This window comes from Agelaius phoeniceus, chromosome 11, assembly GCF_051311805.1.
Source record: "Agelaius phoeniceus isolate bAgePho1 chromosome 11, bAgePho1.hap1, whole genome shotgun sequence".
Taxonomy (NCBI): Eukaryota; Metazoa; Chordata; class Aves; order Passeriformes; family Icteridae; genus Agelaius; species Agelaius phoeniceus.
In genome coordinates, this window is record NC_135275.1 from 20475935 (window position 1) to 20764292 (window position 288358).

A 288358-nucleotide genomic window follows, 5' to 3' on the forward strand; every position below is an offset into this window, starting at 1 on the left:
ACACCCATTCAAGTCGGGGAACATTGCAGGAAAGGCACTTGTGCTCAATCAGATGAATAATTGATGTTGTGCTGGCAGGGCTGCATTAACACGGGGCATTTCAAAGGGGCATAAGGAGGAGGCAGATCAGGCAGGGAGAGCTGAGTGCCTCATGAATGGAGCTGCTCACAAGTACCTAAATGGATTACTTAGGAAAATCAGCAGTGCTGCTTGTACAGATAGGTAATAAATTCTGTTTCATTACAGGGACTGGTATTTTAAGATTTAAAATGAAGACTGATTAAATCAAGTGAAATATGCACGTAAATTGTCATTATGTGGATGGATACACCTTAGTCTATTAAAATTGGATTTTAGATTTTGCTCCACGCTTTATTTTGCAGCTCGTTTTTGATGACAGTTCATTCCTCCCACATCTCATTATAAATTCAGCTGTATTTTAGCTTTGGATGGAACAAGGGTGGTGGTGGGGAAACTTTATTTCTCTTTTCCCCCCTATTTTCCTCTGTCAGTATTTTACACAAGGTCAATAACAAGCTCCAGTGTGTTTACAATTACCAAGAGGATGGGATTTGTTATTGTGCCCCGACAAATGTGCTGATGCTTCCATTATTTATGGAGAGGAGATAAAAATGGTGCAACGTTCTGGGACAGAAGTAAGGTGTGTGTGCTTTATATCTGTATTTTTGATGAGTTCTCTTAATAGGCATGGGCAATGCACAGACCTGTGACCGTGGGATGTAAATTTTGCTTCGCAGTGAAGCTGTCAGTGCTTTGTGGGGGTTTTTATGACTCACATTTATGCAACTTGGAAAAAAAAAAAAATCTGGTTTCCTGTAGTATTTAAACCCAGAACTGATTGGTTTGGAATGGCTGTGGTCTCAAGAGGTGTGCAAAAAACCACAAACACATTCACTTAGTACTGAGGGTACTTTTAGGAAAATTTTATTGTGAAAATTGATGTTTTTTTTAAAGGGACACAATTCAGGTTTTAAAATCCCCATAAATATCTGTATCTATTAATATCTCTGTATCTGTACCTATTACTATCTGTGTTTCTGTGGTCCTTGGTTCAGCTGGAACTGCTGAATTCCATCGTGAGCCTTTGTGCTGAGTCCCATGGAGAGGAAGAGAATCCATATTGAGTGGATTCATTGGGCAAGGGCTGTGACCCAGCTGTGGCCTGGGGCTGTCCCCCCCTTTCCCTGCTGGGACAAGGTGGGGTCAGTGCCCTCCCACCACATTCCTGTTGGGGTTTCAGGAGCCATCAGTGAAGGAAATGGGGAAAAGCCTCATTTCTACTGTTTGGACAGGGGCTCATTCCAACTCCTCGGGAGCTGGGGGTCCCAATCCAAACTTTTTCCTGGCTTCCCATAAGGAATTCTGCATCTCTGTCTCATGAGTCAGCCCAGCCTGGGCATCAATTTAATAAAAATGCAGTTTACATTTGGTTAAAACCAAGCTGTTATTCTAAAATTAAGGTTGTTGAGTGATTCCTTAAGATGTTATTAATGCAGAATCCCTTTTCCCTGGGTCCCTCCCTGGGGTGGCAGCCCCTGAGTCCCCAGGGTTCCAGTGGTGACGCCCTGGTGTGACAGCTCTGTCCCTGCCCAGCTGCTCCACCTGGGGATGCCAGAGCACAGGAGTGGATCAGGAGTCACCTCCTGCTCCAGCTGCAGCTCCCATTACAGCAAATTATCCTTTCCAAGGGTGGGATGGGAGGGATTTTGTCTGGGGAGAAACTCCGAGCACCTGGCTCAGGTTTACATCTTGAATTGCCCATCCCTTTTTCCATGAGCCCAGGGGAGCAGGGGGGGCTTTGTCCCCTCTGTGCCTCTGTGGGAGCTGTGGGTCCCTGCTCCTGTGCCAGGAACAGCTCCTGCAACAGGTAAGAGCTGATTTCACCTGCTGCCATTATGGGCTGGATTTACCTGGATATGGATTTTTCCCAGGATCAAGGATTTGTTCCTTTACCTCCCTGCAGCTCTTGTCACAAGTTTCTGACTGGATCCAAGCAATGCTGCTCTGTCTTGTGGAGAGATGTAAAAGAATTTAATTTGTTTCTTTTTTCTTTTTTTTTTTTTTTTTGAGAGAATTGATTTTGTAATATATTTTAACAGCTTGGTTTAGATGGGAAAATGTTTGAAAGTGAGATTTGATTGAGTTTTGCTTTATCTTCACCTCAGAGTCTCTTTATTCATTATTTAGCTGACCTGGGTACTGAAACCACTTTGGATTCCAGAACTGTACAAAATCCTGATCAGTCTTTAAGACTTTGCTGAGTGTTTTATTCCCTGGTGGAAAGGGAAGCTGGCATCTTTGCTAAGCTGGGACAGCTCCATAGCTGAGCATGGGCTTTATTAGGATGTGAAGTCTTTTCTGTGGAGTTATTTTAGAGCTCCTGAGAGCAGCAGCTTTTCCATAATTGGGTGCTAAGTGTGCATTTTGTCTAGAACAAGGCTGTTTATGCACCTTTTTATTTTCTCTGTTGCCACTGCTGTGCAGCTCAATAATTCTATTTGTTTCAACACTGCCAAACTAGTTAAATTTTAATTTTTTCTCCATCACACACCTCAGATCTGCCCCAACCACTGAACAGGTTATGCAGGAGGGCTGGCAAAGTTTCCTGCTCACACACTCAGCCTTGCACTGTGGATGTAGAAATGGTTCCTGAAAGCATTTTTGGTGATGTGCTGTTCATTTCCAGGAAACAATGAACTTTTAAATACCTCATAAATCATTTCTGTGTTGCTCTGATATATGTTTGGTCATAGTTGAGAGATGATGGGAATTCTCCAGCTAAGTTTCCCTTGAAAAAATCTCAGAAAAAATTCTTACTAATGGAATGCAAACCTTTATTTCCAGTAAAATTTCTGTGGGAATTTTGGTGCATTTAGAGCAGAGATAGAATTGGATAAGGGGGGAAAGTTGTGCCTATTTAAGCTTTGAGTGAGAGGATTCAATTCTGCCTGGTGTGAATATGAAACACAAAATCTTTAATTGTTTTTTTGGGTGGGTTTGGACTTTGTTTGGTTTTTTTTTTATTATTCCTGGTTTATTAATGCTCAAATCCCAGAATGGTTTAGATTGGAAGGGACCAGCCAGGGCCACCCCTGCCATGGCAGGGACACCTCCCACTGTCCCAGTGTTCTCCAATTCCCTTCCAGCCTGGCCTTGGGCACTGCCAGGGATCCAGGGCAGCCCCAGCTGTGCCAGGGCCTGCCCACCCTCCAGGGAAGGATTTTCCCCAATTTTTTCATCTGATTCTGCCCTTATCTCACCCTCCATTGCTTTCTCCCTGATGCTGTAACACTTCATTGTGATCAAAACTCTGTTGTTGGTGTTTAGGGAGGCTTTGGGCAGCAGCAGAGATGGCAAAGTAGTCAGATGAACAGAAAATTGATATTTTAAACCATTGTTGCTTTTCCTTTTGGTACAGTGAGTGTTTGGTTGAAGGATGAAGGTCAAACTGAATTAAGCAGTGATAAATGACAGTACAGACCAGGTATCAATAGTACCTAAATTAATCTAAATAAGAGTCAGGATAATGAACAAGACTGTTTTGACTTGTTATAACAGCTCTTAAAGTTTAAAGAAAACAAATAGAAGTCAGAAGAAAATCTGAAATTTCTCTTCACTACACAACTTTCTACTCGAATTCTACTTTTGCTGAGCAGGGATGGGAAGGGCTCTTCAAAGACTGACACAACTTCCATGCCTTTCACTCTAGGAAATGCTATTTATTATTAAAAGCCTTTTTTTGTGAGCGTAGCAGCAAAAAGGGAAAGCAAATATTCACCGTAATGAAGTTCATTACAACTCCCTCATACGTGGAAAAAGTTAGTGACAAACTGCCAGAGGTTATAAATATCTGCTTATAAATATTAAAAAAAAAATCAGTCATTCAAGCATCTCCTTGTCATCAGCAAAGCAAACTCTTTAAACTTACAAAAGCAATTCCTGTGATAAAACCATGGTTCAGAGCTGCCACCAGCTCCTGCTGCTGCTTTGTCACTTGGTGCTGACTCAGGCAGGGCAGGGCTGTCACTGCCACTCCTTGGGATGGAAACCTGGCCCCCTTGGCAGGGAGAAGGAACATTTGCAATGGATATTCCTCACTCCTGGTGCTGCAAATCAGGAGTTTTGTCCTGCTTTGCTTTGTGTGAGCCAGATGCCCAAAGGAGCCTCCTCAATCCTAGGGGCAGCAAACAGTTTGGAACATCAAGGAGTGAAGTGGAATAACAATTTGGGAGACAAAAAAAAATTTTTTTTGTGGGTTTTTTTTTTTTTTGGTTTGGTTTTTGTGATTTTTTTTTGTTTGTTTGGTTTATTTTTGTTTTGGTTTGGTTTTTTTAGGTTGTTGTTGTTTGTTTTTGTGTGGGGTTTTTTTGTGAGTTTTTTGTTTGTTTTTGGTTGGGTTTTTTGGTTTTTTTGGGGTTTTTTGGGTTTTTTGTGGTTTTTTTTGTTGTTTGTTTTTGTGGGGTTTTTTGTGAGTTTTTTGTTTGTTTTTGGTTGGGTTTTTTGGGTTTTTTTGGGTTTTTTGTGGGGTTTTTTTGTTGTTGTTGTTTGTTTTTTTGGTGAGTTTTTTGTTTGTTTTTGGTTGGGTTTTTTGGGGTTTTTTTGGTTTTTTTGGGTTTTTTGTGGGTTTTTTTTGTTGTTTGTTCTTGTGGGTGGTTTTTTTGTGAGTTTTTTGTTTGTTGTTGTTTGGTTTTTTTTGGGGGGGGGGGTTTGTTTGTTTTTTTCCCTGCACCTTTATTCCATAATGAAGTTTACGTGGCTTCAGGCAAGCAAGGAAATCTCCATTTCTGTAAAAAGGGGATTGACACAGAGCCAAGGATTCCACTGCCTATTTCTCACCCCAGAACTCCCCTGGCAGCCTCTCCCCAGGTGGAGTTGAGCCAATATTGCCATCACAGCCAGGTTAAAGCTTGGGGGCTCCAGAAATAACTCAGATAGGTGGGGGTAGAACCAGAAAACCTCTGTCCTACAGGGGATCAATCAAATTGAATCATGGAGTCCCATCCCTAAAGAAATCCAGGAATTTTGGTCCCAAAGCAGTGGTACTGGAATGTAGAGAGCTTTTTGGATAATTGGTTAGCTGAGAAAGGACATTTCGATGTGATACCGATGGATAAGGATAGGGGAAACAAGCTGGGAACTGAGCAACCAGTGTCCAATCACTGACAAAGGTCACAGTGACCTTCTCTGAAACGGGAAGATGGGGGAGAAAATCGCTTGCCAGAAAATGTAGATATCCTAGGTAGAGAAGTTAGAAGAATGCAAACATAGAAGCAAAATAATTGTTAGAAGATAGAAGTAGGTGTGGTTGATCTAGGTGTGCTTTAACCAATAATGAGCTCAGCTTTTGCAATATGTATAAGCTTCATTAACACCAATATAAATATGTGTGAACTTTCAATAAACTTCGGGATTTGCTATTCACGCATATTGTGTGAGGCATTTCTTCCGCCGTTCACGACACTGGAGTCAGTCCTGTGCAGCTGCAGAATTGTGCTCTGTAGTTCTGCCCAGGATGCTCCTGAATATCCTCACCACCTCCAGCCCCTCTGGAGCTCCTCTGTAACCAGAAAGTTCCTCCTGGTTCCAGCTCTTGTGGCTCTTCCCCCAAAAATTTCAAGCGCTGGCCTCGTGTTTGTGCAGCCTCTGCACTTCAAAGCCTGTAACAAACCCCAGCCTTGCCATGGAATCTGGGATGGCATAAAAACACAAGGAAATCTTAGGAATATTCAGTTTTGGGGAAAACTTCTCAACAAAAATCCCCAGTGTTTGTTAAGGAGAGAGGATAACTCCAAATATGTGGATTAATCCTTCAGTTTTAAACAGGGAAGGGTTGGATCATCTGTCCAAGCAATACCCAGTGTGTTGTTGTTTTATAAAACATCTTTCTATTTCACATCCTCACCCTGGGGTTTTGTTTATTTCATTTACCTGCTTTGCTCCTGTTTTCAGTTCACAGACAGGTCTGTGTTGGGGGGGTCCTTTTCAATTTTTAATGCAAGGAGACCCCTGGATGCCCTATAGAGTAATAGGAAAAATTAATATCTGTTTGCTGAGCTTGAGAAGGACAGGACTGGTGAAACAAGGGAGGATAAAGGTAAAATATAGCATATTTAATTTCCCAAGTCCAGTAAATCTGTGCCATCCATTCGATTTGTGCTGCCAGAGGAGCTCTAGCGAGCTTTTCCTAAATAAAACCAACGAGAATTCTTGGTAAATACAGGAATGAAGTGCACACAGACGATAAGATTTATTTAAAAATGAGGATTTTATTTAAAAAAGCGTTCAGCAGTTCTTCAGCATCCCTGCAGGGAGGCAGGGGAGCTGTTTCCTCCTGGCATCACGAGAGGGCACTCAGCAATTGCATTTCAGCATCTTTCGCCACCCACGTCAGACCAATCCCGCCTTTCCCTCCTTCAAAATAAAAGACAACTCGAGATGGCACACAAAGGTTTCCCGTGCGTCACAGCAGGATGCTTGCTGATAAATAATTCTCAGCAGAAACGTAAAATAAGCGTTGTGTATAAATAGTGCTGTGATATGGCACTTTGGGGAGCAAAGGAAGTTTTCATTTCAAATAACAGGTACTTATTTGTGTCTGATCAGAGACTGGATGCTCTTGAGTCACGGTGGTGCCTTCCAAACATTCTCTGAGAAGGAAAAAAAAATTAAAAAATCTGGTAGAAAAGAGGATTTTCAGGGTTTGGAAATGGGGAAGGATGAAGTGGGAGAGGCAGCCTGGCTTTGGTGCTCTGTACTAGGAAGGGCTGATCCCAAACACCACTCGAGCTCCAGCCCTGAAAATACAGTTAAATGTAAAAATTTAGGAATAAATACAAACAGTTAAATGTAAGTATATAAGGAAAAATCCAAACAGTTAAGTGTAAATGTTTCAGAATAAATACAAATAGTTAAATGTAACTATTTAAGGAAAAATACATGCACAGTTAAATATAAACATTGAAGTATCAATACAAACAGTTAAATGTAAGTATAGTAGCAAAAATATAAATAGTTAAATATAAACATTTAAGGAAAAGTACAAATAGATAAATGTAACTATTTAAGGAAAAATCCAAGCACAAACAGTTAAATATAAACATTGAAGTATCAATACAAACAGTTAAATGTAAGTATGGTAAGAAAAATACAAATAGTTAAATATAAATGTTTAAGAATAAATACAAATAGTTAAATGTAAGTATTTAAGGAAAAATACAAGCACAAACAGTTAAATGTAAGTATATTAAGAAAAATACAAATAGTTAAATATAAACATTTAAGAATAAATACAAATAGATAAATGTAACTATTTAAGGAAAAATCCAAGCACAAACAGTTAAATATAAACACTGAAGTATCAATACAAGCAGTTAAATGTAAGTATAATAAGAAAAATACAAATAGTTAAATATAAACATTTAATAATAAATACAAATAGTTAAGTGTAAGTATTTAAGGAAAAATACAAGCACAAACAGTTAAATATAAATATTGAAGTATCAATACAATTACAAACAGTTAAATGTGAACCCCTCTGGATAATAAGTGCAAAAACCACGTGCTGGTGATCAGTGTTTCCCCTTCTACCCAAGAACCATGGAATCACAGAACCCTTGGTGTTGGAAAATATATCCAGGACCAGAGTCCAGCCAAGAGGAGAGAGAGGTGGGGACATTGTCAGGACAGGGTTTGGTGTTCCTGGTGTGGCTGGAGCTGTGTGCAAGCTGTTGTACCAGCATTTTGTGCTGAGTGTGGGGCTCCCCAGGCACCTCCAGCTCTGGAGCCTCTCAGGAGGTCCAGGAGAGGTTTCTGAGGGACAGGACAGAGGATCCTGCAGGGCACTGTACCTGGGGCAGCTCCCGTAAATCCTGTGCCAGGACTTTGCCTGGCCTCAGCAATAATTGTTTGGATGAAGCAATTATCACATTGAGATTTGTCTCCTTGCAGGTGAATTATTTCTTGGGAGCACAGGCTGAGGTAGAGCCTTGTCCTGAGCCCTGCTGTGCTCCCAGCTCTGAGCAGGGCTCCAAGCAAGTCCACTTTGAGCTTTCTCATCACTCCACATCCTTTTTCCAGCTCAGCATTTGCTGCTGAAGCATTTGGAGCTTCCCTTATCTCTGCTTCCATGTGCCATAAGCTCTCTTGTTTAAATCCAGCCCCTCTGTTTCCACCAGAGGCTTTCCCAGTGGGAGAGCTGCCCTGGCATCCTCTGCCCTCCTCCTCCTCCAAAGGGAGCCCTGAGCAATTCCAAGTGCTCTTCCCTCAGTGCTATCACCAGGAAACGCAAGGTTCTTAGCAGATGAAAGGTTCTGAGATTCTTGGCTGTCCAAGCCAAAATCCAGGCACAGCAAATCTCTGCACCTGCCTCTGAGCCTGGCTTAGCATCCTCAGGGTGGTGGCTCTGCTTTAAGCAAAGCTGCAGTCACAAACCCAGTGTTTTCTTACAGGGATGTTTTCTTCTTTTGTTAAAAGTCCATCATTTGGCTGCTACCAAAATGGAATTTAAATTTTATCACAAGAAGCCTGTTTTAACCGAATTACATCCTTCAGAGGAGTGCATTCTAAAAAGACAGATTGTCTGTGCAATATTCAGAAAGTACAAAAAAAAAAAAACCTGGCCCCTGACCCTAGGAATGAGTGTTACTGTTTTCCTTCCTGTGCCATTCCTTTTGCTTTTAAATCAATTGTAGTGAAAAAAGGAAGCGGTTTCTCTTTTTAGGAAAGAAAGGGGAGCAGGAAGTTTATTTATACAGAATCATGTTAATGATACAAAACATTCAATGTCCTTAAATGATCTGAAGTGCTCTAGCTCTGAGTTAGAGCTGCAGTGCTGTTTGGGGTCTCAAGTTTGTGCCATCCTAAAACCCACAAAACTTTGATTCCTGCCCAGCTGCAGCATCACAGATGGATGAATATACAAAAGATTGCTGGAAATGTGAGGTCATGAACCAGCAGAGTTGCTCCACAAGAGTGCAGAGAACAGTGGGTCCTCTTGAGAGCAGAAACCCTGTGGTTATGGGGGGAAATGCCAGGGCTGTGATGGGCTCAGTCCCGCGGGGTCACCCCACGCTGATGGAGGATGTGTCATTGTCTTCAGGAAGGGAGCCAAAGGTCAGGGGGAAGAACAGTTCCAAGTGCTGAGTCATTTTCTGTGAGCTCTGAGAGCAGATGCTTTGTGTGCTGGGTTTGTGGGTTTTGCACAGCACAACATCAGACACAGGCAGCAAGGGACGGAATGGTGAAACACAAAGGCAGAGGAATCAGGTGGGGAGCTGGCAGGGAAAGGCTCTTCCTTTCCAAAGCACGTTTCTAGGAGTGAGCTCTGCTGTGGTTTTTAGCTGGAAATAATGAGAAATAAAAGCCAAGCATCTGAATTGGCCAGAGGAAGGTTGCACAACAGGGCCTGCTGCAGTTTGTTTGGGAGATTTCTCTTTGTGACAGCAGAGGAGCCTCAGCCGGTGGGTGAGGGAGAGTGAGGCAGACAAGTGTGATTTTCCTGGGAAAAGGTTTAGTAAGAAGGTGAAGGTGAGAATGTGAGGAAGAAAGAAAAAGTCTAATTTGATGGCTTGCACCCCTTGGCATCTCTCCATATCACAGAAATCCCACATGTTTGGCATGAAAAATCTCTAAAGTTTGTAGTGTTAATTTCACCCATGGTCTGTAGCCCTCATAAAGCATTTAACGTCCTTAAATGATCTCCTTAAAGGAGATTTCCCTTTTTCATGGAATGCAGCAACTCATCAGTCCCTCAACTCTCTCCAGTTGCCCAAAGCTGGATTTCCTGCCTGCTAATAATCAATGAAGGAGGGCAAGAACATTGACTGGGAAAATGCCTTATGGAAAAATCCTATTTAGGCATTTGTGCCTGTCTCTTCTGTGTGGGCTGGAGCTGCTTAAAATACCCAGATAGAAAACTAATTCCATGATGCACTAAAGAAATTTTCTTCACCTTTCTTAGGGACCTTGCCCAGATTTGGCTCCTATTGATCCCATTAGAGCTCGAGGTGTCCCAGCTTTGCTCACAGCCCTTGTTACACCAGCGATTTCCTGATGCTGCAATTTGGCAACTTTGGGCAGAGCCGTGGGGACTGCTGGAGAAGGTCCCTGCCAGGTGAACAAGGACACCCAAAAAGTAGATACCCCAAAGAATTTCCTGCTCAAAATAACAGATAAACACAGTGTTATATTGATTTAATCATTGCTGCTGGCAGCCAGGCTGTCCTGCTGTTAAATACAACCTGGCAATGTTTAATGCCTTCAATAATCAGATGTTTTTGATATATTTGTGGTACCTTCTGCAGGCTGTAGGAACCTGGCTTCAGGTCTGCAGGCTCCAAGGTTTTGGAGCAGTTTCCAATGAGTAATGGTGGAGAATTTAAAGGAATATTTGCAATTACTATAATCTTCTCATTACATTTTGTTTTACATCCCCCAGCAGCAAATTCCAGTGATAGCAGCAATGAACCAGCTCAGAGTAACATTTCCTAATAAAGATCAGGGAAATGGAGATGACAATTGCTTCTCATTTTTCCTGCACCCTGGCATGATGTGAAAATTCACAGTAATTTCACTGCACAGAAATCTAATTAATCAATATATTGGAATTGCAGTCGCAGCAGCTCCTAAAGTAGGGCTCAGAATTAATTTTTTCAGCTCTGAGATTCAAACAGCCTTTCTCCTTAATTCTGTTGCATATTTCAGCACACAAAGTGCTGCATTTAAATAGGAGCTGGATTATTTAATTATTCAAGTTGATTAAGGTGGGTAATTAAATGCTACTACTAATATATTATGTACTTTACATTTTATTTCCATTGAAAGTGATTTTTAAGTACAAAGTAAAAGGATTATTTGAGTTTCCAAATCCACTTTTCTACTGCTTTTTCCAAGTTGCCTGATTGCTCATCCCCCAGTATTTCCAACACCGAACCAAGAATCAGAACAAGCATTTATGGAAACCAACACAATTTGCAGTTACTTGTTTTAGGAACTCTTTTAATCTGGCATTTTAATTCCACCTTTTCCAGTGGCCTAAAACCCTGTGAGCAGATTATCCTCAGCAAGTCACCTCTATTTTCTAATTCATGCAACCATCTTTCTGTGTGTTGCTGGTTTCTCATTTGGGTGGGGTTTTTTTTGGTTGTTAGTGTTTGATTTGGCTTTTTTCCCTTCAGTTTCTGCTTTGGAGACAGAGGAAGTGCCCAAGGCCAGGTTGGACATTGGGGCTGGAGCAGCCTGGGGCAGTGGGAGGTGTCCCTGCCATGGCAGGGGTGGAATCAGGGGTAGCTTTGGGTTTATTTGGGTTTTGATGCCTTTTCTCTTCCTCAGCTGTTTGAGCAAGGCACCAGGGGGCCTGAGGGGTGAAGTTTCAGAGCAGTTTCTGTATCTGGTTTCCCTCTGGAAGTTGGGAACAGCCAGGAGTCTCCATGGCTACCAGAGTCTCAGGCTGTTTTCTAGAGACAATGCAAAATTGGGATGTGAAAATATTGCAAAGATTCCTTGTGTTGCACATAGGGCAGTGAAATCCCTCCATTTCTTTATTTTCCACAAAGAAAACAGCTTAAAAAAAAAAAATTCTAAAAGCACAGGCTGGGATGGGGGGGTGTAACACAGAATTGGGAGCAGTCCCTGGGTCTGGGGTGATGAAATCTCCATCCTGATGTTTTCTGCTGGCATTTTCCTGCTCTGTCCCACAGCAGTGGGGTTTCCATGCAGGTCTGAGCCAGCTGCTCCTTGGCCTGTGGCACTCAGGGCCTGCTTTGGGGAGAATATGGGAACCTGGGTGCTTTAATAGAATGTGCAATGATACCTCAGGATTGCAGCTTTGATATTTTCCATCTATCTGTAACCCTGCAGTTCTTTAGTGTGTGACTCCAAACTCCACACTCAGTGGGAGCTGCTGCTTCCCCATTTGGGGCAGACACAACAATTCCTCTGCAGGCCTGGCAATCAAGGACACCTCACTGCCTCAGGGCCCAGAGATGGGAACAAAAGGGAGTTGGGGGAGCAAACCTGGACTCAATGATTGCATTACCTGAAGCTGGAATTGCCAGATTCACCCCCAAAATGAAAATGGACCAAACTTATAAAAGTGTGCAAACCCTGACCCATCATCCATTTTTGGGTGCAGCCCCTGGGGGGCTTTGTCTGCCCAAAACTGGACCCTTCAATAAACAGAACAGCTTTTTATTCCCTTAATTCTGTCTGTCTCTGTTCTTAGGTAGCCCAAGAAGGCATCAGCTGTAGGACAGGTTCCAGAGCATCCCAGCATGGAGCTCTCCCTGCTGCCCCCAGGGTGTTTGCTCTGCATTGTGCAGGGATCACCCCGGGGCTGACAGAAGCCCTGGTGACAGAATGGGCCCCATCCAAGTTTTAGGGCCGATCTCTTGTGCATGAATTGAGTTTCTGTTTGAATTTTGGCCCTCTGCAAAGCTGGCTGCTCATTTTGCTAAGGCAAACCCAGAATACTAAGCAGGTAATTAATTTCTGTTCTTTGCCAGGAGTCAAAAGGCAGTGTTCCCCAGGCATTGAAGGCTGTTGAGGATTTTCATGAAGCTGAGCATTTAAAAAATATATAAGTAACACATTGCTGGAATTTGTATGCAAATAACATAACCAAGTATCGCTGATATTCACAATTTATTTTATTAGTGCCTGTGTTTTCCTTCTGGCTTATTTAAAAATGCTCTTTGTGGCACAGTTGTGTTTGTTAAGAGGCTACAGAGCTCTCTAATGAGGTTGGGGTGTCTGGCTCACTTGTACCAGAGCAGTTTCCTTTTTGCAAGCAGGAGGAGAAGGCTCTGCCCCCAGGGATGAAACGAGACCTCTGTGCTTCCCTGGGAGCAGTAACAGCAAGATGAACCAAAACCATGGTGGTTTTGGGGGAAGATTGCCCTAAAAACACCCTCATGAGCTCATCCTGGCTGTTTGCTCCGGGCTGTATTTTCCTGTTGAAGGAGGAGAGGGAGGGAAGGGGCTGTGGCCAAGCAGCTCCTTGGAGAGCAGCTCCTGTTCTCTGCTCAGCTCACAAAAGCAGAAATGCTCCCAGTCAAGCACAGAGGTCTTGGGGAGCTCCAGGCAGGCTGGGCAGGAAGAGAAGCCCTGGGAAGCAGAGCAGGAATTTTTAAGCTACGTGGTGAGGGAAATCTCAGGCTGACTCAGGCCAAGGCTGGGAGCTGAGTTCTTTGCTATTCCCAGCACAAGAGTGGAGATAAATGAAGATAAATCACCTTGTTACCTGGCCAGAGTGTGAATTAAGGACTCCAGCCCTCTGAAATGGGAAATTAAAGACCCTGGGCTGAAGGGGGGCTTCTTGTCCAACACATAACATTGAAAACCTCATTAGGAGATGTCCTGGAGAGGAGCTCAGCCCCTTGCTCTGATTCCCCCCAATCTGGGTTTCCCAATAAAGCTTCCTGAACATCTGCCTGCTTCTCACCATCTGAGCTGCTGCAGAGCCACCAGGCATGTGGGATCTGAAAGGATAAAAGAGATTTGGAAGCCCTAGGCCTGCATGTGCCCAACTTTCTGCAATATTTCCCTGAGCTGAGCGAGAGGAGCTGACAAGACAAAACCTTTTGGAAGCCTGAGTGGTCCCAGGGGGTCTGTGAAACACAGAGTTTTTACAGGAAAATCCCAACTAAGAGAACTCAGACTCATTTTGTTTCTCCATTTAGATTGCAGGCTGCTGTTTCTGAGGATGTGTTTCCACGTGCTCAACACTCAGGATGGTTTTGACATCCTCCAAGTGTATGTGGGTATTTTTAGGACATTTGTAGCCACCCTGGCAAAAACTCCAGCCAAAAAGAAGGCAAAGGCACTGCTGCAAGGCAGCATCGCTCCAACCCCATGTGTTCAGGAAGCACAGCAGAATTTAAGCCAAACCCAGCTTATCTCTCACCATTTTAAAGCACTAAATGTCACAGCTTGGCAGCTGTCAATAGAAAGCATTTCCCCTTTCACACTGGTCATTATTTATGCACACTGAATTATTTATTAATTTGCCTTAATAGAAAGAAAATTGTCTTTTTAAACCCCCACTAAATAGCTGATGGAATATATAAACTGAATTATGTCCAATATTGATCTGATCTTGTGTACATATACTGACTTCCAGTCAGTTAAAATTAATATAATTGACTACAGAAGTGCCAGGCACGTTCCTGGAAGGCAGATTAATGATCTGGTGAAGTGATCAAGCACTTAGTGGCTTTTGGCTGATAAATCATTGCAGCTCCTTGATAGGTAGGGCATTTAATTATGGTCATTTAACCACTGTTGACTGTTGTGCCATTGTACAAACTAAAGCAATCAAAACATTAACTTGAGTGTGGAGTTGGAAATTATTGTATCCACAGCCTTGGTCTCAGTTAAACTGGGACAAATTTGGCTTTTTGAAGAAGTCTCAAATATTTCAGAGAACTTATCTCTCATTTAGCTGTTAGTTTTAGGAGGGTACTAAATAATTTTTACCTATTTCTCTGCACACAAAGCAGAGATGCAGGGTTATGTAGCAATGCCCTGTGGAATCAATCCCTGAAAGGGCTCAGAAAAGGCACCTGGGATCATGGTTTAGTCCTGGATTTGGCAGAACTGAGTTAATGGTTGAACTTGGTGGTCTTAGAGGGCTTTTCCAGCCTTAAGGAAGGCTATATTTATATAAAATTTATATTTTATTTCTATAAAAGCAGGAATGGGATGATAAATTCATCCTGCTCCCCTGGAGCAGCTGGGAGGAAGGGTTTCCCTGGGGATCCCACATCAGATCTCCTCCAAGTGCAACTAAACCAGTTGTTCCCTGGCTGCTCAGGTATGAATTTGGGAGTGTTCCAATATTTTCCTAATATTCTTCTTAGGCAGGGTCCCTTGCAGTGAGAAACCCTTCAGCAGAACCACAGGCCAATCAGTTTTAGCCCAGAAACAGTAATTTAAACCTGAAGGCCCAAACAAGATTCTTCCCTTCCCACTGGAAATCACTTTTATCTGCAGAGCAGAGCTGGCAGCAGGTTTGGCTCTTCCCCAGAGAGAACCTGCCTGTGCTGGAGATAGAAAATCCTCCTTCCTCCCTGATTTCTGCATTCATGCTTGGAAACATTGCCTGCCTGCTTAATTGTGCTGGTTTCTGTCTGCTAATCCCCACCTTGGAAGGATTTTTAAGGGGCTTCAGAGGAATGACAGAGGTTGGAAGCAGCAGGCTGAGCCAAACAGGCTCTGATTTTTGGGTGTTGTTTTAATAATAAATGAGATGAGAAAGGGCTGGTGGGGGCAGTAGCAGCTTGGGATGCTCCCATTGTTGCAGAACCTCACCTGGGCTTTCCCTGGCTCCAAAAACCTTCCCTGCTCAGGGAATTGGGTGTGCAGGTATTGCACAGGAACAGAGGAAGGAGTCCCTGCCATGGCAGGGGGCTGGGTTTGGATGATTTAAAATCTCCTCGAGCCCAAAATCATTGGGATTCTGCCCCTTTTTGGGTTTTGGAGGGAAAGTCAGAGGAATTGCTGAGGCCAAGGGAGACTTTCCCCCCTACAAACCACAGAGGTGCTGCTGGAATTCCTTTGGAGATGAGCCAAGGTTCATCCTCTGGGGGTTTTGGGGGGAATTGTTTGCTTTGATGGAGTAACCAAGGTGACAGTGAGAAGCTTTTTCCATTGCCTCAATTCCCTGTCGGAGCCAGGGCTGGGAGGATCTCACTGCTCAGTCAAGGACATCCTGATGGCACTGCCAGACTCTCAGTGTCCCTTTGTGTGGGACTGGTGGCCTTGGGTGACCCTCAGCAGGGGCTGTCAAATCAGGGAGGGGAACAGGGGCTGCTCCTCCCCAGCCCAATGTGCTCCTGGAGCTCCTCTCTGCAGGGAAAGCAAACAGTGAGTGGCTGCAGCAGCTTCTTCTCAAAGCACCCACTAATTCAATCAGATTTCATTATTTTATGAAATTAATTTCATAAATTTTCTATTTTCGTGTTCTATTCTGAACATGAAAATAGAGGCTTCATTTTCTATTTTCCTGTTCTATTCTGAGGGGAGAAATATAAATATAAAACCAAATAAGCCAGAGAGGCAGTGCCACCATGAATTCTCTCAGCTTTGGGAGTCCAAAGCTGCTGAGGTTGGCCAGGAGGTTTGGAGGGCACCAAGGAGGGAGGGGTCTGGCAGTGGGGCCTCAAAATGGGTTTATTTGGTGATGTCTTCCTCATTAAATCATGGATTTCTTTGCTTAACCTTTTGCTGAGTAAGATTTTACACCATTTATGCTGGAAATGAGCATTGGGTCGTTTTATACCATTTATGCTGGAGATGAACTTGGCTCCTGGTGATGTCAAGGTTATCTCTGACCCTTCTGGGGTCCCCACTGAGATCTCCCTGTTGGAGCTCATGTGCCGCGCTAAAGATTACAAATTACAATTAAGCATTTGATGAAGGGGGGAAAAACCATCTCAGACCTCGGTGTGGACCGAAATCAAGGCAGCCAGACAGGAACGAGGGGCTCTGTCTCCTTTTCTGCTGCTCTGGGTCAGCCTTTCACGGCTTCTCCTCAAAGGACTGGGAATTCCTGCTGTCAGCAGGGGGAGGAGCTGTGAAAAGAGCGTGACTTTTGCTGAAATGTCATTGCAGGCTGTTCTGGAGGAGGAATGAGGGAAAACAACGCCGTGGTGTGCGAGGCACTGCGATGCCTTTGTTGTGTGCCAGCACAGCTCCCAGAGCCCGAGCAGGATTTCAGCCCTGCTGCAGTGACATTTGGAAATGACAGCATGGCAAGGCCTGGCTTTGGCCGGGATAAAATGCTCTTTTTGAAAAAAAAAACCAACAAAATAAGTCTGGCTTAATGGAAAAGGGGAATCAGTCTGGGGGAGGGGGGAATATAAAAAAGGTTTAAGAGGCAAAGCAGAATTTAGAAAGAGAAGAGCATGAATGCCAAATCACACAGGAGAAAGGGTCTTGCGGAGGTAGAATGAGAAGGGCTGGGAGGGAAGGGCTGAGAAGGACAGGGAGAGGGGGGAAACAGCTTCTGGAATGGCACAGAGGCTTAGAAAGCTAAAATGAAAACAAAAGGCCAAGGGGGAACATTCACATGGATGTAAGGAGGAATGAATGGCTGAAAGGCATTTGAAGAATGCCTCTTACAGTATCTGAACTGAGGATCCTTTTAAATTTGTTTGTTATGAATTTTACCCCGTGTCCTGTTTTGCTGTTTGGTGCGAGGCTGTTATGTGAAAAATCCAGCCCCATTTCAGGGAGCTGCCATTATTCCCTGGGATTTCATGGATCTTAGCACTGCTTAATGTCTCCTTTCATCCTGCTGAGGAACTGACAGATTGACTGGGGGTATCTTTGACCCCCTGTTTGTGCACCAGGTCCCTCCATGCTGTAACAAGGGCAAAATCTGAGCCGCAAAATTTTAAAAAACCAATTTGGAGACCGAGAGGAGCAGCAGAAACAAACCCTGTCCCAGCACAAACCCTCAGCAGCAGCTGCTCAGGGCTGGGGGCAGCGGTGAGCTGTGTCACCTTTGCTTTTCCCTTTCCACCTCCTCCTGCCTAATGCTCACCGGCTGTTTGTGAGCACGGAGGGCTCAGGCAGGGCTGGAAGGCCGCCGAGAGCTGCCCCCGTTGCAGGGGGATTCTCAGCAAGGCTGGGGAGCCACGCCAGCACATCCATCCTGGAGGCCAGGGCGGGTCTGAGCCCTTGAGGAGCAGCTCCTGAGCTTCACCAGGTTCCTCCTGGAGGGGGGAGCGCCTGAGGCTGCGTTTGTGGCTGCTCTCAGAGGGGTTTGCAGCCGGGTCCCAGCAAGGAGAGGGGCCAGGTGGGATTCGTGCCTCAGGCAGGGGCACAGGGACTGTCCGGCAGCCGTGGAATGAGCTCCTGGAGGTTTGGCTGCTCCAGACATTCCTGGGCTGTCAGTCCTGAGAGTGACACAGGAACGGGTGAGAGGCAGTTGTGTAGAGAGAGCAAAGAAGGTTTTATTCAAGAGAACCGTGCAGTTTTGTAGAATGGTACGATGCATTCTATTTGATTGGCTAATGAACAAAAACATCTTCCTCACACACTGTCCTTGAGAAGAACAGAAAGGCAAAGCAGAAGAACACCACCTGTAGATTGTTTATACTTAACAATCCTTACAACTCCCTAGAAGCTCTCCCAAGCTGCTGTGAGAAACGCTCGCTGTTTCTCTCTCTCTGTCCCATGGCATCCACATGGGCAGCCCTTGGTCCTGCCCTGCTGGAAGGACACGGGACACAGCCTCAGGGAATCCTGCACCACTTCTCCATCCTTCCAGGCACATTGTCCCATGGTGGAGAGTGGAAATACAGATAGAAATTGAATTCTTGACATTTTTCTGTCTTCGTGGGGATGGGAAACCATGAAATCTTCCAATCTTCTGTGGTCACCAATTGTTGTGGTGTTGAGGGTCCCCAGGACGAGGTGAGAGATGAGAATTGACTCCAAGTTCTCAGAAGGCTGATATATTATATTATTATATTTTTTTTAAATTATATACTAAAAACTATACTAAAGAAAGAGAAAGGAGGCATCAGAAGGCTAAACAAGAATGAATTATAAAAACCCGTGACTGACCAGAGTCTGACACAGCTGGACTGGGATTGGTCGTTAAGTTAAAACAATTCACATGCTGGGGTAAACAATTCTCCAAATCACATTCCAGAGGAGCAAAACATGGAGAAGCTGAAGCTTCTCCTCTTGCCAGGAGAAGAAATCCTGGTGAAGGGATTTTTCATAAAATGTGACAGTGACAATCTTATATTAAAAAAACAAAGGCTTTGACTGGCAATGTAATTATAACCTGGAATGATTATTAAGTTATTGCATTTTCTGTCATCATTTGGTGTTTGCTTACAAGAGCTGGATGTGCCTGCATTGGAGGGGAGATTTTGTAACCAGTTCTGGCAGTTTCATTCCAGAGCTTTGCACATTCACCCAACAATACAATGATTTCATTAAACAGGGCCTTTAAGTAAACCTCCAAAACTGAAACTCATCTGCTCTGACATTAGAACCGTGCAAAAATGAGACACGTGGAAAACAGCAGATGAGATTGGGCTATTAAGAATAATTAATACCGAATTTAATTGACAATTACTTAGCAAGAGTGATATTTGGCTTTCAAAGGCCATCTACGTTTACGGTGCTACACAGAACAATAAAAGAAGCAATCTGTTTTGGGGAGATGAACATAAAGGGGGGGAAATGCAAATGCTGGGCTCCTTTACCCTGGGCCAGTGCCTCCTGCAGCAGAGCAGGTACTCGATGGGAGGTGCACACACCTGCATCACAACTTCAGAAGGCATCTCCTCCTTGTTTCCTGGATTCTAGTCCTTTTGGGAAAGGAGGGGGAGCTTTTGGAGTCGCTGTTATTTACATATAAAAGCTTCATCCGTTGTGGTAACGGGGCTGCAGAGTGGGAGCGTTTACCCACAGGCAGGTGACTCACAGCCCTGGATAAATTCACTTTTATATTCGATCCCTGTTACTTTGTGATGCCTGTGAGTATTTTTCATGGTTTTTTGTTCCTGTTCATAGTTTGAACACTGATCTCCTACGCTCTCCTTTTGTTCCCATGCTCACATTATCACCACTTTCTCACCCTTTAGGCTTTTCCCCCCACTTTGTGAAGCCTTTAGATGGGGACAGAAATGATCAAATTAGTGAACGAATCTGTAATGGAATGAATGGAAAAAGCTCAACACCACAAGGAATCAGTAACTAATGAGTAGGAAGTACTGTACAGTATGTCATTCATTTAGCCCTCCCTGCTCAGGGTAGCAGCAGATGGTGCCCTGAGGGACTTGGATGTTCCCATCCATGCTCCAGCACTACTAAAGAGGTGAGATGAGAGAAGGAGATGAGATGGATCACACCAATCAGCCCAGCAGAAAAATGATTATGATTACATAACTAATGACCCAGGGAATTAGACAATATCAAAAATAGGAAGGATGCCAGTTTGTGCTGTGACATGTCTGAGCAGCCAAAGCAATGTGGGGGCTGTGTAGTGAGAGTTGTGTGGTTAAAGAAAAATGGGGGGGGGGGCTCCTCATCAAGCTTTCAAAAATATTCCTTTTATTGACAGCAGTTTCTCTAGATGCTGAGAGAACTCCACCACTGGCTGTTCCTGCAGTAATCCTGGCTAGGTTGTGCACTTACAAGTTCTCTTCTTGCCACATTTCTCTCAGCTGGAAACGTATAAGAAGCTGGTTTTGCTCCAGTTTTGTCACACAGCTTTGCTGTGAGGCCCCAGCTGAGGAGCAGCAGCTGCTCAGGGACTGTCCCAGTGGCTCCTGCCCCTGCTGGTGGCACAGGCAGAGTGGAGCTCCCAGCTCCTCCAGGAGCCCCTGTGGGCCATGGCAGTGTCCCCTGCAGGACCAGGCTGAGCTCCTGGTGTCAGACCTCAACAGGAGGGGATCATGGCCCTACAGAAAACTGAAATACCCCATTGAAACATCCCAGGGGAAGGAATATTGGATGAAATTTGAATTTAGCTGTGACCGTGCTCACAGGGGTCTTAGGATGAGGGAAGAGACCAGGATCTGACTCCATGTTTCAGAAGGCTGATCTATTATTTTATGATATATATTATATTAAAACTATACTAAAAGAATAGAAGAAAGGATTTCATCAGAAGGCTGGCTAAGAATAGAAAAAGAAGGAATGAATAACAAAGGCTTGTGGCTTGGACAGAGAGTCTGAGCCAGCTGGGTGTGATTGGCCATTAATGAGAAACAACCCCATGAGCCAATCCCAGATGCACCTGTTGCATTCCACAGCAGCAGATAACCATTGGGTACAGTTTGTTCCTGAGGCCTCTCAGCTTCTCAGGAGGAAAAATCCAAAGGAAAGGATTTTCCATAAAATTTGTCTGTGACATTTAGTCAGGAAAAGCTTTTGTTTAGCTGATCTCCCTCCCCCATTTCTGTTAATTTTCTTCTCCAATGTATTGATTTATTTATTGAAATGTCTGGATTGAGATTGCAAACTCCTCCTGTCTGTGGGATAATTCTCATTCCAGGATCCTGTTGCTGGTTACATATGTGCCTGCCAGCTACTCAAATGGGAAGAGCTGACTTTGCTGTGCCACAGCTCAGAGGTCTGGCCACAAAACGTGGAGCAGCCCAAAAATGATAGGAAATGCAGCTTTTTGCCATCTGCTGGAAAATGCTAATGAGCTGATGATCTCATCCTCTATTTTAGACAGGTGTCCACATCCCCAAAAACGTGATGAGAAATGACATCTTTGTTGACAGTCTCATCAGATTAATTGGACTTCAGGAGTGAGCTAATTCTCACATCAAGAGGCTTGAGAACATACTGTGGGAGCTGTGTGAAGAACCTTGAACTCCTGCTTCTTGTGCTGTGCCAGATCATAGCAGCTTTGATGGGCTGGATTAGGAAATCAATATCCACACATTGACATGCTAATCCCTCCAGGGACACTCATTAAATAACGTCCCCATCGAGGGCCACAGCAGGATCTGTGCAATCAGGAGCTGCAGCACAGTGCCACGTTTCATTTGGGTGCTTTCAAAACACAAAATGCTTTTCTAAAATGTTAAAATATATATATTAAGCTCCCCCAGCCATGAATCTGGGCATTAAATGGAACCTAAGGTGTTAAAAGCAGGAGGAAGGGTCAGGTTTTGGTGGTATATGCAAATTAATGGAGAGCAATCCTGAGGAGTGAATGGGATCTGCTGGGTCATGGGTTCAGTCCTCTGCTCTGGGAGATATCCATGCCATGGAAAACCTTCCATCAGGTGCTCAAGTGCCACTTGAAAACCAATTAGAATATTTCTCCTCTTGGGACTCTGCTCTGTAACCTTTCCCCAATAATGGGGAAGAGGCTGTCATCTAATTTCAGAAAAAAATATATTCCTGGCTAATTTATATTAATTTTTACCCTTTTTTGTTTAAACTTACAAATCCTTTTCTCCTCACTGGGTGCATTTCCCAACAAGAACATCCACTCTCTAAATAGATTGAGACTTTTCCCTCCAAGGCTGGATTGCCACGCTTGGTGGATGTTGCCTCATTAAAGCGTTCCTGGCCTTTGCTCCTCTCTGTATTCCATTTTTGCACCAATTCTTGCAGGAATTCAGGATGTTGAGCATCAGGGTGAGGCAGTGACATCACCTTTCCTGTGCTCCCCATCACCACCATTCCCCAGCTTGCATTCCTTGCCCTGCACAAACCTTCCAGTCCTGTTTGGGGACAGCAGATGTTTCTCCAAGGAGCCAGCTGGGGAGGTGGCAGAAATCCTGTCAGGACAAGTGTTCTGGTGGTGTTACACTTGCCTGAGGGAAGGTGGGGGAAAAATAATAATTAAAAACAAAAAAAAAATCGCTGAAATAGCCTGAGTAAGCTCATTTATATTTTACTCCTTGGACTTGATTTTCTGTAAGAAGTTGCTGACCCCTGTAATTAAATAAATAGAATTACTTTTGTTTATGCCATTCTGGAATTCACAGCAGAGATTCAAATCATTGTTACTAGTTAAGTATTTTGTAAAGAAGAAATAAAGCAGCAGCAGCATTTCAGCCTGGATATTTTAACCCTTTATGGACATAACTGTGCATGATACAGAATATATCAGTTTTACTCCATAAATCCTTCACTACTCTTTCTTTTTTTAAATATTTCCGTGGATAAAGAAAGTTCACAGCTCACCTGAAGTACCCAAGGTCCCCAAATGTGATAATTGGAAATTTTTAAGTATTGTTGACCAAAAAGGCCCAGTGGGGCTGCTGATTAATGCTCTGTTTAATGCTTTGTCTGGTGAATTACTTCCAGTGGGATAATGACTATTGCAAGTCTCAGCTGAATGAAAAAAACCAGGATTTAAATGTTTGGGAATCAGGCAGAAAAGGGAAGGACAGCAAAAAGATTTGGATGTCCTCATTCCTTTCTTGATCAAATCTCATGCTTGTGTTTATTAATTGGAATACATGATCAGCCAACAGGAATGATGGCAGAGGTTTTGGAGTTTGGGATTTGGGGGCTTTTTCATTGGTTTTGAGGTTTCTTTTGGTTGGTTTTTGGTTTGGGGGTTTTTTGGTGTGTGTTGATTGAAATGTTATAATGACTCATTATTCTAATTATTCTAACTACTAAAAAAGAACATTATCTCATCTATTTAGAAAAAAAGCAGATTATCCCAACCCACAAAACACCTAGATGTGAAGTGAAATAGAATAATATTTATTTCCAGGTTTTATATTCTTTGTAGCTGGCTTCCATCAGATTTTCCTGAGTTTACAAGGTGAACTAAGACAAGGATACTTTAACTCTTTTCCTCCTCAATTGCTCCCATAACTTTCTTTTACCCCATCATGAGTTGCTGCGGCTTTCACAAGTCCAAGGGCTGCTGTAATCAGTCTTTTCCCCTCTTTTTTCAGTTCTTTTTTCTCAGACCACTGAACCCAGACCCTGCTGGGGCTGAGGGTCCCACCCAGTCCCGCCCTGAAGTTTTTCTCCAGCAGGAGAGCCCCATCCTCATCCCCCAGGATGCTCAAGTCCCCTTTTTGTGGGATTGTGTTATCAGTTTGGACTTCAAATAAACATCTTACAGAGCTTCCCTGACTGTAAATTACAATTTTTTTTCTTTATTTGATCTCCCTGCTCTTTCTTGATCCTCAAAGCAGGCCTTGCAAGGCTCTGTTTAATTGATTATTTGGCTGTTATCTGTTTCATCTTGCACGATTATCAAACACTTTGTGGGCTGGCTTTGGAGGTTTGTTAGCAGGGGGATCAGCTGGATCAATGGCACAGGACAGAGATGTTAATTGCTTTGTCCACAGCTACTCCCATTTCTGTCCCCCTTGTCAATCTTGCACGTCACCGTGGTGTGAACTCTTGAGAAACTCTCCAAATGTGCTGTAAATCCAAATTAATTTTGTTGTTTTGTGTTATATGTGTAAGTCTTATCCTCAACTGACACAACCTTTGGGAGAAAACCTGAAGTTTCTAGGCTCTTTTCTGATATAAAACCAGATTTGATCAGTCGGTGCTGCTGCATTCTGTGTTGTTGAAGTGTTGGCAGGATGTTGTATAGAAAACAGGTGATCCTTGCTCCCTGTAATGCCACCCTCTCCATTTGTGCAGGTTCCACACAATTACAACATTGCTGTTGTAGGGTCAGCATGGGTCAGACAGCCTTGATGGGCGTGCAACTCCTCTGACTCTGGGTTTAAAGGGACTCATTTGAATGAACGGCTGGAAATTCACACTTGCTTTCAACCTGGTGGAAACGACAACATCAGCAGCTTTAGAAAAGCTCTTTTGGTTTGCAAAAAGTGAAAGCTTGGAGGTTTAAGTTAGCAAGAAATTGTCCCTGAGAGGGTGGGCAGGCCCTGGATCCCTGGAAATGCCCAAGGCCAGGGTTGGAACATCCTGGGATGGTGGAAGGTGTCCCTGTCACCCTAAAGGTCCCTTCCAACTCAAACCATTCTGTGGTGCTACAACTCTACAACCTTCCTGCATGGATTGTGTTTGAGCCATTTTTAAAAGTATTAATTGTATATATTCCATGTGAGGTGTGAGAGAAAAATGATCCATGAAGTTTCCAGCAAGCTGCCATGTAAATCATAAAAGCTCATTGTTATCACTGGTGAGGAGCATCCATTCATGAAAGAGATTATTTTATTTATTTCATATTTTATAAGGAGATATTTGGTGAGATAGCATAACTGGGAGAAACAATAAAACCAGATTATTTTAGGTGCAGGTGACAAGATGACAGAGAATTACATATCACTACATGGCACAGAGAAATTTGTGTAAATATTAATGCAGAAGCAGGGAAAAGAATGGGAAAAGTTGAAGGGAGGAAGAAGAGCAGACAGGTGGGTCAGATTGAGAGCATGGCAGCCTTTAGTGCAGGGCCAGAAATGTTTTAATGTGTTCAATTGTGAGGCACTGGTGGAATCAAAGGAGAGGTGATGGAGCCATAGGACAGGAATGGACAGGACAGTGACTGATTTGTCAGCTCAGGGTTGGAATAATTCCCTTTCTGTCTGAATCTCTCCCCTTTCACTCCCATTGCAAAATCAGCAGGAAGGAACTGAATTCTCAGGAGAAGTTTTGTTGTATTCAAAAGGATCAACTGATTTTGCTGCTGATGCCCTGTGCAGGCTGCCCTAGAGCAGAGGCTGGGCACAGTTAAATAATAAAAAGTAGAGATTTATTAAAAGGATCCACCTTGGGCAGCACAAGAGCCCAGCCAGGGCTGCACCCAAGATGAACCAAAATGGTCACAAAATGAACCCAAGATGAACCAAAATGGCCCCAAAATGAACCCAAGATGAACCAAAATGGCCCCAAAATGCACGGCCAGGCACGGGCTCTGTCCCTGGGATCAGTTCTGCTCCATTTGCACCTTGCAGTTCATTGTCCCATTCCAGCTTTAGCCCCTGCAGTCCCACCCTGCTTGTTTTTCTCTCTCCAGCCCACGGGGTTTGTGCTCCTGGGCTGAGATTTGGATCATTTGTCCTTGGTGCCCAGCTGGAGCAGGAATTGTTTTGTGTCCCTGCTCTGTGCACAGAGCTCACCATGCCCTGATGTGAAGCTCAGACCCACACACTAAAGCAGCACAGAACCTGAAAAATAGAAAAGCCAAACCTGAGGCATCACTACAAACCTTATAGAAAGCAACAGTTTTCACTAGAAATGTTACAATATGATCTGACACCCTTTGGGATGTTGGCTTGGACTGAGAAATCCCATTCTTTGATCTTGCCTTCTCCTAACAAACCTGGGATCACTGAGGGAATATCAACACCGGCAACGCTCTTTGTCTTTTTTTGTTTGTGTTGTTTAACCAACTTGTATTGTCTGCATCCAGAATAAGAGGGAGCTTTAAAAGCAAGATTATCTTCCCTTCCTTTCCCCCTTTTCTCAAGCCTTAGGTTTGAATAGAAATGTGTAAATAATTGGTCAATAACAGGAGGAGGCACTTACTGACAATCATGTGAGGAGCCTTCAAGGTCAGATCTGGAGAACAACCAGGGAGATCTCCTGTGAAGTTTGATTTTTCTCTGTTCCAGCATTTTTCTCCACTCATTTTTTAACAGTTGTGGGAAAATGGCAGATTTAATGTGTTTATAGCTGTATTTTGTGTGTGTGTTTGTGCAGCACAGGTTGTGCACACTGGAGACACATCAAAGGCAATGATTGATTTGGTAGACGATGACCAAACATGTTTAAAACACTCCTTGTTCTTGTAAATTATAATTGTTCCCTTTTTTTTATCTATCCTGAATAAATTGCCCAGACACAAAGTGTCATTAAATGCTCCTCTTTTACAGCTTACAATTTCCCCATGTCCAAATTTCAATATTAACACTGTGTTCCTTTGTGAATTGAGCTTTTATTCATTATATTCCTTTTTAGACTAATAGTTATTATTATGCTGCTCATACTTTAGCTTCAGAGCTAATTATAGTCTTTGGCTCTCTCCTTCTGGAATATAGATACTGATATATATTAATGCCATGTACCTTGCTCTGCAGCCAGCACTTCTTTCACAAGGATGCTCTGATTTTCTCCTCTTACACTGACTAAAACATCCCAATTCTATTTTGTTTTTCTTTCTTTTTTTTTTTTTTTTTTAATTTGTATTATCATTTTGCCTGGCTGAAAAGCATTATCTGGGAGAAATCTCTGCAAAGAGAGATCACCCCCCTCCCTGCCAGGGTTGGAAATCCCTTAATACAGCCATGTACTGTCAACTCACACATAATGAAAATGTCAATAGTGCTCAGACTGGAGCAGTTTAAGGCACTGAAACAGATGTAGCTCCACACAACATAAATCTATAGAGCAGAGAGGGGGGAGCCTGCTTGGTCACACAGCCATTAAAGAAATAAAAATGAAACTCTAACTGAAATTAGCCCTGAAAGCTCTGCCAGCAGTCACACTGCAAATAATGCAGAGTGAGGAAGTCTGGCCCAGCAGAGTCATGGTTTGGGTGCTGGATCCAGGGGGATCAAAGGAATGAGATCCCAGTTCCTGCTGCTGCTGATGGGATGGCAAACCCTGCAATCCCCACTTCAGTCTCAGCTCTCCTGGCAAAAAAACTACATCTTAATTATCATTTTATATGTACCTTTATATATAAATATATAAAAAATAAGATTATAATTAAATATAAGAAATAATATATTAAAATCTATTTTATTTTAAATTCTGTATTTTATATATTTATAGATGATATTTATTTATTTTATATTAAATGTATTTTATATAAATATATATTAATATATAAACATTTATATACATATATATGTATAATATATATTTTATATATAATATGTATATATATACATATATATGTATATATATACATATATATGTATATATATGTATGTATGTATGTATATATATATATATGTATATAAAAATATTTATATTATAATTTTGTTCAACCTTCACCTTGCTAAATCCTTTGCAGGCAGGGTAGAAGGCAGAGAGAGAAGTTCTGGTACAATCACAGACACAATTCCAGTAGAGTGATGCCTCTTTGCAGAGGTTTCTCCCAGATAATGCTTTTCAGCAGGGCAAAATGATAATGCAAAAAAGAATAAAAATCAAATTGGGATGTTTTAGTCAGTGCAAGAGGAGAAAACCACAGCATCCTTGTGAAATAAGGCTTGGATAAAATGCTGGAATCTGTGGGATACACACATTTCTTGGTGTCTATCCCTGAACCATGCAGGAAAACCTGAGCTCTTCCTTTCATTTGGCATTCCTGCTTTTGGATTGGCCTCTTCAGATTTAGGTGGTTCTCAATCAAGAGACAAGGACAACATCTGGATCCACTCAGGAAATTTAATATCCTTTAAACAGTGCTTTGAATTTTCATTTTCATTTCCTGTCAGGTCTTCTTAGATCAATGTGAGTAATACACAGTTGGTTAAGACCTGCAGAATAGTCACAAAATGAGGTGAAAACTGCTGTTTGATAATCAGTGAAAAAATAACTCCCATGAAAGTGAGTGACCAAAAGGTCACACACATCCCAGGATTTATGAGTAGGGTAGTATTCACACAATTTCTGCAATTTAGAAATTTCAGGGAGTACAGAGGAGACTCAGAGGATGGTGAAGTGCTTGGAAAATTTGTCTGTCAGTAGGAGACTGCAGGTGCAAAGAGAATATTAACAATTCACCCAATGAGTCCCTGCCTTTCCCTGTGAGAACCCAAATGTGGATAATCAGCTCCTTCAAAAGTTACTGTGAGATGCTTGTCAGGGGGAAAGAAAGGAGTCATAGTCTCAGCAGGCAATTAACCATTTCAGCTGCTGAATGTTTTTGGGGGATTTTCTCTCCACAGCACTTTTCTTCGAGAAAATTATTCCACCTCCCATAAGATCTGCTCTGCTCCAGCAAGGATTTATTCAGAAAGCTTCCAGGAGCAGTGAGAGCCCGGGAGGTGAAATTAATGACTGATAGCAGCAAGGTTTCTAAACCACTTGTAGTGCTGGAGAACTTCTCAGTGCTCCCGAAAACAGTTCAGGGAACACTGGAAAGGCATCCTTTAAATTCAGGGGGATCTGAATAATGCTGTGGTGGGAGGCACTGCTTGTGCCTGTGTTTGCAGGGTTTGACTTGACAGAACAGAGCTGTGATCAGCAGAGATCTCCTAAAACACAGCTCAGCCTCACATTAAAGGGAAAAGGGAGCACTGATCCCATTTTTCCATAAATTCATCATTTCCTTGCTTGCCTTGCCTGCCCACACACACAGATCATGATTTTCCTCTACATTTCCTCCCTGCAATCCATAAGCTGTTTGTATTTACCTTCTCAGGGGCTTATTCTGTATTATATTCTATATTTTGTATTGTTTATGATATTTATTTGCCTTTGCAATCGTTCCTAATTCAAAATGCCATTAATCCCATTTAAGGGGGTGACCACCTTGTGTGGCATTGGGATCCTGCAAGGACATCGAGGAAGGGCATGGGCAATATCTCTATTAATGGGAGATAATCTCATTAATGAGTGAAAGGAAATCAGCCTGCTGTTCAAAAAGATAACAATTAAAAGGGGATGTAGCCAGCACTGTTGTCTCGAAATTCTCTTTTTGAGAGGTATTTACAGGGCTGGGAGATGAAATGCCTGCAGCACCCAATATTTCGGTGTTGTGGGTGGGATTTGTTACTCTTAGAGAAACGTTGTTGTAAATTAGTCTTTGCCAGATGCTTTGTCTTGTGGCCTAAATTGCTGTAAAACCCATTAGGGTGTATAATGCACATAAAGGGGACAGAGGAGTTGCAGAATCACTGCGATAAGGGATTATGTGTTCCTTGATTGTTATCCATTAAACAAAAGGAATTTCATCATCCCACTTGAATCTTGCCTTAGATGCTTGTGTTTGAATCCTTAATGAAGATTAAAGGCTGGAGCTGCAATCTGCCGATGGAATTTCTCCTGCCTTACGTTATTGTTCATTAAATACCACTTATTCCTTCGTGCTTCTGCAAAAGAAAGGTGCCAGGCAGCACCTGGGATGTTTTAAATCATAAATGCAGCTCTTGGGGAAGGGCTGAGGGGCAGGGAGTGTCCTTGGCCCTGCCCTTGCTGCCATCACCCCCTCCAGGCTGAGAGGGACACCGTGTATTTATCAGCCCAGTAAAATGATGTATTTACTGGGGATTCAGGGCTCCAGCCTGGCATACATCACATGGCTGCTTCTCTATTGCACTGGCTCCACAGCAGGCTGGCGTGGGCTGGAGTTCTTGGGGAATCACTGGGATTTAGATACTCCCCCAAGAGCTGGATCAGACAACATCACTGCTAACCATGGGTGTGTGCACCATAAAATTGTAACCAAGCAACAAACTGCCTGCAGTATTTCATTTTTAGTGGGTTATTTTTATTATTTACACCATTGGTTTATTTATCTGCTTGGTGTGGATGGCAATAATACAAAAGAAAATTTAAGAATAACTTTCAAAACTATTTCCCAGTACAATTTCTGTGGATATTGCATTCTTCCATGAAAATCTGTGTCAAATACATCCTGTTATGAGTTTTGGTTCAGAGTTAAAAGGCTCAAAGAATTGAAAATAAGTGACCCGTGATCCATTTGCCTCAGCTTTCCTCCCATCAGTTCATTTCCACTTGAAGAGCTGAAATTTCCTTCCTTGCAATCTTGGCACTGTGGCTGTTTGGCTCTGAGGATTGTCTCAGGGAATTGCATTTCATGTCAGCAGCTGCTCAAAGTGTCACAGCTGATTCTGAGCTGTCCCAGCATCAGCTGAGCTCCTGCAGGAGCTGATGAGGAGGAGATGAAGGCCTGGCCCTTTTCAGGCTGGTTTGGAGGTCATTTTTCTGGGTAAAAAATTTGCTTCTGAAACTTGACAGGCTTGGATTTAACTTGTTCTATAGACTCTGCTTCTCCTGTGTTCTGATGATGGTGGAGAGCTGCATTTGCTGTCTGGGAAGGATGAACCTGTCCTAAACTCAGCCTGGGAAGGATAAATGTGTCCTAAACTCAGCCTGGCAAGGATGAACCTGTCCTAAACTCATCCTGGGGAGGATGAACCTCTCCTAAACTCATCCTGGGGAGGATGAACCTCTCCTAAACTCATCCTGGGGAGGATGAACCTCTCCTAAACTCAGCCTGGGGAGGATAAGCCTCTCCTAACTCATCCTGGGGAGGATAAACCTGTCCTAAACTCAGCCTGGGTGTTCCTGGCTCCCCCAGGACTGGAGTTCCTGGGTGATTCAAGAGGAAGGATCCAGCTGGACCAAAGGCACATGGACAGACACCTGAGCACACCACCCTGGGACCAGTGGGTGTTTTTCTGGCCTTTCTTTCCTCCTGAAATCCCTGCTCTGGTTGTGCTGAAGTGCAGGCACTGAGTTTGCCACCCTGACTGTGTGCTGAAGGAGATGAAATCTGCTTTTGCCTTTTCCCGTGGTTCGCTTTTCCATTACTAAATTTTCCTTCTCTATTTTTTATCAGACAAATAATAACTGTACCCTCTTTGGGGTACCTGTAGAGCCAGCTCTGCAGCTCTGACAGTGTCACCTTTGAGTCCTGTTGTGATGGTCTTGTGTCACTGGAAATGGGCAGCAAATGTTGTGAGGAGAATGTAGCTTGAGCCACTCTCCAGTTTTTTTCAGGTAGAAAGCAGATAATACCTCAGGGCTCTGTTGTTATTCTGCTTTTCTGAAAGCAATATTCAGGGGAATGCCTGCATCTGCTGAACCCACCTCCCTTCCTTTCCCAGCTCAGAACTCTGCTTCTTTGGGGAGACAACAAGAGTGTGAGGGTTGGTTTTAATATTAATTTGGAATCCCAGTGTGGTTTCCTTTCAAACAGAAAATTGCTCCCTGTGCTGAATGATGCATGCAGGGCTCAGAAAACAGCCTCGTGCCTTGTTTAGGCATGGAAATTGGAAAAAACTCAAGATATGATGAGTGTGTAGATTTTGTGATTCTTTTTGTCGTGTCAGACCCTTGGAAGATGAGGTGTGGGGAGCGATTTCATGCTGTGCAATATCATGTCATTGCCAGGGTCTCTTTGGTAATGGAATTTGGGATTTTCAAAGAACAGAGGCTGCTAAATCAGCCTGCATGGAAAGCCAGGGTTTAGGGCTTGTAATTGTGACACTTAAATGAGGAGAGCAAAAACTGATGTTAAAGGTAGTGCTGCTGCCTGGAAGTGCCTCCCAAAGGTGTAGGGCAGAATGGCCAATGGAGGAAAAATACCTTAGAAATAAAATCTGGCTGCTTAGGATTGAAACCAACTCCATCTGCATCTTTCACTCCATTTGAATGATCAGGAGGTAAAACTGGTGTCTGCTCTTTATTTCATTTTGCTGCCTATTAAAAATCCTGGTTTTGATACAAATGTAACCTTCCTCCATTAACCTTTAGTGGGCTTTTTACAAAAGGAAACTTTAAGTCAGAGTTTGGGTCCTTTATGACAAAGCTCCATTTTGGGGCAAAATAGATAGATCCCACTTCAATTTTCAAAAAGTGTGGAGCTCTATTGAACGTGGAGAGAGGTGACATTTCTCTTCTAGGATTTTTCTCCCCAGTAAGGCACGTGGCAGTTTTGTCAAAGCAGTAGTGACATTGCTACAGTCTCTCATTATTATTTTTGGTTCTGTGTTGATAGAAATAGAATCATTGATTCGTTTGGATTAGAAAGGATCTGCTCATCCAACCCCCTGCCATGGGCAGGGACACCTTCCACTATCCCAAGCTCTGTCCAACCTGGCCTTGGACATTTCCAGGGATGGGGATTAAAAGCAAACAAGCTGTTACTAAAACAACAGCCAGAAAAAAAAAAATCATAATTCTTATGGATTTTTCCTTAAAACAGTGTTTGCAGTGCTTTTGAAAGAGAAGCTCAGGGTATTTGTGTGTGTGCTCACAATGGAGCCATGAGGAAGATCCTGAGTGTGACTCCAGTTAGAAAAGAAAGAAAATTTGACCAAGAAAATGTTTATTTCTACCATTTTTAGGGCGATGGAATTTAGCCACATTCTCTTAAATTAAAAAAAAAAACCCCAAAACTACAGGCTGAATGGGACAGGGTTTGGAATGTTATAAAGATGAAATAGGTGTGACAGCCCTGGCCAGTTTTGGGGTGGATCCATGGGGTTCTTGAGCCCCACTGGGCCTGGCTGAAGTGCCCCTTGCTGTCCTTGCTGTTTCTGCAGCTGAAGCTTCTAAACCCTGCATGCCCAGATTGCACCAGTTTGGATTTGGGTTTGGGCATTTGCTCTCAGGATAAATATTTGTTATGGATCCCCAAGGCCTCAGCCTTCTGTTCCCTGCCTCCAGAAACTCTGTGTGTCATTAGCTGAGGACGTGGGTGGAATTGGCATTGTCCCTGCTCCTGTTCCCGCTCCAGGCTGAGCTCAGCATCACTCCCAGGTGTTTGTGCTGCCTCTGGCACCTGTTTCCATCCCCCTGCTCTGGACACAAGGCAGGAATCCTCAGAGGCAAGCAGTGAAGGAAATTGCTGTGCCCAGGGACACCAACGCTGTTTTATTTTCATGGGGTTTCACCTGAAGCAGCTCTGTGGCTCTTTCTGGTGATGCATGGCTTTCCCCTGGGGGCTGTTTTACTTTTTAATATTTGATCATGCCCTGCAGATGGTCGTGTTGGCTTCCAAGGGATGGGCCAGGTGTGCTCCTGCACTCACACAGAGCATCCACTGAGAGAGTTATTGCCTCACACAGCACATGGACGTGGCTGGACTTATTTCTACACTTATTTTCACACTCTGCAAATGAAACCGTGGCCTTTATTTGGGCTGGTTGTTGAGGCTGAAATCCTTCATGAATCCTCGAATTGTGGTGCTTCAATATTTCTGTAGAGGGCTGAAGCAGAGGTTTTCTAGCACACAGAATAACACTTGTGGAAATGATGGCACACGATCTCTGCCCCTGTGTGAGCAGACAAGAGGAAGAGGGAGGCAAAAGTCTGAGATATGGAATATTTCTGTAAAATCCTGTAAAAAAAATATGTTGATCATAGGAATAATAGAGCAGCTACAGCTTCTCACTCACACAGGACCCCTCTCCCCTGGGCTGGAAAGGGAACAGAGCCTGGGCAGGAGCTCTGAGAACAGAAGGATGGCAGCTCTGGGTGGTAAAGAAAAAACCACTAAAACCCTTGAGTTTCCTCTCTCCTCCTTTCCCCTAATAATTTCTGAAGGAGCCTGGCTTGGGAGAAGATTTTGGCAGATGAAGTTCTTGTTCTCACTGTGGGCCTGGGAAGGGGGGATGGTTCACTCGAGGTGCCCTCCATGCACTGACAATGAGCAGCTGAACGCCTCAGTGGCTGCAAATGGCCTGGCTGCCTCATTGCTGCTCCGACAAAAACCCCAGCCTCGTTAGCATTTGGTGGAGCTTGAATGTTGAACTTCTTTCAGATTTTGGGGCTGGGTCGGGGAGCCTTTCCCTCTCCCACACACGCATCAGTTTGCACGCTGGGGATGGGTCTTTAGGAGGAAGGACAGGAGGTTTGGCTGCTTTAATTGATTTATTTGTCACTGAATTATCAAAGTGACCTGAGCAGAGATGGGCTAACACCAGTTTGGGGGAGCTGGTCTCATATTCCGGCTGCTGAGCTCTGGGGCACAGCACTGAGCAAGGTACAGTGAAGGGGAATGTCAATTTTCAATGGCTCCACACAAGACAGAGAGGTTTAATTTAGTGGAAGAACGTGGATAACAAACTTGCCCTATTCACTGGCAGTGTGATCCGTGGATTAGATGGATTTCATGTGTGACTAAATATTCATGTATGAATGGCAGTGCTCTGAAATCAGAATCCTGCCCAACATGGAGCTACATCTGAGCCCTCTCTGCAAATCTGAATTAAATAGGAAAAGCTGCCATGCACTCAGGGAAGGTGCTTGTTCACAAATCAAATCAAACATAAAGAGCTGAATAAATGCTAAAAATTAGGTTTTGATGAGAAAGTTTTTTTTTTTTAACGAGGTCTTTAAGGAGTTTTGGGGATTGTGTTCCTACATTTCCTGCAATGAAAACGTTCACGAATTGAGGCAATTTTTTGAGTATGACCATTTATTTCAAATGAAGGGATTAAAAAAGCTTTGGGAAAGCAGAAGGTGTGAGCTGAAATGCAGAATGTCAAAATTGCTGCTGTGAAATCTATAATTCAATCTTGCTTTATCATCCTAAGCAAAAGATGGATTTCTAGTAATGGATTGTCAGTTTGAAACTGTGTTGTAGCTTTTTTGTAATAAGCACAAGTAGATTCTTGTCAACCAGACATGCAATATTTTTCCACATAAATATTTTCCCTTTCCTTCTGTCCTGGTGCCTGTATTTTTTAACATGAGCCCACTCTTTGTGAGGATATTTTCTCACATCAACCAGCATGAGGGGTGAAGGACTGAGAATAAAATGCTTTTGCAATTAAAATGATCCAGTTTCAGCTGAAATTGTCCTTATTTATGCAGGGCAGATGCTCATCATAATTTATTCAGTGATTTCTCTTTCTTCTGTACCTGAAGACAGGCCTTGCAAGTCAGAGGTTATAACCCTGCAAAAAGGAGCCAGTAATTACACCTGCCAGCATCTCCCCCTGGCCACTGGCACAATCCCCCATCAAGCATAATTGACAAGTAGCTAATAGGATAAGCTTTTGTTTCTTTGGGTTGTTTTCCTGTGTTTTCCCTCTGCTTAGCAAGGGGAAATCCATTAACTGCTGAGGCTCCACCAGGAACGTGCTGCTGGGCACACAAGGACCGAGTCCTTGAAGCACCGAGGGGAAGGGACAAACATCTTTAAGAGGGAGAAATAGACGTCTTTCATCTTCTCTTTGACATCTAAATTCCCAGCTGCTGGCTGCTGGAGCTCAGCCCGTGCTGGAGCTGCCCCAAAGGAGCTGCAGATGCCATATGGGCTCCACCTGAGCTGGGCTGGCCAACAGGTTTTCTCTGGGGCCAGCTCAACAAGGCACAGCTCCCGGGGCTGCACTCGAGGAGCCAGCACAGCAGCTGTGTCTGGGGCAGCAGGAGACCCCTGAACCTGTGGGAAGCACAGAATCCATACCCAGAGAGCTGAGGGATGAACTGGAGCACCCAGCATCCTTTTATTCCCTTCGCAGGGTCCGTTCACGGCCTGGTCAGAGCAAGCAGCGCTCGCTGCTCGAGGGTGCCACAGCAAACGTGTGAGCCCTGAGGCCAGGGAAAGGGTAAAAGTCAGGGGCAGAGGATAAAGCAGAGCTCAGGACACCCAGGGGGATGTGGGGAGTGAGGATATCCAGCTCCAGCACTGCTGAGCAGGTTTGTGGTTGACACCCCATCCTGACCCATGGTGCTGCTCTGATGGGTCAGGTCCTGCTCAGACAGAGGGGAAAAGGAAAAGGAAAAGGGATCTTTCCCCTTTCCAGATCCACAGCAATTTGTCTGCATTTCAGTCAACTTCTAAAGATGAAATTGAACCCAGAATTCCCCAGGAAAGGGAGACCTTTGTGGGTCAGGGGGCAGCATGAGTGTGATCAGCGTTTGCTGATGGCTGACTCTAAACCCACCCTTCCCTCAGTCTGGGGATGATTTTAATGTGTTTTGCCAAATGCCTCATTCCCTTCCTGCATCTCCCCTTCTGGGGCTACCCCTGGTGATGCCTCAGGTTTAGCTTTTCTATTTTTCACATTCTGTGCTGCTTTACTGCGCAGTTCTGAGCTTTATATCAGGGCATGGTGAGCCCTGTGCACAGAGCAGGGACACAAAACAATTCCTGCTCCAGCTGGGCACCAAGGACAAATGATCCAAATCTCAGCCCAGGAGCACAAACCCCGTGGGCTGGAGAGAGAAAAACAAGGATGGGAGTGCAGGGGCTAAAGCTGGGATGGGACAATGAACTGCAAGATGCAAATGGAGCAGAACTGATCCCAGGGACAGAGCCCGTGCCCGGCCGTGCATTTTGGGGCCATTTGGGTTCATCTTGGGTTCATTTTGAGGCCATTTTGGGTCCATCTTGGGTTCATTTTTGGGGCCATTTTGGTTCATCTTGGCTCATTTTGTGGCCATTTTGGTTCATCTTGGGTTCATTTTGGGGCCATTTTGGTTCATCTTGGGTGCAGCCCCGGCTGGGCTCTTGGTTGCCCAAGGTGGATCCATGGAGGAGATGCTTTGAATGAATCCCTGCTTTATTCTGGAGCTCTGCCCAGCCTCTGCTCTAGGGCAGCCTGCACAGGGCATCAGCAGCAGTGCAGTGCAGTGGGACATCCCTCATCTGCTCCTCAGATCCACCTCAGGGCTCTCCTAAGTGCCACATTCCTGCTGTGCCTGTTCCCTGGGGATTTCAGGGATTTGCTCCCTTGCAATGTCCCCCACACAGCTCGGTGCCTGTGTATCAAGGTGTGTTAAAAGTTCTGAAGGGATGTTATTAACTCCTATTATTTGTGTTTAAAATATGCAAACCCATTAAGTCAAATAACCTGCTGGTTTCCTGCTAAATTTTGTTCCCAGACCAAATCCTGTTACCTTTGAAAGAGCACAAAAAATGGGTTCTAAATAACTCCTGGTAGAAAAAAATCAAAATTATGAATAAGGATGTTTCAAACCCTTTAAACCATCTGCATGCTGCCAGCTTACCTATTGTGCCTTTAATTTAAAATGAATGCTAAAATGAGTGCAAACACTGGAAATTATGGCTCTCTGAGGAATACTAATCCGTAATATTTGCATATTTCTGACATCTTAAAATTCCCCAGACTCTCATTCCTCCATGCTCCCGTCAGGGCAGTTTTGAGGACGTTCTGTGGTTATGAGTAAGGATTGAGAGCTGAGAGGATCTCATCAGGGTGCTCTGTGTGACTTGGAGAGCCTCCTGTAATTTTGGGATTTGTCTGACTAAAATCAATACTCCATCTTTTAGCATTTAGGGAAGCTGTAAGAGCCATGATTCCATCAGGAATGCAATAGGATTTTCTTTAATCATCTTCTTTCTGTGTCCAGTGAGAAGGATGTTTATCCTACAGCTAATTCCTAAAACCAAACAGGGTCAGGATCAGGCTCAAGGTGTGCCCAGCCCTTTATAAAACAGCTGGATTGGATGGTCTGGATACCATAAGGTGAGAATTTTTGGAACAACTTGGAATTTGTATTTAAGGCTGGATTTTCCACAGTTTTTGGGCCTCAGGTGGTTGTTGACTAAAATGCTCTCCTCTGTGGATCACAGAAAACATGGATTTTCCAAGAGGAATCCAGGGTGAAGCCTGGTTAGGATCACTCTGCTGCTCATCTGGGGATGTGTTTTGAGGTGTGTGGTAATCTGCAACAAATTTTGGTCCTGGGAACTGTGTTTTGGGCTGAAACCAGTGGTCCCAGTCATGTTTGGTTCTCAGGTTGGCCCTGCTTGGCTGCACTGATGAATCTTGCCTAAAAATCAAGGTAAGAATAAATCAAGTACGTAGAATAAAAATCTATGCACATTTCAACTACCAAGTTGAAATACATAGATTTACACAGATGTAAAAACCAAAAGCAAAACATGTTTGTTTGGAACTTACTCCAACACTAATTCCACATTGCTGCAGATATTTATTCCTCATTTTCCCCATTCATTTCCACTGCAGGATTACCAAGGCCTGGAACTTCTGCTGGGCTTTATCAGACCTTATCTCCATCACCCTCTCCACTAGTTCAGAAGGATGTGACTGCAAGCAATTAACATTTTGATGCACTTCACCATGCAATTGCCAGCCTTTATTTTCTTCCCATTAAAGTCATTGGCTCAGTTTACAGCTGGCTTGGTTTTTAATCTGGTTTTTGCTATTCCTATGGTAATGGAATCCATTTAATTAACACTCTGGTGGCTGGAGGAGAATACCAATCATTAAGCAAAGCCTGTTTGCCCTGGCCAGGCCTGGAGGAGGGGTTGCTTTTTGCTCTGTCAGGGGTAATAATTTTGAAATTTGATGCTGTCAGGACTTTATTTTGTGCTGAACCCAGGCAATTATTGGGTTTCACTTGGCTGTTGGTGTGGGGAACCTCTGTGTTAGGATACTTGAGTGTAAAAGAGAGTTTGGCTTTGGGCTTGGTGGTTTGGGGGTATTTTTGGAGGGAGAGCTTGTAATATTTTGGAGGTTTGGTGTTTTTCTGGTTGGTAGTGGGGGATTTTTGTTTCTTTTGGATTTTTGGTGGGGATATGTTGGGTTTGGTTTGTTTTCTTGTTTTTTTTTTTTTAATTGTATCAACCTTTTTTTTTTTTTTTTACAGCAAAAGAAGCCTGGAGAAAATGTGTTTGAATTCTGCAGCCCTGCATTGTGAGGAGATGAATAGCATGAAAGAATAGAGCAGGAACCAGTGAACCTGAGGTAGACTTGAACTTTCTGCACTCCTTTTGTTGTAGATTTCTTTTCATTGCCATGGGAGGCATCTCACTGTTGGCCAGTGCTCCTGAGCAGGCACCTGGGGGGAAGAAGACCTTTAATGCTGCAAGGTAAATTGTCACAGAATCTGACCAGGATGGGGAATCTTCCTGCCCAAGAGGGAGGAAATGCCAGGAGGGGAGTGCCAGCCCTGGGAGATGCCTGGAATTGGAGCACAATTATTTGGGAATCACTGAGCATCTGTCACTGAGTGTCACCCACCTTCTCTGGCTGCCTCCACATCCTGTCCTTTTCTTCCCAGCTGCTTCAAAAAGGATGAGGATCATGGCCAATGTCCCTTTTTCATCTTTAATGGTTCTGTTTTGCAGAGAAAGCAGATCTAGGGGCTCAAATACTCTGGTATGTATTCATTCAGTGGTTGGACTTGACGATCTCCGAGGTATTTTCCAACCTTAGTGATTCCATGATTCTATGGAAACAGTAATGGGCTAGATAGGAATGAATCTGCCCTGCCTGAAATCCTGTTTCAAATCATGGTATGAGCTCCACTGTTTTAGTAATCATGTGGAATTATGATTGGTTTTTTTTCTGGGGAAGAAAAAAAACAAGAGACAAACTTAAGAAAACATGACAATTTAACATAAAATGCAAAGTAAGTTTCCTTTTCCCAAGTCCTGTTCTAGCAAACCTCGATGCATAATTCACAGCAGTTTCACACTCAGCCCCATTACACAACTGGTGTGTGTTTCAGGAGGAAAACACACCAAATGTTTCCTACTTGCAAATCTCACGAAATCCAGGGTGATTTTCAGTTTCACCACAAAATAGGAGACCCATACTCACTGTCTTGAATTTTGTGGTTGGAATGTTTCATTGCCAGAGGGGAAAAAAAAAAAAGCAAAAAAAAAAAAGCTGAACAGCCTGTTCAATTAAAATCAATGGAAATTTTCCCAGGGACTTCAAGGAAACTGAACGTGGGCACCAGATCTGTGAGGATGGCTGGAAATGGCCCGTGGAGAATTCCAAGGCAGGCAGCTTTGAACTGGATATGAAATAAATGGGAAACTGAGTGCAAGTGGCTGCCAGTGGGGCTGTGATAAGGCAATGTGCAAACACTCCCTCTGATAGCCCTGGAATTAGCTGTAATTAAGTGTGATTTTGATGAGGAACACATGGAATTTCCAGTTCATCACTGTGAGCAATGCTCGTGCAAAATTGCTGCAGCAAACTGTGAGGGGCTGCAGAGCACATCCTGAGCTTGGCTGTGTGTACAAAGCCTGTGGAAATTCCAAATTTCCAAAAACTGGAAGACGTTGGGACACGCTGGAGAGAAATCTTTGCCAAATTGGAGTTTAATGAGAAACTGGAAATGGAGGAGGCGTCAAAGCCTCTGTGAGAAGCAGAAGGAAGAAATGTGGAGGGCTGCAGACTGAAACATGGAGGGTCCCAAGGCATCACCTCTCTCAGATGCTGTTTGCAGGGCAATCCCTGAGCTCACCAAGGTCTATTTTGTTTTTATTTTCAGAATTATGCTCTGCTTCACTTGTGCACACATCAAGGATAGCAATCAGGTGGATGCTGGGGCATTTACAGCACCATAAAGCTGGTGGACATTGTAAATGTGGTACACACAGTAAATATGGTGCTAAAAGAAAAATATTTTAATTTTTTTTTTTCTCGCTGTCCCTTCATTTCTTCTCTTTCATCTCTGTTATTTTGGGGTAGGTGAGGTGCTGTTTTACCTCACTGCTTTAAAAACTGCTCTGTTTGCATGGCCCTGCTTAGGCAGTGCCTAACTTAGGGCATAGTGAGGATCCCTTAAGGAATTCCCTAAAAGGTAACCTTAATTAATTACCAGCTGTATGGAAATGTGCCTGCCCCTGGCAATGCAGGGGATGTTGCTGAATGGTGACAACGTTGTCCTCCACCTCCTGAGCATAACAATTCTTGATCTTTCCTATTTCAGCACGTGGAGGGGCTGAGCCTGTCTCTGAATGTCCCTACATGTGCTTGCCCTCATAAATTATATCTGTACAGAGCATTTTCTCTGTGATTTTGCTTCAGGAAAAGGCAGGAAGCACATGCACTTAATAACAGCTCCAGCCCAGAACTGATCATCAAAGCTGTCCTGGTTTTTAGAAAGCCTCACAGAAAGTAACTGAGCCATAGCATTTGCAGGTGGAATTTAATCTAAATTAAAGAGTTGCAATACGCAGTGTGGACAAGGCAGGAGAAGGAGAGCAGGGGGAGCTCACCCAGCTGCTATAAACTGATTTCTGCCCCCAAGGAACTTGTCAGGAGATGCTGTCAGCTGCTTGCACTTTGCAGTGACAGGATTTGTCTTCATTCCCCCCAAATAATGTGCCTGCCTGTGTTTTAAAGTGGGATGGAGGATTGTATTTTAGCTGATAAATGACAATTCTGTTCATTGTCAGGGGTTTGTTCGGATGAAGATTGCAATAAAAATGATGATGCCTGAGCTCAGCTGAAGCCTTTAGACACCAGGTGATTTGGGCTGTGACCAAGCCCCAGCCAAGGCTGGGTTTAATGAACCTGCTGGCACCTCTGGATGTCCTGTGGGACCATCAGCTCCTCACCCTCTCTGCTGCTGAGACAAACTTCTGCATCTCTGGGGGTGCTTTTATTCAGGGGGGTATTGTATCTGTGGGGCACCCCCACGGCAGGAGGGAAGGATGAATCTGACTCCATGTTCTCAGAAGGCTGATTCATTATTTTATACTGTATTATATTAAAGAATGCTAAACTAAAGTATACTAAAGAATACAGAAAGGATACTTACGGAAGACTAAAAGGTAATAATGAAAATTTTTGACTCTTTCCAGAGCCTCGACACAGCTTGGCACTGATTGGCCATTAAGTAAAAAGCAATTCACATGAAACCAATCAAACAATCACCTGTGGGTAAACAATCTCCAAACACATTCCAAAGCAGCAAAACACAGGAGAAGCAAATCACATAATTATTGTTTTCCTTTTTCTCTGAGGCTTCTCAGTTTCCCAGGAGAAGAATCCAGGGCAAAGGGATTTTTCAGAAAATATTAATGTGATGGGGGTGTGGTTTTTATTGAGAATATTTGCTGGTTTATAGCTCTGTTTCTTCTTCCTTTGCCTTTCCTACCCATAATAGTGCCTGTCCCTTGTTCCTGTTGTGCTGGACATGAGCTCTGCTGTTGATTAAACAGGGATCAATGCAGAATTCCTTCACCATTACCCTGTACATTTTTACAGGTAAGCAATTTATGTTTTGATTTACCATCAGCTCCTGCAGATCAAACTGCTCCAAAGGTGGGAACTCTAATTGCAGTTGTGCTCTTGAAGGGCTTCACGTAACATTTAATTCTGCAAATGGCAGAAGTGCTGAGGAATTTGGAGTTTGGGTGTGCCACAGATGGAAATCTGCATGTTTGTACTGGCAAAAGCCTTCATGTAAATGTAGTTATTCTTTAGTAGAAATTAATTTGGGCAGCTGAATGTACCTGAACTGGAGCTGGGATGAGCCATATCTGTGCTAGGAAGATGTTTTAGCAAGGTTTTGTATTTCAGACAGCCCTTACATAAAAATGATGAGTTAATAGCGTTACCAGAATTTCATGCCTTCATGCTCACAATTTAATCTACAATTTATGGTGGGATCCAAACCCTGCAGCTGCTACAGGGAGAAAACTTTTGTTCCTACTTTAGGAATTGCTCAGCATTTCCCTTTTGTGGCTCAGCAGGGTGAAAACCACTGGGGGAAGATTCCTTTCTAAAGGGCTGAAGAGCAGCGTGGTCACTCTGGTTCCCCTCTGCAGGAAGGGAAGCAGGACCCCTCATCTGTGGGGTTTTTGGAGGTTTTGTAAAGCCCCTCCAACAGCAGAGGGTCATGGAGGGTCCTCAGGGAAGATACTCAGGAGCTTTGTCACAAAATTCCTTTCAGGGATGTGTAATGAGGAGCTGGATCCCACTGCTTTGACTCTGAGGTTACTCAAGTGAGTAAGAGCTTTGAGATTTAACTTCCTTGCTTCTCAGTGAGAGTGTAATTGTATCTGTGGCAGGGGATCCATGGAGTGACATTCAAAACAGGAATAATATTCCTAGACTGGAAATATCTTGGCAATAATTAGAAGAAAAAAACCAAACAGAAAAGTGATAAATGATGATTCCCTAAAATAAAAAAGCCCACACATTTTTTGACAAATCTCTTCACCTAAGCCACGCAAGGTAGAGAGATATCCAACATGAATGTTTGTCAGGAGACGTTTTTTAGGAAACAATATTTTCAAAGTGTCAGAGATGAGATCACCCATTAAAACTGGCCATGGAATTTCAACACCTTGCTCCTCAGAGATGCATCACTCACTCTTCCCCAGTTTTTCATTTCCCTTGGTGTGGAGGTGATCCCAAGGCAGGTGTGAGGGTTGTCCCTGTCTGGAGCAGAGTGGAGCCCTTGGGCTGGGCTGCTGGGGGGGTTTCATATTTTTAGGGCAGGATAAATTACAGGTCTGCCTAAAAGGATTGTGCCAATGGGAAAAATGTACACAGGTCACTGCTTCAAGAAGATGGATGATAAATTATAGGGTGAGTTAATGGTTTGTGTTGGAAGAGACCTTAAAGATCTCTGCCATGGCAGGGACACCTCCCACTGTCCCAGGTGCTCCAAGCCCTGTCCAGCCTGGCCTTGGGCACTGCCAGGGATCCAGGGGCAGCCACAGCTCTCACTGCCCTTACAGGGAACAATTTCTTCTTAATAGCCCAACTAAACCCACTTCTAAACACTCACATCTTTCCTTTTCCTTTGGGGATATTGTAGAGGGTCCTGCTCAGAACCAGACGTCCCTGTTCTTTCTCTAAAATGAATTTTAGAGACAAGGAGCTGGGTCTGTCCTGGAGAAGATGCTGAGCCTCCCTCAGAGAGGGAAAACATTGCAGGTGTTTCTTACACTTCCTTTACTCCCTGTGGAAAGTCACAATTTTCTTCAAAGTTGCTGAGAAATTTATAGCCAAACCCACAAAACCCAACCCCAAAAATCTGATGGTGTGGGGATGAGACCAGGCTGAGTGTGTGTGGTGGGAAATCCCAGCACTGAACTCAGTCACGCTTCACCAATGCAAAACTTTGGATTTCTTTAGTGTGAGATTAATATAAAATACTTGTAGAGAAGGAAAATCAGCCGGTTCTCAAAGCCCCAGCACTTGGCATCCCAACAATTTGTACTGATAGCTCCAGGCTGCCTATATTTTTTCTTGACAATTTATGCTGCTCAGCCCAAAGTAGGAGATATGATTTGTAGATTCATGGACAGAATGAAAAGTTGGCCTCCAGCTGGATCTCAGGGCTCCACAGAAGGACTCTTGCTGTGGTCTGGTGCAATGTTGTGCTTTTAGCATCAGATTTGAGCTCTAAAACTCTTCATTACAAGGGGCATTACTTCAATTCCATTTTCAATGTTATTTATTGTTATTTCTAAAGCTATTATTTGGTGCACGACATTATTCCTTCGACAGTCAGCAGGTCTGAACATGAAAACGTTAAGATGCAAATTGCTGATATCTGGCACTGAATATGTATGTTTGAAACCAAACTCTGCGACTTGTGAATAATCATTACTCTTAGCTCTCGAATCTCCAACTGTTTAAAAGACAAAGTTCATTAAGTTAATTACAATTTCTTGATGGCAAATCATCTTGTTGGCAAAGTCACTCTCTATGGGAAGGCAAAAAAGCTGCAATGTAATCAGATGCTGCTGCAGAAAATGTTTAAAAAGGTAAAATGTTAGAAATTGGTGCATTTTTTAACTCAGGGCAAAGGCAGTGTGTGCCAGTCCCAGGTTCTGTGTCTTTCCTTTTGTCAAACAATTGATTTTTGTGTATTGTTTTTAAGTCAGCCACTACAATAGGTAATTCATCATCACTAGGAGATAGAAACTCAAGCAGTCCCCAAAAATAATTGAATTTTTCAGAAATTCTCTAAGGGGGTGAAAAATCCATAACAGCCATTAAATCCTGCTCTTTGTAGAAGGAATAAGAAATATTACAATTATGTTCAAGAAGAAAGAAAAAACCCCTCTTTAATTCCAGTTGCTGAATCTAGCAGGAATAATTCAGTGTTTTGTTATGCTGCTCTACGGTTTCAATGGAATTGGAATGGAAAAATGTGATAACACATATCAAAAGATGTCATTTATAAAGGGAGAGAGGAAGCTGTTTAGGAATTCCAGACTGACAAATGCAGGAGATTACAGCCTTGATCTGGAGCTGTGCTGGATCTGCACATGAATTGGAGCTCCATAAATGAGGAAGGGTTTGGTGCCCGCCCTATTCTGGCATTTCTGCGGGATCTTCATTTTTACAGCATCTCCAGATCTCCTTTGATCTCTGCCCAGCTGTGATTCCCAGGATTCACTGGGCCATTTCAGGCCATGGGAAGGAGAAATATCCACCTTGGAAAACCCATCTGCTCTTGGCAATGTCACAGTGCAGGAATGGCACCAAGAGCGCCAAGAGGATCCAGGTTTGAGCTCTCCATCAAGAAATTTCAAGGCCAGTATTATCAAGAAGGTTTCCAAAACCCATGAGGGAATTAAGACAGCTTCTCCAAGGTATTTTGTTCCTTTCCTTGTAGCTGCAGGATTTGAGTTTCCCATCATCTTCAAAAATGGATCAAAATTCTTCATAATTCTGGTGTTTGTCAGTAAGACTTGAGGTCTAGTGGCCACACCCTGAATATTTGCTATCCAGGAGAGGTATCACAAATATCTGTGCTTAAAAAGATTAAATAAGATTAAATAACTTTAGAACAAATATCTGGGCTCACAAAGATTAGGAGAAGGATCCATGTTTTTGGAAATGGGCTTACCCTGGCATGGGTTAAATGGGAAAGGAAGCAGATATTGAGGAGTAAATAGAGCTGTGGTAATTTATTACAAGCTGTTTTTTCTATATACATAATAGCATGCTGTAAAGCAATAGATCATGTGAGATGAAGCCATAGCATGACAAGATGGATCATTTAAGATATTAAATGATGCTTTTCTGTGTACTGTTGTTATCCAAAGTCTATTAAAAAAGTATCAGACAGGATATTTTTTCCCATCATTCTTGTGTGCTTAGACCTGGCTTAGTAAATCCACTGCATCATTAGCTCCAGCCTGAGTTCAGCTTTTAGAACAGTTCACAGTTCTGAAACCATTTCATTGAAAATTGACATTTTATTAGTGTGTATTAGGGAAAAAAATCATTTGGGAACAAAGGAAGGAAGTGCCCATGCTGTGTTTTAGGATCCATACCCAGATCTAGAGGGAAAATGGTGTGGTTTGAGTTCAGGTACTAAGATATGGTTTTGTGTTGGCTCTTGAGATGCTTCCCCTGGCTGCTGTGGGGGTTTGTTTTCTCTCAAAGAGGGTGCAAACCCCAAACTGTGTGTGGGGCAGGGTGGGGACACGATGGGGAGCAGTTCCTTTTGAAGTGCTCTGATGATGCTCCAGGCTTGGTTCTCAGTGTGAACACACCTTTAAGGCAGTAAATCCCACAATGGTTTGGGTTGGAAGGGAAGTTAAAGATCACCCATTCCACACCCTGCCATGGGCAAGGTGACACCTTCCCATGGTGTCACCTTCCCACCTGGATCCCAGGTTGCTCCAAACCCCAGTGTCCAACTGGCCTTGGAGACTTCCAGGGACGCAGCCAGAATATGCCAGAATATTTATTTTAATTTAAACCCAGAGTTATTTCTGTGTTAGCCAAGAAAATATTCACTGGGTTTGACATTATCTGTCAGATTTTATCTGAACCTGTCCCTTACAGTCAGTCCCAGCTGTGGCTTGAGGGACTGTCACAAAGGAAGGGTCACTGAGTTGCCACCCTCACTACCCCCCTTGGAGAAAGGGAAGAGTGACTGCCAGTAATACCCTTGGCTTTATGAAGTGGAAACATCTTTATTTTCAAAGGGCACTGGGATCATAAATTTGAGGCAGGGTTGATGGGGAATTGGGTTATAACCTGAGGGGGAAAGCAGAGCTCACTTCCAGCCACCCAACACCCAGCTGAGCTTGGCTCTACCACAGCAAATCTTGGCTCTTAATTAAACTGTGAGCTCCCATTTTTGGCTTTCCCCACATTTTTTCAAGGGCTGTCTTGCACTTTTTTTGCACTTTTTTCCTTGCACTATTTTCCTGCCTCTTGTGTCTTGAGGCATTTTGTGTTTCTGAGGGGCATTATGAGAGGTGGGATTGTCTTCCACTGAGGAATTAACTACCAGCCAGTGTAGAAAGAGGGATATAGGATTTCGTGGACCAGAGGGCTAATACGATGTGAAATCCTATTTTCCTATCATCCAAGTGTCTACAGAATTCCAAGTTAATGTACTTTATATTATATGGTTGCCACCTGTTTATATTATCAGTAGTTTGAATGTTTAAGCATGACACACTCCATTTCCTACCAATTTGTCTGTATTTCCAGAATGGATTCTCCCAGTCTTTCCATACTTAATTTTTTGTCTCCTTTTTCCCCCTAAAATGAGTATTGTGGCCTAAAATCACTACATTTAAGTTTTCATTAAAAAATTATATAGTCCACAGCACAGGTTTAATTGATAACACCCTTACCTGGTGTAAATCAACCCAAGCAGCATTAATCCTAACAAGATTTCTCACCAGCTGAGGATCTGCTCCTGTGGATTTTTGTGTTCTCAAAGCCGGGGAAGAGCAAATCTTCAAAACCCATCTTTGAAGATGGCTCCCTTTGAGCTGAAAAATCCCATTTTGCCATCATACGCACGTTTGGGGAACATCATAAATCTCACGTAAGCAGCCCCTGGTTTGGGTGCATACATTTAAATATGTGATGATCCCAGGGCCCGTGGAGCACAGGAGGGTGGAAGGGTGGGTGTGAACACCCCGACTCACACGGGGTCGTTGGATCATTCCTGCATCTGGACTAATAAATGGCAACTGCAGTTAATGGAGAACAATGAATCCTGGAACAAAGGGGGGAAATCTCAGCGCATCTGCTGAGGGAAAGATGTGCCGAATACTGATTAGGAAAGAGATCTGGGAGTTGTTGGGGAAAATCTCTAAAGCATTCAGCTTAATGTGCAACTGCAGAGAAAAGGGCAAGCAGAGCGCTGCCTTGTAGTGCTGGGGGAAGGCAATATAAATCAAAGCAGCTGCCTTTGTTTCCATCAGGCATTGTTTTGACATCACCCAAAGAACTGCACTTTATTTGCTATTGGCCACTCTGGCTTCAGAAGAATGTATTTCTTACTGGAGGGGATTTGCTGTGCACTAAAGTAAATTACCATCTTCTGCATTTTAAGATAACGCAGAGGAAGAAACAGAACAAAAATCAGCTCATTAAGAAGTAAAGCGACCACTCTGATTGGGGCAATTGTTGTCAGAGAAGAGCAGTCTACAACTTGACCTGAGGTTCAACTCCAGGAATAAGAGAGGATGTGGAAATATTACCTAAAACATGCTTAATTCAGATTGAGAAATAAGTGTTTTATTGAAAATCTCATTTTGTGCAACTCAAAAACGATGTGAGTTATCGCTACAAAGACAGCAAACGATAGAGGAAAATGTAACTGCTGGGGAATGAAAAGGCCAGAATAATGAGCTCTTATCTGCTTACCAGCATTTGGATTTTGTCATGTTTTAGTTTTACAAGATTTCCAGACTGAAGGAGGGACGGTGCTTAACCCAAAACTTACAGCAGAACCTACTGCAGCTTTTGGGACCCATTCTCTCAGGGCTGTCATCACAGCCCCTTGCATAGAGAAGTTGTTGGTTCAGCCATAAATAATCCCTGCTGGTTGGAAGCCTGGAGTGCAAAATTCCAGCTCAAATTCAGCCTTAGGGGCTGTAAAATGAGAGGGGCTGTAAAGGAGGTGTTTTAAACAATAAGTATTTGTGCTATCTATTCCTGCATTCAATGGGGATATGGGAACCTAACACATTTTGTTACGGCCTCAAGTTCCACCAGGAGAATTTTAGATATTAGGAAAAATTTCTTCACTTAAAGGGTGGCCAGGCATTGAAGCAGCCTGCCAGGGAAGTGGTGGAATCAGCATCCCTGGAGGGATTGAACAAATGTGTGGATGTGGCACTTGGGGACACAGGTCAGTGGTGGCCCTGGCAGTGCTGGGGGGGTGGTTGGACTCAGTGATCTTAGAGGGCTTTCCCAGCTTTAATGACTCCTTGATTTTTACAGGATTGGAAAAAAGATCTTGAATATTTATACTCTTTTCTTCTTTGTACCCTTTGAGCTCTAAGTCCCTCCCTGTTCCCTCATCCCTGGGTGACTTTTCCCAGAATCGCTGAGGTTGGAAAATCCCTCCAAGGCCATCGAGCACAAACTGTGCCTGATCCCCACGTTGAGGAGTGAGCTCCACCTCCAGCCCTTCCTTGGACACCTCCAAACCTCCCTGGGCAGTTCCAAAGCCTGAGCACCCTTTCCATGCAGAAATTCCTCCTGATGTCCACCCTGACCTCCCCTGGCCCAGCCTGAGGCCATTCCCTCTCCTCCTGTCCCTGTTCCAGGGAGTGCAGCCCAAACCCCCTCTCCTTTCAGGGATTTGGGCAGAGGCACAAGGTCCCCCCTGAGCCTCATTTTCCCCTTTTCCATTTCTATCCAGCCCCCAAACCTCTCAGAACATCTCAGCATCACCAACCAGGCACTTCTCAATGTCCTGTCTATCCATCCCCTGTCTCAATTTCTGACTCTGATGTATTATTTTTCAGAATTATTCCAATTGAAGTCAAACAACAAGAATAAATTAGAGAAGAGTGGTGAGCTGAACAGTTTTCACTTTAACAGTATTTTAATAATCAGCAAAGTCACCCATGTATGGTAATGATAAATTGCTTTGCTACAGGGTAATATAAACTTTACAAGTATAATAAATATTTCTGCTTGGCCAAGAAAACTGAAAAACTGGAAACAGCTTAAATATGTGCCTCAGAATGAATGAAGATGAAAAACTGGGGAGCATTTTAAAAATAGCTTATGTTTTTTGTAAATTCAATCTCAACCTGTCTTTTCAGAAACAGGCATTTGGATCACTGACGTGTTTATGGTCTAGCTGAAATCAAGGAGATTTTGGTATCACATAGGTACAAAATTTGGATTTATTTCTTTTCACATTGCTGTTATTGAGATGGGATTAAAAGATTCAGGGTTATTTAAAAGAAATATGTCCATTTCAGATTTTTAAGCTAGGATTTGCTGGTGGCACACTGTGTTGTTGAGTCAATAAAACCCACTTTTTTCATAGGAGAGCTCTTTTTTTTGGAGAGTTACAGATGTGATCCATATTAAAGACAGTACTTATTAGAGACAGAATGAGATTTTAATAACAGCCCTGCAAAATTCCTTGTTAGAAGTTCCCACTTCCCATCAGCAGCCAAGGGATGACAGAACTGAATATTGCACTACCAGGAATAGCCTGGTATGAAAATACAGGTAACAAGCCCAGAAAATGGTAATAACTTTATCAGGTCCTTCAATCCCATTCATGGTTGGTTGGAAGTTAACAGGGAGAAAAGGAAGAGCTTCACCCCACTTGAAAACTGGGATTCCAAGCTTTGCTGTCAGTGCTTGTGACACCAGCCTCTCGCTCATTCCTCAGAGGACATTTTCCAGCTTTATTCATTTTTCTTCCCAAAGTTATTACATTTCTCTCCTGCTAAGAAACATCTAGCTTCAGTCAGAGCATCCAGCTGCAACAGCCTGGTTTTCATCTGTCGCTTTTCCCCCTGGATGCTGTCAGTCACTTCCATCTCAGCAGCCCTTTATCTCAGATGTGTTTCATCCAGGCTTTCCCAATATTTTAAAGAGAGATGCAGGTTTTTATATGACTTTAGAATAAATGCCAGGGCGTTCCTGCCTCTCCCTGTGCACGTTTCCAACGTGGTTTTCTTTTCTCTGGCTTGTATTGATTTTTCCTGTGCATCTTTTGTTTTGCTTTGTTGGTAGAAGTGGTGGATGGGGAAAAAAAAGCTTTCCAGTTTCTGGTTTTATTTCTTCATCACCTTTTCCCTTCTTTCTGTCTGCATCCCAGCTCTGTCTCCACAGGAGTGACAAGGCACTGCTGAGGGTTGATGTCACCAGTATTTGCACTTCCTCTGAGAGGGACAAATGTCAGGGAAACAGGTGCAGAATAATCTTCTGCCAACACCATAATCCCCATTGTGAAAGATCTTTGCAAGGTCAAATTATAACAAAGGATTTGTATATTTTCCAGATCTGGCCCTGGAGAAGAGTGGCATCATTCAGCTTATCCTTAGGACAAGGAGAGCTGGAAATCTGAATTGACCTTTTGATTTCAACTGTAAGTTTGAAACAAAATCTCGCTGATTGTCTCCTCTAGTTCTGTTTTATATTTCCTTCTGTGTTCTTTGACATATGGGTATGACTCCTGGAAGTGCAATTCTTGTCAGGATTAAGCAGAATTCTCTCTTTGCACCAAATAAAGGGTGCAGGAGGGTTTTGGCTGCCATTCTGGTTCATTGCCCTTTTCTCCTGACTTTTCAACTCTGCTGAATAATTTCACTCATTTCTGATTTGTGTCAACGCTGCGGACAAAAATCCTTCTCTGAGGTGCAGCAGCTTTTTCATTCCTGTGTGGGTTTGTGGCAGATAAGACACTCAGAGCTGGGAGGATAGAAGTGAGAGCAGGTTTGTGTGCTGGGGTCAGAGCTGGGAGCACAGACCCCTCTCCATGGCCCTTTTGGGGAGCCAGTGCTCCGTGTCCTTTGCAGCTCCAATTGACTTCAGTGCAGGAAGCTGCACATTCAGGGGCCTAATATCCCAATAAAGATGATTAAAGGGAACAACTGCAACCCATTCACTCCCTCATTTTGTAAGAGTACAAACAGGCTTGAAGCTTGATTGCCAGGGATGCTCAAGAGGTACTTACAGCACTCTGAAATTGTCTGTGCACGTCATCATTGATGCTCTTGGCACCAAACCAGCTCCCTGTTCCCCCTGGGCAGCCTGGAGGTGGCTGCAGGGTGAACCAGGAGGTCCTGCCAGGTGTGGGCCACTGCTGGTGACCTGAGCCTGCCCCTTCCACTCATGGTCACAGCTCCCTCCTGCTCCATGAGAGGTGGGGAAACCCACTGCTCATCAGTACCCAATTTTGGTTTGGTACTGATTTGTGATGTGATTTACTGAGGACACAAAATTTCAACTTTTCTGTCAGGAAGAGGAAATGATTTTATGAAGTTCTCACTTGGTTTAGAACCCAGGGAACTCCATTTCTTTCATTATTTTTTCTTAGACAAGGATGAATCCACGGATCTGTTGCTCAGAAGGGAGGTGGGTCACACCCTGCTCTCTCTAGAAAAGCCTCTGATGATTATTCTTCCTCTTCTTTTTCTGCTTGAAACACCCATTTTATTGCTCTTGCTGTCATAAATGCTGCTGGTGTTCCTGCTTGGCACAGCACAAGCCTTTTCTGATGGGGCAGTAAGAGATTCCCAGAAGAAGGAACTCACAATTCCCACCCTCGCTGGGAGCACCTCACGTCCCTTCTCTGTTTGCATAGGAGAATGGTGCAGGCAGTGGGGATTAATTAGGATTGATTCCTGCTGTCTCTGTGGCACACATGGATTCTCCTATAATTGAGAGAGATTCCAGTGATGGAATTGAGCTGATTAGGCTGAACAAAGTAATGTTGCATCCACATGCATCCTGCCTCCATGTAATTAGAATTGTTGGTCTTCCAACTGGGAGCAGAACGCTGGCAACTGAAGGATTCTGTTCTGATTTAGGAGCACATGGTTCCTTCTCCAAAGTACTCCTGGTCTAAAAGGAAAATTAAAAGGTGAGAACAGCAAGGGAGAGAAGGATTTTCCTGAGATTACATCAGGATAGATGCTGTACTGGGTAGAATGGAAATATCCAGGATTTCTGGTTCTGTGTTTTTCTCACTGTGTTGCATTCAAAGGCTTTAAGCCATTGGAGTGCAGGCACCTTTTAATTTATATTTTTATGTCTCTCTACCTTTAAAAGCAAAACTAAATCTACTGGCTTGTAAAGGGGGACTGAAAGGATGCCAAACACCCATGCAGCCCTGCATGATGTCACCTTGCTTTGAAAATCAGCAAATTGTCAGTGGGTCCATAATGGAAGCACACAAAAGTTGATATTTTATTTGCAATTTGCTGTCTAGGAAGATTCTAGCAAATCTCTTTTTTTTCTTTTTTTTTTTCCCCTGAAGATTGCTGTCCTTAGTCGTGGACAGGTGAAATCTCATGGCAAACCTCCTTAAAAGACAGATTTTTTTTGTTTTTTTGTTTTTTTCTTCATGATTTATTGAGGTATTTGAAAGGTTTATGGCAAAAGGAGCTCTGCCATCCCACATTTACATAAGCTTCTTATGTCAGACAATACCTTTGTTTGTTCCTGCATATACCACGTATTTTTCCTCCATGTTTAAATGTGGATTCACATCAGGGGATGATAAAAGCATTTGAAATTAAATGGTTCCTGAGTTAACCACAGCACCTTCTTTCAATTAGGCCTTCATACATTATAATAATCCCTATTTTGAGATTATTCCACTATGTAAATGGGAGATTATAAGCAAGAATGCTGAGAAAACCCCTCTCCCCCACCCTGTTAACAACTTATCCTCTGAATCTTTTCATGTAACACCTTTCAACCTACTTGGATCCAGTTCTGCCTTTACCTCACTGAGCCTCACAAATGTTACACACTGATGAAAAATTTCTGGGCACTGATTTTAAAGCAGTTGGGTTTTGGCAAAATTTTTCCTCATCAACACCTGGGATTCAGAATTCAGTTGGATAAACTGTTAGAGCAAGATGTGTGATGAGCAGCTGAAGGAAAGGGATAGAGCTCCCTGAGGATGCTTTTATTTTATCAGTATTTTCTGGAAAATGCCCACAACTTAATTTACCCTCAATACAAAAAGGAGTTTACACGCAACACCAGTCTGTGTGTTTGTTTTGGTTCAAGTCTGAGTGATAAAGGCAAAAATACATATTTGTTAGAGATGCTGCTTAGGAGTCATGGCCTGTCATTGCCTTGTGGAGGGGAATCATGCTCTGCATCATCTTGGATTTCTGCTTTGCCAGTTTATTTCTTTCTTGCATCCAAACAGCTTTTGTTGGAGCAGCTGTAGGCTGGAGGCTGAACCTGCATCTCCTGCGTGGTGCACGTGAGGCTGGGTGTGTTGGAAGGTGAGGCACTGCCCTGCAGGAGATGAGAGCTCCTGATGGACTCTCAGGGTGCCTGAGTGTGAGGAGGGCTGGAGGAAGCTGCACATGGGGAGGGGATGAGACCTGAGAGTGATTTTTTACATGGGCAGGCAGTGATGGATAACAGGAATGGTTTTAAACTCCAAGGGAAGGGGTTTAGATGGGAAGTTAGGAGGAAATTCCTCCCTGGGAGGGTGCCCAGAGCAGCTGTGGCTGCCCTGGATCCCTGGCAGTGCCCAAGGCCAGGCTGGACACTGGGGCTGGAGCCCCTGGGCCAGTGGGAGGTGTCCCTGCCCTGGCAGGGGTGGGAGGTGGGACTGGATGATCTTTAGAATCCCTCTAACCCAAACCCTCTGGGGTTCTCTGACCCTGCTCTCTTCCAGGTTCTTGCTGAGCCAAGGACTTGTCCCTGGCACTGCTGCAGAGGGACAGCAGGACATTCATCCCATGTCCTGCTGTTCTTGGGAAGGCTGAGGTCACTTTGTGCACTCAGTGACAGGAACAGCCACGAGCTCACGAAATACTGCACATCAGAAAACACCTCCCTCACCTCCTGCATGGCTCTGCTTCCACAGCCTTGGTGCTTCTTCTAAATATCTATTTAATGTCAGCTTCATTTGTCTTAATTCACTCCAGTATTGCAAACAGCAGCAGCTGAAACACCTATTTCTGCAATTAGTGCAATCTTGCTCCTTCCTGCATGATAATCTTTTCTCCAAGCTGCTGCCAGCTCTGAGAAGTGCACTTAGAAGAGAACTGGCTCTCAGTTGACTTCAGGGTAACTGGAAGTGATGTAACCTTCAGGAGCAAATACTGGTCCAAAAATACCATGTAATTTAATTTTTAGGTGGAGGGACAGAGAGTAGAAGTCCAGATTTCCCCTTTTCTGCACTGAAATTGGAGGTCTGATGCAGTATTCAGTAATAAAAAGCTGTCTGTTCATCACAGGGCTTGGTTCTGTCACTGTGCCATAGTGACCAATGCTTCTCTTGTGAATTTAGGAGTTATGGTCAAGTTCTTAGCTGACCTCACCAAACCTTTGTGCCTTTTCAGACTGAGAACATTGCTCAAGGAAAGATCTCGTGTATCCTGTAGGGAAGGACAACCTCTGCAAAGAAAGGTCTTCTCTGGGTTTTATTGTATGTTTCCAGGACAACTCTGACACTGATTTCTATTCTGAGGCTCTGATGGGTGTGGATTGATTTATTTGGGGAGCTCCCACAGTGACTTCACCCACAGAGCCAGATCTGCTGTCCATGAGACTTCTTCCACAAGACCTAGAAAGGGCTTTTGGTTTTATAAACTTCAGGCAGTGCAGAGCAGCACAAAACCAGCCTGGAAAAATCCAGCTGGATTTTTCCAAAGAATTTGTGCCAGTTAAAAGCCCAGGATGATTTCTCAGAGCAGAATGTGTGGCTGTGGTGCTTCCAGGGGAAATGATGAGCTCCTGTGTCACTGCAGCACCGCTCATTGCCCGGCCAGCCCTGGCACGGTGACACACCTGGTGGATTGGTCACATCCTTCTCTCCCAGTGGGGGAGCTTTGCTGGCTGAGTTCAGAATTGCCACAGATGCATGAACAAGTGTCAGCCCAGCACCAGTGGCCATACTGGTGGTGCCACTGCCATGGAGAGGCTCTGGCACCAGGAGAGGGCACCACGAGCCCTGACTTGTGGTGTTGGGAGGTCCCCAGGATGAGGTGAGAGATGAGAATTTGGCTCCATGTTCTCAGAAGGCTGAGTTATTATGCTATGATATGATATACTAAAACAATGCTAAAGAAATAGAAAGGATGCATCAGAAGGCCAGAAAAGAAATGAAAAATAAAAACCTGTGACTGACCAGATGGACTGGGATTGGTCATTAAGTCAACACAATTCACATGGAACCAATCAAAGAGGCACCTGTTGGTCAGCAGCCTCCAGACCACATTCCAAGCAATCAGATAATTATTAGTTACATTTCTTTTCTGAGGCTTCTCAGCTTCTCAGGAGAAAAATCCTGAGAAGATTTTTCAGAAAAGAAGAAGATTTTTTCAGAAAATATCCTGGTGACACTGACTCTGTCCCCGTGTGGCCCAGGGGTGGAATTTTCTACACTCCAACCCTTTCTCTTCCCTCATTCCCATGTCCAGCAGCACCTCACGGCCTGACTGGGAACACTGGGGTTTAACCTCTGAGAGCTTGCAGCATCCTGAGCCACTCAGACTTTCCTGCAGGTATTGTGAGTGGCCAAATGCTCCTCCAGAGGCTGCCATTGCAGGCTGGCATTGCCCAGAACATTGATCAGCAGCTTCAGGAGAGGGCGAAGAGCTCCTAGAGAGGAGGGAGCACAGACAATCCTGCTCCTGCACAGGGGTGTGAGCCTCATCAGTGAAACAGTACCAGGGATTTGCCTTTCCTCTTTGCTCCTGGGGCTGTGTGAATTGCCTTGTGATGGTTTTGTCCCCTGCTTAAATCTTGCAATCTGATTTAGAGCCTTGGAGCGGGCTGAGGCAAACTGTGCAGCTGAATACAGAGGGAGGGAGCCGGGGAGAAGCAGAGAGGAGCTGCTCCATGCATGGACTGCACAGAAGGTGGGTGGAAAGCCCCCAGAGACATTAATCATCTCTTTTGCCCTTTTTGTAATCAGACACATTTTCCTGGCCTGCTCACACGAGTCCATGTGTCTGCCAGCTGCCTCTTGCAAGCTCTGAAAGAAGTCATTGAGTCCCTCTGAGAAAACTGCCTTGGCTCACGGGCTCAGAACATCAGACTGACTCCACACAGGGCTGCAGCTCCAGAAAAACCACTCTGATCTGCCAAGCAAGGAACTGGGAGCAGAGGTTTGCAGGATGCATGTTACCCCAGATAAAATAACACACTTGGAGTTATTATCTCCAGCCTTAAAGCACTGAGAGTTGTTGAATTTCCTCAGGTGTCCTCCAAATCAGCACTGTCATCCTGGCACGGGTTTGTATCTTCAGGTCTTTGATCCTGCAGCTTCAGGAAATGAATGAAATGGAATTTAAGGAAATGAAATGGAGAAACACAAGGAATGTCCCAACAAAATGTGCACCAGGGAAAATGGGGTGCAATGAGGCATCTCCTCAGGCATTCATTCATTCAGCAGGGTGATGCTGCACATGCCCACAGGTGGGTACAGGAATTCACACCAGCAGGGTTTCCTATGGATATGGCCATCCTAGGAATGCCTTTGTGAGAGTGCTTTTGGCTCTGTGTGCTGTTTTAATCCACCTCCAAGATAACATCCTCATCTTTATTCAGCTTTGAAGCTGCACAGAGGGATTCCCTGTCTACCTGCCCTCCTTGCACATCCCGGATTCAGCAGCTCAGCAGCCCTTGGACAGCCTGTTTCCATAACAACAGAGGAGGAAAAACCTGAGAACTACTCAGTGGCTGCATGCAGGGCTGGTTGGAGTGGCCTCCAGAGGGGCATCAGGCTCCTGAGACCCCAGAGAATTCCCTTCTCCTCCCACCTCCCTCGAGGGAAGCTTCACCTCTGTGGAGGTGGGAACAGGAATGAGCAGCTCAGCTCTGACCCTCACGGAGGGGCTGATGCCCTTCAGCTCCATCAGTTCATTTTTACCCATTATCCTCCTGCTGTGCATCCTCTCTCCCCCCTCTTCCCCAGGGCAATATTGACTCAATCTCCCTGTGCAGACTCTCCAGGCACCCCCTGCTCCCTGGGGACCCTGAGCTGTGTTTAAGGAGCACCCAGGAGGTGTCTGGGAGCCCCCAGGACAAACCTCCCTGGCCAGTGAGGCCTTCTGAGTGCCAATCACAGCATGGCAAAAAACCTCTCTTTATTCTATAAATCACACACTTGTATTGCCAACACTCCCCATTCCACTGTCATTGTTTGCACCAGCCCCTGCCTGATTTCTGTATTTTTGAATCTTGTCTCAGGAGTGAGCACACAGCCCACACAACTCTGAACTCGTGGTCATTACTGCAACAGAAATAATAATAAATGATTCTGCAAGCAAAACAAACCCTGTGCAAATTGAGCAGTGAAGATGCCTCTCTAGCAGCTTTCATTTAAGGCAGTTTGGTGTTTTTTCCCTGGTTCAGAAGTGTCTTGCTCACTTAATGAGCAGGGCTCTCATTCTGATCAATGCATCTCAGTTTCACAGGCTATCACTCCTGATTTATCCCAGCACTCCAACCATGCTCCTCCCTTACTCAGCTGTCCTTTTTTATTCATTCCAGCTTCTCTCTGCCCTTTCTGGCATCCATAACTCCAGAGGCACAAGTGAGAGCACTTACTCAGCACAGGTGAGAAGGCAGCTGCCAATTACCTCCCTGTAATTCATGGTCCTTCCCAGGGCCCTGCAGTGGCAGCAATCCATTTATCCTCTCCTTGGGTCACACTCCAAGCCAATCACCTCATCAGGGTAAACACCCTTAAGCTTCCTTATCCCCTTCATCACACTTTCAGCCATGTTTTACTTTCTCTTCCCTTTTGCATGCTGAACTTGCAGTTCCCCCATGGCCTTGTACAACTTATCCCACTGACTCTGCAGTCACCCCACAGAGAGAGTGGAACTCTCTGGAAGTCTCCCTTTCCCACCTAATTACCTCATTTTCTTTGGTGGACCAAAAATAGATTTTCTGGGAGGCACATAAGTAAATTTTCCCTGGTCATGAAGGGAAGTAATGCTTAGGACAAAGAGAATTATTTCTCTTGAAGGATAAATACTTGCCATGAAACCGCAGGGAAAATATTGCATTTCACCTCTACTGTTGTCATGATCAGTTTCTAATGAGCTAATACATGACATATTTTAAAGAGAAAACGTAGTTCCTATCTGAGACTACTCAATTTTGAGCTACATTGGTCAATTAAAATGTTAGGAACCATCACAGGTGCCCCCAGGGGTTATCTTGGCTTTATTACAGCAGGATTTAAACCCAGCTTTGAGTGGTCTGTGACCACATCTAGGCCTGGTTTAAAAGAGGCTTTGTCACAGCACTCAAAACCCTCTCTGCAGATCCACAGCCATAAATCTGCAGCTTGCTCAGTGTTTTATATCCAAATAACATCTTTTAATGAGAAAACATGAGTCAAAACACTGAAGTGTGAGTATTTCTCACTGGGTTTTTGTTTTTTTTCTCTTCCCCAGTGTATGAATCACTGGCAGCATTCACACCTCCAACCATTGCTTTGAATATTTCAGGGATTTTTGGTTGGTTTTTTTTTTTTAATTTGAAGACATGATTTTTTTTTTTAATTTATTCTCTCTCAGCTGCTTGTGATAAATACAATTCCCTATCCCATTTTACATTTCAATGTGGACCATTAAAAGTGTGTTTCAGGTAAGTCAATACTGTCTCCTCTTTAAACACATAACCTGCTTGGAAACTGGAGTATATTTCTATCTCTTCCAGCTTTTTAGCCAGCACTGCTTATATTTAATTGAAATTTAAATAACATTAAACAGCAAATCATTCTCTGGTGGATTTCTTGTGCCATCAACACGTCACCTTTGGACATGTGGTGACGCTTTTTCAGGCCATGCTAAGGGTGGCACAGTGGGGGAAAACAAAATAAAAAAATCCATCTGGGGTGGATTTACATCTCCAGTCTGGCACCAGAAGGAGCTGAAACACCCCCAAATTTTGCCAACTCATTGCCTTGTTTTGAGAGCTCGGAGCCGTGCCAGGGAGCAGCGGTGACAGCAGAAATTAAATTCCAGCGTGTCCCTCTGCCCATCTGGAAACAGCAATTCAGGCTGCTTCCCATTGACCTCACAAGATTAATTGGCAGTTAATTGCTTTTATATTCTAATTTTCCACCTAAGGGCCCTGCAGTGTTTCAACTGCTGGGTCTGCATAAAGGCATTTTCGCGTGGAATTAGAACTTGTATGAGTGAAACAATTCTGATCAGAGGGACCTGCTTATTCTGAGGTCTTATTTTGTCTTTTCATCCCTGATTACTCCAGCTTTGGAGAGACAGGTTGGCTTACAAGGATTTCCTTTCTCAGGGGTTTGTGTCAGGGGTTTTTGGCTTTGCTTTTGCTGCAGCTGCATTATTTAACATCCTTCTCTTTATTTTCAGTCAGTTCAATCTCTTGGCAACAAGGGTGGAGAACAAATTGATTTTCAAGAAATATATAAGATTATATGACTGACTATTGCAAGGAGAGAAAATACAGTCCCAGAGTCCCTTATAAATTAGGAGATAATTAACAAGTGAATGCTGCAGCTATTTAGATTGGAATGAGATGTAGCCAGGTAGAAAAGTCAGAAAAAAGTCACATTTGAGATTCTGTTTTATTTATAATTTGAAAGAGGATGGTAACTTCACCCTTCCTGCTCCCCCCACCAAAAAAATGTGTCAGGCTTTCAATGTATTTGAGATGGCACAGGGAAGGAAACTCATTTTAGCAAAGGTAAGAGAAACACCAACAGTTTGAGTGTTCAGAGCTTTTCAGAGGAGTGAATATCTCTGTCTGGGAACAATTCCTTTCAGAGAAGTTCCTTTGGTACAGTGGTGATCGCTGTCATCCTGGGGAAATGATGCCTGGCTCGCATTCCTGCCCAGAGGTTGGATGTTGGCATGGGGATTTCTTTCTCTGCTGCCTCTCTGAGGGGTGTGTGTGGCTCCTCAGTGTGGATTATCTGCAGGGCTGTGCCACGGGCCTTGGGAAGGCTTGGTTCTGTCAGCAGGCACAGAAATTTGTGGTTCAAATGTAGATTATTGGATCTGCCGTTTTTCAATGGTTACCCATTGGTGTCACGTGTGCATTTAGCAGGACACTTTCAAAATGTCCTTTTGCTGTGCATGCCTCTGCTTTACTGTGTTCTACAGAGCCACTGCCAGAGAAACTCCTGTGAGCTCAACAAGAAAAGGCAGCTTGAAGAAGGACTGAGAGAGCAGATTCACCAAAGCTGAAATCTGGGAGCTGTTGGAGATGACAGAGACACTTAGAAAAAGATCCAGGATGAATTTCCAGCTGATGGGAACTGCCAGAGGCAGATTAACTTCAAGGAGCTGGAAGTCAGCTCAGCCTGGACTTCATGGAGACTTTAAATCATTAAATAAGTGTGTACTTTAGCAGGAACTCAACACAGGTGGGTTTGACAGATTTGGAGGTTGGATTTGGCAGGGGTTTTTCCCTGGTTTTGCCTTCCCTCCCTGCTGGAATTACACAAACATGGATGCATTTCTAGGATGACATCTGTCTCTTTTTGCTGTTGATTTCTGAGGGAGCAAACTGAATACCTCCTTGAGGGAATTTTGAAGCCCCCAAGCAGGATGTGGCTGCTGCAAGAGGATTTTTCCTGCTCCATCCCAGAGCTGGACAATGCAGCAAGGATAAGATGTGGAGTTTGCTCTCAGAGTTAGGGAAGTCCCAAACCCAGTTTTCTTTTGCTGACAGGACTTGGATTAATGGGTTTCTTTTGAGGTCACCTTTGTGCATCCTTGGCTCATTCCAGCCTCCTCTTGGCCTGGATCTTGTGCTGAGCTGGGCTTTTGCCACTGCTGAGCATCAACCTTGGTGATCAACTGACAGGAACTTCTCATATTCTACATCTCCAATCCAATCTTTTCTCTCGAGCTAAAAAGTATTTTAAAGAAAAATATCTGGTCTTGCTGTCATAATGGCCCATCACAAATGGTTTAACACAGGTAAGAAAATTTTGCTAATGCAATTTTTTTCAAAGCAGAGAGTTTAATTAACTCTCTGCTTTGAAAAAAAGTCACAAAATACAAAAGCTATAGAGACTTTTTATACTTATTTCATATTCTCTGCTCATTCAGTTTTGGATTTTGTAGCCTTCAAAGAGATAAGGTTAAACCTGTGGCTTTTAAATCCCTCTGATTTATGTCCCACTCAGAGTGTAGGATCTCTGTAGGGATCCCATGACTTGAATTCTTTGTCCTTGCTCCATCTCGTTGCATTTTCTGGATACTCTGGAAAAAATCTCCTGCTTGCTCACAGCCAGCTGACCAAGGGGTTAAAGTCACTCTGCACCACCTCATTTACTCTTAGGTTTAATCTGAAAGTTTTGGAAGTATTTATCTTTTTTATTTAAATACTGAAAAGAATAATGCTGGACTGTCTGCAACAGTCTATTGAAATTATTACTATATATATATATATATATATATATATATATATATATATATATAATTTATTTGGGTAATCCCCAACACTTTAAATCCTTACTTTCATTCTTGCAAGGATATAATTTTTGACCCACACTTATCATCCTGCCTTACTGACAACATTTTCAGTATTTACTGGGTGATTCTTATTTTTAATAAAATTTCTTGGTTTCCCATGACATGAATTTATATATATATATATATATATGCATAAAAGCTTGAAGGGTTTGCTTTTTTAACAGTCTTTTCCCAATCTGATGCTCCCATTACTAGCTTTTTTTTCCTTGTTGAATGTCTTTTCTGAAGGACACTGAAGAGGGATAAATCATTTATGTGCTCTGTTATGTGAGAATTGCCAATATTTTTAAAGAAGCCTCACATTGTTGGTCAAGCTATCACTTCCCTGCTTGCATAATAATTTTGTATAACTGCTCATAGCCTGACTGTGCAAAAAAATTGCTTTAATATTGAATTATTTGTATGCTGTTGTTTCCTGAGCCCTCTAGACTTCTAGAACTTTGTCTGTCTGGTGGAATTTAAAAGCAGGCTGAGTTGTAATTGGAAAATGTGTATCACAGCTTGCAGTATTTAGAGGTAAATTGTCTGGGCTGAAATTGCTGATGCAGGTGACCTATTGAACACCCTGTGAGCCACCAGTCACATTAAATTGGTACAGGAGCATAGGCAGCACCAACTGGTTCAGCAAACACCCATCTATTGTTCTGGGGGCTTTTATGTGGATTTTAATGCAGGTTATTGTCATAAAATCAGCTCCATGGATGTAAAAAATGGGAGAATAGAAATGGCAGCGTTAGCCAAGCCCACTGTGTGTCCCTGTCTGAGGAGATCAGGGCATTTCCTCTTCTCTCATGAAAACCAAATGAACCCAGGGCAATCATCCTGTCCAATTTGGGAGGGGGTGCCTGGTAATTCTGGTTTAGCTGTTTGTGTTCAGAACTGTGACTGCTGGGGTCCAAGGGTAGCTGCAGTAATCCTGCAAATGTCTGTTGTTACTGCAATCCAAACAGGTTTGATTCTCAGCTAAAAACCTGCACAAACCATTCCTTTACCATCCTTGCCTTTATTTTTTAGTGTGTGTTTTAACAGCATAGGGTTTTTACAGCAGAAATTTTGTGGAATTTACATCAGTTGACCTTGACAGGAAGAAAGAAAAAAGGAAAATTGCCACAAAGCATTTTATTCAGCAGCTGGTGAGCAACAGATCTCATCCACATCACTGCAAAACCACCACTGTACTCATGGATTGCCCAGGCACAGGCTCCACGCTCCAAATCCCACCTCCACACTGGGCAGGGATCACAGCAGCTGCAGGAGCTCTCTGCTGAGGTTCTGTCCAGTGAGCAGCAGCTTTTGTTGAGGAATAGGAAATCTTTATTCCTGGGCCCCTTTAATCTCTTCCACAAACGAACGAGGTCGATGCCGTTGTCCTGACGTGAGTCACGGTTCCATTTCTCTAAATATTGCAGTTTCCTCCTCCTGGGCTTTGTGCCAGCTCTTGCAGGGACCAAAGATGTGTTTTCACACAGCTGTTTTTGTGAGCTGCACTCACTTCTCCTAACAAATGTCCTCATTCCTCTGCATGGCAGGGCCCTGGACAGGGGCTGCTCTCCCATCCTTCCCCGGGAGGATCTGGAGGGTGCCCCTGGATCCCTGGAAATGTCTAAGGCTGGGTTGGACAGGGCTTGGAACAGCCTGGGACAGTGAAAAGTGTCCCTGCCCATGGACTGGATGAGCTCTAAGTCCCTTCCAACCCATTCTGGGATTCTATGGAAAACCAGGAATGCTCTGTTGTGGCATCACTGGAGCTCAAACCACCCTTCCATAAATTCTGTAACAAAAGTGAGGCCCAGTTTTGCCCCAGCTTGGATCAAGGGAATCTTCAATTCTGCTGCTTCTTCAACTCAGTTTCTGCTGGATGAAATGTTCTCCAGAGCTCAGTCTGTCTGTCCTGGAGCTGAGTACAAACTTGTGTGGAGCTTGCTGGTCCAGCTGGGAATTAAACCTAAATCCCCATCCCCAGGCTGAGCTCTCTCATCTCCTGCTGTGCCTGTTTTTCAAGGAAAAGAGACCACGACCTCCTTTTTTGATGGGAACATATGGGAATATGTGCTTGGCCATAGGATCCACAAGTCAGCCCACTCTGAATTGTTTTCCATCCTGATCTTTGGCCCTGAACCTGTGGATGAGCCCCCTTGCCTAAATGATCTTTCAGATGCGCTGCTACGTTCCTGCTCCTCAATGTTGTGGAGTTGTTTGGGTTTTTTGGATTTATTTGTTTTCAGCCTAGATCTTGCTGCTTTCTTTCAGGAGGACCGTAGGAAACCAACTGGAAAATAAGAACCAAATAGTTCCCTGAATTTGAGCCTAAATCTCCTGGTGTTTGCACAGCAGACAGGCAGCTCGCTGTATTTTGGTGTCAGATTTGTTATTACAGATCAGATCAATTGTCTGGCTGCAGTAGCAAATTCCCCCCTTGTAATGCACTTAGTCAGTTGTGAAATCATGGACTCAGTGGTGGGAAAACCAGAAAATTCTCCATAACCCCTCCAAGCAATCAATTTATGCCCTGAAGCATGAGATTTGATTACCATTGTTATTATCTTAGCTAGCATAGTTACAAATGTTATTAGCAGTCATAAAATTATCCAGCCTTAAAAAAAAAAAAATCAGATTAGGAAAAAAAAAAATCCCAACATTTCACTCCAGGTTCTTCAAAGCCTGAATTCCTGGGATTGCTTTGAACTGTGCAATGTGGTAGTTCCTTTAATTCTCTTTAAATTTGCTGTCCTTTGATCACGTGGATTTCTCCTGGACTCTCATTAGGAAGGGACAGATGAGAATTTTCTGGCATGTCTGGAGTTTCTCTCTGGTCAGGACCCATCCAACTTTCAGCATTTCAAAGCTGAGTGTGGATGAGGTGTGTTTACAATCAGATCACTCAGATCTCTGTTTAATAAACCATTAGCAGGATGTGCATCCCTCTCTTTCTCATCCGTGTTTTTCCCCTAATGGTCCAAATCTCTTGCTATGAATTCACTCTCTTAAAGCAGCTCAGTGCTTCTCAAGCTGCATCTCAGCTGGTGTAACTTAAATACTCTAAAAATTCAAAAGTTAAGGAAAATACTGCAAAATCTTGCAGCAGGGCATCATTTCAAAATTTAGATGGCATCATGTCAGTTATTTTAGACACTGAATTTGTCCAGGACCAAACCAGATTCCCAGAAGCTTATCCTATTTTTATTTTTTTTCTTAAGTCCACGTCAAATTGTGGTTCCCTTTTTTGCATATCTACCTATTCAGAAAATTACAGCATCTTTATTAACGAGCTCTGCTGATGGGATATGTGCTGGACATTACAAGCAAATTAATTTCCTCCACAGAAAATCTGGCCAATCTGTTCTTTTGTCCTGAGTATTTCATGTGTCTTAAATGGCATTCAGAGTAGGATTGGGAACCTTCTGAGCCTGGCAGCAGCCTCTGGAGCTGGGTTTAGGAGGGTGGGTGTGTCCTGAGGGAGAGCACTCAGGGCTCAGGTAACAAATTGCATTTGGGATTGGCAAAACACACCTGCTGCTCCTCCTGACTCCTTCAGACAATGCCTGAGCTAAATATTCTGAGGGTGTTCTCTCACACTTGATTTCAGACAATATTCTGCATTTAATGTGTGTTTTAAATACGTGATCAGTACCAGCCTAGAGAGAATTAATTTTTTCCAGCATTTCCAGCACTGTTGCTCTCTCGTTCTCACATCAAGCAGAGGGTCTGATGAAAAGGCCCCTTGATTTTCAGCAGGAAATCCCAAAATAAAGAGCAGTTTTGTGAGATGCAGAGAGGACCACACTGAGCTTCTCTGTCCTTATTTTTGTTTGGTGCAGACTTAAGTGCCACGACATTTGCCCCATTTCATAGCCCAGTGAAATGTGAGGCACGATTGATTGTGTCTATTTACACTTTACTTAAGGCAAACCCTATTCTCAAACAGATTTAGCTAGTGCCATGTTGTTATTATTAACAGGAACATATTTTATTTTATTTTGCAACTCTGGGGAAGCTGCTGCCCTTGGGCTTTGCCATCAGCTGGCTGCCTAGCAGAAGAAAAAACTTTGTGCATGATTCTGTGTGAAAATTTAAAACCATTCAATGCTTTCCCCTCTTATGGCCTCAAACCTGAACATGGGAGAATCCCATGGACAGGGAGGATCTAAAATCTGGCCCAGCTGAGCAGGGAAATGAAGGTGTGAGGGGTGGCTGCGTTCTGCAAGCCCAGCTTCCCTCCCTGTGTGGCACAGGGATGTAGGGATGGGTGCAAGCTGGAGGCTGATTTTGGCAGCAGCCCTGCCTCAAGCAGCTTCTGCAGGTCATTGGATTGGTGCCTCTTCTCTTTCTGCCAGAGCAGAGCCCTGCAAAAATCAGCCTGGAAACTCCTGGGGCTGCAGAGGCATCGCGGGTGGAGCTCAGCACTGCCCGGGCAGGGTGATGGTGGTGTTGTGTTCAGACTCAGGTGTTTGTTATTTCTTATCTCTATTACAGCCTTATAAGCCACAAAATGACCCTTTATCTATCTCTACAAGGTCTTTTAAGAAAAAACTGTCCAGTTAAGAAATGACACCCAAATTATTTTTACTTTTAACTCAAAAACTAATCATCCATGTCCCACAATGTGGACTTTTCTGTCCAATTACACAATACCACCCAAACCCATGGAGAAGGAGGTGAAGAAAAAGGATCAGCCACCACCCTAAAACATCCATCTTAGCTCTATATATATTCTTTTACTTTAAAACCTTAACCTCTAAGTTTTCCACCATGTTCTATCCAAACTACACACCCATAATCCCAGACCTATCGATCAATTTTGGAAGCCCTCTCCATGGTCTCAGGTTAAATGCAATGTTCTCCTGAGGGTCTGTGCCTGTCAGCACAGAAAGTCTAAAATTCTCAGCAGCCAGGGTTCCAACAGGGTGAGTGAGAGTCCCTGGCCCCCCTTTTCATCCTCCTGGCAATGCCAGCTCTCCCTGGCTCTCCCAGCTCTCTTATCTCTGCTCCCAGACCAGCAGCTTCCCACCCTTGGCATTTCCAGTTGCTGCCAAGGCTCCAGTGAATCTCCAGAGCTCTGGACTGGAGTGAATCTCTGCTGGCTCAAATGGCTTTTCAGTCCATGGGCAGCCTCAGACATTCCTCTGGAGCTGCCTCCTTGTCCATTCATTTCCTGAGTTTCCCCTCACAGGGCACAGGTCTGTTGCTTAGCTGTTGGTTGCTTTGGGAAGCAATGTGCTGTAAATATAACATTTCACTGTCTCCAGATGGAACAGTGACTCAATTCAGGATCTGGCATGGAGGGCAGGATCCAAAGGGATGATTCCCAGTCCTCTGGTGTGCCCTGGGCTGGTGTTTGCCACACAGAAAGCTGCCCAACTTCAGAGCTTCCTCAGCAGCTTTCCATGCTCTGCTCCATGTATTTATGTTGGTGCCAGTTCACTCATGCATACTTGAATATAAAAATTCTATCTATTAATTGCCTGACTTTGCATGACTCCAAACTTACCATTGCTTGAACTGTTTTGCATTTATTTAACAAATATATTAAACTATTCTGCCATTTTCCCTTCTACTTTTCAGGTCTTTATTTTACTGCCATCTTTACGATGCCTTCCCTTAAATTTAATTATTTACTCCTCATCCAAAAGGCAAGTTCACCTACTTAAATCTGCAGGAGATAAACAACACAGCTGGCCAGTACATCCACAAATTCCAATTGCCACTGCCCCAAAAATCTTTAACCCAAATGCTAATAATCCCCGGGAGTGCCACTGTGCTTCGGTAGGGTGGGTTTATGGTTTAATATCCGTGAATGTTACTTTGTGATTATTGTTCATTGCATTAGGCAAGGCTCAGAGAAAAGAGGAGCACCCAAAGGTCAGCAACGAGACAGAAACGTCTGAGGAGTCCGAGCCCTCCTGGAAATGATTCTGTCTGACCTTGCCCACCTCTGGGGACGGAGTGCCTAAGACAATGATTGGCACATTTGTGACGACTGTCCTTGCCAATCACTTAAATATTTATCCCATCCCAGGCAGGGCTCGGAGCATGAAGCGCCCAGGCAGAGTCCGGGCACTCAAGCGCACACAGGAACCTGAGCTGGTTCTGTGGTCATGGACAGCACACTGGGAGGCATTTGCCAAAAAAAACCCAAAAAACCCAAACAAAAACAAACAAACAAACAAAACACCCCCCCCCCCCAAAAAAAAAAAAAAAAAAAAAAAAAGAAACGAGGAAAAGAGGGTTTTCCGAGGTTTGCTGTTGGGATGATTGGGTACATGAGGGTTTAGTAGGGGTGAGGGCGGAAGGGCTAAACCCAGATGCGGTTTTCTTATTCTCCATCCTTTCCCCTGAAAAGCAGCGACAATTCTGCACCCAGAGAGGGGTGAGAGCAGGCGGGGACCGTCCCTTCCCCGGCAGCGCCTCAGCTCCTCCTCGCCTGGGTTTCGGCGGAGCCAGAGCATCCCGGGTCCCGTCGGTTCGGCCGCTCCGTTCCGCTCCTCCCGCGCCGCTTCTGGGCCGCCCGGCCCTGGGGGCACCTGCCCGGCTGCGGGACGGCCCCCCCGGGCTGGGGGCGGCCAGGGGCTCCCCTCATTCCCTGCTCTCCTCCCTGCAGCCGCAGGTGCCGCCCGGAGCAGCGGGGCCGGAGGCGCCGCCGGCTCCGGCCGAGGGGGCTCGGATCGGGCAGGTGGGAGCCGGAGCGGGGCCGGAGCCGGGGCGGGGGTGGCTGTGGCCCGGGGGAGGCTGTGGGGAGCGCGGGGCTCGTTGCCATGGCTGCCTGCAAGCTCCGCCGGAGGAGATAGCGATGCCAGTCACGGAGGGACCCTCTCCCTCCTCGTGGGTGTGGAGCGGGGCTGGCTTTGGGGTGGTTGCGTTGGGTTTTTCCGCTCCCCCTCCTTCCCTCCCCCCCTACCTCCCCCTTTTTTTTTTTTTCTTTTTTTTTTTCGGGGTGGAGCGATTAATCCGGAGCGCCGGGACGGGGCTGCGGAGCCGCCGCCGCCGCCACCGGGACCCCTCGGCCCGCCCGGGCTCAAGGTACGGCGGGGGAGCGGGGAGGGCTCCGGGGGTGCCCGGCCTCGGGGCTGCCCTGCCCGGCTCCCAAAGCCCTCTTTCATTATTATTATTATTATCGCTCTGGTTTGAAAACTGCTTTTCCTGCTGCCGGCACCGCACCTGGTCCCGCAGCGGCGGCGCCTTGCGGAGCGATGGGAAGCGGAGCCGGGCTCAGCCCGAGCGGGCGGCTCGGGGGGCGGCTCGGGGGGCTCCGGGCAGCCGGTCCGGCCCCTTCTCCCCGCACTCGGCTCCCCGGGCGGAGGAGCCGCTGCCCGAGGGAAGTTTCGGGGGTGCGGAGCCACGGACCGGGGGACAGAGCCACGGACCAAGGGGCAGGGCCAGGGACAGAGCCACGGACCGGGGGACAGAGTCACAGACCGGGGGATAGAGCCATGGACCAGGGCACAGAGCCACGGACCGGGGCACAGAGCCACGGACCAGGGGACAGAATCACGGATCGAGGGACAGGGCCAGGGACAGAGCCACGGACCGAGGGACAGAGCCACAGACCAGGGGACAGAGTCACAGACCAGGGGACAGAGCCATGGTCCGGGGGCTCGGCTGGGGGTTGGCGGCTCAGTCCCGTGCTGCTTTAGGTGGGCTCAAGTTTGCGAGCCCTGATGTCCTGCGTCCTGACGAACACTTGTTTCATCTTCCCGAATGGTTTCAGAGAGGATTTGGGGTGGTTTCGCTGCAGTTCCTAAATAATTCCCGAGGTGCCCAGGTTGTTTTTTTTTCCCTGGGAAGCGATGCGATTCCCCGTGTTGCGCTGCTGCGGGAGAGCTGCCGGAATGGCTGGGCTCGGTGTCTGGGCTGTGTGTTATCGATTGGTGTTGCATGATCAGAGAGCATCGGGGAGCTTGGCAACGCAGCCCAAGGAGATTCTGTGTTCCTGCTGTCAGACACAGCAAATGTACGTGGGCTTTGCATCTGCCGCTTCCATCCTTAGGGATGCTTGGCTTCTCTTGGGGTAGGAAGGAACTGAGCTGTGTTTTGTTGGGTTATGTACAGGTGTTCAGCATTACCTGGGAATGCTTTTGCTTGAAATGTGGTTTTGGAATATTTCACCAGAGTGGTGACAGGTGGCATTTCTGTGTCTTTGCCAAAAGGTTTGGTGTCACTGAGTTGATATGTGCTGTGTAGCTCCCCCAAATCCCATTCCACATGCAATAAATAATAAATGTGATGACTTTAGATCCAGGTCCGAGGAAAGGAGAGGAGGTGAGAAGCTGTACTTTAAATAAATATGTATTTTTTAGCCATTTACGAACGTGAAATGTTACCTCGTTGGAGCTGTGCTTGCCATCCTCTGGCCATTGCTTCCCACGTGCCTCTGCTTATCTTCTGATATGAGATACCAGAGTGCACAACTCCTGCTGTGTTAACACTTCTCTCTTGCTTAAAAGTAATAAATTTTCATGGTGTTTCAAAGAAACCCAAGCCAAATAAAGCCCTCTCTCTCTCTCAATGGGTCATTAAAAATGAGGAAATTCTGGTTCACCAGTTTCTGGTGCTCATTTAGGCTGAGCATCTGCTGTCAGTGGAGTCTGGCTTGCAGAGGAACTACAAGTCCAGATCATGTGACATTAAAATGAGATGACTGGATAGGACACTGAGATTTGCAGGAGGTAATTTCTTTAGAAATACTGCCCAGTGTATATGAAATTATCATTAAATATCTTCAGTAAAAAAACCACCTGCCAGCAATCAAGAAGTTGAAATTCTGCCATATGCAGCACACAGCTTGGAAATCAATTTGTTTTTAAACTCTTCCTGTTTATTACAGTTTTTTTATCAAAACAGGGATGGGATGAATCTTGAATGTAAGGCTGAAATAAAGAGGCTTTATTATTTGTACATAATAAATGTATATTACTTCAGCAATATACATTTAACTCAGTGAGTGCAACTATTGTGGGCATTTAGTATGAGTTACTTCAGTAATTCAACTTCATGCATGAAAATATAACGGTCCACTTCTTCACCCCAAGAAAGCCAACAGATAAGCCTTATTTAAATGAAAGATTACATTATTCACAGCTTGCATGTGTACCTCGAGTGGCTTGGACTGGGGCCACCTTGTTTGCCAGTAAAAATTCACTTCATCACTTCTGTTTGGGAGGGAAAAAAAGGAACAAAAAGGAATTTATTCTTCACAGAAAACGATGCTGGGGACAGTTGCTCCTGTGATCAGAAAGGATCTGCTCCTTTCCCCAGTGGGAGAGGACAGGGACTACTTTAAACACTACTAATTAGATCCGTTTATCTTGCACGCATTACAATGCTGTAGTTAGTTAATTATAGCTTTTCCCATTAGCAGCACGTTAAGAATAATGGATTAACATATCACACAGATCAAAAGAACATCTACAAAGTTTATCTTCGAGGAAAGAAAGTGTTATTGTGTGTCAGGAAGTCCCCCTGGCTTTCCCAAGGCACAGATTTTGTTGGAATTCCTGAGCTGGTGTTTCAGAGCCCTGTGAATGACTTGAATTGATCACAAACAAGTGACACTGGAGCTCTTGGTTGCTTAGCAACCCGCCAAGATGCCACAATTTCTTTGGGTATATTTGTCCAGCAAAGTAGAAATTCAGTTTTGTTACAGATCATGGGTTCTTTGCTAGCACAAAGCCCGCCCTAGAACAACCCTAAATGGTGGAGAATGAAAATTGGAGTCCCAGCACAGGGTGTGGGAGCAGCATGGGAATGAAAACAGAGCAGGAATCTTGGGCCATATTCTGGTGGTGATGTGCTCAGTGTTTTATAACAAGTTTCAATTGTCCTTTTTTGGTTAGACTCCTAAAAACCCCAAATCATTAGTGGGACAAGTTCTATCAAAGAAATTCATCCACCAGGTGCTGTTTGAATGGTTCCCCTCGTGCTGTTTTGAGCTGTGAGATCCTCCAAGGTCTGTGGGGTCCCCCTGAGCCCCACTTTGTGATGAAACCAGGAATGTGTGGTTTGATTGTGGTCTGAATTGTCCCAGGGCCCACAGGGCTGGGGAGCTCTGCTGGCCTCTCCTCACAGCAGCCCCTGGCTCCTCAGCAGATCTTCCCGGGGAAGGGAACAGCTCAAAGAGCAGAAGGAAGATTGATGTTACCATGATTATCTACCTGCAGCACCAACACGGGCTCCAAGGAATTGTAATTTGGTCAGAGGGCTCTTTCCTGTTCCCCCTGGTGTGCTGCACACCTTGGGAGGGAATCCTGCACTGTCCCATCCCCACTCCCTGTGCTTCTGGTGGGGCTCCAGGGCCAGGGTGAGTGTGGATAAATGAGGAGCTCCCTCTGTGCTCTTCAGCTGCTGATGGGCTTTTCACCCGTGGCCTCCTGCAAAGCTCTGCAGTGTGGGTGGCTGCACCTGGGGCTCCCAGCACCCTTTTGCTCTGCTTATCTCCCCCCTCCTGAGCTCTGCTCATACAGACAAACCCTCACCCTGCTGAAAGTGTGCCTAGGAAAAGGCTGCTGGGGCTGGGAGAGCTGCAGGGTGCCGTGGCATTATTCACTCTGAATTAAACAGCAGTGGAGATTTCTTCCCTCTGAATGGGAAAAAGGAATCCAGGTACTTCTGTAGAACTTGGGTATTGAATAATTGGCTGTGTATAGGACTAGAGGGGGGTTGTGGCAATGCCCACAGGAACCGCTGAGACCACACTGAACCAAATCCCAGCTCCTTGTCGCTGTTCCTAGGCTAAGATTGTTGCAGCTCATAATCTGTGTACCTGTAATTAACTGCCCTTCTAGGCTCAGACAGACTCAGGTGAAGAGCTTAGGGGAAGTCCTGTGAGCTTGGCTGACTTTGCTGTGGGTTGTTTTCCCCCTGTCGTTTCTGTCTATCAAAGTCAGTGCTCAAAACTCAAGGTTGTTGTTATTTAGCATCTTTTTTTTTCCCCCTTATCTGCTCTCTTCTGTTTTATTCATTGACCTGTGTGAGTGCATTTGCATTCCCAGATGCTGATTAGTGATTGCACAATAAACAGATGAAGGTGCTTGCTGATATTTGGTGCCTCAGGTTTCTCCTCCCAGCGTGTCCAGGCACCCTGCATGAAGCACACACTGAGGGATGGCTGGGCTGATGGTATTTTCTGGGGTTTCAGCACTCCCTAGCAGATGTTCCCTTCTTCCTTCATTGCACCTGGACGTGTGAAGATTAAAAAAAAAAATGTGGATGGAGAACAGTTTATCATTAAAAGTAGTGATTATTGTTACAGCTTAACTAGCTCGTGGTTTTCAGTGTGATTTCCAAGTGCAGATCCTGTTCCATGTAAGAAGGACAAAAATTATGTTGTTTTCTTCATTAGGGCTTCTCTTTCTATTTTCTTTTGATCCTTGCTTGTCCTCTCTTTTCCCATTTTTGAAGAAATTACCAACTTCAGGTGGTTTTCTCCCTTTGTTTGTTTTTTTTCTGTCTTGCAGCAGGACAGAGTTAAATCAGAGGTGTGGTGAGGGCGTGATTCAGGCTAAGGGAGGGTGAAGAGGAGTTTGGGGGGGACAGGGATGAGCCTGCTTGGATCCCTCCCCACCTTTGCTCCTGGTCTGCTCTTTCAGCACAGCAGAACTGACTGGATGCTGCCTGAGGCAGTGGTGGAGCCTGGGCAGGGCTGTGGCTGTGAGAGAGCAGCTTTGGAGGAGATTCTCACCAGCTGCTCCCCAGCCTGGCTGCAGACAGGTGACCCCAGACAGCCCAGGCTGTCCCTGTGCCAAAAGCAGAGCTGCCAGTGTCCCTGCAGCCAGGGAGGAGTGGAAAGGTGGCACCTGCCGTGGTGTTTGTCCTCAGAGCAGCACCAAGGGGCCTCTGGAAGGGCTTTTGGTCCCCAGCCTGGCCCTGTGTCACTGTCCCTGCCTGCTGATGCTGCATTTGCTGCCTCCTCGTCCTCTTCCTCCTGAGAGCATCAAAGGCAGCACCTGGGCTGTTCATTTCACAGAATCACAGAATTTCTAGGTTGGAAGGGACCTTTGAGACCATCGAGTCCACCCCATGTTCTAACACCTCAGCCAGATCATGGCACCAAGTCCACATCCAGTCTCTTTCTAAACACATCGAGGGATGGTGACTCCACCACCTCCCTGGGTAGGTGATTCCAGTATTTGACCACTCTTTCTGTGAAGAGAGAATTAATTCTTAATTCCTCCTTAATTCCAGCCTGTATCTCCATTGGCGCAGCTTGACGCTGTGTCCTCTTGTTGTGTCTGTTGTTGTCCAGAGAAGGAGACCGACCCCAGCTCACCACAGTCACCCTTGAGGAGGCTGCAGAGAGTGATGAGGTCACCTCTGAGTCTCCTTTTCTCCAGGCTGAACAGCCCCAGCTCCCTCCTTCTGAGAGGGGTTTAAAGGTGGGATGAGCACACATGAAGGGGCTCTGGTGGCTGGGGAGTCTCTGTGCCCTCCTGGAGAACACCAAGTGAAATTACAAACAAGGCAAGCAGTGAGAGCACCAGGCTGCAGCCCCCAAGAACTCCAAACACTGCAGTGAGCCAAAGCCCCCTGACCTCCCAATACAGCTCAGCTTGATGATTTTGGTACTTTCAGAAATCTCATTTCAAGCTTCTCCGTTGCTTGGGAGGCCCGTGGGATGACTCTGCAAGGTTTAAGTCACTGTTCAGAACAGCATCCTGGCTGGAATGAATGGGAAAGGCAGAAATCTACTCAGAGGAGTAGGAAAAGAAAAAAAAAAGAGAAAAAAAGGCAGGATTGGGCCCATCCACCTTTCAGTGTTGTCTGCTTTGGTGACTTTTGGAGTGTGACACAAGCAATTCCCTGTCAGCCTTCCCTGCTGGCTGACACAGAAGAGGTGGCTTTGAATGCTGCCTGCTGTGCTTGTGTGGCACTTGAAAGGAGAGAGGGCTGCCTTTAAGGAGAGTCTTCCCACAGCTTTAAAGGAGATTTGAAAAATGCAGCACTCTGTCCTGTCACGTGCTGTTCCAGCATTAAACCCGATGCAAACCCGGAAAAATGTCTCAGGAAAAAATGCCTGGTGCACCCCCAGTGCTTCAAATCAAATCAGTCCTGATGATGAAAGATTGCTCTGCTGATAGGGAAAGGGAAATTATTATTGGGGGGCAGATTTTTTTTTTTCTATTAGAAAACCCCTAACAATTCTTTCAGCTAAAGGAGTGATTAACTCAATGAGGTTTGTTTAAACACGTGCATTTTTACAGAATGCACCATTATTTTTGCAGTTTACAGAAATCAGAGAGTGGTTAATAAGAAGAGATTGTAGGTTTGGAAGCAGCCACATGTTTTTCCCAAGGTTGATCTCGCAGGTCTGTCTGTCCATCACTAAAATCCTTCCCTCTGGGATAGTTTGTGTTGGTTGATCCAGGTCTGTGTGTACACTTGCATCCATGGTTGTTTGTCTCATTTTGTTGATTTTACTTCTTTGTAAGCAAAACACTCCAAACCACAATATGCTTGCTGAGTTCAGTGAACTTATTACCTAAAATTTGGGTTATTGCTCAAGTGCTCTACTGAATAAGGGCCCAGTGTTTTATTTTTCACTTTCATATCACTCTACCAATGACTTTGTTCCAGCAAAACTTCATTGAGAGGATAGATTTTAGAGGATTTCTGTTGTAAGTCAGAGGAGGTCCCGTCTGATTTTTTCATTTTATTTTATTATTACTCAGTTTTACAGGAATAAGCTGTATTCAGTTTTTCTTTGAGTTCTGCCAAGGCATTGGTCAAACTGCAGTAATTTTGGTCATTACCATCCCCATTCCTTTGAGATAAATATTCCTTTTGTTGCATCTGGGCAGAAGAAAATGGCACAGAACTGAACTGCTGCTATCTGCCAGTTCCAGTGGCAGATTTTATTTCCCATTTTTTAGGATGATCCATGGTGACTTCCAGGCAGAGCACTGGTGAAGTCATGGCGCCACTGCAATGGATGCTCAAACTCCCAGTGACCTCAGCAGAGTCAGCTTTTTGTCCCAGGAGCGATGAAAATCTCATTTACAGCCTAAGCAGTTTGAGGAGGAGGTGTAATGGCTCAGCTCCTTGACTGATACAAATGAGGCTGCTTCAGCTGGGGGTGATTGAGTTTCCCTGGCTGGAGCCATCTGGGATTTTGGAGACTCCACCATCCACGTGGGCTCTGCAGGCAGCAGAGTTGGGAGCTCTGTGACTCTGCCTCCTCTCAAGTCCCTCCTGGTCTGACTGGGAACAAATACCCAGCCAAACAGCCCTGAATATTCCTGTTTTCTGAGCCACACAAATGCCAAGAGTGCTGTGTAGGGTAAGGAGGAGCAGTGATTAAAGGGCTGTCCCAGCTGTACAGAGCTAAGCCATACCTGCTCCATTAAACTGACAGGGTTAGCACTGAAATCCACAGTAATTGCTCAGGGTTTACTACCTGCATGACAAATGCACCTTTCTGTCATTGACTGCGTGGGGCTGGACTCAGGCTGCCACCTCAATCTGGGATTTTTGTGATCTCTGCTGAGCCTGTGGAATTGCAGCCCCCCTGCTGCCTGTGTGTGTGTGCAGAGCTCAGCCCAGGGCTCTGCTCACCCTGATTTTTGGCTAATTCCTGTCCAGACAGTGCTTACCTGCTGGGAGAGGCTCAGGCTTGCCTCTCCAGCTCTGCATTATATCCCAGGGAATTGCTGAAAATGGAGCTGTTGGAGGGGGATTACAGAACAAAGCTTTACTAGAGGTGAAGTGCAGTCAGTGTGGTGGCACCAGAAGGCAATCACAGAGGGACAGAGTGGCTTGGGGTGGGAGGGACATCAAGGATCATCTCTTCCCTCCTCCTTGCCAGGGCAGGGACACTTTCCATTATCCCAGGTTGCTCCAAGCCCTGTCCAGCCTGGCTTTGGACAATTCAGGGATCCAGGGGCAGCCACAGCTGTTCTGGGCACCCTGTGCCAGGGCATCACCACCCTCCCAGGGAGGAATTCCTTCCCAAAATCCCATCCAAACCTGCTGTTCCAGTTTGAATCCATTCCCCCTTGTTCTGTCACTACATGCCCTTGTAAGTAATCCCTCTCTATCTTTTTTGTAATAATTATTTGGTGATGCAGCCCCTAAAGAAAAGGGAATTTCTCCCTCTCCTTCCCGGTGAGCAGGATGCTGCCTTTTGGAGCACTGTACCTCATTATCCTGCCAGAGCAGCACATTTTCCCTGTCAGCCATTCCCCCTGTCAGACATCCCTGTGCAGTGAAACCTCACAGAATTCCAGCTGCATAGCAAGAGGAAAATTTCATCTTTGGTGCATTAAATTATGCCTCAGCGTTCATTAAAGGAAAAAACAACCATGAAAACCACAACAGGCAACAAACCTGGAGGGTTATTCACAATCTTATCATGTGTACCACAAAAAAAAATTGGAATAATTTTTGCATTCAGCAGATAAGCAGTATTCTCCCTACAAACCTATTCCACTGTGATCCTCCAAAATGTATGCTGAGCCTGTCTGTGCACAAAGCTCCCTGAAATGGGTGGTTTGACCAAATTTTTTATCCCTGGATAGGATATAGCCAGGAATGTTGTGTATTTTCCCTGCTAATTACATAGTGCACTCGCTGAAAAGAATAATGTATGCAAAGTTTGGATGCTCAGGCAATGACAACCCATTTAACCATTTATAGCTTCATGTATTTTATAATCCCTGAACCCAAATGTCCCTGGAGAGGGAACATGCCCTTAAAAATTTTAAGCCCTTAAATTAAGTGAATTTAAATGTGCTCATTTGCATATTTTCCCTTTCTTTGTTCTGCCTGAATGAGATATTGCTGCAGTAATTGAACTGTAATTTCAGGCCAGGTAAATGATGTCAGACAGGCGAGGCTGCGGGCGCTGCCGGAGCCGCTAATCCGGCGATTTGCAGCACACCTTGGAGAGGGGAGCCTGTCCAGCCCACTTAGCATCACCCAGCCAGGGGCTGCCTCTGAAATTCAATCAATTTCTGATCCTAAATGTGCTCCTGGGGGGAGGGAATTCCTGGGAAACAAACTTCTCACTGAGCCCATGTCATACAGAATTCCAAAGGGGTTTGGGGTGGGAGGGACCTTAAAGATCTTCTTTTTGCAGCCAAGCCATGTCCAACCTCTCCTTGGACATTTCCAGGGATGGGGCAACCACAGCTTCTCTGTGCCAGGGCCTCCCCACCCTCACAGGGAACAATTTCACCTAAATTTCCCCTCTTTTCACTTTGAACCCATTACTCCTTCAATTTGAAGCCTATCACTCCAGTTTCTGATGAAATACATAGATGGGTCAAAGCTGAATTCTCCTAAAAATAAAATTCTACAAAAATTTATAAAATTTACAAAATTATGCTGAAGAAGAGCGCTGAGGCTTCTGAGAGTTTTCCTGAGCAGGCTCTGGTGCTGGCTTTTTGCTGTGTGTTGTTCTCTGCCCATGGATTTGGCATCTCTGTACCCGTGTGACAGCTGAGCTGGGATGGGTGGGCAGGAGTGGTGTGGGAGGGAGAGGTGAGATTGTCAATATCTGTTGGGAAAAGTCTTGGTTATGGTCTTTGGGAAAGGTTGGGCCATACAAGGTTGGCAGTGTGGTTTTGGCTCCATTATCCTGTGCATCTTCTGCAGGAATGCAGGAGAAGCCCATGAGCAAAGGGGGAAAGCAGAAGAGGTCAGAGATGGTTGTCTGAAGAGCTTGGCACCAATCCCAGAAAAATAATGGAAAAGTTGATAGAGGATTGAATTAAAATAAAGAATAGAGATAATTTAGGCCTCTCTGGAAAGGGAGGAGTTACAGGTTTGATAAATGAGGATAACTGAGGTTGGTGTCAGGGTTTCCTGCTGTTGGATGTGGGATGCTGTGAAACCTCAGTCAAAACCAAACAATCCCAACAAGGCTGGCGTGTGGAACTGGCAGCAACCTTGTTTCACAGAATCATGGAATGGTTTGGGTTGGAAAGGACCTTAAATCCCACCCAGTGCCACCCCTGCCATGGCAGGGACACCTCCCACTGTCCCAGGGTGTCCCAGTCAGTCCCATCCAGCCTGGCCTTGGGCACTGCCAGGGATCCAGGGGCAGCCCAGCAGGATGAAGGACAAATAGGATCCTTTCACACAGGGATTTTATCTGAATCCACGAGAGTGCTGGAAAGCCAGGGTCAGTTGTGGTGTCAACAGCTGAAGGAAAGGGTTTACAAACCTGGAGAGTCAAGGAAATAACCACAATATTGATTTGAAGAGTGGAGGAAATTCCCTGCAGTGAGAGATTTAGAGCTCAATCTGCTTAGCTCATCAAAAAGAGGATTGAGAGGGGACTTGATTACAGGGACAAGTATTTTCATGGGGAAAGCATATCCAGCTTTTTAATCAAGAAGAGAAAAGAAAAATCAGATCCAATAGCTGCAAGCTGGAGCCAGACAATTTTAAATTAGACATTAAAGACAATTTTTTTTTTAAATCTGTGATTAACCACTGTAATGAACTGTGATGTGTTCAGATGGAGACTGGCTACCTTGTGTGACACAATCAAACATGAGTTGCTGGATATGTTTTGAAGAGGATAGGGAAAACCACAGCAGAATGTGCTGTGCAGAAAGGTGCCTTAAAATGTGTGAACATTGAAAGGGCAGTCAAGGAAGAAGAAAGAAAAGGGAGGAATGAGGAAGCACAAAAAGGAGGAATAGAAGCACTGGAAGGACAAAGGAAGGAGTTTCAGAGCTTCTGTTTCAGAGTATCACAGCATATGTGTGAGCAAAGTGAGTTTTGGCATTGAGAGCACCTTGGGTGTTGGCAGAGCTGGAGTCATCTGTCTCCCAGTCAAAACAGCAATTTTGGATTCTGGGCTGCGTTAATGATGATAAAGAAACCTCCTGTTTGTGGTGTGGGCTTTTGGCAGAGTGGTGGTGCTGGGGGAGAGGACGGTGCTGCCAAGAGCAGGGATGGACCCAGGGTGGGATCCCACCAAGGTTGTGCCACCCTCCCCTGGAGCAGAGGGCACATCCCGTGTCCCTGGGCATTGTGGGGTGTCCCATCCATCACTGGGGTGGCATTGGGGTCTCCTGTGTGCCCCCACTTTGCTGCCATCAGTGTTACACACACCAGAGTTAGGGGAAATGAAGAACTTTGTATTTCTGCCGTTGAACCAAATTTTCAGGATGGAAAGAGGCTCCCTGGAACAGAGTTAAAGGAATAAAGTAGGGATTTATTAAAATAAATAGGTGGAAATAAATACTTTATTTATTAAAATAATGGGATTTATTAAAATAAATAAAGGAAGGTGTGTCCTTTGAAGGACAGTACAAGCGCCCAGCCATGGCTCCACCCAAGATGGGCCCCAGATCAGGAGTTCTCACACTTTAATCAGTTCTGGTCCATTTCCATGTTGGGGTTCAGTGTCCAGTTCCAGCTCCAGGTGATGCAGTCCCACCCTCCCAGTTTGCTCCCCTCCATTCCCTGTTGTTTGCACTTTTTGGGCTGAAGCTGCAGCGGTGTCCTTGGTTCTGGGCTGGCAAAGGATTGTTCTGTGGGACTGAGCTGTGAGAGAGCTGCTGGCACTCTGTGTGGAGTTCAGAGCCACACACCAGGCAGTGCAGAGCCTGGGAAATGTGAAAGCTGAAGCTGAAGGCACCGAGGAAATCCCACAGGGAACCCTCGGTGGTCTCAGGATTTTTGATGCGTTCCCTTTGTTTGTTTGTCCTCTGAAGCTGTTTCACCAGAGCAGTGATTGACGCTCCTTTTTTCCAGGAAACATAACTCTAAACACAACTGCTTGCAGTGCCTAGTAATGAGATAATCCTTAATTTACACCTGATATTGTGTATTTTCTGTGGGGCAGTACAGTCATGCTCCAGGTAACTTTGTTGCTTTTTGTTTGGTTTTTTTTCCGGTGGATTTTCTGCTCTCAGGGAAGTGAAACAGATGCCTTAAACTCTGTCAGTAATTTTGCTATCATCGGAGCTCTTTAGCTAGGACTGGAAATCACTTTTCCAGAAAAATTTCCAAAACTCCTCTTTACCTCCACAGCAGAGAATGTTCTGTCATGGTTCTGTGGAGGGAAACCACTCACACAACGCTGGTTTTTCACAACCCCATCCCAAAGGTGCTCCCTTTGTTCACCAACATTCCCTGCATTGTTCTTGGACTGGAAGAGAGTCCCTATTTCAGGATCTTTCCAGTGGAAATAGGAACGTGTTTTCTTTGGACTGTTTAACCAAACCATCAACTCTTTGGGCTCAATGACAGCTCCAATTACCTGCAGCTCTGTTTCTGCCTTGGACCTTTTGCACCGAGTACCAGAGTGTGGAATTGGCCTGGTTATGGCCATATTCTGCTTGGAACTAGGAAAGCTGCTAAATGGGAATAAACTGATTTATTGGGAGGAAAAAATACAAAGCAAAGGATGAAAGGATGTGTGTCCTGCCTGCAAGAATTGGCTGAGTGGGCAGTGATTATTCCAAAATCCTGCTGCAGTACATCCACCTTGATGATCATTTTCTTTCTCAGTGGACATCCCAATAATTGTCTTTGCCCCAGGATCCCCTGGAAGCCGCTCTCAAATCAGAGCAGCCCTTCAGCATTTAACTCCTGCCATTGTGACATCCATTAGGAATGCAGAGAGGTAGGAATTACCCTATTCAATCCGATTAAAGATCCAATTAAGCTGGGATCCTCTCCCTGTTAGTAACCAATACCACATGACTCAACACCCTGGGAAAAGCCCCAAACCTTCCTCCCTCCTCCCCTGAACCCTCATCACAATTAAGGAGCAAATTGTCCCGTAAAGGTTTTATTTTATTTTATTTTATTTTATTTTATTTTATTTTATTTTATTTTATTTTATTTTATTTTATTTTACTTTATTTTATTTTATTTTATTTTATTTTATTTTATTTTACTTTATTTTACTTTATTTTATTTTATTTTACTTTATTTTATTTTACTTTATTTTACTTTATTTTACTTTATTTTACTTTATTTTACTTTATTTTATTTTATTTTACTTTATTTTATTTTACTTTATTTTTATTTTTTATTTTAATTTTTATTTTATTTTATTTTTTATTTTCCCTTCTTCCCAAGCACTCCAGCTTGACTTCCATCCTGAAACATGAGATCAATAACCCTTATAAATTCTTTTTCTGCCTTGGGAAAGTATCATTATTAGCACTTGAAATACCTAATCATTCCCCTAATCATCCTGCCCTTTGTATCAATAACTTTTCTTGTGTCAGACAGGTCACAAAGGTAATTATGGTGATTTTCTCTCTTGTTTTAAACGTGCTGTGTCTTAATTCCAGTGTGATCATTGGAGTGGCTCTTTGACCTTGTCTCACCTGTTTTCATAAATACTTGTGTCTGTCATGTCCATTCCTTGAAACACTTCATTTGTACATGAAATCCTCAGGATTCTTCTCATTCCTTTCTTAAAGGGACTTTTAATATTTTCTTTTTTTTTTTATTTCGTTTTTTTTACATCTCTAATTTTTGAGTGCAGTTCTGCTTTGTGTCACAGGCAAAAATAAACCAGCACATCTAAATTACTAACAATTATTATTAATAATTCTTTTAGCCCTTTCTAAGGCATTCTGTACAAAATCCTCATCTCAGTTGCATCCTGAGCACCTTGGGCAGCTGAGCAGATGCTTCCTATTGAAGTGATTTTTATTCATTTTCGTGAAAAGCGGAGAATCCAATTGAATCCCTCTCCTCCTTCAGCCTCCTGAAGGCCAGGGGCTATTTGGTGAATTTAACTCCAGTTACATCAAATGAAACAAATCCATTCTGCCCCTTGAGGAAGCCTCATGTTTTAGATCATAGGTTGCTTCTAAATACAGGGATGGGAAATTAATGCCTCCCTGGATGGATGATCCTGGGACTGTCTCCTGCAAGGGTTTCCACTGCTTCCTTTGAACTGAGTGGCCTGGTCATTTCTGAACAGGCTGAAATTTGAGTGGATAAAGTGTTTATAAAATAGATATTTATGAATATATATATTTATGGTTATATATTTATGTTTTTATATATATGTGTGTGCACACAATTAGTTAAATTACTGTGTTTGCATGGTTTTGCACAGAATTGTTTAACCATGGTGGCAGTACATGGAAAATAAAATAGTTTGGGAGATATATCTGTAGATATATCTTTGGTTTTGTTTCAAAACCATTTTGTGCAACAGGCAGTGGCTTTAGCCTTGGGCTCTTGAATCTGATCTCACATTTATCTTCCCTGAAAATAATCAGAGTACATCAACATCTGATGTGCCTGAAAGGGAAACAAGCACAAGTGAAGCAGCTGAATGTGGAGCATATGAAATGTTTCGAGTTATTCCTGAGCTATGAACTTTGAAATTTGATATTACACACCTATAATCTGTTTTCATGAATGTTCCCATACAAATGCAGTTATACCTTCTATTTATAAACAAAGATATTCGGGTTTTTGCCTTGTGTGGGCACATGAGAAGTGCTGGAAAGCTCATACACTAAAGTTTATTTCTTTCTAATAATTAATAATTAGGTGTCACCTGAGAGGTGGTTCAGATTCCTCCTGTTTTGGGATATTGTTTAATTTGGGTGCTCCTCTCTGAGGAACAACTTCATGCTGTCTTTGGCACTCTCAGTGCAGATGTTATCACTCAGAGCAGACAAGAAGATTCAGATTTATATTTTCTTTTCTTTTTTCATGAGTGACTTGCCCCCCCAGGCATTTTTTGACAGGGAGGATATAATTTCAAATTAAATGTGAATGTGGAGGCTTTCCAAAGCTCCAAATTGCAGAGATTTCTCCGCGTGGCTCAAGGAGAAATCAAACTCCCCATGCAGATGGGCTGCTGTGGTGGGAGGGGGCAGCTCTGGTACCAAAGCCTGAGTTTATTGCCTGGTACAACAAAATTGGACACAAGAGAGGTTCTGTCCATCACTGAGCTGCTTTTATTCACTCTTTAACAACCTTTTCCCTTCTGGAAACCTCAGAAAGGCCAAGCTGGATTTTCCCTTCTACTTTTTCCCTTTCACCTCCAGATGGTGACTGGTGCTTTAACATCTCATTGATCAGGTGAGTCCCCAGCATCAGGGAGCACAGGGGTTCTTAGAAGGAAGAATTTGGTGTCCAAGCAGGAATTCAGAGGGCCAGGAAGGGCTTCTTGTCCCTGCCAAGGCGTTTGCTCTCATTTTGGGTGGGGAGAGGTGCAATAAGGAGAGGATGTCCCTCTTCATCGTGGTGGGCCTTTTTCAGCTATTCCAGGAAATTGGTGTCTGTGATTTGTATGGCTTTGGAAGGGAAAAAAAAACCAACAAAAACCCTTAACACTCCAGATCTAAAACATGAAAGGATGAAAAACATGAAAGGATCTAAGTGTGAAAGGATGTCCCAAGTTCAAGACAGAACTTTCCTGCTGATGAAACAGAGCACAGAGGAACCTCCTTGCCTACATCTCCATTTTCCTGTCCCAGCCCTGCCCAGGTCAGGTCTGCATTGCCTGGAGCTGCTTCTCTTTGTGTGGGCTCTGCCTGACTGAGGACACGGCATCTCCTCACAGTTTGCCTTTCATCTCCCCACCTCTATTCTCTTTCGCACCTTTTGTTCCAGCACTTGGCCCGTGTTTGACCTCTCGCTCTGCTCCTCCTTCTGCAGGGCTCCTGTCCCCAGCCCTGCTGGCTCTCAGGGGTTCTGCAGAACCCCCCAAACTTTCCCAGCCAGGATGATTTGGGGTCACTGTGGTTTGATGCTCCTGTCCCCAACACTGCTGGCTCTCAGGGGTTCTGCAGCTCCAGAACTTTTCCTTCCAGGATGATTTGGGGTCACTGTGGTTTGATGCTCCTGTCCCCAGCACTGCTGGCTCTCAGGGGTTCTGCAGAACCCCCCAAACTTTCCCATCCAGGATGTTTTGGGGTCACTGTGGTTTGATGCTCCTGTCCCCAACACTGCTGTCTCTCAGGGGAGGGGGTGATTCTGCAGCCCCCAGAACATTCTCAGTGTGGTTTGATGCTCCTCTCTCCAGCCCTGCTGGCTCTCAGGAGTTCTGCAGCCTCCAGAACATTCCCATCCAGGATGATTTAGGGTCAGTGTGGTTTGGTGCTCCTGTCCCCAGCCCTGCTGGCTCTCAGGGGTTCTGCAGAACCCCCCAAACTTTCCCAGCCCGGATATTTTGGGGTCACTGTGGTTTGATGCTCCTGTCCCCAGCCCTGCTGGCTCTCAGAGGTTCTGCAGCCCCTGGAATTTTCCCATCCAGGATGTTTTGGGGTCACTGTGGTTTGGTGTTGATCAAGGACTGTTTCCACCTGGCATCTGTTAATTCATACATCTCTTAGAAATAATGAATTTGCAGACATGTAGGACAGGCAGGGTCTGTCTCCCTGCACCAAAATCTCTCCCTCTGGATCACCTTTTTTTGAGATGTGGCCACAAATTTCCTTTGTGCCCCCACATTCAGGAGGTTTTTCCTTCAGTGCTGAGCATCCAGCCTGGGAAAGGAGCAGAGCCAACTCGGAGAGCTTTAACCCATAATAAGTCTGATGTCCTCGGGGAGAAGGGAGATTAAGGAGCCCAAATTCTCCAGGAGATTGTCACTTGGCTAATGATGATCGTAGCCCGTGGCAGTGGGGGATGATAGGGCTGATACTTAGCAGGGGTTGTGAACCAATTAGTCTGCTCAACAAAACACTCGGCCCATTGGGTGCAAATGTGAGGAATATTTATAGGGCTGGCTCCGCAGTCAGCTAATCAAAACTGGAGAAAGCTACTTAGGAGCCCGTCCCAGGCTCTGCAGAGGCCCTGGGATTACACAGCTGACAGATAAACAAATGTTTGCCCGTGTAAATATTAGGACTCCAAGACTGTATTTGAACTCTTTCTCAGTTTGCTGGCGGTGTAAAATCAATTAGGGGTGATTAGAGCGGGCTGGAGTGCACTCCCCTGGGAGAGCAGCCTCTGTCCATGGCAATTCTCCTGCTGGCTTCTCCCAGCCTGGCTTTTGGGGTGTCCCGTGGTGGGGGTGTCATCAGCTGGGAGCAGCCCAGTGAGGATTCAGGTGCTGTGCATTCATTCCTGCTTCAGCCCTGAGTGTTCCTATCAACCCTTTAACCCACGAACTCCCAAACCTGCTGATTTTCCAGCACATGGCATTGTTGGAAATAAACCTTGGTCTCACAGTTAGAGCTGTCCAGCTCTAACTGAGTGTTCCTATCAACCCCTTAACCCATGAACTCCCAAACCTGCTGGTTTTCCAAAACATGGCACTGTTGGAAATAAACCTTGGTGTCACAGTTAGAGCTGTCCAGCACCTTCTGCTGCTGAGGCAGAGGCTTGGTCCTTGCATGAAGTCTACTCGTAGAGCTGGAGAGAAAAGAATTCATCTTAATTTACAGGCTGGCTTAAATGTTTCCAAGGGTTTCTCTATTGGCTTCTTTATTTCTTTGCACTTCATTTCAAATTTTCAGGTTTTTTTCCCCTCTGATCTCAGGCCTCAGTTGCAGGAACACTTCTGCAAAACAGACAAGAGTAAGAAAAATCCACAGGCTTCCCCAGAAAAGCTTTCTGAAAGCTGAGAGTATTGATTGCTGAGATTGAAGGCATAAATGTGGTTGTACATGTCTTTACAGAGAATCTGCAAATAGAAGAGCAGCTTCTAACCCTACTGCTCAGCTCCTCACCAAAACATTCTGCCTTGCTGTTTCCCAGCTGTTCTTTTACAGCAAGTGATCATTTTGAAATACAGCCATTTTGGGTTTGGGGCTCAAGGTTGTTTTCTCCAGTTTATTTGAAAAAATCACGTTAAACTGGGGCATTTATTGCACTTGGCAAGCTCCACACACTAGGTCTTTACTTAAAGAAAAAACAAATTTTAATAAAAGACAGGTTGCAGATTGTTCTGGTGAGCACAATGTGATTTTATTTTTTTATTATTGTTATTATAGTTTTTTTTTACACCCTCCTGTGTGTAAAAGCTTTCTTTATGCTGCTGCTCCTCTGGCTGTAAATGGCTTTAAGTGCAGTGGGTTTAATACACAGATGTTCTTTCTGATGGCTCCTATGTGTTGAAAATGACATAATGTCTTTTTTGAGCCTGAAAAGCACCATTCTCATTGGTCCTGGTCATTGTGTTAATAGTGCTCTTTATTTGTAGGTTTTCTTCAGGGTTTTTTTTTTTTTTTTTGCTTTCTTTTTGTTCATGTGTGTATCAGGGACAGAACACACTGGCAGTTAAACGGGGTAAAAATGATCTTTTGGAGAGGACGGTCCAAGTCCATGGAGGCTCTCCAGGGATCTCATTAAAGCATTCTTTCCTAATCCAGTGTACTGCAATATCAGCTCTCTGAATCCCCACAGTGTGCCTTCCTGATAGGTTAGTTTACACAGAATTAATTGTCTAATTTCGCAAACAACCAGTACAGTGCACATTGATTTTTATTTATTTATTTATTTTGCAGTCTACTTTTAATCTGGCGTGTTGCTCTTGTGGATTCTGCTTTGTAATTCAAGGTAGTTTTACAACCCATCTCTACTTACACCAGTTTGTTATGGCCTATATCAATAGGAATCATTATTTATTTTTATCATTCTTCTTTTTATCCTTCCAATATATAAGAGCTGCTGGTAATTTAAGCAATAATTTTCTGCATTAAAAAAAAAAAAAAACAAGTATAGGGAGGTTTCAGAAAAGCAAATTCAGATTGTTTAAAGCTTCAGTGGTTTAGATGCTCCAGAGACTGGCCCTGAATGAGGAGCTTGGATTTTCCTTGTCCTCAGAGGTCACCTGGCTGCTTTGGTGGCACTGGAATAGCACAGGGAAAACGAGCCTTGCACAGAACAAAGGACCAGCCAGAGGAAATCAGTTGATAAAGAAGCACAGAAAAATACATTTGAATAAAATCTTACAATCTGGGCTGCAAATTTGGCTTGAATAAGTTTTTTAATATATTTGGAGCATCTGTTTTAAGGTAAAGTTCTTGAAATGTAGCTTGCACACAGAGGATTTTTGCATTAGAACCAGAGGATTATCAGGTTCACAAAGCCCTTTAGGATCATCAAGTTGAACTTAGTACCTGTGGTTTTTAATCGCGTGAGAAAGATGGATTTACTCACAAGGGTGGCTGCTAAAAACCTGCTGCTCCCAAATACCTGCTCCAAACTGCTCCCAGCTTGGCTCCTCATTCTGCTGCACCTTCCCTTCCCTTCCCTTCCCTTCCCTTCCCTTCCCTTCCCTTCCCTTCCCTTCCCTTCCCTTCCCTTCCCTTCCCTTCCCTTCCCTTCCCTTCCCTTCCCTTCCCTTCCCTTCCCTTCCCTTCCCTTCCCTTCCCTTCCCTTCCCTTCCCTTCCCTTCCCTTCCCTTCCCTTCCCTTCCCTTCCCTGTTCAGGCAGAGGCAATAGGAATGAAAAGATGCAGGAATGAGACACTTTGGTTTATGTAAGTGAGGGAGATGGAGGCAGTAGGACAAGGTGAGAGAAAAGACAAGTCAGGATCGCTTATTTGGAAGGCAAAAAAAACCCAAACAAAGCAGCAAGATTATCCTGAATGCCTGTTGTGATTCAGAAAATGTGTTGATTAACACTAGAATTTCATCTTCTCATTCTCATTTGCATACACAAAATATTTTCCAGTGAAAACTACAACTTCTTGTGTAAGAAGTGAGCATTTTGGACAATGTTCATCTTCTCCGTGTTCCCCTCTTTGCCAGCATGTCTAGGATGGTGAATAGAAAAGAAGTCAGGGAAAGTTTGCTTTGCCATCTCATTTATTGTCCTTTTGGCTCTTGCTTCTATTAAAGAAATTCAGGAGCAGTGGGAATTTACACTGGGAATTTGCATTGCCACAGCTGTTCCAAACTCCTTTTGCAGCAGGGATTGCATCTCCCTGGGTCTGAAAAATTGAAAAGGTAAATGGGATTTCTCCATCACCCCAAAGTTCCCAGCAACTGCACACTGGGCTTGAGCAGACCTGAGGCTGTTCCCTGTTGGGAGGGAGTGTGGGACAATCCTGTCTGGCCCTGTGACAGGGATGTGACAGCGAGCAGGGACCCCAGAGCTGCGTCCCATCCTGGCCCCACCGGCAGCGTGCGCGTTCTCCTCCTGTCAGTTGTTATCTCGGGCCGGTGACATCATACACTAAACAACACTTTAGGCAGGTCTTTTCCTATTAAAAGATGAATTCCCAGCACAACTGAAACCTCTGGGGCCTTTGTCACCAGCTTCAGTGGGGCTCAGCTCCCACCTCGTGGCTCCATGGGAGGAGGAGTAAATTGCTGCCATGACCGCGCCTGTCGGCGCAGGGGAAGGATAATCAGCAGCCAGTCAGTCATGGAGCTGGTTGTCTGATGAATAATAGAACTGAGCATGAGTGAAACGTTGCCTTCCAAGTGGGTGAAGTGATTTTAGCAGATTAACATGAGTGTAGGCAGCCAAGAAATATGGCATGAAAACCAAGTGTGAGAGGAGTTCTAGACAGAAGACATCAACTTTTCCGTTTGTCTGGCGTCCAAAACACGCTGTGGATTTTTGTGTAAATACTGCACCAGGAAGTTGTTGTTATGTTAATTCTGCACCAGGAAGTTGTTGGGGATCAAGAAGTCAGTCTTGTGTAATTAGGATTTGTTTATTTATTTTTTTGTGGAAGTGGGTTGATGTTCTTAGAGGAGCATGAAGAAGATTTCAGTGAACGCCCTTCTCCCTTTTTGCTTCTTGTTAAAAATACCTTTGGAACTTGTTAGAGGAGCTCCTTTGCAAGGTGTTCAAGACCAGCTTGGATGGGGATTGGAGCAGCCTGGTCTAGTGGAAGATGTCCTTGCCCATGGCAGGAGCTTGGAACGAGATGAACTTTAAGGTCCCTTCCAAACAAAACCAATCTGTGATGGCACAAGGATGATGGACCACGTTTTATTGGAAACCCTGGCTTGGAAACTCTGATTGCTGACAGAAAGATGGTGAGACCAGCTGGTGCAGAGAACCTGTGGGACAAAGACAGGTGCTGGCTTTGCAGATCTACTACCTCTGAGCAAAGCAAGCAACAATTAAAGCAGAAGAAAGGCAGCCCAGTGTAGTTTTAATCATTAGTCTCAGTTTGTCGTTGGCCTTAACGCTGCGTGAAGCTTTGTGAGAGCATAAAGGCAGCTCTGTAATGCTGAGCCTTTTAACCAGCCCTGTTTGTGGATTGTGATTGGCAAAGCCATTGACTTCATATTCTTTCATGTTCTTTCTGTTCCCTCCTGTTTTGATGTTATCCTGCAGTCATCTTAGCTGCGTATTAAACAAGAGACTGCTTCAATATAAAATGATCAAAGGGCTGGGGGAACACAGGCCCATAAAGAATATATGGAGAGCTCGGGGAGAATGGGGAGTTGAATTTAAAGGCTTTTTCAAGCTGCTTAATTCCTGCTTAGATTTCTGGTGTCACCAATAGGCAACAGTCCCTTTCTTTAAATCTTTTACTAAGGATTGACTGGCAGAATCGCTGTTTTACATGAGGTTTAAAGAGTGAAAGGCCACCCTGAAGGTCAAACCCTAGGAGATTTCCTCTAAGAGCTCATTGATTCTCCTGGATTTTTGACTAGGAGAGAGACCACTCCTTCCTAGATCTGCAGCTTGGATACAAGTGCCTCAGTATGTGCCAGCACAGAAGGCAGGAGCCAAAGTGTAAGGGCAGGAAAAAAATTAGAGAGAAAGATGCTGTGGGGCAGACAGACAATGATCTCAGTCTTGTATCTTTCAAACTGGTGACATTATTAGCTACTGGTCCATGAAAAAAAGGGCAGTATTATTTTATCTGTCTCAGAAATGGATTATGTTAACAATGAAATTGGGCAGGATAAAGATTTATGGCCCCATCCTCGGCTTGAGTAAACAGGCAGAGGACCTGAGTGTGTGGGGATGGAAAAGCTGGGCTGTAAATGCTGGGATCTGGTTTTCTTCACATACAGACACAAATTCAAGGGTGCTGTGACTGCACTGTCTCTTTTTTATACCAAAAAAACTCAGATGAGCATGTCTTGCCTCTCTAACCTCATTAGAGTGTTGGCTTTGTGAGCTGCCCAGTGCTGTGGTAGTGATTAGCAAAAGCCTACCCCATAAGCAAACTCTGTATTTGTGCTATTACCTACTCCTGTGATATTTCAATCTGATTCATTAGAGAAATTAGCATTTTTATGGACTAATTAGGGGAAAATGTTGCTCGTACCCTTCCTGATATACAAAGATTTTTCATCGACAAAGCCACATAGAAGTGAAACATGATTTCATCCCCCCCAAAAAAGGGACAAAAGCAAAATGATTATTCTAATTAATATAAAATATTGGGGAGATTTGAACTTAAAACCAGGAATTAAGAGATGGTTAGATTGCTGCACTACTGGCAGTTTGTCCAGTCTTTTTGAATTTGTAATTCCAGCTCTCTTTCAGCTATTTTGGTTCTTGAGGCATAAAAATATTTTAAAAGTTGTCAGTCAGTCACTGTATTTTTTGTGACAGTTGCAAAATGCACAGTAATGAGAATGAATAGTAATGAGTGCATTATCCAGCAGCTATAAATACCAATTGATTTCCACTGTAAGTTTATATATTTCAGTCAACATGCATTTTTAGCCTTATTTTTTTCTCTTCTTTAAAACCAGGCTCAGGTTTTATTAGACTGTAGCTAACAATCATTCAGACACGTCTTGGTTTCCTTAATGAACCACTTGCTTTTGAAGTTTAATTCTAAATCTGCCTGTGTGTCACTTGCTCCTGCTCACGATTTCTGTTTGCCAGGAGGGTAAAAATGGGTGTCTGGGACTAAACATCTGAGGTCTTTGCAGGGGAAGTGGTTTGGTTGTTTTTTTGTTTTTTTGTTTTTTTTTTTCTTTTCTGAGAGGGTGGAATAGCATTATTTTAATCAGTGTAGACATTTCCTGGTTTGATGGTTATGTTCTGATAATGATCCTGCTTTGCAGAGGCTCGGAGCAGCAAACCCTTCATTCTGGGCTCCTGTGGAAAAGGCAAAAATCTCCATCTTGCACAGAGGGGAGAAGTTCAATTAGGCCTTCTGGTGTCAGGGGAGGTTGATCAGGCTTTAATTGGCTCCAGCTGACTGGCTTTTAGGCCATGCTGTTGCTCACCTGCAGTTGGACACTTGTCAAATACGTATGGAATTTTGTATTGCGTTTGAAAGCGTTGCACCAAGTCAGAATAATGATTTAAAATGATGCTCTGCAGTGAATGCACTGTGAGGAGCAGAGTGAAGTGAAGAAAGGGTGAAGGAGAAACCATTAAAATTGTGGAAGAATATAAGTAAGAAGGGACCTTTGGAGCTCTTCCTGTTGAGCAGTGGCATTGAACTTAATGTTGGCTTTGAACTTAAATCTGGTTGCTCTGGGTTGAAAACAGGAACTGGGCTTCTCTCTCCATGCTGGACAAACCCAGTTCTCCCAGCTCTCCTCCAAAGTTTTGTGCTGCATTGTTAGAACCCTAGACACTAAGAATTTTATACTTCCTGTGTTAAAACCCACAGGCCTTCAGCTCCACCTGGCATTTGATTTGCTTTTCCTCCCTTTTTCCCTGCAGTTTGGGCCAGGTTTCTGTAGCTCTCCTGGACAGTCCCCACTCCCACCTTCTGTTTGCTCTCTGTGCTGGAGCTCGCTCAGGGATTCCATGTCCAGCCAATTCAGCCTTCTGCCACGTCTGCTCCGCTTCCCACTCCTTGGGGTGGCTGGTTCTTGTACTTTGGGGAGGTTTTCCATGAAGATCAGGGAGCTTTCCTGTGCCCTTCTGCCCCCAGGGCAGCCAGCCGTGGCCTTACAGCTCCCAGCTCCCCGAGCAAGCCAAACTGCTCCCTGAATTTCAGTGTTGTCCAGAGATCTCAGTCACTGGTGCATCACCAGTGGCCACATTCTGTGAAGGCTGACTCAAGTTTTGTCCACTTCCAGTTCTTAACTGGGTGTTGGGCAGCAAACCCCCCTCCTTGAGGGCCTCTCATTCTGGCCTCCCAAGAATTAAGTCCCAACAACCCTGTTTCACAGCATAACATTCCTGAGAAATAACTCTGACTCAGTAATCTCTTCTGAGGAAAATCCTGTTGTCTTTGCCTTGTTTTAAACTCCTTTTACTCCTATAAAATTCATTTTCCAGGAGAAACATGTATATTTTTCTGATAGAAAAAAAAAAATCCTATTGGACTCTAAGTACTTGGAGTACCATAATAAATCAGTCATCTTCTTGATGGCCTTCCTTGCTGAGGGGTTGTTGGTGTGAAGTCTTGGTGCATGTCTGTGGGCAGAAGGAGTTAAAAGCACACTTGAAGCCTGGAGTGCCAGGGTAAAGCACTCCTTGAATTGATGACTTTTTCAGTTGCACTTTCCTCCTTGTGCTTTCAGCAGTGCTGAAGTTGGGATGCTCAAATTGCCCATCTTGACCTCAGTTGTCTCCTGTGTTAATCAAATGCCCTGTGCTGCTACTTGGGCCATTAGCTGGGACTCGGAAGTTTTATTTCTGGCTCTGCAATTATCCCCCTGCTGCAATTTCCTTATCTGGGTTGGGGATAAATAACAAAGCTCTCCTTCTTCGCAGAAGGCTCGGAGATTTGATGATGAAAAATGCTATATAAGGGTTCAATGTTGTTATGGGAACAAATATCACTTTGTTTGCATGGCTTGACCATCTTAACAAGCAAGCAGGGAGTTGATGACCAAATCAAGATAAGAATTGAACAAATGAGGGATAATGAGCAACTTCAGACTATAGACTTCATTTTTTCCTTCTGCTTGAAAGTCATTCACTTTTTTATGTCTGTCTGTAGAGGATTTTTAGTCTGTAAATAATTTGCCAGTTGGTGTAGAAATCTTTTAATTCGCTTCTTTCGTCATTTGCTTATCATTTTAGATGCCAAATAAGTTACTTATTAGTTGGTATGATCATTAGCAATCTCAGCACAGAATCACACATTGTAAGGTTCAGTTTTCAATTTCAATATTGGGCAATTTTCAAGTGCATTTAAAGGGCATTTCCTGAGGGAAAAAAAGTAAAAATTATAGTTTAACAGTGAACTATCTTTATAACAGGAAAAAAATAATCCTTCATTAAAACTGTGCTCTAAATCTGGTATGAAAAGGGCAGCAGAAAACTCATCATTTAAAAAACTTTCAAACTTCTTTGCCTGTTATTTTCACTCAGTGCCATGGATTAGGTCCTTGTGATCTTTCAGAGTTCATGCTTATGACAGCTTGCATGGGATTGACTTTGTAGAGTGAAAAAAAAAACATCCTCAGTTCAATTTGCACACAGTTTTTAACCAGGAAACATAAGGAAATGGTTTGTCAGGTGGGGTAAAAAAAATTTAACTTCAAGAACCTACACTGATTTATTTGAGTTGAATGCCATTTACCTTCAAACTGAGAGAAGGTTTAGGTGGGATATTGGGAATTAATTCCTCCCTGGGAGGGTGGGCAGGCACAGGGTGCCCAGAGCAGCTGTGGGTGCCCCTGGATCCCTGGCAGTGCCCAAGGCCAGGCTGGACATTGGGGCTGGAGCACCTGGGACAGTGGGAGGTGTCCCTGCCATGGCAGGGGTGGCACTGGGTGGGCTTTGAGGTCCCTTCCACCCCAAATCTTTTGGGGATTCTGTTTCACTGTGCTGACAATTGCCCCAGAATACCTGAGAACAACCATGACTTTGGGTGGGAATAGCTGAAAAATCAGTTTTTTGAAGATTTTATATCTGCAAAAACATAGGGCAAAGTTTTCTGGCTGCTTTCATTCCTGAAACCCCGATATTGTGCTAAGATTCCATGGGTCTCCTGGCAAATGGTGGCTATTTCCCAGCTGCTGTGCAAACACTCGGGATGCTGCCTTCACTTGGGGAAATCCTTTTTCCAGCCCGTGCTGTTGGGTTTGCACATCCTCGGTGGTGAGGAGCTCCCAGTAACGCAGCTTTGAGCATCGGGAGGTTGTTAAAACCAGCGTGAGTGCTGCCTGAACCCCGGGGCCATTAAACGCAGAATCATTCTGACTAATGGTGCTAAATGTGCCGAGTTTTACCCCAAAGTGCTGGCAGGCTGCTGGTGCTGTCGGTTTTGCTCACTGACTTTTATGGACTCTGAGGATTTATGGAGCCAGCAGGGGAACTCTGGCAGAGGTGATTCTGCCCCGGTCCCAGGTGCCCTTAGGGGGCAATAAGAGCACCTGGTGTGCTCTGTAAATTTGAACTCAACTCGTGTGTGTCGTGGGGTTGAACTGCTGAGCACTCGCTGGAGGTGTGAACAGGAAACCTGGCTGATTCTGCACAGACCTTGACATTTTCTTTAGGGAAAAAAATGGCTCTGCTGTGGCTGGGTAATGACGAGGCTCAGAGAGAGACTGTGCAGCAAGGAGCCTTTGCCTGGGTGCTGGAGCCAAGGCGATTTTCTCCTGGTAACTATTCTAACAGCTTTTAATGCCATATATCCATATGATTAAGTTCAGCACCTGAATTATGTACTGGCAAAGAGCTATAACATTTCTTATGCCTGAGCAGTCGAGGACCCAAATCTGGCCCAATAGACTTGATTTACAAAAATGTGTTCATGGCTGCCTTCTTTTACTGGTGCAGTGAATCACAGGAATTGTCAGCCAGCATCATGAGGGGGGCCCAGACAGCTGTGATTAGTATTGCAAGGCTCTCTTCATATTCTTCATATTCCAGTAATAAATAAACAGTTGTTTGAGCAACTTGTAGCATTGAGCTTGGAGTAATTATGAGCCACCTTATTCTATGTGTCCCACAGAGTAGAAATATGTTTTTATTAATTTCATTTTCCTGGTGGGAAAAGTTGAAATACGGGCCAAGAATGTCTACTAAACTAGACTTCTTAATTTTATTCCTGTACAATTAATATCTCCTACTGTTGTTAAAAAGAAAATAATCATATTATTTAAGGAACAGAAAAATGCTTGTGCTGACTCTTCTCAGCACACTGCATCTTTGCTGGTTGTGTTCAAAATGCACATGGGTAAAATTACATCGTGGATGTCTATTTCTTTATTAAAGTGTTTCTTTTTTCTCTTGCTGTTCTCAACCCATATTAATTTAATGTACTTGGTGTTAGTCAGACATCACTGTAAATGCTCCCCTTAGCACATTTGCATTGCTGTGGCATCCATAAGCTGTAAGGACCTTGACCTTTTGCTGGCAAAGTTTATCCACTTCACCCTGTGCTATTTTCCAAGCTGGTTAAAGCATCTTTTTATTGCTTGTCAGAAGCTCCTCCTTGAAAACCCTTCAGCTGTTAACATGCACAAGGGCAGCTCATGCCTCACTGGCGGGGCTGATGGGGACAATGGATGGGGACAGCACCCAGCCCTGGGTGCTGGGATTGGGGTCCTTTCCTCCCTTTGCCACCCACAGGTCCCTGAAATAGGATCAGCCTTGCTGGAGTGCCCTGAGAGCAGGGTCAAGGCAGGTTTGATGTGAGAGCAGCGCTGGGGGAGCAGCCAGAGCAGTGCCAGAGCTCCATCCAGGCCAGCATTCCCCTCCTTTGATGCCATTCTCCTTTCTCAAGTCCTCCAGGACAAATCTGTGAATTACCTTCCTCTGTTCTGCAGGGATCTGCAGCAGGCACAGCTCAAGTGATATTTAAATATTTATTTGTCATTTCCAGAGCATTATCTGAGCCTGACTGGCAGGTTTTGCCTTTGTCATTTGTGTGTGTGTGGAGGAGCAATGCATGGGTGGAATGTGAAGGTCACATTGCAGCAGGGACTGCTCGTCCCTCTTTGTTTGCTGCTCCTGTGCCAGCTGGAGGTGCAGGAGCCTGGGGAGCTGCTGGTGCCATCTGTGGCATGGCCAGGGGCAGGGGGTGATGCCAGCCCTGCTCCTGCTCAGATGGGGAGCAGGGATCTCTGACGGCCCCAGAATTCTGGAGGGAGCCCCTGAGCAGGCTCTGAGCTGCAGTGGGTGCACTTGAGCACAGAAATCAGCTCTGCCCCTGCTCTTTGTCATGGGAAATATTTCCAGTGGTTTTGGAATTCCAGAGAATTCTTATTGTTTAAACTCAGCCTGAAACCACCTCTGTGCCCTGCCTGCTGCCTCTCTGTGCCACCCTGCCAGGCAGGAGTGACCAGCTGAGTGCAGGAATTGTCACCTGCGTTCCCTCACAGCTTTCAGCTCCTCCGACCTTTGGGGAACTGAAAGACAGAGTGAGTGTCCTTGTGGAACATCAGGACAATAAAATGCTACTGCAGGAACCCAGACATGCAGACACTTTGCCCATACCCACAGAGGAAAAGATCAGATTTTAATTTTTAAAAATCCCGACAGATTTCCCATCCCAGGGCACCTCACTCGGATTCAGGCCACAGGGTTTCTAGGACAGTCAGAAATCCCAGTTAGGAAGGGTGCAGGTTTTTCCCTTGTACTCAAGGCATGAAAACCCAACAACAGGCTGAGTTTTCAGTGCAGACTGGAGACAGGTTTCCTCATTAAGACAGACCTGGTTTCAGTTATTCCTCAGTGAAAGAAACCCATGGTTGATTTTTAAACTTGGGGAACTTGCTGCAGCCAGAGAGCCCAGCTAGGGAGGCCAGAGCTGGCTGTGCCTGGTTGTTCCCCAGGAGGAATGATGGTCCTTCCCTTTTTCCCTTTTTCCCTTTTTCCCTTTTTCCCTTTTTCCCTTTTTCCCTTTTTCCCTTTTTCCCTTTTTCCCTTTTTCCCTTTTTCCCTTTTTCCCCTTTCCCATTTCCTTTTCCCCTTTTCCCCTTTTCCCCTTTCCCTTTTCCCCTTTTTCCTTTTCCCCTTTTCCCCTTTTCCTTTTCCCCTTTTCCCCTTTTCCCCTTTCCCTTTTCCCCTTTTGCCCTTTCCCCTTTCCCCCTTTCCCCCTTTCCCCCTTTCCCCCTTTTCCCTTTTCCCCTTTCCCTTTTCCCCTTTCCCTTTTCCCCTTTCCCTTTTCCCCTTTCCCTTTTCCCCTTTTCCCTTTTCCCCTTTCCCTTTTCCCCTTTCCCTTTTCCCCTTTCCCTTTTCCCCTTTCCCTTTTCCCCTTTCCCTTTTCCCCTTTTTCCTTTTTCCCTTTTCCCCTTTCCCCCTTTCTCTTTTCCCCTTTCCCTTCCCAGGTGGGAACACCTGGAACAGAGTCCTCTGAGTCACAATTTTTCCTGCATGTTGTAGACAAGTCTTGGGCAAAATACTGGATAATCTTCCCTGGGGAATTGCAGAATCCCTGCAGGAATATTGGACTGGAGGTGCAGGAGGATTCATGGAGTTCTTTAGGGAAGGCAGGGGAAGGTGTCCCTGCCCATGGAAGGAGGGTCACAATGAGATGATTTTTAGGTCTGTTTCAACCATTCTGTGATTCCATGGTTCTCTGACAGCCCCAGAAGCCTGGTTTTGGGGAGCAGTGAACTCTTACTGCTTAAACTCAGCCTGAAACCACAAGAACTGCTATCAATTGGCTGGCTCTAGTAAACCCAGTGCTATAAATCAGCTGATTGATACTTGTATCAATCTTGTATTTTTTCTCCCAAGTTTTCTTACACTTTTCACTGGAACTTTTTTTGATATAAACCCTTCAATCTGACAGCTTTTTTTTGCCTGTCCTCTGTCCATACAGTCCCCTAATAACTTCAGCCCCACAGATTCTCTCCAGGAAATGCCATTAAGATTTTCTTTTAGCAAAAGTGAGCAGCCCTTCAGAAATCCTTTATCAGGCCTGGTTTTTCCTGTTGTGCTTTTCCTCTTGCCTTTTTCTTTTTCTTTTTTTTTCCCATGGATGGCTGTAATTTAAAGCTTACAAGATCGATAAGTCCAAGCTGCACACCATAAATGGGAGAAGCAGACAAACAACTGGTAAAGATAGGAGACAGCTGATGAAAATGAATTCAGCTATAAAGCATTTGAGTTACTGTTCTCTGCTGTGATTTCTGAGAGAGATTAAAAAACAGGAGGAGGGGGAGATACAAATCATCATTTCCTCCTCCCTCAGAATCTCAGGTTGAAATAGTGCTGAATTTCTTCTTTTTCCTCCTGTGTCTCTAAACAAACAGGAGATTTTTTAAATTTTTTTTTTATTTGGAGGAGAGCTTTTAACCCAATTGCAGGAGAATTGGCTTAATCCAGAGCGAACAGAGGGCAGTGTCATGGCAGGAATTCTGGGCCTGATGTAGGAACAGCATCTTGAACTCCCTGAATCCAGCCCTGTGACAAACTGAAACCCTGAAAATGGCCTCTCTTCTGCCCTGCTTGGTGGCAGAGGGATTTTTCCACTCTGCTCTGCAGCCCTGGTGATTCTGCACGGGGCTGGGTTGGGGTTTGCTCTCTTTTCCAGCCCAGGCATGTCCTGCAAAGCTTGGCCAGGCTGGCAGAGCTCGGCTGGGCTGTGCCCAGCTGGCACGGGCTGTGCCTGGGGAGATTTGCATTTGGCATCACAAATTGCAGTCACATTGCTCTGGAGGTGCAGGCTCTCTGAAAGGCCGAGTGCAGTGCCAGCAGCAGAGCAAACACTGCTGAGCTGAAGCCTCAATAGAAGTCAAGAAGGATTAAGGTGCAGCTGAAAGTAGAACTGCGGTGCCTAAATCACCACGGAGCTTTAGAAAATGTTTTCTGTTCACACCAAAACCGTAATTTATCGACAGAGGGGTCAAACTGTAAAATATATGGGCTAGTGGGTTGTGTTTCAGTGAAACTGCAAACTTCTGTTGATGGGGAGATTCTTACAAATGTTCCCTGTGTGCCCATGGCCACAGAAACTCCCTGAAAGGCTGAAGATGTGTGTGTGGCAATAAGCACTGACATTTTATGTGTTTACATCTGTCTGTGCTGATGTTGGCTCTGCTTACCCCAAAAGATCAGGGGCACTTTGCAATATGAATTTGAAACACTCTGGGAAAGGAAGTCCAGGTGCACGTGGGCACTTTGGGAGAGGGACTGGACCTGTCCATGGGGAAATAAATAAATCTGTCTGCACCTGGTGAGATGAGAGCAGATAGAGAGATTATCAAGTAGTGACAAGAAATAAAATAGGTTAGCTGAATTCCTCTTTATCACTTCCTCTCCCTCAAGACTCTCTGAATATCTTGTCATTCAAACGGAGAGGCTGGAAAGAAAATCACCTTTAAAGGTGACCCACAGAGGTAAAAACAGACCAAAATGGTGTTTGTGTGCTCCTTTCCCTCCTGGGTGACACAGGAATTGGTCTGGTCTTGCACTGTGTGAGTTGTAACACTTGGGAGAGCAGGAAAAGTGGGATTAGAGCTCCAAAGTCTGTTCCAGGGTTTTGCTGCTCCCTGTGGAGCATCCTGTGACCCAGCTCAAGGTGGGAATATCGAGGTCAATGGCAGAGGTGTGTACTGTCCTTGTGGTAAAATACAGAAATGCAGCTCTTGGTCAATGTGTTTAAAACAGGTGGAAAGTATTGAAAAAAACCTCAAACAAACAGTTAAGAGATCTGTTTCTTCTTGGATGCACTTTTCTCCCATGAGCTGTTTTTATTTCTTTTCCTTTAAAGGAAAGTAACTATTGAAAATCACTTTGAAACGTGTTTCATGTTAGGAGAGCAATAATGTAAGTGGTGATTGATAAGATTTATTGTTTCTGGGTTCGTGTTATCTCGTGATTCTGAGAAAAGCTGAATCTTATCTGTTTGGTGCTGTATAAACACCTAACAGACTTCAGAGAGCTTGTAATGTGAGCAGACAAGAAAGGCAAAGGCAGAGAGGGGAAATGTGCAGTAAAATACCTTGTTCCAAGGCCACAAACCAGGTTTAGAATAAAAATCAAATCTTCTCACTTCAGCCCATTTTTTTCCTCTGTTCCATGGGGTATGTTGCTTCTGTTATTTAAATATGGAAAAACCTCTCCTTTTCCAGGTAAATGAAGGGCAAGCAGAATGAGATCAGACAGAAACTCAGCATACAGGGAAAAAAAAATAAAGCAGAGGAATTGTGCTGATAAAGGTGCTGGTTTTAGATAAATTGAACATATGACAACATATGACATTACACAATTCATAACTCTTTCTTTATTTCTAGATGCAGTAAAGTGTGGAGAAGGATTCAGATGTAAAACTACAGCCTGACCATGCACTGATGAGGAAACAGCCCCATGTTCTGGTTAGAAATGCATCTTTTTCTTTTTAATGAAATGTTTTAGATGTCGATTTGATTTGCCTCTCTGTCTGAATGATCACAGTTAAAGTCATTGTGCCCATTCTGGACCTGTTTGATACCATTTCTGTCTGGAAAAAGCTCTTTATAAAAACACAAACATGCATGTGTGTGCAGGTAGGTAGGTTCTGGAATGCTTCCCTGTGATTTGAATTCCCTGGAGGGTGTGGACATGCTTTCAGAGCCTGACAGCTCCGAGGTCAGATGGAGCTTGTTTGTCTTCCCTTTCTGCAGCTCGAGCAAACATTCATTTGTTATTGTGTGTGGAGCTGAGCCGTAAGCCAGGCTTTATCCTGTTGTAGCAACTAATTGGTGAGGAAATTGGGATTTTTACATTTAAAAAACCCCCTCAGCTCTGGAGAAAAAGGTGCTGTGATCATTCCACCCTGATTATTTCAAGGTCAGTGTCCCATTCTGCTCTCCAGCAGCTGCTGGTGGCCACCAGGGCAGGGAGGGGCTGGATGGATTTCCTTGGATTTCCTAAAAGTGGAAGAGAAATAGCGGAAGAGCGGGGACTTCATGGTGGCACTGCCAGCAACTGTTCACAGGGAAAAAAGCCTTTGGAGCCCTGGAGTTATTTATGGCTTGGACTTCTCCAGGACAGTTTGTTTCCACGGGCTTTTAGTGCGCATGGGCCCTTCCTGTAGGGAGATGTGCCTGGAGGAAATAACCACACTGGCAAGGGGGTTCTGTCTAGTTATTTAACTGTTCTTAAATCCTATTCAGAAAAAGAAAAAAAAACAAAAAAAACAAAAACCAAACCCTCCTGTAATTCTGTTTTCTTTCTGTTTGTGGCTGCTGAAAAGGGAGTCTTGGCTACCAATGTGTGCATTTCCCATGGACTTTTACTAACAAGAACTTCAAGGTGAAAGCTTTGCCTATAATGGGAATTATTTACACCATAACTTCCTTTTGAGCTGCTGTTTTTTAGGATTTTGTGTTCTGATCGCTGACCTTGACTACTGCAGAGAGCAGGTTTCTTAGGTATCTGCTGCTGAATTTCATTTTGTGAACTTTTGTGGGCTGTAAAAATCAGAATGATAAAGCTATTGACAAAATGTAGTTTGTCTGAATAGTGTTTAAAATGTTTTAGGATTTTTTTTAAATTCTTTTTTTATACCCACTGATAAATGGATTTTTTTCATTACAACCAGCAATCGTTCCAAGTAGAATATAACTTACTAATTTCTGATTAACCCCAGCTAATCAGGCAGGCAATGAGATCCAGCTGCTGTGTAAGTCCAGATCTCCATAAAATCTAGTTATATTTTCATTTAGCTCATTGTGGAAGCAGCTCTGACCTGAAAAGCTGACTTCCTTGTGTGCTTGTGAGCTGGCTGATAAACTTTCCCTCTTTCAAGCCCATCCAGCTGGAAAGGCCCCCATGAAAAGCTGGCTGGTTTTTGGGTATGAATGAAAAAGAAGAAAGATTTACTCTGTTTTTCTTAGTGGACAATCTCTGTTGTTTCTTCTTGCACACCTCCAAAACCTTCTACCTTTTATCCCCCAAATCTTCTCCTGAAGGATTTTTCCTGTTTTTCTTATTTCCAAAACCTTCTCCTACCTTTTATCCCCCAAACCTTCTCCTGAAGGATTTATTCTGTTTTTCTTAGTGGACAATCTTTGTTTCTTCTTGCACGCCTCCAGAAGCTTCTACTTTTTATGCCCCAAACCTTCTCCTGAAGGATTTATTCTGTTTTTCTTGGGGGATAACCTTCGCTTTTCTTCTTGCACATCTCCAAAACCTTCTCCTACCTTTTATCCCCCAAACCTTCTCTCTGATTGATTTATTCTGTTTTCTTGAGGGCCAATCTGTGTTGTTTCCTCTTGCACACCTCCAGAACCTTCTGCCACCTTTTATCCCCAAACCTCCTCTCTGGGAGGGTGTCCCACGGGCTGAGCCGTTCCATTTCCAGAGAGGAACTCTGGAAATGCAGGCACAGCATTCCAGGTGCAGCTTCCTGCATGGAATCACAGAATCATTGAGGCTGGAAAGGACCTTTAGGGCCATCAAATCCGACTGAGTGCTGCAGCACTGCCGAGGCCACCGCTCACCCATGTCCCCATGTCCCCAAGTGCCACATCCACGTGGGTTTTGGATACCAAGGGTCTCCCAAAGTGCTGCAGCCTTTAGAGCTGGAGCCTGGCTGTGCCTGCAGTGTGGGTGTTTGGAATTGGAGTGTTTTTTCCCTTTGCATCCCAACTCCAAGCACCATTTCTGTGTTTTTGTGCCGTTTCCTCTCTGTCTGAACCCGTTTCCCAGGGCAGGGATCAGCCCTGTGACCTCCTTGCCCTGAATGACCAGAGAATGAACCCCGAGCCATTCAGATGGGGCTCCAGACTGGATTAATCTGTGCTGCCCCACAAATAACTGCATTTACTCACACAGGGGCTTTTTATTTAAATGCATTTCTCCTCTTTGTCAGAGAGAGGAACTGTAATTAAGATTTCATTGTGTGATGAACTCCCTATATTTAGAGTGTTATTGGTGAATATTTTCCTTTCTGAAACCTTTCAAAATCTGAATCTGAAACCTTTTAAGAGATATTTGGCAGTGGGAAAGTTGGTAATCGTTCATTTTCATTTAAAATTCAGGGCATGATAGTGAAGCTGTGTTTATGAGGAGGGTACATGGTCCTGTCATTTTCTACTTGCTTAAAAGCTGCATAAGTGGTTGAGGAAGCTCCCATCCTGAGGAGAAGAAAGGGCTCATTAAAAAGATTAGCTCATAGAGAACAAATTAAACTTCAGTGCCCTGCATAAAGATTATAATAACTGTAATAATAAATGAATTAATAATGCATTAAAGGAGAATTCCTCCAGTCAGCCTGTCACACACTTATCCTTGAAAATTGACTTCGGCGAGGTGTGTCACATGAGCTAATGGCCTTAACTGATGGATTTGGGACTTTTCCACACTCCAGAATCCACTCAAACCCATATTTCTGAATTTTTGACAGTTAGTTTGCTGGATAGGCTTGCAGTAAGTTGGGCCATGTGGTGCTGTAGCTGGGGAGGAAGCTCTGCTTTTAACCTCAGGTCATCAGAATTGGGAAATCCTGAGCTCTTGGAAGGGGAAAAATTGGCAACCCAGGGCTGGGGACTGCACATCTGCACCAGAGGTGAATATCTTGGGCTGATGTGGGATACAGAATTTAGATGGAACTAACAGAGAGCAGGTTTAGATCAAATATTAGGAATGGATTCTTCTCTGTGAGGGTGGGCAGGGCCTGGCACAGGTGCCCAGAGCAGCTGTGGCTGCCCCTGGATCCCTGGCAGTGCCCAGGGCCAGGCTGGACAGGGTTTGTAACACCCTGACAGAGTGGAAGGTGTTCCTGCCATGGCAGGGGTGGGATGAGTTGGGCTTTGATGTTCTTCCAGCCCAAACCAATCTGGGATTCCATCTGGGGAGCTTCCATAAATCTGAAGGGTTTGTTCCCACTCCCATAAATACGAGATCATCAGGATTTAGGAATCAGTTACCAAATTCAGCGCTGAAATAAGAGGCATCCAGAGGGGTTTAGTTGAGGAATTGTGGGTGCTGAGGCATCTCCAGACAGCAGAGAAGTGAAAGTTTGGGGATTTCTGCAGTCTCCCTTGAGTAAGGGCTGAGTTCCTAATGGTTATTACACCAGGGAGAAATTGAATTAAGGGAATTGATTATCCAGACATAGTAAGGTTGTAAAATGCATCTTTAGGCACCTGGGTACCTTTAAAATTAATCCATTATTCACTCCTGAAACCCAAACCTGCTCCTCTAAGCCCAGGCACTGCTGAGGATGGAGTGAGCCATGAGGTGGTTAATTTTTAGAATCTTGAAACAATTGAGGCTGGAAGGGACCTGGGGAGGTTCAGAAGGGAATCTGTGGGGTTACAGAGATCACAGGGAACACTTGCCCTGTTCCTACAGAATCATGGAATGGTCTGGGTTTGAAGGGACCTCAAAGATCATCTCATTGACATTTTCCACCAGCCCAGGTTGCTCAGTTTATAATGATTGTGTCACACTGGTGGTGCTCTGTGTCCTCAGTTACACTGCAAACAGGTTTTGTAGGGGTTGATTTAACACTGAGCTTTGCCTGTGAAAGACATGAAAGCAAATTCCTTCTGGGATGCTTTTTATTTTTAATTTGAAAATAATTGAAAATGCATCTCTAGTGTTTTGTTGCTTTTATTGGAAGGGTATTTTTTAATAAAAATCTCATTCAGCATAAAAAGGACAAGATCAATGGGGTTCTTATCAGTGCTTTGCATCATGTTAATACCAGAGCCAGCAATGAGTTGTGCAGGTATTATACCAGAACAAAGGAAATTATTCCAGGGATTTTATCAGAGAATATTTAGAGTTTGCTTGTCAAGCCATGCAATATGTGCTCTGCTTTGTTTGCTGGCTGGTGCCAGAGCAGCTGAGCAGTGGCTGGAGTTTGCACAGGGATTCTTTCCTCTCCCTGCACTGCTTTGCTTTGGCACATCATTGGATCCACTCTGGGAAAATAGTGAGATATCAAATAAAATAGTGAGATATCAAATAAAATAGTGAGACATCAAATAAAATAGTGAGATATCAAATAAAACAGTGAGATATCAAATAAAATAGTGAGATATCCATTAATGCTGGAACTGTTGCAGCTCAGGGCAGAGTTGCCTCTGCACATTTGAAGTGGTCACTCGAGGTGCTGGAAGTGCAATCCCTTTTGTTAGGAAAATTAATCCACAAACACCAGAGGTTTATGTCCAAAAAGGAGACAGAGGAATCCTTTTACTTTATTTGAATAAAGGCAGAGGCCATGGGGCATTCCCCTGGGATCTCCCCAGTTTTTGGGGGATGCAGCCTCCTTTTTATCCCCATTTCCCAGCCACATTTCCCTTCTCTCTTTCCCCATTTCTGAGGTACCTGAGAGGTTCAGACTTCCCAAAACACCTGATACCAAACATCTCCCTCTAATGTGTAACCCTCCTTTAAATTTTTAATTCTTACAGAATTTAGGGATTTTTCTTCCCCATTGTTTCTTTCATCTTTCAAAGTCTAATTTCATTTATCAGCAAACCTAAAGTTTATTTGTAAAAGCAAATATCTTTTTCCATTCATCAATCAGTGGAACCCTTCCCATTGTTTCTTTTCTCTCCCAGAGCTGGATTTATCTACCAGCAGCCCCACAGCTGGTTTGGAAAGATGAATCCTCTATTCCTCTCACTTTTTTCAGCCTTCCCACAATAAAGACTGAGCAGTGAATTGTGAATTTTGGAGCAGAGCAGAGGCAGCCCAGGGCTAGCAGTGGGTGAGGAGGGAAGCACAGCTGGGCTGGATCTGCTCCTCCAGACTCCCAATTTCTGCTCTCAGGGCAGCACAAGGAGCTAAATGCTGAGGTGTTCTTAAATTTCCAGTAACGAGGCCGGGCTCATTAGCACTCTCATCAAATGGCTTTCAGTTGCTATCAGTCTGACTTGGATTTGAATTGATGACCTTGAGATAAAAGGCTTTTTATTCTATTACCCATCTCCTGAGCCATCAAGTCTTTAATATGCCGTGTAAAATCAGTTTTCAGATGGTATTTCTTTTATATAATATCATCATTTGTTACTAATGATGTCTGATTTGGGGTGCTACAAGCTATAATTGTGCACAATAGTACTTTTGTTATTCCTATTATTTCAGATTTATCTGCTGTATTGCCAGCTACTTGTAGACACGGAGAAAATAGATTGGTAATAGAGTGTAATCCAGTTTTATATAAACGAGTTAATAAAATCACATAAAAATACAGAGTTAGGTTCAGCATCAGCAAAGCTCATCTGTTACTTCAGTAAATTGAAGTACAAAATTCTGCTTTGATGCTGAAATTCTGCTTTTCTGCAAAATGCTACATGGGACCAGCAAAGGTATGGAAAATGAAGGAAAAATCAGTAAGAATATGGAATACAAACATCACAGGGAAGGAAGTTTATTGCATGCCACCCTTTTCCTCCTGAAGGCTTTTCCCTGAGGACAATATGGAGAGGATCATGTTAGAACCCCAATGTGCACAGGAGGGTCAGAAGTGTAACCAGGGAGCTTTTCCTCGTTTGGTTTTATGTCTCTGTGTTTGTTTGGAAAAGATAAAACTGGATAAAAAGGTGCCTTTAGGGAGGGATGCTTTGGGAACTCTTAGGAATGGACAACCTCTTGTCCATAGCTGATCTGGCTTGCAGGTATCCAATATGAATTTGAAAAGGAAAATATTCCAAGGCTGGTGCTGCAGCAGTTAGTTGTGCCAAATTAAATGGTTTTCTTCCAGAGAAGATAATAACATTTCTGTAAGATGTTATTTATTGGGTTTTGACACTAAAAAATAAGGGTTAGAATGCAAATCTGACACAAATTTTAAGGGGTCAGGCAGCTGAGCCCCCTGGAGCCCAGTGCACCCCAGCCTCCAGCAATGCCAAGGTCATTGTAGGAGCTCCCAGCAATGGGTCACAGCAGCTTTTTTGGAGAAAATGTATGAAAATGATTAATTGCAAAGCTCAGACAGCTTTCCATACTGTCTGTCCTCAATGTCCCTCTCAGTGGATCAAGGCAGCCACTGGTGGTGCTCCCAAAGTACAACTGATTGGAGCCTTCTTAATTAAAGCTTGTTGTGTGTTGGAATATTGCTGCCATGTCCCTCTGGCAGCCGTGTCTCTTCATGGAGTGAGCAAAGCTCCTCCTCTCCAGGCCACGTTTGCTGAGTCTCACATGGATAATTACCTCCTGTGTCCTGTGGTTAACATCTGGTAACATTCCCCCAAACACCACCTGTGTCTGGCAGCAGCCTCTCCTTGCTGACTCACGCTTGGCTTTTGTCCTTTCCAACCTTTGTTCCCACTGCCTGTCTGAAAAAAACCCCCAGATTTTAAAGCTTGCCCTTGGTTATTTCCAAAATAAGTAGGGATTATATTTTAATATAATATATTTTAATATCTTTTATATTAGATTTTAATTGAATTATATGTATTAAATCATAGATATTTTAATTATAGATATAAATCATAGATATAAATCATATATTATACAATGCATTATATATTATATAATATAAGACTATAATTAAATATTTATAAATATTTTTAAATATTATATTTAAAATACATTATTATAGAGATCCTATATAATATATATATTATATATATTATAATATATAATACATAATTAATTATAATTATAATTATTTTTTCAGAAAGACAAAAACTAGCTTTTTGTCAGAAAAATAAAAAACAATCTGAAATAATGAAGATAATTTAATTAAAATATTTGTAATTTTTTAATTATAATATATAATATATTATATATAATATATTATATATATTATATATAATATATTAATATACTATATATAATATATAATATATAATATTATATATATTTATAAAAATATAGTATATGTTATATTTTATATATATATATATATATTTTCAGCCCTTGGAAGCAGCAGCAGGAGGTTGGAGTCACTGCAGCTCCTGTTTCTCTAAGCTGCTGTCCCCTTACAGAGCCTGGCCTGACAGAGATGTGACAAATGACTTGGGGCTTTTCTTTAAATGCTGCTGAGCTAATGACATGTTCCCTCCAAACCCTTCCTGTCAGGCCACATCATAAATTGCTGCAGCAGAAGTTATTCCTGAGCAGCTCTAAGATGGATCGTTGCTCAGTTGTACCGACAGCCTGTGGATTTTAATCTGTTTATTTGGCTCTACCATCTCCTGTGGCTGCCTGGAAATAGGATTTCCATCTCTTGGAGAATTCTCACTTTGCATATTTCCTCACTACTCCATTTGAAAAAAAAAAATCAATTTTTTCTTAAGGCTTCCATGCAGAGGTTAGCATTATTTTATCTTGCCTAGAACAAAATCCTTGGTTGTGTGTGAGCATGGCAAAGCAGGGCACTGAGTTATTGCCTAATGCACCTTTTCCCCTCAGTGCAGTTGCCAAACCCCTGCTCATCACACAGGACTTTCAGGGTTTATATTTGAGTTTTTATCTTCAGGAATGGTGGTGACTTCCTGGGAAAGGGGTGGTTTTGGGGTCTCCCAACACCTCTGGGTGCTGCTGCCTTGTCCCCAGGGCTGCTGGTTGAGGATGGGTCAGAGATTGGATAATTCAGCATTTTCAGTAAAACTCTGAAAGCCCAGCCTGGAACAGAGTCAATGATAATTTCACCCTGAAGGTGCTAACAAAGGCATTTTTACTTTTAAAAGCTGTTCCTTTATCCCTGCACAGGCCTAAGGGTAAGGACAGGACAGGGGCTGGTCTGTGCCTGGTTTGGATAGAATTTATTTTCATTCGCAGGAAGGGCAAAGCCACAGGAGTTCATTCCAAGGGAATCATTTATTTCCATGTATACATTTAGGAAGAGGCAGCCCTGAGTGCTGGTGCCTCATTAAATTCAAGGACTTGGGTCCTTTATGGCTCTCCCAGATTTACCAGGCACAGCTTTGCCAAAGGCTCCTTGCCCTGGATTTGGGGGTTCCCAGAGGAATCCTGGGGGGATCCTGCACGGGCTGAGGGCACTGCAATGGGGCCAGGGAGGATTTTCCTTGGGAAGAGGCTGCTGAGGAATGTCCAGGCTGGAGCTGCCCTCAAGGGCTCTGTCACCACCCCACAACGGGGACAGGGCTGAGGGGACGCCACTAACGAGAGACTCAGGCAGGAGACAAAGGGACAGTCCCAGGAGACAAAGGGACACTGTCTGTGCTCGACATCCCTCGTTTGGGAATTAATGAACGGGACACCAGGGCTATGAAACCTCTTCCCCTGGGCAAGGAGAGCTCTCCACCCACTTCTTGCTGCTTAATGATTTCATTTTGGGTTTGAGGGGCTCTTTGTTGCCATGCAGTGGTTCTAGGCAAACTGTTTTTTAGGGAAGGGATTGGTATTTTCAAGGATGCTTCATGCCTGTGTTGGAGAAATGCTTATTTATCTTAATTCTTTCACGAAATCCTGCAGATTAATGATGCAAAAAAGGCTTTTTGATCATCTGTTGAGCTGCTGTGCCCCCACAGGGTGGTTGTTTTCATTAAGCAACTCGGGTTTGCAGTTCTACAATGCAGATTTATGTTAAAAAGTTAATAATAACCCTAGAGCACAAAATAACAGGGAAAGCAACTCTTTCTCCAGGTAATTAAAAATGGATCCTTTCTGACAAAACAAGATATTCTGTAACCTGTGAACCTGAAAGGCTCTCTTGGTTTGCTGCTGCCTGCCATCCCCAGTCCCTATCCAGGGCAGGGCTGGAGCCTGCTCTGCCCTCCCCAGCAGGAAGGAGATACTCCTGGGTTAATGAAAAAATAAAAATTGTAAAGTGCTGTAAAGTACCGTAAAAGTACCATAAAAGGTCGTGCCGTAAAGCGCGACTGTCGTAAAAGGTGCCGTAAAGCGCGACTGTCGTAAAAGGTGCCGTAAAGCGCGACTGTCGTAAAAGGGGCCGTAAAGCGCGACTGTCGTAAAAGGGGCCGTAAAGCAAAACTGTCGTAAAAGGTGCCGTAAAGCGCGACTGTCGTAAAAGGGGCCGTAAAGCGCGGCTGTCGTAAAAGGTGCCGTAAAGCAAGACTGTCGTAAAAGGTGCCGTAAAGCGCGACTGTCGTAAAAGCGGCCGTAAAGCAAGACTGTCGTAAAAAAGGTGCCGTAAAACAAAACTGTCGTAAAAGCGGCCGTAAAGCAAGACTGTCGTAAAAAAGGTGCAGTAAAGCAAAACTGTCGTAAAAGGTGCCGTAAAGCGCGGCTGTCGTAAAAGCGGCCGTAAAGCAAGACTGTCGTAAAAGGTGCCGTAAAGCGCGACTGTCGTAAAAGCGGCCGTTAAGCGCGGCTGTCGTAAAAGCGGCCGTAAAGCGCGACTGTCGTAAAAGCGGCCGTAAAGCGCGACTGTCGTAAAAGCGGCCGTAAAGCGGGACTGTCGCAAAAGGTGCCGTAAAGCGCGACTGCCGTAAAAGTGCCGTGAAGGCGACTGTCGTAAAAGCGGCCATAAAGCGCGACTGTCATAAAGTTAAAGTACCACAACAGGAGTTAAAAAACCCTTATAAAATGGAATTTAATGAATTTCCCAAATGCTGACCGTTCAGCTGTGTTTACCAGAGACTTTTGGGACACAGGTTTCTATAGCACTTTAATAACATCTCCTGCCGGGCCATGGCTGCCGCGGAGCTGGTGCCAGCTTGCAGGGCGCTGCTTGAGCTGTTTGTTGCAAGGGGGATGCCGGCAGCAGCCGCCCAGCCGAGCTCTGCTCCGCCTGTGAGCCCGCCCCTTGCCGCCGCGAGTCTCCAACGGGACACGCCCCCCCCCCCCCTCCCCGTGGGACCGCACAGCTCCGGTACCGGCAGCCCTGCTCGCCCCTGCCGCCCCGCCCGCGGCCCTCGCGGTCCCGCCACCTGTCCCCAGCCACTCCCACCATCCCCGCCTTTGCCATGCCGTCGGTCCCCGCCGTCCCGGCTACCGCGGACCCCGCCCCTCAGTTCCGCCTCTACGGGCCCGCCCACCAGCGTCACCGTGGCCCCAGCCCCCCGCTTCCCCGCCGCTGCCAGTGCGGCCGCTCCTGCCGCCCCCCACGTCCCCCTCGCCCCCTTTGCCGATATAGCGGGGCCGGCGGCGGCTCAAGTCCCGTCGCTGCTGCGTCTTTGCAGTTCCCTGCGGCTCCCGGATCTGCGGTGCCGAGCACGCCTGGCGCGGCCGCGCCGCCCCCAGCGCCCCCTGTGCGCGCTGCCGCGGGAGCCCGCCCCCCCCCCCCCCCCCCCCCCCCCCCCCGCACACCCCGAGCTGCCCACGGGCCCCGCCGCGGGACAAACCCCCACGGCTACCCCTGTCCCTGCTGGCGTTTCAGCGCAATCCCCCGGTCCCGGCACAGCCCCGCTTGCGCTGGGACCGGGGCGCCCCAGCCCGCCCAGCCCGCCCGTGCCGGCGCCGCGGCGCCTGCACCGGTGTCTGCAGCCTGTGCCGTGCCTGCTGCCGCTCCAGCCCAGCTCCGGTCAGCGCCGCCCCTGCCCGCCGGGCCAGCAGCCGCCCCAGCCCCCAGCCCCCAGCCCACCGCCCGCCATGCCGTCACCCCCCGCAGCAGCGTCCCGCCGCCTCCACGCCGCTCCTCCCGCCTCCCGCCACCCCGGGATCATCTCCCGCTGACGAGGGGCCGCTCCGCCGCCGCCCGTGGGGCCCGAGCCGCGCCTTCTCCACCGCGCCCCCCCCCCCCCCCGCAACCACGGGCGTCCCGGCGATCCCCTCCATGACCGCAGCCGCGGCTCCGTTCCCCTTTCCGCAGCCGACTCATGCAACCCCCACGCCGCTTCCGGGATCAGCCGCACGCATGCGCAGTTCTATCTCCACGACCCCCCCCTCAGTGCTTTGGCCGCAGCCTTGGTGCCGCCGGTCCCGGTTCCGAGCGCTGCCTGCCGCTGTCCGGCCGCAGCCGCATCCCTGTGCCCTGGCACGCCGCTCCCGCCGCCGCCGCGTCTGTACACGGCACCACGGCAAGCGAAAACCGCAGCGCCCTGCATGTATCCTTCCCTCTGCCGGGCACCGAGAGATCCAGCACAAGGAAGAAATATAAAAAGAGTTGTAACATATAAAATGAAAGATCTTAATTTCTTCTAATACATTACCCTACCAGCTAGGGTTTAACATTGTTTTCTAATTTTTGGACCGGTACCTGGGTTATTATATGCATATATATTTTTTTCTTCTTTGATTTCTTTTGCTTTTTCTAGAATGACTTTTCTGTGGTCATCAATTTTCAACAATCTGATATATTAAACGTTCCACAAACACCCCCTTCGTTGGCCAATAAATTGTCTAAAGCCAACCTATTCTGATACCCTACAGTTTTTGTTTGGCTTAGCTGACTTGATATTAACTCTAATGCCGGGCAGTTCCATTTGCTATCATTTCTATAGCTGCTTGGAGTCTTGTAATACAACTCAATAGATAATTTGGGGTCAATACAGAGTTAAATTGCTGTGCTGGTTTTACCTTTTCATTTATTATTTGTATTTTTACCAAATCTTGAACCGAATCTTCAAATCCACCTCTTTCCTTTTGGACATTCAATTCCAAATCTATTACCACTTTTTCCTAAGTTTCTTGTAATCCAATAATTTACTCTGTTTGCCTACAGGTTCTTAATTTGGATGGATTATAACAGTGGCTGTTGACATAGGGCTGTCGTAAAAGCGGCCGTAAAGCGCGGCTGTCATAAAAGGTGCCGTAAAGCGCGACTGTGAACCTGAAAGGCTCTCTTGGTTTGCTGCTGTCTGCCATCCCCAGTCCCTATCCAGGGCAGGGCTGGAGCCTGCTCTGCCCTCCCCAGCAGGCAGGAGATACTCCTGGGTTACTCACAGCCCTGGGCTGCCAGCAAATGCCCTGGGATTTGCCACTCACAGCTGCTCTCAAACACAATTTGCAAAATGTCTTTTTTCCCTCAGTGGAAGCACTGGCTGGAGTTTCTTTCTTTTGCAGCTCCCCTGCTTGCCAGTGGTGGAGGGGTTTGGAGAGCTGGGACAAGTGTCAGGAGCTTCATTTCCTCAACAAGCTGTCCCAGAAAAGAGCATTTCTTTTTTTTCCCCTTTGCCAGGAAAAAAAAACCACAAAACCACCACAATTCTCATGAATCCAGTCCATTTCAACATGATAACCTTTATCCCCCCAGCCAAGATGTGCAGGTTTTGCCAAACCCCTGCTCATCACACAGGATTTTCATCTCTGAAGGGTTTCTATTGGAGTTTTTCATCTCTGAAGGGTTTATATTGGAGTTTTTCATCTTCAAAAATTACTTCCTGGGACAGGGGTGTTTTTGGGATCTCCCAACACCTCTGGGTGCTGCTGCCCTGTCCCCAGGGCTGCTGGGTGAGGATGGGTCAGTCCCTGGGGCAGAGATTGGATAATTCAGCATTTTCAGTAAAACTCTGAAAGCCCAGCCTGGAACTGAGTAATTGATAATTTCACCCTGAAGATGCCAACAGAGGCATTTTTATTTTTAAAACCAGCATTTTTGGGAAGGATTTGCTTTACTGAATTTTTCTGTATTTAACCTTGCCAAGGCACTGGTGGAACACCAAGACAGCCACATTCAGAAAGCACTGGCAAAACCTTCTGCTTGTTCCTTGCTTTGCAATGAAGAGCAATTCTTGCTGCCCCTCCTTAAAGGATTTCTTAGCCAGGGGGGGCTGCAGCATGCACATTTGACAGGTTTTTGTGGAGCTCCCATCACGAAGCCTTTGGACTCCCTGAGCGTTGCTGGCATTGGCCAGCCCTGAATTACTGGAATTATTAAGGATCAGTGAGAGGAGTTTGCCTGGTGTTAGGATTAACCTGAGCTTGGGTTTCTCGTGGCTCTGGTTCTGCTCACAGTCATTGTCCCACTTGCAGAAAGGTGAGCTGGGGTTTGGGGCTGTGTCCGAGGGAGGTCAGATCCTCCTCTGGATCCCACAGCAGGCAGGAACCAAGGTCTGGATGCTGCTGATGGAGGATGATTGTGCCACGAGGCAGCAAGGGAGTGTGTGCCACTGTTCTGGGGAGAAATACCTCAGGAAAGGATCAGTGTGTTCAAGGAATTGGGTTTTTTTCTGTGTGTGAGGAAGGGATTTGCAAAACAAGTGATTGTTTTGCTGTAGAATGGTAGAAGCGCCAAGAACAGAGATTTTCAATATTAAAATATCTAATTAATCTCACTGATTCTTCACCTTGCTGTGAGTTAAGTGTCCTTTGCAGATCCCAGATGTGTATTTATATGCAGAAAGAATAAATCTGGTGTTCCACATGCTCAGGTGGGAACTCTGACATCACAGCACAGCCCTGATCCCTAGGGACCAAGCTGCTGCTGACCCCTGAGCTCCTTTAGGAATCTTATTTTGGTGTTAATCCCTCCAGAATTCCATCATACCTCATTTCATTGAGAAGTCTAACATAAGGCATTAGCTTAATTAGTGATTAGGGGTTGTTAATTTGTGACTATTTCTGTGGAGGAGGCTGCAGTTCCCTGCTGAGTTGTCCAAATTATTGACCTGGATGCACTGGACATTATTTACTTGTTTTACAGCAAGATATGGCAGCAAATCTCTTTCATTCCTCTTCCCTTGGGTTTGGATGAATCATCAGATTTCTCTGACTCAGTTGGGTTGGGTTTTTCTTTTTGTCTCCAAGTCTGCCACTTTCACCCATCTGCAATCCATTGAAAAGATGGATAAAAGAACTTGCAGGCTTTTATCTCACCAGGAAGTTGCAGAGAAGCAGCAGCTTGGTGATGTAGCACAGGCAGGTGCACACACTGACTTCTGCTAGAAAATTCATAATAATCAAAACCCAATTTACTGTTTGGAAATGTCATTGATAAAAAAAGGTGCTATAAATTGGTGTCTTCTGGTGAATTCTGGTGAATTCTGGTGAATCCTGAGATCCCCCTGGAAAGAACGTGGTTTTCTCTGTAATTTGAAGGTTTGGGGTGGAAAAATGAAGATGTAGAAATATTTCGTGATGATCTAAGAGAAATTGTGTGAGAGACCTTCATAGCCTAGGATGGACTTGATAGAAGTGATCTTACTTGAGTGTTAATTATTTACACACTAATTACTCAGAGTTTGATGTTACTTTCAGTAATTTGGCTGCATAAAATTTATTGGTAAGCTGATCTTAACAGGACCTCCCAGAAAATGAAGGCAGGTGTAGGGGAAGGATGCTGGTAATTGCAAAAAAAACCACCAAAACAAACAAACAAACAAAAATATTTGGAATAGTTTCAGATAACTCTGAGAGTCAGAGACAGAAATGAGCAGAGTTAAGGAATTCATTTGAAGAAAGATTTAAAATATCATTGCTCTGCTGTAACAGAAGATAGAATTTATGCATTTCTTGGCCAAGTTCAGCTGACTCTCTTTAAAAGAGGAATTAATTGAGATAGGGCAGAAGGACAAACTCAGATATTTTAGGATCACCCTTTGCAAGTGCCACATACAGGAAAATCTAGTGCTGAACACTTTTCCCCTATAAAAGTGGCTCTGGTGCCATCTGATCCATATTCCCAGCTCCAGGATGTATCACCCTGCAAATTGCAAAACTCGGGATTAAGAAATGTGCCTTGAAAATGTGCCAGCCCAGCTCCTTAAAAGGCTCCCAGAAAGAAATGAGTCACTGCTTAAATGGCCACTGAGTGCATCTGCAGAGCAGTTCAGATCCAATTCCCTGGAACTGCCAGGATCCCTTGGGGAAGCTGCTCAGGAAATCTTGGAGGAAAGGAGGTGGCATCAACCCAGGAGGAGCATGAGGGGACAGGAGAGGTCCCAAAGCCACCCAGAGCAGTGAGGAGGAGGAGCACAGAGGCTGCCCCAGGAAGGTTTGGAATTTCTGGGCTGGTTTGGGGGTCCCAGGGCTGATTGGTGGCTGGTGGCCCCAGAAAGGGGCAGGTGTGAGATGTTGTCTGGTTCAGGGTGTGCAGGGCAGGCTCTGGGGGCTGTGGTGGTGTCACAGCACTTTGGGGAGATGTTTGTGATGTGTCCCCACAAGACTGAGTTGATGTTTTTTGTTTTTGTCTGTCTCCCCACCTTCCCTTGGTCTCTTTGCAGTTGTGCAACTCAGAGCCTTGGTTATTGCACATCTCGGTGTAAGGTCAGGATTTTTGTCTGCAAAAGCAGGATTTCTGAATTCCTGGCTTAGCCCAGATGTTTTGTGGGTTTTGCTGTTGCTGTTATGATGTTTTTTTTCCTTTGCTTTTCTTCTATCTCCTAACAAACCCTGCTTTCTCAATCTCTCAGCTGTGCCTGGTGTCCCCTCAGAGCTGACGGGCAGAGCTGAGACATCTGAGTGTTTTCTCAAGAGCTTGGTACTTTCTGTTTCTTAAAACACATCTAAAACAACCTTTACTGGAACCATTCCTTTTACCTCTTCTGTCTTCTGGCTCACAGAGGAATGAGGTTTTTAGCCACATGTTTGCTGACCAGATGCAGCAGGTTTCCTTTGCTTTGAGTGTGTTTCTGATGATTTGAGCTTTGAAAAACTCAGATTCAGGTGCTTTGTGGAGACCTTGCAGAAAACTCTGACTTCCTCTGCTGAAAATCAGATTCTCTCCAGCTCTGTTTGGATTTTTCAGAGTGTCCCATCACATTTGGAAGGTTGGACATTCCCAGCTGGCACGAGGGGGTGCATCCCAGGGCTGTGCAGAGTCCCAGCTAATGAGCTTCAGATTTGGCTGCTCTGGGATGTGCCAGGTTTTGCTTGGCAGCTTTTTTTTTTTTTTTCTTTTCTTTTTGGCTCCTTCTGAGGGAAAGCAGCTTCTTTCTGTCTTTGTAATAAATGGGGACAGCTGCACATCGAGGCTGTGCCCTTCCAGATTCTGAAGATTTACCCAAACTCTGCTGGAGTTTCCTGCAATTCCTCCTGGAGGTGAGAGTCAAACTCTGCTGGGGTCTCTTGCTGACTTTGATGTTACTTTAGTGGTGATTCTGCCTTTGGCTCTGTATGGACAGAAAGCAAATTTCAATTATTTTTTCAGACAGAGATCCTTGTGGGGATAAAAGTGTCTGATTTTCAGCAGGAAAAAGCCAGTGATAGGACAAGGGGAAATGCTTCAGGCTGAAAGAGAAGAGGGTTAATGGGATTTTGGGAGGGAATTGTTCCCTGTGAGGGTGGGCAGCCCTGGCACAGGTGCCCAGAGCAGCTGGGGCTGCCCCTGGATCCCTGGCAGTGCCCAAGGCCAGGCTGGACATTGGGGCTGGAGCCCCTGGGACAGTGGGAGGTGTCCCTGCCATGGCAGGGGGGGCACTGGAGGGGCTTTAAGGTCCCTTGCACCCCAAACCATTCCAGGATTCTGTGTCACATTTAATAGGACTCTGTCCCAGCTTTTTGTCATGAAAGCTCAGACTAAAGGAACATAAATAAGATATATATTTTTAAAATATTTTCTATATCCTTTTATATATCTTGTTGATTTTTGTTTCTTTTCTGTTTCTTCTCCAGTGTTATTTTTTCCTCTTTTTTCCTTTTTTTTTGTTTCCCTTTCTTTTTTCCCCCTTTTTGCTGCAAAGTCACAGATTTCCCTAATCTGTGAGGTACACACCAGAATTTTCAATCAATTCACTTTTCTCCTTTGACAACTGCATTTTTTGCCTCTCTAAGTTGTGTTCTTCCTCCTCCCTCCTTTGCTCCACCAGAACTTCCCAGCCCATCCAGAGCATCTCTGCTTTATAATTACTTTACATTTCTGTATGGCTTCTCTTTAGGCAGGGGAATTGCATAAGTTAATGTGAATAATTCTAATTATTTTGGATCTGTCAGTGCACGACTGATGATGAATAATGCAGATACTGCTCTGCTGCTGGGTGCAGTTGTTGGGGATTTTTGCCTTTTTCTCCTCATCACCTGCCTTGAAGTATTGTGACATTGGGTGACACAGATAAACTGGGTTCTGTAATTAAGGTTTATTTTAATGAGCCTGGAAAGTGCTCAGTTTTGCATGTTCTCATGGTTTAAATGTGGTTTAATCAGTCCTCCAGTTTTCCTTTCTGCTCAGTCCTCTGCTGACATTTCTCTAAAGGAATAATAGGATAAATATTCTCCACAGGAATATCAGGAGGATAAAGCTCCAGAATGCCCCACATTGGCATGTTTAGGTTTTCATATTAATGACAATCATTTTGTGCATTAGATCAATGAATTTTTCCCATCTATCTGTGGAGGGCCTGGCAAATACCACTGAGGAGGGAATTTTAGTGCCTATGGATTTGGCTTTTCTAATAGAATTCACCTCATTTTCCATGAACATTGGGGTGATTGGGATTTTTTCCACTCCTGCTTCTATAAAAGAATCTTCAATTCTCCTTGTGTAGGCTTTTTCAGCTGCAAAAATATGAAATTTGATGAAAGCAGTGACTGAAACCATGGGTTCCTCAACGCTCACTGCACACTGCCCAGAATCCATGGAATAAGCACAGGGAAAGCTCTGCTTAGGTGGGATCTTATTTTCCCCCAGGGTTTGCCAGCAGAGCTGCTGCTTGCTGGGCTAAAGAAAAGTCATTTCTGAGTGATGGGTGAGGAATTTGTGAATATTCAGCTTCTCTGTCTGAGCTGACACCGAGCTCTGAGAGCCCTGTCCATAACTGTCCAAACTGATACTTTCAGACTGGATTTCATCCCCTTCAGGCACCAAAACTGAAGAATTTAACAGCTTTTTTTTTTTTTTTTCCTCCCATCCCTTCCCTCTTTTTTTCCCCCCTGTGGCTGTTTAATATTAAAATTGACCCTCCCAGGAGCAGCATTTTGGGTGGGCTGAGGCTGCCCAGATCTGCCCTGGCAGGGTGCAAAGCTCAGCCTCACACCCAGAGCTGATCCCTGCAGAAGGAGGCTGTGGGAATCCAGCTCTTTCCCAGGAGGGAAGGTTGGAAGGATGCTCCTGCAGCTCCAGAAAGGGGATTTTATTCTGTCTTGGAGCTGGAAATAAATCTGAATGTGTCTCTGGTTTAGCCAGCTTTCTCAGAGTGTTTGGGAAGTAGGAGTGGTGCATTTCCAGCTGTAATTTTATTTATTCCTCACTAGCAGGTGAAAAGGCTGTTTTCAGCTAGGAAAAAAAAAGGTTGTTTGTTGATCATTCCTATAGGAGAATCCTTTGAAATTTAGCAACTCAACTGCCCAAAGTCACAATTCCCACTCAGGGATGATGTGTGCTGCAGTAAAAGCCACCTTGGTGTTCCCAGAACATAATGAACTCAAAATGTATTTATTGGCTGTATGGCTTGAATTCAAAGATCTTTAAATGGGAAAGAAAGAAAGAAAGAAATGGCCAATTTTCCCAGCAGAAACATTTATAGTGGGAAGAAATAGTTTGAAAAATTTGATTTTTTAGCCTGAGGCCAAACAGAGCAATCACATATAGGATGAATCAGATGGATTCCATGTACAGAATGCTGGGAAATCTGCTTTGAAGCATTAATCAACACTTTCATGTTATGATTTTTAGCTTTGTAATTACAATCATGCAGTATTTACCAAGTGTGAATACTTCCATTGCAGGGATTTGTTATCAAATTGGATGTGGGACTTAATTTAGATTAAATTCAGGAACTCTGTGTCTGGAAATCAGTCAGTACTTTGTGACTTGCAGGCAAAAAGTGCAGAGGAAGAACGTGAGAAGGAGGAGAGGAAATAAACACCCCAATTGCAGAGACAACAATACACTGATTTTTGTCTTTTAATTAACAAGAAGGGTTCAGGTATGAGAATAGAAAGAAATCAGCTTGAGGTAAATTCATTGCAAATCAGAGGTGCACTGCAGATACCAAAAGATTAAATACTCCTGTGGAAGCTGGGTTTAGGAACTGATTATTGTGAGGCTGAGCCTAAGTAATAAGCATGAAATATTAATTAGGCTCCTGGTATCTCATGAAATAAAGGTGCTTTAGCATTAAGAAATGAAATTTAACCGGATTTAGAAGAAATATTTCAAATTATTTTGTGCAATAGGCTAACGTAAATATTGACTCCCTGCTCCATTAATACAAATAAATTAAATTATTGGGGATTAGTGGCCAGTTTCAACTGGAGAGAACCCAAAGCAGGAAGATTTAACCTTTTCCCTTCTCATCCCTGACCCTTGGGATAAGCAGCAGCTGGGGAGCACTGCTGCTCTCCAGGGAAGCCTTTGGTCAAATTAGTCCCTAATCTTTGGTAATTTGCACTCCAGAGGCTCCTGTGGCTCAGTGCTCTGGTCAGGAATGGGATCAGGAGTGGGATGTGCAAAGCAGCTCTGCTCTGCTTGGGCCTGGATGTCATGAATGAAGGAGTTCCAGCAGGGAAGGTGAAACCTGGACTGGTAAAAGTGTTCTCTGAAAGTCAGGTGTGTGCCCAGGCTTGGGTATGCACACACTGCAGCATCCTGCAGGGAGGGAGGGAGGGAGGGAGGGATGGATGGGAGATGGATGGATGGATGGATGGATGGATAGATGGGTGGGAGATGGATGGATGGATGATGGATGGATGGATGGATGGATGATGGATGGATGGATGGATGCATGGATGATGGAGGGATGGATGGATGGATGGATGGATGGATGGATGGATGGATGGATGGAGGGATGGATGGATGATGGATGGATGGATGGATGGATGGATGGATGGAGGGATGGATGGATGATGGATGGATGGATGCATGGATGATGGAGGGATGGATGGATGGATGGATGGATGGAGGGATGGATGGATGATGGAGGGATGGATGGATGATGGAGGGATGGATGGATGGATGGATGGATGGATGGATGGATGGATGATGGAGGGATGGATGATGGATGGATGGATGGATGGATGGATGGATGGATGGATGATGGATGGATGGATGGATGGATGGATGGATGATGGATGGATGGATGGATGGATGGATGGATGGATGCATGGATGATGGATGGATGGATGGATGGATGATGGATGATGGATGGATGGATGGATGGATGGATGATGGATGGATGGATGGATGGATGGATGATGGATGGATGGATGATGGATGGATGGATCCATGGATCCATGGATGGATGGATGGATGGATGGATGGATGATGGATGGATGGATGGATGGATGGATGGATGCATGATGGATGGATGGATGGATGGATGATGGAGGGATGGATGGATGGATGGATGGAGGGATGGAGGGATGGATGGATGGATGGATGATGGATGGATGGATGGATGGATGGATGGAGGGATGGATGGATGGATAGATGATGGATGGATAAATGGATAATGGATGGATGGAGGGATGGCCCACAGTAATTTGGGAAAGGGAAGGGCTGCAGTGACAGGGTCAGATTTGAGGTTTGTAATCCACATCATCCTGCCCTGAGCTCTTGTTTCACCTTCCCAAATCTCCCCAGAGGGCACAGAGGTTCTGGTTTGTGGCTGAGGCTGCTGGAGTCCAAGCCCAGGCTGCCATGGCCCTCAGCTCCCATTCCTGCCTTGCTTTTGGCCCAGCAATTTTCCTTGTGCACCACAGACATCATTAAGAACCACTGGCCCAATTCCCTGTTTCATTATGGATGACAAAATAAAACATTAATAGCCTTTTTAATATGAGCTGAGAGTTAAATATTCATTATTTCTTATTACTTCAATGTCACTGAGCCTTTGATGTGCTGCTGGAGCTCCAAAACTCTTCTCCCTGCCCTCCACTTTACCCTTTTAGCTGCTGAGTGTGAAGGGCACCAGGGCTTTGCTCGTGGCTCCTTCCATGGCTCAGCAGCTGCTGGGGCTGGCCTGGTGATGGATGGGATCTGGGATGCATCCTGAGCCCTGCCTGGCTCCTGGCTGAGCTCTGCCTCTGGGCTCACTCCTCCCCAAAGGCCCCTTGTCTGTCACTGCTTGTTGCAGAGGCACAGAGCCATGCCATGGCTTGGGCTGGAAGGGACATTAAACCCCATCCAGTGCCATGGCAGGGACACCTTCCACTGTCCCAGGCTGCTCCAAGCCCTGTGTTTAAAATTTATGGAATATCGAGATTGAGAAATGGGGGTATTTTTTTGGTTTTGGCGGTTTTTTAATTTTTTTTTTATTTTTTTGTTTTGTTTTGTTGTTCTTTCTTTTTTTTTTTTTTCCACCGAGTCTTGATCATTCCAGCTGTTTCTCCAAAGGTTCTTCAGCACAGGTTTTCATTTGCAATTAGTTTCCTCGCAGTATTTCAGTTCTGTAAATTGCTTCGACTAACACTGCAAAAAACCAGCCCTGGAGGATTGGAATTTTGGTGTGTATTTTATTCATCAAACCTGAATGCAGGTGTTAGAATTCCTCACTGGACTGGATTTTTTTGCTAAGGGCAATGAACAACTTTGGAAAATTCAATAGGTACCAGGTCACCAAGGGAAGCAGAGCATAAACTACACAAGATTATTTTGGAATAAGAAGTAAAAAAGGAAACCTGTTAATCTTAGATTCTGGATTTATACATGCATGACTTTTCCAGATAATTTTAACGTCATAAATTCATAGCAATTAATACATTTCAGTCTTGAAACTCAAAGGTTTTCCAACTCCTTAGAAAAACCTGTTTCTGTTGTCCTCATTCCCTTTCCCCGTTCACCTTTCAACTCTAAATTCAATAATTTATTTGGGAGCATTTTGGATTCCAGTACTTGGTGCTTTATTCGGTGCAAGAAGGGCTGGGATCAAAATTTGGACTCGGGAGAGAATCCAGAAGATTTTATCCACCTGATGGAGGGGAGCACTACACTCCTTCTTGGAGAGTTGTTCTGGAAGGCATTTCTAGGAAAAGGTGGTTGAAATGGTTTGGAAATGAGGACTGTGGCAAAGGGGAAGGGATCTGAATCTCTGGAAAAAAATCTTTATGAAATGGCACCCAGTTTTGTGTTCCTTGTTTTCTCTCCTGACCTGTTTTAATCTTGTTTTAATTCTGTTTTAATTTGGTTTTTTGGTTGGAGGGATGTGTGGTAATGGAGATGAGTGTTTGACAGACAATAAACCGAATAATGACAGTGATTAACATTCACAAAAGGTAATTCAGGTGGGGAAAAGCTCAGCAAGTCTAATAACAGCTTCCACAGGAGGATCTGCCTCTATCGTTCTTGAGGGGAAGTAAACAAAAAGAAAACCTAAAACCCATTCTGGGATTTTCAAATTCCCCCTGGAGATTGGGCTCACAGATTCCTGATGGTATTTAATGTGAGTAGAGCATCCAAACCCCTGCAAGTGTTGGTCCCACCCTGTCAGATGCCTGGAGGAATTGTTCTGCAGGGATTCTGGGGACTTTGTGCCCTGCTCTGGGCTTCAGCTGCTCCGAGCTGCTGAGTCCCAAGGTTTGCAATGAGCTGTGCTGAGGGAAAGCCCTGGAACTGGGAGTGAAATAGAAATCAGGGAATGTTTCTTGTGCTCTGCAGAAGGCAGAGCTGGGCTGGATGGGCTCTGATGTTCAGCTTCCAGCAGGACTGGTCCTGGCCTGGCTTGTACAAAGTCACCTCTGCTTGTCTGTTCTGGGCATGTGATGTGTCACAGCTGCTCTGTCTGCTGCCCATCCATGTCCTTCTGGGCAGATTTATGTCACACCCCATCCCTGCACCGTGACCAATGTCACAGGAAACAATGCAGGAAGCAGATGCACATTATTTCTTAATTATTACTACTTTATTGCCATCTATAAATAATTTCTCTCTTTTCCCCCTCCAAAAGCAGGCTCCTATTTGTTTTCTTTTTTCCTTTTCTTGTTGTTACTCTAATGGGCTGTCTCAGCTCCACAGCCATCAGAAGTCTCGGCTTGATGAGGTTGCTATGAAACATTTAAAGATTTAAATTATAAACTCAGAGGGAGAAAACCAGTGATGCATGATTAGTTGAAAGTTTTAAACATAATAGTCGTATTTTTCATATGCATGTACAGAAATGGCTTGTGTCAACTGTAATGTGATTTTTAATACATATTAATAGAGTCTGTTGCAATGTGGATGGTTTGAACACCTTTTGGCAGATGGCTGTGGTATTAGAGAATGCACAATATAAATTAGGCATTTAGGGAAAGAAAACAATGCTCGAGTGCTAACGTGGGCTGTGCTCAGAGATGTGGTTCCAGCACATCACTCCTGCAGCCAGCAAGGTTAGAAGCAGGATGAAATTTGCCAGGGAAATGAAATAAATGAGCAGACAAACTCCTGTGCCAGAAAGGAGCTCGCTGTGGTTACAGCTTGTTCACATCCCTGGCTGTGTCCCTGGCTTTAGAGGTCAGAGGTGCAAAGCCAAGGCTGGGCTCAGTTCATCCATCCCTGGAGGGTTGGAGGGAGCAGCCCCATGGAGCCCCAGGGCTGTGAGCCTCAGGTGTGTTGGATGTGAGGGATGGAGCAGCTCTGCTGGGAGGAAAGGCTGAGAAAACTGGGATTGCTCAGCCTGGAAAAGGCTTTGGGATCACCCAACTGTGCCTTTCAGTGCTAAATGGGCTCCAAGAGAGCTGGAGAGGGACTTCTGCAAGGGCCTGCAGGGACAGGACAGGAGGGAATGACTTCAGACTGAAGGAGAGTAGGTTTGGATGGGACATTCAGAAAAAATTCTCCTGGGTAGGCCCTGGCACAGGTGCCCAGAGCAGCTGGGGCTGGCCCTGGATCCCAGCAGTGCCCAAGGCCAGGCTGGACAGGGTTTGGAGCACCTGGGACAGTGGGAGGTGTCCCTGCCATGGCAGGGGGTGAAACAAGATGGATTTTAAGGTCCCTCCCAAGCCAAACCCTTCTGTGATTTTCTGTAACCGCTCTTAAAACTGATGTAAGACATGAAAGAAGTTGATGGCTGAGCATTGTCTCCTTTTTGCTTTGTGCTGTTCAGAGAACAGAATTAGCAGGTGATGAATCTGTGAGTTCTGTAAGCCTATTCCATCTTCCAGGTAGTGGCCTGATAAACGGCAGGGATTTTGTAGGAAATCACTTTAGCAAACGCTGAAGGGCACTCACTCTGAGCCAGAGAGCAGCAGCTGCTTGGGCAATCTATTGCTGTGCTCAAATTCCTAATCGAGGAGCTTGTTTGTAATCACTGCCTGGTAACCCTGGCATGGCTGGGGGAGTCTAGGAAGAGACATTTGAAAGCAATCTGCATTTTCTGCCTTGGAAATCTTCAGAGCCATTCTCATTGCCCGAGTTTGCAGCAGGAGAGGCAGTGGCTGTTGGCTCCTGCTCCACCAGGATGATTGTCAGGGTGCTTAATGAGCTTAGTGCAGAGCCAGCACTTTCAGAACACATGTGTGCACTGAGAACCTGGGCAGCAGCTCCACAGGCAGCCTGCCTCTCCTGGGCCTTGGAGCATTTCAGTGTTCCCAGACACCCTCTGGGAATTAGGGCTGATCACCACCACCTCCTGTGACTGTGTCCACAGGGGTCTCAGGTTGAGGGAAGAGATGAGGATCTGACTCCATGTTTCAGAAGGCTTGATTTGTTATTTTATGATATATATTATATTAAAACTATACTAAAAGAATAGAAGAAAGGATTTCCTCAGAAGGCTGGCTAAGAATACAATAAGAAGGAATGATAACGAAGGTTTGTGGCTCAGCTCTCTGTCCGAGCCAGCTGGGCTGTGATTGGCCATTAATTAGAAACAACCACATGAGCCCAATCCCAGATGCACCTGTTGCATTCCACAGCAGCAGATAACCATTGGTTACATTTTGTTCCTGAGGCCTCTCAGCTTCTCAGGAGGAAAAATCCTAAGGAAAGGATTTTCCATAAAAGTTGCCTGTGACAACCTCAAGCTCATCCCTTTGAATGCTGCTCTGTGGCAAAGCCAGAGTGGAAACAAATTCCAGCGTGAATCACAAGGTGTGAGCAAAAACTGCCTCTTTGTGCTGCACAGGGCTGTGCTTTCTCTGCAAGGAGAATTGTGCTCCAAAGCCTTGAAAGGAGCTTGGTGAGGTGATGGGAGTGCACAGGACCAGGCTGCCAGGTCTGCTCTGTGCTCTGACACGTCCTGTCAGGGCTGCTGGAGATGGAGCCCAGCTCCTTGCTGGGGATGCAGCAGTTGCAGATGGAGTGATATGTAATTTACTGAGCTGCTTGTTAATTCTGCCAGGTGATGAAATCTCCTGGGCATATCATTACTACAAATGTTTACTTGACTCTACCACATAGCTTGACATTCTACTCCACAGGTTTGTACCTCGCTGAAATTACGGCCTGGCTATAAAACGCCACAATTAGGCAGCAAAATATTAAAGAAGTATGGATGAGAGTAAAGACATTTAAAAAAAAAAGCTTTTTATGCTTTGGAATTACAACCATTCATCCCATCTCCTGCTGGTTACACACTTTGTAATAGCTATTGTTTCCACGGCTGGGGTTTAATTTTCCTCAGCACGTTGGCAGCGCTGGTGATCTCAATAACAATCCTCCCAGCAAGGCTGTGAGGCCAGCAGGGAGCAGCCTGACTGACAGATATTTGAAGCCTTTTTGTGCTTCAGGATTAGTGTGAAACGTTCCCAGGCAGAGCTGTTGGAGTGGGTGATAGTGGGATCCTGGCTCTGTCACCTGCAGGGGAGCTGGGGTGGCTCTGGGGTCAGGTTGGTGTCGTTCCTCCCTGCAGGTGACACTTCCATCTGTGATCCCTGAGGAGCCTGGGGCAGAGCAAGTGCCAGATTTCCAGTGAGATTCACCCAGATTTCCAGTGAGATTCACCCAGATTTCCAGTGAGATTCACCCAGATTTCCAGTGAGATTCACCCAGATTTCCAGTGAAATTCAAGCCACCCTCTCACTTTTCATGGCTGAATTGCTGCTCAGGACCTTTTCAATGACACAGGTCAGCCCCAGAGTGCAGGTATGTGTTTGAGATCAATATTTTGGGGTGCAGGGGTGAGCAGCAGGTGCTGGTGAGGCTCTGGGACATGTTCTGCAGCACCATTCCCATCTACACAGCACTCACAGAATGACTGGAAAAGCCCTCCAGGATCAGAGTCCCAGCTGTGCCCATCCCCACCCTGTCCCCAGCCCAGAGCACCCAGTGCCACCTCCAGGTGACACCTCCAGGGATGGGCACTGCAAACCTCCCTGGGCAGCCCCTGCCAATGCTTCCCCACCAGCTCTAACAACAGATGGGCCCCACTTTGCACCAGTCTGGGCCTTTTCTGGAGTCCTGGATTGTCCCTTTGGATAGGGAGAGGTGGTGCTAGGGACAACATCCAGCTCCTGGGATGGCTCCTCCTCACCTGCAGATTCCTTTCACAGCCCTGGAGCTGATTCTGCAGCAGGTGAGAGCCACTCCCAGACGCTTGGGATGCCCAAACTTGTCCTGGATTATAGAAGCTTAAAGTATTTGTTGAAAACACTGATTTCTCTGAGTGTGACAGTGCTATCCTTTGTGCCCAACAAGCTTCTGGGAGCCCTTTTAAACATTAGCCAAGCTGAGAATGGAAACAACTTTCATTCTAATAAAGCCGGAGTTGCAAAATTTGAAATGCTGTTATTACAAAAGAAAAGCAGACACAATTATGAACCAGAACCTTCTTGTGTAGCTGGATTAGGAGCTGCTGAAGGCATTACCTGCAAAGGAGGAATCCTGTTTGTCTTTGCTTTGGTGAGTTCAGCTTGGCAGTTCTTGGAGTTTGGAGAGGTCTCCTGGAGATTTCACACTTTGTTTTTTAATTGTCTGGCTGCTCTATAATGTAAGGAGCATTTTAGAGCAGTTCTCAGGCTTCCCTGATTCCTGCACTGATCTGAAGGATCTCTGTGTGTTCTCAGCTTGGATTTACCTGCCTGGTAAATAAAACATGAATAGGTTTTTTGGGTGCCCAGGAGAGTGCCAGCGACCTTGGTTTATGGTGAATGGATCTCAGGGAAGCAGAGGGAATGGGGATCCTGCTGTTTCCTGTTCCTCTCAGGAAGCAAACAGCATTGCAGTTCTTTGGGGATGTTTATAAACATGTAAATCACATTAATGAATCCCCCCAAGAAAGGTAACAGAGAGGGGCCCCAGCCCTGTTTTTCTTCACCAGTTGCTTCTGTTCCTGGAAAGGCAGTGAGGTGTTGTGGTGCATGAGAGGAATTTGACAGGTTTCCCATGGAAACAGAAGATCAGATTTTTATTTCTTCGTTGCCAGTGAAGCTGATGTCAGTCAGGAGCATCTGTGCTGTCCTCAGAGGATCCACCCTGGTGTAGGCTGGAGTAAATGAGGGCTGAGCCCTCCTGTGCCCAGGTACTGAACCATTTGTACAGTCTTGTCTGCCTAAATGTATCTTATTTATATATATTTTTAACTTGCTTGGTGATATGATACTAATATTTCTTTTTGAAATAAATCCCCTCTGTGGCTCCAGCCTGGGGAGTTCAGGCAGGTTTGAAATACTCTCAAATGCAGAATTTGCTGCTTTGCTCTCTGATCCCCCCAGAGTGGCAGTGCCATCCCAGGCTCCCCAGCTCCCTGCTCAGGGATTGAGATCCAGGCTCTCTTTCATTTCCTCCCCAGTGAGTTTCTGTTCCAGCCTCACGAATTCTCCCAAGTCCCTGTGCTGCCTGTCACTGCTCAGCACTGCTCCCTGCCCAGCTGCATTCCCAGACTCTGCCAGAGCCCTGCCTCTCCCAGGACGTGTTCCTCACTCACAGATGTGGAGCAGCAGCTGCTCCCAGCTCCCTCTGCACCCCAGCCTGGTGTGGCTGCACCATCCTCCTTTGGTGCTGCTCTTATTTCCTTCTGTGCTCCTCCTGTTGCCTCCTGAAACCTCCCTCTCTCCATCTCCATTTCACTCTCCAGATCCTGTGCTCCTCCCTGCTGCTGCTTCTCAGCACTTTTATCCCTTCAGCCCCATGGAATTCTGGAGTGGTTTGGGCTTGGAAGGGACCTTAAAGCTCATCCAGCCATGGGCAGGGACACCTTCCACTGTCCCAGGCCACTCCCAGCCCCATCCAGCCTGGCCTTGGGCATTTCAGGGATCCAGGGGCAGCCCCAGCTGCTCTGGGAATTCCATCCCAAGCTCTCCCCACCCTCACAGGGAGCTCATCCCTTGCCCCTTCCTCATTTCTGCATGGAGGGGGGCTCTGAGTGTCTGTTGAAACAGCTTTGCTCAAAAAGCATCACATTTTTGTTTCCCTTTCCTGCCTCCAGTGCCAAACTGGCTCTCATGAGGAGTTTGGGTTTGGGTTTTTTTCACACTGACTTGGCTCTGCTGTTTCCAGTGTGGAAACGGGTGAGAATCTCAGTCACACCTGGACCAGGTAAAAATGAGTCAAGCCACCTCTGCTTTATGAAACATCAGCTGGAGCTTTTCCCCAAGCAAGTCAAGCTTTGCTGGCATTGGGTCAGGGCATTGCCTTTAATGCTGTTCCCAGGGTTACCTGCTGGGAGGAACAGAGGGAACAATTCTGCACACCTGTGGCAGAGTGAACCCAATGCTTCCCTGATCCTGCTTGGGAAATACCAAAAAACATCCCAGAGGCATTGCTGGACCTGGCTGCTGACTGGGAAGAAATTCTGAGAGCAACAAATGTGTAAGAAACCTGTTTGAAATCCGTATTTCTCAAGAATTCTCTCGTTCACGTCATGAAACTCGCCTCCATTTCCTGCCTCTGTGTAAACCTGCTTAGTATGGGCTGTGCTATCACTTACCTGATCTACTCCTCTGTAATTGGTGGGAGAGAAGGGAAGAAAAACCCCCAAAATCTCTTTATGAAGTGCTCTGCCAATTTACCATGCCATAAAAGAGAGATGCCATAGTTATTCCTAAGGTGTGATTATGTAAATGACATCATTTAATAATCATTATTAAATCCCAGCAAGCTTTATTTCTTTCCCTCATCGTTGATGCTTGTCCTTGATAGGAAAATGTCGTGATGCCTATCATAAAAATTAATTTTTGTGGGGATTTCACACCATTGCGGGGGCTTGGAGTGCAGGAGGCCTCGGAGGCTGATTCCTCTTATCTTTGCAAGAGCAAATGTTGTCCACAAGGAGAGCAGGGAGGGGAGAGAAAACTCTCACAGCAGCAAATATTTAATTAAAAAGAGCTGCTTGGGCCAACTAGTTGTGGCAGCAGCTGCTTAAACAGAGCTCTGTCCTCTAAATAACTTCAGCTAAATAAAGGGAGGAAAAGGAGAGCGCAGGGGAAAGCTCCAAGGCCTTGTGCTGTAATTGCAGAAGTGGGTTTCATTTCTGCATTTTGGTTCTTCAGAGACCACGAGCTCCTTCTCTGCCTGTCTGGAAAAACAAGATGCCTCAAGCTCTGGGAGTTTTACAGAGGAGAATGTCAAGGAAGCCAATGCATCACCTGCTGCTGTGATGGAGGTGCACAGGGTCTCATGAGGAAGGCTTTTCTGCCATGTAGAATAAATCAGAGTTTGGTAGGCACAGAATCAGCTCTTTTCTAGCTTCAGAGAACTAAAGGAGAGATATCTGTGTGTCTCCACTGCAGCAGGGCATAAACTACACCAGATTATCTTGGAATAAGGAGCAAAGGAGGAAACATCTTCACCTGAGATTCTGGATTTATACATGCATGACTTTTCCAGAAAATGTTAACCTCATAAATTCATAGCAATTCATATATTTCAGTCTTGAAACTCAAAGGTTTTCCATCTCTTTAGAAAAACCTGTCTTGTGCCCTCACTGCCCCAGCCATGGGGAGTTTTCTGCATTCAACACCAGAGCCCTGGTGAGTTCCCTTTGCACCTTCTGTATCTGCCACGTTGTGTCCTGGCCTTCTAGAGGCTTCATGCCATGTACTGACCATGAAATGTTATTTCTAATAACATAATCCCAATTTTAGGATCAGAGCATCCCACAGGCTCCCAGCTGAGCTCATCTCCACAGTGAATGTTGTTTGAGCAAGCAGTTGGGCTGGGCAGGATGAAGGGGGTGAGGTGTCCATGCATGGTCTGTGCCAGCAGAGCTCTTTGAAATGCCCAGATCCATGAGGAGTGAATCCATCAGGCTGTGCCATGCCCTGGGGGCATTTCCAGGCTCAGGGCTGCAGGGGAGGAGCAGAAGTTCAGTCAGAGGTATTTCAGGCACAAATGTGGAGATATATTTGTGCATAACTGACTCCTCTCTGGGATATTTTTAGGGAGTTTTTAGCCACTTTCTGATTTGTCTTTACAGGGAACATAATTACTTTTTGTGAGACAATGATTAGAGGGCATTAAGTTTATGCATGATGTGACACAAATGAGATATAAACAATTTGACAATTTATTGACAATTTCTTCTTTAATTTTTTTTTTTTTAAGAAGAAGGCAGAGCAATGTCTGTGATGCTGTAGATGAAGTCTGGTAAGGCAGTTTTCATGCATGTGGCATGGAAAGCACTTCTCCCACTGTGCAAATCATTGATTCATTCTTCAGGTTGATTCATTCTTCAAGGGTGCCAAAAGCCATCCTTGTTCTGAGGAACTTGGTGTAATGGACAGAATGGGCAGTGAAATCCTGGTCCTGCCTGTTTGACATTCAACTTGAAGCTTCCCTTGCAGTTTCACATAATTTCAGCAGATTTTAATTGCTCATGCAGAACTTTCCACTCCTGATATTTACTTGCTGTATTTCTAAGTTGATTTTATTTACTTTAATTTCCAGCAAGGTGGAGTGGAGTTTTTTTCCAAAACTGGGGGATGATAATGGGTTTGTGCTCAGTGTTCAGAAGGGGTCACATCATGGGGAACCAGCAGCAGCTCCAGCTTTTGAAACACAGATTTCATATTTGGTGATGGGATTTAGGTGGGTGGATTTTGGTGTTACCATTTGTCCTGGTTTAGGGCAAATTTTGGCCTCTTCTCTCCCCCCTTTGCTCTCTGGAATTAGTCTTAAAGGTGCAACACTTACTATTCAGCATAAACAGAACAAACAATTGGGGATAAAAGCATCATGTAGCCAACTTAGGACACCATGGAAAGAAAAAGCAAAAGTAGAGGAAAAGCAGGCACCTGAATTGCCCTCCAGTGAGTGGGCATTTTCTCTGGGTTGTTTCTAAACCTTCTTGTGTGTTCTTGGGAGATACTTTACCAACCCCTCAGGAGCTGAGGGAAAAGATTTAGTTTTGCTCAATTGCCTTCAAAACATTTTCCCCAGGTACTGGGTAAACAGGTAAATCATATTTTTCCCAAGCAATCCTGTTTTTCCAAGGCTTTCAGGCTGTTTGAACAGTGTGTTTTGCTGCCTGTGTTGCTTGCTCATTGTTTTCTGCTCAGCCACCTAGCTGGAATCAAATTGTAGCTCTAAAGATCAACTGTGCCTTAAAATACACCCTGGGCTTGTGATGTGCCTGCTGAAGCATCTCCTGTGATCACCTGAAGGTACTGACAGCTGCTGCTCTGCACCCTGCCAGTGCTGAAAGGGATGATGAATGTGGATCCCAAGGAGAGAAAAGCAGAATTACAGAGTCTCTTCCCTTTCTTTCACAGCTACAGCAGATATATTCAATATATTGTCAGCCAGCTGTCTTCAGTGTGCTTGATGGATGTTTTGATTTAGTGCCTTGGAAAAAAAAGGTATTAATGGAGAAAAGCAACTGTTGCAGCTAGAAAATCATTGGGGTTTGGAGTGTTTTGAATGATGCTTTTCCCTTACAATGGTAAAACTACCAGAGCAAGTGCAGAAAATTGCTGCTGTGCTCAGGAATAATCCTCACCTTATCAACAACTTGATTTCCCTGAAAGCTTTGCTAAAAAACATTTCCTTTAACAGAAGCTGTAGGAAGAAAATGATGACCAGATAAATGGCAGCATTATGCTACTTAAGGGAGCGTCTCAGGCACTCCTGGTATGATTCTGAGCTCTTTCCTCCCTGGAGATCCTGAGAAAAATTTGTCCCATCTTCCTCATGAGCCTCTAAAAACGAGCTCCTGAAAATGCAGGTGAACCAAGAGTGTCTCCCCTGGTGGGCTGGGCTGCTCAATGTGTGTGTTTTTATTTAGCCTTATTGGGGGTTTTGTTGAGCTGTGAAGTTCTTAATGGGAAAAGGAAATTGTTGGAGATTCCAGGTGAAAACAGGGAAAGTAGGAAGTGCAGAACCAGGATGCATTATCCATGAATCTCTAATGCCATCCTGTTTGCTCAGCCACTCAGATTCCTAATGCACAAACTGGGCTAAATCCTACAATTATTGCCATGAATCAGCTCCTGTGGTGGCGCTGCCTTGGCAGACTGTGAGCCCCACAGGATCCTCCTGTAGGATCAGACCAAGATTCCCAAAGTGAGAGATGCTGCTGGCTGTCCACACAGGCACACCAGGATTTCAGAGTGATGTGGGTGGTGTTTCACTCCCATGCAGTGTCTGGGGGAAATCACTACATTTCACTCGATTTTTTTTTCTCTCCTGAGTAATCCCTTGTACCTCTGGCAACATAGAAAATGTTGGAAGCTCAATGTCCTTGACTTAGCAGGAGAAGCAAGTGTGGGGAGATGCTGCAGGAAGCTGCCAGAGCTAATCTCTGTTATTACACAGGAGGAGGAGAATCAGAGGCAGGCAGAGAGTGCAGAGCCTGCCTGCTGTGAAACTCTCCCTGGTCACGAGTCACTGGCTGCAATTTAAATTAGGAACACGCAGTGTCCCAGTGACTTTCACTGCCATTGTGCTGAGAGGCAGGGTAGAACTGAGAGAGGGGCTTTGCTGCACTTTTGGGCTCAGTTTTTCTTGGGGTTTGAGATTTTTTGTGTGAAGCTGTTGCTGTCGAGGCGGTCACGACACAAAGCAGAGACCACAAGCACTCTCAGTGGGCAACTCTTTATTATTGAGCATGGTTGACTTTTATACACTTTTTAATTGTTTATGCTTCTTCTACTTTAACTGTTGGCCACAATAAGTCAACATAATACTATTGGTGAAAAGTTACAGTGACTTCAATTAACTTTCTAAAAATGCTTCGTCCAGCTGCAAGGTTCTCTTATCTTTCTTCTCTCGGTCTCCTTGGTTACAGCTTTGGAGAGAGCTCCTTATCAGCTTCTTCTTCTCAGCTTCTTCTCGCTCCTTTAGCTAACAGGTCCCCTGTTAGCCCTTTCCACATGAAGCCTGCCAGGATTTTTCTCTAGAGGTCTTGGGAACCCACTGAGCATCTCCTGAGTCCCTGAGGCAGAGAAGCTCTGTGAGCTCTGTGCATTTTTCCTGGTACAGATGGAGCAGGGAGCTCAGATTTTTGGAGTTTTCTGACAGTATTGCCAGTGTTGTACATCTGAGTGAGTTCACCTGCCTGGGATGCAGCAGGAGAAGATGATCATGAATGGACTGAGTGGGAATAATAGCTGTTTTCTGCTAAAGAGGTAATTTATTTGCAATTAAAGCCCCTTTCCCCCTGCCCATGTCACCTCTTTACCAGCACAGGGAGCTCTCCAGCAAACACAAACCCACACTGAGAGAATCCCCAAGTGGAGCCCTCAGTGCCCTGCAGTGGTTCCTGCCATTGTCAGGTGATTTTCCTGGCACTGGGATGATTCCTGTGCCTGGACTGGAGCCCATCAGGGGCTGGGTGTGTAAATTTTCCCCCTCCTTTGCCACCTGAGAGAGTGCAGGGCTCCTCCCGTGGCTGAATTCCCGGGAGCCCTTGGCTGTGCCTTTGGAGTGTGTTTTGTGCAGTTCTCCCTGAGCTTTCTGCTGACTGAACACCCTGACCAGCCCCAGGCCTGGCAGAGCCCTGCCTGGCACACCCCTGGCACATCCCTGCCCGCGTTTCCCAGGCAGTGGAGCTCTCCTGGCTCTGGGTGTGCCAGGGCTGCGCTCAGGCAGGAGCTGGGATGGCTCAGACTGGCTGTGGCATGAGCTGGGTTCCAGCAGAGCCTTTGCAGGTGAGGCAGGGCTGCTTCAAGGAGGTGTTGTTCTGCTAGAACTCATGTTTGTTTGTATTAACAGGAGAAAGCTCACAATTTCCCCATTATGATGTGTTTTGAAAGGGGCAGGGTGAGTGTACAAAAGAAGCAGGCACCTTTGCAAATTCGTGTTGAAATTTTGGGGGATTTGCATCACCTCTGTTGGCAGAGGCTGTCATTGGCAGTCTCATCTGAGCACGAACTGCAGCCTGCTTTTATTTCTTTTCCTTGCCTTCCCTTTGTGCCTGGCTGCCACTGCCTCATCCCCATCACCCCCCCCACCTGCTGCTGTCCTTTGCTTTCTGCTTCATGCTTGACCTGTGAGCTGAAATGCTAATGGCTGTTGAAAATCTCAATTAATATAAACCTAGTTTCAGCCAGAAATGTGCTGAACTCGTTTAGGAGATGTAGCATCTCCAGGAAATGCAGGATGGCAAAAGCCTCAGCCAACAGCTGAATTTTTAGCAGGCTGTGCTTTCAGGTGTGTGTGCAAAGCTCAGATCTGGGCTGGGCTGTGAGCAGCAGGGAGGGTGATGGTCACTGTGTGTTTGTAGGTCATGGCATTCCTGTGCTGCAGCGTTATCTCCTCGTGCTGGAGTAATTCCTGTGTTTTCATTGGTTAAAGAAGGAATGATGTGTGGCCAGGCCTTCAGGTGGAGGGGATAAACCAGACACACGTGGGGGGATTAGGCTGCTCTCACATCTGTAAATGTGCACACGTAAAGCCAGACCCGTATTTTATGGTGACTTGTACAGGAATTATGCAAAATACACTTTATAGTGCAGTGGAGGAATACAGTCTCAAATTTCAGCATGGTGCTTTTAATTCCTCTCTAAATACCTTAGAAACTTGCTAATGAAATACTTGTGGGTTTTTTCAGGAGGCTGCACAAAATCTCCACAAGCAATTTGTGCTGCAGGATGTGGTACATCCACCTCGAGTACACTACATTAAATCCAGATTTTCCCCTGAAAGAGAGGTTGGTGCCACAGTAGAACTGGAAGAAGGATTAAAGGAGATGAATGTAAAAATATGGATTAATTCCCACTCAGGAAAAGATTGTGTCTAGTGACCTAAACTCGTGTGTCACAGGAGCTGCTGTAGTGGCCCAGTGCTCAGAGCTCCTGCCCAGTTAACCCAGTCCAAAAATGAACTGGACAAGGAGCAATTTTATGTGCAGTAAGGATGGGCAGGGAAGCAATTAATTAAAAAGGTACTTAAATTTATGGAGGAGAGGTATTGGTATTGGTATTAAAGAGCAGATCTGGCTCAGAAAGTCCCCAGACAGCTGCAGGAGGACAGAGGGTTTCTGTTCTCCCTCTGAGCCACTGTGGGGTCACCTGGTGTCCCATGTCCCAGCTGTTGTCCTCAGGTCAATCCAGATGTTGGTGTTTACTCACCTATTTGAGAACTTCCACCAGGGCAGAACTTGGTGCAGGTTTGTGTGCTCCTGCTGGAGGGAGTGACCACATGGTTGTCTCAATTTACTGGGAAGTGCCATGTCAGTCATGTCACCCCTAAAGTTTAATGAGGTGTCCATCAGCAGCAGCAGCCCATCCACAGCTCACATTTATTCCTTGGGCCGTGAAGGGGTTAAAGCAGGTATTGATTTCCACTCTGGGTTTTCTTGGCAGTCCTTATTGCAGGTTCAGAGGCATTTTGAGGTTCCAGCAAGTCTGATGGGGCTGGCAAAGCTGAGCTCCTGTGTCTTTGCAGGTTACAAACCCCATTTGCTCAGCTCTCCATCCCTGTGTGTGTGTAAAAGCCACGCAAAGCTGTAAGAAATGTGGTCCTTGTGCTCAGTGCTTCAGCTGCCAGATGGACAAAACCAATTAAATCAGCTCTCCCAGGTGCTGGGCCATTATGTGGGCAGAGATATGACCAGGAGAAACCATTTATTGCTCCTTTAAACCATTTCAGAGCATAGGCTGTGATCTGATGAGACTTGAGGGGATTGCACTTGAGGGTTTTGTTGGGAGCAGGTAAGGCAGTGTTTGTGGGAATGGGGAGCTGCTGCTGCCTTTTCCTGGGGTCACACCCTTGGATTCCAAGGTGCTCGTGCACCTCCTGCTTCCCCTCAGCTCAGGGTAGATCTCCAGCACCAGAAATTGGGTTTGCACAGCATCAGTGCAGCCAGGGGACAGCACCATCTGTCACCCTGGCCAGCCCAAGGCTGAGCTGCTCTCCCAGCCAGCCAGCACCTGCCAGCACCTCCCAAATTCCTTGTTTATGCCTTAAAACTTTGGCCCAGGGGAATTAATTATATTGTGCTCTTTATTGAATTGAATGTTTTTCTGCTGCATTGTGCTACAGCCTTGTGTACATATTTCTTTGTTGATTATATTCATTCCATTTTTAGAGTGGTTTTTTTGGTTTGGAAACTGGAAGACTGATGGATTCCAAAATTGGGAAGGCACAATAGTTGCAATCACATTTGAAACCTATAAATTTTGTGAAATAATGTTGAAGTTGTGTAACTAGACTGAAATTTTTTCCTTCAGATGTGCTGTCCAATAATGTTTATGAAGTCCTTGGTAAGATAAATAATGCATGGACTTTTCTCACTAAACCTCCTGAGAGTGGAATTGCATCTAAACCAAAAATATCTCTGTGCTTTTTGTGTGCTGCAGTGGGTTTGGAAATGCTTTGCCATGGAAGGAAGAGCAGCTTTCTGATTTGGGTGATGATTTTAATCACCTCCAGCATATGCATGGGCTGCTTTTTTAAGAACTGAAAACATCCCAGAATATATGACTGGGGAAGAGTCAAGTGAAGGTTATCCTCACACTGACACTGGGATGTCAAAAAGCTTTTAGGGGAAAAGCAATGGGTGGCACTGACACCTGAACTAAAATGGGGTCCTTATGAATATTCCCTCTCTTTCCCAAACTCCTGAGTGACTCTGCAATTTGGGGGGGGGTTTCAGGGGGAAAAAAGATCTATAGCTGCATAAAAACCAGCGCTGGAGCAGCATTTATAGCAGAAATACAGCAGAAATCTCCACATTTCCCAGCTAATTGGTGGAGTAGGGAGCTGTGTGAGGGGTGGAGAAGCTCTGAGGTGATGGATTCCTGCTGGGAGCTCCCTGCCTGGCTGCCATCCCTCTGCTGGGAGCTGCTCTGGGAACACTTTGGAGCACATTTGGAGCACATTTCCTTTCCTTGCCTGCTGAAAAGCTTTGCAGTGGAGCCCCTGTGCTCTGTAGCACTGAATTCTCCTACATTAACTATTCTTTTTACCTTTTTTTTTCCTCTTTTTTCCTTTTTTTGGGGGGGTTTAGGGTTGGGATTGAAAGTTCTTGAGATGGTATTTTGTGTTTGGACTCAGATGCTTATTATTTCTTATTGATATTACAATTTTATAAGTTGTGAGTTTTACAGTATTTTATTCACAAGCTATAAAGTGGTTTTGTATTTATTTCTGTAAGGTTTTTTAAGCAAACTATTTAATTAAGAAATGACACTTATTTTTACTTTTAACTTAATAACTAATTACTTATGTCTCGTAATGTGGGCTATTTTGTTTAATTATAAAATACTACTTAAACTTATGAAGAAGAACTAGTTATTGTTTTAAAACTTCTATTTTAGTTTTATATATTATTTTTATATTTTAAAACTTTAAACTTTAAGTTTTCTATTATGTGATATTACACCCTTCTATTTAAACTATACACTTATAATCTTAGTTTTATTATTTAATTTTGGAAATCTCTACGGCTTCAGGTTAAATATAGTGTTTTTTTGAGGCTCTGTGTTTTTCTACACAAAAAGTTTAAAATTTTCAGTATCTAGAGTTCTAACAATTAACAATTCCATCTGGAATCATTGAACAACCAAACTTTTATTTCTTCCTACCAGAAAACAATTTTTTTTCCCCAGATTTTTTTCCTGTTGTTCCATAACTGGGGCCACACGGAAGGCTGTAATTTCTAATCAGAAATATTTGTCAGAAAATATTTCTGATTAGAAATTTCTGATTTCTGACAAAAATATTTGTCAGAAAATCAGTCCTGTAACATCCATGTCACTGAGAAATTAAACTTGGTTCTAGCTAATGAGAAGCTTAGCCAGGGGATGCACCAGTGTTCAGCTGTGGGGAGCCATTACTTTCCTCAGGATTTGTGTGTACAGGACTTAAACAAGGAATATTTGAAGAGGGAACCAAAGAGCTGAGGTTGATGCCATATTTAGTAGTGCATTATAATTCCTCTTGGAAGTGGCAGACCAGTAATCTGGGAATTTTGGCTGTCATCCTGCTACTGTTTATGAGCAATTTTAATGCAGTAATTACGTGTAGGGGAAATTCTTCACTAGGTTGATGAGATAAATGGAAATTTAATCTTTTTTTTCTTGTTTGGTTGTCCAATCTTTTTATGGCATCCTTCTGGAAGCAAGGGGATGTAATAAAAGAATCTGGAACTCCATTGCTCCTTGGAAATACTGATAGTTTGAAAGATTTGCTCAGTCTAAGTTAAAGGCAGCTCATTAAACAAACAAATGAGCTGTCCTTAGAGCAATCAGTATTTACTATTAACTGAACAGCACAGTAAATAATGAATTGCAGGTAAGGAACTACAGATAAGTATTTGCAGTGAATTCAAATTACTTGACTTAAGCCTGAGGCAGAGAAAAGCAAATAGAAAGCCAGAAAGAGAAGGAGGAGGGGGGAAGAAGAAGGGAGAGGAGGGGCTGCAAATGTAACATTTGTTGTAGCAATCCGTGTTCATTTGCGATGCAGAAGAAAGATTTTCCTGGGCAATCTGGTGCCCCATCCCTGCTGCAAGTGGTGCTGCAGTGAGTCCACCTGAGAACAAAGGAGGATGTGGAATTCCTGGGGAAAAGGAGAAGAGGAGGTTTGGGGGAGACTTTATCAATTTTTCCAGTACCTGCAGGGGGGTTACAAGAAGGCTGAGAGGGATTTTGGACAAGGACATGGAGGGACAGGACACAGGGAATGGCTCACACTGCCAGAGGGCAGGATGGACGGGATATTGGGAATTAGGAATTATTCCCAGCTGGGGCTGCCCCTGGATCCCTGTGAGTGCCCAAGGCCAGGCTGGACACTGGGGCTGGGAGCAGCCTGGGATGGTGGAAGGTGTCCCTGCCATGGTAGGTATGGGAGAAGATGATTTTTAAGGCTCCTTCCAGCCCAAACCATTCTGTAATTCTGTGAAAAGCAGGACTCTGGGCCTGACCCAGCTCGGACAGCAGGGCTGATGCTTTTCCCAAGGTCAGGATTTTGCAAGTGGGTCCCTGGCACTGTCCTACCCCAAGGACAGAGCTGTGCTTTGGCACCAGCGAGACCAAAACCTGCCCATGGCTGCCAAGTGCCTGCACAGCTCCCTCAGTCATTTCTGCAAATTACTTCGGCAGTGAAATTGTTCATTTGCTGGGAGCTGGCAGACGTTGAGAAGTTTGGGTTTGGAGTTTAATCATGGTTGGAGTGAGAGATTGTTCTGCCTGGAGTTTGGGTGTGTGGCTGTGTCTGAAGGCAGGATGGATGGGCTGGCTGGGGGACGTTGCTCATTAAGGAAGGGGCTCGGGGTGTTTTGGGAGCTGGAGGTGAGAGGGAGGTTGGGGATTTAATCAGGATCTCTGCAGTTCCACTGAGGCCTGCTGGGACAGCCAAAGGTGTGACAGGCGTCCTGAGCACCCAGAGCTTGGCAGCCCTGCCTAAATGTCACCTTAAAGAGGTGAAGAGCTTGGCCCAGGTCTCTGCAAGGAGGATGAGCCCCACCTGGCTGAGCACCAGCAGTGCCCAGAGCAGGGAGCAGGGAGCAGGGCAGGTCAGGGAGGTGTGTGTGAAGTGTTGGCATTCCATAATCACTGTCACAGCCCCTGTCACTGCACCAGGGATAACAGACATGGGAGCACAAGGTTTATCTTGCTGGGAGGTTGTCACAAGGTAAATATCTCTGCAAAGAGCCTGGTGCTTGATTCCCATCGCCCCAGGGCTGCTCCTCATGGAATCCCCTCCCAATAAACCAGCTGAGATCCAAGGCAGCTGCAGGGAGGTTCCCACGTGGAATTACCTGCTGGGTGTGCACAGGTCCATCCCTGCTGGTCCCCCTGTGCTGCCTGCTCCCAAATGCTGCTGCTGTCAGCCCCCAGCATTAGTATTCAAGCCAGGGATCAGGAGTGAGGTGCTAGACAGGCCGACTAATTACAGCAGCCTGCAGAGGCAAGACGGGCTGTGCCACATGATGAAGGACATCCTGCTTACTTGGAACGTTGCTGCTCTGCTGTGGCACTTCATTTAAAAAAAATAAGAAAAAAAAATAAGGTGTGAGCTAATTGGTTTGGTTAAGGAATCGAGCTGTGCTCGTGTATTTTTCTTGGGTGTAATCTGAATTTATACAATGCTTTGTGACACTCATCTAAAATGAAACTTGCTGTGACCTTAGCAAGCTGCACATCTCCTGTAATCCCAGCTCCCCTGCCTCTGGCTGCCATCCTGACCTGCCTGCTCCTGTCCCCAGAGCTGTCAGCAGATGGGGGAGAGGAGGCTCTCGCTGCCACCAACGTGCCATCTGCAGGCAGCAAGGCTGGGCAGGTTTTTATGAGCCAAAATTGCAATTCTGCATCCAGAGGGTTTTCTGTCAGAGCATCTGTTTTACTGCCGTGACACAGATCCGGGGCTGAGCGCGTGCCAGGAGCAGGTGAGGAGGGGGACAGCCCCATCCTGCAGTGACAGCAGCCATCAGGTGGCTGCTGGCTGGGGCTGCTGCGTGTCCTGTGTGTCCCCTGTGCTGTCACACAGCCCAGGTTTGGGCAGGCTGAGCTTTGGAAAGCTCCACTGCTCACGAGTCAGAGCCAGGAGAACTCAAACTGAGGGAAGAGAGCTGCTGGTGTTGCCTGATTCTGGCTGATTTACACCCAGGATGGCCTGGGGCTGCCAGCTGAGCCTGTCCCCTGTCCCTGTCCCCTCCAGTGCCCTTCTGCAGAGCGGGGCACTAAGCAGATTAGTCAGCTTCTTCCATCAGCAAATACTCTGGGCCTAAGATACTTAAAAGACATCTGGTTTTTAGCCTCATTTCTAAACAAATGAGGCTTATGTGATTATGGTGTCTGTCGCCTGCCCCTCGTTGGCCAATTGCAATCCCCAGCTGGGGGTTTTGGGCTCACAGCTGTGAACTTCCAGGAACTTTCTGTGGGCTGGTGTGAACAGAACTTGTCCTGGAGGGAGGGCCACAGCACAAGCTGTGAGAGGGAATGTTCTTGGGAAAAAAAAAAAATCTCTGTTTGCCGGGAAAAGCAGCCACGAGGATAAAAGCCCCGTGGTCTGGAGGGTGTGGCTGTGTGCTGAGCTCTGCCTCTGCCCCAGCTGTGCTGGGCCAGCCCCGCCATGCACAGTGCCACCTCCTGCTGTCCCCACATGCCGACTGCTCCCGTGATCCCGGGATTGCTTTTCTGATCCCTGGATTAGCGGGCTGGGATGTGCAAAGACACCAGAGCTGTGTGTGAGGCAGGCTCAGCTGGGCTGCCAGGGCCTGCCCTGGTGAGCTGTGCCCGTGGAGCAGAGCGGGCCGTGCCAGCCTGGCCTGCCTGGTGGATCCATGGCTGCTGCACTGTGGCCTTGTCTCCACAATTGTTCTTTCACAGTTATCCTGACAGCTGAGGTCTGAATTCTCCTGGGACTGATGTCCCTTAGCACTGTGAGGGGGTGCACAGGTGAGCACAGCTCGTGCTGGTTAATAATTCACTCAGGGACTGTGGATGAAGTTGGTGACCAAAATCCTCCATGCACCCACTTTTGCAGAATCTCAGAATGCTTTCAGTTGGAAAGGGCCTTAAAAATCATTTTCTCCCACTGTCCCAGGCTGCTCCAAGCCCCGGTGTCCAACCTGGCCTTGGACATTTCCAGGGATCCAGGGGCAGCCCCAGCTTCCCTGGGCACCCTGTGCCAGGGCCTGCCCACCCTCACAGGGAACAATTCCTTCCTGACTCTTCATCTAAATCAGAATGCTCTCCTTATCTTCTCTGTGAATTTCACTTAAATGCTTGTTAGAGCTGGATTTGAATCCTTTTGGCAGCTACACAACATTTTTGCCTTGTCATTCAGAACCTAAGGATGTCCAATGGAATGTGTAAAACCCACACATAGTTCTGGGACTGGGAGGGAAAAGCAAAAGTTTCATGTTCTGCTTCCTAGTAATGAACTAAATGAGATTGTGTCCTTCTTTGAGCATAAATGAAAGATAAAAGACAGATGAGATTTATGAACAAGGTCATTAGTGTACCAAATTTCTCTCATTAGATCTGTTACATTACTTTCCAACTTAGATAACTCTCATTAGAAAAATTTATGAACTGGAATGATTACAAATACACCATATTCTAAACCATCTCTACTTTTAATCGCCAAACAGAAAAAAAAAATTCTGTGCTACAATAGAGCTGTACTTTTGTGCATGTGTTTTTTTTTTGTTAGACTTTAAATAGAGGTTGCTCCTGAAGCCAGGAGATGGGGTGAAAATGGACCATTTAGTGCAATTTAGCTGGAAACCTGAAGCATTGCTCTAATTTTATAACTGTGTCAGACCCAGGTTGATATTGCAGGCTAATATTGCTGTTTGTTCTCCTCACCAGACTCCCACTCTCACATCCCTGTGCCTGATTTGAAGTGACAGTGAGCAGAAGCATAAGGTATCTCTCATTCTGTTTGGACTCCTTGTTTACAGAAGAGTGATGGAGATGCTATTAAGCACAAAAGGCATCACCATATGCCTGTTTTTCTTTGTATTGAGTTTGGCAGCAGCTATTGAAATACCATTATCAGGTGAGTTGTAGTTATTTGCTGTGTACTTTGCTGTTTTTGTTTGGTATTCCTTTGCAGCTATCCCTGAAGGAAAAACACTAAATCCTCCTTTCCACTTGTGTTCCATTTGGAATTTAATCTTGCCACAATGTGGCCTTTGGGAAATTCAGGTCTGATCAAAAGCTAAGCTGTCCTGTTTGGGCCTGCTTAAATGGAGCAGTAAAGTTGCCTGATAACATCTCTGTGGTGTTTGCCATCCAACACAACGCTTAACTCCGAGGGTTTGGGTTTGTCCTTCACTTCAGTTCCTCATTTTGGCTCTGAATCCCCCTGAAGCTTGTTTGATGTGTATAAATCCCTCCTTCCTTGTCGTGCAAGCTGCCATTCCAGCCTGGGGAAGGAGCAGGTGGATGTCTCAGGGCCAGTGTGTGTCCCCAGAGGAGGATTTCACACTCTGTGCCCTGCCCTGGGGAGCAGCTCCTGCATCCCTCACCGGCTGGGATGAATTCAAACTGCTTGTTTTACATGGATCATGAGCTTCCAGGACACGTGTAAAATATGGGATGAGGCTCACAGGGAGCAATCCAAGGAAAGCCAGAGGACCCCTCTTCCTGGAGTACAGCCCAGACATCCCCAGCTTTGCATTTTTCAGACATAAATGGACAGGAGGGTTGAAAACTGCATTTTGCTTTGTTATTTTGGTTGCAAAAAAACAAAAACAAGAACCCAAAAAAGCACAACTCAACAATATTAGGATTTATGAATTATGGTGGGGAAAAATAAAGAAGTAAACCTAAGGAAGAATAAATTTAGGCTCTTTTAAGGGTTTCAGAGTAGGACATGGGCCAGTTTCAGGGCATCCTGTGGATCTGCCATGAGCTCTTAGCACTCTGGAGCCTGCCAATAGCCCTGGCTGCAAAGAGGAAGCCAACCAAGCAGGTTAATAGGATATTTTTGTAAAACTATCCAAATCTGCATTGGAAAGTAGAGGTTTTTGGGGTTTTTTTCAGGAATAAACTGCAGTGGCTCCTTGTGTTTCACTAAAGCCAAAGTGGAGCTGTGACTGTAAAGCACAGGACAAACTCTCTGGGCATCCACTACTTGTATGAACATACCCCAGGGAACCACCTAACCCTTAATTAGTTGTAATGAAGCATTTTATATTATAATAAAAATTATTTCTGATCAGTGGAGCTGGTGGGCTTGGAAGTGTTCAGCTTTGAGACCGACCATGTGATATGACAAGACACCGACTTTCACTCCAGCTCTGAGCTCCCTGCACTTAAAGCAGCACACAAAGAGCATTTTAATTCTCTTCCTGGCTGTTTATAACAATGGGGTGATCCTATTATCCCAGCTCCACTGCAGGGAACATTCTCCTTCCTCTCTTACACAGGCTTTTGCAACACTTTAATTCCCTCAGAAAAAACCAGAAGAAGTTGGTGCAGCCTCGGTGCGTGACCACGCAGCTGCACCCTGGGGCAGACATTAAACCAGCCTTGCAGTCCATGGCTTTTCTGGCAATTTTATCCAGGATGGAGGCAGCAGTTTGCTACTTCATGTGTGTGCATCTGTGTCTGGATTCAATCCAGTTTCTGACTTCACTGTGAATAAATTTGCCAGGCCACAGCTCAGTGCTTTGGCTTTGGCTCTGGCGTGGTCCCAGCTCCCCTCTGCCCTGGGTGGGTTTGGAGGGGAACCAGGGTGGGCACTGTCCCTCTGCCAGGCCTTTCTTTGGCCATGGAGGCAGTGACAGTGACCAGAGGGAGGTGTCCATGCCAGGGAGGTGATGATCATCCTTTTCCCAAGGCAAGGCTCACTTTCTGCAGGAATAATGCAATCCTGCCATTGTCCCTCTCCACTCGAGGGGAGCCCAGTTTGGCTGGAACTCTGTTCTAACCCAATTCCTCTCTGTGTTCAGTTTCCCAGCTTCCAACAATCACAGAGCAATCCCACACTCAGGTTGCCTACCCCTTTGATGAGGACTTCACCATTAAATGTGAAGCCAGAGGAAACCCCCAGCCCACGTGAGTACTGCTTGGAGAAGCAAACAGAAGCTGAGTTCGCTTTTAACCTTTGCCAAACATTGTTGTGTCTGTCAGGAGCTGCTGCACAAAATCCTGCTCGTCATCCTCAGCAGGGTTAAGGTTTGGCTTTGCATTCAGGCCATTCAGCTTTTGTTGCTCCATCACTTCCCCTCACCCTGTGAATAGGTATCAACATGGTTTTCCTTGCTGGGGGATGTTTCATTTCTCTGGCACGTGCCAAATTCACCCCCTGGTTTTAAAAAAAATCTTGTCTGGGTTGTGCTGCAAAGGATGGGCTGTGTCATGGTAATCAGAGGGGCCCAGCTGTTCCTCTGCCTGTTCCACAGCAACCCTAAAAATCCCAACCACATTAAACTGTGTATTCAAACAGCAATTTGCATTTTATCAGATACCTTGTCTGTACCTAACCTCAGCAGGGCCGTGGTGATGGTACAGATGGACACAGAAGGAGTTACTCAGATAAATATCCAAGGATAAGCTCTGTGTATTTTACACCAGTGTGGAAAAAAGAAAGATTTTAAATGAAAATGTGACTTAACAAGAGTGTAATAATAACACAGTAAAAACTCCTCCTGAGGCTTTCACCACTGAATGGAGTTTGGGCTAAATTAATAGCTGGTTTGAATGTCATTTTTTCTCTTTAATCCTTCCCTTCTCCTTTCTTTGCAATACAATTTAAACTTTAAAAGGCATTCTTTTATTTAGATGGAGACGATTTGGTAATTTTTAATTGAGCTCTGAATGGGGATTTGTAGCATGATAATAAATTCCCTTTGTTCCACTGTTTGTCAGTGCATCAGTGAAAAGTTTCCTGGTGTATTAAATGATGTGATGGTGCCTGTTAGGTGAGGGCATCCTATATTCCCTCCATCCTGGAGCAGGATCCCATAATCCTTTCATCATGGAGCAAGGCAGTTTTGCCAAGACCATTGAAGTGCCAAAACAATGGTTTTGTTGTTAATTATTTATTCTCTTAAAACCAAAAAGAAAGGTACATCTGCCACTCAATTGATGTTACTGCAGTTTCCAGTGTCTGATTTTAAATTAGTTTAGGCAAATTTCAGTCCAGAATTGCAGGTACAGGAACAGCATTTATCAAAATCACCCCCCAGCAGCATCTAAACTACAAATGGATCTAAGGCAAGGAGAACCTCAATGGAATCATCTGAATTTCTTCTGATTCAGCCCTGGTGGAGGGTGGGAAAGCTCTTGTGGATCTTTGCCATTCCAAAGCAGCAGTTCCACTACAGCCACAGCCTTTGCCAGCCCAGAGGTGCTGTGGGTGTGTGTCCTTCCCAGATGTTCTGTCTGTCCCTGCTCTGAGCTCTGTGCTCTGCTCTCATGGCACAGCCCAGAAAAGCAGAGTGTGGAAGGAGGGATGTGCCCAAGGGGCACAGGGGGTGCTCTGCCATTCAGCTCTCTCCTTTTCCATCCAGTTTTTCCTTTTATTTTGCTAAAACCCTCTTGGCCCCATATTTTACCCCTCATTAATACCAAAATGCTGTCCTGGGGCCTGCCCACTGTAACATTTCTTTTCTTTTTCAGCTTTAATTGGACTAAGGATGGAAAACCATTTGATTTGTCATCTGACCCCAGGATAGTCACATCTAACAACTCTGGAACTTTTGTGATCCAAAACCGAGGAATCATCAACAATTTCCAAGGGAAATATCGCTGCTTTGCATCCAACCTGCTGGGAACTGCCATGTCAGAGGAAATTGAGCTGATTGTTCCAAGTAAGGCCTTCATTTCTGCTTTGAATTTGTAATTATTACTTTTATTATTAAGGTGAGAACTGTCTTTCCTCAAAATAAATGGGAAGGAACCAGCTCACATGGCAAAACATGAGTTGTTTGTTGTTCAGTGAACATTCAAAGAAAAAAGTTGTATTTTCTTCTTGAATAATTTAATTAAATTCTTGGTTTTGAGGACAGAAACCAAATCTGGATGTAGGATTTCAGACCACTGAACTATCAACTCCCACAGGTTATTACTGCAAAATAGCAACGGATGCAAATGTTTGAAAACTCCAGGGGAAGTGATTTGATCAGCTGTGAGTTCATTAATCTGATGTCAGCAGCATTCGGGGTTTGGGATAAATACTGATGGGGAGAAGAATAAAGCCCTGGAACTGAAATGGAAAACAAGCTTAAAAATAAAGCAGGGAAAATTACTGATCCTAGAAATTTGTGCTTTTTTAGCACGGAAGAAGGGCAGAGAGGGAAATGAGGGATTAAGGACCAGGTTTGTAGAAGTGGCATGAAATTTATGGATAGAATCAAAGAATTATTAAGGTTGGCAAAAAGCTCTTAAAATCAGAGTCCAACCCTTAACCCAGCCCAGCCAGGTTCAGCATTCAAAGCTGAAACAACTGGTTTGTACCAATCCATTTAATCACCTGTAGTCTGGGATGTGAGCACACACTTTGGTTCTAAATTCAGGATTGAAACATAGGAAATGAGAAGAGGAAAATCAGAAGCAGAATCTTCCCAGAGGGAGTAGAAAGGACAAGAAACTCCCCCAGCTCCATGATGGAGCAGGGTGAGAACCTGAAGCAGGTTTTATGATGCAGTTCAGTGGCAGACATGGAGAAAAGCAGCAGTGCAGTGGATTTTTTTCAGGTGAGATCCTGCATTTCCCAGCTCCTGCAGTATTTTGTTATGAAATATCTGACAGCTCCATGCTCAGGTGGAATCCATGTGGCAGGGGAGGCATCCCCAGCCTTCTCAGCCCCACAGTGACAGGAGGTGGCTGCTTTTGTACAGAAAACACTTCTGGCAGATCAAATGGGCTATGAGAAACACGAATAAACATTTTTGTCCTGTCTTCAGCATAGGAAATAATCCTGAGAAGCATCCCAGGCACTGCCAGGGCTGGGAGAGTCGTGGTGCTGTGGGCACATTGAAACCCAGACATTGCAAGGGCTGGGAGGGAGCTGCTGAGGATGCCATGTAAATGTATTTTATGAGTGCTCCTCATGAAAGACACATTTGTTTTCCTCCCATCCAGCTTTATGGATTTCTTTTTCCTTGGGAAATCGATTTCATGTTGCAATGTGCCACACAGCAATCCCTGATGCCAGAGCTTGGTGTTGGGTGAGGAATTTGCAGCGTTCCAGGTGTTGCTCTGTGGTTTAGTCTCCACCACCTTGCAGCTGTTTTAGGGAAGAACTTTCCAGAGCAGAGGAGGGTTGCAGAAAGCTTTAGGAGAGTGAGTTGAGGTTTATTGAACTGTTGACAGGGTAGGATGGGCAGCTGATGGCAGCTGGAGTTTCAGGCAGACAGGAGAGTGATGCAGTTAAACTTCAGACATGGTTTTTGACTTTGGAGTCTGGCCAGGGCAGTGGGGTTAATACAACTTCTCTAAAGCAAAATATCTCAAACTCATTACGTTTGAGAGGAGTTAAAGTGTCGTGTTTGTACCTCCAGCAGCAGAATATTCTGATATTCCATTGCTACTGAACTAAAAAAGATGGAAAACAAGGAGTTGATGTCTGTATTTGGGATTATTGAATCTGTATTCAGAGAGGAGATTTTTTGCTTTTAATGAAGAACAGTCTAGAGTAGCTTAAGTAGATATTAAATATATTGGGAGTGGATGGCAATAAATTTATGGAGAGGTTACAAACATGGTTGTTATCAAAAGCAAGAGGAGTTTTAGTGCTAATATATGCAAATTCCTAAACCCAGAGAAAAAAAATACATGGTACAGATAATGTATTAGAGGGATTTACCCAACTCACACATCTTTTGAGGCACATTTGCTGTTATTAGAACTCTTCTGCCATCAGTTCTTTCATTTACTGGTGCAATGTAAGAGCTGCAAATTAAATCAGGATTCAGAGAGGAGTAGAAGGCACCTTTGATTTTCTAAAGTGCTCTGCAACTGTGCCCCAGTGAAAGAGCTGCTGGTGCACAGATCTGCTGTAAATCAGAACCTGCCAGGGAGGGGCTGGGGATAAATCACCTCTATTCACCCCCAGGTTTTGGAGCACAGACTGGTACATGTGAGATCACTCCCTGCATTCAGGAGAATGATGCAGAGGTGGCAGAGCTGTGCCAGCTGCATTCAAGGCAGATGTAAAGCTCCTTGGCAAAGTCACCGTGCCAGGGAAGGGAAGAAAACCCCAGCGAGGCAGAGCAGGGCAGTTTCTTTCATAAATTACATTTCCACTGCAGAAGCAGAATACTGGGTCTGTAAGGCTGCTGCTGAAAAGGAGAACAAAAGTGTGTTTACTCACAGTAGTCATTCCAGGGAAGCAATAGAAATGTCAGCAGAAATGATCATTAAATCTCACCTACATAATGAAAATACCCCACCTCCCCTATGTAGGATGACATTAAGGAGAGGGGGAAGAATGGGCTCTGAGGATCTCGATGTGTTTGCAGCACTAACAAAGGCCAGATTGTTACAAGATACATTCAGCATGAAAATGAATTTAAATGGTGAGAACACAGACTTCAGCTTCCCTCCTCCAGCGTTTCGGGAATCTGCTGCTTGAATTAGTGAGCAGGCCCGATGCCAGAGGAAGGAGAAGAAGTACACTTTAAACTTCTTTAATTAACTGTGCTATGAAAGACTCTTCACGGCAGACTGAGTTAAGATTTATGCTTGGTATTTCTAAAGCTGCTGCTCCAAAAGACCTGAGGATGGAAAAATTGGCTGAATGTAAAATTCTCCTGTGGCAGGCTGTGTTCTGATGTGATGTTAGTGCAAGAATTCCCATAGAAACCAGACCTGAGTTAATATTCAAACACTCAGGTGTGAATATCCTGAAATCAGTCAAAGATGCTGAGCTGATACTGCAGGAGGAGGTCCCAGTTTTGTGAAGGCTTTGGTGTAGCTTTTATGGGAGAGAAAACAAAAGAGAGCAATTCACTGAGATTTTGCAGGTGATGGGGATGGAATTCAACCCTCCTGCCTCCTAAGGCATTGACCTTCACCTGTGACCACCTAAATCATCGGGCTCACCCTGATCCTGCCCGTGGCCATCATTTTGAAAAGGATAACAGAGATTACACAGAAAAAAGCTGTCACTGATTCCATTCCCCATCTTCAGGGGTGAGTGGACTCCCAGCCAGGCTCTTCCTGACAGCCAGGCTTTGCTAACTTTTTCAATTTAAGGCAGCAATTAAAAAAATCCATAAACAAGCAGGGTCGTATCTCATAAACAGTTCAAAGGCTGCAATGGAAATTACAGATTTAACTACTGCTCCTGCTCCATGGATCAGAATATCAATTGAGGCACAGAGATGAGCCCTGGAAACGTCCCAAGCTTCACTCAGTGCAGCTCAACATCAGGGACTGCAAGTCATGGTTCAGATTCCTTGAAATGTTGTGTTGTTTGCTGTACAGGATACAGATCTGTATGAAAAATCATAATTAGATACTAATTTAAGTGTCTATGGAGCTGGAAATTTTGAGGTTATAGAAAATCCTTGACTATTTCTGCTTTGCCTCACTTTTACATCCTTTAAGGGTTTATTTGCAAGGAAAAATATGAGACTATCCATGATGGATCAGGCTAAATTCTCCTTTATCCCTGGATATCTTCAGTTGAATCCACATGGAAGGTTATAAAACCAGACCTGGGTTACAGTGATGTTTTTTTAGAATAATTTCACCATGCATTTGCTAATTGCTGATTTCTCATCCTGAATTCACTCCCATTTTGCACCTGATATTGGTAGAAACAAGTCACAGGGATCTCAAGGACCAGTTACCTAGAGAAATGCTTTTCCTTTGTTCCATTTCCCAACACTTGACCCCAAAACATGTAAAATACCTGATGGAATGGGCTCCATTCTCACATAAACTGGAATAAATTGCCATAATTGATAGAGTTTTAGTGTGAAGTCACTGTAATCAGCAGTAAGACAAAAACTGAGCTGCAGGATAAAAACTGAGCTGCAGCACAAGGGGTCCTAAATGGATCCCTGAGTAAATCTGGAGCAATGTTGGGAACTGGAGTTCCCATCTCTGCTTGCTGTATTTCTGAACCTCTGTTTCTGCTAAATTCAAATTAATTTAGTGCAAATTTCTATTGCACTGTATTGGTGTCTCTCCTGTGTGCTTTAGGTTGAGAGGGGATTTTCTGAAGGGATAAGGAGGAGAGACTCAGGGTCCTTCCTGGATTTTTTCCCAGTCTCCCAAATTGGGTGCTCCAGCCTGGTCTGAAGCACAGCTCAGTCACTGAACTTTGAGTCACCCCAGGGATTAAACAGATCCTGGCTCCTTGCACAAATGACTCTGGCCACTGATAATCTTCTGTTTCCATGGTTCACACACTGGCAGAGCACTTCAGTTCTGGTTTCTGAGTGCAGCCTTGTCAGGAAAAACCCCTTGGCCAGCAAAGCCTTTCCCAGGAGTATTTGAAGAGGTGTCACAGTGGGATTTTGGGAGATTCTCCATAGCTGGAGTTGGGAGTGCAGGTTTCCCTCTTCCCCATGGCTGTTCCACTCACACCCCATGATTTGTGTGTGGATTTAGAGTCACTGAATCCCTCTGCCCTCCCCTGGGCCATGGGGATGTGGGAAGCAGCACCCAGAGCTGTGCTGGCTCCTCTGTCCCCTCCCATCACATCCCTGTGGGATGGGGCATTCCATGGAATATTGATGGAGCAGTGTCAGTGCTATCACTGCAGAGACATCAGCTGGAATTTTCAGTGGCCATGTGAGAACTCTGTTCAACATCCAACACTTCCATGGCACAATTTATTTTGTGTTCATTTTATTATGCTGTGGAGTTGAACTCAGCTGTGATACTTTCTGTGATCAGCCACAAATCAGTGGTGATTGATTCTAGAATATCCTCTAATTAGAACACAAGAGCCCTGAAAAAATATCCAAAATATTGCCTGCATAGACATTCTGAAGATTGATGTGCAAAAGGCAAAGTCTAATGTGACAGAAGCTTTTTATTTTTAATAAATTGAATTCAGAAGTAGGTATTTTTTCTAGTCTTTGAGACCAGTGGGACCCCAGCAAAAGAAATTATGCTTGTCAGAGGGTTTGGCTCAGGAATTTATCATGAGTTTTCATCTCTTGCAAAGCTTCAAGGATTAAACATTTGAATTTATCATTGTGAGGATGAAAATCAAAGTTTTTCAATGCTTTTCATGGTGAACTAAGCAAAAAAAAAAAAAAAAAAAAAAAAGAAAAAAAAGGCATGGGAGGACCTGTGGTGCAAGTACTTGTTGGAGATGGAGGACATTTGGGGTCAAATTGCTGCTTCCCCCAGTGAAGTCCAGCTGCCAACATCTGGGCCCCACATTGGAGATGAATGTCTGTGCAGCCAGCTAATGACACCAGGACTGTGACTTGTCACTGTCTCCTGGTGGGACTCAGTAAATCTCTATATAATTCTGTAATTACTGGCCACAGAAATTCACTGAGAAGTCCAGTGGTTATGGCACCCAGCTGGGATATCAGAAACCCAGATTTATTTCTGCTAAATGAGGCAAAAAATGGGTTTGAACAAGGGGTTCCAGTGTCCTAAATAAGTGGTGCCATATTAGTCCATTTGCTGATCCATTGGTTTGGTCAGAAATCCCTTTATCCTTCCCTGACCCAGCTTATTGAAAGTTTTGTTGGGAGTGACGTGCTTTGGGGAATAAATAAGCTTTAGATCAAGAAATTGGCTTTTTCCTGCTGGAAAATATTCCACCTCTGCAGTCAGCAGATGTATTTCCCAGGGTTTGAAGTGTGCAGGTTACTGGAGGTACTGGATATGAATATGCAGCTCGTTTTTTTTACCTGAAATTTCACCTACAGAGTGGGTGATGCTCATTAGCTGCATTTTGCCTCTCCTAAGAATTCCTAACCTATTAATAACCCTCCTGGAGATAAAATCTCTGCAGAGTCTGCATTCAGCACTGGAGTGATTGCTTCTTGTCGTGTTTACTAACCCTGAGATGTGTGAAGCGTCCTCAGAGTCCCATCCCTGCATTTCTCCCCCTCTCCTTTCCTTTGCCCCCTGCACTGGGATGTTGCAGGTTCCCTGCTGGACCACTGATGTCTCAAGATGTGGAGCTGCTCTCAGAGCTCCCTGTCGTGACAGGGAGGGGATGTTGGCTGTGCCAGTTCAACTGTGCACAGCCAGGACCTTCTGCATCCTTTGCTGTTTCATTTCATTTAATTAAGCTGCTCATTTTGCCTGTTGATGCTGGTCTGAAGTGAAACTTTGGCCAGTTGGAACTTGCCTGAAATGAAAGCAGGAGGCAGCGTCAGCCCTGAAACTGCCTCAGCTCGGTTCCTTCAAGGGGTGGTTCCATCTTGCAGGCTGCTTGTTCTGGGATCACCTCCAAGCTGAGCCTCCCTTGGTCTGGGGTGGGCTCCAGCCCAGCTCTGCTCCCCATTTTCCCATATCAGCTCCAGTGGCATTTTGGGCATCCAAATTTGCCCAGGTGTGCCAGGCTTTGAACAAAATGCTGGCATCAGGTGGTGAAACATGGATGCATTAACCATTTATTTATCCTGTGTTTAAGCCCAGCTAGAGCAGCCCTGGTTACAGCCCTGGGAGCTTTGTGCCAAGCCTGTCCTGCAGCCCTGAAGGAATCCAGGCTGAGCCTCCAGGCATGAGGAGGCAACAGAGGCTTCACAGCAGCCTTCCCCTGATCCTGGAGATGGAGGAGAGATCCAGGCAGGAGCCTGAGGGCTGTCCTCACCTGCAGGCACTTGCAGTGGATCCTTAGGAGCTATGTTTGATCCAAGGCTTTCCAGAACATTCCACACTCCCAGGCTGGTTCCTGATCTCCTGATGATTCCCTGTGCAGGCTGCCCTAGAGCAGAGGCTGGGCAGAGCTCCAGAATAAAGCAGGGATTTATTCAAAGCATCTCCTCCATTGATCCACCTTGGGCAGCACAAGAGCCCAGCCAGGGCTGCACACAAGATGAACCAAAATAGACAAAAAATGAACCCAAGATGAACCAAAATGGCCCCAAAATGCACGGCCGGGCACGGGCTCTGTCCCTGGGATCAGTTCTGCTCCATTTGCATCTTGCAGTTCATTGTCCCATTCCAGCTTTAGCCCCTGCAGTCCCACCCTGCTTGTTTTTCTCTCTCCAGCCCACGGGGTTTGTGCTCTTGGGCTGAGATTTGGATCATTTGTCCTTGGTGCCCAGCTGGAGCAGGAATTGTTTTGTGTCCCTGCTCTGTGCACAGAGCTCAGCATCCCCTGATGTGAAGCTCAGACCCACACACTAAAGCAGCACAGAACCTGAAAAATAGAAAAGCTGAACCTGAGGCATCACTGGGACCAGCTGGGGCCCCACCAGTGCACAGCCCTCAGTGCCAGGCTTGTCCTTAGGGACACTTTGGCCTTGAGTGGTCCCTTCCAGACAGCACAAAGGAGCTAAAGAAAGTGTTTGAAAAGAATTGTGTTAAAGTAAAGCCAAAGCAAAGCACAGGACATCACAAACAAGTGTTAAACATCTCCATTCAGTGCCTGGCTTTGGATAGGATGCTCTAAGAACTTTGTGAATGAAGGGATTCCTATTGTGAGTGTTCCAGAACTCAGGGACTTCCTACTCTGAGTAAAACTCATCATAACTCTGTGCCTCTGTGTAAATTAAAATTGGTATTAAAGGCAGAGAATGCAAAGGATGATGTAAAGGTAAATATTTTATTACAAGTGTATCAAGAGGAAAGCAAAAGGCAAAATTTCAAAAGGTACCAATAATAGAGGAACTTTGCTTTTTTCTGCAGGTGTACCAAAATTCCCCAAAGAAAAAATTGAGCCTCTGGATGTGGAGCATGGAGATTCTGTGATCCTGCACTGCAACCCCCCGAAAGGCATCCCCCCTTTGCATATCTACTGGATGAATATTGGTGAGGAAATGCTTTTTGCACAATTCACACAAGGGGGCTCAAAGCATTTGTCTTTCACAGCAGCTTCATTGCAGATTTGTCATGGGTAGGAATTGTAATTGTGCAAGTGCTTGGGAGAGATATCTGGATGTTGAAGAACAAAATTAAAAAATGGAGGGTGGAGATCTGGTTTGACATGACCCAAAGTTAAATTGTTGAGTGCATTGACACAGCTTCTCATTAAATATGAGATATCAAGTAATTTATATATTGCTGAATCTATCAGTGATGAGGAGTCCTGCATTTAGAGGGGAGAGGATATCACATGTCAATATGTCATCATCATTGTTTTCCTCTTTCCATAAATTGATGATTGATTTATGATCCTAAGGGAAAAATAATCCACCAGGTTTATATAATTAGTTCCTGGTGGGTTTCTGCCCTGTTATTCTGCAGTGTTTGTGTTCTGCAGGAATTCTGGCTTTTGGGAAGTAAATAACTCTGGGTTTTAATTATCAATTTTTCCTTATCAGTTATATAGAGATACATTATTATATAAAAATATTTTTAATCGCTTTTATCTGAATATTGGTAAATAACTCATTATCTCTGCTGGATTTTCTGCCTCTTTCACATCAGAGTTTCATTCTCTGTATCTGGAAGGCAGCACATGAGGGGAGCGTTTGGTGAAACAGCCCCGTGTTGTTCCCACCTTATCATTTGCTGCTAGAAACGAAGGGATGAAACTATTTTCAAGCTAAGAATGATTTATGGCTCAGATAAACATCAGTCTCAGAGGCTGAGAGGTTTTAGAGGAGCAAGAACTCGGCCATAGCTCAGAGAAGTCACAGGTTCTTTGTTACAGGGCAATACAGAACTTTCTAAACCAATGGACAGTTGTTACAGGGTTTATTTTGCCTTTCTCTCCTATCATCTTGACTTAATTTTGCTGCACTGTGGATAATTTTACCCATTGGGCTTCTGTCTCACATGCACACATATGCTTCTATTATAACTTCTAAACTCTTTATTCCATCCAGCCACACCCCTACATTATAAACCCTTCACCATTTTATCAGTACAGTTTCTCACTTACTTAAGGCATATTCTCAACTATAGAAGCATAAATTTATGATTTTTCTGCTTAATATCTGTGTACTGTATTTTTGCATCAATCCAAGTGTCCCTCAAGGCTGCAGATCAAACCCTTCAGTGTCTGTGCAAGTTTCTCTCTTTCCGATTCCCACACCGCCTCACCGTTACTTTCCCTTGCCAGATTTGCAGCACATCCCACAGGATGAGAGGGTCTCCATGAGCCTGAAGGGAGATCTCTACTTTGCCAACGTGGAGGAGAGTGACAGCAGGAGTGACTATTGCTGCTTTGCAGCCTTCCCCAGGCTCAGGACCATCGTGCAGAAGATGCCCATGACGCTCAAGGTTTCCCGCTGTGAGTGTGGGGCTCAGCTCTTTGTTTGCTGCTGCTTTCTGAGCTCCCCAGGCAGCAGTGCATGCACATGTGTGGCTCTCAAAACACAGGGCACCTTGCTGAGTTTATTTCCTGCATTATTAACCTCATTCTTGGGGCTAAATCTCACTGGGAAAAGCTTCTTGCTCCAGCCTGTGTTCTAGGTGGCCATCCCAAGGCATCAGTTTCTCCTGTCCCATCTGGGTCACCAGGAACTGATGCCTTGGAGGGGCTGCCTAGAACAGAGGTTAGACAAAATTAAGAGATAAAATGGGTATTTATTAAAGGTCTTTGATAAGCACACCTTGGGCAGTCAAAGCCTCCCAGAGGCGACACCCAAGATAGACAATGGTCACGAGTTTTACAGACAATTTTAAGTTTGGTCCATTTACATATCAGGGGTTAATTTTCCAATTACAGCTTCAGGTAATGAAGTAATTTACTCCAAGTTCCAAGTTTACCCCCACATTCACTGTTGTTTACATTTCCCAGGGTCTGAGACAGTGAAGTGTCCTTGATTGCCAGGCCTGGAGAGGAATTGCTGTGTCTGCCCCAGATGTGAAGACAGTAGCTGACACTCTCTATGGAGTTCAGTTATACACTAAAGCAGTGCAGGGTTTGCACAATTTAAAAGCTAAAATCCTAAGGCATCACAATCAAACCCCAAAGTGCCCTGTCCTTGCTCCTGCTGTCCCCACAGTGAAAGCCAAGGATGCATCAGGGAAATCTGCTGCTCTTGAGTCCAGCAGGTCCCCCAGGAATGGGGCTTCACTGGGTTTTGAGGACTTTGTGGCTGCCTCTTCCCTGGGCAAGGCCTGCTTTGGTCCAGCCTCAGCAGTGAGGTTGGAAGGATGATGTTTTCCAGGTCTTTCCAGGCAGCCTGGAGCATCAGAAACACAAGAGGTGTTTCCAGTTCCTTGATGAAATCAAGTGTAGGGAATTTAAGATTTCAGTTGTTCATTGTGGGTCTTTCAGACTTACACAGCCCAGAAAGCCAAGGAGAATTTTGTCTTCATGAACGAAACCCTCATGTTTAATATGTGATTTTTGAGAGTTTTCTTGTTGGGATAAAAAGAAAAAAGATTAATAGGGGCTTTGTGTGTTTAACACTTGCTTAGACTGTATCTTGGGGTAATAATTGTGAGAAAAACATCCAAATTCAATGTTGCTCTCCATGGCTTTTCACATGGGTTCAGTTCCCCACACATGCACACAGAGATTAGAGAAAAACAAGATGGGTTTTGGCTGCTGGTAGCCCTGGAAGTGGCCCAAAAAGCCACTTCAGTGTGTCCATCTTGTCATCAAAGCCACAGGACTTGGGCCAGGAAAAGATGAGAGGCACGAACTGAAAGGGTTTTGTAAACTCAGCTTGACAGTGCCCACTCCACCCTGTGCCAAGGGCCTGGTGAGGGACTGCATTAAAAATAAATAGGACAAAAATAAGCAATAAGAAACAGGAGAATGGATAACATTTTATGACATTTCTCTTTGTGGATAGTTAGTGATTTTTATTACTGTAGGTAGCAAGGATGAAATGCTGATTATATCACCCACGAAGTATTTTTCAGAATAACACAAATCTCTAAAGCATTTTCATTGTATTTTCAAAACTCAGTTGCTCATCTGTTGCTTTCTTTTATATTTTTCATTCTTTCTTTCTTTTGGGGCAGAAATTGGTGGGTGGGGAGGGGCATGATTTTGTTTTGGTTGATTTATGGTTTCTTTTGATTCTGTCTCAACCCTGCATGTTTGTTTGGTTGTCATTTTTATTTATTTCAGTAAAGCATGCTAATGACTCAGGCTCACCTAACGCTGCTGTTACTAAGGGTGAGTTGAATCCATCTGTTTTTAGCCTTTGAACTGAGACTCCACCAGCTGAGGTGAAATGGGAGCTGCTCAAAAAACACGTCACAAAAGCCTCTTGATTGTGATGGGGTGGATTTAAGCAGCCCAGGGAGCACAATTGGCTCATCTTGTAGTTTCTGAGAGCAATCTGCAGGGCTTTTGATGAAAAAGGCATTTTTTTTACTTGAGAAAGAAGCTTTGTAAGGGGGTGGAAGTGAGGACATTGATGTTCAGGGTTTCTCATGTTATCAATTCAGAGCAGGAGCCAGAGCTGGATGCTCCAAATCTTTTTCTGGCAGTTAAAGGAACTCTGGGATGAGAGAGCCAAGGTTTGACACTGTCAATTCATGTCCCAGGGGTCACCCTGGGGCTGCCTTGCTCCAGGATGAGCTCAGGGTGTGGATTTGTGGAGTCTGGGTGCCCTGTGGTGGCTGTCCCCATCACCTCGATGTAGATAAGAGGTGGCTCTGTCTCTGTGGTGCCCTGTGTGCCACCAGCACAGGTGACACTACAGCAAAGCCCTTCCCATCCTATGCATTCCCACTCCCACTGCTCTGCCTGCCCCTCTCTGTGGAGCAGATCCTGAAAATATCCTGCAGGCAGCAGGTGCCTATTCCTGCAATTCTCCACCTGGCTCCTTTTGTTTCAAATACGTGAAATTTAGAAATTTAGACTCTGTAGCTCTTGACTCTTCATTTCTTTGGTTAAATCCCATTTAAGAGTCTTTTTTTCCTTTTTTTTTTTATGCCCAATTTTAACCTCCTCTGGGAGATTTTTTTTTGCCAGACAAGCAGTGAGGTTACCCTGGAGTGTTTTGGGATGGATAACTCAGAGCACTCATCACTCCCCTGACTTTGCCCGTGGAGCTGAGCCCTGGAGCAGCACAGGCAGGGTTTGTGCACTCTGACTGCCCACCAGAAGCTGTTTTTTCCCTCCCAGGGCTGTCTGAACTCGTGCTGGGAAGGAGCCTGGCTGCCTTTGGCAGCAGGAGGTGGAGGGCAGATGGGAAATGTGGGAGAGCGTCCAGAGGCACCAACGTGTCCTGCTGCACTCAGGGCACTTGTGACACAGATCTGCACAGATACAAAGCCAGGGTGAAATTAAAATTAAAAATGAGAAAATGGTTCAGGGAGATCTATGTGGTCTTTTACCAAATCATCCATAACTGGCTATTTTTTGAAGAACTAGCACCATTTGGGGACTGATTCATTAGTGTGCTAATTGTTATGATAGTGATAACTGGGCAGCCACTGAACCCTGCATTTTTCATCCTAAACCCCTTGTTTGGCAGGCTGGAACAAATGGGCTATTGGAATCAAATGCAGGTCAATCTTGTTTTATTATTTTTACAGTCTCCCTTACAAATTGTATCTCCATTACTGTAGATTTAATAATTGGAGCAGGAGGGACAATTCTGTGGGATGCTCAAGCCAGGAAAGGTTTGGGTTTCACCTGAGGTTTAAAAGATGATGGAGCCAGTGCAGAAGAGAGGTGCTAAGAAAGGAGGTGTGGACCCAAAGATCAGGAATTGAGAGGATCAGAAGGGTCACAGGAAGGGCCAGTGCTTGGAAAACTGGATCTAAAACTGTAACAAAAGGGTTTTCCCAGCACTGCTGCCTGTTGATATCACTGTACCTCCCTTCTGACCGTTATCAGGGCTCTGGATTAGTCTCAGAGTAGATAAATAAAAAAGAAAGCACACAAATGGCTGTCAGAAACCTTCTGGCAGCAGTGATGTTGGTGGCATTATTGAAGAATATCTGAGATTTCCCACCCAACTTCTGTTTTATTTTATCTTTCAGCAAATTTCATCAAGGAAAGGAAGCCCAAACTGCTGATCCCTCCTGAATCTGCTGGCAGTAGCTCATCAGTCACTGTCATCAAGGGAGGTGTCCTGCTCCTCGAGTGTATTGCTGAAGGGCTGTGAGTAATGGAAATGCTGCACAAACTTAATCACCTTTGGAGGGAGAAATGAGCAAAGAAAAAGGGATATTACAAATTATGCAACAGTTTTAAATGCAGCTCCTGTGCAGAGCTTTCTGTACCTGTAAAGCAGCACAAAGTGCAGGCAAGAGTAGTGTGTTGGTTATTGCTGTAGCTTGTAAACATGTCATTACAACCATGGTTTGGTAAGTATGGATTTTTTTTTTAATTTTTCTATTTTAAAAATAGAAATTTTTTCAGTAGTGCTACTTTTGAGATGTCAAGAAACTAAATAATGTCAGCATCAGCTTCAGTGCTTCTGTTCACAACCTGTAATGGTTTTTTTCTGGTTTTGACAATTCAGTTTTGCTTCAATGCTCAACATTTAAGATTTTCCAGGTGTAAGATCTCTGTTTTTTTAGAAACAAAGTCCTTGAGTGATGTTACACACGACATCCTTTAAGGAATGATACAGTGAGCCCATATCAGATGTTTAGTGTGATCCTGATCAATCCAAGAGCAAAGGGCAAACCTCAAACCTTGGGCACCTCCAGGGATCCAGGAGCAGCCCCAGCTTCTCTGGGCACCCTGTGCCAGGGCCTGCCCACCCTCACAGGGAAGAGTTTTTTCCCAAAAACCCCTCTAAATCCTGTCCACCTTGCTGAGTCCCTTCAGCAAGGGAATATAGGGACAGGTTAAAATAGCTGCTTTATGATGGGAAATCATAAAGGACCATTTTTGTGGGAAATGAATTTGAAATGGATTCTACTTCCTCTGCAGTGGACAAGTTCTTGTCTTGAACTTGAAAAAAGTCCACGTAGTATGTGTTTGTATACAAATTTTAAGATAAGAAATGCTGATTTAAAAATATTATAGAATAAGACAGACATTGTTGAGAGAGAAATGGAGCTAGAAACAAGTTTTAAAAGGTGATTTTGTAAATAAGGCTAAATATTTTAGAGAAATAGAACTATGAAAGATATATTGTAGTAGGACCAACAAAGGGTAATTTTAGATGATTGGCTTTTAAACATTTATAACATAATGTGCTAAAAACCAATAAGCTAACAAACACTTATAATGTGTCACTTAATCTGATAAATTCCTTGTAAATAACACAGGACAAATGAGGGTAAGTAAAGAAAGGGACTGGGAGATGAATGTTGAGTTCCCCCTGACAAGGAGCTGTGATTCCCTTCTCAGGGCTGTGGCTGCAGCTCCAGCTCACTCAGCCACGAGCCTGCTTTGCTCTTCCCATGGCTCAGTTTGTCCCCTGTGCCTGTCACTGCAGAATTGGAGCTGCCAGCACAAAACCAGAGAATCTGTGCACCCACTGAATCCCCAGTGAGAGCAGAGTCCCCTCTGGTTTGGCTGGGACAGGGCTTTGTGCAGAGCAGAGCTTTAAATCACCATCCCCTGGTGCTGGACGTGGAGCTGCAGGCTCTGCTTCACACCCAGATAATTCCCATTGAAGGCTCTGCAATTCTATTCCCTCCATAAAATTCCAAAGTCAGGATATTTATCTGCCTGCACATGTTTGGGGCATTTTGTTTTTCCCATATGGGCTTGAAAGGGCATTGCTGGTGGAAGCTGGCAAGGAGTTGAGTTGGCATTCCTGAAAGGAGGTGGATTACTCGTCTCTGTTGGATTCACTCCAGGTATCTGCAGTGAGTTTTGCCTCCCTGTTGCAACATTTCCTTGTCTAATTCACTCCCCACCAAGTGAATCTGCCAGCCCACAAACCTCCCCAAAGCCACAGCTCTGATTTTTAGAGGGTTTTCAAGAGTTTTTAATGTGGAAATCACCTTGGCAATAATCAAATGTGAAATTTGATGTGCAAGGATTAATATCAGATACAAGAAGAGAAAGCCAGAAAAGCCTTTCTGTCCCTTTGGAAAAAGGTAAAAAGAAAGAAATATTTTTGTTTCACTCTAAATTTTCCAGAAAACTCTTTAGAAAATTAATTTTTTTAACAAAAAAGGGGTTTTTTTTTAAAAGCAGTCACTTTTGAAAGAACACAAAGTACTTCTTTTTCATATCACCAAGCACACCTTTTCATTGAAATCCTTCAAAAATGCCAACTCTTAGAATAAAACGTTATTTTTTCTTTGCTAAAATTCCTGTTTTCAGCAGAAAAACGCTCAGCTTTGCCTACATCTCTGCCAATCCACCCTGCCAAATGTCCACAGACCATGGAAGTGGATTTCAAGGAACTCAGATCAGGGGCACCCGACTGCAAAATAGGGAATTAGGGACATTTCCAATCTGTCACTTTTTAAAGATTTATACCCTGAGCAGTGGCAGCGTCAGGAGGGCACGGCCTCAGAGCTGGCTTTGGGACAAGAGTGGGATGAGGGCTCTGGGAGGGAATAATGGGATATTTGCAGGGCTGGTGGAACAGCAGAATTTCTGGGTACCTGGGCATGGAGCCACGAGCACAGATGGGCACAGGAGGAGCAGCTCTGGCGCTGTGGCCGCCTGTCCTGTGAGTGCTGGGGTCACCAACCCCACGTCTGTCCCCAGTTCTGTGTCACTTCTGGCTCTTTCTAGGGATGGGAAGAGCATTTCAGCCACCTCCCAAGCGCTGCAGTGGAGTCTGGCTGTCCTCAGGTGCTCTTGTGGGGCAGGAGGGGATGAGCTCTGGCCCCTTTCCCGCTGTCCATGCCAAGGCACATCCAAGGAATGCAGCTTTGCCCTGGTGGAAATCCCACAGGGAGCAGCAGAGTAGCTGCATGCTGTAACCCTTAGGTAGCCCCAGAGTTTTCAAAGCTTTAAAAGCTCAAAATCCCCTAAAAGCACCTCTCAAACCCTGGGTGTGAACAGCAGCTCTGCCATGTGAAGCATCACAGCAGCTTCTTGTCTTCAACTCAAAATCTTCATTTTTTTTCCGTTTGTTTTCAGCCCAACTCCTCATCTCAGCTGGGTCAAGGTGACAGGAAACATGCCCAAGGATGAGCCAGAGACAGAGAATTTTGGGAAGATCCTGAAGATTGACCAAGTGACAGCAGCTGATGAGGGGACGTACCAGTGCACGGCCAGCAACGCCGTGGGCAGGGCCAGGCACGAGTTCCATGTGCATGTGGAAGGTGCTCAGTCCTCTTTTCTAAAATTATTGGTTTGGGACTAAAAGGTGGGGAAAGGGAGGTGAAGGAGGCTCTTGGTGAATATGACTCAAGTAACTCCACCAATCAATGCCAGCCCCTTGGATTTGGGAAGGTTTGTACAAAGTAGCACCTCTAAAACAAAGGCGACAAAAAATGTAAATGATGCTTTTTGGTTTTTTTCCCCCTGAACCATGAAGGCCTTAAAAAGCAGGGGACAATATAAATATGTGAGCAGGTTCAGTACTCTAAAGATGTGAGGGAGTCAAGCAGAGATATTGGTGAAATGTCTTGTGCTAAGCTGAAGGTCAGAAGAAAGATCTAATTATTCTTTTTGCTCTTAAAAGCTGTGAAAATGGCTATGCTGGGCTGGATCAGAGGCACATTTAGCTCAAGTCCCTTTCTTTGGTTTCCACCAAAAGTGGGCTCTTAGGGAGAGCTGGGATAATTCAGTGAGCACAGGTACCACCCCTTGCCTCCTTCACCTGTTCCCTTGCTCTGATTTTTGTACAGGCACAACCTGAGCTGGGAGAGTTTTCTGAAATCCCGAAAAGTATCACAAAACCTGTGAAACAGAGTAAAAAAAGATGCTTTCTACTATTTTTCAGCGGTTAAAAAGTGGAAATATGACCCTTTTTGTCACCTCAATGAGTACCCAAGGCTCCTTTTTCAGTTCTCCCCAGTCCCTGAGGTGTGCATGAGGTGGAGATGCCCTTTCCCAGGAGCCAGCAGAGCTCTGAGGAGTTGTTGCAGAACCAAGAACTCTCCCTGCCACTTCCTCTGCCCATAAATAGCTACAAACTGAGAATCCTGAGGCCCAGCTGAAAACATTTGCCTGATGAAAAATGCTCCAACCTCTGCTCAGCACTTAAAAAATAAAACAAATCCCTGGCAGTTTTACCCTGGTAGAACCTTCCAAGGGCTTCATTTTCATCAGGGCTGCTCATCCCTCTGTGGTCACCAGATTTCTGATGGGAGGAGAGCACTTTGAGCTCCCTGCTCTGTATTTGCTCAGCAGCTGAGGAAAATATCTTTCCTCCCAGTGGGTGATGATTCCTCTCCATTCCCTCAACCCAGCCTTGCACCCCTCTTGCCCTTGCTGGGAGTGTGGCAGAGGAGGATCCCAGGCCATGGCAAGTTCTCAGCTGTGGTGGAGGGGAAGTGCTGACTCCTAGAAATCCTTCCAGATGGTTTGGAGCATCTCTGCTGTAGCAGAATATTTTAACAATCTGGCTATGATTTTATCGGCTGCAAAAAATCGATTTCCTTCAAAGAAATTGCAGGAGCTGCAAAAACTAAAATACCAGAGAAATAACATTAATTTTGCAGTTTAGAATGTTGACCTCCTTCTCCCACAGTTTCTAGAGGAAGGAAAACTTCCTGGCAAATTGTTATTTTTGCTTATTAACAAATAAGAACTTAGAAAAAGAGAAAAGAAGGAAATAATCCCACTCCAGCCACTGCAACATAAAAAAATCCTTTTCCAATTGGTATTGAATCCATTTTCCATGTGTGTAACTAAAGGTGGCTCCTGTCAGCAGCAGGGATTCTTCCTATCAGGAGTCACCTCACATCCAAGGAATCAAGGTAAACCTGAGCCCAAGCCCTGCTGTCTCCTGCAGTTGCTGAGCAGCGAACGTGGCTGTCGTTAATCAGAGATGGACACGTTCACCACTCCTGCAGGAGCTCCTGGGAGCACACTCAAGGGCACATCCTGAGCATTCATTTCAGGAGGCTTCAGGGAGCTGCTGCTGGTGTTGGGCTCCTCAGACCTGACAGGTTCCTCTCACAGGATGCATGCAGGGAGAAGAAAATGAAATATGGAAGAAAAATTATGTGTTATTAACCTGCAGCCATCCTCAGCGGAGTGCTGGGGTGTAAATCAGGATTTTTCTGTCACTGTGCCATGTTTTCTGCTCTGCTTTCTGGTATTTGAGGACCTCAAACCAACCCACCCTTCTAAATACCAGTTTTAATGATATTTGCATGCAGCCCACTTCCTAATCCTACCGAGTCTGAGGGCAAAGATTCAGGCAATCATTACCAAGCATATGAAAATATTCAGCAAGCAAATTGTTTGACCGTTTGAGCATTTTAATCTCTCTTTGCAAGGGAAGATGTAGCCTGGAATACCTGAGCAGACAGAAAAACCCCACTGTTGTTATTAAAATGAGAGAGAATTATTTCTAAAAAAAAACAGCAAAGCAAGCCCACAAATTATTTTGACTTCAAGTGTTTATTTGGTTGTGGTTTGTAGTTCACCAAACCCAACAGAAAATGAACATATAACCTCCAAATCTTGCAGGATCATAATGATCTAAAGTTACTTTGATCTCGACTGAGGCTCCTAGGTGGGGTTTAATAGAAATAATTGTTACAATATAATGATTAATTATAGTAATAATGTAATAGCTAAGGGCCTTTGCAGTTATGTCTCATAATACTTTTATTACTCAGCCAGAGCAAAAGAAAAGAGGTTAAATTAATGGGAAGCAGAAGCAGAACTGGGTGTTTTAATCAGGCTCAAGCTTTCTCTTTTGCTGGAAAATTGTTCCAACAGGGACGCAGAGCCCAAGGTGGCAACAGCAGCTGCTGCTGGCCCTGGGGTGGGATGGATTCCCAGCCTTTGGGAGGAGGATTTGAAGTGACAAATTGGGAAGGTGGTGTGGGATAGAAAGGATGGGTTCAGTAACCACGAGCACAGAGCAGTTCTCACCAGGCAGCACTGATTGGCCTCATCAGCACAGGCTGGGAAATGCCTGCTTGGGTTTATTGGGAGAGCCCACTGGGTGGCAGGAGGAACATCTCTGGGAAGGGTTATTCTGGCAGAAAAGGCAAAAATCATCCTGGAAAATAGAAGGAAAGGTGTTGTTGTAAGAGACTGCTGGGAAGTGGGAAGGCCTCACCTGAAGTAAAGCAGATTTACAACTTCACCTTCTTCAGGAAAGGTCAGGAGAAGGCAGCAGGGGTGGTCACAGGGCTCAAAATCATGGCATTTGGGGGGGAAAAAATAGAGATATCTTTAATTTAGGAGAAATTACAGCTGGGGAATGCACAACAGCCCCCAGAGGAATGGAAGATTCTCCACCAAGTTCCCTGGGGAGAGTTAAACTGAAGCTGGTTAGATGTCCTGAATTTGTTCTACTCATGGGGAGAATACAGTGGGAGAGGCTGAGGGGAGAGTTTGGATCCTTTGTGGGTATTTCAGATTCTGTTGGAGATGCCCATTTTAGATCCTTTTCATTCCTGGATCTGTAGTATTTCCCATAAAGACATAAATCAATCAGGAGGAGCAAATTGATAACTCTTGCCAGGAAGAGTAAATGATGCAGTGAAATATTTGCCATTCCAGATAAACTATTTGATTATCCAACCCCTGGATTTTGTAGTTGCTAAAAATATGTGTATATTTTCTTATATTTTGTACACTTTAAGTGGTATAGCACATCTGCCACGTGGAAAAGAGGTTCTTCAGCCTTTCTGTGAAATTGCATTTCACACCTGGCAAAATCTCATTGCCTCTGACTTCACAGCCTCTTCAGTTCCTTGGAGCACCCACAGCAATTCCAGTGCTGAGAATGGGGAGCAGTGACATCAAATATCAGCTCACAGCTCCAGAGTGTGGGCACAGGTGGGGGTAGGAAGGGATCCTTCAGGTGGTTTTTATTCAGACTGTGCCTGGTGTCTCCAAATCAAGGAAATATCCTATCTCAGTTTGTGGCAGATTTAGAGAAAAAATTCCAAACCAGCAATTCAATCAGGACTGCTACAAACCTTTTCACCTCCATGCCTTTGACTCATCTTTTCCTGGTGAAACCATGGTGTATATGAAAGAGAAGAAAAGAGAGCTGCAAAACCAAAATGTTCTGGTGTTTGCAGAGTTTTTTCCCTGGAGCCAAATACCAGGAAGATGAACAGATGTGGTCATGTCACTGTGGGATGGCAAGAAGCACTGAGTGAGGATGTTGGTAGAAAAATCCCTGCTGTGTGAAGGAAGTGGGATGATTTTATCATTTTAAATAAGCTTCAGTGGTTTGAATTTGACTTCAGTCTTTATATGTTAATTAAACCATTCCTGGGTGCTCTCCTGTGGGAATGCTGCTCTGGGTGTGGAAATGCATCCCACTCTAGGGGTGGTTTTTTAAAATATCTCTGTGAGTGTGAGCAGTGGTGTTTTGCTTTAGCATATCTCCCTGATAACATCTGTTGCTGCATTCCCAGGCAACAGCTCTGGTAATCTTCAAAGCATTTTGTGAGCATTAACTAATGAATCCTCAGGTTTTCCCTACATTACCTCACCTTTTTAATAGGGAAAGAGGCCCAGTGATCTTCCCAGCACTTGCAGAAGAGGCAGTGTCAGGTCTGGTGTAAAAATCTCAAAGTTTGGTGCCTTTCAAGGGGAAATGATCAATTCAAGGCTGTGTTTTGGGTTGAGGCTGCCCACTGAGAGCTCAGGGACCTGCGTTCAGTCAGAATTAAGCATTTATGAGATAAATTCCCTTTTCCCCCCCTTCATTTCCCTTCTCTCATTATGGATGTCTGTTCCACACGAGGTTTGGGTACCTGATGCTCAGGGGCTGCTCTGCAGAGCTCAGTTTTCCCAGAGCTTCGTGGAACAGCTGGGAAAGGAGAGCAGGGGGAATGCAGCAGCACATGGCTGCTCCTCTACCACCACCCTGTGGGCACCCAAAGCACTCATCCCCAGCCACGAGAGAACGTGTTACCATTCCTAAATGTGGTGTGGATCAGCCTCTGGTCTGAGCACAGCATGGAAAAACAGGAAATCAAGGTGATGGTGCATTTCCTCGGCACAGGGAGAGGGGCAGGTGGATCAAAGGTGGATCAATGCTGTCCTGGAGCTCTGTCAGCTCCCAGGGAAGGTGATGGGAGCCATTGCTCGTGCCTATGGAGGGGAATTTGAGCTGGATGGATGTTCCCACCTTGTGTTGTCTTGCTGCAATAGCCTCACCTTAATTCATAGATCACACTCAGATCTGAGGGCCCTTGTGGAAATGCTGACCCATTCCCTCCTTCCCAGCCTCTCCCTCCCTGTGCATCCATTTCCCACCTGGATGAACACTGCGCGTTCCTCCACCCAGCCTGCAGGACAGCACTGGTGGGTGCTGATGCCAATTCCACCTCTCCTTTACTCGGGAAATACAAGGAATGCAGCTCAGCCATTGATGGATGGGCTGTGAGCAGCGGCTCGGAAGTGTTGGTGGCGTTTGCCATCTCGTGGAGAATCCCAGCAACAGCAGAGGGGCTGTGACTGTGATGCCTTAGGATTTCAGCTTTTCTACTTTCCATCTATTTGTAATTCTGTAATTCTTTAGTGTGTAACTCCAAACTCCACACTCAGTGGGAGCTGCTGCTGCTTCCCCATCTGGGGCAGACACAACAATTCCTCTGCAGGCCTGGCAATCAAGGACACCTCACTGCCTCAGGGCCCAGAGATGGGAACAAAAGGGACTTGGAGGAGCAAACTTGGGCTCAATGACTTCATTACCTGAAGCTGGAATTGGCAGATTCACCCCCAAAATGCAAATGGACCAAACTTATAAAAGTGTGAAACCCTGACCCATCATCCATTTTCGGGTGCAGCCCCTGGGGCTGCCCTAAATGTACCTGAAACCCTTCAATAAATAGAACAGCTTTTTATTCCTTTAATTTAGTTTAGCCTCTCTTCTTAGGTCCTCCCAAAAAGGCATCAACTGATCCCTGCTCTGTCTCTTTTCCCAGAGCCTCCCCAGTGGCTGAAGAAGCCCGAGGGTGGGGTCTACAGCGTGGGGGCAAACCTGGTGCTGCTGTGCGAGGCCATCGGGAACCCCGAGCCCAGCATCCAGTGGAAGCTCAACGGGATGCCCATCGATGGTAGGTGCAGGGGCCAGGCTGCTCCTCCAGGCCCTGCCCAGCTGGGGTGTGCTGGGGTATTTTTGGGGTCCCCTGTAGCAGGAAGGAGTGATGAATCTGACTCCGTGTTCTTAGAAGGATAAATTATTATTCTATTCTATTCTATTCCATTCCATTATATTATATTACATTACATCATATTATATTATAATCCTATACTAAAACTATACAAAAACTATACTAAAGAATAGAGAAAGGATACAGTCAGAAGGTTACAGAGAATGATAACTAAAAACTCGTGACTCTCTCCTGAGGGTCCTGACACAGCCTGACCGTGATTGGTCATTAAATCAAAACAATTCACAGCAGAAACCAATCAAACAATGACCAGTTGGTAACAATGCCCAAACCACATTCCAAATCAGCAAAACACAGGAGAAGCAATCAGATAATTATTGTTTTCATTTTTCTCTGAAGCTTCTCAACTTCCCAGGAGAAGCAATCCTGGCAAAGGGATTTTTCAGAAAATATGATGGTGACAGTGTGCCTCTGTATCACCCAATTTGAAGGGACTCACAAGTCCAAACATGCTGAGTGATGTCTGGTTTGGCACCTCTTTAGATATGAATTGTTTATTTACTTAAATAAACTCATATTTAGATAGGATTCTTGAAGAGGGTGGTGGTGAACACTGCACATGTGGAGCTGTGGTACCTTTGAGGTGCTGCCCAGTAACTCTCCCATCTTTTGGGTATCTGGGACAGCTCAAGGGCTCCTTTGTGCTTCTGAGTAAGCCCAGGGAGCTGGGAAGCAGTGGTGTAGCAGTATTATTATCATTTCAAAAATCTCTGTGGTGAAATTACTGGAATTTGGTGCTCTGGAGCTCTTCCCTCAGGCCATGGGACTGCTGGCAAAGGCAGAGCCCTGGAGCTCACAGCTGATGGACACGGTTTTGGTTGGAACCTCAAGACGTTCTTTCCTTTGTCTTCCAAGCAGTGAGGAGAGCCTGGGAGCTCCCCAGTAGCAGAGCTCCTCCAGCTGCTGACACAATCTGGTGTTTTCCAGGCAGGACCTTCCGAGGGAGAGTCTCCACCAGGGAGATCAGCCTGACCAACCTGCAGCTGCAGGACAGCGCTGTGTTCCAGTGCGAGGCCACCAACAAGCACGGCACCATCCTGGCCAGCGCCAACATCAACGTGCTCAGTGAGTGCCCCGGGCTGTCCCCTCCCAGGGAGCACATCCACAACCCCAGCTGAATCCTCACAGCAGCCTGGGACTTGTCACCACCTCATGGGTCCTTTGGGCTCCTCATGGTTCCTTTGGGTGCCATGGTTTCTTTGGCTGGTCATGGGCATCTCACGGTTCCTTTGGGTTCCTCATGGTTCCCTTGGGTACCTCATGGTTCCTTTGGGTTCCTCATGGTTCCCTTGGGTTCCTCATGGTTCCCTTGGGTTCCATGGTTGGGCATCTCACGGTTCCTTTGGGTTCCTGATGGTTCCCTTGGGTTCCATGGTTGGGCATCTCATGGTTCCTTTGGGTTCCTCATGGTTCCTTTGGGTTCCATGGTTTCTTTGGCTGGTCATGGACATCTCATGGTTCCTTTGGAATGGCCCCAGATTTTCAGAAACATTGTCCAGATTGATGCAACAGGTTTTATCATGGGCAGTGCGATGTGCTTAGCACAGCCACTCCTGAGCTTTGGAATATTTTAAAAATGTGGTTGTGGTTGGGCTCAAAAACTTGAATTCAAACACAGTGAAACCACTGGGGACTGAATTGTGGCCACAATGCTGGTTTTGAATTATTAAGTGTATTTTTAATCTTTGATTTTAGTTGTGATGCTCATTCTGTTCCTTGAAGAAAGGCAGTGAGGGGAATTTATTTAATAAAAGACATCTTTGGAGGCAGCAGAACTGGGTCTATTTTCTCTCCTGGATGTTTCAATTTCTGCCATGTCTAGCAGTAAACCCCTGTTATCTCTGTCAGTGAAGATTCTGAGAGCTCAGCTGTGTAGTGCAACTCTTCCAAACAGCTGTGAAATTCCCATTAAACACCTCAGCCTCCTACCCTTGCTGGAAAAGGGCAGGATGCAGGGCCAGTATTTATATTCCTAGTTCTGAAATGCATTGCTGCTCACCCTGAATTCTCTCCTGCAGATATTGCCCCCCTGATACTGACCCCAGATGGGGAAAACTACGCCACGGTTGTGGGTTACAGCGCCTTCCTGCACTGTGACATCTTTGCCTCACCTGCAGCAGATGTCAGATGGTAAGATACTGGAAATTGGGGTTTTTTTCACGTGAAACAAGTTCCTGTAGGCTTCCCCAAGTTTGAAAAGTCTGCTAGTTATTATTTCTATGGAGTTAAGAGTAGAAATTTGCAACAAAACTCTATATAATGTAAATTTTCTGGTTTAAAATGTGCTTTTAAGAATTCTGAAGAACTGGTTTGGAAAAAAGAGTTCCTGGAAGTCTTCAATATATGTTTGAGACAAGTGCCAGGCTATATACATTAAACAAAACCAGGCTGTTTATAGCCAAATCCTGCTGCAGCTTCATCAGTTTAATGCTGGCAGCCCTTCAAGTTTGGACACACTATTGAGGTGGAAGCACAGTGACTTACAGAGCACATTTACCTGGACATGCTTCTATAGGCTTGGAAATCACAGGATTGTCACAGCAGGTGACAGGTGCAATAAAATTGCAGGTGGCAGCTGCAGATTAAAGACAGAGTATTTTAGAGAACTTTTTAGACTCTGTCCCTGTGGGTTTGATGTGCAGAACTTTATGATTTGCTGCATGAAGTATCTCACTAATCCTGACTTTAAATGCCCAGTGGCAAAGCTGAGTCCCAAAATTCCCCTGCAATGACCCCTAACCATGAACTGACACTCCCTGCAGTAACCCAGGCCTGTTTCCATCACCTTTAGGACTAAGGATGACAGCATAGAGCCCCTTTCAGCATTTCACTACGAGTTATACAAGAACGGCACCCTGGAGATCAGGGACACAAAGAAGGAGGATTCAGGGTCCTATGCCTGCTGGGCTGCCAATTCTGTGGGGAAAAGAGCAATCACTGCTAATCTGGATATAAGAGGTGAGAAAAGAAAAAAAAAAAAAAACAACTTTCCCAGCTGCTAAGATTTTATGTCTACAGTTTTTCAGGAAGTCGTGAATATTCAGTCCAGGGTACAGATTTATTCTGTGACTTCAGGAATTCTCTGTGACTTCAGGAATTCTCTGGATATTACAACCTGAAATTGTCACAGGTTTCATATATATATCATATATATATATATATATAGTCTTTAACTTTTCAGCTGGATTTCTCCATGCTCTCACATGCTGCTCATTTTCTTCTGGATGCTTGCAGAAGCTGAACAAGTCACCAAAAATTTGCATTTACACATTATCTTGAAAGGATTTTCCCTCCTTTTTGTCACTACCCTGTCACACTCAGGGCAGGCTCTTGGCTGACCCTGTACTCCTGGGCTTGGTGGGGTCCTTGTTGATCCAGATGTGCTCCTGCTTCTCCCTCAGCTGTGGGATTCCCTTCCCTAAAATTCCTTCCCATTTGTTTGATCAGAAGCCACATCCCAAACTGGATTAACTCCCACCAAACACATTGCAGGGTGTGCTGCTGCTTGAAGGATTTTGCACTGGGCTTTTGCCTGTTTGTTGATAAATATTTTTAAACAGAGCAAATAAAAATCCTCAGATGTGTTTACTTATAAACTTGAGATCCATCCCTTGTGCTGCAGCTCTGCTTTAAGGGATTTGTGTGGTTGGTTGGCAGGAGGGGTTTTCCCTGGAGGATGTGATGGCAGTGGGCAGCTCCTGTTGGGCACACAGGTGGCATTTAGTGGGTTTTCTACAAATTTGCTTAGGATTTAGGGCTTGCCAATAAAAAAAACAAAACCCTTAAATACTCAATTAGCAAAGCTCTCTGATGTAGGTTTGCTGTGACAAACTTGAGGAAGAAGCTCACTCATTGTGTTCCATTTCCACCCACTCCCTTGGCTTTGGGAATTTTACAGTGCTAATAAACATGAAAATGTATAATGAAATTCTCACAGAGCAACATTTCACTGCAGAAATAAATTCAGCTAAGTGCTTTCTTCTTACTTATTCATCTGTTTCTGTATTCAGATTATAGTCAATTAAAAGAACAAACTTGATTGCAATAATTTTTTCTCACTTGACTTTAATATGCTTGTAATTTTTCTTGGATCATTGCCAAAGCTTATTTCAAATGGCAATTAGACATAAAAATCATATTCAAGCCTTTTCTTTTTTTATCATCCATTTCATGACAAGCTGCTAACAAGGATTTTCACCTGTAACTTTTTTTTTTTGAGGATTTTTTTTTTCTGGAGCTCTTTGGTTTGGAGTGAACTAAAAAATGTTTCAAGATAAAAAAAAAAAAAACATTTGAAGATCAAAAAAATGTTTCAAGATAAAAAAAATGAAATCTTGGCAAATATCTATTTCAAACCCCACCATCCTTCACTTGAAATGTTTGTATATATAACAAAAAAGAGACGTGGTTGTTGCTCCTGAGGTTGATTTGTGTAGATGAAGTGCTTGGTGAAAATTTGATGTAATAGCCCCTCTCTCACCTAATCAAAGTGTTTTTCTGTGATCAATCAGATGCTACAAAACTTGTTGTTACTCCGAAGAACCCCCGAGTGCTGAAATCACATTCCATTTTATTGAAATGCCAGGCTGAGTATGATTCCCACTTGAAACACAGTTTTAAATTATCCTGGAGGAAGGATGGAGGTGAGCTGCCAGCCAACAGCACAGAAGGTGGCAGGTGAGTGGGGAAGGAACAAGGCTGTTCTTGATCTCAGCTGGATAATCTGGTGTGGTGCTGGAGCTGGAGTTTCATTAAGCATGAGCCTTAATAGCTTGAAATGCAAATTTGTGTCTGCAAAGAATTCTCCATGTGATATGTGAGTGGATCTGCATTTTACACACATCTGAATATAAATGCAGCAGTGTGAGTTTTGAGCCAAATGGGTTTGGGTTTATTAACTCTGGTACCATCATAGCAGAATATAAATTTATATATTAATACATACATAGCACATATCTGTATTTTCATGCATAATATAAATGTTGGCCCAACCCAAAACCACAACCCTGATCCCAGTGCAGGTTGTTTCTCCACTACAGTGGAACCAGTACTGTCTAATAGTTTGCACTTATTTGGCCAAAACAAAGTCTTTGCCGTGTTGAAGCAATGGTAAACAGATTTCAGGGGTTCTGCCATGAATCTTTCCTACATATGAGTTTAGGATTTGCAGGCTGAATTTTGCCCTATTTTTGGGTTTTCATTGACCTCAGGAGACTGGAGTTCAGTCTTTATTCCATAGAGGGGCCCCTCAGGGGGAAATCAGATGTCTTTATTAATTACCACAGGGGAGAGATGATTTCCTAAATATGGAGAGGCTGAAAGTCCTGCTGGGCCCTCGTAGGGTGGTGAGGCCGTGCCATGGAAACTCCATGTCTACCATGGAGCCCACGGCCTTGGATTCTTTGCTCTGCTGCTTTGGACATGACACAAGTGCCCTTGGGAATGCTCAGTTTCCCTCAGTCTTGCAAAAATTCCATCACAAACCCCATATATTTGTCTCATTAATGACATGCCAAAATCCTACGGCTCAGACGCTCATCCAGTGCTTCTTTTCAGAGCAGGATTGACAGGCCAGCCTCCAGCCACGGAGGCTAAATTGCCACAAAATACAAATAATACTCCTCAGCACAGTGTAGAGCAGAGCCACAATCACATTTTAATGTAGCAGGCCCAGTGTGCAGCTATTTGATGAAAGTGCCCTGTGCCAAGTTCTATTATGAACAAATTTTCAGGGAAAAACGTCTGTGTGTCATACTCATCTTACATATTTTTCTTATCCTTATTACCTTTTTTTTTTTTTCCTTGCAGGATAATTTTGGACAGGGATACCCTGTTCATATCCAGTGTGCTCCTGGAGGATCAGGGAGTTTACAAGTGTGTGGCCAGCACTGCCCTGGACGCTGCTGAGGCCGAGGCACAGCTGATAGTTCTGGGTAAGGTCAATTTGCAAGGAGTTGCAGCAGGAATTGCCACTGCAGCACTTCTTTGCTTCCTTTCACAGAGCCTCAATAACCCAATTTCACACAGCCTCTCACTCCTTAAGCTCAGCTGTGCTGTCCCTTATCTCTGGGAATGGTGATGCTGACACCAGCTCAATTTATTTTCATCTTGGCTGTAGCAAGGTGAGGCAGCATTTTTGCCTCAGCTCAGTGGCTGCAGGAGTTGCCCAGGCTGGAAGGTGTGAGAGCATACTAAGAATGGTTCTGCTGCTGCTTTGAAATCCTTGGTCAGTCCTTCACAAGAATTGGATTGTTTTTTGAAGGCCATCAGGCCAATATTTGGATGTGCAGCTCCTCAGAAGATCACTGCTGGTTAAGCACCAAAAAGGAATTTATTTTATTTGTGAATTGAGCATGAATGATTGTCCAGGGGCAAAGAGAAGAGCCTTGACCCCCTGGGTCAGAAGCTTGGCCTTGTGAGAGCATCCTCACCACCTGCATCCCTCCCTGAAGGACCCCTTGGAATTAAAAGGAGGAATTTGTGGAGTGCTGTGCACCTGTTGCACCCAAGGGCAGCAGCCAAAATTCTGCTTTGTGGTTACAATTTTGGCCAGCCTGGTCTAGGTGAAGGTATCCCTGCCCATGGCAGGGGGCTGGAATTAGGTAATCTCTAAAGTTCTTTCCAACCCCAAACCATTCTGTGATTTTATGATTCTCTGTCAGCTTTGCATAATTTTAAGTACATTTATTTTTGCTTCATTTTACATTTGTATTTATTGCTGGCAGTGATTGCAGAAAGAAATAAGTCAGTCTGCCCTTCAAGATGTTTTCCATTTTAAAGGAGTGATATTTTTCAGTAAATAATAAATTAGGAAGATGCTGTGTACATTATTTATGGTGCTGTGTCCTTCGGTGCTGTATAATTCAAAATGTTTGTAGATTATTCGTTACTTCACTTATGAAAATTTCATAAAGCATTTTATTCCTTTTTAAAAAGGTACTTTGCAGAAGAAGAAAAACAGTTTTGTGCTCTTTTCCCTTGTTTATTGCATATGAGAAATGTCTTGGTGAATTAACAACATCTTATTTTCCAAGTGAAAAATTCAGGTTTTTGCAATCAAGGACTGGTGGGCTGACTGAAGAACTAAATAGAGACATCAGGTTAGGGGCAACTAAAAGAGTAAAATAAATATTCAATTAGAATAATTATAAGTATTTGTTGTGTGTTTAATGAACAGGTAGAGGGGTGAGAATATTTAAGATACACCATCACTATCTTTAAAATAATATATTGAATTTTAACCAGCTGTACTCCGAGGATAGAGCAGCAACATACCTGCAGATTAAACTGTGCTTTCCTGATATTTTCCCAGGTATGAGAGAAATAGGGAAAGAAATAAAAAGAAAAGAAAAAAAAATCTAAACATAAACTTTTAAACTTCTTGATGTATCCTGAGATAAAAACTCAGTATTGTAATTTTAAAAAATCAGTACAAACGCAGTGAATTTTTTTCAGTTGTGGAGGTAGAAATCACTGATTTTTCTGTAAGAAATGGCATTGTCAGTCAAAAGTTTAGTTGGGACAGCATTAGTTGAGCTGGCAGGTAGTGAATTTCCCAGTTCCCCAGTAATGCAGATCCCATGGCTGGGATAATGAATGTTCTTCTTTCCCTCACACCCTCAAAGGCAAAGTTCAGTAACTGCCAGAGCTGAGGCTCCTTCTCCCACTCTGCCTTGTCCCAGGGTAAAACCCCGTGATGCTGGACCTGCCCAGAACAGGGTCAGTAACCATTAATGACTAAGCAAACCTTGGCAAGCACAATAATGCAGGTAGGGGGAAATGAATTCCAGAAGGATTCTGTGCTTAAGGCAAAAATCAGCACCTGAAGATTCAGGATCTTTCAAAGCAATTCCCACTTTCCACAACCTGTCCATCTTGGAATCAGGAGGTGTTTCACCACTATCTTCACTGACTGTGCTGTTCCAACCCTCTGGAAAATGCCAGGACATACAGGAATACCTTTGCTGTGCTCCTGACACTTCTTCTTTATTTCTCAGATGTTCCTGACCCACCAGAAGACCTCCAGCTCTCGGAAAACCAAAACCGGAGCGTTCGACTCTCCTGGAAAGCTGGGGCCAGCCATAACAGCCCTGTTAATGGTAGGAAGGGGTTTTCAGCATAATTTTTAGGGCTGTTTAAAATTCTGGCATGTCCTGATTGTCACAGGACACAAACCCTGCTGATGGCCAGGTTTAATCACTTTAACTATGACAGTTTGTTTGTTGCAAGTTCATTTCCACCCGTGCTGTTCACACTAAGTTGGATTTTTTTAAATCTTTTTTTACTTTTTTTTGGTTGTTTTTCCTGCCCAGAGTCAATTATAGAGTTTGAGGAGAACCACTGGGAGCCAGAAACATGGCAGGAGCTCATCAGAGTGCCAGGGAATGACACCACAGCCCTGCTGCCCTTGGCCCCGTATGTGAATTACCAGTTCCGCGTGGTGTCCGTCAACGCCGTGGGCAGGAGCCAGCCCAGCAAACCATCCCTGCGCTATGCGACCCCTCCAGCTGGTAAACCTGGCTCTGCTTTCCTAAATATTCACAATTTCTGTCCTTTTTTTGGAGTATCTGTGCCCTCCCATGCTCCAGAGGGTGGGAAGGAATCACGGTAGCTTGCGCTGCTCAGTGGCAGCCTCAGGGATTTTTAAAAGTAGATCTTGTGGTGGGAATTACCCCCCCCAATAGCTGGTTTGGTGGACTGGAATAACCCTCAGTAATTTTGGTGGGGCAGGTGACCATTTAGATTAACTAAAGCAGTGCATTTTCAGAGAAGTAAAATCATCTGGAGGATGTCTCATGACAAGCTATATTCTGATATTTTAGATATTAATGCGATGGGTGCCCTGCTGGGGTGAATTCTTCAGTGACTGGTAAAAAAAGAGCAGCCCAGCAGTTGCACATCAAATGTCCAGGCATTGTTTTGAGCATTTGATGTGCAGTTAGAACAAATCTAAATTTTAATGACCCAACTTGCTGCGCTGCATTGAATTCCTGAGGGTGCCAAAGGCAGGAGTCCACGCTGCTGAGTTTTCCTACACCTCCAGCACCTCACTCTGCTGATTTTCCACCCTTTTCAGACCTTCATGGACAAACAGTTCCTGCAGAAGGGCTGGGTTTAGAAGGAGCCTTTCAGGAGCACTTGTCAAAAATCTCCATTTATAGAGTATTCACTGTGACAGAAAATGTTGTCTCCCTGAAAGTCATTTTAGAGGCCAACTGTTCAGCACAGCATTTGCATTCCTTGGCATTTTGTCTCTTTTTTCCCCCCATTTGCACCAATTTCAGCTCCCTCCTCAGCTTTCCAGCTGTGTGTGCACCTCTAATGATGCACCTTCTGTTTGCTATCCCCACAGGGAGAAAAATCTCTTCCTCAGAATCCCCCCACATCTGGTGCTTTCAAATCCAAAAGTCACAGTTCCATGTTAGCTGGTGGCTCCAGCCAGCAGGGACACTTAGGAATCCAAACTGCATAAACGACATGCTTGGGTCCCATCAGCTTTGCTGATCCAAGCCATTCATCTCATGAACGTTTTTTGTTTAAGTGTCTGTCACTAATCGGGGAATTTCCCATCCTTTTTGGCATTTGAATACCGAATGCAAATAAATGGGATGTGCAAACTGACCTTGTCACCTGTGTGGTTTCAGCTCCAGATAAAAACCCAGAGAACATCCGAGTAGAAGCTTCTGAACCCAATGAAATGGTGATGAAATGGGAGGTAAGGCAAGATTAGCAAATCCTGTAGGAACGATCCTTTATTCTTCTGAAAGACGAATTTGACTTAAATTTATTCTGCATTTTCAACCCCAGTATCATTTTTATTTCAAAAGGCTGTTTTTCATGTCTGACTTCACAAGGTATTAAAAAATATGGAATTCCTGTTAAGCACTTTGAGAATTTACCAAAATTTGCTCTTTTCTGCTTCTTGTATGCAAGAAACTGCTTCAAATAATTGTGGTCTTACCCTGCTCTGCAATTAAAATTACCAGCCAGGCCCAGAGAGGGGATGGGTGGCTCATGGCTTCTGCCCTTGCAGCCTGGAAGTTTAAAAACACCACAGATCCCTTGCCCAAGAGAATGTGAGCTTGAATTTTTACACCAAGAACTAAAGGAATGTGGATAAACCTCCAAAGCCTGTGATGTGCATCCAAGGAATTATGTAAAAGTCTTGAGGATGGTTTCCAGGCTTCAAATTTCCTGGGTTTTAAGCCTTGAGCTTCTGTGCCAGCAGTTGAGTTATGTATTCCTTCATTTAGCACAAATATCCACAACTGTTCAGGGAAGCAGGTTTTTGTTGAGGCTGGAATTACACACAATTTGCATGAGATTTACTCCTCAATCTGCTGCTCCCAGCAAAGAGCAACAAATGTTTCCCCAGTGGGAAGTCATGGTTTGGGGTAGAATTTCATCCAAAAGGAGATGGCCCTCAAGATCCATGGGCTCGGACTTGAATGGGATTTTTAGCCCAGGGTCAGGAGAGACAATTCTGCCTCTCAGAAAAGGTTGGATTTGATCTTGGAGGTCTTCTCCAACTTCAATGAATCCGTGAAATGCAGAGTTTTATTACCCCATATGTTTACTGGGAAGTACTGGGATTTGAGCACTAGGAACTTCATAATCACTGCTCAGACAGGGCAAGAGTGGAAGTGAAATCTGAGCCTGAAAGGAGAGAATGGGATGGAAGGGCTTGGTTAAATCTTGTTGAATCATTAAAATGTTGTTAAACAGGATATTCATTTATTTATGGCATTTCCTGTGTGCTTTTCAGAGGAACTGCTGGGCGCTGCACAGGCTATTTCTGACAGACAAAGGCTGCAGAATGATCTTAATCTGCCTATTTTGGATTAAGAGACCAGCTGAGCTTTAGTGACTGGGATTTTCAGGCAAGGATTTGCAGCTTGAAGGGAGATCAAAATAAAAGTCAAGCAGTGCTGCAATTTAACTCTATCCAAGAAATCAGTTTTTTAGGAGGAATTTTTTACTTCTCCAGCCTCTCTTGCAAATCCCATTCCCTGGGATCTTCGCTGTGGAGGTGGTGCCTGTGAGAAAGCTGCCCAACCTCCCAATTCCTTTGCCTCAGACACCCCAAAGGTCCTCACAGCACAGCAGATCAGTGGGAATTTTTGCAGATCCCCCAACTTTAGGTCTCCCCATGCATGAGGAACATCAAAGGGGAATAACTTTCTACTGGTATTTGATGATATTTCCTGTCAGACCTCTTGGATACAAACCAGCTATTATATATTTCATATTTGCCTATATTAAAATATTATTAAAAGCAGCCTATATGGTGGGAAACACCAAGGGCTGTTCCATTGTTTAGCTTTTTTGGTAGGGTAGGTGATTATTTAACTTTCTTAATTAAAGTAATGCGTTTTCAGAGAAATAAACTCAGTTTGAGGATGTCTCATGACAAGTTATTGCTATATATCTCCTAATATTTTATAAATTCCTGTTAATTACCTGGAAACCCTGCTGGGAAGAATTCTCCAGCTGATTGGTAAAAGCAGAGTGGCCCAGCAGTTGCACATTAAATGTCCAGGCGTAATTTCAACCATTTGGTGTGTAGTTAGAACAAATCTAAATTTTAATGACCCAACTTGCTGTGCTCCATAAAATTCTAGGATAAAATGCAAATTTTATCTCTGCTAAAAGGCACACACAGCCTTATGCCAAACTGTGCAATTCAGTAGTGCTGAAGGCGTGTGGTTTTACCTCACACAGGAAAACCTGTGGCAAAACAAAACCTGATGTGTGTAGGAGGCAGAAATGTGGCTCCTAGCAATTAATCTGGATTTTAATCCAAGCCTTTCACCCTCCTTTCTCATGAAGTCATGTTGTTGTTCTTCCATTCATACTCAAATTAAAATGACAGCAAAAACTCAAAGCTTGGGGTTTTTGCCCCTTTTCTCTCCCAGTGTTGTAACACACATTCCAAAACTGTTGCCCTGTTCTTCTAAGTTCTTCTAAGCCTTCTGATGTTTGCATTCTTGTAATGAACTTTCTCACACACTTTATGTAAATAATTATTGTTTCTACATTCTTCTCTGGAGGAGGAGAAATTTGATGGACTGTTGTCTTGTCCAGTGTCATTGGAGAGGTGGCGCTTTCATCCTCCAATCTACTGTCACTTTTGAAAGTCTATAAATGTTGGGGTGAAAAAATGAACTTCCCTTCTTTTGACCTTGGAGGTTCCAGCATGAGCATCGTTTTATTTCGTGTCCTAGAATGTCACAGCCGTATTTTATGAAAATCCTTTTGTTAGGATCTTTTCTCCTGAGAAGCTTCAGCTTCTCCATGTTTTGCTGCTTTGGAATGTGATTTGGAGAACTGTTTACCCAGCATGTGAAATTGTTTTTACTTGATGACCAACGACAGCCACCTGTGTTGAGGCTGTGAGCAGTCACAAGATTTTATTATCATTCCTTTCTTTTCCTTGCTGGGCTTCTGATGAAATCCTTTCTTCTATTCTTTAGTATAGTTATAATATATCATTTAATATATAATATATATCATAAAATAACAAATCAGCCTCCTGAAACATGGAGTCAAGATTCTCATCTCTTCCCTCATCCTGGGGCCCCTGCAAACACAACCACACCAGAGTGAACACAAAACCATCCCCACTCCCCTTGGCTGCCGTTTGGTGATCCCAACAAAGACAGACAAGATCTCTTTTAATTCTCCCCAGCCACTGAAGCCCATGGAGAGGAACGGGCCGGGGCTGGAGTACAAGGTCAGCTGGAGGCAGCGGGGTGTGGAGACGGACTGGAACGAGGAGCTGGTGAAGAAGCACTCCCTGAGCGTGCGGAATGTGCCCACCTTCGTGCCCTACGAGATCAAAGTCCAGGCTGTCAATAATTTAGGATCTGGCCCGGAACCGAACATCACCATTGGATATTCAGGAGAGGACGGTGAGTGGCAGGAGCTTGCCTGTAAAAATGGGGGTTTCTTGTGCTCGGGTGTGGAGTGATGGATTGGGCAGCCCAGAGCTGCTGGAGTGCCAGTGCTCAGCCTGGTGGGCTCCATGAGGCATGGACATGACCCATGCTGGGTGCCTGGATGCCGGCCTGCTGGAGTGTGAGGGGTGTTTTTGGAAAGGTCACTTGTGCTCTCATTAATCTCAGTTGTTGGCTTAGTCTGGGCACTTGTTTGAAGGCTGGAGTCTCTGAAGTCCTGAGAAGTCTCTGAAGTGTAGCAGTCGGGCTGTACTTGGTAGGGAAAAAATCTTTGGGCTCTCTGAGGCTTGATCCAACAGTTTAACACTGTCAGAAGGTAAATAGTCTGACAATTAGGGACAAACTCCCAGGCACGGGGTGTTTGAGTGAATTTGCAGACAAAGCCACATTCCCACATGCACTGGTGTTACCTTGTCCATGAGTCCCTGGAGAATGTCATCCTCTGCAGCCTGGGTTTCTGCCCCATGGTTTTCCTTGGCTCCCAGGTGGAGTTTGAGTGCTGGAAATGGACTCGGTGGTTGTCAGACAGGAGAATCCCCCCTGCCCACCCAGAGGTGGGAACAGGAAGGTCTGGTGGTGCAGAAGAGGTGGAGAATAGTGAGAACAAGAATAAAGAAACTCCACAGGATGTTTATTTTCTTTGTCTCTCTCTGATGAGTCTAATTTTGCATCTACCAGTGGAAAATCTTCCTTGCAATTCAGTTGTCAATGGATCAAGGCCTCCTTTTTTTCAGGCACTGTAATAGCTCTCTGTGTTATGCGGTGATTAAAATCCTACTGTTTAATGAGCTTAGTTGTAAAATGAAATTGATTATAAAAAAAACCTTTATGATTGCCTTCTTGAGTGCAGTGTTAATCATTTTTTTATTCTTCTCACTGCTGTAAGCATTGCTTGAAACAGGAAATCATAAATACTGGTGTAGAAATTCATGTGTCCCAGTACACATGTATCTCAACCCTCAGCAGAAAAATACAGAAAAATAATGTTTATTGGCCCATTCCACCCACTGGATGCAGGTGGAATGGCTTTTTGCTTGCCTGCAGTGAGACTGCATGAAATGGCACAGCTGGAGCTGGAAAGCCAAGCCCTGGAGCTGTGAACAGTGTGAATCTGGGCTCTTGGAAGTGTTTTTAACACCTGAGACTTTTGTTTCTACAGTTCCAGATGCTGCTCCTGCGGGCGTGTCGGTGGAGGTCCTGAACAGCACCCTGGTCGAAGTCTTCTGGGTTGGGATACCAAGGGACCGAGTTCGTGGGCACTTGAGAGGCTACAAGGTTACAAATCTCTCTAGAAATATTTGTATATAGTTGAATAAATTATTAAATGAGTCCCAGCTTGCAATCTCTCATTTTTGGGACGGTGAGAGAGATCATGATCATGCTCATTCCCCTACAATATAATTTGTTCTAAAAATCCCAATCTCCTCGCAGGTGAACTGGTGGAAAACAAGAAGCATGCTGGATGGAAAGAGGCATCACCCAGAGAAACACTTCCTGACGTTTGTAGGAGAGAGGAACTATGGGATGATTCCTGGCCTGGAGCCCTTCAGTGAATTCCGCTTGACAGTTTCGGCTTTCACCTCCAGAGGAGATGGCCCTGAGAGCTCCCCTGTGGTTTTTAAAACTCCAGAAGGAGGTAAGACAAGAGGAAAATACGGGATGGAGGGACATAAATTGAAATTGTCCTTGGGACAAGGTGAGTTGATTCCCTTATTTAAGGTGATAGTAAAAACTCCACCATTTGTAGAGCACTTCACTCGAAAGGGGAGCTGTGGGTGTTGAGCTAAATTATATCCTCATTTAACAAGAATTTGTAGGGACAGACCTGTTCTCTCTCCTCTGAAAGCTCATCCCTGTGTCTTGCAGTCCCTGAACAACCACGTTTTCTCAGGATCCTGAACTTTGACAAGGACTCAGTCACTCTGTCCTGGGGACTTCCCAAGAAAGCCAATGGCCACCTCACTGGCTACATTCTGCAGTACCAGATAAGTATGTGCCTTGTTTGCTTTGAGTTCAGAATTGAAGCAGGATTAGTTAAGGAAAACTCCCAGGTGTGATGTGCACAGAGGCTGCCAGAGGGCAGGCTGCAGTTTTCCATGCAGTTTTCCATGCATTTTTCCCATGGAAGCTCCCATTGCTGCCATTCCCTCTCCCACATTTATGGGCTGATTCAATTATTTCATATTGGCAAATTACCCCTAATGTAGTGGCTAAAAAGACACATAAATTGTAGGTGCATTTTATGGGAGTGAAGCTCATTTAGTACCAAGTGAATTGGGATGGGAGCACTCTATGAAGCCACATTAATGTAGATCTACACATTATGTCAAGGAGTTTCTCCCCCCTAAGGTGCCTCAGCAGAAACACAAAGGACCACCTGAGTCATGGTGTTGAGTAATCACACTGAAAACAACGAAATACCAGGGGATTTCTTTCTTTCTTGCCTAGGAAAGAAATGAGAAACAAAGACAACCTCAGGCAAGAGCCAGTACTTAGCCCAGACTGCCACAACACCACTTGTGTGGTGTGGTGATAATTCAGTGTATTTTACATGTTCTCTGAGGGTAGAAAAGGATGAGTCTGTGTCCTATTTTAAAAAAAAATGATCACCCATGCACTTTACACTTCTCCCTGCTGATAGCAGAGCTGCTCAGGTGCCTTTGCATCCAGATCTTCCCTTTGGTTTTGCTGATTATGGGCAGAGTGGATCTATCTGCAGAACTCCAGATCCTTTTTTATCCCCCTCTCAAATGCATATGCATGCAATTTCACAATAGGTTCATACATAATTCATTTTTACAGATTTTGTGCGATGTTTGCCGCTAATTTTTCTTTATCAGAAAGAATTCCTGGGTCAGGTTGACCTGCTCTCATATCAGTCTCTCTGTCTGCTCCCCCCTTATCTCTGTCTTTCACTGGAGCAGTTTCTCCGAGCCTAGGCTTTTTACGAGAGCAGGCAGTCAGACTAAACAGCTGTGTTTTCAAACTACAGACAACTCAAAGATGTACATTAAACCAACATGGATTTCCACTCTGGAAAATTTCCACTCTGCCTCAGAGTCAGCTGCATCGTTCCTGCCTTTGTTGGGGCATTTCCCTTCGAACACAACACTGACTGAATGCTCTTCCCTTGCAGTCAACGAGACGCACGAGGTGGGCGCCGTGAGCAACGTGAGCGTGGCCAACCACTCAGCACTGAGCTGGCACCTGGCAGGGCTCAGCCCCAGCACCAAGTACAAGTTCTACATCAAAGCCTGCACGGCCAAGGGCTGCGGGAAGGCGGCCACCGAGGAGGGGCTGACGCTGGCCCAAGGCAGTAAGTTCACAAAATCCGCTTCCGTGTGGAGAATGGCGGGAAAATGTTGTGTGTAGGTAAAACCTTACAAAATTAGGGCCTTGTTACCTTTGTAAAATCATGGTTAGGGCCTGCTGCTTTGGCTAAGTAGAAAAGGACTGTGGGGAAGTGACTCGGTTGAATTGGAGCTGACGCTGGCCCAAGGCAGTAAGTTCACAAAATCTGTGTCATTGTGGAGGAGCTCTGAGAATAGCAGGAAAAATGTTGTGTGTAGGTAAAACCTTACAAAATTAGCCACCCTTGTAAAATCATGGCTGGGGCCTGCTGCTTTGGCTAAGTAGAAAAGGACTGTGGGAAAATGACTCAGCTGAATTGGAGCTGATGCTGGCTCAAGGCAGTAAATTCACAAAATCCACTTCCTTGTGGAGGAGTGCTGAGAATAGTGGGGAAATGTTGTGTGTAGGTAAAACCTTACAAAATTAGGGTTTTGTTATCTTTGTAAAATCATGATCAGGGCATGCTGCTTTGGCTAAGTAGAAAAGGACTGTGGGAAAGTGACTCAGCTGAATTGGAGGTAGGGAAACAAGTTATAGAACCGTGTTGTGCTCACGTCGTGGTTTATGGTGGTTGGTTGAATTACATTTATTGTGCTTAAATGGAATCCAGCTGATAATGGCCTAACTGCTTTAAAAGGCCTGGTTTTTGCAGTAGAGAGCTCTCCTTTGCACTGCCTGGGTAATCTGCATTACTCTGCTTCGTAACAGAAAAATCCATCGGGAATAATCCAGGCTTGACATTTCCTTTGTAATTAGAGGAAGTAAGTTTGTTTTCCTTGCCATGAGAGCAGTCAATGGGCTTTGTAATGTGGCCATGGTGTTCTTCAGGGAAGCAGAGCTCATCTGTTTCATTTTGCTGTGCAGTCCTGTTTCTGTTCCCACCCATCAGCTCCTTAAGCCATGCTGGAATAAGTGAATTGCATTCAGGCACAAACAGAAAATTGAAAATGCAGATAATCTGTTCTCAGTAATACTGTAAAAACAAATTCTGCCCATGCATGAAGATGGGGGACTGCTGGCAACATTAGGGTCAGCTGTTTGACATGGAAAATCCAGATAAACATCAAGTTGACTGCATTTGCTCCATTATTTATGATTATTTTATCAGAGACCAGGAGTAAGTGTTTGTCTGCCACTTACACCCTGTGCTGAAACACTGATGTTCAGTGATTTAGAGAAAAATCCAAGCACCCTATGATAGCTCATCTTTCACTTTCAGCTGAAATGAAATAAAATGTACTGTGCTCAGCAAGTCTGAGAACTCCACAGTACTGAGGAGCAGCTCCTTGCTATTAATCAGAAACCATTGCTGTGCACTTACCCCGGGGAAGGGGGAAGAGAATGTGATAAGCAAAAGAGTCCTGACTGCATCATTTTTAGCAAAGATAACAGTGTGCAGCAATGTTGATGGAAAATAGAAAAATGGCCCCTGTGCTGTTCGACTTCTAAGTTGCAGTATTCTTTTCAGTTACTGGTAAAACAGGAAAAATGTGTTTTAGACCTTCATGTCCCAGTTCCAGATCCAGCCAGGAACTGCCATTTGTTTTCCCAAGTAGCAAAACTCCTTCTCAACTCTCTTTTGGCCTCCAGTCTCAATGTAGGATACAGGTACTTACCTGGTAGCAACTATTAATCACCTTGATTTATTACTCATTAAGAAAAGAAAAATATATCTTTTTTTTTTCCAAGATAAAAATACCCTATTTCCCCTCATTAGCTGCCTTTTCTGGCCTTCATTGGGCAACCAGAATAATGTGTTTTGACTCCTTGAAATAACCTTGTCATGGTTTAGAGATGTTGACATTCATTTTGTTCTCATTCTCTACTTTCCTAAACTCTGTTTCAGTGGTGGCAACACCTGATTCTTGTGAAATATTTCTTAGACTAGAGCAGTATAATTAATGAAAGCTGCAAGGGTTCAGTTCTATGATTTATGTGTGCTCCTTGCTGCTTCTCAAGCCACCCTAAATTAGGGCACTGCATCTGTCACTGAGATGCCATTAGAGTTCTGTGTCATTATTTGCTGGCTAAATTGTTCAGATATTTTTCACCTAAACATGATAGGCTGAAAAAAAAAATTTAAAATCACTCTTTTCAGTGACATCCTTGGGGTTTTAAGCTGTGGTTTGGGGACCAAGGCAATTGCTCAAAATTAAAACAATCTCTCTTTTTGAAAGAGGGGAGTGATTTCAGAAGTCAAAGTTTATCATTTCAAATGACCCACGTAAATGACAGATATAAAATGTGGTGCCCTCTGAAATGAAACTCCGTGATGGAGCACTCCACGTTTCTTTGGGGGTTGATTCAGTGATTCTATAACCACTCTGTTCCACTTTAATAATAAACCCATAAAGCTCTCGTTGTTCATTTTAAGGCTTTGGAAACTTCCAGTGCTGCAATTCAGCCTTTGCCATGGGTATTTCAGAATTTCATAATGCAATCTGCCAGAAAACTGGAGATGTTGAGGTGGCAGCTCTGGAGTGGTTCACATTTTATTTTTTTTTACTTATCTCCATCACTGCTGTTTCCTTAATTTATTTGCATTTATCCCTGCTACTGTTGTCTGGAATTAGAAAGAAAAGGGAATTTCCTTATTTAATACATGTGAGGATTCATGTAGCACCTCTGAAAACAAATCTGTACAGTGAAAATAACTCAGAAATGAAACCCTTATAGGCAACCTAAGATCTTTATCATTTCTTGATAAAATGATTCTTGAACCTGAGCAAAAGGGGATTTGGATTTACTGCAAAATAAATAACAGCTTAATTTCTGTGGTTTCATCCTGGTTTCATTCCCCAGAAGAAGGTATGTTGTCCTTAGAAAATTACTATAATCTCTGTCTTCATATTTTCAGGCAGTATGTCTTAAATGACCTCCAAACTAATTAATTTTCCCCTTGAAAATGTCAATTTCCCCAAGATCATTAGCTCTCAGAAACATAACACAAAATAATGTTCTTCCAGAAGTGAAAAGATTAATTTAATGTAGCAGCCCTTCTTTAACACAAAGCTCCTTTTCATCTTGTCGCCAGTGCTGCTCGGGGATTACCAAACACACATTCCATGTTGAGAATTATCATTGTGTGTCCAGAAACCCAAGCATTAATGAGAAATTCATCCACATGAAGCCACACAGTTGTAGGTTTATTCTCCAGAGAAGCCAGGAAATAAAAGTTCACCAATTTCATTATATTCCAGTGGCTGTTGGCTCATAATTCCCAAAGGCTTTTGGAAAATCTTAGGGAGAGGCTCCCTTCAGGACCAGAGGAACCATTTGGAACAAGGCATGTGGCTTTAGCTCTCTTTTGCCATGGGCACAGTGGAAAAGGAATAATAAAATACTTTTCCTAAATGTAACCACTGGTGCTGTTAGCAGCAAACCTAATTTTTAGCTCACAATCTAGAAAAATCCATTTAAATTGGAGCAAATTTCTTGATCATCACCTCACCTATAAATTTTTCTCAATAAACTTTACATACAACAGGTTTGCTAATCTCTGTAGTGTAAAATAATCCAAATTTAACATGAATTACCTCCTGCACTGAAAAGCCCTGAAAATGAAAGATACTTTTGCTGCATATTTAAACATTTTTAACAGCCAAGCAGCAGGGGAAAATTAATGGAAGTTCAGCTTTGCATTTATTGCAGCAGATGTATTTAGACAGGTATGGTTATAAATTAAGATGCTGCCCACAATTAGTATTTAGCTCTCAGACTGCCAGGTTTTTTTTTTATATAAGTGTATTTTATAACAGATGTGCTAACTTTTGGAGGACACTGGAAAATCTTTGGGGGTGGTTTCTATTGTTTTTCCCTTTATACCATAAGCTTCTGTAAAAAATGTGTGTTCTGTTCTCCCCATAAATCTTGGAGCCCAGTAGGAATATTGTAAAATTGCAGTTCAGTGTTTAATGTTCATGCAAGTCCCATGGTGTGGCTGATAAATAGTGGGGGAGGATGAGAAGTGCTGGTGATATGCCTTTATTACTAATGCTCCTTCTCCCTTATTGGAGATTAAAAACCCAACCCAACTGCTTTCAATTTTCTGCAGCTAATTCCTGCAGCTTCCAGGATGTTCCTGGCCTTCCAGAATGTGGAGCTTTGCCTTATCTGTGTATCTTTGCTTTTATTTTTCAGGAGGCCACACTGCCTTTTTCTATTCCAGCCACCAAACCCACCCCCATTAGCAAATCTTTCTGCTCTGTAGGGCCCCTGTTGGCTGTGTCACACAGACCAGGAAGAAATGGCATGGAAAGAAACCTCATAATCACCCAGCACTGGACACCTGTTCTGAATTTTAAAGGAAAAAAAAGAGTGTTTTGGGATAGGAGATGGTAAATGGAGAGCTGTTGGTAAATCCCCAGTGCCAGGTTAGGCTGGGCTCATGCTCATCCCAAGAGGTCCATCCCAGCCCTGAGCTGCTCCATGTGCCAGGGCAGCTGCAGCATCAGACAGAGCTGAGCAATGAGTGGGCAGAAAAAAAGAAATTTTTCAGCCACCTCACTTCCCTCTTTCTGCTTCTCCAAAGAGCTGATGGTTCAGAAAGAGGCTGGGATAAATAAGGGGCAGAGAGGGACTGGTAAAGCTGCTTTAAGAACATGCCAGGAGCTCAAGGTTTAAGATTTGCTTCCCAGGAATTCAGGAGAAATTCTTCCTTAGGAGGCTGGTGGTGTGAACTTTGAGTAATGTGGTTTCCATGCCATGCACAAGTGTTAGGGGTATTTAACAGACATTGGGTTGAAGGTTCGTGTTCATTCCTGTTCCTTTATGGATAATATTCCCATTTTTCTGATGCCTTGATTTTAGAGCATGTAATTAAAATGTACCTGTGGTATCCTGTTGCCTAATTTTCGGTTTGATTAAAAACTATAGCTGGGTTTCACATACTTCATTTAGCAAAAATTACCCATAGATGGATTAATTTATGCTAATGAGCTGTGCTTCAGTATCAGCAGTGTTTCAGCTGGATGTGTTCTCTCTGATCCCAGTGGTCTGCCCATTTAACTGCTTATTGTAATATGTGGAGAGTTGCCTTAAAAACTTAAACTTATCCTGAACTGCTGCTTTGACTGTGCTTGGATTTATCTTAATCTTTTTTCTTTTTTTTCCCTTCAGCTGTCAACTCAGCCTTAATCTCCAGCAGCTTCTTGCTTTGCTTATTTACTAGTTGAAGTATTAATGAGCATTGTTCCCCTGTCAGTGCTAATTGGCCGAGCAATTTTCAGATTATACTTTGTGCTCAAGCCTTAGTTTAGATGGCTTTGGACAAAACAGGCAAATCAGGCGACTGAGAACGATTCCAGAATTATTTTTATGAAGTGCAGCCCCCCCAAATTTCTCTCCTGCCATTGAGAACAGGGACACTTCCATGTTGTAAGAGATCCCTCCATGTCACACACAGTTCTGAATTTGCTGTTCATGTGCAGGCAGTGATTGTCAACTGCTGTAATGCCCTTCCTCCTGCTTTCCACAAAAGCTGTTCTGAAAAATCTCATTTAATGCCCACAATCTGAATGCAGACGGGGTTACAGGAGGTGTTTTGCAAATAACAAGGTTCCATAACCAGAACTAGTGGAATTTACCTTCTCCTAATCAAATATTAAACTCATCAGCAACACTTAAATGCCTAAATGTCCATTTACAGGCAAATTGTTGAGTTGTTTCTAAACCAGTGCTTTGTGCAGGCATTGTGGAATTTAAAAGGACACAGAAAATCACTGTCAGGAGAGAAGCAAGCACAAATCCCACTGTTAATTTTTTCTGGGAGACATATAAGGATCCATATCCAGCTAACAAGCTGTCTGTGCTTCCCTGCTGAGTTCAGTTCAATGGGAGCAGCATCAAACCCCAGATTATCCATACAAAGCAAGCCCATTTGCAAGTTGTAATTTTTTAAGCAGGCATTAGTTCAAGCAGATCCATAATCCCCCATCAATATTAACTTTCATCCTGGGAGATGTGCAAACCCCTTCCTGAACATCAGGATTACTCCGGTCTGCCGTTGATTTCATCTGATGGAACGTTAAAAATCAAACAGAGGGGAATGTTTGGGGGTATTTTTTTTGGTTTTGCTTTTGGAAAAATCAGGTTGCCCGATGCCAAATGTTTCAAATTCCTTGCTGTATTTGTGTGTTACTTGTAACTGTGCATTTCCTAGGCTCCATGAATGCCATTAACCCCTGTGCCCTGACTGTGTGCATTCCGTAGGTAAAGGCAGCGGCAGGATTTCAGACGCAGTAAAGCCCACCCCAAAGTTTCAGCCCAGCGAGGCCCTTGAGCCTGGCACTGAGTACACAATCCGCCTAGTGACTAAGAACTGGGTGGATAACAATAGCATTTTTGAAGATGTAATTGAGACCAGGGGGAGAGGTGAGACACGAAGCCCTTCGAGGTGCTGAACGTTTGTTTTTCCATGTGAATCCATGCTGAGGTTCCTGTGCAGTGTGAGTGTCCCAAACTCATCGTTCCGTGCTCTGGGGTTGAGGTTGGCCCTTTGCAGTTGAATCCCACGGCAGCACAAACACATCCCAGGCTCTTGGCTGAGCCCTGTGCTTTACAGCAGCCTGGAACAATCCCAAACCTTCACAAACCTGCGCAATGTGAGAGGGCAGCTGGGATAAAACCCATAAGTGGCCAGTTTGGTGATCTGCATGTACTGGGGGCACTTCTACCTCTCTCTCTTTCGCAAAACTGCTTTTGCATGAGAGGCTTAACAGCTCTGTGCTCAGCTTTCCTGTGTGGTGCTAATCCTGTGACTCAACTGCTCTCTCAGAGCCACCTTGCCAAGTGTCTGTGTTGTCCCTTGTCACCCGCACGCTCCCCTCCAGTCCCAAATGTCTCACTCTGGACGTTCCTGTTGAAGCTGAGCACCATCAGTAGCCATAGACTGACTCCATTAAAATCCAGAGAGGAACATGATGTGTTCGTGTTATTGTGGGGTGCTGCCCTTTCCCTCTGATTAATTTTCTCCCTTTTTGCTCCTCTCCCATCTCCCCAAGCCTACGCTGGCATTTACGAGGGGATTTCCACCCAGGGCTGGTTCATCGGGCTGATGTGCGCCATCGCCTTGCTCACCCTGCTGCTGCTGACAGTTTGCTTTGTCAGAAGAAATAAAGGAGGCAAATATTCAGGTAAATGGATTTATTGTCCTTTCCCTCTGCTCACGTGTTAATGACCAACATCCTTCAGAGGTTTCTCTCTGGGGGCCGCAGGGCCGCCAGCACAAACATCCAATTAGGATTTGTAGCTTTTGATACATATCCAGGGAAGGGATTGTAATGAGTGTAAGTGGAGCTGTGCTGTGTGCTGGTCACAGAGCCTGAAAAGGCCTTTCCCAGCACTCCTGGAGTATTCCAGCATTTAATCCAGCAAGATCCTTGCTGGCAGGACTCCCTGCCTCACTTTCCACCTGGGAACTGCTGCTGGACACATGGACAGAACTTCCACAGGCAGCTTAACAGTGGAATATTTTGCTAAAAATTACCTCTGTCGCTTTCCAGGCAGTGAGTAAGGATTTAGATAAATGTATTGAAGTGGAAATCTGGTTGCCCAAAGAGGTGGTGGTTGCTCCATCTCTGAAAACATTCAGTGCCAGGTTGGACAGGATTTGGAGCACCCTGGGATGTTGGAGGGTGTCCCTGGTGGCACTGATGAAATTTAAGGTCCCTTCCAACCCAAACCATTCCATGATTCTATAAACACTTGCTCGTCACAAGTTAGGGCATGGTCTCAAACTCTTGGAAGCTCACAGTTGTGTCCAGCCAGCTCCAGCCCAGCCTGGAGGTGAGTGCAGATGGATTTCCCACTGCCCCTGGGAAAAGAAAAATCCATAGCAGAACACAACACAGAGATCTGTCCTTTATTTTATTTGCACAGTGAAAGAAAAAGAAGATTTGCATCCAGATCCTGAAGCTCAATCAATAAAAGATGAAATCTTTGGGGAATATAGGTAAATAGGACCTGCTTTCACAAGGCTTTGTGTTTCTTGGGGTTTTGTTTGTTTCCAAATCATTATTCGGGACATTTTTATGGCATGCAATTAATGCTGTTTTTCATTTTCAAAGCAAACCTCATAGGAGTGGATAAGAGTAGGAATATAAAGGTATATCCAGTATATTTCAATCCATCCAAGCTGGGATATAAAGAAATGCTGATGTATTGGTGGTTATTTTTCACTTTTTTGTTTTTTTTAATTAGCATTGTATGAATAATGTAAATATATATGATAATTTGGGGTGCTTCTGAAAAGCCCACTGAAGTCAATGGATTGAATTCTATGTCTTCAGTGGGTTTTTGAAACTCAGACCCAAATCATGTAACATGGGGAATTTTGGGGAAGAAAACAAAGAAAAGTTTGGAATATGGTAAAAAATATTAAGAAACCAAACATTGCTCTACAGAAATCCCTGTAGGAGAATTGAAATAACCACTTTGGCTGCTTTAAAATAACTAAAACTTCTAGCAATATGTAATTGTGATATGAAGGAAAATACATAATTATAAGAACCATGCTGGAAAACTGGTGTTGCTGCCCTTAAGGGCATAAAATTGCTGTTGAAATCCCACTTATATATACTACATTATTTGTACTGGAGTAGGGCTTTTTTTTTTCTGCATAATTTCATCTTTATTTAATTTTTAATGCTTTCTAATGGGACAAATATTTAGAAAGGTAAGAAAGACCTGAGGTTAATAACTTTGACCCCCTCCTTTCCCCCAGAAATCCAAACTTGTCTTTTTTTCTGAGGAGAAATGCCCTGTGCAGAAAATTAGTGATTTATTTTTCTGTGTTGTTTCTGCACATATTGAGTCTATCCTGAAGAAGCTCAGGTTCATTTCTCTGTCCCTCCTTAGGTAAAATTGCCAAAGATTTGACACTGAGTTGGCATTAGCAGCAAGGGCTCTACATGAGTAATTATGTCCCTAATCCACAGGCCTAATTTTTTTTTTTTTATATAATCTTTTAATATTTTCCCAATCCCCGCAAATATCCTGTGTTTGTTCCTCTTCTGTAGTGCTATTAGGAGGAATGGCCAGTGAAATTCCCCTTTTTTTTCCCAGAATTTTTGTGGTGGGCCTGTCCTTTTTCATGGAATTTTCACTGGATAGAGTCTGAAGCTGCAGACATTCATTCTGCTTTGGTTTTTCCCAGTTCTTCCCCTTATCCCTAGAATTTTCACTGGAAAGAGACTGCAGATGCAGACATTGATGCTATTTTGGTTTTTTCCCAGTTCATTCCCTTAGCAGGGGCAAACTCCAGTGAGATAAACTCTGGTAAAATAAAATACTAGCAGAAAAAATAAAAGGGGAAAAGCACCTTATTTGCCATTTAAACTCAAAGGGATGCTCCCAAAGCAGTGAGATGTGACCCACTGAAGTGATATCACTTCATCCACCCACCTCAGAAGGAAAATGAAACAAATAGTCCCTGAATGTTGTCCAGTGTTTTGTAAAATGAGAAGTGAGGTTTCAAGTGCTTGATGCCAGCCCTGGTGGCTGGAACAGACCCCTCCAATCCTTTCCAGCATTCCCTTTGCCTTCCCCCTCCCTCTCTGTCCATTCTGTCTGCCCAAGGCAAAAAGGGGATAAAAACCCAAATAGATGAGTACTGATAATTCCCATTAACCAATTAATTTGTTGGAATCGTGACAAAAGCCATGTGGGTGAGCTGAGGTGTGTGAGGAGCAGGGCAGGACTCAGAGGTCAGACCATCCTCACTGTACCACCCAGGGGTCCCTCTCTCCCCTTCCCCAGGCAGGAGCAGAGCCCCTCGAGCAGTGCAGGGCAGGTTTTTGGAAAGGCAGGTGTTTGGAAAGGCAGGTTTTTGGAAAGGCATCTCTTTATTTTGTAGTGACAGCGATGAAAAGCCGCTGAAAGGCAGCCTCCAGTCACTTAACGGGGACATTAAAGCCACTGGAAGTGCTGATAGTCTGGTAGATTATGGAGAAGGGGAGCATGGCATGTTCAATGAAGATGGTTCATTTATTGGAGCTTATTCTGGATCTAAGGAAAAAGGATCAGTGGAAAGCACTGGGAGTTCTACGGCGACTTTTCCTCTCCACGCCTAAAATTGGTGTTTAATTGTGGTGTTTGTCCTGGTTAGCTCCCCACAGGTACCTCTGTGCTGGGGAGCTGGGTGCCACTTGAGCCAGTCAGGAAAATCCTGACATCCAGGTAATACAAAAACAAGTCACTGCCACTAAAAGATGATTTTTCCATCCTAATTTCTGTGTGTTTTCTTCTGAATAAAACGGAGTAATTCTTTTTTCTACACGATGTGTTAGTCTGAGCAAAGCAGAGTTTGCTCTGGTGGTACATCTGTGTCCTTGCCTGCTGCTCCAGGTGTTTCTTAGGCTTGGAATATGTTTCTCTGTGTAGTATTTTTGCCCTGTATGGCTGTTGTCACAGGTGTGTGTGTGCAAAAAACCTCGAGGTTATGGCACCAACAAAACCAGGTTACTCTGCAAAGTGACACAACGAGGAAAATCGGGATTTAAAATACCAGAGAAATATATTCTATATATTGTATAATTTTCTCCTAAAGAATTAAACCCCTTTGTGTATGATATTCAAAAAACCTGTTTTAGTGGTTACAGCTGACGTCAATTCCAATACTTAGAAATGCAGCTTTACCCACAGGAGAGTGTGGGTGAAGTTGCTGCCCAGTAGCTGGCACTATTTCCTTAAATAAGTTAAGCTGCAGCTTTTTCCTGTGGCAAGGCAAAACAGGGTTCCCATCCACCATCACTCAAAATATTTTTAATTTTTCCCAGCTGCAAGCTGCATTTCTAAGCAAACTCCTTGGTGTCTGTCTCATATCTGTATATTTGTGAGCTAGCCAACATTTCATGGAGACGTTGTACATATGATATTAATATTGACACAAGTCCAGAGCAGCCTGGTTTTATTTTGAACTGAGACATGTTGCTAGCATGGGTCTGTATAGCTGTGTAGGAATGAGTAGATTTGCTTCTCAATATGGATTTGGACCAGCAGAATTAGTTTTCAGAAGGAGTTGTGTGTATAGGAATCATCCAAACCTCTCACCATTCAAGCAGCACCTAAACTAGACCTACCTGAATTCAAGAGTTCATTTCTTTTCAGCCTATTCACTGTTAAATAAACAAAAAACAACAAAAGCAACGAGAAAATACTATGGTAGAGTTTGTTTTCCTATTTTGTTGACTGAATGCTGGTTTAAATCTGGTTCTTTGCCTCTCCAACACTAACTCAGCCAAGCTGTACAGCACATTTTTTTGGTCTTTTTGTATTGGAATCTCCTGAATCTCTTTTTAACAGCATTTGTATTTTTGGATCTGCTTGTTTGAGTAGAGCATCAACGTGGCTTCATTTCTTCTGTCACTCCCATTATAAAAGTTTTTCAGTAGTTCCTGCAGGAGGAATAGATCCTAAAAGCTGTTTGGCATCCTGATAGCAATTAGGCAAATATCCCCACATGGGCCCTCCATGATTTCAGTGGAAGAAAGAGAGGAAGCAAGAATTACTCCTGTGGTTCTGAGTTTCCAGCAAGGGCTACAATTAAGCCCAGGGAAATGCAGATTTTTCCCAGTGGAAGGGCTGTGGATCCCACACAGCTCCCCCCAGGCTGGGGCTGCTCCTCAGAGCTTGGCAGTTTCTGGAAGCCTTTGGTGCTCAAGCTTCTGCTGATCTGTGCCTCTTTTTGGGGTTTTATTGGAGCTTTTAGGGCTTTTTGTGGAACCTCTGTTTGGGAAAAGCAAACACCAAACAGCCACTCCAAAAGCCCCATTCAGGCTGTGCCTATAAGTATAAAATGGTGAGTGGAAATCTGCCCTTAAAATCAAAAATTATCCCATCCCATGTCAGTGACCCAGATTATTCACTTATTATTATTTATAAAGTTGTATTTCCTGTACTTCACTCAATCCAAACCCTGAAAAGGTCCAAAAGCCTTTTAATTTTGGAGGGGAAAAGTAATTTTCCAAAAAAGGGAGTGCACAATTAGAGAAATGGGAAAATTGGCATCTCATCAACAGAGACATTTCCCAGCAGCATCTTTATCTGCTGACTCGTGTCTGCTGCAGCCCAAGCCAGATAAAATCTAAGAACTGATAAGGCTTGTGACAACCTGCTGCTTGCTTTGGGCTGCTTTTCATGAATTTCCTTTGGGAATCATCTGCAGTGATCAAACGTCTTTGAAAATTGGGGAATAAAATTGGGGTGGGCTCCCCCAAATCCTCACTTTTGGCTGGGGGGCTGTTCCTGCACTCCCCCATCACCTTTGCCTGTGGGTCACTGCAGATGAACCAGAGCCCTCATCCCAGAAAATGCTTCTGTTAAACAAACAATGTTGAATTTCTCTGTTTCAGACCATATTAGTTGGTGTCAAATGCTCCAATAATGGATACAAATCCCCCGTGCAGCTCCTGCTCTGTTGCTGCTGAGAGGTGTTTGTGATGTGCTGGTGGTGCTGCTTTTTCCACTCAGATTTTAATTCACAGCCTTAAATCTTAATGGTGGTGTTCCACAATGCCTCAGGACCTCAGAATCAAACAGGGAGGAAAAGATGTGCAATGGAACCTGGAGTTTTGAACACGGGTTTTGAGGAATATGCCCAGTGAATATTAAACAAGTGGCTCAAACTCCCAGGAAATCTCACTCACCTGAGATGTTTTCTCTTCCCCAATCATTTATTTTCTTTTTTTCCCTGCACTGGGATTTTTTCTGCTGGAAAGTGCAGGTTGGTGATGGTTTTTTAGAGTTTTTTTTTTTTTTTCAAAAGTAAATTAACAGAGCAAGCTGAGGTTTTCCTGAGGAGTTTTTTGTCATTGCAGGGAGCTGGGCTGTGTTTTTGCCTTGGTCTGTGCCAGGTGACAGGAAGTGTGACCATGCAGCTCAGTAAAAGTGTCACCAACTGCTCTGCAGTTCATGGAACTTCCTGACTTGGAAGGGATCCACAAATTCATCAAAGTCCCCTGCACACCCCAGAAATCACACCCTATTCTGAAATAGTGCATTGAGCATTACATCTTTGCCTTGGTTTGTTTGGGACTTTTTTGGATTTTTTTTTTTTCCCCCTCTGGCCAGGGGTGTTTATTAAAATTACCTGCTGGAAATCCATGGGGATTTCATTAATTAACACCTAGCAGGGCATTCCAGCCTGCCTGCTGAGAGGAGGGAGTCCAGCCACGGGAGCAGAACAGGGAATTCTTAATTATCCCGTCCCAGGCTGTGCTTGGGTCCATTTGGTTCTGACCCGTTTTGCCTCAGGAGTGAGAGGAGAAATGGCACCTTCAGATTTGATACCCAAATCAAGCCAGGGTGTAATTCCACCCACCAGGGAGGAGGCATTTCCCTGGCCCCACAGATCCAGGTTGGTTTAGGGATTTAAAAAGCCTCTGGAAGAAGAAGAGGGATGGGTCTTGCTGAAAAAGTTGTGCAGTTTTGACTGTGCATAAGATTAAATGAATAAAATCAGCTCTTCCTAAATAATGGGGAAAAAAAAACCCTCTGTCCTTTCTCCCAAGGGAGCTGTTTGGATTCCCAGAGCAGCATAATATTGATAATTTTTCTGTAATTTGATATATATACATATATACACACACAGACAGACATATGTGTGTGTATATATATATATAAAAATATATATATAATATATATTATATATATAATATATATTATATATATTTATATATGTATATATATAAACATATATGTATATATACATATATATACACATATATACATATAAATATATATAAATATATATTTATATACATATATATGTATATTTATATATATATTTATATATATATATATATATATATATATATATATATATATAAAAAAATTTAATGACATCATCAAGAACCTGCAGGAACAGCCCCAGCTTCCTTTTCTGTCAAAATGAGGGGATCCAATCTCCAGAAACCTCGTGGCTCTGCACTCCAGCAGGATAAAAGCACAGCCCTGGGCATCAGAGCCCTGCTGGGGCTGGATCTTTAGGAAGAGCATTAGGAATCAAATCTTTAGGAAAAGAATTAGAAATCAAATCAGGAAATTACTTTCCCCCTCTGGATAAAATCGTGTGTTCATGTAGAAAAAATGTAAAACCTTTGTTGTAACTCACATCATAAATGGATCTAATTAGCAAACGATTTAATGATTTTTTTTTAATTATGGATATTTTTTCTGCTGTGTTGATGTTGCACAAATTCCAGTGAGTTGCTCTTTTCCTGGGAACTGCTTCCATTGGCTGAATGGCTTCAATCCAGTGCAGGAGAGGTTTTCATCAAAGTTTTCAGGCCAATATTATTTTTGACATGAAAGCAAATAGTAGCACAATCTTTCTATGTATTTAAAAAAAAAAGGTGGGGTTTTTAAACAGTGACTCCACATTTTGTAAAGAAAAGTTAGAATAACATTCACTGCTCCTTGAGCTTTTGAGGGGAAACCTCAGCATCATTTTTCACAGCCGTTATTTTGCAGATGAGAAGTGCATTTAGGTTATTTTGCTTATCTGTAAGAACAGATAGAAAGAAAGGAAATTCTTCATGGAGAATTCTCTTTGTTTGCCAATGGATCACACCCTCAGCTGCATCTCTGTCAGTGTTGATGACAAAAAATCAAGGTACAAACCACTCTGGAGTAGCAGGACATGTTTACATGGCAGCTCTGGATCTCTCATGTCAAATCTCAAGTGATCTGCACTGATTTGTTCTGTTTGCAGGCAGGAGCCCCTCGGGGGCTTTGAGCCAAAGCATTCTGTCTGTTCATTTTTTATTATTATGGTTCTGACTTTAAACAAGAGACTTTGTAATTTCATGAGAAAAAGATCAAAGCAAATGTGGTGTCACCATCACAATGTTACTTTTTTGGGAGCTAAATGTTAGTGTGCATTGATTAAAGTTTAGAGAAACGTGTTGTACTGTAGTTGCTGTTTGTACCGCGCAGATGTGCACGTACGGTTTGAAAAGATATTTTCATTTTACATGAAATACAACTTTGCTAATAAAAGTTTGACTTGATGTAATCTTCAAAAGCCTTGGCTGCAATCAGCAAGTTTCTTTTGTTTGATTTGGGGGTTTTGTTTCATTCTTTTTTCACTTGACAGTGTTTATTTGCTGGGAATCTGATTGAATTGTGACCCACAGCCCTCTCTGGGCTGTAACATGTGGGGTTTGTTTTTTGTTTCACACCAAGGTTGAGCTGCCCTTGGCTTTCCCTGGGATTCTTGGGCACCATGGATCATCAGCCCTGTAGATATGACACCAAAGCAGGATGAAGCTGACCTGCAAACAGCCTGAATTCAATTCCTCATTGATTCCATGAGATCCTCTCCTGGACCAAACTATCACCCTGCGTATTGTTAGCATCTCTCACAGCCTTTACTCACCCTGTGTATTGTTAGCATCTCTCACAGCCTTTACTCACCCTGTATATTGTTAGCATCTCTCACAGGCTTTACTCACCCTGTATATTGTGAGCATCTCTCACAGCCTTTACTCACCCTGTATATTGTTAACATCTCTCACAGGCCTTACTCACCCTGTGTATTGTGAGCATCTCTCACAGGCCTTACTCACCCTGTGTATTGTGAGCATCTCTCACAGCCTTTACTCACCCTGTATATTGTGAGCATCTCTCACAGGCCTTACTCACCCTGTGTATTGTGAGCATCTCTCACAGGCTTTACTCACCCTGTGTATTGTGAGCATCTCTCACAGCCTTTACTCACCCTGTGTATTGTGAGCATCTCTCACAGCCTTTACTCACCCTGTGTATTGTGAGCATCTCTCACAGGCCTTACTCACCCTGTTAGCAGCACAAAACCTCCCAGCACACAGAGTTTCTACTCCTCTTCATTAAAGATCACCAGAATATTGGTAACCTTAGCAATATCCAGGCTCACACAAACCCAATAATATCTTGTTTTGTTGTTTTTTTAGGGAAAACTACACTTGTGCCTAAAGTCTGGAATCTCTGTGTATTAATTTTACAGGAATTTAGTAAATGGGCTTTGTTTGCCAAGGAAAATACCTTGGTTCTTTTGTTACTCCCTCCCCTCTCCCCATCACCAATACTCTGTTCTAGGATTAATGCTGCTGTCTGCCCATGGGGAAGGTTCTGCAGGTGAACACAAATTCACCCTCCTGATACCTGGAACAGCCAAAGTGAGGACTCAATAAATGACAGCAGACAAATCTGTGGCACCTGATATTGCTGGAAAATCCATTTTTTAAATGTATTTAACAGGAATCTGAGAGATCTGGATGATGGTTAAGAGCATCACCCTTGATGCAGGTGTGGCTTCTGTGCTGCTCTCACTGTATTTGTAATTTCTAAATTATATAATTTATATTATAATAATATATATTTTATTATATTATTATATTTTATATGTTATATAATCTATTATATATTATATAAATAATGATTTTATTTATATAATATCAATATAATATAATTTAATATACAATTTATAATTCGCTCATGTCTGAGCTCTGCACATTTCTAAGCCTCATTTAACAAGACTTGGGTGTTGTTTTTGAAGCCTGCATGATGTGGCTAAACCCACCCAGGAGAGCTGGAGCCCCATTTCATTCTGTGCTATTCTGAGTGTATTTCACTGTATTTCAGTGAAGAAATTCTCTTTTTTTTTTTTTTCTTTTTTTGCCACATGTTTTTGGCTGCTTCACTTCAGCAGGGAGGCTTCAGGACTTTTTTAATGCATTCTTCACCTGCCAGAGCTGAATGCCCTCAGTGGGAATGCAGGCCTGTGCTAACAGGCATTCACCTTTCAGGGAGGCATCAAGGGCGTCCCAAGAAGGTTTTATTATAATTCATATCCTGGAATAATGAGATTTACACTTTTCTCAATAGCATAATGGGGAAGAGAAAGTCCCACAATCATGTGCTTCACTGGAGTGAGAATAAAGGTGCTGCTGCCACCAGCAGGTGTGTGGGAGCAGATGGCACAGAAGTTTAAGGATAAAATATGGGATAAAATTCAATTTATGTGAAATATGCATTGAAAAACTATTCCTGGATTATTTAAAATGAGAGGGAAGTAACTTCCACAGGGGCAGGAGCTCTGGTTAATTATGATTTCATGTTATTAAATATTTGATGTTTTGCTTTTGGGACAAAGCTGTCATTATTAGACCTGGTTTGGGGGCAGAGCTTTCCTTCTAATGCTCAAACATTTCACTCTGTTCACAAGGAAATGTCATCACTTCTCCACTTCAGCATCTGTTCATCAGCTGGGAGCGCAGAGGAGTCCTCAGGGAAACACCAGCCTTTCACTCTGCTGAAATGTCTGAGCCCTGCACATCTCTAAGCCTCATTTAACAAGGCTTGGGTGGTGTTTTCACTGTGCTTGAAGCCCACACGATGTGGCTGAACCCACCCAGGAGAGCTGGAGCTCCACCCATGCCCTGGATGTAGAAATGGGCATTTCTGTAAAAAGAACACGACTCTTTGCATTTCAGGTTTTGGTTTTTTCTGTAGAATTTGTATTTCTATGCTTCATATCCCTCCCAGCCTGGGGTTACAGCATGTTCTTCACCCTTTGTTTGGAACATTGGGGCAGGAATATCTCAAATCAGAAAATAGGCAGCAGTACCTTGAGTTTGGGTGGGTTTTTTTTGGTTTTTTTTTGGTTTTTTTTTTTTTGCTTTTACCATCTGGTTTTGTTTGGGAGTCCTAAAACTTGTTTGCAGTAGCTTTATTGACTTAAAACTCTAAAAATGGATGGTTTTGGTGGCTGTGCTTCGGCTGGGATGGGGGTGAGAAGCAGGGATGTAAGGAGGAGTGGGAGCAAGGGGCAGCTGTGGCTGGACAGGAGCAGAGCTGGGTGATCCCCAATCACTGCTCCTGCAGGAAATGAGCTACAGGAGGAGCCTCTTTGCTGATTATCCTGCTGGCAAATCAGCTTCTCCTTCCAGTTTGGGACGGAATTACCTTTGTGCTGAGAAGTGATTTCCCCCAGCTCTGGGGTGGGGAAGCTCTGGTGTTCCAGCTCCTGCTGTGGGAGCAGGAGCAGAGGCTGTGGAAGGCTCCCACCTTTGCTGGGATGGAGCTGGAGCTGCTGGAAGCTCATGGGGAGATGGCCCAGGTGAGAGCAGCCAGCAGTGGGAGCGGGGCTTTGGTGCTGCTTTGTCTGGAGGAGGATGTCAGGGGACCCTGCTGAGGAGATCTGGGGGCTGGGATCCCTCCCAGGGGGGTTTGCTGTCCCAGGACTGGCTTTTCCCATTTTCCCATGGCTGCTCTGCTGGCTTTCTTTTGGAATGTTCAAGGGGTTTTTTTTCTCTCCTGCACAAGCTTGGTTGTTTTCTTCCCCTCCTGGCTATCAGGATTTATCTGTGTTGGTTGGTCCCTCAACTCCTCCATTCCTGGCCTTGGAAAAGTTCCAGCCTGTTTTGTGTCTGTGCTGTGTTGAGGCTTCTTCCTCCCTGTGCATTTTTCTCATCACCTGTAACTCCCTCATCTCTTGGGGGAAGTTGTATTTCATCGACAGCTGCACCTGGGATTTTGAATTTAGCATGGATGGAGGTGTCTGAGCTTCCAGCCTTTTTGGTACTTCAAAAAACAAAAAAAGAAATCAATTTTTTTTTTTTTTTTTTTTTATAAATTCCCATTTGGGTGATGAAGATGTGGGCAGGAGTTCAGGCCCTCCCCAGTGTGTTCCTGGTGTGGGAGCTGCCTGAGCCTGGTCCTGGGCTGGGATTTGACCTGGGAATTGCTGGTGCTGCTCCCTCCTGTGCATCTCTGCAAGGGGCTGGACACGTGAGGCTGCTGCTGCTTTCAAATGAGTTCCTTTTGTGATTATTTATTAAATAATGAAAAGCATAAATGCAGTTTCTAATAAAAATCACCTTCCTATGTGTAAGCCTTTATGACTTCAGGCAGTCAACGTTCTGAGCATTTATTTTTCTCTAAGTGGCAATTTATGTGAAACATGCATTAAAAAAATATTCCTGGACTATTTAAAATGAGAGTGGAGTAACAACTTCCAGTGGTGCAGGAGTTCTGGTTAATTATTTATCATTTTGAAATGTACATTTTCCAAGCTCAGCATGGAGCCCAGAGGCCACTAAGTAAATAAATTTACATAAAATGCAGTGAAATCAGATCATTTGACACAGTAATTCACCTAATTTGAAAAAAAATAAATAAATCTTGAGGAAAAAGAGTTGCTGCAGAGAGGAGTGTCAGCAGAGGGATGTGGAAGTGGCAAATGGAGGGGGAATAGCTCTGGGATGCTGAGAGGTGGGGGAACACCATGGAAGCTGCTAATTGTGCTCATTTTCACTGTTGCCTCATCAGGATGAGTCGAGGAGGAAACTGTCTCCTGGAAATATTTCCTTTGTTTCATTTCCCACAACCATCAGTTGTTGAGAACGTAACATTTACTGATTGGTTTCTTGGAAAATATTCACTGAAAACCCCCAAACTCTTCACTTTTTAGTGCATTTTTTATGACTCCAAGGCTGCAAATTATTTCCCATCCCAAGGCCTCTTAGCTGCCAGGTTTTATTCATTTTCTGAGGGTTTTTTCTGGGTGTTGTTTTTCTCTGCTGGGCTCAGTCACCCTCCTGCCAAGGTTTTCACTCTCCCAGGGCAGCAGCATCTCCTTGGCTTTACCTGGATCCAACTTTTCTGAACTTCCCAGCTCCTGGAGCCCCAGAATGACAGAATTGAGAGTAAGAGGAAGAATTCAAGTGTTGTGCTTTCAGTTTATTTCAATAAGGAGAAAATACAAGTACAGCCTACCTCAAGGAATACAGGTCATCAAGTTTAGTCTGATTTATTGAGAGTTTTCCATTGCAGGTCACACTTTTAAAAAAAGAAATAATTACAAAACCTCTTCCTTTTGGCTACATAATGCCACGGGGGAATGGAAGAACAATGTGCCAATTCTTTAAATATGCAGGATTGTTACTCCCCCACTGCCTCTGCCTTTCAAGACTGAGTATTTGAAAAGCCCATATTTGGGCTCATTTTGGCAAACCTCATAAAAATACGTATTTCTCAGCCCTATTCTATCTGAGTTTAAATTTCTCCACATCTCTCCTTGCTGAACATTAATTTTTTCTCACATCTGCCATTGAAGTTTGCAGTTAAGGAAACTTGCAGCTCCATGGGCTCATCAGCCACTTCTCAGCTGCCATTGTAGCTGGAGCTTTGTGTCAGCCTGAGACTGAGCTGAGCCCATTTCTTCTTCCAATCAAGATAATAACTGCAAAGAACTGATGGGTTTTGCTGCCATTGAAAATGCAGACGAATTCTTGCCATAATTATCAAGTCTTTAACTGGTAATTGCACACTGTTCCCATCTATCTGCTGTCAGATTTATTTCTGTAATTGACCTCCTGGTCCAGGAATTAGAGACAGCCTTTGATTATTGGTTCAATTAGTCTTAGAGCATCATGGGCTTTTCTTTCTTTCTTTTTTTTTTTTTTAAAGTATTTTAGCTCTCCAGCCCATCAGAGGAAGTATAAAAAATGTCACTAAATATTTCTTACCTTTATCACTGTTAGTACCTGCTGGGTCTCATTTTATTCAGCTTGTGCAGATACATGGAGGAGGGGTTTGCTGAGAAAGGATTGGCTTTGTGCTTTTTCTTACCTTTAGCCATTAGGGACACCTTTTTGGGGACAAGGAAATGGCTTTTCTGTGGTGGTGGTGCTGAGCTGCCACACCCCCAGTGCTCCCCACCTGATGTGTTTGTGTGGAGTTTGGGAATTGCACCCAAGCTTGAGGGAAGTGGTGGGAGCAGCCCAAGCCATGTCTGAGAGCTGGCCTTCAGTCAATCCATGCATTAGATGATTAAAATGTCAGAAAGAGTCAGGGAACTCAGAGTTCCCCCCCTCTAACTTCACCACTGCATCAGTTACCAAATAAATGGAATTTTTTTCTTTTCCCCCGTACAAAACAACAAGCTTAGCTGCTTCCCTGAGACTATTCATTTTCACCACATCAGGAACTTATTAATTCTTGATGAGAATTCAAGCATTAATCAATTCTTGATTGAATTCTCCCCAGAGGGAAAGAGGAGAAACTGGGCCAGGTTTGCCTTTTGGCTGCTTTGAATTCTGTCTCTGCCTGAGCACATATGGAGCACTGGGATGATCAGTCTGCTCCGTATCAAACACATCTCCAGAGCTGATGGGGCACTCTGAATTCATCATCCTGTACAGGTGAGGAAAAAGGGGTCAGAGACCCTTTGCAAAAATGCTTTAAAACCATAAGATTCAAGTGATTTAGAAGTGTTGCTGATGTTTTCTCCCTTATGCCCAAAAATAACCAAAACCTGAACATATTATCTTATGAAAAATATGTAAAACAGCCCAATAAAATGTTGTTCCTGCTAATTGCAGGAGAGAAGGAGTAATGGAGGTCTCAGGTGGTGGCAGTGTGATCCCAGAGTGCTTTGGGCTGGAAAGCTCCATCCTGTCTGGTTTGGGGCTCAAAGTAAGAGAATTCTCTGCTGTTATTTCAGCTTTTGCCATGCTGGGCATCACCAGCAGTGCCAGGTGACAATGGTGATGGGTTCTGTAGAGGGTAATGGCAATGCAGGCTCTGGTTTTGGCTGTGAATGGCTCTAAGGGAATTAAAATGGGGAAAAAAAAGGGAAATATCCAAATTTTCTCTTCAGAGACACTTCACACTCAAAGCGTTAAGGAAAATCCCCTGGTGTACAATGGGATTGGGAGTTTATGGATTGCTGTCCTGCCTCCTAGGGAAAGAGAGAACCTCTATTTCAACCAGCCTCAGCTGGGCAGGAAGGGTAGAAAACAGCTTTAAAAGGTCAGGAGGGGAATAAGGGAGCACTTAAAAGAAGATGTCAGCAATGAAATGGAGATTTATCAATTCTAGTGACCTGTATAAACAGATGAGAGGAGCTGTAGCTGGTCACTTAAAACCATGTAAATTTAATTAAATTGCTATTGCTTGCAGGAAAGAGAGAGTATTGAATCTAACAATTAGTGGCTCTTTGTGCCCTTTTGGGAGCAGCAAGTAGGAAGCAGGCCCAGGGAAATGGCACTTGGAGCAGCCTGCAGTGCCCTTGTCAGTCCCAGGCAATTAATACAAATGAGCCATCAGCATTCCAGGTCAGCTTTCTGCTGGCTGGGATACAGGATGGGCCATGGCTGCTGGGAAATAATCCCCACAGGAGATTCTCACCTTGGTTCTGCAGGGTGGAAGGAGTTGGTCCTTGGAAAAGGACCGTGGAATTTTTGGGAAGCCAGCACAGAAGGTCTGGAGCAGCTGGTGGGAGATTGCCCTGAGTGTTTCCAGAATATTCCTAGAATATTCCTAGAATATTCCTAGAATATTCCTAGAATATTCCTAGAATATTCCTAGAATATTCCTAGAATATTCCTAGAATATTCCTAGAATATTCCCAGAATATTCCCAGAATTCAAGGTGCATCACATCCATCAGGATGGAGCTCTAGATTAAATCCCATCTCCACAGCAAGAGAGTAATTGATCGATGCATGGAAAATTAGTGGCTGCTCGCTTTGATTGTGTCTGGTGCATGCTAACAGAGAAAAAAAATCTCTGTTTACTGTTCTCCAAAAGATCCAATTTCACATTGAGGAAAACAATCCAACTCTCCTAACTCCTCCACCCTTCTCCTGTCCCTGGCAAAACTCTCTGTAAATGGAAGTGGGGTGATCAGGAGCCCATGGCAGGGAATGGAAGCGAGGAGTTGGGTAAGCCTGAGAGTACAGAGCATGAAAAAAATGTATGATTAGTGAGATTAAACTTATTAAATAACATTCTTCAAGTGTGATAGGAGAGAACAGAAGTGCAGCATCCATTTTCAGGTGGACCCAGGGCTGCTGGTGCCTCTGTCCTGTCCCTGGAGGGAGGAGGGTGATGCTGCTGCCTCACAGGAGGGGATAATTGATCTCCCAGCAGTGATTAAGAGGCAGTTAAGCAGCAGCTCCTCTCATCAGACTCTGTTAAATCAGTCAGTCTGCCTAACTGGCACCTAAAATTTTTAAGAGCCATCTGAGCTGCTCTTTGGATCGTTAATGTTTATTTTTAATAAGTCCTGGCTCGCAGGGGAAGTTCCATAGGCTGGAAGAAAGCTGGTGCTCTGCCATTATTTAAAGAGGGTAAATGGGCTGACCTGAGTAATTACAAGGCTGTCAGATGAGCGTGCAATCAATATGTGTTTGATAGCACCAAATGTAAGGTCATCTATCCAGGAATAATGAACGGAGCTGGTGCAGGCAGCAGAGGAGATCTTATCCCCAGGAGCAGCACAGAGCAACAGGAGAATGCTGAGCAGGGCTGGGGAGAATCCCTCACTCTGGGAGGGAAAGCTCCTTGAGAGGATGCTGCTGGCCTGGTTTTGTGTCTGCAGGTCACAAGGACACTTGGGAATTCAGGGGAAATTCACCAGAATGATGAAAGATTTTTCAGTCTGCCATAGAAAACTGGAGTCTGCTTAAGCAACAGAGGAGAGGTTTTATTAATTTTATTTTCTCTTCAAAAACTCATGAGCCTCATGGTTTTAAAGCAACCATCAAAACCTTGTGCTCAAACCCCTCTATATTTTTCCAGATTCATTGTTATTTAATTGACCAAGTTACAGAATTCACAGAATGACCAGGTTGGAAGAGACCTTGAATATCATCGAGCCCAACCCAGCCCCAAGGTCTCAACCAAACCCTGGCATTGGGTGACACATTAGTGACAACAATATCTGCCCTGGTTCTCCCCTTTAACTGGCTGCTGGATCTCCTGAAATGAAATTGCTGTTGGATTCTGGGGCCCTGGACTGTGCATTACCAATACACTTCACACCTTAATGTTGGGTTTGTAAATTAATTGTGTTTCAAAGAAACTGCCAATGCCTTTATGAAAAAAAAGACATTAAAATCCTACAGTGCAGTAGGAACTGAGTGTGGAAGGGCTTCTGGAGGCTGCAGAGCAGCTGGATCTTCCTGGGTACTCCCATCCTGATTTCCCACCAGGAGTTAAGGAAATGTAGAAATTAATGGTGTGGTGGGAATAAAGCTGCTTTTGACAAATTTCCCTGTTACAAACCTATATTTTTAAATTGTTGTTTGACTTCCTGTTTAAGATATGCTTTTCAGGGTTTAAATGACAACTTTTCTTTGGAATTTAAATGCGTCTTTTGGAAGGTGAAGCCTAAATGAAGTCCATCAAATCATGCACTTGGGAAAATTCCAGGCTGCAATGTTTGCAGTAGAACTTTCCCTTTCCATTTTCCCCCAGGTTAAGATTTTAACCTTTCATTTCATTCCTCAGCAGCTGAAATTTGCTATTGATATTTCTCACAAACTAGGCCAATGTTTATTTCCTAGACCTAGGAGTAAAAACCCCTTTGTGAGGTGGAAGTCCCTGGGAGCAGCAGTCAGGTTGGAATGTGGATCCCTGGATGAGGGAACAGCTCCTGAAGGCTTTGCCAAACCCTTTCCTTTCTCTGCTGCAGCCTCTAGGACATATTGGCTTCCAAAAATTCACTTTGTCAGACTCTCCTTTGCCTCTTTCTTTCCCTCTCTCCCAAATTCCAGTTTTCCCCATCTTCAGGGAAATAATCCCTTGAAGCTTCCTCCCTTTACTCATAGTAAGGTTATTAAAATATTTGTTGTGTTCCTCCATGTGGGAAAATTCTCAGAGGAGGGTCCAAGGCTTGGGAGTCTGGTTTGGCTGCTCCTCCTGCCTGGTTAATCAATTTCTGCTCATTTCAACTTAATGAGCCTGATTATCAATATTTCACAGCAAGGAAATGGAATTCTATTGATTTGGGTGGAGCCAAGTCAGATTTCTAAGTTAACTTTTAATCTGCAGGATCCAGCTCAATGGGATACAACTGGCAGGATAACCTCACTTTTTAATCCAAAGCCATTATCAAACACCTTTGTTCTTTTGCTGAGTGCTCACCACCCTACAAATCTTATTTTAATGTTTTTCTTGGTGTGCTCTGTAGCTCTTTAGTGTTAAAATTAAGAAAACAAGCATTCTTTTAATTATCTAACAGTGGTTGGTTTGTTGGCTTGGTTTTTTAATGAGTGTTTCTTTGTTCTTATCACTAAAGGAAACTCTGCCAAAAGTCAGTGCCTTTGCAACTGCAGCATTTCCCAATGAGAGCAGCAACCTTCAAGGTTATTTTTGGAGAGAATTTTGTCAAATAATGGCCACTTTGGGTTACTGTGCACAAAAAAATAGTCACTGATCAGCTGACAGATCGTCCTCAGTTTCCAAGTACTTAAAAGGAGAAAATCTCCTCTTTAACTCTTAATATTTCTAAATGTGATTTCTACAACTGGGCAAACACAGGATCAGTGAGCACTCATCCCACTTTTTGTGAAATATAAAGAGAGCTCTTTTTATAGGGTTTCTAATGTAGTCTTTGTTATTGTAGTATGTTCATATTTTTCTGTGTTGTCTGGTTGTTTTTTGTGGGTGTTTATGCAATAATACATTAGCTGGTAAATGGCTGTTAATTCCAAGGAGCTGTAATTTTATTTAAGAATACAGGTTTCCACTTGAGCGACTTGGGAGGAAATTATCAGCAACTTAACATGGAATTTTAATCACCCAACCTGGTTTAGTTTTGTTTATTTGTTTGTTTGGGGTTCTATTTATCCTTATGGAGAATTACAACCCAGAGAACTAAACAAAAAATATAATTATTTCCCAGGGTGCGTTGATCATCAGGAAGGGATTTCTGAGCCATGTCAATCCTGCAGCATCTCTGTGGCATTGCCTGTGGAACTGTGGCATTTCAGAGCTATAAATTGGAAACAGGAGTGGAGGATTGTCTGTGTCCTGGCCACCAGCAGCAATGCCCACCACAGATCCTCTGCTGCTTGCTGGAATGGGCTGGGGGTCTCTGCTGGGCTGGAATGATCAAACTCATGATCTACTTCAGCCAGGAAAGAGCTGAGAAAGAAAAGTGGCATTAACAAGAGCCAGAGCAAAGCTCCCAGGGCTGGGACGCTGCTGATCAAAGCACGCCCAGGGACGTGAGCTCGGCTCAAGGCTCCAGCCACAGCTCTTTTATCCATGGATGTATTCCTTCTGTTTCCTGCTCTCCTGGTTACCATTTCTGTTGTCTGTTTTCTCTAGGAGGGGTCATCATTTCATGGGGGTCCTCATTTCATGGGGGTCCTCATTTCTTGGGGGTCCTCATTTCTTGGGGGTCATCATTTCATGGGGGTCATTATTCCATGGTCCTGCTGCAGTCACTATCAATTGATGGCATCGTTTCATGCTCTTCACACAAGAATTCCTGCAGGGTCTCTGTCCTGCCATTCCTGCCTGTGGCCAACACCACAGCAGTGAGGGGGAAGGTGTGAAGGCAGCTTTAGGATTTTTCTTGGGTTTCAGTTCCAGTCACTTCCCCAGGTTGTGTTCTCCAGCATCCCATGGATGATGCTGTGGCACAGATAAAATAATGACACCACCTGAATTTTGGGGTGTTTCGCCTCTGTGGTCTGAGAGGATCTGCAGCCCAGGATGATGCAGATTCCCAATCCATGCTCCCATGCAAATTAGGGGCATTTTTGGAGAGCCTTTTCCTGCTTGCCCTGGAGGCTGAAGATTTTGGATGTTTTTTCTGCTGCCTGTGTGTGGTTGGACTGATCCTGCTGCCTCCTGGGTGGTGAGACACTGGGAGCTGGTCAAAAACCATTTGGGGTCATCCAAATTATCTAAAATTCCTCACGCACAGAAAATATCTTTCCAATAATATCTTTGGAACAACTCTAGGGTTTTTTGCATGGTGCAGAGGTGTCACCACGAGGCTCAGCAACAATCCTAACATGGATTTAGAACCCCCAGACGCCAGACAGGGAGGAGAGACCAGTTTTGTGCTGCCAGCCTCTTGTTTCCAAGAGTTAACTGAGACCTGCTAAAGGAAATATTATTGATTAGCTTTCAGGGTAAAAAATTAGCTATGTTTGCCCAGATATGTTCAGCATCATTGTATATTGACTAAATGTATGAAAGATAGATAAGATACAACCGTGATAGGCACATCCTGTCTGAAGCAATGGCCTTCATTAACTTGATTATTAAAGTGAACATATTAGCACTGAGTCCTGCAGCCCCTCTGCCTCCCTGTGTGAGCAGCAGCATTTCAATCTTGTATTCACTGAGCTCTAATTCCAGTTTTCCAATGACACAACCTTCAGGATAACATTTTCCATGCTCTTCTGAGAGACAGGGAAGCAGAGAAGGAATGAAGACACCACCCTGAGCAATTTGGACTAAGCTTGAGGAAAACCTGTTTCCTTCACATGAATAATTAAGTTTCTTTTCACCATTGGTTTGAAAAATGGGAAAATCACTTCATTTTCCAGATAACCTGCTTCACCTGCTATTTGCAAGGTACTGCTTGAGATCCAAAAAGGAACATTTAAGCAGCAGGGATGTTGTCACTGAAAGAAAAACAAGGATGTGCTCACCTTGTGGTTGGATTTGCTGTGCTGCACTGAGGTTGCCTGGGCCAGCTCTGTTTTTTCCAGATTTTGTGAGGAATTTGGCTAGTTGCTGTGAGGAATTAAGGGGCCATGAAGATGAAGTGCTTTAATCATAATTGCCTGCTCAAGAGCCAAACTTCAAGGCAAGGATTTAATATCTTTAAGTGCAAGAGATAATAATAATGGCGAAAGTTACATTGTAAGGAGTAATTTCAGTTTCTAAAATAAGTCTCTGGAATAATACTCCACCAAGTAATTTGTGTAGCTACATAAATATTCCCTGTGTTCCTTAAAGCAGCTCTTTTTTTTTCTTCAAGTCTGCAAATTACCCTTTTATGAGATGCTGTACAAACTAACTACTATATCTATTCAGAGCATGATAATATCTCCTTGCCTTTGAATGAAATATTTGGCCCTTGAGGATATGCCAGTAGCTCTCCTCACAAAATACCTGGAAATTGAATAAGATCTGCAGCTTTATTATGTACATATAATACTGGAACCTGTGGGATTATGTGTAGTAACCTTATTTACAGAACCAGGAGATGTATTTGCAGAATATATTATGGGCTGGGAGTGCTCAGTAACACCTTTATAACATCCTTGGATGGTGTGGATTGATCTCAGAGAAATGCCAAAGGTCTTAGCTCAGAAAAAGGACAAGGCTCCCCAGTACAATCTGAGTATTTAAAGTGCAACATTTCAGAGTGGCAGGAATAATATCTTTACCTGACACAATAATAATAAATCAGTTTCTAAATCCCTTTGGCTCAAAATGCAAAGATCTTGTAAGAAAATGCAGCTTTTCTCCTATAAGCAAAGCTCATGGGTGCTGAGTACACAGATACTCTTCTTTTGAAACTGGAATAGTGCTGTGAATTCTCAGGTCTCTGAGAAACAACATTAGTGAACTCATACTTTAAATACTTTCATTGAAAAGGGAAATCAGTGAAAATACTTTAATTTCTTCCAAAAGTGGATTCCCTTCCCTCTGGAAGCAGGACATGCTCTGGTGAAGAAGCTGTTCCCCAAATATGTGCAATTTCCCAACATCAACTCCACTTCCTTTGGAAGAAAGGAGGGGGAAAAAAACCATACCTGACCAAATAAGAAAAGGGGCCATGTTTGGAAATTGTGAGTTCCAAACTCCTCTTTTTTGGGAAGAAGCTGGGAAAATGTAGAAACATTCACATTTCAGAATGTTTCACACCTCAGCTACTCAGTGGGCATGGAATCCTCCTTGACCAAAATGGGGACACGTTAGGGCTGTGCAAAGCCCTGTTGTGGTTTTAGCCATGATGCCAAAGGCCTTTACAGAAACTTCTGAAAAATGTGAATACAGGACAAACCTCCTTTATCTGAGGTGAAGGAAAACAAGTTCCAAACTCTCTTTTCCCCCAATCCTCTTAGCTGTGCCTTCACAGATAAATAATTCCATGACATTGCTGTTTGAAACATGCAAGCATGATCACTTTGGTGGCTTTAGTCATTCTGTTTTTCTTTACTAAGCTGTTCTTTACAGGCCCTTTGAGGCACTGGAACAGGATCCATGTCCAATCAAACTGATCAGCATTTTTGGGCATGACTTTTCAATCACAGCGTGATGTTCAGTCGTTTAATGTAACTTTATACAACAAAGCTGTTTGGATTATTCCCTAAAGATTATCTGCAGGATCTTCAGGAGCACTTTGGATAGCTCAGAAGTTTCAGCACTATATATATATTTTTCATTACTTTCCTGCTGTTTCTGTAATGTTTCCAAAGTGTCAGTGTTGGGTACAGTAACAGAAGAGTTTGCAGTTTTCTTCACTGAGACAGCAATGCTGTCTAAGGTGAAGTTAAAATAGACTTCACTTATTTGTGGAATTAATTATTAAAATGTGCTCAGCAATCACTCACATCAACTCTGTGCTTACAGGGCTGTTTCTCCCCTCATGTAAATACCACCAAAGCAAAGAGAGGTGGTGCTGGGTTGCTGTGCATCAGTGATGGCCAAGCCTCCTCCTGCCTCTTGTATTATTTAAAATGGGCCTTTCATCAGTTATTCAGTGCAGTGCATATGGGGGGGACAAAGTAAACCCTGGTTTGTTTGCATCAGCATCTAAACCTGGACATATCAGTCTAACAATAATAGTTTTGCACTATAATTTTCATTTGGTTCTTTCTAGCTGTCAATCTCTGCATTAGGCTCAACTAATGTGACTGGATTTTGGATTCAGGCCTGCTTGGGTTTCTGGTTCTCCATCTGTATGGCTGGGGTGATTTAGGAAGGGCCCTGTGGAGTCATCAGGGAGCGCCTCCATGGGTCATGGAATGGTTTGGGATGGAAGGGACCTTAAATCCCACCCAGTGCCACCCCAGCCATGGCAGGGACACCTCCCACTGTCCCAGGCTGCTCCAGCCCCAGTGTCCAGCCTGGCCTTGGGCACTGCCAGGGATCCAGGGGCAGCCACAGCTGTGCCAGGGCCTGCCCACCCTCCCAGGGAACAGTTCCTAATTCCCAATATCCCATCTAAACCCACCCTCTGGCACTGGGAGCCATTCCCTGTGTCCCATCACTCCATCCCCTGTCAATTGTCTCTCTCCAGGTTTCCTGGGGCTCCTTCAGGCCCTGCAGGGCCACCCTGAGCTCAGCCCAAAGCTTCTCCTGTGCAGGTGAACAATCCCAGCTGTGCCAGCCTTTCCTCCCAGCAGAGCTGCTCCATCCCTGGCATCATCCTGGAGCCTCCTCTGGGCTCTCTGAGCAGCTCCAGCTCCTGCCTGGGCTGGGCCAGGGCTGGGGCAGCTCTGCAGGTGGGAAATCACCTGGCAGGGGCAGGACCCCCCCTTTCCTGCTGGGGTCAGCACCCACAGCTGGGACATGAAGCTGACAAAAGAAACCTCACCAGAGTTTCCTGGGATTCAGGCTCGTTAAGAATCCCTGGAATGAATTTTGCCAGTGGCTCTCAGCAATCCCATCTCCATCACTCTGTGGCTTCATTTAACAGCAAGTGTCTGTGTGTGAGCACAGCCTAAAATTGAGGAATTTGGGAGTGGATGTGAAGCAGGACATTTAGGAGGCTCTGTGAAGGAACAAGGTTAAAGGTCTGAAGTTGTGTTTTGTTTTTTCTTTTTTTTTTCTGTTCCAAAAGAGATGATCTTTGAAATCTTCCCCATCAGTTCTCTCCACATTCCAATTTCAGTTTTATACCACCCCTCACTGTGCACGTCTTGGCAGGAAACTTGCCCATCTTGCAGAGCCTTGCGTGAATAATTCATGGCAGTGTCGTGCTGATTCTCAAAGGCTGGAATATTTCTTTGGAGAAAACGTTTAATAAGATTCTTCCAAACAACACAAACTATAGCTTTGTATGAGTTTTATGGGGTAGTAGCTCTCAAAAGGTTTTGCACGATCAAGGATTTAATGAACTGAAACCCCAAACATATGGTAGCCCCTTCTACCTATTTGTTTCCTGGGCTGAAGCATGGAGATGGAGCTGCTTAATTGGAGTCAGAAACTTGAATTTGCCACATCTGAAGAGACAGAGAGAAGTTTTAAGAAATAGGATGCAGCTCTTATTTGGCTCCTTCATTTGGGGGATATTATATGGCAATGATGGGCAATGAAACAGATTTTACTCTTATTTTTTCCAAGCCAACAGCAAATATCACACAACTCCTGCAAAAATCCTGAAACTCTCTCAGCTGCACTGTGTCCCAGAAATTGTGTTCAACCTGGTGTCATTTAACCCAGCAGAGAGAGGAATTGAGGTATTTGCAGTCTTTGGAAAGAAAGGTGAGTTCCACAACAAATTATAGATATAATTTGAGGCTGAGGGCTGTTTTTATTTGTTGGCTTTTCCTTTCTAAAACAACTTTTAAGCAGACCTTGGTGATCTAAGAGGCTGGTCTGAAATGGGAAATCCCTTGAAATATTTCAAAATTATTGGGTTTTTTTCTTTTCTTTTTTTTTTTTTTTTCCAGGCTGTTTTAGAGTTATTCCAGTTTTTTAGTGGGTGCTACTTTGCCAGGAAAAAAAATTACAGCAAGCCCAAGAATCAGCCAGTGTAGTTAAAATACAACATCACATCAGTCTTGGAGTTTGCAGGAACATATTTCAGGGTGCATTTGGCAGTTAAGAAATTGGGGTAAACATTTGGTGTTGTTCTGAGGATGGGAGACCATAGAAATTTTTGAGAAGGAAAACTCACAAGGGAAATATTGGTGGCATAGAATTGGTTCTGAGAATCTCCAGTTTAGGAAAGGATGGGGGAGCCCTTTCTCCAAATTTTCTCCAGAGCTGTGGATGAGAAAATCCACAGGGAGCTGCTGAACCTCCATCCTTGGAAATTTTCACAATTCAATTAGAAAAAAAGCTGCACTTAACCCAGCAGGAAGAGCTTTACTGTGAATGGGGAAATTGTGATCTCCTCACATCCCTTCCAGCCATGACTTCTGTGTGCCTATGGGATTTTAATGGCAAAAGTCATTTAGGATTTCAGTGAGACTTTGCATGGAAGGGATCACAGAGCCAGGAGCAGGGTATAAATTAAATCTCCCTGGATTTCAGTGGCAGATTCCAGCAGATTCCCTGGATCACCAGCCTGACTGTGCGCATGTGCCTGGTCCCCACCTCCAGGATCCACTGTACTTTCTGCTCAAACTCAAAAACCTGCACACTCATTCCTACTGAAATGTATTCCTACATGGATCTTGCACCTTGCAGTGCCTTCCAGGGAGCTTATTTAAAGATTACATTGGTGATTGGTGGTTTTTAGTGCTGAAGTTGTTTTCTTAATCAGGATCTAAGAGAACTCCTCGAACCAGCTGATTCTTTTTTTCTTTCTCCTAGTTGTCATTTAGTTGAAATTAATATTGTAATTGCTTTCTCTGGGGACTCTGTAACTTTGTGCACTCTCATTTAGGGAGAGAAATATGGATGATGGGTGACTAATGATGCTTAGTTAGGCATTTTTTAAAAATAAATGCAGAATCTGTCAATCCGCTCTCTGTCAGAGAGAGAAGCAGCTCCTGTTTTCACACAGTATCTTCCTCGAGGGGATTCTGTCTTGGGAAGCACTGCAGTAGGCAGAAGTGGATGGGATTTGACTTTTTTGGCAGTTTTTCACCCTTTCCTTTGCAAACACCCTTCCAGTTTTCCCATAACATTTATGGGGGCTGAGAGTACGTTGCTGCCAAAGAGAGAACATATTGCAGTGGCAGTGACCACAGCGAGACAAGTCCTTATCCTTCAGTTTTATAAACAAGGAAAATAAAAGTTGGACATAAAATGTCTTTAGCCTGAGGAATTGATTTTAGCTGCATTGAGCAGGATGTTGCTATGTGGATTTAAATTGGCTGGATGTGTCCTGGGTGGTTTGGACAAGGTGGACTGGTGTGTCTCCCTCTCCCTCAGCCTCCTTTGCCACCTGCTTACTGAGAAGTCTTTTTCTTATAACCTGTCAATAGTCTGGTGATTGATTAACTCAGTTCAGATTCCTCTGCCTGCAAGGTTCAAAAGGACACATCGCCATTTTACTCATAAATATACAGTATTTTATTTCCTTCCTATTGACTCCTCACCCTTCAAATGCTCATTCCTTACCTTTTCCAGTGGACAGTCTTGTTTCCTGCTGCTTGAAAAAGAAAAGGAAACACTTTATTTTCCAAGCCTTTCTGAGGGCCAACCTCCCCTCTTTTTAAAATTAGTTGTGTGCTGCAAGGTGCAGGGGAGCAGAGGGTGGAGTATGGCAGGGTGAGCAATCAGCTTGGATCCAAACAGAAAAATTCATGACCTAAATGATGCATCTTCCTCCAGATGTCAGAGCAGCAAATAAATGTTTCATGAACTTTGCTTTCCAGGTCAGCTCCAAGCCATGATTTTGTGTTGGTGGTTTAACCCTTAATGTTTAGAGAAAGCAGCACAAGGAGCAGGGAATGCTCCTGGACATTTGTGCTCCTGGGAGTAGTTTTAGCATTAATGTCTCCAGCCAGGAAAAAAAAAATGTGCAAGACTGATGCCATAATCTTGAGGATGAAGAAAATCATCCCATGGAGTTACTTTGTGGAAAAATGTGAGGAAATGGTTTCCCAACCCCTTGAAAATACATCAACAGCAGGGTCTGCGCCCTGGGGCAGGAGCAGAGGCGGCTTGGCTGCTCCTACAGGAGCCACACCAGCCTTCAGTGGGGTCCAGGGCACCTCTGTCCACCCAGGAGAGCTTCTGTTTGCACAGTGGCATGGAGGAAAGGAGCTGGTGGAGGACTGCAAGGAGGAAGTGAGGACACAAAGCCAGAATGATGTAATTATGTTTGCAGGATGAACCCTTTTCCGTCGACTCAGTCCTCACAGCTGTAGAAGCACTGGGGGCTTCATTGGCAGGTGAAGGAGCAGCTGCTGGGGCTGCTGCATGCTCAGGACCTGGATGCCACGTGCCACAGCCCTGTGCTGTTGAGCAGAGCTGCCTGGCACCAAGGCCCTGCTCTCTGTAGGATCCATCCACGTGCTCCAAACCAGCCCCTGCCATTTTCCATGGGGCAGGAACCCTCTCATGGCAGCCTGGGCCTGCCAGCCCAGCCTGAGCTGGCTGTGCCTGTCCTCAGGCAGCCAGATGGGGCTGCACACCCTGCACTCCCCAACAGGGCACGGAGATTGGCAGCAAATTCTGTTAACAAGTGGCAGAATTGATGCGCTCGTGGGCTACTCCAGCGCTGGAGATTTATTGTGCTCTCCCTTCCCGCTGTGCTGCTGCTGCTGCCTTACAATTAAAGGGAAGCTGGCATTAAAAACATCTGCTGCCCATGTTGGCCTGGAGTTGCCAAACTTCTGGCTCTCCTTGTGCCAGGGAGGGCCTTGCCAGCAGCACGGTTGTGTTTGAATGTGAGCTCCCCAAAGCGCGGCTCCACTGAATCAGCGCTAATCCTGACATTTCACTCAGGGAAGGGGAAGGATCAGGGAGGAAGAGGCACAGCCAGGAGCTTAATTAGCATGGAAGAGCAGGAAAAAGTGGCATGTTGTACAAAAGAGCACGGTGAGAGGTTATTTCCTGTGTTTTCCTGTGTTTTCCTGAGGTTTCCCCACAGCTGCTGTGGGGATTTGGGAGCCGCTGGCTCAGCTCTGGGCTGTGGCCCTGCATTGAGGCTCCTGCCTGCTGCTGACATCCAGGACACTCAGAGCCCAATGTGGGGGTCCCATTTATTCCCAGAAATGTAAGATTTGTTGCCTTTGCCCCTCCAGCTGTGTTTTGCTGGGTTTTCCCTGATGCTGGGATGCTCCAGGTGGGTCAGGACCTGCTCTCTGTGATGTTCAACTGAGACTTGTCCCTGCATCCCAATGTCCTTGCCATGTGTGTTCACTCTCTCTAAAAGAATTCCTGCAGGTAAAGAAGCTGTCAGCTCCTCATTTCCACCCCTCACTCTAATGGTCAGTGATTTTTTTCCTGATTGCTTTCTGAGCAATATCAACACCCCACTGGAGCAAGCACAAGACATTCTCATACCACAGAAGGGACAACAGTGACAAAGGGCTCAGGATCCTCCACAGGAGGAGTTGAGAGGTAGCAAAGTTTGGGAAAAACAATTATGAAGACCCTCTCTATTTTCTAGATATGTTTTGGGAATGAATTCCAGAATTGTTGAGGTTCAAAAAGCCCTCTCAGGATCATTGAGCCCAACTGTTCCTTCAGCACTGCCAATCGCACCACTAACCCATGTCCCCATGTGCACATCCTTTAAAACCCTCCAAGGCAGCTTCTGCCAGCATTGAAAAACCTTTTTGGTGAAGAAATTTTCCCAAATATCCCATCTAAACCTCCCCTGGCACAACTCAGGCAGTTCCTACTCGTCCTGTGACCTGGGAGAAGAGCCTGACCTCCCCCTGGCCACAGGCTCCTTTCAGGGAGTTGTAGAGAGCTCATAAGGTGAAAATTCAATCTAAAAAGAAGGAATGAATTATAAAGTTTATTAATAGACTCCAGTAATTCCTATGTGCATTTGTGTTCTTTATGGAGTAGTATTTCTTCTTCCAGTCAGTGTTTAAACTCAGCGTGCTGTCAAACTTAGTAATTAATTTTTTGTTTCTTTGTTTTCTCTTTTTTGTAAACGTTATGCTTTTTTTGTAGTTTGATTTTGGGTTTTGGGGTTGTTTTTTTAGGTTTTTAGATACTTTTATGCTAATAGAATCTTCATCATTTTCTGTGATTTTTCCAGCTGTGACATCACTCAATTGCAGGTAAGATCCTGACTTGTGAGTAAGAAGTGCTGAAAGCAAGTTAGGGGCCATTTCTTTATGAATCCCTGGGCTGGTTTTGCCCTCCTGAAGAACTTCCTCACTCTTGGAGCAGCCAAGTCTCATGGCAGGAGCAGTTTGCAAAGTGAGACCATTTATCTCAGTGCACAGCTGCAATATGAACATGCAAATCACTTTTTCATAATGCATTAAAAATGTTCCACCTGATCAAAAACGAGAAAAATATGAAGTTTATCAGCAACCAGAGAGGTTTTATTTCTGATGTGAAATGATGAAATTATTTTATGATATGGAGAGATGCTTATATTTCCAATGTATTTCCAATATATGCTTCTATTTCCAATATTGTCAAGGAGGGGTTGTTGCTAAATATCCCTGTTGTCTGTATTTCCTTGCAGAGATGGTATTGAGGGCACAAATCCCTGCAAGGTCCCTCCCTCGGTGCCAATCCCAGCCTGTATTTCTGTGGCTTTGAGCTGTGTGCTGCAGAGTGGAGCTGCCAGGGCCAGGCACTGAGCAGCAGAGGGCACTGATCAAACAGGAGTGGGAGAAAAATCATCTTTGCACTTCAGCACAGTCTAAACGGCCCCAAGATTAATCTGTTAATATCCTCTCATTCCTTTCCCTCCTATATCAGTGTTAATTGCCAAACAAGTGACAAGTTCCCCAGTATATTATACTGGTCCATTATACTCTGCTGCTGCAGATATGGTTATTTGCAAATTTGCTACAGACTCCTCCACAAACTCCTGAGGGTTTTATGTTGCTCTTGTATGTATGAATACAAATAAATAGAGGCTGCAGTTCCATCTATATCAAATTTAATCTGCATGCTGTTTAAAGCAGTCTAAATATTAAAATCGGATTATTGGAGTTTTCCACGGGAATAATTTTATTTTTCAGAGTTTACTTTCAAATCAACTTGTCTCTTTCCTTTGGGTTTGTTTGCCTCCAAAAAGATGCTTTCTTCTCAGGATTACAGTATTTTTATTGGCTCTGCTCTCACAAGTGTATTTAAGGAATGGTTTATACCTGTTGTCAGCTGAGCTGATAAATGCACCCACCACGGAGACTTGGCATAAATAGCCATCATAAACCTGGCTGAATAAAATACATGGCACGAAATGCAAAGGAGAAAGCCAGCAAGGATGTGCTGGGGTGAAGGAGGAGGCAAACAGGGCCAGCAGCTGCTGCTGGTGCTGCCCAGCCCAGGGCAGAGCGGAGCTGAGGGACCCCGGGGGCTGCAGACAGGGCTGGAGGCAGAGGGTGTCAGCAGCCCTGATGGAGCTTGGCATGTCTGCAAATTGCTCTGACAGCCAGGGCCCCATAAAATTTTAATTTGAGGAATGAACCTGCTCTAAACTTTGCGAGTCAAGCCCCGCAGCTCGTGACTTGGGCAAGATTTTTGCGAAGATAAATGAAAATAGACTTAAGGACTGTGACAGCAGCCGGTGGGCAAGGCCCTGTCTTGTGTCTGACAAAGAGCCCTGACCTGTGTCACGAAATTGGGGTCAGTAAATAAATATCAGCTGCTGTAAGCACGTCTGCAGTGTCACAGTGTTATTAAAAGCCTTTCAGGGTGAGCAAAGGACTCTGGTGTAGAGGTAGCCTTGAGGTCTGGCTGCCTACAAAGGGTGGTTTATTGGCTGTGCTGTGTTAGTGCTACTGAGAGCATCATGGCAGGTGTAACTGCTCCCTGCAGAGCTCCCTGGGATTTGGCTGCTTTGCTGGTTTTGGAAGAGTTTTCAGTGGAAATCCTCTTACTGAAGGTGTAGTTTGGTTTGTTACAGGTTAACAAGGCTCAAATCAAGAAAGGGATCTCACTCTGAGCGATTCGGGATCAAACCCCAAAACTAAATCCAGATGAAGACACTTAAGTGGGACCACTAATAGCAGCCCTTCTTGCTGTTTCCTATTCACAATGAAAGTGGGAAAACATCTTTAATTGTGTTTAAATTAAAGATGTTTTAATTTATACATCTTTAAATTGTTTAAATTTAAAGATGTTTAAATTAACATCTAAAATTAGAGGAAAGGGTTGCCTCACCTCCCAAAACATGCTAAAATCAATGTGTTTAGTGCTTGTTTTGGGAAATTCCTGTCTGAATACAGGTCATCCTGTTAGCAGGCAGCAAACAACTGCCAGCTTCAACAGAATAATACCAAATTAGTGTTCTCCAGCTGAAGACAGATGCCCACTTCATATGTTCAAACATATTCTTTTCAAATATGGATGTAGCACCTTCCCAGCTGGTGGGAGTGAAGCTTTGTGAGCATTAACTGCTTTTCAAAATACAATATTCACATTTCGTGGTCGTTGCTTTAAATAACTTTTTTATGTAAACTGCTTTACATGTAAGTTTTGGGCCCATGTTGTCTGTCTTTTTCTCCCCTGGTTGCTGTTTTATCCCCTCAATATGAAGGCAGCTGGATTTTGTGCTTAATTACATTTTATATGTGGCTTAGCATTTGACAGAGAACTTGTCCATGACTCTGGATGTGAAGCAGAATCTGGCTTTGGTTCAATCTGACAGGCAGCAGGTCAGACTTTAATATGTGGTGGCTTTCTGATTTGTTTGTTTGATTTAGTCTTGTTTAGCAAATGCCAAAAAAGAATTTCCTCCACTGAGTTAGGTCATCTCAAGTGAGGTCAGTCAGAGTGGGCTGCCCACAAAGATCCCTGATTTTAAGCTGTGGTTTAGTTCATTCCTGGCAAAGGGAGGCAGCCCAGGATTTTCTGCTGCTGCAGCTGCTCTTGGGCACTGGTTGTGACCATGGATTGCTTCCCAGCTTAGCTCCCACTGCAGGATCTGGGCTGGGCTTGCCCAAAGTGTGTGTGAGACCCCTCCTGAGGTGGATTTCCATATTTGATTAGTGAGAGTGAAGCAGGGAGCCCAGCTCTAGAACGCCTGAGCAGAAGAGTTAATGTAGACACTGCATGAAATCCTGAAGAGCAGAGATGCATGGGAGGGGTTTATCACATGCCACAGGATCCTGGAATGCTTGGGGTGGGAAGGAGCCTTAGAGCCCATCTCATTCATCTTCCACCAGCCCAGGCTGCTCCAAGCCCCATCCAACCTTGAAATATCAGCTACTGCAGAAAGAGAAACAACATTCTGCATGTCAGAATCCAAAGGCAAGACAAATTCTTTATTATGATCCAAAAAGGAGAGAAGGACTTGATGTTTCAGGTATGGGAACCCATCCTGGAAGCACCAGATGGGAAATGCCCTCATACCATCTGAAAGGAAAGTGAAAAAGGAGAAAAAGAAGGGGAAAAGGCGTTTTACAGCAACTGGAGGAATGTCTCCATATGAGGGGTGTTTCCAGAGAGGCCAATGGGGACCCAGGGAGGTTTGGGGTCCCCATCCCTGGAGGATTCCAAGGAAAGGTCGGAGGTGGCTCTCAGTGCTCTGGGCTGGGGCCAAGGTGGGGATCTGGCACAGCTGGGGCTCTTTGGATGATCTTTGAGATCTTTTCCAGCCTCACTGGTTCCAAGATTGAAGGGGAGAATTGTGGCATCCATCGTTTTCAATGTCCAGTGCAGAAAATTCAGCAATTCTGACTGTACGTGATTTCCTAAAAAATAACTTATTTTTCCTCACCAGCCCTACTGCCATTTCCCAGAAAACAAAGATACAGCCAGGAATAATTGCTTTAGCCTTTAGTTTTGAGTGGAATTTTTTCTTTTCCTCTGCCAAACAAATAGAAAAAGCAGTTGGGCTGGTTTAACATATACTCCTATCTAAGAAAAAAAATCCAATAGAGATGAAGATAACTTTATTTCTGTCAGCAAAGAAAAATATATATTTGATCCAATCTACACTAAACTTTTCTTTGCAGTTCTTGAGAAATAAAAATGGAAAAAAAAAATCTATATATCACATTCTTGGCCAGTATTTGATGACATTCCCCTTCAGTTTTTCCTTCTGTTTTCTTACTAACTACAACAAAAAAGGGAGAGTGTAAGTTTATGTACCAGTAAAGGTAGAGCAGCAGAGTTCCCAGGCACCTCATTTTACAATTTGCTTTGACACGAAGTGAGAAATAACTGAGCACAACCTTTACCACAATAATTGGATTTTTGCCATCAGGAGAAGCTTGTTACATTTGTGTCCTCTGAGAAATAATAAGCTTTTTAGGCTGAGTTTTATAGACTCCACTCTCTGTACCCTTAGAGGGATGTGATGTGCAGGGGTTGGATCCTTCCCTGCCTGAGCTGATCACCTCTGATCATTCTGTCAATAGTGGTGCTTGGTTTACACCAGCACAGCCTGCAAATCATTCTGAGACATGCCTTAGAACACAGGCTGATTTTACGGCAGACTCCTCTGTCTTCCTCTTTTTTTTTTCTTTGCTCTTTTTGCTTCTGTTGTTTCGGGTTTTGCCAGTGATTTTTTTGCCCTTTGTGCAATTTCCTTGAAGGATCGTAGGAAAAGAGAATTAATGATAAAATCTGCATGGATATTGCACCTGGAAATGTCAGTTAGGTCAGAGCCCAAGGATGAGTGAGCTTTGTCAGCTGGGGACAGGAAATTTAATTTTAGCATCTCAAGTGTTTTGAAGTTGACTGTGATGTTTCTCTCCATCACATCTGGGCTCCCCCAATCCGAAAAACTGCTTAATTTCATGCATCTCATTAAACATGTGAGTAATTTCATAGATTTCATTAGTACTACCTAGAACTTTACCATAAACATTGATGATCATGTACAGGTTTGTCAAGGATTGTTTTTGTCATTCTCCAACCAATGCTTGGAGCCGGAATGAAACAAATATTGAAAAGAATATAAGAAATTGTTACTTAGATTTTTTTATTATACCAAATTCCAAAATATTTGTACCTATTGTGATATTTCTTCAATACTGTGAGAGCATGAGCAGTGAAAGGATAAAATATGAATTTAAAAATATTTTTTTTTAATAGTGTAAAAGAAGCAACAGGAACATTGCACATGAGTATCACCATTCATGACCCCAAGAGATTGGCATTTCAGCACCACCAGGATTATTTATCCTATGAGGAATATTAGATTTGATAGAAGGATTAGATATTAGGAAGGAATTGTTCCCTGTGAGGGCGAGCAGGACCTGGCAGAGGATGCCCCTGGATCCCTGGAAATTTCCAAGGCCGGGTTGGGCATTGGGGCTTGGAGTAACTTGGGATAGGGGAAGGTGGGAGGGAGCTTTAAAATCCCCTCAGCCAAGTCCATCCTATGACATAACATGATCTGAACCTGTTTTATTTAAATATAACCAATGTGAGATGGGAAGTGTGAAGTGGTAAAACACCATTTTAGGAGCGGGAGATGGATATTAAGTTAAAGTGCCTTGTACTCAAAATCAATTTGAATTTACTTCAAACTTTGCATAACCTTCTCCTCAGAGTTATACAAATGTCTTGATAGACTCATTAAAATCTGGAAAATGGGAGAGAAAAATCTCCAGATATGAGACTCCCGAACGAGCGGAAATAAAAATCTCTAACTGAAGTGTGAAATGAGAGTGGATCACTGAGAATTTTAACTTTCAATTTCTTTCACTTTGTGGCTTTATCACACACTGTTACTCCACCACTTTTATGGAGCAGAAATGTACACGTTACAACCTATTTATTCCAATTTATTTTTGCAGGGTCTTCTCTTTGGGTGTGTTCTCATTCTACTTGTGCAGCTCAAGGTGAAGCTCCCAATGGTGTCTTTGGGAGAAGAGAAGAACCAGTGCTAGTGAATCTATGAGAAATAATGATTTTTGATGTCTCTTTCATTAACTTGGTGGCCAAAAGAGGAGAGATTCTGATTAGGGATCCTTTACAAGCTCCAAGTTCCTCTCCTCCTCCTAGAAACAGATTTCAAATATAATTTACCGCATCAGGGGATGTGCATGATTTTGTTTTCCAGAATGTCCTGACTTGTTACTGAGCACCATATCTTGTGTTTCTTGTTCGTGTCTCGCTCCAAACAGCACAACTGGCAGCATTTTATTTAGTCTCACAAACCAAAATTGCTTTTTCATATCTGCTGTTTCACTGTGCTTTAAACGTGGCTCTTGTCCTTAAGGATACCTTGAAATGTGACTTTTATTTCTGATGAAAGGTTTGGTTTTTTTTTTGCTTGAGACTCCCATTTACACCCCAAATTGATGGAGAAAATTGAGATTTTCTTTATCATGATGGTACAGTATGAAACAAATTGCTTCAGATTATGATTCCCTCCAGTTTAAATTGTTCTATTGTTTAGACTGGAGCTGGCTGACAGTTTCTTCATTTATCTTTCTTGGCCAACGCAGCCCTGGACATATTTGAGGCATTAGGCTGGGGCTGGTTTGTCAACCTTGACCTTGTGCCACATTAGCTCCTTGCAAAGCTGACACTCTTCATTTCTCAGCCCCACAGTTTGCTCCAAGCTCTCTGAGCCAGGATTAGCCACAGCTGCTTGTGAAATTTGTATGGGCAGGTATCAAAAGCCATCATACAGGGTTTTCTTTTTCACAACCCCTGTTTGTACCAGCTTGTATTCTAGATCAGAAACAAAAATCTCACCATTCACACCGCATAACAAAATTTAATTGCTATTTGTCTTAACTCTGATTTATTTTATAGACTTGGTCTGGCTTAAAACCAATTTTAACACTTGAAATTTGGGCCATCAAAATCAGCAGTGAGTTCTTGCTACTCTGAATAGAAGTTATCTGTGAAGGACAACCTGGTGGCTTCTTCTGAAAATTTGCTTTGGTCAATGTAATCTATAGGCTTCATTTTAGGAAAGGAAGCAGCATTGGAGCTGAAAACTGAGGAATTTAAAGCTGATACAATTGTGTAAGCATTTCCATGAGTGCTTGGAGTTTATTCCATGTTCACTTTAAACTGGATAAAAGCAACCCCTGCTCCAAAGCGTCCTGGAGAGGCAGCCAGCACGGTGGCACCTGTTTCCTTTCACCAGGAAGGTGCCTTCACTTCTTCACAACAATTTCTTGCAAACTTTGCACGTTCAAAGGCTGAGCCTCATCCTTGCTCCTAATGGGAATAAATAGCACCAGGAAGTTCTAAGAGCAGTTGTCTCTTCAGAAGAATGATGCTGTGCCTCACTGAATGTTGCCTGTCTGGGTTTCTTGCAGGTAGGAACCTATGGGGGGTAAAAAAAAAAAAGCCACATTATTCAAGAAACAAACAAATAAACCAAATTCACAATGACCCTGCTCGCAGGGAATCCCAGACTGGCTCGTTTTCCATTCTAACTCACAAACCTTAAAAAAAAAACATCTCGGCCTGAAAAGGTCTCGGGTAAATTGTGCAAAGCCAAAGCTTTTGGGAATCTGCAAACATGAAAACAAAAATGTTGATTGCATGCAGTGGGAGGAAGCTGATCCCAGCAGGGAGATTCACCCATGGCTGAGCTCTGAGATGGAGAGCAGCTCTGGGGGAGAGGGAGGTCGGTGGCAGCCCCAGCTCTCCCTGAGCCCACAGCAGCTGCTGGGCTGCCAGATGCTCTGGTTTGAACGGGTGAATCACAGCTGCAGCCCTGAAAATGCAGCACTTCACCCTCCAATCTCTGCTGTTCCCTCCTGATGGCTCATTGTCACTCTGCAGATCATTTTCAGGCCTCTATATTACTTTTTTTTTTTTTTCTGGTTCTTTTTGTGTTGATGGAGGTCTTTGTGTGCCATAGAATTCTGTGTGGTTATTCAAGTAAAGCTTAAAACTGTTGAAGTCAGAGATATTTTAATGTAATGTTTAAACATTACAGAATTTAGCCCTAAATCAATCAAGTTGAAAACTGTAAAAAACTTAAATCAGCCATGTAGGAGGCCCTGGAGGGCTTTTTCTCTCCCCAGGATAAATGTTGTGTTTCACATGGTGACAGACACCCAAAATGCAAATAAGGCTCCCCGTCTCAATTTAGGTTTTTTGTTCCACAGATTGTTTACCTTTATGGTTCTTCATCTCTAAATGGATAAAGAACAAAAAATATCTGCCCTTGGTGAGTCCCAAATAATAGAGGAAGGTTAGTGAGCTGATAGGGGAGATCTGATGGGAATCAGGGAACAGTTGGCAGGAGCCTAAAATCAGAGGGACTGTCAAGGGCACAAAGTCTGGGCATGTCCACAAGCGGAGTTTCTCATGACTGTGCCCGTGTTGTGAGGATAAAATGTTGATTTTATCATGTCTGAGCTATCTGCATAATCTCCTTCCCTGACTGCTGAGCTTTCTGAACAAATCTGCAGCAAAGACACAAAAAGGTTCTATTTTCTAACTTGTTTTGGAGAGATCCATCTCACCCAGCACTGCAGGCTTTGGAGAAGCCACATCCACCACGTTTTGTCTTCAGTGGAGCCTGGACATCATCCCTCATGCTGGAGCCAGAGGAAGCTGTGAGTATCTGATAGAACCATGGGAAATTAAAGGGCTGGAATGGAATTTAAAGATTATTTAGTCTCAACACTAATGGGCAGGGACCACAGTCACTTGTTTACATGTGAGAAGTGAGAATAATTCCTCTCAAGAGCACATCCCATCTTCTTTTTCTTAACTCAAAACTATATAATATATTCATTTTTATTGCCTTTTTATGTCAAGTAAGACACAGATGAAGCTATATGACATTTCACTTATTTCTCATCCTACAGCAACAATAATTTATGTCAAGAGCTGCAAATTGCCAGACCACAGGAAGTAGCATGAAATAAATATTTCCTGAAATGCTTTAATATGAGAGCTAATACTTGTAATGTGTGTGTGTCTTGTAGCTTGGTTTGGTCTAAACTGAGAGTTAATTGGATTGTCATACTTACATGGGGAAATATTCAAACATGTCTAAACTTCATAAAACCCCCTGGAAAGAGGGACAGGCAGTGTCAGAGCAAAATCAAACCCAAACTTTTCAGGCTCTTTGCACAGCAAGCTCAATAAACACTTTTGTGATCTGCCCGAAACCTGGACAATTTAAATGCCATTATTCTCTTTGTCAATGCTCAGGCAAGTTCTGGTACAAGTGGAAAACATAAAAAAATATGAAGTTTGCTTAATAAAACACATTAAAATAGGTGCCATGAAACTGAATTATTTCAACTGGAATGTATACACTGGGGAAAAGCAAGATCTTGAATATTCACATTACAGCTCATTGAAAAGGCAATGGGCTATGCAACAAGATTGACAACAAAGGGAAAAATGATGAGGAAAATTGCCTTACTTATCTGCTAGAGTGCTCTTGACTGCCAACTGTAATTTTATGGTTCATTATATAAAAAAATACCATTAATGTTAGTACTTGTGTATCATAATCATGAGAAGAAGGGAAAAAGTTCATTGAAATGTGCTCCATTTTTAATCAAGACACTATAATTGTGTGTTTTTCAGGCATCATCAATTTCCATCAATTTTACTGCTGCACAAATAATGTGCTGCTATAGTTCTTCCACAGGTCAATTCCTGCATGAGGTACGTTGACTGCAGGGATGTAAACTGTAAATAAACAGTGGCATAATTTATCTTCTCTGATATTACTTGATACAGCCCCAGCTCTACGTTGATAAGGGAGCAAATGGAAGGGCTGGGTTTGAATTGTGTGGTGCATCACAGAGCCTCGGAATTGTTATATAAATGTTGTTATATAAAATGTCAGGCAGCAGCCAATATTAGCATCACAGAGCCACTGTCACACAGCAAATGTGTCTGTCAATTTAGCTGGGTGTTTTTGGGAGCTCTGAAAATCACAGATGGGGTAAAATTGTCTGAAGCTACGGCAGGGATGCACTGGGACGTGTCTGTCACCAGCCCTGTGGGTTGGGCAGCTCTAAACAGCTCTGGCCATGGGAGGATTTGGGTTCCTCACACCCAAGGGGAAGTGAAGGTGGCACTGATCCATCACTCTTTGGAAAGGGAGCCCAGGGGAGCTCAGGGCCATCCTTGAGTGCACAGAAAGGTTTGTGCTGAGCACATTTCCTGAATTAACCTTGGTGTTATTCCATAGGATATCAGAACAAATCTACAGCAGAGCCTCAGCCCCAGAGCAGAGGAGAGGCCTTTCCCAAGGACTTTCTTCTTGATAAAATGGTGATTCCTACATGATGTTTTCCTAGATGGAGGATGCTCAGACTTTCTTTATCCCGTTCCAGTCTACGGTTGAGACCGACCTTTGGTAAAAGCTGCTCTTTTCTCTTGGGAATGTGCCGAGTTTTGAGGCCTGGCTAAGTTACATTTTGTTTACAAAACTGAAGTTTAACCCAAGTCACAGCTGGCCAGCCAAGTGCAAAAGGCTCATGTTAGGTGCGCTATCAATATTTTCAACAGCATTTTGTCTACTTGTGCAGAATATTGATAAAAACTGAGGACCTTCATGGGCATCTTTTGTGGTATCTGATCCTTAATCCCACTGAGCACATCCCCTTCCTAAAGAATTCATCATGGAATCACAGAATGGGCTGGATTGGAAGGCACCTTGAAGATCATCTCACGCCAAGCCCCTGCCTTGGGCACGGACACCTTCCTCTAGCCCAGGCCAGAACCACCAGCAGCATTTGCCTTCCTGCCCACTCTTTTGATCCCAGTCCGAGGCTGGGATTCCGATCCCAGCTAGAATTGGGATTTTAATCCCAGTCTGAGGTTTCTTGCAGAGGAATCTCCACCTAGATGCCCGAGAATGGAGCAGGTTTTTGCAGCCCTGGCAGACAGCACAGCCAGGAATAAACACATTTTCTCTCCCCTGTCTCTCTTTTGGAAGCTCCCTGTGCTTACATAAAGGAGGAAAAGCTCAGTAGACTGGACAGGGCTGGTGCTGAGTAGCTCATGTTAGGGCAAACAGCTCATAAAAGTGGCATGGTTTGGATGATTTATCCATGTAGTATTTCAGCTGTATTAGTGTCTGACACAATTGGATTTGTGGAGCTTTAATTATAAATTACTTGATATAATAAGGTCAGCTGTCAAAAGCCCATTCCAGTGTCTGAGGCACTCAAAGTTTTGTTCGAGGGAGGGGATAAAAGAGCAGTTTATTTTATTCCTCAAGAGTCTGGGCAAGTGGAGGATGGTGAGACTGAAGCTTGGGGGCTTTCCTGAGGCTGACAAGCCCTCCAGAAATCCCAGCACTTTGCCAAGGCAGCACCATCCAGGGCCCTGGGAACAAATGCTGCCAGCTGAAGCTCTCCTGAGCTGAGCAGTAGGCCTGAAATAGCCGAAATAATACAGATATTTCTGCCTATTTCCAGCTGAATGTCACCACACCTCTCACTTGGCAGCGGGATGCTCTGCAGAGGATGCTGAGCAGCCGAGTGGGGAGGGCTGGAGCAGCCTCTGCTTCCTCTGCCCCCAGCAGAAGGGAATGTCTGGGATAACACTTTGCAAATCTGCCTGGAAAAACATGGCATTATTCATAGTGTATGATTAGTCTTGCACGCTTTCCTTGTTATAAATATGTAACACATGCTCCAGTGCAGAATGTGATAATGTATTCCAACATGATCTTTATTGCTGATATTTAAAAACCTGTTCCTGAATATGCACAGTTTAAATTTCACATGAGTGTACATCTCCCATTTTTCCTGGTTTGAAGCATAAAGTCTCTCAGGCAAAATGTAGGTTTTATGTCAATCCATTTTTACCCCTTTCCTCAGCTCGTTTGTCTACAGTTAAATATTTTCTTCATCTTCCACAGGAAAATATGAATTCTTCTAGAGCACCAAGTGCTGCAGTGTGTGTGCATCTGTGTTTGTTGGGAAGTCAAAATACAAACAGTGGAGAAGATATCCTCATTTGTTTTCCACTCCAGTTTTTAAGTGATATGTTAGGAAGCAATCATAATAAAGAGGAGCCAAAGGAGCCAAAGAAATTATTTCTCAGTGAGACAGCAGCCTGTTGTTATCTCTAATCTAAGAGGCACTGGATGGAGGTCATCTTCTGATCAATGAAGTGAATTTCACTTTATGGTGCTGCAAACAGACAGAGAATGGTACAATCAAGTGCTTTCGAAGAGAAAACAGAAGCAGCCAGAGAGCGAGGGGAGAACCATAACAAAAATAAAGAGATTTATTGCTATACAGAGCCTGCTTCACAAGGGCCCTCCAGTGCAGGAAGAGGATGTTGCCTTCCTCCAGCACCCTGGATATTCAGAGTATTGCCAAGACCTGAGATCCCTTTACCTGCCCAGGACAGCACAGAGTTAACAGTGATCTAAATCCAAAGATGATCCCTCCAAAGGAAAAGCAATTTAGGTTCCAAGCTGAGCACTTCAGCGTGGGGTGTGATGTGGCTTTCAGAAATTCTGAACAAGGAATGCTGGCAGCTTTTGTTCCACACACTTCAGGGCCTGGCTCTCTGCTTTGCCCATATTTTGCTTTTCAAGAGGAATTTGACTCAATCAGGTCTTACAGCACTGTCTGATATGATTTTGGGTCTCTAAATCATACAGATTTCAAGGCCTGATCAAAATGTTTGCTGCTGAAGTTTTATACTTCGGAATATTAAGCATGGACATGTCATGGTAATTGAGCGAGAATTGGATGTGTGATGCAGCCTGTGCCACAGGAAAGCTTTAAAACAGCCTCTGCTGCTTATGTTTTTTTCCAGACCTTGCAAAATCAATAGAAAGGTAACGAGGGCCCTTGCTGTCAGCATGGATTAATCTGGAATTCCCTGCCATCTTCAGATCCTTGTGCATCAAAACACGAGTGCATATCAAAAGTTTGAACAGTGGCTCAAAGTGCTCAGGAGTTCAAATAAAATGACAAGAGCCAGCGAACTAAAACGCCTCCAATTTCTATGGTTTGCAAACTTCAAAAAGTGTGATTGTGCTGGGAGGCTTTGATCTCAATATTACTTTTTTATTGCCTTTGAAGTCCGAAGCAAAGGGCCATTGCAGCAGGATCTGGAGGTGCCCAGTGTTAATTCCCTATAGCCACATTTAAGGTACAGCATATTAGCTATTGACCACTGGATGCTGAAGAATGTAACCATTATAGAGAGGATTTTCTTCTTGAGGGAGGTTTCACGCTCAGCAGCGTTGGTGCAGTTTGGGTTTTCCCAACACAAAGGTCTCTGACACCCAGGACCTCAGGAAGGCGTTTTCTGGAATATCCCACATTTTTAATAATCAGCTGTTACAGCTCAGCAGGAGCTGGAATTCTGTCAAAATTACCCACCAAACAGCAGCATGTGTTGTTTTTGGAGCTGGTGAGGGAAACCTCCAAGGGGGAGGTTGGTGAGGGGCTGGAATCTCTGCCTGCTCCTGAGATGGGAACTCAACTCAGTAAATTGGCACCAGGGTCTGCCTTCGAACAGCAGAACTGGAAAGGAAAAATGGAGAGGGCTGAATTTATATGGCTTGTAAAATATTCATTTATGTGCTGTGCTTGAGGAGAATCGATCTCTGGAGAGCAGGAGGCTTCTTCATCTCAGTCACATTGCATTAGAGGGAAGGGCTGAGTGGGGTGAGATGTCGTGGGGACAGTGGTGGGGCCAAACAGGGCAGCAGGGGCTGGCCCTGGGCTCTGGATGGGGCACAGGGACATCAGGGCAACAGGAGAGGGACGTGAGCTCATCCCTGGGCCTCTGGGTATTGATTCCACTCAGTGGCAAACTGAAATGTTTTTGTAGTTTGGTCTTCGGTCACTCATCGTTTTCTGCCAAATTATAGCAAGGTTAAAGAGGCAGGCAATGGTTTATTTTTTATGTTTTATGTACAGGTATGTACTGGGATTCCTGGGGTGGCCTGTGCAGGGCCAGGAGTTGGATTTTGATGCTCCTTGTGGGTCCTTTCCAATTCAGGGAATTTAATAAATGTATGATTGTGAAAATGAGTCTGTTCTCAGATGGGGCACAGCAGGATTTGTTTTGCCCCTCCACAGTTCCCCGTTGCTCCCAGACACTGGAGGTGCTGCAATACTCCATGTGAGGGGATCTATGCAGCTGGATTGACTTCCCTATTGTGGCCTCTGGAAATCACTCCTTGAGGATTTTCCTCATGACTTGAGGAAATTTCCAGCCATTGGACTCTCTAAACCTGCCAGAGCCCAGGCAGGGCTGCACAGAGTGTGAGATGTGGTGTGGGCAGGCACCGCTGGGTTTGCCAGTGACCAGTGCCACCAGTCCAGTGGTTTTTCCACTCAAAATACCACTTCAAGGTTTTCAGCAAGGCATTCTGTTGTAAACAGGATTCTTCCACAATTTTTCTGATGTTAAGGACTCGTAAAGATTTTTAACAACAGACTTTTACATAGTTAAACTGAGAAATAGCTCCTCTAATGTTTTCAGCTACTCCTGACAATAATGTCTTTACCTCAGGAGCAAAGTATTCATGCTGATGTCAATAAAGGCAGTGGTTTTGACAGCAGTTTTATACATCAGCATAGATCTGGAGTGCTGAATATTACCTGTGTTATCAATTGGCTAACACTTTCCACGAGAGAGATGTCTCTTTAGAAAGCTGTTCCTTTTATGAGTGTCATCAACTCCTGTCAGCCTGACACTGCTGGGTTTGACTGGGTTTGAAGTTTTTGTTGTTGTTTAAATTTGTGATAACATAAGTGAGAGCTTTTTGAGGAATGGATGTTGAAAAATGTTTTCTGTTCACACATAAACGGCTTCATTCAGCTGCTTTTTTGTGAAAGCTCTGAGATCTGTGGGGGAAAATACTTAAGTAATGGAGTGATTTGCTGTGCTTTGGGTGCTAAAACAGCACAGGTGTAGCTCACACAGAGGCAGTGACTTATTGCAGCTCTGAATGCCTCTCAGTTTAAAAGCTCTGGGGTTTAAGGCTTTGTGCAGAATCTCTTTTGGATCTTGGATAACCCGAGGGCAGACAGGCTCTGAGGGCACAGGGAAGGTACCAGTGCATAATCCCATCCCAACAAGGAACACTCTACTGGTAGGTATCAGGAATATTTATTTTTTCCATGTAAAGAAAAAAGAAAACCAAACTGACTTTTATATTCCTAACAGTGCAAATTGGTGTGGATTCACAATTTATGGGTGCAGGAAGAGCACAGGCTTGCTGACAAACTTCAGTGTTTTGCTGTTGTGTCTGTGGCCACTGGTCCAGGCCACGCTCCTGAGGAAAACCAAGGAGGCAGCAGCCATGATTCCCACAGGTGACACTGAATCTTCCCAAAATGATCACTGCCAGCTTGTAAGGACCTGGTATCAATATGGAATCCCAGAATGCCAGGAGGGATTGTTGGAAAGGACCTTAAATCCCACCCAGGGCCACCCCTGCCATGGCAGGGACACCTCCCACTGTCCTGGGGGCTCCAGCCCCAGTGTCCAGCCTGGCCCTGGGCACTGCCAGGGATCCAGGGGCACCCTGTGCTAGCTGCACACCTCCCCACCCTCCCAGGGAATAATTTCTTCCCAATATTTGATAATTTCTACATTGTTCCAATTTAATTTCTATATTGTACCAATTCTATGTTGTACCAATACACTGAATTTGAACGTGGATGGAGAGCAGGGAGCAGCTGCTTTCGTTATGGGAGGCCTCTTTCTGAATATTTACATCTGAGATATAAATCACCCCTAACACATCACTCAGTGTAATAGGTCCCTGTAATTAAATGAGAGCTGTATTGAATAAATTGCACACTGTTAATTATACGTGTAAGAGTCTCTGGCAATTCCTTTGACTTTATTGCAGATAAAACAATGACCTTGTCTATTTTCATAGTGCTTGATAATTTAAGAAGATTGAAGAAGTGTTAATTGTGAGTTGGCCAAGAAGTCTTTAAAATGCTTTAATAGCTTTAATAGTATTAACTCAATATTGAGATAAGATTGTTCCTTGTGCTTTCTGTGTACTCACAGTGCCAGACGTTGCTCTCTCACCTCTGGAACTCAGAGCAGTGGAGCTTGGGGTGGGCAACAAAATCCAGGAAAATGTTGATTTGAAGTCTATAATAGCCACAAATCGATTTTTCTTGATGGAGTGGAGAGTCAGGAATTATCTGCATCCAATCAGCAAGGATTTTATGCAAATGAATGCAGAATTAGAATAGCAGAGTGCAACTTGATGACATTGGTCTTATTTTTTGCATATTAGTCAATAGCTGCTAAGTTTACAATTTTCCTTTTCCTTTGGCATCTTTATTTATAATTAAGTTATTTATACATGCACAAAAGTACAAACTCACCCATTGGGCACTGAAGTGAAATCCCAGCGAGGCTTTATTTTTATTTACTGCTTCCTCCAATAAATGCACATCTTTCAAATCTCTGCAGAGCTGCATCGATTCCTGAAGTATCATCTCCCACTTTATTGAGTACAAGTGGTGACTGATTGTCCCCTGACACTTCAGCAAGAGCTTCAACATACAAGAAACAAGTTTTAAATAGGCTACGACTTTATTAAGGTACCACCACATCTGGAAAGTTATTTGGGATGGTTGGGAATTTCTTGATAATTTTTTTTTGTCCCCCCCCCACTGGAAAAAAGTGCTGATTTGCCCAAATCCAAGCTGTTTGCTAAGCAGAATTGGATTCAACAGATCCAATTAAGAAGAAAAAGAAGCCAGAGCAGTTGCAGGTTGACACTGTTAACAGGAGATTGTGCTTTTCCTTGTGATGGCAATTTTTCAACATTTTAATGAACTTCCACTTGAAAAAAGGGGAAGTTGAAACCAATTAATTTGAGTGACCTGACAAAAAAAAAAAAAAACAAAACCAACAAAACAGGAGGAGTGTTGGAGGGTGGCAATGTGAGATCACAGCTTTACACCCTGTCTCTTGCAGAACTTCCCTGCAAACTGCTGAAAACCTGTGGCAAAACCAGGCTCAATCCACACTCAGTGGGGAACTTCCTTGCTGCACTGCTGATATCCTCCAAACTTAGGGAAAGCTGGGGAATTGGAAGGGAAAATCAGCATGAACAGCCTGGTTTTTATCTTTTTGGTGTCTTCTGCTTTCCTGAGAGCAGCTTGTCTCCATCACCAGAGTCGAGCTTGGGGTCCTGCTTGTCTCTCATCTCTTCTTAGCAAATTCCATCCCCAGTCCTGTTTAGCTTTGCTGGGATCTTTCTGAGATCCTCCTTTTTTGCCTCAATCCTATTGAACAGCAAATTTTTCTGCTAAACAATATAATTTCTACTAATTTGATCCATTTCTAATCATGACTAATCATTGGCATTGCTGCAACATCAGGATCCTCTCAAGTTAGTCTGAAATCAATCTGATTCACAGAAAACACTTGAATTTTAAGTTTGAAACCATCTTCCAATTAAAAATAACATTTTTTAAAAATTACTTTGCATCTGTGCTCAATAGGGCACAGGAAGAACAAGCAAAGATTTTCACCAGGGTTTGAAAACTACAGTAAATAACTTCAGTCAGAGAAAAATAACCTAATAGCAGCTTTCCCTGGGAACTCACAGGATTTCTCTGTTCATCAGAGCAGGAAAATACATGTGCTTTGTATGAATATAGAAATGAAGAAATAATTCATCAAGCAAAAAATATATAGGCATTTCTTCAAGAATTTCCATTGCTCTGGAAATATTTTTTTCTTTTTTGACACAGTTTTCCTGCTCTGCTGTTTGATGGATTGATCTAAGATGGGAGAAGAAGTGCTTTCCTTCCTTTGATGATAAAGAAAAGGGAAGAAAGAAAAACTTAAGCATTAAGATGCCAACATGTGTTTTATCTACTTCAGTTCTGCCTGAGAACTGTTCTGTTTCCCCCCTTGCAGAAATTATTGCTCTCCTTTCTCTGCCTCTTTCCACAATTTTCCTATTTTTTCCTTAGTTTCCTATTTTTTCATTAGTATTTTACCATTCCCAAGAGAGTAAAGCACCTCATCCTGAAGGTTATCCAGAAATATCCCACCTTGCCAGGTGGGTAAGGACAAAACTTCTGTTTTGCTCTTGGGACTCCAAATTTCAGGATTTTTGATTTAATTAGTGCACTTCACCAGCCCACTTTGAGAGGAATATTGATCAGTTCTCTGTTCCCAATATTATTCTTATTTCTCTGAGGCATTTTAATAGAAAAAATGGTGCCTTTTTCTAAATGCAGTTTTATTTATTTGAATCTCCTTCCCCAATTATTTTAATTAATATAAAGATATCAGCTGGAGACAGAGTGGAGGACCAGGGATGTTTTGGCTTGACAGAGTTTCTATTTGTACATCTCCCAAGGCAAATAAATCCAGCTTGGAACTGAATTAAGGGGGTTCACACCCTGTTATGTGTTGGTTCATTAAAGAGGTATAAAATCCACCAAATTTAGTAAATTCCATACAAGGTATTTCAGTTTGAAACTTGTTTATGTATTCAGCCAGGAATGGATCTCTGTTAGGGGAGTTGTGTTTTCCTGAAACATGATGAATTTTTAAAATTGTGAGCAATAATCTCCATGTTTTGTAAGAAAAATCTTCTTTACCCACAGGGGTCTTTTTGAGGAAAAGGTTGTGGATGACTTGATAGACACCTGTCAGTGGAGACATCCCAAATCACTTAAAATATTTCAATTTGTTGTCTAATTTTACAGCTGGACTCTTCAGGCCTCTCCAGACATCAGGTTACCAGCTCTGCTGAATTTCAGCTTGAGGAGTTTCTATAAAGCCTACAGGAACTTCAGATTGCCAGTAGCATTAAGAAAATAATAAGATTTCATTCATTTTTTTATCCATTCCAGACTCTGGGAGAAACCTGGTCAAAGTTTTCCCTTTTGCTGACTCCATTCCGGACTCTGTTTGAAATCCTCTCTGGGTTTCCCCTTTTGCCAACTCCATTCCAGACTCCAGCTGGAATCCAGTCCGAGTTTCCCCTTTTGCCAGCTTCATTCCAGGCTCCAGGAGAAATCCGGTCCAGGTTTCTCCTTTTGCCAGCTCCATTCCAGACTCCACCTGGAATCCTCTCTGGATTTTTCCTTTTTCCGACTCCATTCCTCACTCTGGCATAAATCCTCTCTGTGTTTTCCCTTTTGCCAGCTCCATTCCTCATTCCAGTAGAATTCCTCTCTGGGTTTTCCCTTTGCCAGCTCCATTCCATATTCCAGCAGAATCCTCTCCAGGTTTTCCTTTTGCCGGCTCCATTCCTGACTCCAGGCCGGTTCTTTGTTCCCTACACCGAATTTCTGAATTTCTGAATTTCTGAATTTCTGAATTTCTGAATTTCTGAATTTGGGGCTCACCCGTGGCTCTGCCCTCTGTAGGAGTTGCAGTTTCTCCCCAGCCAGGCAGACACTGCAGGGTGGCTCCTGGAGAGCTGCTCTTGTTCAGCCTCACAATTCAAAATGTTTTGGTCCTGCTGTTAAGCTGGGCTTAAGCCTTTCTGGGTTTGCTGTTATTTCTGATAAATACATTTATCTTACAGATGAGATAAACCCCTCATTGTCCGCTCAGGACCTTGATTTCCATTTGTCCCCTTGGAACAGGGGTTTGATTTTTTGCATGTTGTTCTTCCTCCATGGTCTGGTTGAGGAAACAGGCTTAGAAGATTATCCTATAATGTTTGTTTTTAATTAAATGGTGCAAACCACCACAACTTGGGCCATCACACCAAAGAACATGAGAAATAGCAAATATTAATGCTGCAGCTGGAAAAGGTGAGCTTGCAAAGGCAGGTTCAGGCTCTCAGCAGCAGCTCTGCCTTGTTTTCACTCCTCACTCCAGGTGAGCTGGCCCTGCTGGGTGACAGCAGCCAGAGGCTCCCTGCTGGCACCACGGCCCCAAGGCTGGTGGCACTGCCAGGGAGGGCTGAGGACACCACCCAGGTCCCTGCGAGGCCACCAGGGAGAGGGAAGTTGTTTGTTGGGGACACTCAGTTCCTAAATTCGGTGTAAACAGGGCTGAGGTGATGAAAGCCCTGCAGGTGGTGGCCGTGGGAACCGGCTGGGCCCTGCAGTGTCACCTGCTGGGCCCTGCAGTGTCACCTGCTGATCCCTGCAGTGTCACCTGCTGGGCCCTGCAGTGTCACCTGCTGGTCCCTGCAGTGTCACCTGCCACCCTGCAGTGTCACTGCTGATCCCTGCAGTGTCACCTGCTGGGCCCTGCAGTGTCACCTGCTGGGCCCTGCAGTGTCACCTGTCACCCTGCAGTGTCACCTGCTGGGCCCTGCAGTGTCACCTGCTGATCCCTGCAGTGTCACCTGCTGATCCCTGCAGTGTCACTGCTGATCCCTGCAGTGTCACCTGCTGGGCCCTGCAGTGTCACCTGCTGGGCCCTGCAGTGTCACCTGCCACCCTGCAGTGTCACCTGTCACCCTGCAGTGTCACCTGCTGGGCCCTGCAGTGTCACCTGTCACCCTGCAGTGTCACCTGTCACCCTGCAGGGCTTCCCAGCAGCTCAGCCACTGCTGCTGCTCCCTTCTGCAGCCCTGCAGCCCTGTTTGTGCAGCTCTGCCAGGATGTGATCCCATAAATGGGCTCTGTAAGGATGAGATCCCATAAATGGGCTCTGTAAGGATGTGATCCCATAAATGGGCTCTGCCAGGATGAGATCCCATAAATGGGCTCTGCCAGGATGTGATCCCATAAATGGGCTCTGCCAGGATGTGATCCCATAAATGGGCTATGCCAGGATGAGATCCCATAAATGGGCTCTGTAAGGATGTGATCCCATAAATGGGCTCTGCCAGGATGAGATCCCATAAATGGGCTCTGCCAGGATGTGATCCCATAAATGGCTTTACTGCCCTGTATTCAGAAAAATTCCTGTGCCTCAGACCATGATCCCTCACTGCCACAGTGCCAGGCCCTGGAGAAGGCTCCCCAGGGCAGTGGTGGAGGCACCAGTCCTGGAAGAGCTCAAAAACCACTTTTGTTTTTTGGATGTGGCCCTTTGGGATAGGATTTAGTGGGATCTGACTGAAGGTTGGACTTGATGATCTTGGGACTCTCTGATCCTGCAGTGGTGAACAGGATGGTGACAAATGCCAGCAATGCCTCAAAGGAAGGTGAGCACTGCTCCCAGGTGACACTGCAGCCTTCAGCTGGGGCCTTGCTGTCCAAAGCAGCAATAATTGGAGGGCAGCACATTTCAGGATGTGAAGTTCCTCAGCCTCAGTTTGACTCGATGACAGACAGTGGCACTGAACTCCTGAGCTGGCAGCTTGATTGCAGCCCATAAATTGTGCCAAATCAAACCCACCACCTCACTCCATGGCCACTGAGGATACAGCAGCAATGGGAAATACAGGAAACTTTTTTTCCCCCTTTAATTTATTTATTTCTTGGGGAAGGGAGAGCACGTCATTGAAATAAAACCTTTTCATTTGGTGTAAATTTCTCAGCTTTGCTGGAAGTTTCAAAGCCCAGCTCTCTGATCCATGATTTCATGGGTTCTGCTTAAAAGATAACACCCTCCAAACGGGATTATTTCCCTGGATAAGGCAGGAAAGATCTGTTTTCAATCTCTTGCTGTGAATCAAGCCAAAGAAAGACTCAAAGCCATCACAGGCAGGTGCAGGCTGCACCCAGAGCTGACAGCACCATCAGGCTGGGAATGTTGCAAGGATAATCACAGGCTGGCAACTTTTGGGTCGTTTTTCTTTTTACCAATATTGATTGGCTGACTCTGCAAAAATGCTGCAAATGTGGCAGGAGAAAGGCTTGCTGATGTTCATGGACTGCAGGGTGCTGGGGTCAGGGAGCACCCGGAGCCAAGGGTGCCCAGCACACACTTTAATGAAGTGTGACATGGAAATTCAGCGTGACCTTGTGTTCTACAGGAGCAGGAGTATCGTGAGCTACATCAATAAAATCTGAATAAGGTCTTTGCTCAGCTGAAAGGAGTCTCTGACACCTGAGCTGTCATAAATATTCATTGGGAAAACAGACCAAATGGTGTTGAGGGTTATTTTTGGTAGCACTGGGGGCTGTGTTTGCGTTTATGCCACAAGAAATGAAACAAGTGGGGATTTTATTTATGAAAATATAATATTAGAAGGAGTAGTTGGAATTAGAGTTTCAAAGGGGGGTATAGGAGTCTTTCCATGTGCATTTGCTGGAGATATTTAAAGAAGCTGGACAGAGATTTGGGTTCACCAGTGATCAAAAAGTCCTGAAGTTTTACAGCACATGGGTGCAAGTTTTGACAAGATTATTTCACAAGGCCTGTTCTCTATTTTAATTCTCATTTTCCTTTGAAATATCCCAGGATATTATCTGAAATAGGAGAAGCACTTCATCCTTTCTTAGAAGAGTTTTCTGACCAGGGAGAGCCGTTCTTGTTGCTTCAAATTCACACCTGCATAGCCAAAATATGGTAGCACAACTTTTGAATGTGCTTGTACTTGGCTCTTGTTAGTTATTGTCTTGTTTTTCTCTGGGCTGTAAAGATCGGGACCAAAGTTTATGAACTTGAGGAAACTTCTCCAAGGTGAGCAGAGGCATGGAACAGCTCTGCTGGGAGAGCTGGGATTGTTCACCTGCACAGGAGAAGCTTTGGGGTGAGCTCCAGGACCTTAAGGAGCTCCAGGGAACATGGAGAGAGACTGTTCAAAAAGGATGGAGTGATGGGACACAGGGAATGGCTTCAAACGGACAGAGAGTAGATTCAGGTGAGATATTTGGAATAAATCCTTCCCTGGGAGGGTGGGCAGGGTCTGGCATAGCTGGGGCTGCCCTGGATCCCTGGCAGTGCCCAAGGCCAGGCTGGACACTGGGGCTGGAGGTGGGAGGTGTCCCTGCCATGGCAAGGGTGGCACTGGAGGGGCTTTGAGGGCCCTTCTCACCCTACACGTCTCTCAGTTATACATTTAAATATATTTGCATATCTGGCTAGTTCTGTCTAGCTGATTGGAGCAATCCAGAGCCCCTGCTGCAGGAAGGCAGCCCAGCTGCTGCACGACTGGGGACAGGCAAGGGGCACATCCCAGTCCCAGCAGAGCCAAATGGAGGCCAGGCTCTGCTCTCCTGCTTATTAAACACCATCCATCAGAGCACTCTGCATGGCCACAGCTGCACGGGGAAATGCTGCTGCTTGTGGAGCAAAGAGCTCTCCTTAAACTCCTTTTTCAATGGTATTTTTAGCCTTTAGCTATTGCTCTAACGTAAGATGCAGGCATTGTTGTTTTAGGGCCTTTTAAACATGTTCTGGCCACATTGAAATCAAGAATTTAAAAATATCTGCTTATTTTAAGTTGATAATTGTGCTTCCCGAGCTCAGTAACAGCCACAATCTGGCTTTACTTTTAATTTTGCTGCTTTAACACCTTACAGCTGCAGTTTCCATGCAGGCAAATTTGATGGCAGCTTTGTGCATGTGAACATTGCTGGCAGCTCTTTGTTCCACCTTTATTAAAAAAGGAATACCTGTATTTGTAATGCACTTCATGATGTATAAATACATCTGCATAGTGTATTATAAATACACACATTTCTGTGGAAATACATAAATCAATAAATGCATAAATTTATAAGTTATCAGAATTTTGCTCTTATGATTGTATTTTTTCCAGCTCTTCACTCAGGGGCATTTCTGGCCCATCATGTGCTGATTTATTTTTCCACAAGGCCATGCAGTGTTTTTGTGTTGCTCAGCTGCCTGGCTTGGTGCTGGGAGGGCACAGAAAGGTTGGAATGAGTGGATGTGGGAGGAATTCTGTCATATTTTGTATTCAGGCAACCCACAGTGGGAATTCTGACATCACTGCCCATGAGTTATTAAGTCATTTCAGAAATAAATAAAATCCCAGGTAAAATCAACATGACCTCCAGCTTTTCCTGAACATACAAAATTGTTTTAAAGAGGTTTTCCCTAAATTTACTGGAATTCCACGCTGATATTTTATTGATAACTCTCAAACCCTGATATGGTAAAGTGGTAAATCCACAGCACAGGATGATGATGGGTGCCTGGAGGAGAAGCACTGCTGTCCCTCCTGGAGATATAAATGAGATCCCAGGAAAAATTTCCTCATGTAGAAGCTGTCAGAGATTGGAACAGAGCACCCAGGGCAGTGGTGGGGCCCCATCCCTGGAAGTGCTCAGAAAAGATGTGGATGTGGCAGCTGAGGACAGGGATTAGGGTTGATGGTTGGACTTGATGAGCTTAGAGGTCTTTTCCACCCTTAATGATTCTCTGATTGTGTTCAAGGCTAAGGATTAAGAATTTAAAAGACTCCAATCCTTGATGATGTTCTTATGTGCCTGCAGAATAGGCCCTAATTTACTGATCAGCCACAATGAAGAACAGACTCTCCCCAGAGACAGAAAAAGAGGGAATTTAGCCCTGAAAAAGGATGGAGAATAGAAGGGGAATTTAGGAAAGACACAGGAGATGCAATCTAAGCTCAAATAAAATATCCCTGCTCCTCTCCTTTGACAGGCTGTGCTGATCCCATGGAGTCCTCACCATAAAAAGTTGCCCAGTGAAGCTCTAGAAGGTGAGTAAATGTATGTCAGGAGGAAAAAAATAACACTCCCATGCAAGGATGATTTAAGATTATTTTCCCCCACTTCTGCATGAGATTGGATCTATTGTAACCTTCCTAAACCTTTGTTACCTTTGTAATTTAAACTGACACGTTAAATGCTAATGCAATTGATGGGGGTGAACAAGTGGTCAAGGAACAACCTGATCTGACTGTATAATGCATCAGAGAATTGCAAAAATATGCAGGTCAGATGTAATTTTGACAGAAAATGGCTCGCTGCAAGGGTTTATGTTTCCCTGGATGGTCTTAAAAAGAGTTGGACTATGGTAAGTACCACAGCACTCAAAAAAAATACCAAGTTAAACTTGATGGAAAAAATCCAAGTTCTCAATATCCTCAGATTTCATTATCACTTTTTATTGGAGCTGGGATAATAAGATTATAGAATTAAGAGAAAAGTTATACCCATTTTCTTCAGCTCAGCAGCCCTAATGTGCAGCAAGGAAGTGACACTCATTTCTCACCATAAATACAGCAAAAACTGCCTGGAAAAAGAAGTCTCTGACCATGAGCAGGTCCTTGCTGAAAATTCTGTTCCTCAACAGGCACTGGGGCATGGCAATAACCCCTAAGGGTGGGTAAAAAAGGTTTCTCACCAATTTATCCTGAAGTTGAAAACTTTCCATTTGGCATAACAGAGATGTGGAGTGGGACCAGGATGTGAACCCTGGAGCAGCTGCCCACAGGAGGAACCTCCCTGTTCTGGGGTAAAATGTGTAAATGAAGGGAAACAGCAGAGAAAGTCACAGGCAGTTCAGCCCAGAGCGCTTTATTTCCAGTTTAGGGACTTCCTGAAAAATAAGAGACACATTAAATGCCTCTGCTTACTGCTTGAGATGATCTGAAGCAGAGGGAAAGTTGGAAAACTTTCATGTCCACCAACACTCTGTGGATCCCACCTTTATTATATGCTCAAAAAAGCACTGGTGTAGAACACAGATTATTTTCCATTTTGGGGGCACGATAACAAACTGCTCACTCCAGTCTGAGCATTACTGTCTTGGTTTGGACAGGCAGGAGTCTGCTAAGGAAGGCAGGAGCCTCCCCTGAAATGGAAAATGCAAACCCCTTCCTTCTGAATTGCTATAAATTTTAAATTAAGGGGCTCTCAGGCAAAAAATATGGGAGCAGAGAATAACAGTACTTTAATGAAGAAAATAAAAAGATAAACAATGCAGTGAACTAAACCAACAGTGCCAGAGTCAGAACCCAGCCTGACACCCTGTGGGTCAGGCTGTTGGCAGCAGAACCATTGGAATTGTGGCTCAGCCCTCCTGCAGTGCCAGGGCTGGTTCTGCTGGAGCAGGGATCCTGGAGAAAGGTGCAGTCTCTGCCTCTGAAGATCCAGGGGAAGAAGAGGCAGCTGCTGTTCCTCTGGGAAATGCAGTGCAGAATCTGTGCTGGTGTTCCAGAATCTCCAGATTATATCCAGGTGGGAATGTTTGAAATCTCAGATTATATCCAGGTAGGAACGTTTGAAATCTCAGATTATATCCGGGTAGGAATGTTTGAAATCTCAGATAATATCCAGGTAGAAATGTTTGAAATCTCAGATTCTATCCAGGTAGGAATGTTTGAAATCTCCAGATTATATCTGGATAGGAATGTTTGAAATATCAGATTCTATCCAGGTAGGAATGTTTGAAATCTCCAGATTTTATCCGGGTAGGAATGTTTGAAATCTCCAGATTATATCCGGGTAGGAATGTTTGAAATCTCAGATTCTGTCCAGGTAGGAATGTTTGAAATCTCAGTTAATATCCAGGTAGGAATGTTTGAAATCTCAGATTATATCCAGGCAGGAATGTTTGAAATCTCCAGATTCTATCCAGGTAGGAATGTTTGAAATCCCCAGATTCTATCCAGGTACGAATGTTTGAAATCTCAGACTATATCCGGGTAGGAATGTTTGAAATCTCAGATTGTATCCATGTAGGAATGCTTGGCTCCTCCCCCTGGGCTCACATCTCCCAATGGGATGCTGTAGTTCTTATCAGCCATGCAGGGACATTCAATAGCTGTTATCAGCAGGTGTCTCCCTGACAGAGGAGTGATTAGGAAGAGATAAGGAAAGCTGCCCACTGAGCAGAAGCCAGCTGCCATCCAGATGGCAAACAGATACAATCTGCTTGGCAATCCAGGACAATTACCAAGGATGTTGGAAGTATCAGCTTTTCCCTGGACCCTTACTGAGCAAGAAGAGAGTCAGTGATTTCACAATTTTTCAGCACTGACATTATGCCAGTGGATTTTGGTGCCATATTCCTCAAAAGAGTGTCAGGTTTTTGAACTCTGAAAACTCAGAAATCTCTCAGACTTTTTCCACTCCCAAGGTGCCACCAGCAGACCAGAACAAAGACAGCAAATAAAGATATAACCAGTCCCTTCAAGAATTTGACTTATTTTCAGCGTGTTCCTGATTTGTTTACTACTTCAGTGGGTTTTTTTTTTTCCTCAGAGGAAATTTCAGGGTTGAATTTTTCCTCCTGCCCGCTGTATTCTCCATCTATGTAAGTGTTTAGAAAGGAAAATTGAAATGTAAATTGACTCAGTGCTTTTAAAACCTTAAAAAAAATAATAATTCAGTGCCTACTCTATGAAATGGAGCTCTCCTGGCTGCTCTAACCTGCCGAGCAGGTTAGCATAACATGAAATCAATTATTGCACTCACCATATAAAAGCTGTCAGGTTTAATACTTAACTGCAGGATCTCCCCTGAATGTTTGATTTCCAATCATCATCCCTGTGAAGCTCCAGAAATACAGGGACATAAGGAAGATTCTGGGCTAAGAAATTTATTGGGCTACCCTGAGTTATAGAAGGGAAAGAATAATACAGAAAAGAATAACACACCCTGCAAACACAGCCCCTTTTTAATCAAACACTTCTCAGCCACATAAAACAAAACAGAAAACAAACTATAGAATAAATACTGAATTTCTAGTCTGGATTGTAATAATTGTGACACCGTTTCACTTATTTTTCAGCTTGTCTGGAAGCAGCTTTTGTTGGAATATTATTCCCATTACTTTCTGTCCTTTTCCATGAATTTCTTGGGTTGTTTTGGGGTTTTGTTGTGGTTTTTGTGGATTTTTTTTTGTGTTGTTGGTTGGTTTTTTTGCTTGTTTGTTTGTTTTGGTTTTTTTTTTCTGGTTTTTTATCTGGTTGGGTTTTTTTGGCTTTGTTTGGTTTTGGTGGGGGTTTTTTTGTTGTTTTTTTGTTTGTTTTGTTTTGTTTTGTTTGGGGTGTTTTCTTTGCTTTTTGGGTTTTTCTGGCTTTATTTTTAGGGGGTTCTTGGGTTTTGAGAGGATTGTTTGGGTTGTTTGTTGTTGGGGGCTTCTTGGAGATGGGGCTTTTTCTACAGAGGGGGAATCAAACAGAAAAATGCAGTTGACTTTCACAGCTCTTCTACTGCTGAATTTTATTCTACATTTATAACATAAAATGCAAATAATTATTGATCTCTTTTTTTTCTGATCTGGCCTCCACTGTGTGACCTTGCTGTGGCTCAAATCTCAATCTTAGATGTTCCACCTGCAATGGAACATCTGCAATGGTAACCACGGGCAGCGAGTTTGTCATTTGAGTATCCTAAAAACGATGAATTAAGGACTGTGAAGGGCTGGGGTTATGACAAGAGTGAGAATTGTTTGTCACAGAGCTGGGACAAAGGCCCAGTGTGAAAATTGTGACTGTGACTCCCTCCTGCTGTGTTTCTGTAGGGAAGGGGAAGGTTTGCACTTCTGGGAAGGCTGAGAGGGCAGGAAATGGAGGGACAGCATACAGGGAATGGCTTCAGAGTGCCACAGGGCAGGGCTAGGTGGGATATAAAGCAGGAATTCCTCCCTGTGAGGGTGGGGAGGGGCTGGAATTCCCAGCTGGGGCTGCCCCTGGATCCCTGGCAGTGCCCAAGGCCAGGTTGGACACTGGGGCTGGGAGCCCCTGGGACAGTGGGAGGTGTCCCTGCCATGGCAGGGGTGGCACTGGGATGGGATTTGGGGTCAATCCCAACCCAACCCATGGCACCCATGGGGTGGGATTTAGGGTCCCTCTCAACCCAAACTATCCTGGGATTCTTTCACTCAGAGCAAACTCACCTTGGAGCTGTGTCCTTCCACTGAGCAAGCCCAAGAACCAGGGCAGGTTTCTCTGAGCTGCTCCTCTGCACTTGTGTGTTTAAAGTAGCCCAAAAGCAAAGCCCAGGGCATCTGTAGGGTCTGGCCTGAAGCTCTGCCCCCTCACAGCTCTGGGGGATTGCTTCCAGCAGCAGAAACATTGCCTGCCCATGGTCCATAACTGCTTGGAACAAAGAGCTATAAAAGCAGGGAGCAGGAGACAGATTTATCTCAGTGTATTTCAAGAAATGATGATCCTGAATTGATTCCTTCTCTGAAATACAAACTCCATGTTTAGCTCTTCTGAAAAAGGGGGGAAAAAAAGGAAAACCATAAAATAAACCAGGATTTATCCTCAAGAGCAACTCTTATTCTCTTTCAGAAATTACATTCTAGACAATAAGTGATCATTATGTGCCAACAGAGCTGAGAATCTGATTTTAACTTTCAGGTAACATATTAGGGCCATAACCAAATCTGAGAACTATTATCATAGCCAAATGACTGTAATGCTTCAAGGCTGTAACAGTCATCACCTTTTTATCATTCAGATTACCAGCCAAGCCTGAAACAATGAATTTCTTTAACATTATTCTCCCATAACCTTTAACTGTATGCATTATTTCAAACATCTGAAATAATCCTTTATATGACACAGTAGAATAATACTTTTGCCACTCACTGCACACTGGAATTTGTTAAGCCCAGAGCAGAGGAAAATCTCCAGTCTGTTCTGTCTGCCATGGAAATACATTCATTTCAATTGTGCTGGAATGCTGTTTAAGTGATAAATAATTTGAAGGAACACTGATAGGAAGCATAAGGTTCATAAAAGTCCAGAAATGCTGCTGCAGTTTTATCACCATTATAAAAGTGTCCTGCTTGCCTTGTTTTGGGAGGGCTTTACTTGGCCAGCTCTCACATATTTCACGTGGAATGTACAGCATAAATATTCCATGGGTTCATTACGGAGCTGTGTTTGTGATAAACCTTTCCAGAGTCCTTTCAGGAAATGTTTATTCCTGTTCTGTCAAGTGGGTGCTAATGCCCCAGGCCAGCTCTCTCCACAGGCCATGCTGATAAATAATCCTGTGTATGCTCTGGTGATTCTGTGCATAAACTCCCCTCTGTCTGAGTTACTGCAGCTCCAGGCCCTGCATGAATCAGATTTATAAACACAACACCGTGTTTCTTACCTGTGTTCAGGTGGATTATGATGGCAGAACTGGCATTTATCTGCACTCTTGGTATAAAAACGTTTCCAGCCACACAAGCAACGCATGAAAACACAAAAGCAACGGCAGGAAATACTGCCAGGGAGAGGGAAAACATCCCAGGGAGCCTCGAGGCTGCTGAGAGTGCAGAGCACTTTGGATCAGCCCCTTGGAGAGCACAACCTCCAAAGTAGCAAGTTTGGAGAATTCAGTTGTGTCTTCCTCAGCGTCCTCAGGAAAACTGAACCCCTCAGAAAGGTCTCAGCAATGCAGAGCAGCAGCTTTTTAACTGCAGTTCAACTGCTTGCAAGAACTTGAAAATGTAGGCTCAGAAAATCTGAATTTATTGAAATGTTTCTGAACTGCTTTAAGGAAAAGGGATTCAGATACAAAGGATTCAGGCTCTGGATAAGGAACAATTATTCTTGTGCTGAACAAGCAAAAAGGGGTCGGAATTTAGGTCCAATTCTTCTGTGATTTCTTGTGTGACCTTTCACAAGGCACACATGGTCACAAAGTGATTTCCACTGGCTTCACTGGAGGAGAGAATCAGCTCCTAATTTCTCTTTGAATCAGTTTTCTCATTAGTGAATTACCGACCTCAGAGCTTAATGCTTCCAGTGCTCTTCAGTATCCTTGAAGGGGCAGTGATATTGGGATGTTAACTGTCCTTACTGCCAGCAGCCAGGCAGCAGAAAATCCAGATTAATAGGGGCACTTGGGTGCCATGGCCACCACGTGGACCCGTGCTCTCCACCCCAGAAGAACAAGGCAAGAGTCAAAAAGATTAATTTAAACATTTCAGCTCAGGAGAACGCTGTTTCCTCAGCAGGTACCTGGAATTTCCCGCAGGTTTTCCTGTATTTTAGGGCAGATTTTCATTTGCTGTCATCTCAGCACTCCACTAAGACACTTCTTTTTCATTCCCAGAGTTAATCAGCAAGTTCACATCACCTGGAATGGAAATTTCTGGAGCTGAATATTCCCCTTGCTCCAGGACTTGAGGGCTGACAATGTTTGCACAGAGCTACAAAGGAGCTCAAGGAGAGGCAGAAACTGTTCATGCTGGCAGTGCCCAGCCTCACCTGGCAGGAAAAGGTGACCATTCCAGGGCAGAAAACACCAAAGACTGACAGCAAATTTGCTGGTAAGTATTTAAAAAAAAAAGGCAGTCCTGAACATTAAAGAGGGCCAGCAGGAAATCATTAAACCCGAGTAATAACGTGGGTTTATTTTAATTTGCTCGCCTGGATTTTCATTGACAATGAACGGATTGTGGAAAATAAAATGAACTCCATAAGATTGTGGAGTTGCAGCAGGACTTGGAAAATAACTGTAATAACCCAGACTGATTTCCCACCCCTTTCTCTTGGATTAATTTTTATCTGTATTACTTGCATCACCAAAAGAGTAACTTTTATACACTTTAAGTGCCACCTGCTAGACCCCCTGGAGGATTTCAATAACTTTAACTGTGGGCTTTTCAATTTTTCAATTATAAATATTTCAGTATTTTCCGTATTTCGATTATTTTAATATTTAAATTAAAGCCCTCAAAGCCTCGGTTCTGATGCCACCAAGCCCTGGAGTCACTGGGTGCTACATGGCCATGGTGGGTGAGCCTGAACCAGAGCAAGGATGGCCCAGCTGTGATTCCTGAGGGATCCAACCCATGGATTTCATGGGAGGGTGGAATTCCTTCTTTGGAATGTCCTCCATGGACCAGGTGACCATCAGCTTCTCAAGGATCTTTCTAAGTTATTAAATTTCCATAAATTCAACTGCTACAAAGTCTTCATAAACTCATTGGAGTAGGGGCAAAAAAAAAGGACTTTATTCTTTCCCAAGGTGACTGCTTGAACTTTCAGTGCCTGTGAGAATCAGAAAAGTTGAGGCTGAAAAGACCTTCAAGAGCCTGGAGTCCAAGCCAAAGGATTGTGCCTTTTTGGTAAATTAAAAAAGAAACATCCATCTCTGCTGCAGAGGATCACCTGGCACGCCTGCTGATTTATTTAACTAATTTTTCATCCCATAATTCTTCCAATCTGTGTTCAAACTGCCTCACCCTGCATTTCTGTGCTGAAGGTTACCAAGCTGGCAGAGCTGTGTCCTTCTGATGACAGATCTCTCTGATGCTCTGTTTACCTGCCCTTCATCCGCTCCAAGGCTAACTGAGGTGGGGTTTTTTATTCTCATCCACCAGGAACTCAGGAATGCCCTCCCTGCTATCCCCCACCCGAGCAGGAGGATTTGTTCATGCTAATAAATCCTCTCCCTGATGTGATTTTAACTCCTGAGCTGGTGGTGTTGTCAGAACAGCTCTAATTGAGTAATTAAATAATTGGTCATGGGAACCATCTCAGACTGGTGCCAGTGGTCACCAGCACCTGCTCAGCCTCACTCTTTGTTGTCCCAACAATGGCTCTGGATTCATTCCCAGCCCCAGGGGCCAGCAGGCACCAAAGGAGGGCAGAAACCTTCCCAAGTTATTTGAAAAGCCATCCATTTTCCAAAGAGTGCTGTGCTGAATTAAAGCTTGTCCAAACTCCTCACCCTGGTCATATTTCTTGCCCATCACAGTGGATGTGTCAGCTGTTGTTTCACCACCTGTTAATCCGTCTGTGCTCGGGCTCTACGTGTGATTTATGAGGGTTCCTGTATCTCACTTGTTGCCTGCATGTGACCAGTGCAGCTATTTTTTCATCATTCTTGGTTTTTTTTCATGCTACATCCACCTATTAGTCAGAATTTTAAGACAGGGAAATATGGAAATTTTTCTTTCCACAATATTCACTTAAAGTTTTTCTAACTTTTTTTCTCATGAGCTATTGAAGTTGTATTGACACAAGAGCTCGGGCAGATATTTTAATTTACAATTTTCACCACCCTCATTCACTGCTATCCAAAGTGAATTTTAACCACGAGTGCTACAGAAATGAAGCTGATGATTTGTAATCATCAGCAGCTCAGGCTGTAAGGAATCTCCTGCTGGGGTTACCCATCAACGCAGACAGGAGCAGAATTGCTTTGTGCTCATAACCTGTGGTAGTTTTAATAATTTTATTTCTATTTCTTTCCGAATTCTGGGAAACATTAGCCAGATAATGATGCCTTTTGATTACCAGGCTTGTTCCCTCTTTCAGAAAACAGCTTTGGACTGCAAGAATCACCTCACCTGGGGTTTCTTTTGTGGGCTGGTTTTGGTTGGGTTTTTTTCCCCTATGTTATCTTTGTGCCTGAGCATTCCTGTTTTTCTGTCCTGCTGCTCTGCTCCAATATGCTCCCAATATTTTTGCTTTTACTAGCTCATTTACCCCATGCAATAAAGGTGCTTGTCATGTCATAAGGTAACTATTTTCCCTAGAAATTGTTGTAAAACTTTGTATCAAACTGGACATTTCTATTGATTTTTGAATTGATATTTGCAGGTCTCTTTCTGCTTTCTTTTTAACAATTGACTTTCAGACCCCCGCATTTCTTGAAAGAAATATTGCTGTAAATTGCAGTGATCTTGACCTGCTCTTTTTCTCCTCTTATCCCTCAGAGCTTTGCTATTCTAATAGCTTTTCTTATGCTCCTTGCAATTAGTTCACAGAAAATTAGAAGAGATAATGGTTAATGAACAACTGCCACTCACTGTCAGTGAAGTGCTGCGAAGGAAAAGGCACTTTCAGAAGTCAGAGAAATGAGAAAATATTACAAACAGCATCCAGAGTTGGGGGAAAGACTGTGAGGAAACTGAAATTTTCCTTGATCTCAAAAAATATTCCTTTTGAGAATTTTCATCTCACATCAAGCCCTGAAGAACTTTCTTGACCCTCCAGACATGCAGTGAAATGACCCCATGGCATTTAGGCCATTGATATCTTTAAAATATGTTGCATAGGTTTGTCTTGGACACTTTCAAAGATACACCAAAAAACAATTATGATTATTAAACCTGTGTAATATAAATATTTACACCCTCCTCACCCAGTGCCTGCATTGAATTTGTGGTGAGAGTGCTGGGAACACCAATTTATTCTGATTTTCACCTGCAGAGAAATCCACAGTGTCCACCTCATTAGGATGATGGTTTTCCTTGTAGGGTTTTTGCCTTCATCTCTCCAGGGTGAAAGCAAAAATCCCAAAGTGATTTGGGTTGGAAGAGACCTTAAAGCTCATTTAGTTATGAACCTAAATCTCTACAGTACCCAGTGAAATGGGAGACTCTTTTATTCTGCTTTTCTTCTGCATCTAAGCCCAAACACATTGAATTTAAAGTGATTACCTGCAGCAAGATCCCACCCAAGATAAACCAGTCCAGCAGGACATTTCCATCCCTGATTTCCCTAACCAAGTTCAGTCACAAACATCCCCAGATGTGGTTCAGAATGTTGTTTGTCTTCACCCAGGAGGAAGATCAATTCTGTTGTGGAAACAGTGCACAGCATGGGATCACTCTAATCAATTTGAGCAGGCCTTGGTAAAACTATCTGCTAGTCTGCAATCCAGCAGCATCAAAGCTAATTAATACTTTAGTCAGCTTAATGAATGTATTAGTGGTTAATATTTGTGTATAAGCTCCTCATAACTCAATAATCCTATCTCATTTGCATTATTAATAGGACAGGTATGAGCTGATTGATCATAAAAGCCATTAACTCAGATTTGTGCTGCCTTCAGTTCCCCACAAGGAAGAGCAGGAATCACTGAGGGCTGCAGGGCTCTGCAAAGGCCTTTTCAGATTCCAGGGGAGTGGGACTGGAGAATTGCAATGGGAAGTTGCATTTTAAACCAACATGAATTGATCTAGAGGGTGCTGGATGTCTGAACCCAAGGGCTGAGTGCCCTGGTTTCTGAGATACCCAAATTCTTTCAGGTCAAAGCCCCTCTGCAAGGCAAGAGAAACTGCCAGGAAGGAAGGGGAGAAAGAGGGAGAGGCACAATCCACTCCACAAAACAATTTCCCTTCATTTCCCTTCCTCCCTTTGCCCCACTCCTCACATAAAAACCATGAAGTGGGAGCTCATTTATTGAAATGAAGCCGGAGGTTGGCTCAGGTGGGAGACGAGTAAATAAACCAAGAGCTTCTAACGCCTGCTAGAGAGGAACAATATTTTGCAATTTCCCTCCTACAGGCTTTGTGTTCTACAAAGAGAAATAAAAACGTGCTCCATCCCCTTCAGCAGCCCTGAAAGCTTTTGCTTATTCACAGCCCCTGACAAGAGAGGCCAGATAATCCTCTGGAAGGGGAGAGCACTGTTCCAACAATGGAGAGAGCGTGCAGGCAGATGAATTCCATTGGAACAACAATAAAAAAAAGAGATGAGGAAAAAGCAGCTCATTCCTTTGGAGACTCATCTTTTTAATGCACCATTTCCACAGGATCTTCTAATTGCTTCTTGTGGGATTGGAGTGTTTTCTCTTGCAGCCTCTCTTTGGAAAAAATTTGTTACATTTCCTGCTACGATGTTCTCCTGCTTTTTTATTTTCAGGTTTGAAGAACTGTTTTCTTATCTTCTTTTTCTTTTTTTTTTTTCCTTCCCTGAGATATTTCCCCCATCTCTCCCATTTCCATGCTCATGTTGTTATTATCAGGGAAATTTAAGCTTCTGTGGTGTGCTGTGAAGCTGAATCCTCTTTTATTGCCACGCTTTCTTATGTGGTGGGACAGCAGCAAGAGCTGCTGGTTAATCACTTCTGAAGTCCTACATGTGGCAGGGAGATGTGCCATGAATTATCCAGCGAGCTCTACCTGCATGATTAATGAGAATCCGTTCTCCACTCTGCTCCTCCAGTTGCAATTCCTTTGTTAGAACCGTGTACAAAGGGGATGAGAGGGGAGAGGAGACAGGAGAACCTCAAGGAAAGGAGTTTGTGGCTGGAAAAAGGGGATGAGAGCAGGCAGCAATGCCCCTGCTCCCAGGGCTGGCCAGATGTTGGCTCATCTGTTCAGGCACAGCTCTTCATTGTCAGCTGCCACACGACAAGTGGCAAAGCTAAAGCTTAATAAGTAATTAAGACAGTCTGCCAGGAAAATGAGAAAAACGAGGGAAACAACGGCTTTCGCCTCTCCTCATCTGATTTAACTGGTTAAAAATGTTCCTCTGCTTTGCATAGAGCTCAGCAAATCACTCATTATAAATAATGTATTAACCTAATTTCTGCACTTTTACTCGGTGGAATGTTCCTGACTAGATTTATTACTATTCCTTCTTGAAAAGTACTGGTACCTGGAAGCAAATCAGCAGATATTTTATCTGCTCATGGTAACTCCAGCCAAATGGGTTGTGCTGTAAATTGAGAAAGTCTCATACTACCTCCCCAGGTAGCAGTTGAGAAATATTTAGGAAATAGCTTCAGAGAAAATATTTATAGCTAAAATCAGTGTGTTGGGAACATTTTGTGCACCTGAAGCTCACCGATGTGCTTGAGGGGAGTCATTGTGAAGGACTCAGGGCCAACAAAAAATTAAATATTTCTTAATATGCCAGTAAAATGATTGCTATTACTAGGTCTGCTTAAATGAGCAGATTCACAGCTTTGTGATGCAGACAATATCACCTCAGGTGTACAAAATATCCAGATATTGCACTGCTCCAACACCAACTGTCCACCTTTAGCTAAACCAGTCTCCGGATTACAGCAAATCTTTCATTTCCCTTGATGCAATTATCCTCTTGGTGTTAGTTCATAACTCTCAGGAATTCAAAGTAAAGCAGGATGCAGGGGTGGTTTACAAATGTTCGTAGTTCTGCCTTCAGCCACTCCAAAAACACCAACACAAAAAGCAGGTCTTGTTCACCCATTGCAAAATTAGCTTTTACTTTGCAATTAATAATCCATAAACAGATTTATTTTCTGACTGCTTAGCAATCCTCAGAACAGCAATTTTTTTCCTGGTTTAAAGACTGAAGGAACTAAACTATAGGAATAGATTTCCTTCTTTCTGCTCTCTTGTGCCATTGGGCACAAGGCAGTTGAGAATTATCATTAGAAGTCTCTGGAGCTGAAGCCCAGGAACTGCAGGAAAGTGAAAGACATCAAATCTATTTTCAGGATGGGATTGTGCATATCCCCTGCCATGATGTACACAACACAACAGTGCCTCTGCCTGCACTGTCTGCTACAGGATACACTCAGACTCTCAGTCTATTTATTAAAGATCAATTTTTGTGATAGCATTGATCCCCTGCACACTGGGATTGTCATCCTCACTCAGGAGCAGCTGAAATTCAATCCTTTCTTCTCCATCCCTCTGTGGATTAAACCCTGGGACACACATAATAGACACTCTCTGGGAAGATAATGTGCCTCTGGTATTAGACAAAAAGATGACAGTAATGAAGGAATATGCTGTTAAAAATGGTGAAGAATAAGAGCCTGATCATTTCCTGCTCTGTGCCCAGGAAGATGCCAGGATAAACAGTCAGCCAATCTATGGAAGCACTCAGAAGATAAAGGATGATAAGAGAAGAAGCAGCATGGATGTTCTGAGAACAAATCATATCAAGCTCCCTTCTGCAGATAAGGTGGGTGGGGAAGGAGGGAAGATGTGTGCAGGTGGGTCGGGAACACAGAGAAACAGAGAGAAAATCAGGATAAATGAGCAGGAACAGCACATTTTCAATGTGGGGCAATTCTTTAAGGCTACTTAACCCTGCAGCTGGAATATCTGCCTTGGACTGAAGGGAATTCTGGGGGAAATGTGGCCAAAATCACAGAAAAAATGGAGCATGAGGAAAGCCTGGCTGGGTGAAGGATGGAGCTGGGTTAATCTAAGAGGGGAAATGTCTTCACATGTGGGGAGATCTTTCAGAACCCCCACAGCAGCAGCTCCAGCCCTGTCCTCTGTGGGAGGAAGGCTGGCAAGTGTCCTGCCATCGGTGAGGGTGTAGGAATTCCTGTGATGAAACTGCAAGGGAAACTCAGGTTAAACACCAGGGAAATGCCCAGCCCAAAGGCCAGATGGGCACTGGAGTAAATGGTGTAGGACCTGTGCAAGGACAGGTTAGGCAGACACCTGCCAGACACAACTGAAGTCTGATTTATGTTGCCTTGAGACAAATATAATGTTGGTGGCTTCATTCAAAAGTCTTTTTCCATTATCCCTGCTTTCTACGCTTCCATTTTGATTTTTTCCCCGACATCCAGCTTAAGCTTGGAGTAATTAAAATATTTGAAGCCAAATAATGAATCTAAAATTTTTGGTGGTTTATGTTTTGTTAGGGGAAACTCAAGAGACACCATGTTTATTGTGAGTTGGAAGGATCCCCTCAAACCCAACCTCAATTAAAGATATTGATCTTAATTTTCCTACTTTTAGAGCAATGAAGTCTCAGGTATGATCTTGCACTGTTAATTCCATGGACTTAACTTGTTCTGCAGAGGCAGAGCCAAAGGTTTCTTTAAATTAAATGCCCAGTAGCCAACAAATATTTGTTTCTGTTGTTTATAAAGTCCTGTTCTCATGAGATCAGAGGCAACTTTTATATTTTCCTTTGTTGAATTAATTTTATGAGCTCTTCAGGCTTGGTGTTGTTTCCTTGCTTATTATGTGTTTTGCTTTTCAAGATTGTTTTCATCCAATTGTCCTTCTCTAGATTTACAGTGAAAACAACTGAGGACACTTTGTACATAACCCTTTCATCCAAAGTGATTGAAAAGTTCAGCTGAATATGCTCAGTGCATTTTTTTTTTTTTTCACTTGTCATCCTTCACAGCTTCCCTTCTTTACATTCCACCTCCAAATATTGTTTTGTTTAAGGAAGAGAAAAAACCCCCGTCCTGGTGACAATTTGCATAATATGTTAATGCTGATATGCATCCAGACATCTGGATGGCATTTTAATATCTCATTCTCATTCAGACAAGTAGGAACTACACAGATGGGAGAGACAATTTTAAGAGCATTGTTGTAAACAAATAAGGCAGCCAGGAAATCAAACAGGCTCCAGGATGGGCTTTGTGGCTGAGGATGTGCTCCTGACACGTTGTGACTGCAGCACAGAGCTGCCTCCTCCTCTGCCAGCTGCACCAGGAGGTGAATGCAGGGCTGCAAACGGAGATTTGGGATCATTTCATGGCAAGTTCCCTTCCCAGCCTGTGCCAGTGCCAGCTGTGGGTTTCTCTGGGTCTGCATTGGGGCAGTAGTTCATGTGGACTCAAGTGTTTATTATTTCTGATCAGTAAAACAGTCTCACTGCTGTGAGCTGGGCAGCTTTTCATTAGGAGACACAAAATGGCCACAATCTCTTGTTCCAAGGTCTTTTCAGACTAAACTATCCAATTAAGAGCTGACACCTGGATTATTTTCCCTTTTAACCCAATAACTGATCCCACAGAGCTGCAATGGGGACTTTTCTGCCCAATTACAAAATGCCACCCAAACCCATGGAGAAGAAGGAAGAAGAAGCATGAAGAAGAAACCCAGGACCCAGGACCAATTTTCCTCCACGATTCCAACCTGTTCCCTGTTCCCTCCTGATTCCAGGAGACATTCCCATCAACCTGTGGATGATTTCCACCACTGGATCTTCCTTTTCCCATGAGAGAAGTTTCTCTCATGCTCTGTCTCTCTCACCTCTCCTTTTTTCTGAGCCCAGATTTGGGTGCTGTGGCCAAGCTGTGAGCCAGGCAGCAGCAGATTGAAGCTGCCACCAGGACTGGGATCAGGAGCAGAACTGGAAGTTGGAATCTGGGCCAGGAAATCTTCTAATGCAGCTTGGAAAACTTTATGTGCTGTATCTTAAGTTTGCCTTAAAACAAAATAAAAAAGTTGATAAAACTTTAATCCTAAGCGTGCTAACATTGACAAATTTAGTTAAAAGAAGGATAAAAATAGTCATTTAATTTTTAGTCTGCAAACTGTGAGATTGCAAACAGCATTTGCTCTCCAAGAGGATTCTGTATTTTGTTCACACAGCTGGATTTTTGTGATGGCTGGGACAGGCTTAAAGAAAATCAGGATCTAATTGTTCCTCCTTCAAGCCTGGTGATGATGGAGCTATTGTGGCAACCTGAATGCCTGGGAAAAAAAAAAACATTAATAACAAATGATTCTCTGATCACAGAGTGCTGGAAAGCAGGAAAACGATTAAATTATGATGGGAATAGTCAGAAAACAGGAGACAGAGGCTTTAAATGTGTTTGTTTAAGGCAGCTGGGGCTGATGTGTTCTCTCACCAGGGTTAGCAGTGCTCATTCCATGATCATCCCTCCACCTTCCCCTCCTTGGAATTTCCCCCCTCCCTGAATTAAGGAAGAAGCTGAGAGAACCCAAAGTTATTTTTAAGTCAATCATTTTCCCAAATATTCATCTTCCTGCACCTCAGCATCCCCCAGAAACCAGCATTTTTATAGGATTGCAGGAGCTTTTGGTGAAAGGTTTCCATAAAATATGTATGAATTCACTGAATACACCCAGCAAAAGGAGAACAGATATATCACAGCAGATCATATTTTCGTGTCATCTTTGGTGAGAAAATATAGATCAATTGATTCTAAACTGTTTTCTGGGACTGGAACAGCACAAAAAGCACTGGGTAACTGATGCTGACCACAGGAAGAGTTATTGTCTAATGGCTTTTCTCCATTTGGATCTGTAACATACAATTCCACCTTGAATGAAATCAAATTTGTGGTCTCCTGTTCTTCATCAACAAGTGAGAAACCAGAAAAGCAGTTCCAGCTCAATCACTTCAACCACAGCCACATTAAAACCCCTCAGCTGAAAATTTACAACAACTTCTATGTGAAGAATGTGATGTCTTGCTCCTCCAGCCTGCTTCCACAGCCAATGTCTTTTCAAAAACATTGAAATCCCTCCAAAACAATGAAGCTGCTCGTTCAGGCTGCATGATTAAATTTGAGGATTTGAAAGCAAGTGTACACAGAGCATTAGAGCAGCCAGTATTGATCTGCATTATGAGCATAATCCCCACTGCTGGAAGAGGTGGAGGGGAGCAATCTCAGTGCCTGGAGATGACTCAAAGCTGCTCTCAGTTTGTGCAGCCCTGGTTTGGTGGCAGAAGCTCAGCTGGCAAATTGAGGGATCACCAGGGTTAATCTCATAAAGGATTTTTTAACATATTCTCAGGAGTTTGGGTACCTGGGTTTCTGTAAAGAAGCTGTCAGTGCAGGGATGCTCCACGACAGCAGCAGCTGCACACAGGAAACTTCTCAGCACTGATTTCAAAACCTGCATTGTTGGAAAGAGGTTTAATTAAAATGAAAGGGGCTCCTTTCAAGTTGTTCCAGGCTTCAGCTGCTTACCTTAATCAATTAAAGAAAAAAAAAAAAAGAAAAAAGGTGGGATTGTCTCCTCCAACAGATCTTTTAGAATTGCTCCAATACTCTGTGTAATGTGAGACTTAGAACAGCTCTTCATTCTAACCAAGATCATAAAATTTCACAGAAGAAAAAGCATCCCATTCTGTGCTGAGCTGGATGAAGGCAAAAAAGCATCAAAATGGTTCATTTCTCTCCCTGCCTTGAGCAAAGCTCCCCCTGCTCTCAAAAAAAAACCAAAAACCACCAGGAAAGGCTTTGCAGCAAAGGGCCAAGGGGAAAATGGAAGCAAGAGGGAAGAGAGGGACTCTGCTCAGGGATTTAATTGTGCTGTTGCCTCTGTCTCTCTCCAGAATCCCATCTCCAGCCTCCTGATGGTGCTGAACCTCTTTGGGCTCTCTCAAAATGGATTAGTTTGGTTTTTTTTCAAAGCCAGAGATTACAACGCTTCCCCACCAATCTGCTTTCCATGTGTTCTTGGATTTCAGTGTTCAGGAAGATCCTTGTTTTTTACAGAGAAGTTGACCAGGAAAGGCAGAATAGAGAGACAAAGGCAAAGCCCTGGAGCTCCAGGCAAAGAGGATCTGATTCTGCTAATCCTCAATAATTCCCTTATTTTCTGGCGGACCATGTGCAAAAGTCCTGCTGCTCTTTTTTCCTCTGTCGTCTTGTGTTATTAAAATTCCCTTCCATCCTCCACCTCCATGCAAAATAATCTGTGCCCTAAAATGGTATCAACTCAGCAAACTCATCCTGAAAGAACAGGGAGCACTCCTCAGCAATTTGCATCCAAATTGTGGATAAAAATTGGGAATTCATCCTCTGTCCCTCCAGCTGGCAGGAGAGAGGCAAGGCTTTGTTTTTATCTGTGTATTATGTACAGTATTCATAATTGAAATGGTAATTTTTAATGTTGCTGGCTGGTTTTTGTTCAGTGAGATCCATTTCACCCTCCTGCCTTGGGAGGGGATATCTTAATCATATTTATAGCATTTATAAACGTCATTCAAACCTTCTATTTTATGAGATCTGAGGCATGTAGAGAATTTCTACTGATAATCATCTTTTTTTCTCCCCCCACCCTAAGAGGCGATAGGACTGCATTAAATTATCTGAAATTTAAATGCATTAGCTGCTAGCCAGGGCAAATTTTCATATAAATTAATATTGTTATTGTATTTTAATAAAGCCACGGCATTTATGGAATTATGCAGACATCAATTACTTGGAGGTATCTTGGAACAATTATTGACTTCATGCATCAGCTATTCCCTCCCTTCCAAACCAGTTGCACTCTTCAGGAACACCATCCATCACCAAGCCATAAACCCACATTTTCAAAGCCATCACGGAGAGAGAAAAAAGCCCCCTGAGCCCACGACATCCTAATGTGTGGCTGTGTAATTAAAATTTTGACATATGCAAGGAGTTGTAAGATAGATAAAAGAGGCTGGGTTGTAAATAGAAGTGGAAAGGCTCCCAGCAGATGGTTGGTTTGTGGCAGAGCCAAGAGATGACAAACAGATGGTTTGGGTGTGAAGGACGGGCTGGGAGCGCCGGGCGTGCAATGGGAGGCAGCTCTGTGCAGCTCTGCTTGGAGAGGAGGTTAAGCATCTCACATGTTTCTATTTGCACTCACAGCAATGTGTCAGTGGAAAAAGGCCAACGAAACAGCCCAGGAATAATAAAAATAATAATCAGTATCCAGGCATTCCAGACAGGCCTCAGGGAGGCAAAGTCTGCTTGGGCTCAGCTCTCGCTTGAGAACTCAGCCACTGCCTGCCCAAGCCCTGTGTGGGGGCTCAGCTGGCTTAATTCAAACAGAAATATTCAAAACTGGGGCAAAGTCAGACTGCTGAGATTTACAGGTGCCTGGAAAGCAGATTTAGTCATGTTGTAAATGAACTGGAGCCTGCAAGCTCCTTGCTTGTTGTGTTAAGTGTGTGAGGAGTGAGTCCAGCTCAAATTTAGGTGATTCTGCACCAAAATCATGGCCAAAAGGAATCTCCTCTGAGCAGAAAGATCAAATCAAATATTACTTACTTTTGTTAAACAGTGGCAGGTCTGAAATCACAATCAAATTAAAATTACAGTGCTGTTAATCCTGTTCCTGAGTTCAGTTCCCTGTTACATTTTGAGTCTCTCCTATTTGTCAGACAACTCTGCGTCAGCAGCTACAAAACAGAAGAATTTCTGCACAATAATGGGCAAAAGGTCCTTTTTAGTAACCAAAATCAAATTTCCTAAGAATACCAAAAGTGCAGGGTTAGGGTGTAAAATACAGGGTGCTCTTTGACCAGATTCTGTGGGAAAATTTCATCCCCGTAGTAAAAGGGAGACATTTATAAAAACAGTCAATCAATATTTATTCTTTCCTCTTACTACAAAAAGCTATTTACATTTGAACCAGCATTTCTGTTTCTGAGAAGTGAATTTCTGCAAAGCAACTGTTACATGGGAAACATTTTTTAAGCCTAAGTAAACTTTGACTTGCAAAAACCTGATATAATTGTGAGTTTTGTGTACATTTTTGCTCAATATTAATAAGAAATTGTAGTTTTACCAGGAGGGAAACACTGGAGTGCTGATAAAACTGGTGCATTCTAGAAGGGCTTGGAGTTTTTGCTCACAACTCTTTGAAAGACTGGCACAATCTATAGCTCCAAGAATCAAACAGAAGTGTCCTGTAGTAAATAATCCTGAAAGCATCACCTGCTTGTCTTTGAGGAGTTTCCACACACTGGTGGAAGACAATTCATAAAGGTAATTTGAGTTTTCCTGCCTTTACCAAGCCCAGGAGCTGTTCCAAGCCTGCCCTGGGAAGGAGAAGCATTGGGAAGTGCAGGTTTGGATTTTATCCCTGGCCACAAACTGGTGAAAGATAATTGATTAAAGTAATTCCTGTTTTCCTGCCTTAGGAAAGTTGTTCCAAGCCTGCCCTGGGAAGGAGGAGCCTTGGGAGGGGCAGGTTTGGATTTTATCTCTGGTCCCAAACTGGTGAAAGACAATTCATTAATATAATTTGTTTGTTTTTCTGCCTTAGGAAAGTTGTTCCAAGCCTGCCCTGGGAAGGAGGCGCCCTGGGAAGTGCAGGTTTGGATTTCATCTCTGGTCCCAAACCGGTGAAAGACAATTCATTCAAATAATTTGTGCTTTTCTCCCTTACCAAGCCCAGGAGTTGTTCCAAGCCTGACCTGGGAAGGAGGAGCCTTGGGAAGTGCAGGTTTAGATTTTCTCTGTGGCCAGAAACTGGTGAAAGATAATTGAATAAAGTAATTCCTGTTTTCCTGCCTTAGGAACATTGTTCCAAGCCTGACCTGGGAAGGAGGCACCTTGGGAAGTGCAGGTTTGGATTTTATCCCTGGCCACAAACTGGTGAAAGATAATTCATTAATATAATTTGTTTGTTTTTCTGCCTTAGGAAAGTTGTTCCAAGCCTGCCCTGGGAAGGAGGAGCCTTGGGAGGGGCAGGTTTGGATTTCATCTCTGGTCCCAAACTGGTGAAAGACAATTCATTCAAATAATTTGTGCTTTTCTCCCTTACCAAGCCCAGGAGTTGTTCCAAGCCTGCCCTGGGAAGGAGAAGCCTTGGGAAGTGCAGGTTTAGATTTTCTCTGTGGCCACAAACTGGTGAAAGATAATTGAATAAAGTAATTCCTGTTTTCCTGCCTTAGGAAAGCTGCTCCAAGCCTGCCCTGGGAAGGAGGAGCCCTGGGAGGGGCAGGTTTGGATTTTATCCCTGCTTTAACTCCATCTGCATCCATTCTGCTGGCTGAGTAACCCCTGCAGTGCCTGCCAAGCTCCCTCTCTTTGCTCTTTTGGGGCTGGAGGGTCCTGGCTCAGCATTCCCCAGGCTGTCCCAGCTGTCCCCACTCCTCAGGAGGGCAATCCCTGCTCCTGCCAGCTCCTCCTGGTGCTCCCCCTCCCAGCCCTGCCTCCATCCCTCTGGCACCAGCATCACCCCCGTCACTGATCCAAGCTTTTTTCTCAGCACGTTGGCAAATTTATCTTCTTTTTCTGCCTGGAGAGGAGCTGGGTATTGGGGCTATAAATTATTCTCAGGATTAACTTATTTGACCTACTCTTTCTTTTTTTTTTTTTTTTTGGCTAAATTTTTTTCTTTTGGCTAAATTTTATTTTGACTGTCACTTGTCGTGTTTCCTTTTTCATCTCACTCCTGTATCCTTCTTTTTTCTCCTTGATTTTTTCTCTGTGCCTCTGTCTCACTGTCCAAAGGAGGTGATTTTCAGCAGCACTGTTTGTGCTCTGACAGCTGAGGCTGTGTCACCAAAATATTACAAACTACATCCTTCACGAGTTTCCAGCAGCCATAAACATTTGCTCTAAAAATCTGTGTAGGATTTTGTTGAGGATATTATTTCTATAAATCTGGATGATATCTGTATAAATACTTATTAATAATGTGCAAATAAAATATATTGATATATTCTCAAGGCCTAATAGAAACCACAGAAGCACAAATGTCTCACAGAAATAACAGAAGCACATAATAAATGTGAGTACAGATTGGTCTTATTTTTATGTGGGGATTGTTCTCATGTAAAAATGATATTTGAATATCAAACATATTGGGGATATGTATTTTTCCAATGTACTTAAAGCACTAAAATTATATTTAGATACAATATGTATTTATTATAATAATATATTTAGATCTAAGTGGGGCTCAAAACTAAAAAAGTAAAAAGCTCACCTCCCTGTCTCTAATCTTCCAAAAATACCTTAAAATAATCCTTATAACACTAAACCCCCCCAAAATACCTTCAAATAATCCCTACAACACTGAACCTCCAAAAATACCTTAAAATAATCCCCACAGCACTAAACCCCCAAAAATGCCTTAAAGCACTCCCTACCCCCATCCCTGTTCTCTGGGTGAAGCAGGGAGATGCTACAGGGATTTCTCAAGGCAGATCTGAGCTTTTCTCTCTGCTTCCATCAGGACTGTGGCAGAGTAATGGTTAATTTTGGTTTGCTCTGTTCTGCTCTGTGAGATTAAAACCCTGGAGTCAATGATTTCTCCAGATGACTTCAGATTTAAAGTGTCCTGAGTGAGACCAGAATCTGACCCATAATCTGGATTTTTTTTTTAAGTTATGGGGTTTTTTTGCAGCATCATCCATCTGCAGAGTCACTTTATTCACCCATCAATATTTACACTTTAAAGGATGATTTCCTATCAATGACCTGTGGAAATTGGGCCCTTCAAATGATAAAAATAGACCCCAATGACAACAACATCTGCCCCCATCCAGCCCTTTGTTGGCCTTAGAGAAGGGCTGGAGTGATGAGGAAGTTAAAGGAGAGATCGTTTCTAATTTTCACATTTCCCAATTAAGTGGCTCCATGAATCACCACTTATTGGGAGCCCAATCATGGGAGCAGTGACAAAACATCCTTTGAGTTCCATGGGATCTTTTCCTGAACACTTCAGAGAGGGGAAGAGTGGAATACTGGCATATATCAACCATTACAACCCATATAATGATAAATTTGTTTTTTCTTGGACAACCAAGTGTCCTTAGGCTGCAAAAATCCCATGACTGCCTCAGGTTTTCCTATGGACAATCCCTTGGGCAGAATCACAGCCCTACAAGCAATTAAATGACCACTTTCCTAACAATAAAACCTGGTGGAATGACAGAAAATAATAATTTCTCTGCCAGCTGATGTTTCCTTACTCACCTGATGCAGATCTAAAGGCAAAGTGATGTGGCCAGTGAAGGAGGGAGGGGCTGCAGGGTCCCAGCCTGTGGAGAGGAGCTGGAAGGGACAGAGAATTGTCTGGTGTGAGTGGCAGGGACCTCCCTGAGCAGAGAGGATGTGGGAAATACAGGGGGTGTGAAATGCAGGGGGTGTAAAATGTAGGGTGTGTAAAGTACAGGGTGTGTGAAGTACAGAGGGTGTAAAATACAGAGGGTGTAAAATACAGAGGGTGTAAAATAATACAGAGGGTGTAAAACGTAGGGAGTGTAAAATGTAGGAGGTGTAAAATGTAGGGAGTGTAGAGTACAGGGTGTGTAAAGTATAGAGAGTGTAAAAAACAGAGGGTGTAAAATACAGAGGGTGTGTAAAGTACAGGGTGTGTAAAATACAGAGGGTGTAAAATGTAGGGAGTGTAAAATGTAGGAGGTGTAAAATCCAGGGTGTGTAAAATGTAGGGTGTGTAAAATACAAAGGGTGTAAAATACAGAGGGTGTAAAATACAGAGGGTGTAAAATACAGAGGGTGTGTAAAATGTAGGAGGTGTAAAATCCAGGGTGTGTAAAATGTAGGGTGTGTAAAGTACAGGGTGTGTAAAGTATAGAGAGTGTAAAATACAGAGGGTGTAAAATACAGAGAGTGTAAAATGTAGAGAGTGTAAAATGTAGGAGGTGTAAAATCCAGGGTGTGTAAAATGTAGGGTGTGTAAAATACAAAGGGTGTAAAATACAGAGGGTGTAAAATATAGGGTGTGCAAAATACAGGGGGGGTAAAATACAGGGGGTGTAAAATAAAAAGGGTGTAAAATACAGAAGGTGTAGAATATAGGGCGTGTGAAGTGTAGGGTGTGTAAAGTACAGGGTGTGTAAAACACAGAGGGTTTAAAATACAGGGGATGTAAAATACAAAGGGTATAAAACGTAGGGCGTGTAAAATGTAGTGTGTGTAAAATGTGGGGGGTGTGAAGTGTAGGGTGTGTAAAGGACAGGGTGTATAAAATACAGGATGTGTAAAATAAAGGGGGTGTAAAATACAGGGTGTGTAAAATGTAGGGTGTGAAAAACACAGGGTGTGTAAAATACACAGGGTGTAAAATACAGGGGGTTTCAAATGTGGGGTGTGAAAAACACAGGGTGTGTAAAATACACAGGGTGTAAATACAGGGGGTTTAAAATGTGGGGTGTGTAAAATACAGGGTGTGTAAAATACACGGGGTGTAAAATACAGGGGGTGTAAAATACAGGGGGTTTAAAATGTAGGGTGTGTAAAATACAGGGTGTGTAAAATACAGGGGGTGTAAAATACAGGGGGTTTAAAATGTGGGGTGTGTAAAATACAGGGTGTGTAAAATACACGGGGTGTAAAATACAGGGGGTTTCAAATGTGGGGTGTGTAAAATACAGGGTGTGTGAAGCACAAGGTGTGCATAACGTAACAGAAGATGTGTATCAGACACAGAGAGAGCTGAAAAACTTGGGATTTGGGGAATTATCCTGCTTCATTTGAGAGGGAAAACCCCAGAATCCAAGGGTGAGCCCCAGCTGTTCCCCTGCAGCTCCTCACCTCTTCCCAAACCTTTTCCAAACCCATCCCCTCATCCAAAGGTCCAATCCCATCTGCAGCTTGGCAGAGCTGCCTCCAAGGGTCCCATTTTCTGACCTTGCTCAGCTCTGCTGCTCTGTGCTTGGCCTGCTCCAGAACTGTGCTGTGAAATTGTACAAAACATTTATATGTGAACATATGTGTAGGTCACTGTGTATGTATTTATATAAATATATGGGTATGCAGGTTGAGATTGCAAATACACATCGAACCAAGCCCAGTGTGCTTTAAAAGAGAACAGAAGCTTTAGGCAAATGAAGGTTAAAGAGATCAGGTTGTCAATGAAATAGGAAAACTCTTGTTAAAAAGCAAATAAAACACCACTAAGCACAACCATTGTGATCTGGATTCTGATACATCACTAAAAATATTAAAAAATATTAAAAATTATTTAAAAAATAAGGAGGAAGCAGAACAACTTGTAGTGCTGACACTGAAACAAATGGAATCAGCCAACCCCACAAAGCACAGCTCTCCTCAGAGCACAAACACATCATGGAGAGAGGTTGTTTGACCATTCCATTTGTTGACAAAATTATCAAGATCAAGATCATTAGGTTGAGTAAGATGAGATTTACAAGGAAAAGGCACAGCAACATGGAAAAACAGAAGTGAAGGGTTTCATTTGAACTGAGAAATGGCATTTATTATTTAAAAACAATTATCATCAATTGTCTAGACACCAGAAGCAACCTGGAAAGACGAGATTTAAAAAGAACTTAAACAAGAAGCTGAGAGAAACTGAGCACAGGGGCAATGAAAACCAGCCCAGAATGCTGTAAATTCAAAGAACAGGTTTGGAGGGGACATTGAAAAAAATCCTTCCCTGTGAGGGGCTGGGATGGAATTCCCAGAGCAGCTGTGGGTGCCCTGGAGCCCTGGCAGTGCCCAGGGCCAGGCTGGACATTGGGGCTGGAGCACCTGGGACAGTGGGAGGTGGGATGGGATGGGATGAAATTAAGATGAATTTAAGGGCTGGGATGGGATGAATTTAAGGTCCCTCCCAAGCCAATGTGCCAGTGCCATGAACATCCCCCCTGTGCCATGGCACCAGCAGCAGCAACACCCTCAAAGTACCCAGAGGCTGCATAATTTATGAGTTAAATAATAGATAATGGCTAGAAATGCAGACTCAGAAAATGTCCTTTCATCCTCACTCAGAGTTTGGAGTACACACACACTCAGATGTTCACACGTGGGGATAGACAAGCATTATTTCTGATGGTGGGAGTTTTCTGTCTCCTCTGACAGCATGAAAAGCCAAAATAATTCAGCATCAGGTTGGAATAGATCTGTTGTGAGCAGCAATGCATCTGGGGCTGTGATAACATAAACAATCCCAAGCAAAATTTCATTTCTCCAGAGCATCTCTCTGTTCAAGCTGCTTTTCCTTATCCTTCAAGGCTATGGCCTACATTCATCTGGAGAGAACTTCTCCAACTCCACTGCACATTCCTGAACCTCACTCAAAAGCCAGGGCTCCTCTGAGTTTTTAAAGCATTAAAGGCCTCTGTCAGGCCCAATACTGAGGTTACTCATCAAGGGATTAAAGCAGCTTAATTGCAGCTGCAGCAGGAAAAACACAGCACCCACTTTGTGAGAGCAGAACAGTCCCAGGTGGGTTTTACACATCAGAGCTGGCTCAAGTGTTGCTGATGGGAAAGGAACTTGAAATATTGTTCCTAATGCTATGAAAAGAATGTTGGTTGCTTCTTCTTTGCAAGAAGGAAATTCAGCTTTCATTTCATTTAAATGTATTAAAAATCCTCCATTAATTTGCTTTACCTGAGCTCCTTTAGGTTTGGAGGCTGAATGTGCTTCCATTCCAAGACGGGGAGTGACAAATCCAGAACAATCAATTTGCTCCCAGCAATCAGCAGCTGCTTTGATCCTGCAAAACCCTGAAACCAGGGAGTACCAAGTCCCTAAGCACTCCATACACATCCCATGACTTTTTGACTCAATTTTGCCACACACAAGAGCTGGGAGAACACTCCCTGTGCAGAGCTGAGCCTTGAGGTGAACTGAACTCCTGTGCTGGACCCGCCTGGAGTGAAACCCTGGGTCTGGTGAACATTTCACTGCCAAGAAAGGCAATTCCTGCATGGAGCACCCCAACATCACAGAAAAGACAGAAATTTGACTTCCCTCCAATTTCTGTGGAGCTGCAACTTCAGTGTTGGTTTATTTGGATTATTTTTTCAGCTGCTCGATGCCTCAAGTGCATCTAAGAGCTCAGATTTACCCAATCTTGCTTCTAGGAGCAATCTAGAAAAATAATCCTCATTTTGGGCTAATCTCCTCTTGAATTTTGTGTCTCTCTTCATGTTTTGTGGAGGGTGACCACTCAGTTATTTGTAACCCCATCAAGCAACACTAATTTAGTAATGATCACTGCTGCTCCAGCTTGTTACATCCTGGATTTGGGCATCCTTAATTAGTTTCCTTATTGCAACCACCAGAATTATTCATGTGCTTATCTGTGTGTCTGAGCATTTGGCTGTTCAGAAACTTATTTTTCAAATGCTAACCGACAGCTGGAGTTAATGTTACGTGAAAAATATTAATTCAACTGATATTTTCAGTAACTCTTCACCTCCTGAATTTCTGCATTTGCACTGGGATCATCCGGACTTGGCTTCTTAAGTGCAAGCTACTCTAATAAAAAAAGACAAAAAGTGAATTACTCAACAATGACATGTCAATATATAAGTGTGTTCCTATATAAATATACATATTTACAAGCTGTTTTGAATAGGCAGTGGAAAGCTGGAATTTGCTGCAGAAACCTTTGCTGTAGAAACCCTTTCCTGGAGGAGAGATGTGTTAAAATTCATTCAAGAAATCTTGCTGACAACTTCAGAGAATTCTATTGCTGCTTCTATTTTGAGCTGGTTTGTGAAGGATTTATCAGGTTTGTGAAAAGCTAAAGGATGGTGTTGTGCATTGTGTGGGGATAGAATGAATTCAGCCTTCCTGCTGCCATTCAGGCTTCTGCAGAATGGCACAGAATATTTCAGCTTCATGATGGGATGCTGCTTAGCAGGCAGCACCTGAATTTTGTTTAGAGAATGAAAAAAAAAGTTGTGTCTTTGAATGAAAACGTGGTGATGGGGCACACCAAAGTAAAATTATAATTAATGTTATTAACATCTCTAATATGTCATGGCAAAAAATGCCTGCTTGGTAATAAACATCACTTGTGCTTCTGGATTAAAAAAATAATCTCAGCAAACAGGAAAGAAACAGAATAATAGAATCCCAAAATGGTTTGGGTTGGAGGAGACATAAAGCCCATCCTATTCCAACTATCCATCCTATTCCAACTCCCTGCCAGGGGCAGGGACACCCTCCCCTATCCCAGCTGGCTCCAAGCCCTGTCCAGCCTCACCTTGGACACTTCCAGGGATCCAGGGGCAGCCACAGGGAAGAATTCTTCCCTAAGAAACTCCATTTTCCATGGGACAGAGCTGGGCTGGAGCTGCAAGCTCCCCAGGAGTCAGCCTGGCTGTGGGTGAGACTGTGCAAAGAAAATGATCCAAGTTATTGCAGCTCCCTCCACAAAGAAATAAACCCAAACAGCACAAAACCAACTCTTCCTCCCCAAACCCCAAAAGAAAGCAACCACAGGGCTAAAAACTTATCATCTTTTATAACTCCCAATAATTACATTTATGATTGGCTTACTTTAATCTTCTTTAGACACACCAGGAAAACATTTTCGTTTCAAAGTGAACAAAACCCAGAATTTTCGATTACTTGTATTTATGGCAGGAATTATGTGATGTGATGAGCCAGCAGGAGACAGGATGTGCCAACCCAGGAGATCTTTTCCCTCTTCTATTTCCCCTTCAGTGTTCCTGTGTTCCTACTTAAGAGCCTGCTACAATAAAAGTAGTGGTCATAATATGCAATATACTTTTCCAGATTACTTTAATAGTGCCAAAAAGATAACCAAGGAATGATCATAATAAAATACATGTAAAGGGGATCACAAATCTCACTGATGCAGAACAGGAAGAATTTATTATCCAAGTGTTGCTAATGACTTTCTGCCTGCCCCTTTGAAAGTGGCTCTGAGCTTAGCACTATCCCTGGGAAATCCAATTCATAAGTCCACAAGCAGCATGGAATTCCAGTAGGAAATAAAGCACTTTTATTTTTTTTTTATTCCAAGGTATTACAGCACGTTCATGCTGTTTGCTAGAACATAAACTGCCAGAAACACCCAAATACCAACAGGGAGTGACCTCAGTGTGGGGCTTTAGAAAGTGCTGGGGTTAAAGGCAAAGTTCAGCTCACAAACAGCTCAGGTCAGGAAAAAGCAGATCCAGAGGAAACTCCTGATGCAGTCCAAGCGCTGCCCCTGGGAGCAGAGCATCCCTTCGTGCACAGGGACAGGAGTGACAGTGCTGAGCACAGCCCTGAGCAGGGCAGGGGCTGAGGCCTGGCAGCAGGGCTGGGCCATCCAGCAGCTGCTCAGGAAGGATCATTTTTCCTGGGAGCTCTCTCCAAAGCCTTTCTCCAAGTGCCTGCTCCTCGTGACTGCCTCTGCTCCCATTTCCTCTGAGTGCTCCTCTCCAACACACTCGAGTGATCTGCTCTGCCTGGAGGGGCAGAGAAAGCTGCTGAATCCCTAAATATTGCCATAAAAACACAAATCCCTGGCTGGTAACTGACTGTGGAAATAACTGCAAGTCTCCTTGGGTGATCCAAATCCACAGCTCTGCTGAATACTCCTGCTCCCTGCAGCTGGAAAAGGTTTCTTGTGCCACCCTGCATTGCCAGGACAGATTTTGCTGCCTCGTGGCAAGAGCTGCTCATTCCCCTTCCCTCTTCTCTTTTTTAAAGGAAACAAACCAATCTTAGAGAGCCAGAAGAGGAAGCAATAGAGGTTTATGAGTGAGAAAAGAATGGGGAGCTCAGAACTCCAGAGAATCCCAGAATGGGATTGGTTTGGAAGGATTCTAAAAAATGACTCATGGCAGGGACACCTCCCATTGACCCAGGCTTCTCCAGCCCCAGTGTCCAGCCTGGCCTTGGGCACTGCCAGGGATCCAGGGGCAGCCACAGCTGCTCTGGGCACCTGTGCCAGGGCCTGCCCACCCTCAGAAGGAGGAATTTCTTCCCAAAATCCCATCTAACCCTGTCCTTTGTCCCTTGTCCTTCCCATGCTGGAGACCCCATTATCAAACAGTGCCTCTTCTGGGGGGGGGGGGGGAAATTCCAAAAATCCTTCATCACAAATCAGAGTAATTACCTCTGCAAAAAGGAGGAGAGGAATTAAGCACAGCCCCTGCAGGTCCTGGGGAATGGGAGCTTGTCAAGGCCAGCCCAGTTGCTGAGACAAGAAGGGAAGGATCAGCCACCTGGAACGGCAGCGCCGGGACGGCTCCGGAGCCGCGGCTTCCCCGGAAACCTCACGTCTCCCTCTGCTGCAGCTCCCTCAAAATATGAAAAGGAAAGTGACCTCTGCTGAACACAAACTTCTTCAGTGACCACGGAATCCCCCTCTCCACAGCTCACTTTTAATTGTAGTTTTGTATTTTTTTTGTGTGTAAAGCGCCGGATAAAGGAGAAATGGCAGCATCACCATCGAGGATGATTGGATTGCTGGAATGAGAGAAAGAGGAGAAGAAGGGAGGAAATAGCAAGAATTGGCTGATTTGGGATCAATGCTCAAAAATCAATATGGGTCCATAAATGCTGTCTTGATATCTCCATAGCTGTATGATTTATCTCCAGTATCAGTATGCTGATTTATGAGAAAGCAGGTTAAAACTGCCTGTGCTCCTAAGGAAACATTTTCATCTCATCCTTAGCCCTGGACTTCTTTCCCCTTTTCCTTTTGAGCTCCAGTATCCCAGACTGAATAAAACAGCATTGTGACTTGGGAGATAAAGCAGCAAAATCAGCAGCAGGCCCTGCCCAGAGCAGCTGTGGCTGCCCTGGATCCCTGGCAGTGCCCAAGGCCAGGCTGGACACTGGGCTGGGAGCACCTGGGACAGTGGGAGGTGTCCCCACCATGGCAGGAACTGGATGATTTTTAAGGCATTTCCAACCCATTCTTGATGGTTTCAAGTTCATGAGCTGAGAAAGAACCCAGACATTCCAGTTTGATGGCAAAAGACCAATTTTTGTGTTTTCAGCTTTGCTCTTTCTTCCATCTCCAGGAATCCAGTGATGAGGATGAAGAGCAAACGCTGCTGCAGTGACTGACTGAGGGCCTCTCCTACCCAACCTGCTGCATTTGCTATTCCTGCTCTGTAGCCTGGGAGGAGTTTAGTCCATTATTAAACATAATTCCAGCTCTGCCTTGTCAGGCTCAATGCAGCTGATGCTGCCTTTGAAAGTCAGGGCCTAAGACGAGCACCTGCATGTCTCATTGCTTAAAATCAGACACCTAAATCCACCTTACACACCCAAATAAGCCAGAGGAGTTCTCAAAATGCTGAGAATCTCTAACATCCACAGCCCCAGGTGATATCCAGCATCTTCAGAAACACAGAGCTCTGATTAGTGCTGGAATAGCTGTGAAATGCCTGGTACCCCCACTTGAGTATCTTCTTCAGAGAACTCTGTATTTCATCCCCTGAAATGTTTTCATTTCCTGGAATAGCTGTGTTTATTACTTTAATAAACTGAATTAGGAGATATGGTTATTGGTTTCCTAACTAGGCTGAATTAAGTTTCATTAAAAAATAAAATCCAGGATTCTAGTTTATACTTGGTATAAATGCACTTAGAATGTTAGAACAACCACACTCCTTTTCCTTTTAATATGCAGATTAAAAAAAAATCCTTCCTGAATTAAACCCAGAGTTACTCTCAACACTTCAAATGGACTAAAATGTAATAAATAAAAATTTTAATTAAAACACCTAGTATATAATATTTCTGGACTTATTAGGTGTATTTTGTTTTTTCCTGCTTGCTGCAGACCACAGAACAAGATCTGTAAAATATCCTTATTAAACCAGCAGGGTGATGCTCCAAAGATGTCACCTGGTGGTGACCACAACCAGGCAGAGACAGGGACGTGGCTGCAATGTCCCAGCAGAGTCAAACCCAGGCAGGAGCAGGATGGAGGCAGAGCCATACCCTGAGCAGGGAAGACCCATCCTGGGCCATCCAAACTCCCACCCCTCCCTGGGGTCACCCCTCCTCACCTGGAGAGCAGCAAAGCTGCTGGAGCAAAGCTTTTTTTGGGGGGAAATCACAGGGAGGGAGAGTTCCTCCATTCCCTGCAGCCCTCCTGAGAGGTGGCTTTGCTCCCACGGAACTCAGACAGGCAAAGCTCCTCTCAGCTTCTCCCCTCCCTCACAGGCCCATCCCAGCTGCATTTATTAATGGATCACTGCATTTACTAATGAAGAATCACTGAAGCACCAGCTAAGTCTGTTAGCTGCACTTCTGTCCCAGCAAACTGGTGTGCAATTGTCTGAAGGAAAAAAAAAATAATGTGGGTGGACACTGTCCCACAGACAAAACCCCATCAATCCCCAGCCCAGAAAGAGTTAAAATGGTATTTTAAAAAGCCACAGAGCTGCTTTGGACTCTGGGTGGGTTACTGTGGACTGATTTCCACTTGCCAGGTTTTCAAATGACAGATTATCTCCCACAAAAACAACTGTGGGGCTGAGCTGAGGTTTCCTGAGCTGAAAAGGTTGGGTTACCTCTAAATATAACAGCAGATTCACTGATGTTCCACTCATGTCAGGAAAATTATTGTCTGTCTGTCACAGGGAACTCCTGCAAACTCTTTTTTCACATCCATAATTAAATCACTGCTCTTTCCACTCACCTAATCTGAATATTGCAGGGCTGTAATACAGGAAAAGAGAGAAAAGCATTTAAAACACTTAGTGTGACAGAAGTTAACAAAAGAAGAAATCCTGAAAAAGCTTTGAGGGCTTTAATAAGTCACTAAATGACCAAAACCAGACTTCCACTGGGAAGTCAAGCTGTGCCAAAGCCCTGTCTGCAAATGCTGAAAGGCTTCATGACACAACTGTTTAATTCTTTGTTTTATTCTTTGTCTCCTGGCAGCCTTTTCTCTTTTCAGCTCTGTGGAGGGGACACACAATGCAGCTTTAGCTAAGCCACCTTCCTGTGAGCCAGGAGAGGCAGCCTGGAAATCAGGCACAGGAGTTCAGCCAGAATGCACTTGCACACAGCAGGATGTGGGGAAATTGCTGCTGCTTGTATTTCATAGCAAACCTCACAACCCTCCTGCACCCCAGCCCAAAGCACATCCTTTCCTCTGGCTGTTTATCAATGGTTAAGAAAGGTAGTTGATACAGCCAAAGCAAATAATGTGTCAGAGAGTGTAGGTTCAGAAATCAGTGCCCAAAAATGCAGATTTTCCTGAATGAGCATCTCCAAGGTGCACTTGGGCAGGCAACATCTCAGTGCACATTCCCCAGGTGATGTGTGCACTGAATGCCAAGGAAATGAGAAGAACAAAATGCTTTTTTGAGGATGCTTCACATGTGGGGCTGTTTCCTTCTCCTGGAGGAGGCCAGGACAAAAGCTCCTGGGCTGGGGATGGGCCTTTCTGCCTCTTCCCTGCTGCTCTGAGCCTTTCCAGGCCTCATTCCTGGAAGGGCATTGATGGAAGTGATCAATAATGCTGAGAGGAGCAGCAGTGAAGACTCAAATTCCAGTCTCAGCTTTTGGTTCTCACATCTGTTTTTCATGGAAGCAACAGGAGAACGGAGCAGGCACCACCAGGCAAGAAAGGAACAGTGAATTAGGAATTAAACCAGAAATAACCAGGACTGCACTCTTGCCTCAAACCACCATTAATCTTCATGAAGGCAATAATTCAATGGAAATATTGGCCATTGTGGCTCTGTCTTAGAAACAACTCAAGCTCTGTTAGAGACAAGTCAGCTGCGCTCACTGCAGAAAGGGGATCCCCATCTAATCCACTGGAAATTCCTGCTAAAATCAACAGGAATTTGGCATAAGGAAACATTACAGCATCTCACATCATCACGTTTGGATTGGATATTAGGAAGAAACTCTTCCCTGGGAGGGTGGGCAGGCCCTGGCACAGGTGCCCCTGGATCCCTGGCAGTGCCCAGGGCCAGGCTGGACACTGGGGCTGGAGCACCTGGGACAGTGGGAGGTGTCCCTGCCATGGCAGGGGTGGCACTGGATGGGGTTTAACGTCCCTTCCTACCCAAACCATTCTGGGATCCTGCACAGAACTGGGGTAAATGGTCAGTTTTAATAAATACTCTGAGTACAGCTGATCACCAGCTCCATGCAAACAGAGGAGTCATTAAATGGGCCAGGATGCGGCTCACAAAAAGAAACTCCAGATGCCAGGTGCTAGAAAGCAAACTGAGGAAGGAGTGCCAGGTTTTGGATTTTGCATGGCTTGGAGAAGCAGAGCTCCTGATGCTGTGATGTGTTCCACAGAGCCGGGCACACGGGGGAATCAGGGCATGGAGGATGTGACAATAATGAGTCAGGGTTTATGGAGCCCACCAGTGAAACACGGGGAGCTGTGAAGTTATCAAAGGCTCTGTGCAGGGTATGATAAATAGGAAAATGTGGCGTGGCAGCTTCAGAGAGAGAAGTGCAGGCCCTGGTAGCACAACTAATACAACTCCATGGCAGTTACTCCTGGATCAGTCATTGTAAACGTGGATAAAGCAGCCCATTTGCACAGTATCAGCACCTGCCTTACTGTTCCTATAAACTGCTCCTCCTGTCCTGTTCTTAAGGCATTTTGAAACAAAGAATCCTTTAAAGACATCCATGACACTGGTTCCCCTCCAAAGAGGTGGGCTCTGAACACCAAACCCGCAGAAGTGGCTTTGCCAACCTTCATCCTTCCCTTCCCTCAGCATTAAAAATATTCTTCCACATTGCCAGTGGTTTTCATCAGCTAAGATCAGAGAATTCAGCACGCTGGGGAGGCCTTTTGGAGTCACCTGAAACACAACCACCTCCTGTACTGTATCACCTCCAGGTACTGCAGTCACAGAGCTCAGAACGGCACCTGCAGAAAGCTTTGGAGCAAACAGCCATCCCAGGGGAAGCTGCAGACTAATTAAAACCAGTGCTACAAAAAGATGCTGCTGTTCTAACATGTGTTAATGTGAGCTGGTGCACGGGAGAGCAATAAAAGAAATGTCAAAGGAAGCAGGAATCGTGGAGGAGCCTGAACTGAGGGAGGCACAAACAACAGTCTGGGGAAGCAGGGCACAGACTGGAACACAGAGCTCTCTAAAAATGCAAATATGGGGGAAGGAAGGTGCAGATGGGTCTCTGCCTGGAGGCCAAGGCCTGATCAGTGCTCCTGGAGACTCATATCAGAATGGGTGTCACTGCCAAATGTGACTTTGATTCATGTTATCATCATAATTTAGGACATGGACTCACCTGGGCGCATCCACAGTCCAAGACAACCATTCCTCCAAGATCCTTGTAGCTGTGCTGGAATAGGAAAGAGGATACAGATTTCCAGCTCCTTCTGCAATCCCCAAATCCTGCCTCAGTGCTGCTGGTCAGCTCCGTGCCCACCTGAATCACAGAGGGGCCCTGGAATGCACAATGAACCCCTCAGTCAGCTGGGGGAAAGGATTTGCTCTGGCTCTGGGATCACCAGGGCACTGGGCAGAGGCTGACCTGAAGGCCTGACTTCATTCCCAGCTCCAATCCATGGCCTGACTTCATTCCCATCCATTCCCAGTTCCCATCCACAGCCTGACTTCATTCCCAGCTCCAATCCATGGCCTGACTTCATTCCCAGTTCCCATCCATGGCCTGACCTCATTCCCAGTTCCCATCCATGGCCTGACCTCATTCCCAGCTCCAATCCATGGCCTGACTTCATTCCCAGTTCCCATCCATGGCCTGGCCTCATTCCCAGCTCCAATCCATGGCCTGACCTCATTCCCAGCTCCAATCCATGGCCTGACCTCATTCCCAGCTCCAATCCATGGCCTGATCTCATTCCCATCCATTCCCAGCTCCAATCCATGGCCTGACCTCATTCCCATCCATTCCCAGTTCCCATCCATGGCCTGACTCCATTCCCATCCATTCCCAGTTCCCATCCATGGCCTGACTCCATTCCCATCCATTCCCAGTTCCCATCCATGGCCTGACTCCATTCCCACCCACTCCCAGTTCCCATCCATGATCTCAGAGAGCAGAGCTGGATCTCTGCTGGCACAAAGTCACCTGGGTTCCATCAGTGCCCTGCAAGCTGAAGCCTGAGGAGAACCCAACCCTTCTCAAACAGGAACAAAGGATTGGGAGTTCAATTTCCCTTCCTTTGTTCTCCAGCCTCCTGGAGAAATGGAAAAAATTAAAATCCCACGTGCTGGAAACTGGGCAACAAGAAGTGCCTCTGAGAGCAATGTGAGAAATCCTTCCCCATCTGGTCGGGCTTCAGCTAATTAACTGACATGGTTGCAAATGAGCAGCAGCTAATTGGAGCTCTCTGTTCTGCCTTTCCCTGCTAGGAATGGGATGGATTCCACATGACCAATGGTTCAACATTTTCCAAGTAATCTCCACCGTGTGCTGGGCCAGCCTCCCAACAACTTGTGCACATCCTCGCCTTGGATGGGAATCCACAGAGCATCACTGAACTGGGGAGCTGCTATGGGGAAGCATCAGGCAGATGTGTGCAGGCTCCAGTTCCAAGGATATTTTGGAAAACAAGCCACCTGCAGGCAATCAGAGGCCAGCTGAGTCCCAGCCACGACTTCTCCCTGCAGCCAAGAGAACTCTCAGAGCCAGCCCACGGAACCTGGAGGCACACGAGCCATGCTTGGTGCACTTTGCAGTGGAATTGCAATGTGGAGGAGGTGCTTCTGTGGGTCTCCAGCAGCTGAGGGGTGCCAGATCTTCAAATCTGAGGTCCTAAAAAGTTTAAAACAAAACAAAACAAAAAAAGCACTAGGTTATCCTGCTCCAGCCTGTTCCAGCATCCCTTCCCTGAGCTCCCAGCCTCTTTTCCAGTGAGGTTATTTGACATTATTCACCCCCAAACACCAGGAACAACTTTATAACAGCAAGAAATCCCTTAAATACTCTCCATATCACAGAATTACAGAATGCTTTGGCTTGGAAGAGACCTCAAAGATCACCTAATTCCACCCCCCAGCCAGAGACAGGAACACCTTCCACTGTTCCAGGCCCAACTTTGAACACTCCTCCCATTGTACAGAACCAGTGGAGCAGCTTACACTGGGACCAGTGATGTCCCTGCCCTGTTGTGGTCATTGCCCACAGATGGTTTAAACACCTCTAACACAAAGAAGCAAACAGAAATCCCCTCCCCAAACACCCAGGTGAACAAAATTATTTGCAAAAATACTTGGGAGTAACTTGAGAACCACGGTGCTCCAAAGAACAGGCCAGATATTGGGGTTAGGCTGGACTGGGAATAATATTGCCCAGGATTTCCCTGAGAACCAGGGATGAACATCACATCCATGTGAACATATTATAGACAGAGGTGTCCCTTAAAACAAGAGCACATCCAGTGATGGATGCCAGCCCCAGCTGGTTTTATGTGTTGCTCTTAATTGCAATATGGCAAAACAGGGTTAGGCCCATTGAGATGTTCAGTTGGACAATGAACCCAAAATCTGTCAGGAGACTCATTTCTAATGAAGATTTCCCCCACTTCTCTGCAATATGGAGTTTTAAAAATTCTCCTGGCCTTTCCAGTTGTCTGGTCTTTAGTGGATGCTAAAATCTCCACGGATTTCCAGTCCCAAACCATGGCAAGTTCAAGGAGTTGGGGATTTTTTTCTATTTTCATGTCAAACTATTAGTTCTAGCAAAATTACATTAAGAGCTGGATTAACTAAGAGGAGTTCCATGTTTCTGAGTTTGGTGTGTGTGTTTATCAAGTTTGGAAATAAGGAAGCATAAATAAAACATCTCTATGGGATACAAATTCACTTCTCTGTCTCGAATACAAGAAATGCAGCTGTGGAATACAAATCATCTCCTATCCAGAAACATATTTTAATATTTATTACTGCACACTGGGCTCTGTGGATTCAGGGAGGTGTCCCCCACTTCTTATCTGGGACCTTTTGGGGTCCTGACCTCACAATGTGCCACCACTAAAAGGTGCTGGAGCAAAATTTATTTTACCCCATTTCAAACTATGCCAGTTTGGATGTTTCCCACTCTCAAGACCTTCAGAAATACCAACAAAAGGTTCTTTTTTTTTTTTTTCATGGTAAGACATTTGGGAAACCAGCTGAAGGATATTATTTCACAGTGAAAATGGGAGAATGATCCAACTGGAAGGAATCTCATGAGTGAGGGCAGAGAGGTGCTGAAATTGCCTCTGCAGAGGCTGTGTGGAGGTTCTGGCATCCCAAAGGGCTGCAGACATCAAGAGCTTTCCAAGAGCTTCCAGGAAAAGCAAATTACTCATTTTGATCAAAGAGTAAACTCAAGTTTGAGGAAAATGTGAATATATAAAAAACCTGACACGGTGTGAGGTACCTGTAGGGGAAGGCTTGAAGTGGTTTTTAAGTGCTGGTCACCTCTGTCCTTATCCTGTGCACCTGAAAAATGACAATTCACAAGAGGTAACAACAAATTTGCTGGCAGAACTCACCCTGTGCTCCCAGCCTCTGGGTGGGAATGGTGGTGTTTGGCTGAAGGTTGGACTTCATCATCTTGGAGAACTTTTCCAACCTTATAGATTCTGTGATTTTAATGCATTTTGTGTCCTGGTAATGAAATTAGCACCGCTAAGGGTCCATCTCCCCACTGGGTCTAAAACACTGTGGATTTCAACAGCTTTTCAAAAAAGTGTTTTAAAAACAGGGAGAACTCTTGGGAAGAATTTTGATAACCAGGATCCTCTGAACAGGAGGCAGAACCATTTTTTAGATGTGACTTTACACTCCCTTTCAGTTGGCACCCCTCTTCCTTCCAGCATGAAAAACAGGTGCCAAAAGGAGGATGATTTCTGTAAAAAAAAAAAAAAAAAAAGGCACTGAAGGAAGAAGTGCATTTCTGTGATAAAAGGGTTAAAAAGGTCTAATTCTGAATTTCTATCATCTCATCCCAAGATGCTCCCTTTCTGAAAGTCAGAAAGTGATTTATGTGCCACACTCTCATTGACAGACTGAGGCAACAGAAGCAGCGCTTCCCCGAACAAAAAATAATCCCCAAAAGTCACTTTTCCATCATTATTTTGTACTGGCAAAGCAGAAATCAGCCAATTATCCTCAGAGAAACACCAGCACCTTCCCCCAAAGGGGGGCAGCCTTACCCTGGCAGGTGACACAGACACTGAGCCCCCTGTGACAGCCCAGCCCGAGGGGCACCTCTGCCCAGCGTCCCCTGCACTCCTGCCCCCCTGCATGTTCACACCCAATGGAGATTCTGTCACAAGCAGCAGCAAGAATGGGAGGTTTGAGAGCTGCAAGCAGATGGAATAGCCAGGACTGCAGCAAGATGTCCTAAAGCTGCTGTTTAATCCAGGTTAATTCAGGGACTGCCTGTGAGCAGTGCCGACCCTGAGGCTGCAGAGGGTCCTGCTGGCACCCATTCATCAGCTGCTGGAACAGAGTGCCCAGAGCTCTACATGTACTCCAAATATACACATATATACAATATATACACAATATATACAATATACAGCCACTGCCAGGGCAGAGCTGGGGGCCATAAAACACTGGGTGCTGCTCAGCACAAGATTTAGGGAGAGGATGCTGGGGGTGAGGACACTCCAGTGACCCTGAACACCACAGGACAGTGACAGCCAGCACTGGCACAAGAGGCTTTTCCCTGCCAGTGTCACAAACTTCCAGATTTTTTTCTATTTCCAGAGGTGGAACCACCCTTCTGTTACCTCTGCCAAAAGCCAGCTCCCGTTTTCTGATCACCTTTGGCTTTTGCTTATCAAGGTTACACACATGAAAATTATTTTTTTTCTGCTTTAACATGAATTATTTCGTAGCAGCTATTGGAACACTGATTCTGTAGCTGCTGAGTGAATTCCAGACTGGTTTGGGTGGGGAGGGACCTTAAAGCCCATCCAGTGCCACTCCTATCACAGGCAGAGACGCCTCCCACTGTCCCAGGGTGCTCCCAGCCCTGTCCAACCTGACCTTGGACACTTCCAGGGATGCATTTTAGATTATTTTCCTGCAGACATAAAGGCTTCTATGCTTTTCTCTGTGCTATCACTTTTTGTAGTCCTTGTCCACCTGTTTTCTTCCCCTTTTTATGCTCAAATTCAGCACAAAAAAAAAGAACTCTGGGACAAGGCCACACGCGTCCTCCAAAGTCCCATTTTCCTGTGAAATGTTCCCTCACAGGTGCTGCTTGCTCCCAAGCAGATTAGGATCACTGGAAAATGCTCAAATCCTTTAGGAGCTCTCACATTCCCACTGTTACATAATTAACTCTCCTTGCCACCTGCATTTGTCTAATTCCAGCAAAAACAACTCCTGTGCCAGAGCCCTCACTTTTGGAAGAGTGAAGAGCACAGTGGCTCAGCCTGGGGCTGGGTGAGAACAGCCACTGCAGCCCCAAACTGCTCAAATCTGTGAAATTTATTAAGAATTGCATTGCCTCAGAAATTACTGCAGCAGTGATAACCTAGGAAAAACCTGGATATTGCTGGCTTGCTCCTCTGCAGCAAATGGAGGGAATTATTGCAGGTGCCAAATGCCTCATCCCCACCTCCTGCATGCTCAGGGCTCTCTCTGAGATATTTGTTTACTGTTGGGGTTGCTTGGAGAAGGAAAATCCTTTGGGAAGTCATGGTCATTGCCCACAGATGGCTCTGATGCCCTGAGCAGGCTGCCCTGGAGCAGAGGCTGGGCAGAGCTCCAGAATAAAGCAGGGATTTATTCAAAGCATCTCCTGCATGGACCCACCTTGGGCAGCACCAGAGCCCAGCCAGGGCTGCACCCAAGATGAACCAAAATGGCCCCAAAATGAACCCAAGATGGACTCAAATGGTCACAAAATTAACCCAAGATGAACCAAAATGGCCCCAAAATGCACGGCCGGGCACGGGCTCTGTCCCTGGGATCAGTTCTGCTCCATTTGCATCTTGCAGTTCATTGTCCCATTCCAGCTTTAGCCCCTGCAGTCCCACCCTTGTTTTTCTCTCTCCAGCCCACGGGGTTTGTGCTCCTGGGCTGAGATTTGGATCATTTGTCCTTGGTGCCCAGCTGGAGCAGGAATTGTTTTGTGTCCCTGCTCTGTGCACAGAGCTCACCATGCCCTGATGTGAAGCTCAGACCCACACACTAAAGCAGCACAGAATCTGAAAAATATAAGAACTAAAACCTAAGACATCAGTTTAAACACCTAAAATGAAAACAAGCAACCAGAAATCCCTTCCCCAAACACACAGGTGAGCAAAACTATTTGCAAAAATAATTTCAGCAACTGAAGCACCACAGTGCTCCAAAGATCAGGGCAGATGTGATCTGCAGAGGAGGCACAGAACAACAAACCCTTATCTCACACACCCTCAAAAAAACCTCACCTGGTTTTAATTAAGCAGAGCAGAGGGTGGCAATCTGGGAAGCACTGGGAAAAAAAGACTGGGAAAAGGTAAAATAAATGATCAGATCCCCTGTTTTCTATCAGCACAGCTCCAGCACAAACCAAAGGTCAGGGATCCAGTCGGGATGGAACAAACTTCAAATGTTGAATTTGCTCCAGAACTCACTCAGAAAGTCCCTGCTTTGTGTTCCTATCTTTTCCTTTTATACTTATCTTTTGGCAGAGGTGCCACAGCACTTGTGGCACAGCTGAGGAGATTTTCTGGAAGGATGTTTGAAGCTCCCAGGTATGGAAGCTGCTCAACGTCTGCCATTATTATTGTTGCCCTTCAGGAAAAACATCTGTGAGAACTCTGATTGTGCTCACTTGCAGGCTTGCTGTTATATTGATAAATAGAACTGTTGCTGAGTTGGGCTTCTCAAAAGCCAATTTTGCCATTAATCTGTAGGAAAAAATATCCAGAAAAAGTGCATTCCACAGGGATGTCTTGAACAGCACAACTTCGGAAAGTTTCCCATCTGCTACGAGTCCATTAAATGCAAAAATGTGGAATTTTCCAGCCTGTGATTGGGGTGGTGAAGGTTTAAGATCTGTTCACAGCCACATTTGCAGCCATTTGGGCAGATGGGGATTGTTTAGAGATGCCTGCAAAAAGCCTCAATTTGTACCCACGGACAAGATAATTTTTATTAATGAATCATATTGACACATCAACCTCCATTTGTGTGGCACAGACTTGGAGTACACAAACAGCTTCTGAGAGGGGAATATGCCATTATTAACCAGAAATTCATTTTAAAGGATATTTTTAAAATAGGACACCGTGTTTCACTGCTCCAAATCCCAGTATTTTCAGCCTTTCCTGTCTTTCATATTAATTTTCATTTAATAAATTTCTTCATTAATTAGCTCAGTATAAAAACTGAGTAAAATAGGAAATATCCTCTTTTTTGGTTCCAGTTACATAACAGAACAGTCTGGATTTTTTTTTTTTTTTAAATGAATAATGTGTTTTAAGCTCACTCCTACTTAGCACATCTCCACCCTGCTTCTTTGTAGTACTAATTACACAACATGAAC

At 44.2% G+C, this 288358-nt stretch overlaps 1 protein-coding gene and 3 long non-coding RNA genes across 11 annotated transcripts; all 4 read left to right on the forward strand.

Moving 5' to 3' along the window:
* Positions 1-59305: 59305 nt before the first annotated feature.
* Positions 59306-67806, forward strand: LOC143695034 (uncharacterized). The gene is made up of 3 exons (XR_013183924.1): positions 59306-59399; positions 60896-61717; positions 63305-67806. It is a non-coding gene; the product is annotated as an uncharacterized LOC143695034 (long non-coding RNA).
* Positions 67807-68725: 919 nt separating this feature from the next.
* Positions 68726-199548, forward strand: CHL1 (cell adhesion molecule L1 like). 8 transcript variants are annotated; one of them, XM_077184615.1, is made up of 28 exons: positions 68726-68945; positions 101188-101268; positions 144134-144323; positions 146224-146329; positions 147896-148086; positions 156056-156178; positions 157434-157604; positions 159402-159449; positions 161270-161390; positions 164292-164476; positions 170231-170362; positions 171407-171544; positions 172498-172609; positions 173271-173437; positions 174991-175156; positions 176288-176412; positions 178477-178578; positions 178792-178989; positions 180124-180194; positions 183168-183390; positions 184595-184710; positions 184867-185071; positions 185302-185424; positions 186572-186751; positions 192997-193158; positions 193788-193919; positions 194665-194737; positions 196640-199548. In XM_077184615.1, the coding sequence occupies exons 3-28, from the start codon at positions 144233-144235 to the stop codon at positions 196854-196856; spliced, it is 3678 nt and encodes a 1225-aa protein (XP_077040730.1). In that variant the 5' UTR covers positions 68726-68945; positions 101188-101268; positions 144134-144232; the 3' UTR covers positions 196857-199548. The 8 variants fall into 8 exon arrangements, with proteins under 8 accessions (XP_077040730.1, XP_077040729.1, XP_077040735.1 ...); XM_077184614.1 differs by lacking the exon at positions 68726-68945 and adding an exon at positions 69134-69292; XM_077184620.1 differs by lacking the exons at positions 68726-68945; positions 192997-193158 and adding an exon at positions 69134-69292.
* A 30570-nt stretch (positions 199549-230118) lies between these two features.
* On the forward strand, positions 230119-238403 carry LOC143695033 (uncharacterized). The gene is made up of 3 exons (XR_013183923.1): positions 230119-230836; positions 231825-231905; positions 234118-238403. It is a non-coding gene; the product is annotated as an uncharacterized LOC143695033 (long non-coding RNA).
* Positions 238404-243630: 5227 nt separating this feature from the next.
* LOC143695036 (uncharacterized) lies at positions 243631-261195 on the forward strand. The gene is made up of 4 exons (XR_013183930.1): positions 243631-244944; positions 246714-246771; positions 253082-253298; positions 259543-261195. It is a non-coding gene; the product is annotated as an uncharacterized LOC143695036 (long non-coding RNA).
* Positions 261196-288358: the final 27163 nt, after the last annotated feature.

What these genes read in the sequence shown, in the direction of transcription:
- CHL1 (XM_077184615.1), top strand. Translation starts at nt 144,233, where the DNA reads ATGGAGATGCTATTAAGCACAAAAGGCATCACCATATGCCTGTTTTTC. An exon ending in GGCACAGCTGATAGTTCTGG is followed by an intron (nt 176,413 to 178,476) that starts GTAAGGTCAATT and finishes TTTATTTCTCAG; the next exon opens with ATGTTCCTGACCCACCAGAA. An exon ending in GGCACTTGAGAGGCTACAAG is followed by an intron (nt 184,711 to 184,866) that starts GTTACAAATCTC and finishes ATCTCCTCGCAG; the next exon opens with GTGAACTGGTGGAAAACAAG.